This window comes from Urtica dioica, chromosome 12 (assembly GCF_054948205.1).
Source record: "Urtica dioica subsp. dioica isolate 48M chromosome 12, U.dioica_male_clone48M_v1_H2, whole genome shotgun sequence".
NCBI classification, from domain to species: Eukaryota; Viridiplantae; Streptophyta; class Magnoliopsida; order Rosales; family Urticaceae; genus Urtica; species Urtica dioica.
In genome coordinates, this window is record NC_142767.1 from 10,631,551 (window position 1) to 10,912,454 (window position 280,904).

The following is a 280,904-nucleotide window of genomic DNA, read 5'->3' on the forward strand; positions in this document are numbered from 1 at the left end:
TGGGAATTTTTTTTCGAAAGAATTCGCCCCCAGAGTTGGGATGAGGACCGCATGAGTGACGCTAATTTCCGAATCACGTTTCGTTTCTCTGTAGAAAAGAGAATTCCTTATGTATTCCACAAGGGACTCTCCCACAATACTCCAATACTTTTCATGCAACAAATTAACAAGAAATCTCATAGAGATCAGTAGGCTAGAAAATATTTGTCTAGCGCTGTCCATCATTTTTATAGGAAAATTAAAAGAATTCATTCGAATAACATATTAAATTGAAGCTCAATGCATTCATTATGGGTGTGTGGCCGGGCATGATTTGGGAGCATTTTGTGATATAGTACAGAATGTATGTGACCCTCTTGAATACTTGGTGATTATGAGGGTCTACTCTTTGCCATGATTACTATTGACGCAATCCAAATTGAAACTTTCTTAAGGCGGTAATTTGGTATTGATGTACTTTAAGAAAAGTGCTTTTAGATCATGTTGTAGAAAAATTGCTACTGCAAAAAGCAGAGAGGTGAATGTTTGGGTAAATATTTATAAATTAATTATTGCTATAAATAGAATCATATGTCTATAGATTCTAAAATATTAACTAAGATGTTTGGTGATATTATTATTTGATAAATGAATATAATTGTGATTAGAAATTAATAATAAAATAAAAATTTTAAAAAAATTTAGTAAAGAGACGATGTAAAAAAAAAAAAAAAAAAACTATCTACGTATCCGCACCAAATTCCTTGCTTTTTAAAACACTTTTCATATTTAGAAAAAGCTATTTTTTCCCCAAAAACCCAAAAATAGTTGGGATTAATAAAAAAAAAAAAAAAAAAAAGCAATTTCAAACGCACCAAAGCTCAGAATGGTGATCGGGATCTCTCTCTCCTGGTGGATACAAAGGCTGTGATCCATGATATTCGCCACCTACTTGACGAGAATGGCGGTGGTTCATGCGTCCACATTCCTAACAAGGGGTATATATGTGCCCAAAATGTTCGCTTGACTCTTTTGATTTCAAAACTGATGTTTGTTGGCTTTATGAAATTCCGTCATTTATTGAACACGAAAAAAAAACTAGTATTTCAGTATGAGCTCTAAACAACAAAAAATACTAGTGCAAAATTGGGATTTTACAACGGTACAAAAATGTTGTGACCTCCATGGGTGTTGAAGAGGGCGCTATATTTGAAGTCGTGGAGGCCGTACTTGAGAAGAGCTTCGGTTTGGGAGGTTGGCGGTCAGATCAAATAGTGCTTCGTCGTTGTCCGAATCCTCGCCGATATCCTCAAGAACCGACAAACCCAAATAAAATTATAAACCCTAAAAATCCTCTTTGTGTCGTACGCTGCCCTCTCCTCTTGGCTCCGGTGCCCCGACGCTGCCATAGTGAACGTGCCAACACGTCGATACACCGATGCTTCTTCTACGCGAATAGCACGAATCACAGTTCTCTTGCCTAGAGACGAAAATAAAAAATTTCAAACCCTAGAAACTCCTTATGATATTCGAAGAGGTAAGCCCAGAGTTCGGCAACTCTGGAGGATTTTGGCGGAGCCGAATTTGGTATGGAGAGAGAGAGAGAGAGAGAGAGAGAGAGAGAGAGAGAGAGAGAGAGAGAGAGAGAGAGCATAAGAATAAGAATAATGTAGCAAATTTTGTATGGAGAGATCAAATTTTTATGATGATTTCACAATCGTTCACTCGTATCGTTGTGTAAGATTTCACCAAAAAAATTTAATTAACTCGCTGCAACAAGAATTACTCATCGATGTAGTGAGATTATACAACAGTATAGGGTACCATTCTAGAATTTTTAAAGATTTTACAACGGTTGTACAATTTCAATTTTTTGACTTTTTTTACAACGGTACTCTGTACCGTTGTAGAAAGTCCGAGCTTCTACAATAAAAAATGATGAGGACAAGTAGAGAGAGTCCGGGTATTTCTTGTTGTGATAGTCCATGCGGAACAAGTCTATGATGACTCACACAAAAAGTTTATACTCTCTCTCTCTTTCTTTCTCTCAATGCTTGTTCCATGCGGACGATCCATTTCCTAACTAAGTCGAACTACATATATTTTTTTGGTTTATTTATTTTCTTGTTGTTTATGATTCTATCATATTTGCGTTAGCTTTGAGATCAATTGAGACGACGATTAGAAAAAGCTTAAGAGCTAGAAGTTTTGTGCTAAAATTATAGCCCTCTAAGTTTTTGGCGGTTTAATTCTAATATCGGAATATTCCATTAATAGTTCGATGTTGATTGAATCTCTTAATTCATATGCGCTTACATTCTTTTTTATCATGTGTAATCTCCCAACGCAACTTTCCACATAGTACTTTTCTCATATTAAGCTTCGTGAGAATAATGTAAGTAAATGATGGATTATACCAATTCATCGAGTGCTAGACCTAGTATTTTTTTATTTTTATTTTTATAAACAACCACTATGATAAAGCATGAGATGAGGTGACACACACACTGCTTGAAACAATATATTGGACATGTATGTGAACCACCGACGAGATTAAGTCATATCATTAACCGTAGAATTTTCGGCCTACTATTGCTTGGCCAATTACAAATTAAGTAATATGAAAAGCTACAAGGAAATATGTATTCACCTTAAGAATATTAATGCTTTGTTTCAAACTTCTTCACAAAAATTATTTTTGCAAGTCTTTATTTGTTCCTCATTTTCGTTCGTTGATAACAGTTTATTGGATGGTTGAACTAGATATATACTAAAAATATAAGCTTTCATATGCTTTCTAATTTCAGCTAATATATTTCACTACCTTATTGCAACGTAAATTCTAAAAGATGATTTATTAACCAAAAAAAAAAAATAGGGAAAATTAATTTGATTGGACATATTCCGAACAACTTGTTCTTATACACAGAGAAAACCTACTGGCTATAATTTTTTTTCACAGGATTTATAGTAGGTGGAATATAATTTGGAGCTCTCCATATCCTAGACTATTCCTTAGTGATTATACAAAACGTAACTAACCCCATATTTAATCATTTTTTTCTTATCAAAGCTCTCTCTTTTTCAAAGTCAATTACTCTAGCCTCTTAATTCTCTTTCCCCGCCCCCTCTCTTTTATTTTTTATTTTTTATTTTTTATTTTTATCATATTCCGGCACATCGATGCTCTATGTTATTCTTAAGCTTAACTGTACTTGCACCCTGATTCGAGACACAGCCGATGTCTTTTTTCTAGATAGATTTTTTCTTTAGAATTCAGACAATGGAGCTTTTTTTGTTGTGGATGTTGATGGAACTTGTACCCCAAAGTAAAGTGTTTTTTACATTTTGATAAAAGTATTTTTTTTTTACATAATTTTTAACGTATATTTATATACATGAATAAATTATATGGTTTGACTAATTTTCTCTACCCAAAAGGTTTGTGAATATTTCATTGAACTTATGAGATTTTATATCATCACATATGTACTCCTGGAAAAGTAAGGTAGTATATCTAACATTATTATAGTACAAATAGTCAAATCTTTTGGGGGGAATTGGTCGATGATATCTTAAATAATATGTTGACGCTGACAGAAACAATATTTTTTTTATTACCAGACGTATTTGAAACTGCACATTTAGTACATTATTACTCTTCCAAACCCACAGGTAATACTTTGCGTATCATTTAAGGAAAATCAAGATTCTGATTGTTCCTGGAATTATAATAACTTATTGATCATAGCAGTTACTATTCATTTGTATTAATTTTATGAACTGGTGTTATTACTACAGAGGTTATTGATCAAGGTTGAGTTGTGAAAGTAACTGCAACGAATATTACTTAATTAGTATCTGATCCACATTAAAAAGAAAATAAAAAAGATATATTGTGTTACGTGACTAACCTATACGTAACCTAAATTGAGTTTATGAGTGACATTCACTGACAAAATGATGATATATATAATTACATACAGGTGTTTTATAACAACAGAATTGATTGTTTGTCTATTCCACGCGATGAATATTTTACGTAGTTATCTTCATACATACATGTGTAACAGCATACCTTACGTATTGCTTTCTTAAAGGACTAAATTAACGTTCACGTACATCATCACTAAGCCATAAATTTTACTGTTTCCATGAAAGTAAAGTTTGGAGCAAATGTAGATCCAACTTTATTTCCATCTATTTTGTGCCCACTTGAATAAATAATAAAGAGGAAAAAAAAAGTTGTTTATAAGTTTGGGTTGCTACTAATCTACTAGCTGCCTAAACTCCCAACTGGAACATTTACGTGTAGCATTAAATAGTCCCTATTATATTTAATTAACTAAAAAGACTAAATTTACTAAAAATAATATCAAAATTATTAGCACAATATATATCATCACTCTATAGACACCCAAAACAGCTAATATTGTTTAAAAGTGGCATTATACATCAAAGAGCCGGGCATTTTGTCTCTTTAATATCTTCCTTATTCCATGCATGTGATTATCATCGCCACTGATCTGGCACATGCTTATCACACACTAGTTGTATAAAACTAATTAACAAAATTCTTCGTTTATTATTGTAATGTCTAATTCGCTACTCTCTTCACAGTCTCATTAAACATTATTAAATAAAATTTAAAGACGATCGACTTCGAATTTTCAGAAACGTCCCATGCTTCGAACTTAACTCCATTTTCCCTAGTGATGAACAAACTATTCAATTCTCTTTTACAACCCCATTGCCCTCTAATTCAACCAATGAATAGATGTTAGAACTTTTAGTAAACGAGATATTAAAATAAAGTTCTAAAGAAAATTATTTATGTAACGTGTAAAGGCAAATAAAAGATATATGAGTACCACAACACTATAATAGAAAGGAGAGCAAGTGCGAGTCAATGATTTGAGTAGATGTATACTAAACATGTCTAGCTAAGGGTTTTGTGGGTCACCATGTAGTGGATAAATTATAGTTATTGCTTAGGTGTACTTGGCAAGCCAGTAGTAACTAACAAACTATAGTGGACCAAACAAAGAGAATGACACTGACAAAAAAAAAAAAAAAAAAAAAAACTAAAAGATAAAAAATTTGCAGTGTGTTCTAGTGTGTCGTCATCATAATATTTAAAAGAGAAAGGACAAGAGGTGGATTCATGTGGGAATTTGCAGCGATTTCTGTGCCTCCCTGTACACACAGATATTTCCAATTGTATTCTTGTCACTCACATTAAGCAGGCTTTCTTGTGATCGAAACAATAAAGCTTTCCTTCCTTTCTTTTCTCCAAACAGAAATTATTCTTTTCTTTTAGCCAAAATGAAAGAATGTACAAAACCCCAATTGAAAAGGCAACAAAAGAACCCCAATTGAAAAGCAAAATGAGAATGCCCCTTCATGCACTTTTCATGAGTTCCAGTTTGGAAACCTCAATTTCACAACATAATAAAAACATATAGACAAATATTGCCCATTCCAAAATAAATCATATGAACAAAAGGCATATACATAATAACAATAATTAAAAAAAAAAAAGAATTTTGTAATAACTTTGCACTTGTATATTTTCTTTAAGAATAAAAAAAATGGTTGTACGTAACAAATTCACATCAATCTGTGTCTTAATAATGTTGAGATGATCAATATTAATCAAGTCCCCTCTTTTCAGTAATGACAATCCACCAAAGCCGGAGCTGTGAACACAAGAGAGCTTTGCTGTTGCTGTTGTTGCGATTGTTGTTGCTTGGAATTCAAGAAACCACCCAACTTATTATTACCAGATTCCCGGTGCTGGTTATCGTCCTCCGGCGCCGGAAGATTCAGATCCAAATCCAAAGACAAAACACTCCTCGCCCTCTTCCTCGCCTGATGATGGAGATCATGATTCTCCAGTTCGGGCTCCACGACCATCAACGGAGTCGCCGCGATCGCCGCCACGTTGACGTTGTTGTTGTTGTTGCTAGGGCTGAGCGAGAGAGCCGTGGCGGCCGGCGAGGGAGCGGCTCGGTGGCGTCTCATGTGGCCGCCGAGCGCCTGCCCCGACGTGAACTCGGCCCCGCAGATCGAGCACTCGTGGACCTTGTTGCTCGCCGCCTTGCTCGCCGATCCGTACACCTCGTTGTTATTATTATTACTATTACCATGATTGTTGTGGTTTCTCGCGGTGCTGAGGTGGAGAGAGAGGGTCATGACGTTGGGCTTGAAATGGTTACGGTGGTGATTGTCGTCTTCGTCGGAGAAGAGGGTGTTGTGGCTGGTCTTCTTGTGGTCGGAGAGAGCTAGGTTGAGGGATTTGGGGGGCTTCTTGTGGCTGGCGCGGTGACCGCCCAGGGCTTGGAACGAAGGGAAAGTCCGGTTACACGTCTTGCACTCGTACACGTACGACCCTCCGGCGGACTGGTGGTGATCGGCGAGGAATCTCCGGCTGTTGAACTTGTCGGATTGCTGTTGCTGATGTGGCGGCGACGGTGGGCCCGGGGGCGGGGATCGGCGGCCCTGGGCCAACAGGATGAGGCACTTCGCCATGTCCTCCTCGTCCTCCGTGCTGCTCACCGTGGCCTCGTGCTCCGCTGACGTGGCGGGGGTCGAGTTCTCGTTCGAGCTCACGAAGGAGAACGGGATCGGAGACTGAGGACGGAGCCGCTTTGTTCTCTTGCCCTTCACCACGAGGGTAGTTTGGTCTTTTGGCGATGTGGTGGTGTTGATCATGGCTTCCTCTTGAGCTATGACTTCCATGTTTTTTTTTTATTTGGTGGAGGGGAAAGAGAAACCAAAGGGGATTTTTGAGAGAAATAGGGTGGAGAGGAAGCAAGGAAGGACACTACTGTTTTGGGTTATATATTATTTATAGAGAGAGAGAGAGTGTGTGTGTGTGTTTGAGAGAGAGAGAGATGGGAGAATTAATTGTCTTGGTTTTAAGATTGTGTGGAGTCAATAGGACACAACCAATGGAACAGTAAAGTGTGAATTAGTCCCACCCAATATATTCTCTCTCTTAGTTTCCAACCACTGGAAAAGAATTTGTTTATATTTATAATCTAGTTGGATTAAGACGGAGGTTATTTTTGTGTGTGTTCAGTGTATTTTTAGTAGAATTGTTTTTTAGCTGGTTAGATAGAGGAGAGTTTTATTAGTAAATTGGGTTTAGGGACACACACAAATCAAGCTAGCCAAAGAGAGAAGCATGTAGCTAAAAACAAACAAGAGCGTAACGGAAAAGTTACATAAATAGACACAGATTTACGAGAGTGAAACAAAATTAATTTAATTAATTAATTAGAGTGGTATTAGAAGAGAATAGGTTGTTAAAAGGTAAGGGTGTCCGTTTCACACTCTCTTTCTCACACTTTGCCAACGCACTTCACGAAATGAAAACAACCCCAGTAATGTAATGAACCTCAACGCAATCGTTTTTTTCCCTACACAAAATTTGGTGCACGTTATTTTCGTGCTACCACTCTTTTCACTTCCACTTCAGATAATATGCCCTTCTCTTATAATTGATGATCACTTATATTTTACATATATATATCATATATTTTTTGTGACGTCACATCCTAAAACATTATATTAATACCACAATTTGTTCGTTAGTTTTGGCAATAACGACATGAGATAGATAATCACTCTTCCAAGTTAGCCCTTTAGGGCTATTGGTATTTGTCATCCATATGGTGATCTATGTGTATTACTTCGGTTTCTATCTAATTAAGCTTATTATGTGTCACAATTTAAAATCACTAACACATGGACATAAGCATCATTATTTCACTGAGGTTTAATTTAGACATGCTATGACAATATTTAGTGGTCCGAAAATATCAATCAGTGGAAAGGCTTGTCACATGTTTTGTTTCCACATGATAAAAACACAAAGCATATAAGTTATTTAAATTTCCACACAAGAGAATTGCCCTTTAGTTAATTACTAAGCCAAACTAGTTTATATAAGCTGTGTTAATCAGGAATCATGATACCAAAAATCTGTTGACATAATTAAGCTGTTTAATTTCACAAAGTAGTACCTTACAAGTTACAATTACTTTATTATATGTAGACGATTAGATGTTTCTTTAACCAATTCGTTTGACAATTTGGGAGGCAATAATTTGGGATAAGGTTTTTATATGATATATTAATAATTACACATATTCTCTCAATGAATTCCGGCTCAAGTAAGAGTATTATGGACAGTTTGATTAATTCTGACAAAAGCGCTGCACATATATTTGATAATTAATTGAAATATTAAAAAAAATGGTTCCCAAAAACAAAAGGAGTCCAAAGAAGAAGGAAAGGAAGGATTCAAGCCATGGTCTTTCTTGTGATGGTTTTGGGCTTACTTTTTTCCAAGGCGCGTGTAAGTAATATTACACTCCCACACTTAACCAACACGTCTTCTCGAAGAAAAAACCATTTGTATATACACTCAAATATATATACATATTAAAAGTACAGCCTCATACACATGTTGCGTTGTATATATGTGCTTAATATATTCATGCAAGGCCACATAAAATAATAGTAAATACATAGAGAGAGAAACATAGATGGAGGGTTATACAGTACGTGTATGAGATGTGAAGGCAAGCAAAGAAGCAATATATGAAAAATACTATTACTAAGGGCATTACTTTGCCTCAACGATTTGTGTAGGTTTGATATATGATTGGAGTGCAAGCCTGGAACCACGGAATCTGCGGTGATCCTCTCTCTCTCTCTCTCTCTCTCTCTCTCTCTCTCTCTCTCTCTCTCTCTCTCTCTCTCTCTCTCTCTCTTATTTTGTCATGCTTGCATGACCACCCATTACATGGAAATCTTGTGCACTAATATATCATGTAACTTCTTTCTAATAATAATTTTGGATCACTGATCAATATTTCTAATTAAACTTAGTAACAAAATCCTTACAGCCTAGCAATATAGTACTACATTACTAACTTCAGCGAGTCTATTTAATTTCATATTATTTACTTGGATATCCATTCCTTTTTATTTGATCGCCAATCCCACATATTAAGGATGTATTGATCATATAATAGGCAAAATGAGCTATATCTTAACGCCACGGCCTATTTGAAGCCGAGTGATTAGTACGCAAATTATCTGGATTATTTCTGTGTGGAAGGTCACAATGCAACTGAATTTTATTTTTCGTACTAAAAAATTGTTTCACTTTTATTATTTAAATTTGAAAACAAATATTTGGCGTCAGGTAAGTAATATGTAGATTTTTGACAGCCACAACTTACAACATCACGTACTTTTCCAAGTTCCTAAAATTATCAAATCGTTTTCTATCTATGCATTGTATATTTTCCTTATACAATTTTTTGTTCAATCAATAATGTGTTATTACACTTTCGATACATTCAATTCTTTTTTACCCATTTACACACATAGATTGGGACCACTACCTTAATTATAATAGATCGTGGGAAACTAGAAAAAGGAAAAGATATAGATAGTTAGTTCGGGTTTATTTTTGCCGAACTCTATTGCAATGTAAAGACTCCTATTTGTGAGGGGGAAAAAAAACTTAAAAGTACCCATTACGAGTGTGCAAAAAAAAAAGGATAATAACCGTAAATACCGACTTTTTGAATCATCGATTTAATTTAAAATGATTTTTGTCTTAACTAATTTGGTTCGAGTTTTAGATTAGTCTAAAACGGTCCAGTCCGATTTTAAAATTCGAAACGGCAACCGGGCTGTACCTGGCCTTGAGTTTTCATAATTTTATTTAAATGGTTGTAAGACATTAAAAACTACTAATTGGTTCTAACAATCTAACTAAATAGAATTTATTTGTTAATATATTTTAAAAATAGTTTTTTTTCCAATTAAAAAAATTAAAATAATTATTTAAAAAGTTTTAAACCGGTCCAAATCACACCGGACTGATCTAAAACAGTTTGATGAAATTTAGCTTGTTTACTTACATGTTATAGTCTGTCTCAATCATTCTGAACCGTTTAAAATGGTCCGGTCCAGTTTGGAGACCAGACCGTCCACAACCTAATACCCATTAGTATTATAATACCAAAGTTGCGAATAATAGTTGCTACTGCATGTTGGATGACTCCAAGGTCTTTGTAAAATTTATTAACTATTTGTAAGTATGATTTGTTAATTTGTTATGAGATAAAAATAATGTTTTTATAAATTGTGGCGTTTCTTTCATAGCCTATTTTGAAAATTTGGTCATTTAGCTATTAATTTGTAGCATTTTGATGCTTTTCCATTTTATTTTTTATTTTTTATAAAATTCAACACCATATTAAACAAGTTAAAACATATATATAAACCGAAATATCTTATAAATTTTACAAAAAATTTAATTAATTATATTTTGACCTTAAAAATCAAAGACAGAGCTTGATGAACGGACGAGTACTTTGAAAAATAAACTTTTCGGAGGGAGCTAATATGAAATTTTCTTATGTAAACTAACGTAAATTAAACAATAGTATTTATTTCATGATTGACATTAACTCCGATTACTTCTAAATGACTCCCATGATGTCCCGATACTCAATTATGCACCCAAAACGTGAAATCACTTTAGAAACACCAAATAACCTCAAATACACTTGAGTACTTGCTAAATTCATGCTCGAGAACGATAGATTAGTACGTATAAAATGTACTTATCAAATACCCTCAAACTTGAACCATTGCTTGTCCCCAAGCAACACATAAAATCAGACAATAAAAATAAGGGTAATTTAGCAAAATAGCCAAATCAAACCTTTAACATTGCTAAATAGCCAAGGTTTTGTAAATACTAAGTAAATAGCCAGATATCATTTAAGACACTTCTACATTTACTAAAAAGCCCAGGCATTTCCCACCCATAAGCACACGGTTTACTTAATAAAAAAAAAAGAGGTAACGTGTAAACGAGAATCAAGGAAGTAATAACTGCAAATTAATTACTGATTATCTCTCCACCAATATTCAATCTGCCATTAAGAAAAAATCTCTGTTAATGTATCTTGATGCGTTGTAAAATGTAATTATGTTTCAGTGTTAATGTATGGGAAAAACCATTGTGAATGCGTTTAGAATTTTGAGTGTTTGGATGTTAGAATGAAAAAATAGGTGTTGACATATTTTGCAGTAAATCTGAGTAAATATTGGGCAGTTTAAATTTTTGTCGTGTGTAAATCTTTATTTACACATATTTACACCGAGTATGTCAATCCTTGGATTTTACAACAATGTATGGTTGTTAATATCTGTAGTAAATGTGCTTAAATATTAAGTACTATTATATTTGGTTATCTGGAAGTGTTTATTTACGCATATTTACTGCATAAGTTGTCATAACCTTAACTTATTTACATATATTTAAAAAATAAACGATACAATATATTTCTGGCCGAAAATATCAGAAATAATCTATAAAAAGAAACAAATAAATTACAACTTCCACGTCCATTTAGTTCCTAAAAAAAAGGGAATCATAAATTGACTAAATCATGTTCACACTTATATCAGGAAAACAATTCAAAAAATTTCGGGAAAAAATTTAAACCAAAAATTCAAATATGTAATTCAAAATTCAAACGCACATGGGCAATTTTCGGAAATAAAAAAACCTATTATTGGGCCACGTCATCGGCATGACTATTTACTTAGTATTTACAAAATCTTGGCTAAATAGCAAATCATAAGGTTTGATTTGACTATTTTGCTAATTTTTTGTAAAAATAAACACTCCAACGAAGTTACACTAAAAACGAATGGTGATTTCAAGATTAGCAACGGTGTCAAGTCTTAGTTAAAAGCCTCAACCTAAAAAAATTTCCGAATCCGAATCAATTATCATATGAAATAAAAAAAAAGAGATTTAGATTGACTAAGTGACCTTTGCAACATGTTCCCGATCAAAAATCCCCGTGTGTGAAATGTGTTTTGAAATAGAGAGAGATCACGTCAAAAGTTCATTCACATCCTCTAATGTCTCATGCTCAAAGATTATATGAATTACGTGACACGAACACCATAATGCTATTTGTGACTCACTCTCCACTAATGCAAGACACTTACCAAGGAAGTCAATATGGCTTTGTCAGCTTGTAGTATTAGGCTAGGGTCAACGGTAAGATAGGATAAAATGTGGCTCAAACGTCAACCATGCGACTCAATCTCACCAAAAATCACCAACTCTTGCATGATATTTTATTTTCTCAACCCTCTCCCATGTTCATGGCACAAAATATTGCCTTTATAGAACGTTTCCTTTCCTAAATCTTTTTCTCCCAATGTTTCATCCTAAACTTCAACTACGCAAAAATCATCAAACTAGTCTCTCAAAGTAAAATCACATAACACCACTCCAAAAACTAAAGTGAAATAAAATGCAAAAATTAAACACTCTTTCTTTTGTATTTTCTTTTTTCTTTTTCTCTTCATAACAAAAAAAAAAAACTATCACCGGCGTGGTGTCTAATGAACAATGAAACACGTAGAGACTAGTCTAACAAAATCTCATAATAAATCACTCAAATTTTGCTCGAGAGTCGCTAAGTTAACGAGGTTCTTTGTGGGATTTCAAACATATTCGGTTTGGCTTTTTCTAACTTAGTATCGAGAAAGGAAATCGTTGAACTTTTTCTAAAAGGGTGCTCAAGGATAGTAGTACGGATTTGATTTTTGGCTTTAATTGGTCAAAATGAAGGCTTATCATTTTCACAAAGTTCGTGTCAGGTTATTTCGCCTCGAAGATGGCTAGAGCGGTTGTTAATGTTCGTGAGCTAAAATACATTTAAAAAACGTAATCAAACCCCTAAGAGCCTAATAAAAACTTCAGGATGGGCTATGTGCATAAAATAAAAAATCAACCAAAACCGTGCTACTCAAACCACTAGTCAATCACAAGAAAGCAAAAAAAAAAATTTAAAATTGAATCAAAACTGGATTTCTTCGTAAAAATGTGGTATCATCAGCAAATAACGAGAGAAAAATAACAAGAAATCACCAAACAAAATTAAGAAAGGTAAAAATAAATTAAAAAACCTAATCTAACAAAAGTCTCACGAAGTAGTTCATCCCCCCAAACTTAATATCTACATTGTCCTCAATGTATAGCCATAAAAACACGGGAGAAAGAAAATTTACCTCGCGAGGGTAGTCGAACACCCCTACTTGTCGCCGCCGCGCTCAGACGGCGGGTCTTCTTTTTCATCGTGGCGCTCTTGATCGCCCTTCTTCTTTCATATCTCTTTGAACGGTGACATCCATTTTCCTTGTCATGCTTGAATGGAGACTTCGGCTTTCCACCCTTTCTTGCGCTTCCGTGGTTTTGGTAGGAAGAGCATGTGGCAGTGGTGAAGGCAGCAGGGGCATGACTTCATCCGTCTCGAGGACGTAGACCTCTTTTTTCTCTTTCGCGTGCTATTGGAAATTGTAGATCCTGAACGTCTCTTTCTCGTTCTTCAACTCGTCTTTTTACGTCAGTGCAAGAACCACAAGTCGCTAAGAAAGCCATTTCCAAGAGTATGGGGATGTTGCGGTCCTCGTCCATCTTGAGAATATAAAAATGGGTCGGAAAAATGAGTTTTTCTACCTTTACGAGGTTTCTTCGGCGAAGCTGCATGGTGTACGTGGGTTTTAGTTGCCCCACCTCGATTTTGTTGAAAATGATGGAGGGCATGGTTGATGCTCGCACCTAGATCGGACAAGGCATTGTCGATGAAGACGTCTCCTATGGTTCATGTAAGTGAAAATTTTCCTGGGTCCTTCACCTTGGACGGGAACTGTTGTTGTAGAAGTGCGCTACACTCCACGAAAAATGCCACCGTGAGCTTTTGCGGGAAAAAAATGGTGGATCGTAGGTAGTGGACCGACACGAGCAGCTTGGGAGCTTCAGTGATCGGAGCAGCCTTTTCTTCATCTTTCTTCGAGCTCTCGCCAATGCAACATGTTGTGAGAAATGGAATTGCATTACTCCATCGAGTTCACTTTGGAAGTGCTTGAAAGTGTGCCTTGGGGTCGCGTGTACACCTCGAGACTCCGGATTTGAGCCGATTGGATTTAGAGCATTGCTCATGTCTAGGTCATGAACGCGTTGATGGTGGTGGCCATTTGCGCCACTAAGTTCTTGAAGTTGGACTTTGGCTCATGAGAACGGTGCAGTAGTTGATAAGCTTGCGGAGTCGCTTGAATATATGTGTTATTCGCACTCGCGTTGTAGTTGTTGATGTGTTGGAACACCGAACGGTTGTTGTTGGCCACAAAGTTCACCTGTCCACCGTTTGCTCCGTATGCGCATGACTCGATCAGTGGGGCGTATAATGGCATGGGCCGATGCCTTTTAGTCATGGACAGTCTTGGTGAGGTTGGCAACTTGTGCGAGCACCTTCATCAACTTAATCTCCGGTGTGATCGGATCTTTCTTCATGATCTTTCTCTCCAAGGGGATTGATCGTTATTGTAGGTGAGATCCTCGAAGATGGCGTGGGCATCCTCTACGGTCTTATGAAAAAATGACCCTCCTGACGTTGTGTTTTAACAAGGGTGCGAGATGATGGAGATAGTCCGCCATAGAAAATTTAAACCATCATCATCCACCCTTGGATGCAATGAATGGGACACTTGCGCTGAAGCTCCTTGAAGCGACCCACACCTCGTAGAGTGACTCCCTATTGTATTGTGCAAACGAGTAGATCTCGTTGCATCTACGGTGCATCTTCTCAAAGAGGAAGAACTTGGAGATGAACTTCGTGCGCTAGTCCGCCCATGAGGTGATGGAGCCCGGTGGGAGCGAGTATAGCCAAGCTTTGACGCTGTCATGTTGAGAGAATGTGAAGAAGCGGAGGCAGATAGCTTTGTCGGTGACATTGTTGATCTTGAATGTATTGTTTATCTCGATGAAGTTGGCGATGTGGTCTTGTGGATCTTCGGTGGGTAGCCCCGTAAATTTTTCCTATTGAACCATATAGATCACCCCCGTCTTCATCTCAAAGTTTTGGTTCTCCCCAATGACTCGGAGCATGATAGCTAACAGTGTAGTGTCGGCCGGCGACAAGCCGTACTCAAAGAGAGTCTTTGGTGCGTCTTCCATCTTTTGCGTTTTGGCTTCTTTTCGATTCTTTTTGCAAGTCTTTTCTATCTCGAGATCCACTGAAAGAAGTTTCGATATACCGTCCCTTCGCATACACCTAAAAAAGAGAGAGTGACACGAAAGTTAGAAAACAAAAATAAAAGAAATCAAATTGCCAAAACAAACTATTTCAATCGCTAAAATAAAACTAGTCCCCGGAACAGCGCCAAAAAAATGTTGAAAAAAATTCACACATGCAAGCGTACAGGTAATATAGTGAAATCTATTCCTATGGATGCTAATCTCACTCTATCAAAATTATTCACCAGCCTCTCTTGAGTCTTCTAGAAAACCTATGCAACTAACGGATTGTTATCATCTTGGTTTCTAATACTATTAAAATAATCACATGCAATTAATGTAAGATCTCAAACGATTACACAATTGCCTAAATTTTTCTACTAACTTAGGTCAATGATGAAGACATGAATATTTCCACGATTCTCTACTCTCTCTAGAGAAGCAAACAACCCCATATACGATTCAAATGGTGATCATACAATTGAAAGCATTAAGACCAATTCATATATAGCAGTTCATAACAATGAAGTAAACAATAAACATCTAACTTTAACGACCCCACCAACCATTATCAATCCCGGCTACATCGCGACCCCATAGAAACCTAGCTTCTAATGGTACTCATGATCATCGATAAACACAACAAAATAATTGAAAGCAATAAAACAAGGTTTGAAGGCAAAAAGGAATTCATATTACTTAAATATGATGTTCACAATATTTGAAAGCAACTAACAATAAAAATTAAAAGAAGGAAGAAGGAAGAAGAACAATTGAAACATAGTTCAAGAGATTCGTCGGAGGCCTTGATTCCGAAGAAGAACATTTTTTCTCTCTTCAATAATATCTCAAAAGTAGCCAAACACAATATGAAAAACTAAAACAAAGCAAAAGATGTGTTTTTAGGTTACAAAGACTCTTTAAATAGGTTTATGTGTGTTTTTCGGAGTAATATGGGCCTTTGGATTGGATCCGATGGCTAAAAAAACGTGTAAAATTGGGTAATTAATATTGCTGAACTTTGGTTGTGGCGCGCTGAGACAATGTTCGGCGTAAGCCTTTCTAAAATAGGCTCTGCGCATCGCGCGAAGAGGTTTGCGCAACGAGCTGGAATACACATCTGGGCGCGCTCTATTTCAGCCATTTCAGCGCGGCGCACTGGTGACCCGCGCCCCGCACCGGAGCGTTGATCAGCTTTATATGGCGTTGACTCTCTCCAAAAATCGCGGTTTTGCTCCGTTTTGACCTCTGATTGCTTCTAAATGACTCCCATGATGTCTCGATGCTCAATTATGCACCAAAAATCTGAAATTCATTATAAAAACTCCAAATAACCTCAAATACACTTGAGTACTGGCTAGATTCATGCTCGGAAACAATAGATTAGACATATAAAATGTATCTATCACGACATGGTCATGGCACTACGTTGGCATGATGTAGGGAACTCCGTGGTGAGCATTGGGTTCGAGCGTGGCACAACACGATCATGCACTAGGCGTGGTAGGGGGAATGCTGGCAAGAAGATAAGGTGTAGTGCGGCATCAGGCGATAGGTGCATGGCATAAGGTGTGGTAAGGCATGGACGTTGCACAAGATTTACGTAGCGTGGCACACCGGGTACTCCAGCGGGTCGCCGACTCGTGCGACAAGGGCATGCGCATGCGCAACATGGCATGGAGTACCTAACATGATGACGTGATGATGGACGGAACTGGCGTGGACTCGGCTGGGAACTTGTCACATACGTGATGCGCGAGCAATTGGGCGTATGCGGCACATGTATGGCATTGACTTGAGGAATCAACACAAGTATTGTCACTACTACAAATGTTGGATTATACAACCCACTTTCTACAACGCTTAACATAAGCGTTGTAGAAACTAGGGATTCTACAACGCTTAACATAAGCGTTGTAGAAACATAGAGTTTCTACAACGCTTATGGCTAAGCGTTGTAGAATCTCGGTGTTTCTACAACGCTTATGGATAAGCGTTGTAGGATATGATAATTTCTACAACGCTTAAAGCTAAGCGTTGTAGAAGTACATAAATTTCAGATTTTCCACAACGTTTACACTATCCGTTGTAGAATCCTCGCCGCGGCACCACGTGATTTATGCCTCGGCGAGAACTTTCTACAACGCTTTGTAAGAGCGTTGTAGAAGGTTTGGTCTCGCCGCGGCACAATTTAAACATCGCCGCGGCGACTAGTTCTACAACGCTTGTTACAAGCGTTGTAGATTCATGTCGCCGCGGCGAGAAGTATTTCTCGCCGCGGCGAGTTAATTTCGCCGCGGCTAGAAATATCCTCCGCCGCGGCTAGAAATATCCTCCGCCGCGGCGAGGTGGATACCGTGGCCAAGCAGTTTTTTAAGAAACTGTCTCGCCGCGGCGAGTGAGGTATCTCGCCGCGGCGACATGTTCCTACAACGGATATTGAAACCGTTGTAGGACCGTCTCGCCGCGGCGAAGACATATTTTCGCCGCGGCGAGAGTTTTTAGGTTTTCACTATAAAAGGCCGTTTTCAGTTTTTTTCTCATTTTTTCCAATACCCACACACGAGACAACCATTTTCGGCCGCTTCTCTCCAGTTTTTTTCTTTCAAAATCCCTCGCCACGTCCTCGCCGCCCCAAAATCTCGCCGTCGCCTCGTCCTCGCCGCCAACTCTCTCTCGCCTCGTCCTCGCCGTCACTTTTCTCTCGCCGAGTCCTCGCCGTGCTTCCTCTCGCGCCTCTCTCTCTCTTGCCGTGTCATTGTAAGGTATGATTTTAAAAGTTTCTTAAGGTGTATATTGATTTAATTTGGTGTTGTTGATATGGATTTCTTGTTGTTTACCCGAATTGCATATAGTTTGATTTTTTGAATTCACAAATTTAGGGTTTTGTTTGATTTTCTCTTATTAGAACAAGAAATTAGGGTTTGGGTTAGTGGAATTTGAATGAGTGAATTTAGGTTAGTGGAATTTGAATGAGTGAATTTGAATGAGAATTTGAGTTAAATTGAAATGTCCGGATTGTGTTTGACATATTGTTACATAGGTTAGTGGTTAAAATGGTTATGTATATTAATGTTGAGATTGAATTGTTTATGAATTTGTGATTGATCGAATTGTTCATGAATTTGTGATTGGTCGAATTGTTTATGAATTATTTGTGATTGTTGGAATTGTTTTAATTTGTCATGTACTTAAATATATATTCTTGGAATTGATATATAATTTGTTATATGTTAATTGTATAATTGTTTATGATTATGTTTTGTAGGAGCTTGAAAATGCCTCGAACTAAAAACACGGCCTCCAAGGCTCCGAGCTCTTCCAGAGGTCAGAGTAAAGTAAAAAGCAAGCGACCTCGTCAACAGTCTCACGAAGAGGAATACAACTCGAGTATCTTTACTAGCAAGGTCGCAGAGGAACGCTACGACAAAATCTTGCCGCGTAACATTATCCATGAGAGAGGATTCAATGTAAGCAATACGTCGGATATAGGAAAGCAAATCCGCAACAGCATAGTTGGTCATGATTGGGGGAGGTATTGTGCTGTACCCGAGTTCGATTCGAACGTCAACTTCGTGTACGAATTCTACGCAAACTTGCCGGACTCCCAAGCTGATGTTGTGACGGTCCGTGGGAAACCGGTCGATATGAGTATCGAAGCTATCAACGATCTTCTTGGGACCCCAGATGTGCCTTTCGAGAACGAGGGCTATCGAGAATGGCTAAGAAGTTGCAGCCATGAGGAGATGTCACGGGTGTTGTGCATTCCGGGAGAGGATTGGGTCACTGAAAAAGGAAAAAGGGTACTCAAGCGTGACCAACTCACCAGGATCGCTAAAGCGTGGATATACTTTGTTTGCGCTCGTCTCTATCCAATCAAGCACTTCACCACTCTCGACGAGGATCGTATCCAGGTGTTGTTCTGCATTGTTAAAGGCCTTTCCATTAACGTCGGTCGATTCATCTATAATTGGATGAAGAAACTCGACTATACTAATGAACGACACGGTTTGCCATATCCGGCGATCATTACCGGCCTTTGTACAAATGCGGGGGTACCACGCTCGAAAAGGGATACGATACACAGTTCAATGGGGCCTATTACGGATTCCATTATCGAGCGGTACAAGATTAGGGAGGATCCACAAGCGGAGGAAGAGGAAGAAGCGGAGGAAGAGGGTGAAGAGGGGGAAACGGAGCCCCTATTGCGCTTACCAGCGCCTCCGGTAATCGACCCCGCCACCATCGACTACATTGCTCATTGCTCCAACTATCTCGTCGGCGGGTTCCAACACACGCAACAGTACATGCACCAACAAGCGGAGTATGGCGCCTCTCACATCAATCAGTTGAACGATCTCTACTCTCGGTGGGACATCAACCAAGAGAATCAGGTGTTATTTCCTCCATATCCTCAGTACTTCGACTATCCGTACGCACCACCACAGTGGCCACCGCATATGGCACCTCCTCAATATCCGGCGAACCCACCACCACCACCACCGAATGACGAGTAAATTTCAAGAACCAACAACACCAACTCTTCCATATAAATTTCAAACTCTTTTTAAATTTAAGTTTCAGTTTAAGACTCGCTTGGTGTGTTTTATTTGTGTGTTTGAGACTCGTTTGGTTTGTTTTATTTGTGTGTTTGAGACTCGTTTGGTTTGTTTTATTTATTGTAGAAATTTTAATGGAATGATCATTTTTAGTTGGAGAATTGGTTAAACATTGCAAAAAAGTGAATGAGTACCTGGTAGAGTGCTTCTTCGCCGCGGCTAGGTACCTTTCTCGCCGCGGCGTATCTATTCTCGCCGCGGCACAGTATATTTTCCGCCGCGGCGAGTGATCTACGCCGCGGCTAAAATATCACCTCGCCGCGGCGAGAGTTTGATTTTTTTTATACTGAGAGTCTGTATTTTTTAAGAACTTGTCTCGCCGCGGCGAGTTGATATTCCCACCGCGGCGGGATACCCTCGCCGCGGCACGTAATATACGTTGCCGCGGCGAGGTTTCTACAACGCTTATTTAAGCGTTGTAGAAGTGTCCTCGCCGCGGCAGGATTTATATTTCGCCGCGGCGAGAAATTGATTTTTTTATACCGTGAGTCTGTGTTTTTTAAGAACTTGTCTCGCCGCGGCGAGTTGATATTGCCGCCGCGGCGGACTGACCTCGCCGCGGCATGGAATATACGTTGCCGCGGCGAGGTTTCTACAACGCTTCTTTAAGCGTTGTAGAAGGGTCCTCGCCGCGGCAGGATTTGTATTTTGCCGCGGCGAGATTTTCATTTTTTTATACCGAGAGTCTGTGTTTTTTAAGATCTAGTCTCGCCGCGGCGAGGTAATATTCCCGCCGCGGCGTGATATCCTCGCCGCGGCATGGAATATACGTTGCCGCGGCGAGGTTTCTACAACGCTTGTTAAAGCGTTGTAGAAGGGTCCTCGCCGCGGCAGGATTTGTATTTCGCCGCGGCGAGATGATCCTGCCACGGCGAGAATTGTACTCAGCCGCGGCGATGTCGGAGAAATGTAATGTTAATGTAAATGACATTGTATAGAGAAATTTTGAATGAAAAATAACGTTGTCCACAGGAGAATAACATAAAATCCAAAATGAAAATACATTATCTAAATGTTCAATATCAAACAAAAGTAGGATCTATATCCTTACGAAGTAGATGTGAAACATCGTCATCATTAAAATCATCCACCTCTTGATCAATTGGCGGTAATCCTGATGTGAACGGAGGAATGCTAGACATGTCTTCGTCTTCTTCTTCGTTACCGTTTCTCGCTTTCATATGAACCACTAACGATAACTCAGGATTTGCTGGATCTGAAACATAAAACACTTGACTTGCTTGCGAAGCCAAAATAAATGAATCATTCTCGTAGCCAATCCGTCTAAAGTCGACAATTGTAACTCCTTCATTATCAACTTTAACGTGATTATTGTCTGCCCATTTGCACTTGAATAATGCGACTCGCAACCCGCAATAATCAAGTTCCCAAATATCTTCAATGTATCCGTAATACTTCATAAAAGCATGTTTTGGATTCTTATCTTTTGCCGACGAAACATGTAAAGCTTCAGCAAACAATGTAACACCGCTATTTTGTACGGGATGCTTGTTGTCTCGTTCCCTTGTGTAAAATGTAAAACCATTAACAGACCAAGCAGTGTACCTTGTAACCATTGAGGACGGCCCGCCAGATAGTTTACTCAACGTAGATGAATGTCCTGCCTCTATAAATATGCGTTTTCCAAGCCAGTTCTGAAACAAACGGTTGTGCTCTTCTTGCAACCATTTTTCATTTCTACCCTTCTTTGGATTATTCACTCTCAACTCATTCAAATGAATATCCACAAATGGCTTGACCTCGGAAACGTTGTGTAGCACATGGAGACTTGCTTGCTCCCATTCTTTTCGGTTGACGATCGAATAACTACCTATATATAATGAAACAAATACTTAAAAATAATGTTCATATATAATTTAAATAAACAAATAAAGTGTTAAAAAAAATACCTTTAGATAGAGCTTTTGAATCAAAATTGGTATTCTTGGGTAACCCAATTTCGTCTGTTTTAGCTAAATACTCAGAACAAAACTCAACCGACTCTTCTGCTATGTAATTTTCAACTATGCTCCCTTCCGGCCTATTGTAGTTCTTCACGTAGCTTTTCAACACTTTCATATAACGTTCGATTGGATACATCCACCGTAAAAACACGGGCCCTCCTAATTTCACTTCACGTACCAAGTGGACGGTTAAGTGGATCATTATGTCGAAAAACGAAGGTGGAAAGATCTTTTCGAGCAAGCACAGAGTTTTCACCAATTCTGACTGCATTAAATCCAATCGAGTTGGATCGATGACCTTCGAGCAAATCGAGTTAAAGAATACACATATCTTTGATATTGCAAACCTCACATCTTTTGGCACAATTCCTCGTAAAGCAAGAGGCAACATTTGTTGTAGCAGCACATGACAGTCGTGCGTCTTCATTCCAGTAAGTCTCAAATCTTTCAAAGACACGAACCTCTTATAGTTTGACGAATGACCTTCGGGGACTTTAATAGAAGCAAACCAGTTACACAATTTCTTTTTCTCCTTTCGATCTAGAGTGTACTTTGCCGGTGGTAATTTTGTTTTTTTCCCACCCCCCTCCTCGGGATGCAAAATGCTTCTTATATTCATCTCTTTGAGATCCAATCGAGATTGTATTCCGTCTTTCGATTTATTTGGATCATCAAGAAGTGTACCAATAAGCGATTCGCAAACATTTTTCTCGATGTGCATAACATCCAGACAATGCCGGACGTAGTGTGTCTTCCAATAAGGAAGGTCGTAGAAAATCGATTTCTTCTTCCAAGGATTCTCTTTGAACGATTCTTTAGTACTAGCACTCCGCTTTCTTTTCCCAAGCACTTCATTGACGTTTTTAACCATCTCATAGACATCTTCACCAGACAAAATTCTAGGAGGGGGTCGTTCTTCTGAATTTCCATCAAACGCTTGTTTCAATCTTCTATACGAGTGATCTCTTGGTAAGAATCTTCTATGACCCAGAAAAACAGTTTTCTTACCATGCTTCAAACGGATGGAAGATGTGTCTTTCATGCAAATCGGACAACCAATCGAGCATTTCACAGAGTATCCTGACAAGTTTCCATAGGCCGGAAAATCGTTAATAGTCCACATTAACATTGCCCTTAAGTTGAACGAATCTCCACGGTAAGCGTCTTTGACTTCCATCCCTTTCTCCCATAACATCTTCAAATCATCGACCAACGGTGCCAAATAGACATCAATATCATTTCCTGGTTGATTCGGTCCTGAAATCAAAAGCGTTAACATCAAGAACTTTCTCTTCATACATAGCTTTGGAGGGAGATTGTAGTTCACAAGTATAACCGGCCAAACACTGTATTTACTGCTCATCATGCTGAACGGGTTCATTCCATCAGAAGCTAGACCAAGGCGCAAATTTCGAGTATCAACACTGAAATCCTTATACTCTAAATCGAATGATTTCCACTGTGCAGCATCAGCAGGATGTCTCAACATACCATCATCGATACGCTTTTCGGAGTGCCAAACCATGTTCTTCGCGTGTTTGACACTATTAAACATTCGACGAAAGCGCGGCATTGGAGGAATGTACCATAACGACTGAAATATATTTAACGAAAATCAGTAATAAATAATGAATATGAGCTACATGTATTTCCTAATCAAGTGATGAAAATGTACGTACCTTAACTGGAACTCCTTTAACCCCGTTACATGGAATTTTACCCTTCTTCCACCGTGACTCTTTGCACGTCGGACATTCATCTAGATCTTCATACTCGTGTCTATATAAAACACAATCATTTGGGCACGCATGGAATTTCTCGTACTTCATGCCTAATGTACCCAAAGTCTTCCTTGCTTCATACATACTTAAAGGTACTTTATTGTCTTTCGGAAATGCTTCTTTCAGTGTTTCCAACAATAGAGTAAAACTAGTGTTAGTCCAACCCCCCGACGCCTTCAAATGAAATAATGTAACTAAAAATGACAACTTCGAATAGCTTGTACACCCTTCATATAATGGTGTCTCCGCATCATTCATCATGGACTCAAACAATTCCGGTCGCTCAACAAAATCGTCCTCCAAATCATTCATCATGCCGCACATATCATCAATATCATCTTCAACATCATCCTCATTTGCCGTAGAACGAAAAACCTCACCATGGTAGAACCATCTTTGATACGAGGTCATTATTCCATATGCAAACAAATGGGTCCGAACGACATCAATCGAAAAATGTCTATGATTTCCACATTTAATACAAGGACAACGAATAGATTTCAAATCTACCATGTTCTCTCTAGCAAAATCACAAAACTCATCTACACCTTTCCGATATATCTCATTCAATCTATTCTCCCACATCCACTTCCTCATATTCATAGAAAAACCCTAATTATACAAAAAATTACCAATTCTAATTAGTATAAACTATCAAGAGAACAACAATTAGAAGAAGTTAAAGAAGAACTTACAAGATTTGAATGTGTAGATGAGACTAGTAAACGAGGACGCTCTAGAATGAGTAGAAAAGGTACTGGAAATATTTTTTCGAGTGAGGTTATGAGAGAGTTCAAAGTGAAAAAGACCAGAAATGAGAATTTATATCACCAGTCTCGTGTCACTCGCCGCGGCGAACTTTCTACTTCGCCGCGGCGAGACATTCTACAACGCTTACCAGAAGCGTTGTAGAATGTCCTCGCCGCGGCAAAAATATGCGTTCGCCGCGGCGACGTATCACGCCGCGGCGAGGTACAAATCCCGCCGCGGCAGGAGTCCTGCGCCGCGGCGGGAACAGGTCGTCGCCGCGGCGAAAAACTTACCGAGAGCACCATGTTCCAGACATATCATCTCGCCGCGGCATCATACAATTCCCGCCGCGGCGAATGTATTCCTCGCCGCGGCGGGAATTAGCCTTCGCCGCGGCGAGGCTTCTACAATGCTTACTTAAGCGTTGTAGAAACGTTTCGCCGCGGCGGAAATTGTATACTGCCGCGGCGAGGACATCTAGGGTTACCTCGCCGCGGCGATGACACATTTTCGCCGCGGCGAGACGTTTCTGGGTAACTCTCGCCGCAGCGAGAATTTGGTTTCGCCGCGGCGAGGCTCCTACAACGCTTATTCTAAGCGTTGTAGAATCATCTCGCCGCGGCGAGAAATACACTTCGCCGCGGCGAGCTCCTACAACGCTTAGAATAAGCGTTGTAGGAGCGTTAAAAAATCTGAAATTTTCAAATTTTTTTAACTACCCGCGCCCATTCATATTATACTTAGCGTTTTTTTTTCCTCTCATTTCTCATTCTCATTTCTTCTATCTCTCTCGTCCTTCTCTCTCTCCGCCCGTCCCTCTCTCTCTCCGCCACTCTCTTGCCGCCCGTCCCTCTCTCTCTCCGCCACGCTCTCTCTCTCGGCCCCTCTCTCTCTCTCCGTCCCTCACTTCGCTGAACTACCGCGCCCTCCCGCGCGTTCTCTCCGACCCTCAACTCCCTCTCCTCGCCGTGCGCCGCGCCCACGCCGCCCTCTCTCACCTCGCCGTGCGCCCACGCCGCCCTCCCTCGCCGCGCGCCCTCACCTTGCTCGTGCCCACCCTCGCCGCGCGCCCTCACCTCGCCTCACCACCTTCTCTTCGCCGCCCTTTTGCTCGTCCAACTCCGGGTAATGTTTTTGAACATTTTTACATGAACTTATTTAGTGTGAATTCGATTTTGATTTGAAATTAGGAGATATTGTATTGGATTTGAGTTTATTGAATTGAAGTTTGATATTGATTTGATTTGAGAAATATATTTGATAGTAGATTGAATTGGGATTGAAATTGTGTTTTTGTTTAGAATCGGATTGGATTTGAGTTTATATTGTGATTAGAGTTGAGTTTATATTTGAATTTTGTTACATTTGAGTTGAAATTTTGATAACATTTGAGTTGAAAATTGAAATTATGATTTGAATTTTGTTTATTAGATTCAATGTCGTCCACTACTACTACTTCTAGCGGTAGTGGTAAAAGAAAAATTAGAAGACAACTAGCGCTTAACTCCGATGAACAAGGAAAACGAAGAAACACTCTTATGGGTCGGGTTAATAAGGCTAAAACACTTGGTAAAAAAATCCCGGTACAATTTGATGATAAAGGGCAACCAATCGGTAAAGAGGGTGATGAGTTGTCGAGTTACTTTGGCGTGTTAGCAAGAGAACACGTTCCACTTTCGATGCGTGATTGGAGATGTAAAGACAACGCCCAAATTAAAGAACGGATTTGGAACGAAATGCAAGAAGGATTTACGATTCCTATCGAACAAAAACACGATTGCCTTATGAGAGTCGGAGAAGCCGCAAGGTTATTTCGTCATGAGATATACAACGATCTACTCAAAGACATAATCAACGAACCAATCGCCTTAAAGAGACCGGCTTGTATTTTGAAATACTATACAAGTATCACCGAAGAAGATTGGATAGCATTTGTTGAGTATAGACGAACCGAAATGTTCAAACAAACATCGGAACATGGGAAATCAAATATCGGAAAAAGTGTGTACAAATCTCGAACGGGCCGAAATGGATATCGAAAGCTTGATCAAGAAAAGGTTAGATTCATTTTTTTCTTTTAGTTATTTCAAATGTTGCAATTATTTTTTAATTTATTATATAATTACTTCTTACTAGCATGACGAAACGGGGGAATGGCCTACAAAAGAGGAACTTTGGATTGACTCGCGAATGAAAGACGTAGATAACTACAAGGATGAGAAAGACAAATTGATGGGAGACAAAATCGTAAGTTCTTTACCTTTGTTATAACAATTAACCTTGTAATTTTATTTTCAAATAATTTTATGTGTAGAAAACGTTATCACAACAAGCATCGCAAGGGACATGGTTGCCGGAATCGGGAAAGAGTGTTTTGCAAGAAGCTTTGGGAACGTCGCGAGTTTGCGGTCAATCCAAACACACGTCGCGTTTTAAGTACTTTGTTCCTCCAACGCCCAACGAAGAAGTAATGAAGATGCGTCGGGAAATGAGCGAGTTAAAGTCTTTGGTGATGAAGGCATTCGGTGGAAATGGTAGCATTAATGTCGAGTCGCCTAGTGTCGAGCAAGTGAAAGAGAATCTCAACGCGAAGGTTGTTGATGATAAAGAGATGGCAAATGTTGAAGAACACGTCAATGAAGCGGTCTCTTTAGGTATGTTCAATTTTTTTTTTATCTATTTATTAAAGATAAATGTTTTGGTATTAAGTTATTGATAAAATTCTTGATTCGCTTAGAACACGACGATGTTGACGATCGTCCGAAGATCGATCCTATCATTGTTGATGATCGTCCGAAGATCGATCCTATTGTTGTGGAAAAACCAAATAGTGTCCGTGCTAGTTGCTCTTTGAATCCAACCACGCCGGTGACACCGAGTTCGGATGAAAGCGTCGAGTGTCTTCTTTTCATTGATGACACCGAGTTCGGAGGCACAATTCATGTTGCAAATGGGCGAGCGTACATGAATGGAGGCGTAGTTCATTTCTCACCTTTGGAGGAAGGAAACGTACGCGTGGCCGTTTTGGGGGTTTTGATTAAAAAAGCAAAATTGCCAATTCCCACCGAAGAAGCTCAAACCGTTGAAGATGCTATAGGCGGGTTTGTCTCGTGGCCGAAGAGACTCATGGAAATTGACTCGGGAATAGAGAGTCGCGGTCCGGTTGTCAAACAACTCTCAAAGCTCGGTTTTGAGAGTGAAGCTAGCATCGATGATGCTAAGAAGATTCCGTACAAGGTGATTAATCCAAAGTATCGATTGCTCGCTCAACATGCCAACAAAGTAATGTTACCGGAAGGGGATGTGATTATGGTCAATGTTAGTCCAAGTCTCGCGGCTATCCCGATTCCGGTGTCATTTGAAGACATTTCCGATTTTTTGCAATACTTGGAAATTGGCGCGGGGAGCATAACGGTTTATATGGAGTAAGAGTTTTCTTTATATGCGTTTTTTAATATCAATATTCAATATTTAGTGTTTTGATCAACTAAATATTTGTTTGTCATAGCTATCTACGATCGAGGCTAGAAAAGGCGAAGAAGACTCGAAATTTTTGTTTTATAAATCCGAGCTTAAGTTCGTATATACAAAATGACGACGAGGAGGCTTATTTGTCAAAACGAGTCAAGGACGTTGGAAACGTGGTACGACATTGCAAATTTGGTGAACTAGTTTTGATGCCGTATAACAAAGGTGCGCATTGGATGCTCGTTGTCCTCGACCTTTGGAGAAATAGCGCTATGTTCTTTGACCCGTTGAGAAATAAAATCCCAACGGATTTAAATCGATTGATAAAAAGGTAATATTTTGATTTCTTAAATAATTTTTATTATAAACCGTTCTAGATGTTTTTTCTCTTATAATCTCCGTGTTATATAGGGTTCTTGTTGATTTCAAGCTCGAGCATCAAAACGCCAATAGTAACGGGCAATCAACGTACATCAAGGCTTGGGACGCTCCGAGACAAACGGGAAACACGGAATGCGGGTATTTTGTCATTTCTTATATGCGTGATATAGTCGTAGGAGGTGTAGGAAAATTAGAAAATAAGAAATCCTATACAAAAGAGGATTTAGAGAGAGTTAGGGAAGAATGGGTAACTTATGTACAAACATTTATTAACTGTGACGATTAGCTAGTTTTTTCGAAGATGTATATATTAGGTTTTGAATGTTTTAAAGATGAGGATATTTGAGATGAATGTATATATTAGATATTTTTTGTATTGAAGATTATTTTCAGGTGCTAGTATCGTGTAAAAAACAAATTGTGGATTGAAAATAAATGATTCTCGCCGCGGCGAACTATACTTCTCGCCGCGGCGAGACAAGATACCGAGAGCAAGCAAATTAGAAATCTTAGTCTCGCCGCGGCGAGATTTTTTCTTCGCCGCGGCGAGTTTTTTAAAAAAAATTCATCGCCTTCCTACAACGCATTATATCCGTTGTAGAATCATCTCGCCGCGGCTAAGATTTGACTTCGCCGCGGCGACTTTCTCGCCGCGGCGAAGTATATTTTTCGCCGCGGCGACGTGCTTCTACAACGGATTGAATATCCGTTGTAGAATATTCTCGCCGCGGCTCGGAACGTACCTCGCCGCGGCAAATAACTCGCCGCGGCGAAGTATAATTCTAGCCGCGGCGAGGACCTTCTACAACGGAAAATCAATCCATTGTAGAAGCACGTCGCCGCGGCGAAAAATATACGTCGCCGCGGCGACATGTGTGAAAATATTTTAAAATTACACAATGGAATTAGACCGTTGTAGAAGCTTCTACAACGCTTAAGATTCCGTTGTAGAAGCGTAGTTTCTACAACGGATAATTAAGCGTTGTAGAAAGCTGTTGGATTCTACAACGGATTTTTAAGCGTTGTAGAAGCTTCTACAACGCAGGATTCTACAACGCTTAAGAAGCGTTGTAGAATCATTCTACAACGTTTTTTAAGCGTTGTAGAATCCTATTTTTGTAGTAGTGTGTGATGCATGAATGGGCGCACGGGTGTGGCATTAATTCTACCGTGGACTCGGTGCAAGTGTGATACACGAGGTGGGTGGTACATATATGGTTCTGACTTGACCGAGGACTCAGCGCATGTACGATCCGCAATTGATGGCGCGAAGATGAGAATGGCATGCTAGGGACGACTAGCTCAGGAATGGCACGCGAGTGATCTCGCAGGGAGACTTGGGTGCATCGTGGGGCAATGGATGACGCGAAGCTTCTTGGCCAAGGACAAGCGTACGTGACGATGGTGAAGGGCTTGCTGAAGATTCGCATCGTGGACTCGTGCCGAGGACTTGGCCTAGGGATTCGTGTCATGGACTTGTGTGATCAAGGATTTGCGTTGTGTACTCGTACCGAGGATTCATGTCTAGGAGTTGTGCCGAGGATTTTGCTTAGGATTCGCGTCATGGGCTCGTGTCGAGGACTTGGTTAAAGGTTAGCCATATGGACTCGTGTTGATGCCTTGGTTGAAGTATTTAATCGAAATATCTTTAATCCGATTCAAGAATTTGTATTGAGCTCACGTAACTTGAGTTGACATCTTGACTTGGGGATTTCATCTCGTTCCTCATGGTTTCGAGTTTTTACGGTTTACACACTACTCTAATTTTGACTTAGTGGGCCGGACATACATGCTCTGACTGTGGGAGTTTCAATTTTCTACGATGTGTTGCTATAACAATAGATGCATAAGTTTTTTTTAGGATGGCGTTTGCAATCCATATTATTTTTTTAGGGTATAGTAATAAAAATTTAAATGTTGGGCCTCGTATAGTAAATACCATTGTTAGTTAAATTATTCACTATAGCACTCCCTTTAAAACTTGAAAACGTCCAAAAATGAAACCTGCATTAATGTGCTGGTAATAAATTTAAATTTCACATTTGTTATAGGCGACATCATGGAGTTCTGTAATTTTTATCTTATACATTTGTAATTACAGTATCATCTCGTATGGATATAAATACATTGGTTACCATTGTATAATTGATCTTCCAAAGATTTTAATTTTACTTGCCAACACGTTTTAAGATCTCTTTTAGTTCAGTTGTCTGAAAATAAGTCACTTTTTTGTTTTCTTTTTCAGAATCTAGGATTATTTTATGAAAGATCCGTTGTACCTGGCAGAATTTTTCTCGGTAAATTGGTTGTCGATGATCCTATTTTTCATTCTCTGCATCACTTTCTGTCTATACGATTTTGTTGCCTCATGATTATTTACTACATATTACAACACGTGGCTTTTCAATAGACCAAGTATCACAGAACCTCCATGAATTCTCGGGTTCATATAACCAGCTCTATTAGCTTGTTTCGTTGTAGTGAACATAATATAAAATCAATTAGCTTAAACAAGACTGCTGGGGATTTAAAAACATAGGAATTTGGATAAGTATCTTTCTGAGTTACATAATTCCGAGTTCTTTTATGTTAAATTATTGTCTAATCATTCAGTCCATGTGCCATTGACCCTTCTTTACATCGAGCTTCCCAAATAATTAAATAATTATCTCACTTAACATGTAGTTAAATTATGCCGCATTACAAATAAAGAAATTTTGGCTATAGGCTATAGCCTATAATATAAATTTATTTATCCATTTCTTGGGATGATTAAGCTCAATTCAATCATTGAGATCCACCTCGGTTGGAGGGCCTTGATCATGGACAAATGTCTCTCTCAAATTGGATGAAGTTTTAAATTGAGTAATTCGCTATTAAAAAAAAAGTTTCAGTGCTTTTTTAAGAGAAAAAAATACAATGTATATCCGAGTAATATTGTGCTGTTATATCCGAGTGTTTACTATGACAATTTTAAGGATAAGAAAATAGTTTCGAGTAAATCATGAAGATTTAAATAAAATAATTGTGGTAAAAGTTTTCGCAAAAATTATAAACTATTTTTTGTAACTGATTTAAAAAGATATATACTAACTAATTTAAACAAGAAAATACATTTAATGGTATGAGTGACAAGATTATTTTGATATTCTCCTAAAAAAAGATAAACAAAAAAAAAATAAAGAATTTGATTTTTTTAAGTAATCAATCATGTACGTACAAGAAGTTGTTGGCTAGGCTTTTTGTTTGCATTTATAGCATCTTTCGCACTTTTGCTTTCTTTAAGAGTGGTTTTGTTGGGAAAGAGAGCAAAAGTTGATAAAACATCAACTGCCTTACACACTTTGCACTAAGCATCTGAACTAGCTAAAGGTTGTTTGTTGCTAATAATTTCCCATGCATATCTTATCTTTTTCTTCAGTGGTTCTGATAATAAAGCTCAATATATAAAAAGAAAATAAAAATGAACTCTTCTTCAGTCAGTGGTTCTGTTGAAAAAGTTATCACAGGACAAAATATTGTCAAACAACATAAAGCTAAAGTGAAAACAAAAACAAGAATAAATAAAGAAGAAGAGAAAACCAGGACTAGCTTTTGCCTGCCAAATTTGGTAAACTAAAAATATGCTTAAATGCTTACGCTTTTTTAACTAATTTTTTATTTAGTTGTGTACCTAGTTGACTTGGCTAAATAAAAGTCTAGCACTACTTGCACACTCTTAAAGATCTAAGTCAACACTATTACCGAATCACATCCCAATTCTCATGTATCGAGAGAGTTGTGCGTAATAAAGTTTTGCGAATAAGCTCAAGTCATTTATAAATGTATTAATTGATCAAATTACATCTTATAATAATAATCCCAAATGTGTACATATACATCAATTGATATATGTTTTGTTTTATTAGTGATCTTCCTAGATTGGCTATAGCATGATGCATGCATAAGTGGAAGTTGTATTATGCATATATACACACACATACATATATATTACATATATATATATATATATATATATATATATATATATTATATACTAGAATTAGCATTTAGGTCAACGGAGATATGTGTTATGAGTTGAGCAAGTTCTTGGCGTGCAGGATTATATTTTTTTTCGTGGGCGGTTTGTGTGAGGCACGTAAGGACCCATTAGAACTCAAATCCGTATATAATGAATTATAGTATTAAAAAGAAAAAGAAAAAAGGCATATTATACAGAGTGTGAAAATTATTAAGCAAAGCATATATCCATCTCTTCAAGCTGCAACCTGGCTTCCTCTTTCCTTAGGCCCTCTTTAGCTAACGTGCATGATCAATAATAATAATAATAATAATAATGATAACATTTTGTGGTGGTTAACTGTATAATCACTTAATGTTTCTATCTATTGATTCTACTGTGTTTTAGTGTTTTATGGTGTGAACGGTTGTTTAGACACGGTTGTTGCGATAAATTACACACGCAAGCGCACATGTCACTTAAGTATTATAGTATACGTGAAGTACGAGTATCTATCTCACGGAAACTAGTAATTTTAACGATTAAATTAACTTGATGCGAAATGATTCCAAAGTATTGATGAGTGATTATTACGGTTAAATTAAAATTAAACAAAGACAAGTAAACAATAAATCAAACGAGATTAACAAGAAAAAGCAGGGTCACGATGACTTCACCAAGATCTAACTACGATGATTATCTCAATTTTATTTTTTGGGACAATTAGGCCAGTAGTCCAATTGTCCACTCTACTTTTAAATAGTCAAAATTTCATTTTATTATAAAAAAAAATAGCCCACCATGCCGAAGTAAATTTAATTAACTGTTTTAGTTAATTGAGTTTATTTTGGCGTGTGAGCAATTTTCTTAATAAAATGAAAGTTTGCCTAGAATCTTAAAACAAGCTAGGGTATCGGCTAGTTTCAACAATTTCTTCTTTATTTATTGTTGCCTCATTCCTTCCTATGTTACTAATCTCATTATTTCTAACATATTCACTATCCTCTCTAAAATGCTCTAGCAAACTTATTATTATCCTCTCGCCTTCTAATCCTATTGAAACAATCACATGCATAAAGAACAAAAATTCAAACGATTACACTATCACCTAGAGTTTTCTACTATATCCTAGTTCAAGAATGATAATTATAGAAAAAGCCCGATAATTTACTATTTTGAAAAAAAAAAAGCAATCCTAGATAATAATTTAAAGGTAGCTAATCAATGAAATAACAATTTGCACGGCTAATAATCAAGCAGACACGGATGTGAACGACAATAGAGAAAAAAAAAAAAAGAGAATCATCAATATGATAGTATCGGTTCGAGCTACATCGTAGCCCCATAAAAATCTAGCCTCTAAATGAATTCATAATCAAACACAAACACAAAATAATGCTTGAAAGCAAAAGAACAAACAATAAAATTAAAAACGAATTTATATTATATAAAAACGATGTTCAAAAACATTTTAAAGCAAAAAAAGTAAATAAAAGGGAAAAGAAAGAAGAAATATTGAATTCGGAGAAGAAGAACGATTGAATTTGGAGAAGAAGAACTCGTCGAGTTATCAATTCCGTTGAAGAACACTTTTACATCTTCCAAAAGCTTTTAAAAACAACCAAACACTCCACGAAAAACTAAAGAAATGGAAACATATGTTTTTGTGGTTAAAATATACTTAAGTAGGTTTTTGGGTGTTTTCAGAGTAATCTGGGAAATAAAATGCCAAGTTTGAGAGGCTTCGCATCGTGCTCAGTGGGTGACTACCCTGCGGTGGTGAATGTGTTTGGCCGAGTTGAAGCTCTAGAGAGACAGCGCGGCACGGTGATGGTTGATGGCGCCGCGGTCATGCGTTGACCAGCGTGATATGCGTTTACTTTGTTTGGAAGTTTCCGTTTTGTTCCGTTTGACTTCAGATTTCTTCTAAATGGCTCCAATGATGTCCCAACACTCGATTGTGCACCCAAAACCTGAAATTCACTACAAACTCAAAATAACCATCAAATAAAGTTGAGAACTAGTTAAATTAATTTAACCACGGAAATGAGAGATTCACATGTATAAAACTTAGTTATTAACGATATGCCAATATTCGATTCTAGTTTTGAATCTGATTCAATTTGAGGTTCTATCTTTACTTGTGGACTGGTGTTTAATATCTGTATTTATAGGTATTTTATCCATTATCTAATAAAAAAAACTCTTATTTGTTAAAAAAAAAAAGTGTTTTATGATTAAAAAAAAAAAGAAAAAAGAATACATAATGTTTGACAGATAGTCTTTTCACTCGACACTATTAATTCTTTATAAGGCAATAAAGCAAAATAGTCAAATAAAATTTTGTCATTCACAAATTAGCCGTAGTTTTGAAATTTTTGAATAAATAACCTCTAGGCTCATTAAGTAAATAGGGATGATTAAAATATCAGTTATTTAATTTGAAAATATCTAAAAATAGGAATGAAATCAAATACATTATAATAAATTTTTAAACTAAAAAAGAAACAACCATTCAAACAGAGTTTAATAAATAAATTTAAAAAAAGAAATTAAAAAATTAAAACTAATTAAACTTAAACAAAGAAAAAGACTTTCATTTGTAAGTAAGGGAACCCGTTTTACACAAAGTTATAGTGTTTATCAACAAACAAACATGTGGTACCTAGGATAGCCTAATGGTAATTCCACACCACCTCCTGTGTGGAGGTCGTGGGTTCAATCCCCACTGCAGCAAAAAAAAAAAATAAAAAAAAAAATAAAATCAACAAACAAACATAATACTATTATATAAAATATGGTTATTTGTATTTTAAACACCTAAGTAATTGTGTTTATAAACAAACAAACCGCTGATAGCTGATATTTATTGTTCTTTTTAATAAAACAATAAAACGTGTTTTTTCCATAAGAAAATAAAAGATATTGGCGAATACTGTTATTATGATTAATAAAAAAAAATTTCCAAAATAATATTGACAACCAAACGGGAAAAAATCAATTACAAGATTAATATTAAAAAAATATGAATTATAAGAACGGATAAAATAGTAGAATAATCAAATAAAAAAAAGAATTTGTTGCAACTAATCACTCCCCTAGTTTCTTTTAAGATTTTAATCGAAATTTCATTTTATCAAGAAAATAGTTTATCAGATAGAAGTAAATTAAATTAACTATAGCAGTTAATTGAATTTACTTCGGTCTGATGGAACTATTTTTTTAATAAAATAAAATTTTGGCTATTTTTTAAAAAGACTATAAGTATTGAGCTACTGGCATAATTGTCTCAGTAAAAACTGCCTAAAATAATGAAAATAGTTAGTTATTTAAATAAAATAAAAGATTAGATATTTCTTAAAGGGCAATTAGTGCAGTAGCCCAACAACACATCCTCTTAAAAAATAGTAAAAATTTCATTTTATGAAGAAAATAACTTACCAAACCCGCAGTAAATTAAGTAACTGGAGAGAATTAAATAATTCTCTCTTTAGTTAATTGATTTACTGCGGGTCTGATGGCTATTTTATTTATAAATAAAATTTTAGTTAGAATTTTAAAAGAAGTTAAGGGATTGACTAATTGAGTTAATTTCAAAGTGATCTAGTTTGAGCAATTTCTCTTATATTTATATTATTATTATTACTGGAACATGCTCAGCTGAAGTCTGAAGATAATTGGATGCTATATATTTATGTGGTTGATATTGGTAAACGAGAGAAAACATTTAAATGGTTCGTGTCTATATATGCAAAACCTATCAACAGAAATTGAAACTCATAAATAGGTTTAGAAAGTTGATAATCCCAAATCAATCATCGACCTTTTATTAATTACCAAAATAGAAACAAAAATCAGAACTATATCATTCGTGTACTGAATTACTACTCACACTATTTAAAAACCCTCGTTAATTTTTTTCTTTCAGGGGCAGTTTTAGGCTGTTTAATTTGGTAATTTTGTTCCCTGTGCCATGAGTGTGATAAAATGTGGATTAAAACATTTCAAAGGATCTTATATTAATAGTTAAGTCAGCTATAACTAGCTGGATTTAAGGCCGGTGATGTATATACAATTTGATTGATAAAGTAGCATTCTAATAAATAAATAAATAAAATTAAAAAAAAAGACAACGATCGTAGAGGTTTTTATTTACCTATCTTGTTCGAAGTAGTTTACCAGTTTAATTTTAATAGCACACAATTGATATAAGAAAGCAAATTAAATTCGTGCTATAAAGTGAAGTGTATATTTTGAAACTTAAAAACCTTCAATGATATTGATATAATCATGTTGTGCGAAAGTAAGTTTCTTCAGGCATTTGTTCTTATAAAAATTGGCCGCGACGCTGATACCATTTTCGTCACTGCGATAGTTACACGAAATTAACAATTCTCGTGGTATTGGTTACTTGATAAGAAAGTTCTTCAATTAAACAATGAAATTGATAGTACTTGGTGAATTTTTTTAAGGAAAAGGTTAATTACAGTCGGTCCACAATAGACCAATTACTCACTTTTTTTAACATTATTATATTAAATATATTTACCAATTAGAAAGCGTAGCATGAGTGACCGGACTTCTTGAGTCTGAATTGACCTATTTCTACCCATTGTAAAAGTTAATTAGTCATTCTAATTTATGCTTAAACTTTTCATTTAATTGATTGTGTAATTATATATTATGTAAAATGAATTATTAATTAACAAATATAATTAGAAAACTAACTATTTTGCATATTTCATAAATTATGTGCAGGCATTGCAAATTTATTATGTTTATAGTTCACAAATAATTTTTACGTTTGAAAACCAGTGAAATTTCACAAATATGTATCACTCATTATAGTTGCGAGGACATCCAGAAAGACAGTATTAGTAGCATCTCCTATGCACAACTTCAAAATTCTATAAATAGAGTTTTTCTTCTCGAATAGTAAAAATATCAAAATTCTAAAATTTTATATTTGGAATAACACTGTTCATTTGGTGTAAAAAAATTATAATAAATGTTTCATCATTATTATAATCTTGAATTAAAAGTACATATTTTAATTAATCCAAATTTAATCAATATGTTTTTAACTGTTTAGAGTTTTATTTCTAATCCAAATTAATTTCTTCAATACCACTTAAATTATACCAATAATTAAAAAAAAACTATAGATATCAAAACAAATTAACTCAATTAGTAATATGTAATTTTCATATTTATGTTTTTTTAAGGGTAATTTAGCAAAATAGACAACTTAAACGTTGAAAATTGCTAAATAGCCAATGTTTTGTAAATATTAGGTAAATAGCCAATTTTCTATATTTACAAACGTAAATATCAAGTAAATAGCCACTGCCATATTAAGCCACGTCATCATTTATGGCTATTTACCTAATATTTACCAAACCTTGGCTATTTAGCAATATCAAACGTTTAAATTGGCTATTTTTCTAATTTTTTGTTTTTTTTAATGGTGTATTATTTATTCCCTAAAAATATTGTATATTATCTATGTAATTAAATTTATTAATTTTCAGTTTTATTAATTACTTTTTTATTTTTAAATAATTTATTATTGATTTATATTATATTTTACACATAATTGATAAATAAAATACAATTATATTTTTATATATCTAATTAGACATTACAAATAACTAAGAAAATTAAGACACTTAATTTAAAAGTTACTTTTAGATTAAAAAGCCTAATAAGAAAGCATATTATTATAATATTTTATTTTGGGTAAGATATCGTGTAATACCATTAGAACAAAAAAAGTATTTGGTGTAACAGTTGCACTAAATTCGGTGTGAAAATTGTTCCAAATTTAGTATATGGAGATGCTCTGATTAATGGTGCTTATCGAGAAGCTCTAATTTTGCCAAATGAGTGTAACATACATGAATAGATTACCTGTTATACCAATTTTTGAAAACTTATCGACAAATACCGTTCGTTTATTTTTCCTTCCCATCCCAAGACTTCGGAAGAAAAACGATGATCCGCTAGAGCCTTGGATTGGAGTCCGAATATAACCCAGACGCGTTCTATTTTCTTTGGGCATTTCCTCGCGAAATTGTTAATTAACAGATTTTTCTAATCTGTCTATCCATGTTTTCAATATCTACAATCTCCAACTTTTCGAAATTCACTGCCTGAACCAAAGTGAGCATACATAACATCTGCATCACTGGACCAAGCCGGTCGGGACATACTTATCCAAAGGCCTTGAAAGAAGCTCAGAACAAAAATATTATTAGGTTGGGATTTAACATAAAAGAAGCGGCCTTGAATTCTATCAGCCAAAACTTTCAAGTCATCCAACTTTATTTACACATCTTTATTGTCCCGATTAAGTTCTTATTTTTAATTTAATCGAGGCTCAACGAAAACAGAAGTTGTCCTCGGGGGGATCCTGAAGCAGCCCGTCGAAGCTTCATAAGTAGACTTCTTTACTACCGGATCGGTAGATTTTAACTGTTGCAAAACATATTCACATCAATAGGGAAAAGAAAGAAGAAAAAAAAAAGCATTATTATAATGAAAGGGACAAACCTCGAGCATTGAAATAAGCAGTTTTGACAAATAATGTAGATTTTCTTTTCAATTCTAAAATGATCATTCAGTTTGGGATTCATCTTTGTAAAACATATGACCGGGATTGTTGAAAAAACACAAAATGAAGTAGCTAAAGTTGAGCTTGAAACCACCGTATGATTTTACCTGTACAGGATGCATTTGGAGGGTTTTCGCTTTTAGGACAGGACTAGCAAATGACACCTCAGTTGGGCATGCATTGAAGATAACAACAATGTATGAATAGCTGTGATGAACAAAGGGTAAATTCAGATATTAATCTAAAAAATTATGATCCAATCGGTATAGAAGGCTGGGAATTCATCTGTACTCACATTGGATCCAGCTGGGATATTCCTGGAACACCTTCATGGCCATCTTCGATGCCCATTACTATCACTCCCGGGATCGACAAAGGACCAGCATTGTGGAAACGCACCCGTTCCTGATGACATGAACCTCAAAATCAACGCATATCTAAACCCGTGGAAAATAATAAGATACCCATTCGAAGTGTTTTGATTTAATAGTAGGAAACACTAGATGATAACAAAGTGTTAGCAAGTTTTACCATAATCGTTTGGAAAGTATGCAATACCACTATGAATTAGCGCATTTTTTTTATTTTAATTGAAATTAAATTGCTCAGGCTGGGCATGTTATGTCTCTGGTAAAAATAATCATCTAGGATATATTATGGATTTTCACCTGGATTGCATTTGATGTCTTCAACCGGAAAAGAGGTGATGAGTATCTAATGCGTAGCAAGTTTGAGAAATTCTCCAGCGTCGCGAGGATGTGAGTTCTCTGTGGTTTAAACGACAGATCTGCCAATCTTGGTTTTATTCTGAAAGAAATTCAATATTATATAAAATCTTCAAATCACTTGCTAGATTGATTTGCGGTTGCGAAGGAATGGTTCTTACAATGGCCAGCTCTTCTCATTCTTCTCTTTCGGAGGAAGACCAACCCCCCAGTTGTTCGAAGTATATGTAAAATCAAGCCTGATTAGAAACATGACAAAACATAAAGTTAAAGAGGATATTCATTTTCCATACAATTCTTTTTTTTTAATGAAATGAAAACGCTCGGATTCTGCTTTAACCAAAGCAGGATATCAACTTTAGCACTACCGTACACAGAGAAAAAAAAATTGAAAATAGTAATAGACCTGTTAAACCAATCGCCGGAATTGTATGAATCACGGTCAAGAGACTTGGAGCGGAGAATCTCGTCACCGGCGTGGAAAAACGGAATTCCCTGAAATTAGAACAACTTCGACATTTAACCCTTGGTGCATTGACCAAATACAATGAACAATACTACAAAGTACAAACCATAACAACAAATCAACTTTTCAAAATACTCCGCAAATAAAAGGTAAGAAAGTGGTAGCTACAGCTAAAACTTAATTTTCCATTTTAATCATTTAATGTTAGTAACACCTGTGATAATGCTATAATACTTGTCGCCAAATGATTGATTCTGCATCTCTCATCCACGGAAATGTTCAGAGGAGTCTACGCACACGTACCTGTCTCAGATCAGAACCCTAATTTTTGGTGTCAAAGTACCACAAGTCTGATATATCATACCTTGAGGCTTATGATGTCAAATAGAGTTTCATTGTCATGAGCAGAAGCATAATTAACCTGGAAAGAAATAAGGATGTCAGTCAAACAAACAATGAGACGCAGAGTCCTATACCACAGCTACGTATTCGTCTTTTATTACTTACAACTTAAATAAATATAAATGAACCATCAAAATGAAACTTGATAAAACTTAGGTGTGAAAAATACAAGATTGAGTTTTGATGTTATTAGGGATTCTATCTTCAGATGTATTGGGCTTTGGCTATCTACTTTAGATCCTGCTTTTAATTCTTTTTCTCTCCGGATATCTCTCGAGATTGGCCCAGCGCCCTGTAGCTTGGGAATCATCATAGTTGAAGCTTTCTTATTTTTTTTAATTTATTTAGTTTCTTCTAAAAAAACAAGATAGAGAAAGAGGATCCGATTCCTACAAAATGAATTGGTTTAATATGAATTACGGCCAGATAAATTTGTTTCTACATCGATATATGTCAACACTTCTTTACAAATGATTTTATAATGCACATAGAATATATGAGCAGAGTCGCGAGTAGACAAAACATACGTCAACAAAAAAAAAAAAAAAGGAAAAAAAAAAAGGTAAAAGTAAAAAAAAAAAAAGTCCTTACCGTTTCTGCAGGGCACGATGCATAACCAACCGGTGACCCATCATACGTTAACACTTCAGATCCTTTGACCTAAAGAAATTGTTAGTTTTGAATGTCTAAACGCATTTTGATATAGAAACCACCAGTCGAAATAAATCAGAGTTAAGATTGATACACGAAAAGCTGTAGTGGAAATGGAAGTATGATTCCAGAATCGTATTAGAAAGTTGCAGATTGTATAATATATCCGCATAATACTGGTGTTGAAGGAACTGGGACATTACCGCTTTTCCCGAAGAATTTGTCAGCACAAAATCTCTCAAGTTGGCGGCAATTGCAACCTGAACAATCAGTAACTTTGGTCTTAATAAAACCTTAGATAACTTTAGAATGTATAGTGCAAATGAGTTCACAAATGCATTTCCATATTTTACCTGGATGTGATCAGTTGATGCTGCAAGCATTTCTTGAGAAGTTGTGCCATGATCGTGGCCATTGGGCTGCAAAACAAGAAGCAAAATGTCGTAATAGACATTTCAGTAAGTAACCCCTGTAGTAATGAACATTAAACCTCAATCATCTAAACAGATCACATTTTTTTTTAAAACACAAGGAGAAGGTTATAATAAACCACGAGATATATGCTTACATATCAGAGTGCCAATTTTGAAAAGGAAGAAACTGAAAAAACGGTTTTAAAAAATTGTTGAACTACCTGCAACACTAGACCAGTTACAAATCCTTGCTGAAGAGGATGACCAAATGGAGATCCACCAAGTATCGCATCTCGGATTCGATCATTAAAGCTATACCCACACACACAGACACATATAGTTGAAACAAAAACTAGCATCTATACTGTAAATGGTGCCGGTGATGCAGAAACAACAATAGGAAATTGAACATCAAATGCAATAATAAAATCATGGAATACAAGTAACTTTATGGCAAAAAGGGTCTAATAGGTATGATAAACATCGGTATAGGTTTATATGATGTTGAACTGACTGGATATGATCAGTATAGTGCAAAAATGAAATAAATAAAATTAAGAAAATCAATACTAAACAAGAGCACCGCAAACAATATTACAAATTGGAGTCTTCTATAGAATAGGGTCTGAAAGAAGGTCAAAGAACTTAAAGACAGCACATAACTAAAAGAACAATGCTTACCTCCCGATTCCAGAACCGTACAGATTGGCTTGTGATGCATTTACACCACGTCCGTTCCTAGCAACTTCCCCAAAGTCCCATCCTTCACCATATCTAAAAGTATGGGGAAAAAAGGAGGGTAAAACATATAGCAAGACATAAATAACACATAGTGTGATGTACAACCAAACCAAACCAAAAGAGAGCCTACATATAGACGCTTGAACCATCAACACCATTCATTTCCTTCGTCAGGCTGCTAAGTACCTCCTTTGCTTTTACCTAACAAGAAAATAGTATCATTAACTTTCTGTTTACACGCGCATATTCCCGACTCTAAAGTCGTCAACCATGTCTTAGAATCAATTGATACCATTGTTCTTTTCATTATATGACCCATAAGGTCAAAACGAAAGCCATCAACCTGAAACATACAAGTTTAAAATCTTAAGACCACGGAAAGGAATATTATATAAAAATGAAGTAATAACGGCGCTATAAAAGATATGGTTTACGACAACAATTGTGCAGTGAAAGACATCACCTTATAATTGACAACCCAGTGAAGAAGATCATCTATAATTAGACGCTCAACCATAAAATGCTCACTGGCAGTGTTGTTAACACATGTACTGTTCTCAACGAAACCATCAGTGTTTCTTCTCAAATAGTAACCTGGAACAATCTGTAAACATGTCATATTTTAGGAAGCTAGACAGAGTAGACAAGGTGAAACACAGTAGCTCACAACCTTATCAAGAACTGAATTCTTATCAAAGGGCCCACTTGCATGTAAGTGATTATAGACAACATCTAACACAACTCGGAGTCCAATACGGTTAAGTTCCTGCACCAGACCTCTCATGGGATAAGCAGGCTAACTTTTAAAACATGAGACAATAATAAAGAGAAATGACTCTGAAAAGGATATATATTTAAAAATCATAAGAGGCAACCACATTTAACACATGAAAAATCAAATACGAAGTTCGTATTCATTTCAAAGATAAAAACATACCTGAACCATACTTCTAAACTCAATAATACGACAAGAACCGTTTGGATTACTTGCATAGCTTCCTTTAGGAACTCCCCAAAGAATAGGATTGTAGCTTCATAGAAGAAGAGATACTAGCATTTCTGAGTTAACAAAGCATCTTACCCGGGTAAAGTTTTCAAAAAAAACAAAAAAAAAACAAAATCTAAAGCATACCCCCAGTTAAAGCCATCATCGTTTTGGACAGCTGTAACCAGAGCTTGTTGCTCAGCTGAATCTGGAGGAAACTTCTCAAGGATTTTGGCATCTGAGAAGACAGCCATGAACAAAGACAATATGAATTTTACATCATATCCGAGTTTTATAATGGGAAAAGCACGATGTGAAGAGTTTACAAAGAGAACACAATGTTAAATTATCTTGTATATATTATGTAATTAGTATAGGATATTATTTCCTGTTTTGTAGAACTAATTTAGTGCCGATTATTCTAGGATATATTCAGTTTTATTTTCTTTCCTGTTTAGCAGCTAGGTTACTATTTTTGTGGGATTTAGTTATTTCCTTGTATTCTATATATATGTTCATTCGGTTAATGAGAATTATTCATTCCGCATATTTTTATCTATGCTCTCATGGTATCAGAGCCACAAACACATCAAACACATCTATAGGATTTTAGCCAATTCTCATGGCTGATCCAAGTATTAATAGCACCGGTTCTACCGGAAATTCTTCTCGGTCTGGTGGATTGAATTCTATCACCACCACCGATCACCTTCAAACCCATTCCATCACTTCTCATAAACTGAATGGAAGTAATTTCATGGAGTGGTCTCAATCTGTCAAACTCTTCGTTCAAGGGAGAGGTAAATTTGGTTATCTTTCAGGAACCACGATCAGACCGGACGCTAAGGAAGATCTCATCGGCTACAACACTTGGGAGGCTGAAAACTCGATGATAATGTCCTGGCTTGTGAATTCTATGGAAACAAGTCTAGGAAGAACATATCTCTTTCTTCCCTCGGCAAGTACAATCTGGACGGCAGTAAGGGAGACATACTCAGACCTCGGCAATGCTGGCCAACTTTTTGAGATCAAGTCTCTATTGAGGAAGGCTAGGCAGGGCGAGAAATCCATGACGCAGTACTACACCGATCTCAAGATGCTTTGGCAGGAGATGGATCTTTACTGCGATTACGAGTGGAGCTGCCCGGAAGACAGCGCCTTCTATCAGAAAACTGTCGAGAAGGAGAGAGTATTTGATTTTCTAGTTGGCTTAAATGCATATCTCGATGAAGTTAGGGGCAGAATCCTTGGTCGAGACCCACTTCCAAGCACACGCGAGATGTTTTCAGAAGTCCGCAGAGAGGAGAGCCGTCGCCAGGTCATGCTCAGACCCGGTGCCAGTGATGCCTCACCAACGCAGCCGGAGATGAGTGCCATGGTGACTTCCAAACCGGATTTCAGCAACCGGTTCTCAAAGAAGTTTGACCGGCCGATCTGCGAACATTGCAATAGGGTGGGACACATTAAAGCTAAGTGTTGGAAACTTCATGGCAAGCCGGCTGATTCACAACGATCCTTCAACGACAACAAAAGTGCTCTCCAAGTCTCTCAGCCGATAGCAAGCAGTCCCGGGGCTCAGTCATCGACTCCAGAACAGTCCTCCTTCAATAAAGACAACTTAGAGCAATTGTTTAAGCTATGGACCTCTCATCAGTCATCCCTTCCATCATCATCCTTAGCTCAGAAAGGTATCCAAATGACAGCCCTAAAAATATCCTTAGATAATTCTAATCCATGGATCCTAGACTCAGGGGCTTCAAATCATATGACTGGCTTTCATTATCTGTTTCACACATATTACCCTTGTTCTGGTCATGAAAAAGTGAAAATTGCAAATGGATCTCTCTGCTATTGCTGGGAAAGGTTCAATCATTTTATCCTCATCCATTACCCTCTCCAATGTTCTTCAGGTTCCTAATCTTGCCTATAATTTGTTATCTGTCCATAAATTGTTCACAATGTAAGCTCATATTTGTACCTACTGGTTGTGATTTTCAGGACCTATGCTCAGGGAAGATGATTGGCAGTGCTAAAGAATACGGTGGGCTATACTACTTCACCTCTGAGGCAAACTTGAGTAAACAAATTCAGAAACCTCATTGTTCTAGTTTCTTTTCATTATCTGATGAAATAATGTTATGACACTTTCGTTTAGGCCATCCAAGTTTCGGTTATCTAAAACATTTGTTTCCTTCTATGTTTCAAAATAAGAATATTGATCTTTTACAATGTGAAATCTGTCAATTAGCAAAACATAAAAGGTCTAGTTTTCCTACTTTGAAATATAGTCCATCTAAACCTTTTGCTTTAATCCTTAGTGATATTTGGGGACCATCACGTGTAAAAAATATTACTAACACACGATGGTTCATTACTTTCATTGATGATCATACTAGAAACACATGGATATATTTGCTAAAGGATAAATCAGAGGCTGAAAATACATTTAAGATGTTTTATAAAATGGTTGAAACTCAATTTAATAGCCGAATACAAATTTTAAGAACTGATAATGGTAGAGTATTTTAATAAAATCCTGGGTGATTTTTTAATTGAAAATGGCATAATCCATCAAAGTTCTTGTGTTGATACACCTCAACAAAATGGAATTGCCGAAAGAAAAAATAGACACCTACTTGAAGTTACTCGAGCCTTAATGTTTTCAATGAATGTCCCAAAACATTTTTGGGGGGATGCTTTGCTAACTGCTTCATATCTAATTAATAGAATGCCAAGCAAAGTTCTTAGCTATAAAACCCCTATTCAAACACTCAAATTTTTTTTCCTGAAAATAAATGTTTCACACATCTTTCTCCGAAAATTTTTGGCTGTACTGTCTTTGTTCACATTCATAATCATAATAGAGGAAAATTGGATCCAAGAGCAACTAAATGCATATTTCTTGGCTTTTCCCCTACTCAAAAAGGTTTTAAATGTTATGATCCTAGCTCGGGTAAATTCTTTGTAAGTATGGATGTTACATTTATTGAAAACAAACCCTTTTTTGATAAAAACCCTCTTCAGGGGGAGAAAAATGATAATGAAGAGTGTTTTTGGGGAATTAAATACTCTGCCTATTTCTTTGCCTAAATCCGATTGTGTGCATAATGATATTTCATCTTATAATGAAAAAGAATCTAATTCTATTGAGGAACAAAGCACTGATTTTCGTGTTAACTCAAGAGTGCAATCGGAGAATGAAGTTGAAACCCCGGCATTGTCATCATCGGAACCGGACTCGGGTCAAGGTAACACATCTCCACCTTCTATCATGTCTAACTCACCCATAGCCACTGAAACTAGTGATGAGTCAGTCGAAGACCTAGATGAGCCTATAGCCCTAAGAAAAGGTACCAAAAATTGCACTAAGTTCCCTCTATACCCTATGTCAAATTATGTCTCATATCAAAATCTTTCTCCCGCTTTTAGAGCATTTACCACAAATCTTATAACTGATAATGTTCCTAGTTCTATACAAGAAGCTCTAAGTAGTCCTAAATGGAAGGAGGCTGTTTTAGAGGAAATGAGAGCTCTAAAGAAAAATGAGACATGGGAGATAACCAAGTTACCTAAGGGAAAACGGACCGTTGATTGCAAGTGGATTTTCACGATTAAGTATAATGCCGAGGGGATAGTTGAGAGATACAAGGCGAGGCTTGGTGCTCGAGGGTTTACTCAAACCTATGGGCTTGATTATGAGGAAACCTTTGCCCCGGTCGCTAAACTTAATAGGGTTCGAGTTTTACTCTCCCTTGCAGTGAATCTTGATTGGCCACTACGACAATTCGATGTCAAGAATGCATTCCTCAATGGAGAATCGGAAGAAGAAGTCTTCATGCAACTTCCCCCGGGGTTTGACCAAAATTCCATGGGAAAGTGTGTCTCTTGAAGAAGGCTTTATACGGGCTCAAGCAATCTCCACGAGCTTGGTTTGGAAGATTTTCAAAGGCAATGAAGGATCAGCAATACACACAAGCCCATAGTGATCACACCATGTTTTACAAACACTCTCTTAATGGTAAAATAGCCATATTGATTATTTATGTGGATGACATTGTGATGACAGGGGATGATGAGGCCGAACTCGATAGGTTGAAGCATTTTCTAGCTCGACAATTCGAGGTAAAAGATCTCGGAAGCCTCAAGTACTTCTTGGGAATGGAAGTTGCGAGGTCATCAAAGGGAATTGCAATCTCACAGAGAAAGTACGTGCTTGACTTGCTCATGGAGACTGGTTTAATCGGCTGCAAACCTGCCTCTACACCGATCGATCCAAATCATAAGCTTACCAAGTCAAATGGTGAAAATCTGGCTGATAAAGAGAGGTATCAAAGACTGGTTGGAAAGCTAATTTACTTGGCTCATACGCGGCCAGATATTGCATATGCAGTGAGTCTCGTGAGTCAACACATGCACAGCCCATCTAAAAGTCATCTAGAGGCAGTGTATCGCATTCTACACTATCTCAAAGGAAGCCCGGGAAAAGGAGTTTTCTTCCAGAAAAATGACAGCAGGCAGATCGAGGTCTTTACGGATGCTGACTATGCCGGATGCTCAGACGACCGACGATCAACATCAGCATATTGCACCTTCGTGTGGGGCAATCTTGTGACGTGAAGGAGTAAGAAACAGGCTGTTGTGTCTCGGAGTAGTGCAGAGGCTGAATTCCGAGCCATGGCCCAGGTTATTTGCGAAATCATTTGGATCAGAAGCATCTTGAACGAGCTACAGATCGAGTTCACAGCTCCTATGAAGCTGTTTTGTGATAATAAGTCGGCCATTAGCATTGCTAATAATCCAGTCCAACATGACCGGACCAAGCACGTGGAAATCGATCGTCACTTCATCAAGGAGAAGCTAGAAAAGGGAGAAATCTGCATGCCTTTTGTTCCAACATCAGAACAGCTTGCCGATGTTCTCACCAAGGGACTTTACAGACAGAAATTTGAAGACTTCATAACCAAGTTGGGCATGATTGACATCTTCGCACCAACTTGAGGGGGAGTGTTAAATTATCTTGTATATATTATGTAATTAGTATAGGATATTATTTCCTGTTTTGTAGAACTAATTTAGTGCCGATTATTCTAGGATATATTCAGTTTTATTTTCTTTCCTGTTTAGCAGCTAGGTTACTATTTTTGTGGGATTTAGTTATTTCCTTGTATTCTATATATATGTTCATTCGGTTAATGAGAATTATTCATTCCGCATATTTTTATCTCTGCTCTCACACAAACTTAGCACACCAGAAATAGTTCTTACCGGGAGACTTCCATTTCTCCTTCTGATCATCGACATCCCCAAAATGGAAAGTTGGAAGTAGATGAACATGAGTAATACCAGCATCTGATAATTTCTTTAGATGGCAAACTCCTGCTGAGTCCTAAGCAGTAGACGTGGATTTATAAATTTTATTAACATTTACTGTATTTCATAAACTTTTAAATGACTATGATTCAAAGGTTAAAAGATGACTACGTTTTCTCATAAATGTAATGCATTCAGATACTCTGCAGTGGCGTAAAGTAAAAATATTCTCTACATTTTCTACCAGAATCTTTTACTGTATGATATCCCAGTTTTAGTATTGTAATGCCTGACAATATCACTTGCGTAATAATCTAGTCCAAGATTAACCAATGTACGGACTAAGTACACAAAAAGTTCACAATGAAATGTAGCCTGTTAAAAATATCTCTTTTATAGAGAGGACGAGAAAATAAATACCTGCAAAGTGAAAGCCATATAACCGCCACAATGTTCCTTGTCTACAGTCTCATCCATGGCACTTAAAGAGCAAATCAAGCAGATATTTCCAGATTAGAGCATTCATAGTTTGTCTTGAACTCAGTTACTAAAAATGGTGAAGTTAAAAAAATGTTTTTTTTTCTTTTCTCTCCCACGCTTTTCGTTTGAACGTGGCCTAAGATTTCATGGCCACGTAAAGTTTGATTCTAGTTTTATATTAGATGAAAAAAATTAAGTTTTAATACCTCGCTTCATCAAGATGGTAAAATTATTCGTTTTAATGAAGAAAATACCTATATTGATAGGAGCATCAATAAAATTACAATCGTTACAGAGAAACACAAGACAGCCAAAATCAAACAAAAATGGAGCTAACAGCAAAAACTGATCTCCTTAAACATCTTTCCAATTATATACAATCAGATTCAAGACAAAAATCTAACAAGATTCGTTTATTTAAACCCAAAGTGATGCTAAACTCTGAAAGATGAACTTTTATTTTATTATTGCATCTTAGGGTGTAAATTTTAACCACTAACAAAAACGTTAGGAAGATCTTTGTGGTTACCTGAAATCCCTTACATGCAATTCATATATACTTATGTCGGAGAAAGACTGTAAATCGGGCTTTTCATTTGCAAATCCATCCCACCCTTCCGGCTTAACAGCATCAGAATCAAGATTGACAAACAATGTCCTGTTTCCATCTGCTGAGAGCCTGCCAATGCAAAGAATCACATATGAGCAGAAAACCCCATAAACCATCTGATTTACAGTTGCTTAGCATTCACTTTCTCTTTTATAGATTTTTTTTTATTATTATTTCTTTAGGAGACGACAAGCTTACCCTCTAGCATATGGATCATTTGCAGTGCACTTTTCAATTTTCAGTGTACTAGGATGATAAACAGACACTTCATAAACGTAATAGCAACCGTCCCATGATTTGGGTCCTTTAGTGCTCCAAACACCATTAGCCTCTTCAAGCTCAACAATTTCTGTAGGAGTTCCACCCAATGGGTCCTTATAAACGCATGCGCGAATTGCCTGTTTCAATACAGATGCAAGTTGACATAGAGATGAAACACTCACAAAGTAAATCAGGAAGACACAATACAAGTAAAAAATCACTCTCGAGTAAAACTCTAAACAGCGACAAGCATATTATAGAATAACATACTTGGGCAGTTGGTGCCCAGAGGAAAAGTGATATAGCATCATCAGAGTAAACGGTACCGAGCGGGCCACCATAAGAGAACAATTCATCTAACACGCCACCCAACTGCAAACCAGTAGCGCCGCTGCATTTCCCATCAGCTGTAGAAAATGAGAACCAGCAAGTCATGAGACTAAAGCTTTAGGCCTTAATCGTTGCTGAGTTGCAGCACAAACTTGTTCGTGAAAACAGCGATGAAAAAACTTACGCTAGGTTCAAATGAAAAGTCCGAGAGAGAAAGGAAAATAGGATATAGGAGAGAGCTTGGAGTAAATTTTAGGGGGGAGCTAGAAATTTGTTTTTGGGCGGGCCTGTGTATGATTTTTAAATGTAACACTAACTAAAATAGTGAAGAAAATTAAACATAAGATAAATATATTGAGGGGGTGCTTAAGGCCTAAAACTTGCGGATTATAATTCATCGATACACTTTTCAAGAACCGTGATTTGTGTAGATAACCGAACAAGACAGTTGCGATTCTAGATCAAAACCAGACAGACAAACTGATCTTATTCTAACAGCACAATGTTTATTGAATTGAAAGCTGAGCATGGAAAAAAATTAAATAACGAGTTCACTCACCATCAAAAGCCGCGACGGCCAATTGGGACTTGAGCAGAGCTTTGGTATCCAAACCAGGTGGCACTCTGTAAGCTCCATAATCACGGATATGAGGGAACTTTTCAATCACCTATAAACATAAAACTCACACGTACATTACCATTTCTAATCATATATATACAGATCAAAGTAGCAATAAGTCTAATTTGAATTCACATTTTGAGGAAGTCCACAGATTTCTTTTTCGAGCTTGATTTTCACGTCTTCACCTGTAAGTTACAAAAATAACATATTTTTATCAAAACAGAGCACTAATAATCTTTAGGTTATATAAAACGCCATGAGTCCGGACCTCGAATCCCATCAATTTCTGCAGCAGACAAGCCCGCTCTATCGCTGGCGAAAAGACAGCAATAGCCATCGCCAACATCCAAATTCCATGCGATGATCGACTCGGAGACCCAGAACGCTCTCGAGTACAACAGCGAACACTCCTGAGACCAACCACATTGACAGAAAAATGATAAAAAGGAAACGATGCTTAGGTGGTTCAGCGATTCTCGAATCCACATTTCGAGAAATCAGGGCACGGAGAGCGAGAGAGAGAAGAAAGTGAACCTGAGAGATCGAAAGAGAAGCGTGGACGGAGGGCATGGAAGAGGACGCAGAGACGCAGCGGAGCCGGGTAGAGCTGAGCCAGGATCGTACGACGTGGGAGTGTTCAAAACGACGTCGTTTTGAAGAGGAAACAACGGTCAGTTGGCGCGGTGGCGGGATAGGGCGGTTGGAAGTGAATGCGGTGGGAGATGGTGGTCGCAAAAGTTGAGAGAAGACACGTGTCACTGAACCAACCATCATCACTCTTCTCTTTCCCTAAAAGGAGCTTTCATTCATTTCACGAAAAGGCACGTCAAGCCTATATGGCAAAACCAAACGTACCCCTCTCGTCACTCGTTCGTAGTTTGTCTCTGATCTCCTGATATTTTCAAACCACTATACAATATTTTGTTTGTTGTTAGTCGCTAGAAATCACAAGAAAAATTTAACTTATACATAAAAAAAAAAAAAAAAAAAAAACGAAATTTGTTGTAACTAGCCAAGTTTTTTGTAATTCTTATTGGGAGAATAGCCCGAGTTTCATTTTATTAAGCAAATAACCCATATTTTCGGCTCAGACCATAACGCCGCGGGTAAATTCGCGAATAGGTTAATTTAATTAACCTACTGGAGTGAGTTAGGTTAATTAATTAACTTATTGATTGAATATTAGTTTAGGTTTTGATTTTTTTGTGAGTAAAGTTAATTTACTAAATGATTGAATTCAGAATTAGGTTAATTAATTGAATGCTTTGAATATCAATTGACTTAAGTTATGATTTTTGTAAATTTTTTGTGAATTTCAAATCATTCACGAATCAGTTAATTAATTAACGTAACTCACTCCAGGTTAATTAAATTAACCGATTCGCGAATTGCTTCTTCTTCTCCACCTCCAGCGAACCCGAGGTTAGGGTTAGGTTTAGGGCTTTGCTTCGCCGTCGACTTCTGAGACCTCAGGTTCGATCGTGAAAGCAAGGCAGTGGAGGAGCCAAACCCTCCGCGCCATCTCCGAGAACGATCGGAAGAGCTCGGACGACTCTAGGCTGTCGCCGGAGAAATCTCCTGCGAGGACGAGCGTACGGACATCGAAACAGTACAACGACGCCATAGCCATCCTCGACTCCCCCTATCGCGGCCTCTCCGTGTGCGCGCTCCGCCGCCTGAGCGACGACGACGCGGTGGCGGTGATCCTGAAGCACCCTGACCGTGAAAACCAGCGGCGCAAGCGACCTCGTCTCCGCCGCGGCGCTCGACGGCTACCTCGGGCTCTCGGCGGCGATCATGTTCGAGCGGAGCCTCGGCGACGCAGAAGAATATGCTGAAGAGAGAGAGAGAGAGAGAGAGAGAGAGAGAGAGAGAGAGTGTTGTGTGAAAGGGTAATTTAGGTAGTTTAGATTAGTTGGGCTATTCCCTTAATTAATTGAAACTCTTTGGCTATTCTCTTAATATTAATAGGTTGATTTGGCTAGTTAGCAAAATAGCCCTAAAAAAAAAAAAAAAAAAAAAAAAAAGAGTCAAATACTATATATTTTTGTGAGGAAAAATTATACAAAATAGTAATTTAAAATTAATTGATTAGTAAAATATTCAAAATTTAAATTTTTAGCAAAATAACCTAAATTAGATTGTAAAAAAAATTGACACAAGATTAAAATTTTTAATTATTATAAACAATTTATCACTTAAAAAATCAAGAGCAAAAAAATAAAAAAACAAAAAAAAATTGATTATTGAACATTTTGACTATTTTACACAAATTTTAGCTATTTTGTAAATTCGTTACTTTAAATTAACTATTTAGCTACTTTTTTGTAATAGCAAAACTAGGCATATGTTTTTTTTATTTTCGACAAAAATAACATTGACCTTCGTATTTCACCATTTTTTTACTTCATAATCCCCATTTTTAATCTCAACTTCATTTATCTCTCATTTTTTTTTCTCTATTTCCCTTACATAAGTTCAATAATCACATTTAAGTTTGGGCACTCTAGAAAAGTAGCCAAAATGAAACATTGAAATTGCAATCTAACCAACGTTTTGAATAAGTTTAAAAACTAGCCAACTATAATAATTAATTGCCTATTTTTTACATAAACACCCTTATAAAAACTCCCGCCCAAATAATGTGATATTATTTAAAGACAAAATAAAAAATAAAAAAAGAAATAATCGTGTAACCGATCCCTAATTCAAGCAACCATCAATTAATACTTTAAAAAAAAAAAAAAACTACCGGGAAAAAAAATTCCAATCGGAATTGCAAAAATTCAAAATGGGAAACGATAATTAACAATTATTTACAACAAATTTTTGAATAAAAACATAGAACATACTTAGAAAACCAAAATTACGAACGACAATATACAATTATTAACAATTAAAAACTAAAAAAACGTATACATCCATAGACTATTAACAATTATTAACGAAAATTTACATTTATTACCGTCAAAGAAGACAAAGATGTTGATGCAATGACCGCATATTAATAAAAATTAACGATTATTAACGTAGAAAACCTATTGACAAAAATTATTGACTATTTTTCAGAACCGATTATTATCGGCGCGGTGCTCCTCTCGAATGATGTGACACTCATACTGTTGGAATTGATCTAGGGTTAAGAAAAGATTTAACGCTTCGAGCAAGCGGAAGAATTTTATAAATTTTCTTTAAAACAAGTAAAACGTTTTTACTAACCTAGACGAAGAGCAAGTACATATAAATTAAAACTATAAATGAGCATCATATGTTTACTAACCTTTGAGAAGCTTGAACGTTGAGAAGCCTTAGGAAGGTTGAAACGTTCGTCTCCCCTCGCAGCACATCTCTCTTTTTTCCTCGAGAACTCGAGCAACCACAAAAGTTTCTATCACAATAATCACTTGAGAAAGAAAGGAATTAGGAATTAGTTGACGACGACTCAAGAACAAGTCTAAAAGTCGAAGAGCTAAAACACTAAGTCAAATGTGGACCTAGGTGCCAAAACAAAAACGAAAGAAAACTTAGAGAGAAAGAGAGAGAGAAAGAGGAGCAGCCAATATTCTAGAGAGAGAAGCTCTCAATCTCTAAAACTTTGGAATGAATAAAATGAGAGGAATGAGGGCTCTATTTATAGGAGAGGTTTTTACCTTCAATAAGGTAGTTTCCTCTTCTATAGAATATCACATATTCATGAGCAAAATTTGCTCTCCTTCCTTCATCATTCACACGGCCAAATAAGGCTTCTAGAAGTCTTGGATTTGTTTCCTCTTTTGCTTCCCCTCTTGCTTTGGCCGAAATCCCTCCTTCCTCATAGAGGAAATTTGTTTCCTCTTTTTCTTTTGGCAAGTATCTTCATACATTAATGCACAAAATAATCTCTCTTTTTTCTTTGGGTGTTGGGCGGCCAAGAGCATCTAGAAGGAGTTTCTAGATGTTTCTTATTTGTTCATGACAACATAAGAAAGACTCATTAAGAATTTTCAAGTAAAATTCTATGAAATGAAATTAATCCACAAGGCCCAATAAACTTGTTATGGCCGAGTGATAATATGTCATCATATGACAATGTCAAAAAATTTATTGACATTCATTTTATCCTATGCCCAAAAAGACAAAATTACCCTTTAGACAATTTTCGTAAAACTTGTCTCGTTCTTGTTTTGACTTAGCTTCTAGTTTAACTATTCCTACTCGATATGATTTGTGATAGTGACCTCATGGATCCAAATGAACAAAGCTTGAGCTAAAATGCTTGGACTCAAAAGTTCACAAACTTTTTCCAAGTTTAGCTTAATGTCAACTGACTCCACTAAAGAGTTGACACTGAGAATCTCTCGGTTCAAATGAATTTATTTTCTACTCAAGAATTCAACTAAATTGTGATGAGTGGATCCACTGAATATTATATATGTTTACCCTTCATGAATATCATCAGCTAGTCGGCATTTAACTACCATTTTACCCTCCTAGCTGTTATTTCCTCAACTCCTTTGTCGCTTGTGAATAAGTTAGAAACAATGTATTGACGAAGAGCTAATAAGTCACATTGTTTCATCCAAAAGAGTCATGACTCAATTTGGACACTGACCAGTTCATTTATTCACATTCCAAGGAACAAAGCATGATGTGATATACATTGCATTTCAGCAATCTTGTATATGAATTTCATATCTATGAGAACTTCACAAAGTTACTCATGACATCTTCATAACTTAGTACTTCACCAATAGGTCATGTTAAGAATCACATAGTGAATCCGAACTCTGACTTTCTCAAATGAGAATACGTAAGCTATGAAATGGCATGTCTCATTTCAGGATTGAGGTAAGAATGATGCAATTCATACGTATTGACTTCGAGACATAAGAGGTTAAATGGTTTGTTCTTATCTTGTCTCTAGAAGTGCACTGGTCAATTCAGTACCTTCGGAATATACCTAGAAGAACTATAGCGTCTCCAACTCTCAATGTCCCATAACCAGACATCATAGATTCTCCTAACAATCGTACTGAGATCAACAGTCATTTGATCCTTAGATTGCGAATGTATTGTTTTAAGCAAAAAATGAAGAGTTTGTTCATGCAAATCTACATTTGTCTCTTCATGTGTTGTTAGGTTTGTTTATGGACTAAAGACTAAGGTTTTATTATAAAGCTTCAGACAATGAAAAATGAATTAACGTTTCAACTTTTATTAATAAATAAGCAATTACAAGAAAGAGTCTTCGTGAGACTTTATTATATCAAATGTACAAAAGTAAAGACTACTACTCTTCTTGTGGGCACCATTGACAACACATGCTTGCTCAGATCGTCGCGCAAGTCCCCAAGCGGCCTTCGCACCCCGCCTCCGTCTAGAGCACATATTTAGTCCCGTGCATATCCTCGACGACGTCTTGCCGGCCGCCTCCTCGATGCGCGGTGCTTCCGTGCTGCCGTCGGTCGATGAAGGAGCAAGGGGTTACTATGCAGTATTTTATTTAATTGTATTTTAAACAGATGATATTATTTATGGCATTCTGATGGACATGTTATTCCACATGAGAGAGAGAGTTATGTCAAGCAAAAAAAGAATGAGATGATAGCATAATTAGCATTCTGATGAACGTGTGTGACTGCACATGAGAGAGAGAGAGAGGTAGTTCTGTATAGAGAAAAATAAGAGCTTTAAAATAAATAAATAAAAACAATCACATGTAACTATTCTTTCTAAAAATAAAACAACTAAATATTTTTTGAATTAAATTCATATACTCAAGGATATAATTGGGACTGAAATTTTGGTTAGATTGCCACACAAGTAAAGTTGGCTAGTTTGTTAAAAAGAATCAAAACCGTTGGCTATTTTAAAATTTTAATGTTTCAAATGGCCTCGTTTCTAAGATTTCTCTTAAAGTTTCATACCAAAAATTGTTTAAATGTCTTCATAAAAAAACAAAAAAAAATTGTGTTTTTGGATGATGAGAGTCGATCCTTTTTTGTTTAAAAGAAATTAAATTTCGTAATTTTATGTAGTATAATGTCGTCGAGTATCGTTAAGCCTCTTTGGGGTTTTCCCCCTAATTAAAATGATGAAGTTTGGTTGCATATTCAGTCGTGAGCATCGTTTATGGATTTTCTTAAGAACTATATTTTTCCCCACAAAATGCGACATGATACATAATTTACTTTCTTCTAACATATATTCAAGAATGTTAACCAAGAAGAATAAAAAAAAACACAAATTTATTTCATACTTAATTAAGTTTCACTTTTTAGTTCGAAAAATATATTTTGAATAAGATTATTGGACTTTCGAAATTGAAATTGAGAGCAAATAATGAACGATATTGAGAGTAAAGATGGAAGTGAAGAGTAATTTTCTATAAATTGAGTGTAAGGGCATTTTTTTTTTCTAAAATATATAAGTTTGATATCATTCCAATTAAGATTTTTTTATGCATTATTTAATCTATCTTATTGAATTTGCCACCGTGTAGTTTTGGCTGAGCGACTAAGTGCCCTTTGCAAGAGATGGTTAATATCGATATTTTTCATGTGGTCTAAACACATGTTTTTCTTCTTCTCAAAACTCTTAATAGGAATTGAATCTAGAGTTAAGGAGATGGCAGTTATATAAATGAAATTCTTATGGATAAAAAGATTGATTCTGAGCATGAGTTAAAGACACTTTTTTTTTATAAGGTGAACTAGATCAAGTGGGAAATTCATTCCATGCGGCTTGGAGTTTTTGGTTAACATTGGTCATACACATCCTTTGCATATGGTTGTAAAGGCATCTTGAATTGAAGTGGGTCGAGTTCCCGATGGCTCAATTGTCAAGTGATATTTAATTTGAATTCTCTCAAGGATTGTGTCGTCTTAGTTTGAAGCCTCTTTAAGTCGATTATCCCTATTTTGTCAATGTCTACAATATGGGCCTAAATCGTACATCATTTAGTGATCATGAATTACTCCTCAACCATTGTCCCTTAACTAGGAGTCGGGTCTTTGGCTCTCGCATTAGGGCTCGTGTATTGGGATTTGAGATCTGATTTTGTCTCACCTTTGAGAAATGAGTTCTTGAGGCTTGTTACATTGTCTTGTGAAAGTTGTCCACAAGGGTTTTATACTTTGAGATGGATCTAAGAGGAGTGGATCCTTCAGATTGCCCTCAAATCTTGTCCTTAGGACTATTCTATTAAGTTTTCATTTTCAAGGTAAAATATCTTAATACGCCTAATATTGGCAGTATTTTCATGATTTAACATACGACGCTTTTCACCTTGTTTGCTCTGCAGGGCGAGAGTAGTCAAATAATATGAGTAGATAGCTCATCTGGCTACACTAATTGAGTTAGAAATCGTGTCCCTTAAGCAAGAAAATTCTACTCCATAGAAGTAATAATGACTACCTAGTACATTTAACGCTAATTGCTAAGTTTATGTATCTACATGCCAAAAGCATTTAGGGCTTTTAAGTGGAGAAATTATTGTCTAATTATAATAGTTGGATGAAGAAATGTGAATTTGAATATATGGTCACAATTTTAGGCTCATTTCCTATAATTGTAGAGCGCTGCAGTAGAGTTTTTCCACACTTCTTCAAACTACACTCTCCAAGTTTTCAAATTGGCTTTTAAATTTCCATTGACATTATTAGATTTCATTTCAAAGGTATATATATCATTTCAGAGTCATTCATAATGGTTGATGGGTATTTTACAATATAAACAAAATGTTAATAAGTTATAAATTTTTTGTTTTGATTCGGCTAATTAACTAGACAGGACAAAATTTAAATGATCGAATAGATCAGGTCACGCTTCATCAAACTTTTCTGTATTAAGTTGCAATTTTTTTTCTCTTTAGTAAGATATATTCTCTTTAGGGGTAGAATAGTATGCGGTGGTTCAAGGGACCTACTGACTATAATTGCAAATTTTTTTCTCTTTAGTAAGATATATTCTCTTTAGGGGTAGAATAATATGCGGTGGTTCAATGTATTTGGTCATATAGTAATGCACGTGAATTTTATAATCAGTAATGCCGTCACAGCATAAATAAATTAACACCATTATAATCAGCCAATGGCATGCTTCTTTTGACTTTTCTAGAGAGGGGAACCTTGATGTAATTTTCGTGGAAGAGAGAGACTAATGTAAGAGAAAGAGAGATGAAGCTGAATAAAAGGCTTGGATGATTTTTTGGGTCTCACTTGGTTTCTTTGAGTTTAAGTGGAACACATTGTTTCAAGAAAATCATTTCCAGCTTCTCTGATATTTGAAGAAGACAACTCTTCTTGAAGCAGTTCATAGAACAAAGTCTCTTCTTTCCCTCATTGTTAATCATCTTGCGGCTTCAGTGATCGAGGTAAGAAAACCTATCTTTCAAATCATCCTCACTTCCAGCAATGATTCAATTTTATGTTAGCAATATTATTGTAATATTGACGTAAATAAAAGACAAATTGCATGCAAGGAAAAATACACGTAAAAAGATCACAACACAACCGGCTAAACCTTAAGAAACCGGAAAACACAACGGAAAGGAAAAAGTCGAGGCCCGTTGGACGGTCTCCTTGAAGCTTTATATCGCCCTCCCACGGGTGCTGGATTTCGTGAGCGAAAGCCTCCCAGGATACAACGACTACAAGACGAGCAATGCACCACAAGACTCGACTTCGGCGAACTAGAACCTGTGAGAAAACTACCACCACGACACAACAAAAGAAAACTTTCTGTGGAAGAAGGGAGCTCGGGAACAGTGGGTATTACAAATGGAATTCTCGTATATCTCTGTGTGTTTGAATGAGAGCTGAAGCCTCTTTATATAGGCCAAGGCTAAGCTATGTTGGTTTGAAGTTCAAAACGTCCAGCCTTAAAGGCATTTAACGCAGGTTATTACAACCATTTAACCCAACGTTCTGAATTCAAACCAAGCGAACAGTCCAACGTTTTCCAGCCTTAATGGCATTATTATACAGCAATAATGCGCATTTAAAGCTCAAAAACCATTGAATTAAAGCACACAAACCGTTGGCTTTAATTCTCAAACATACAGTTCGTCACTTCGTCTGGTCGAGCTCGTCCAGTCGAGCTCGTCCAGTCGACCTAGAATAACTTCGTCACCACTTCGTCTGGTCGAGCTCGTCCAGTCGAGCTGGAATGACTTCGTCACTTCGAGTACGTTGGCCTCGCCCTGTCGAGCTGGAATGTCTTCGTCATTTCGTCCAGTCGACCTAGCCCAGTCGAGCTGGAATGTCTTCGTCATTTCGTCCAGTCGACCTCGCCCAGTCGAGCTGGAACTTCGTCCAGTCGACTTCGCCCAGTCGATCTGGAACCAGTCGACCTCGTCACTTTCTCATTCACCTTAGGTCCGATTTTGGCAAAGTATCACTTGGAATTATCCAATTCCGATGAGTGGATCCCACTCAAATTGTTGCCACAAAATCAACCATTCACATGTTAATAAATAATATTTATTAACTTTATTCCAACAATCCCCCACATGAATGAAATTGAGACGACAATTATAAAGACACGACTCGATGTGGTGATAGATTCTATGGTCAATACCAGTATAGGATAGGTAGGCAAAGCCTTTGAACCTTCCCTCAGAAAGATATGACACCTTTACTGACTACTCAGTAGACACGTTGTCCTTGAACTGTTAGCCGTTTTGTATAAACGATACACGTATCCCCCACTGATATTTCCCAGACACAGGTTCAGTTCTCATGGTTATGTTCATTTTGGCCCTGAACATCAGCCTGGTTCTGCAAGAGTTTCTAAAGAATTAAGCCCAATTAATTCTCCTTCGAAGCGGCCCCACTTCTCTCTCACATAGGTGATTCTTTTATCAAGAGTAATCCCGCATTACTCATTCGGAATCTCAACAATCCGATTTCACAGAATCATTAAAAGCTCTAAGCTTAACCTCGTACGGGAGTCACTGTTTTAATATAGGAATAGGACTTGGGGTTTTCCCCCACAGTGACCTCACGTAGCCTTTGACAATTAGGTTGTCCCTTTGAACCAAGATCTTGGGATCTCCAGTCATCATGGTTGGGTTTCCTTTGCTTTGACTTTATTTGCCATGGGCTTTAGCCCCATTCCTTTGGATGTCTTCTCTACTTGGTCCCTATTTAACCCTTTGGTTAGCGGATCCGCAATATTCTCTTTGGACCTAACATAGTCAATACTAATGACTCCAGATGAGAGAAGTTGTCTAATGGTATTATGTCTTCGACGGATATGTCTAGACTTACCATTATACATCACATTATGTGCCCTACCAATAGCAGATTGGTTATCACAATATACACATAATGCAGGCATAGGTTTTGTCCAATTAGGAATATCCTCCACCAAGTTCCTTAGCCATTCGGCTTCTTCCCCACATTTATCCAATGCAACAAACTCAGATTCCATCGTGGATCTCGTTATCACAGTTTGTTTGGAGGATTTCCAAGATATGGCCGCACCTCCCAGAGTGAATACATAACCACTCGTGGCTTTCGAATCTTGAATATCAGATATCCAACTTGCATCAGTGTAACCTTCAATTACTTCAGGATATCTCGTGTAGTGTAGACCATAATCACGAGTGAATCGTAGATACCTTAATACTCTTACGATTGCTTTCCAGTGTTCAGCACTTGGATTACTCGTATATCGAGCTAGTCTACTTACGGTGTAGGCTAAATCCGGTCTCGTGCAACTCATCAAGTATATGAGACTGCCTATCACTCTAGCATATTCAATTTGAGAGATGCTTTCACCTTTATTCTTAGACAAGTGTTGACTAATGTCTATGAGAGTTCTCGAGACTCCAGAATCGTCCTTTCCAAACTTGTCTAGAATTTTATCAACGTAGTGTGTTTGATCCAGTACAATCCCATTGGGTGTTCGGGTAATCTTGATCCCCAGAATTACATCAGCAATTCCCAGATCTTTCATATCGAACCTTGAGTTCAATATATCTTTTGTGGATTGGACCATACGATCATTACTCCCCACTATGAGCATGTCATCTACATACACTACTACAAATGTTGGATTACACAACGGATATTCCACAACGGAACACAGTACCGTTGTGGAATCTATATGCTTCCACAACGGTACAGTTGTACCGTTGTGGAATGTCCGGGATTCCACAGCGGGTCACTGTACCGTTGTGGAATGTCCGGGATTCCACAACGGTACAACTGTACCGTTGTGGAATCTTTATGCTTCCACAACGGTACTATGGTACCGTTGTGGAATCCCGGACATTCCACAACGGTACAGTAACCCGTTGTTGGATCTCGCCGCGGCCAAGGCATCAACTCGCCGCGGCCAAACTCTTCCACAACGGTACAATGTACCGTTGTGGGAGATCTGTAAAACCAAACATTTCGCCGCGGCGAGCTTAAGCCTTGGCCGCGGCGAAATGTTTCCACAACGGTACAATAACCCGTTGTGGAAACATTTCGCCGCGGCCACGTATATATTTGGCCGCGGCGAAATGTCGCAGACTGGAACTTAAAAACTTCCCGCTCGATTTTTTTTTCAAAAATTTCAGAAATTTCATTCTCTTCTTCTTCTCTTTCTCTCTCCCCGACCAAAACCCACTCTCTCTCTCTCTCTCTCTCTCTCTCTCTCACGCCCACTCGCCGCCCCTCCTTCTTCCTCCGCCGCCGTCGCCGCCCTCTCTCTCTCTCTTCTCCGCCCTTCTCTCTTCTTCCTCCAACCTTCTCGTCTTCTCACCTTTTTTTCTTCCCCGCCCTTCTTCTTCCCCGCAACCCTCTCCTTCTTCTCCGCCCTTCTTCTTCTTCCCCGCCCTCCTTTTTCTTCTCCGCCCATTTCTTCTCCCCCGTCCTCATTTTCTTCTCCGTCCCCTTCTTCTTCTCCGCCCTCCTTCTTCTTCTCCGCCTCTCCTTCTTCCAAACCCACCAAACCCACTCTTCACAAACCCACCAAACATTCCGACCCACCCCCACACAAACCCACAAACCATGCCTCCGACCACAACCCACATCTCCGACAACTTCATTGACTCACCACGCCCCATGCTCGTCGTCTTCACTCCGGGTAAGTATTTTTTATTTAATTTGTATTTTTATGTTGAAATTAGGTTAGAATTGTTTATTTGTGTGTCTAAATTATATAGATACTGAATAATTGAATTTGATATTTATGTAGAAAATGAGTGTGGAATTGAATTTTGGTTTGAGTTTATGTTGGATTTGAGTTAGAATATTTGATTACCTTGAGTTTGAGTTGGAATTGAGTTAGAATATTATATTGAATTTCGGTTTTAGTTTGTGTTGGAATTGTTTTGAATTGAAATTGAATTTCGGTTTAAGTTTATGTCGGAATTAGTTTGAATTGAAATTGAATTTCGTTTTGAGTTTGTGTTGAAATTGGTTTGAATTGAGATTATATTTAATTTTATTTTTTCATAGATTATGTCTACTACAACCAAGGAAGTTGATAAAAAGGTAAATTAATTACATGTTATTTGAAGTATTGAATTTACACGAATATTTGTTTTCTAATGTTTTTTGTTGTTGTGCGTATAAGGATTTTTTTTTTCGGATTTCAAGCTTGACAACCAAGGAGCCCGAAGTAACAGTCAATCAAAGTTTACGTAGAATTGAAGAAGTCATATACACCGGATAACTTAAAAAAAGTTCGAGAAGAGTGGATATTTTATGTACAAACTTTTATTGAATGTGAATATTAGTTTGATTTTGGATGATATAGATATTTGTTTTGGATGTTTTTTTTTATATATATTTGGTTTTGGATGTTATGAATATTTTGTTTTGGATATATAATTTCATTTCAGGTTTTTTAATTAAGAAACCTACAAAATAAGCTCTCAGGTACAATTTCGCCGCGGCTACGTGTACAGTTCGCCGCGGCGAATCTTTTCACAACGGTACAATTGTACCGTTGTGGAAAGATTCGCCGCGGCGAACTATACACGTTGCCGCGGCGAGATGTTTAAATCTGTTAAATTTTTCCACAACGGTACTGTACCGTTGTGGAATCCCTAAGATTCCACAACGGTACGAGTACCGTTGTGGAATCATTACACAGCGGAGGATTCCACAACGGTACAGAACCGTTGTGGAATCATTCCACAACGGTACTGTACCGTTGTGGAATCCATTGTTTGTAGTAGTGATATAAACACAGAATCACATATCCATGTTCAGAGGTTTTAATGTACACACATTTGTCACACTCGTTGATCTTAAATCCATTCAACATCATAACGTTGTCGAATTTCTCATGCCATTGCTTTGGGGCTTGTTTAAGGCCATAAAGCGACTTGACTAGTTTACAGACTTTCTTTTCTTGTCCAGGTGCAATACAACCCTCAGGTTGATTCATATATATCTCTTCTTCGAGATCTCCATTAAGAAAGGCTGTTTTTACATCCATTTGATGAATTTCAAGATTGCGTGATTGTAAAGGATAACTTTTGAATCTCGCCGTTTGTAATTTACGTTGAATAAACGAGCTTCCGTTTGTTACAATTAAATTAATGAGTGAATGATGGACGTATAAGTTTATCGAGTTAATTTAAATTATTTTAAGGTAATGGAAAATCTCGGAATAAATAAAGGATTTATCGAGTTCGCCTCGAATAATAAATTATTTTCCGAGGATATATGTCGGAATTTAATTTAAGAAATAAATTCTCAAGGACGAGAATTATTTCCGAGAAACCTTGAATATATTTAAATTAATCGAGAACGAACGAGAAAATTCTCGGTTTGAATCATATAATTATAATCCGTTTGGTTATGGATTTAATTAAATAATTATATGATAAGGACTTAGTTGTAACAATTTTTCTGGACCCATTTGAAACAAAAAGGAGAAAAAAAGGGTTGGATTGTAAATAGAAGGATAAGTTTAGCATTGCCAACTCATCACTTATCCTCATCTATTGCCTTCCTCATTAAGTCTCTCCAGCCGAGCAAGACAAAACCCACCAGCCCAAAAAGAGAAGACCACACGCAGGAAAGAAAAAAAAGAAAAGAGAAGAAAGAAAGGAAAAGAGAAAGAAGAAGATGACCGAGAGGGAGAGAGAGAGATATCGGGGGAGAGAGAGAAGCCGAGAGAGAGAGCGAGTGAGCGACGGAGATGGAGTCCGAGCTCCGTGCGCGCGCGCCACCAGCCAAGAAGAGCCGCCGCCGTTGAGCCGCCGTGGTCGCCGACCGAGAAAGGACGCCGGAGCAAAAGAAAACGCCGGGGAAGGCGTGGTGACTCGCCAAGGAAGCTTAATCTCACGTTTGGAAGTGCGAGACACGCGCGAACCGTGTACGAACCGAGAAGACGCTCGAAGATAGTGACGGGAACGGATCGGGACGACACGTGAGATTTGACGAGGAATTAAAGTCAAGCCTCGGTCTTGAATAACCAATGGACCAAGTACTCTCGAGGAGCGTACGCCGACGGGTAACACGAAACGAAGCGTCAAGACTATCGAGTCGAAGCCGTTGGCTATTCCAGGTAAGTGTGGAGATATAAGTCAACTACTTACCAAGGGAATAACCCTGTTTGTTGTGCATTTATTTGTTAGTAAACAAGAGTAGGTGAAAGCCCTAAAATGAATAAACTTGAAAGTTAAGGCTTCGGCCACTCTTGCTTGAAAACTTAGTTCGGGTACGCCCGTTAGGTTCAAACGCTAACTTGAACCAGCCACGTTGTTGCTTTGTTGTTGTTAGATCCCTCTGCTAACCATAGAGTTTGGCTAGATCGGAGGTGACAGGAGAGCATGTTAGACTCTCGGATTCGAGCCGAGGGTAGAAGTACCGGGAGTCACATCCTGAGTCTTCAATCTAAAACACTTAACGAGCATGAAAGGGAAACTATAATTCTTTCGGGATTTATCCCGAGACGCTCTCCTGTTTGTAATTAGTTGTATACTCTATAAGTTAGAGTATCCAAACAATAAATAATGTTGTCGGTGGTACCCACGAGTTCCGACTCGTGTTGAGGACTAAGACGGTCCTGATGGCGCTGAGTACTCCACGGGAGCTGCTGAGAGCACCCCGTTCTAGCAATGGGAAAGGTCGCCCCGGCGAGCCCATTTGCTGTGTCATAACGACATGTAGCGCCGACGCCCAAATGAAGATGGTACCACTAGTGGATCCCAGACAGTCTTAAAACACTTAAGCTACTGATGACTACTGCTCGAAGTCTGAGGTTGGCTTCTTGTCATTCCAAGGGTTGTAGCAGGGGATGTTGTATAACCTTGTGGAATGGCAAGTGATAGCGTAGAGCGAGGCCCCGCGTTAGGCATACTCTTGAATCATATGTATCTGCATTCTGCATTCTTGTATATTTGTTTGCACATCACATGGCATTAGTCGTTTTACTTTATAGATAGACTCTCACTTACTGAGTCAATCGACTCATAGTTTTATGACCCTTGGTAATGTAGATAAGGGAAAAGTTGGTAAGCGGGAAACGAGATTGAAGACCGAGACCGAGCGCGTATTGCCTTGACCTATGGGCTATGGGGTTTCTTAATCGGGGGTTAGTGTCTTCTGTTAAAACGTTCCGGAACATATTTGTATAGGAGTGGCTATAAGACTCTAAGTTATAAAAGCGAAAAATTTCCTCGAATTTTTGCAAACTATTTTATTATGTTAATTTATGTGTTTATATTATGAGTTATGTACGTATTTGAGTTGATCAGTCGCGGTTCGTGGGCGAGCTATCGTTTGCGGGTCGTGACAGTAATGCAGCAACTGCAATTATCAATCTAATAGAAGTTATTCTCGTCACAGGAGAATAAGTATCAAAGTAATCAACACCCTCTTGTTGTTTATACCCTTTGATTACCAGTCGTGCCTTATATTTATCAATTGAGCCATCGACTTTCATCTTCCTCGTAAAGATCCACTTAGATCCAAGTGTTTTACTTCCAGGAGGAAGATCAACCAACTCCCAAGTATGATTTTGCATGATAGAGTCTATTTCACTTCTTATGGCTTCTTTCCATAAGTGACCCTCAACAGAGTTCACGGCCTCTTTATAATTTAGAGGTGGAGCCTCCAGCATATAGGTGAAAAAATCAGAACCAAATGATTTTTCTACCCTCGCTCGCTTGCTTCGTCTAAGTCCCTCGGACTCTATCTCTTCTTCGGACTCTTCATCATTATCTTGAGTTATTTTCTCAATATCCTCAAGAAAATGGTTTGATGAACTCGGTTCATCTTCCTTAGACTTATAAGGAAATACATGTTCAAAGAACGAAGCATTTTTAGATTCCATAATCGAATCGTTGTGTATATCGGGGTTTTTCGAGTCATACACAAGGAATCTATATGCATTATTATGGTGTGACTACCCAATGAAGATACAATCTACAGTTTTTAGTCCTATCTTCATTTTCTTTGGAGCGGGATCCATTACTTTGGCCAAGCACCCCCACATTCGTAAGTATTTATAGGAAGGTCTCTTTCCTATAAATAGCTCAGACGGAGACTTATCCTCATTCTTTCGGGGTATCTTGTTCAGAAGATAATTTGCAGACAAGATCGCTGTTATGTGAGATTTTTCCGATATTAAAAAACGTCAAGGCCCAACTCAAGCGAGGATGCATGGCAACCCCGACCCAAAGAGTAGAGCCCGGGATTAAGACAAGTCGAGCTCACCCCTGAGGGGACCTCTCGTCCTGGCGTCCAGGCTCGACCTCCAGGCGAGCTCGACCCCCAGGCGAGCTCGACCCCCAGGCGAGCTCGACCTCCAAGCCAGGCTCGACCTCCAGGCGAGTTCGACCCCTAGGCGAGCTCGACCCCCCAGGCGAGCTCGACCCCCAGGCGAGCTCGACCTCCAAGCCAGGCTCGACCTCCAGGCCAGCTCGACCCCCAAGCGAACTCGACCTCCAACCAGGCTCGACCTCCAGGCAGGCTCGACCTCCAGCCAGGCTCGACCTCTAGGCGAGCTCGACCCCCAGGCGAGCTCGACCCCCAAGCGAGCTCGACCTCCCGGCAGGCTCGACCTCCAAGCCAGGCTCGACCTCCAGGTAGGCTCGACCTCCAGTCAGGCTCGACCTCCAAGCCAGGCTCAACCTCCAGTCGATCTCGACCTCCAAGCCAGGCTCGACCCCCAAGCGAGCTCGACCCCCAGGCGAGCTCGACCCCCAAGCGAACTCGACCTCCAACCAGGCTCGACCTCCAGGCAGGCTCGACCTCCAAGCCAGGCTCGACCTCCAGGGGCGAGCTCGACCCCCAGGCGAGCTCGACCTCCCGGCAGGCTCGACCTCCAAGCCAGGCTCGACCTCCAGGCGAGCTCGACCTCCAGGTAGGCTCGACCTCCAGCCAGGCTCGACCTCCAAGCCGGACTCAACCTCCAGGCGATCTCGACCTCCAAGCCAGGCTCGACCCCCAGGCGAGCTCGACCTCCAGCAGGCTCGACCTCCAGGCCAGGCTCAACTTCCAGGCTAGCTCGATCTCCAGGCGAGCTCGACCTCCAGGCGATCTCGACCCCAGGCGAGCTCGACCTCCAGGCCAGGTTCGACCTCCAGGAAGAAGTCCAACCCAAAAATTGTGAAGGCAATCCCAGCCCTGCCAAGGACCAGGAAAGAAAAGTCTCAGCCCTGCCAAGGGCCAAGAAGGAAAAATCACAGCCCTGCCAAGGGCCAGGAAAGAAAAGTCCCAGCCCTGCCAAGGGCCAAGAAGGAAAAAACACAGCCCTGCCAAGGACCAATCCCTCTGGTAAAGCCCACAAAACCGGAAGACACCTCTGGTAAAGCTCACAAAACCGGAGGACACCTCTGGTAAAGCTCACAAAACCGGAAGACACCTCTGGTAAAGCTCAGAAAACCGGAGAATCCCTCTGCCAAGTTTCCATAACTTTTCACATTCAAAATCCTATAAATACCTTCAGATTCCTCATTTGGAGGTAAGTTGGCTCACACATAATAAAACCTCTGCCTCTCTCTCATCCGAGACTTTATCTCTCTAGAACTCAAAGCACGACACCTAGACTAATGTTGAGCGTCGGAGTGCCCGCCGGAGGAAACCCCTCCGCGGTCCTTTAGCTCACTCTCTTCTCTATTTTCTCAGGTGACGAGTCGCCGGAAATCCTTTTCCGGCACGGCGGAGGTACAGGTGTTGGGACAACTTCCCCGTTCGACCACCGCGCGGTCATAGGGTCCGGCCCTAGACCGAACCGCGGATCGGTTTTCGTGTTGATCCATTTTCAGGCATTAACATTTTGGCGCTAGAAGGAGGGGATCTCGAGAACAACCACGAGCTCTCCACCGGCAAACTCACTTCCTCCACGGAAGACCACAAAAAATCAAAGCCAACAATTTCCTCTCCAAACATATTCTCTCTCCCATTTTATTCTTCAGCCACAAAACAAAAGAAAGAAAAAGAGATTCCTCTCTGGTCTTCATCTCAGACTCTCCAGCGAGAAGAAAAGTCAGAGAAAAGAAAAAAAGAGAAGAGAGAGAAGAAAGGAAAGAGAAGGCGACGGCGGCCACATCGGCGCTCTCGGCGACGACCGTGACTCTTGTGACTCCGGCGCCCCCACACGACAACGGTCACAGCTCCTACACCCACCTCGTCGCTCCGGCAACGAGGTCTGGTCCGTGCTCACCTTACCTCTCCAGCGACGATCGTGGCGACGGGGAAGAAGGGTCCGGAGCTCGCGTCGACGGAGATCTGGGACCGGTGAATGAGCTTTCAGCCACGCGAAGAAGAGGAGCGGGTCCGAAGCCATGAACACAGGCGAGCAGGTCTCCTCGGGCCAGCTGGTCGTCGAGCGTTGCAGATCCACGCTATCCCCGGCGTCCGCGAACCAGCTCCGACGCCCGCCGAAGCCTCGACTCCCGCCGGCGCTGCAGATCTGTTCGACCCCAGTACGCGCGAGCCGACTTCGGTGCTCGCCGAAGCTTCCATCCCAACCGACGCTGCAGATCCAGACGACCCCGATGCTGCAGATCCAGCCGACCCCGGCGCTCGCGAGCCAGCCTCGACGCTCGCCAAGACCTCGCCCCCAATCGGCCCGCCACGAACGCCGGCGGGAAGAGCTCCTGCCAGGTCGACAGCCACCTGAGCCGACGTTAGTAGAGATCCAAAGTCGACCCTTGTCAGCGCACGCGACAGCTCCGACGCCGCCATGGAAGAAGGGTGGTGCTCGGTCCCTTGGAGCAGATCTGACCCGGGCAGCGTAGAGGAGAGCTCTTTGGCTCGCGACCCAGGTAACCCCAACACCCGCCAAGAAGCTCCAATGCTCGCTGGACCTCCAGCTGTCGCACTCGAAGGCCCCAACGCCGTGGAGGGAGAACATAGCCCAACCACGGTGCACAGATCTGGTACAAATGCGCAAGAAGGAAACGTCCCTTGGGCTGAGGTGGACAACGGGCAGGAGAGATGAGCTTGATAAAGCGACGCGCCACAAGACGGATAGGATCTCGGCGAAGCGACGAGCCTCGAGATAGCGTCCCTAACGGACCACTCGGCGAGGCGACGAGCCCCGAGATAGCGTCCCCGACGGACCACTCGGCGAGGCGACGAGCCACGAGATAGCGTCCCCGGCGGACCACCCGGCGAGGTGACGAGCCCCGAGATAGCGTCCCCGACGGACCACTCGGCGAGGCGACGAGCCCCGAGATAGCGTCCCCGACGGACCACTCGGCGAGGCGACGAGCCACGAGATAGCGTCCCTGACGGACCACTCGGCGAGGCGACGAGGCACGAGATAGCGTCCCCGGCGGACCACCCGGCGAGGCGACAAGGCACGAGATAGCGTACCCGGCGGACCACTCGGCGATGCGACAAGCCCCGAGATAGCGTCCCCGACGGACCACTCGGCGAGGCGACGAGCCTCGAGATAGCGTCCCCGACAGACATACTCGGCGAGGCGACGAGCCCCGAGATCGCGTCCCCGACGGGCCACTCGGCGAGGCAACGAGCCACGAGATAGCGTCCCCGACGGACCACTCGACGAGGCGACGAGCCACGAGACCGAGTCTCTGACAGACTCGTCATCGAGACAAAAAAAAACAACAACAAAAGTATAACAAAGTCTCAAGGGGCCGATGGTTAGGCCGGAGGTCCCAGAGAGAGACGGTATACACGTGTCTACTCGGGTCGAGTTCACTCCTCGAGTCGAGTACCGAGTCCACGAGTCGACTAGCTACTCCTCGTGTCGACTCTACATGTCTCCTCGGGTCGAGTTCACTCCTCGAGTCGACGACCGAGTCCACGAGTCGACAAGCTACTCCTCGTGCCGACTCTACGTTACTCCTCGAGTTGAGTTCACTCCTCGAGTCGAGTACCGAGTCCACGAGTCGACAAGCTACTCCTCATGCCTACTCTACGTTCCTCCTCGAGTTGAGTTCACTCCTCGAGTCGAGTACCAAGTCCACAAGTCGACAAGCCACTCCTCGTGTCGACTCTACATGTCTCCTCGGGTCGAGTTCACTCCTCGAGTCGAGTACCGGGTCCACGAGTCGACTAGATACTCCTCGTGTCGACTCTACATGTCTCCTCGGGTCGAGTTCACTCCTCGAGTCAAGTACCGAGTCCACGAGTCGACAAGCTACTCCTCGTGCCGACTCTACGTTCCTCCTCGAGTTAAGTTCACTCCTCGAGTCGAGTACCGAGTCCACAAGTCGACAAGCCACTCCTCGTGTCGACTCTACATGTCTCCTCGGGTCGAGTTCACTCCTCAAGTCGAGTACCGAGTCCACGAGTCGACTAGATACTCCTCGTGTCGACTCTACATGTCTCCTCGGGTCGAGTTCACTCCTCGAGTCGAGTACCGAGTCCACGAGTCGACAAGCTACTCCTCGTGCCGACTCTACGTTCCTCCTCGAGTTGAGTTCACTCCTCGAGTCGAGTACCGAGTCCACAAGTTGACTAGCCACTCCTCGTGTCGACTCTACATGTCTCCTCGGGTCGAGTTCACTCCTCGAGTTGAGTACCGAGTCCACGAGTCGACTAGCCACTCCTCGTGTCGACTCTACATGTCTCCTCGGGTCGAGTTCACTCCTCGAGTCGAGTACCGAGTCCACGAGTCGACTAGCCACTCCTCGTGTCGACTCTACATGTCTCCTCGGGTCGAGTTCACTCCTCGAGTCGAGTACCGAGTCCACGAGTCGACAAGCTACTCCTCGTGCCGACTCTACGTTCCTCCTCGAGTTGAGTTCACTCCTCGAGTCGAGTACCGAGTCCACGAGTCGACAAGCTACTCCTCGTGCCGACTCTACGTTCCTCCTCGAGTTGAGTTCACTCCTCGAGTCGAGTATCGAGTCCACGAGTCGACAAGCTACTCCTCGTGCCGACTCTACGTTCCTCCTCGAGTTGAGTTCACTCCTCGAGTCAAGTACCGAGTCCACGAGTCGACAAGCTACTCCTCGTGTCGACTTTACATGTCTCCTCGGGTCGAGTTCACTCATCGAGTCTAGTACCGAGTCCACGAGTCGACTAGCTACTCCTCATGTCGACTCTACATGTCTCCTCGGGTCGAGTTCACTCCTCGAGTCGAGTACCGAGTCCACGAGTCGACTAGCTACTCCTCGTGTCGACTCTACATGTCTCCTCGGGTCGAGTTCACTCCTCGAGTCGACGACCGAGTCCACGAGTCGACAAGCTACTCCTCGTGCCGACTCTACGTTACTCCTCGAGTTGAGTTCACTCCTCGAGTCGAGTACCGAGTCCACGAGTCGACAAGCTACTCCTCATGCCTACTCTACGTTCCTCCTCGAGTTGAGTTCACTCCTCGAGTCGAGTACCAAGTCCACAAGTCGACAAGCCACTCCTCGTGTCGACTCTACATGTCTCCTCGGGTCGAGTTCACTCCTCGAGTCGAGTACCGGGTCCACGAGTCGACTAGCTACTCCTCGTGTCGACTCTACATGTCTCCTCGGGTCGAGTTCACTCCTCGAGTCAAGTACCGAGTCCACGAGTCGACAAGCTACTCCTCGTGCCGACTCTACGTTCCTCCTCGAGTTGAGTTCACTCCTCGAGTCGAGTACCGAGTCCACAAGTCGACAAGCCACTCCTCGTGTCGACTGTACATGTCTCCTCGGGTCGAGTTCACTCCTCGAGTCGAGTACCGAGTCCACGAGTCGACTAGATACTCCTCGTGTCGACTCTACATGTCTCCTCGGGTTGAGTTCACTCCTCGAGTCGAGTACCGAGTCCACGAGTCGACAAGCTACTCCTCGTGCCGACTCTACGTTCCTCCTCGAGTTGAGTTCACTCCTCGAGTCGAGTACCGAGTCCACAAGTCGACTAGCCACTTCTCGTGTCGACTCTACCTGTCTCCTCGGGTCGAGTTCACTCCTCGAGTCGAGTACCGAGTCCACGAGTCGACTAGCCACTCCTCGTGTCGACTCTACATGTCTCCTCGGGTCGAGTTCACTCCTCGAGTCGAGTACCGAGTCCACGAGTCGACTAGCCACTCCTCGTGTCGACTTTACATGTCTCCTCGGGTCGAGTTCACTCCTCGAGTCGAGTACCGAGTCCACGAGTCGACAAGCTACTCCTCGTGCCGACTCTACGTTCCTCCTCGAGTTGAGTTCACTCCTCGAGTCGAGTACCGAGTCCACGAGTCGACAAGCTACTCCTCGTGCCGACTCTACGTTCCTCCTCGAGTTGAGTTCACTCCTCGAGTCGAGTATTGAGTCCACGAGTCGACAAGCTACTCCTCGTGCCGACTCTACGTTCCTCCTCGAGTTGAGTTCACTCCTCGAGTCAAGTACCGAGTCCACGAGTCGACAAGCTACTCCTCGTGTCGACTTTACATGTCTCCTCGGGTCGAGTTCACTCCTCGAGTCTAGTACCGAGTCCACGAGTCGACTAGCTACTCCTCATGTCGACTCTACATGTCTCCTCGGGTCGAGTTCACTCCTCGAGTCGAGTACCGAGTCCACGAGTCGACTAGCTACTCCTCGTGTCGACTCTACATGTCTCCTCGGGTCGAGTTCACTCCTCGAGTCGAGTACCGAGTCCACGAGTCGACAAGCTACTCCTCGTGTCGACTCTACATGTCTCCTCGGGTCGAGTTCACTCCTCGAGTCGAGTACCGAGTCCACGAGTCGACTAGCCACTCCTCGTGTCGACTCTACATGTCTCCTCGGGTCGAGTTCACTCCTCGAGTCGAGTACTAAGTCCATGAGTCGACAAGCTACTCCTCGTGTTGACTCTACATGTCTCCTCGGGTCGAGTCCACTCCTCGAGTCGAGTACCGAGTAAGAATGGGCCACCTGAGTACCCAAACGTGAAACGCGCACCAGGGCGCCGCACTCGCAAAGGCACAAGGCTCGACCCAAGAGACCCAACCCGGAAATGCGACCAGCGCACTAAGGTGCCACACTCGTCGGGGAATCAAGTCTGCCCCTAACCTTGCCTGTCACGTGACGCACGCGCCCAATGGTGCCATGTTCGTGAGATGGTATGGCCACACAAATGTGGCACCGCGCTCGCCGCCCAGCTCGTGAGCCGAAAGGCAGCGAGTTACAAATGGGTTTCGAAGGCTTGCGTCCGCCGGGCGTATCTGGTCTAGCCAGCGCCCACGGGAAACATGGCCACACAACTGTTGCACCGCGCTCGCCGCCCAACTCGTGAGCCGAAAGGCAGCGAGTTACAAATGGGTTTCAAAGGCTTGCGTCCGTCGGACGTATCTGGTCTAGCCAGCGTCCACGGGAAACCCGGCCACACAAATGTGGCATCGCGCTCGCCGCCCAGCTCGTGAGCCGAAAGGCAGCAAGTCACAAATGGGTTTCAAAGGCTTGCGTCCGTCGGACGTATCTGGTCTAACCAGTGTCCACGGAAAACCCGGCCACACAAATTTGGCATCGCGCTCGCCGCCCAGCTCGTGAGCCGAAAGGTAGTGAGTCACAAATGGGTTTCAAAGTCTTGCGTCCGTCGGACGTACCTGGTCTAGCCAGCGCCCACGGGAAGCATGGTCACACAAATGTGGCACCACGCTCGCCGCCCAACTCGTGTGCCAATAGGCAGCGAGTTACAAATGGGTTTCAAAGGCCTGCGCCCGCCGGGCGTAACTGGTCTAGCCAGCGCCCACGGAAAGCCCGTTCACACCAACGTGACACCAAAGCCCCCTCGAGGCCCGAGTCGCGCAAATCGATTACGCCTTCACTGGTAAGTCGAGAAAATAAGACGCGCACCGACAAAACCGCGCGAATCGATTACGCTAAGCATAGCAAGTCGAGAAAATAAGACGCATGACAGACAAAAAAGCTTTAACTAAAGCAAACAATGTTGTACGAGCAATCCAACAAGAAAAGTATGAGAGTACGGAAAGATTCAACAAGAAACTGGGGGGGTTGATGATGAACAGGGACTAGAGACTTCAAAAACGTCCAACCCAACAGCGAGGAAGGCGGCGAGGCGCCCTCCGAGGCACTCACGCGGGTCAGAGACGTCAGGTGCGTCCAACCCAACAGCGAGGAAGGCGGCGAGGCGCCCTCCGGGGCACTCACGCGGGTCAGAGACGTCAGGTGCGTCTAACCCAACAGCGAGGAAGGCGGCGAGGCGCCCTCCGGGGCACTCACGCGGGTCAGAGACGTTACCCAACAGCGAGGAAGGCGGCGAGGCACCCTCCGGGGCACTCACGCGGGTCTGAGACGTCAGGTGCGTCCAACCCAACAGCGAGGAAGGCGGCGAGGCGCCCTCCGGGGCACTCACGCGGGTCAGATACATCAAGTGCGTCCAACCCAACAGCGAGGAAGGCGGCGAGGCGCCCTCCGGGGCACTCACGCGGGTCTGAGACGTCAAGTGCGTCCAACCCAACAACAAGCGAAGGCATGTGGAGAGCGCTCGCCGTCAACATACTCAAGCTAGGAAACCAAAGACGGTCGGGGTAACGTCCAGACAGGCAGCGATCCACCCCGAAGACACGAAGTTTCTTGAACGACAAAGTCCTCCAAAAAACTGGGGGGTTAATGTTATGTGAGATTTTTCCCATATTAAAAAACGTTAAGGCCCAACTCAAGCGAGGATGCATGGCAACCCCGGCCCAAAGAGTAGAGCCCGGGATTAAGACAAGTCGAGCACACCCCTCAGGGGACCTCTCGTCCTGGCGTCCAGGCTCGACCTCCAGGCGAGCTCGATCCCCAGGCGAGCTCGACCTCCAAGCCAGGCTCGACCTTCAGGCGAGCTCGACCCCCAAGCGAACTCGACCTCCAACCAGGCTCGACCTCCAGGCAGGCTCGACCTCCAAGCCAGGTTCGACCTCCAGCAGGCTCGACCCCCAGGCGAGCTCGACCCCCCAGGCGAGCTCGACCCCCAGGCGAGCTCGACCTCCAAGCCAGGCTCGACCTCCAGGCGAGCTCGACCCCCAAGCGAACTCGACCTCCAACCAGGCTCGACCTGCAGGCAGGCTCGACCTCCAGGCCAGGCTCGACCTCAAGGCGAGCTCGACCCCCAGGCGAGCTCGACCCCCAGGCGAGCTCGACCTCCCGGCAGGCTCGACCTCCAAGCCAGGCTCGACCTCCAGGTAGGCTCGACCTCCAGCCAGGCTCGACCTCCAAGCCAGGCTCAACCTCCAGGCGATCTCGACCTCCAAGCCAGGCTCGACCCCCAGGCGAGCTCGACCCCCAAGCGAGCTCGACCCCCAAGCGAACTCGACCTCCAACCAGGCTCGACCTCCAGGCAGGCTCGACCTCCAAGCCAGACTCGACCTCCAGGCGAGCTCGACCCCCAGGCGAGCTCGACCTCCCGGCAGGCTCGACCTCCAAGCCAGGCTCGACCTCCAGGCGAGCTCGACCTCCAGGTAGGCTCGACCTCCAACCAGGCTCGACCTCCAAGCCGGGTTCAACCTCCAGGCGATCTCGACCTCCAAGCCAGGCTCGACCCCCAGGCGAGCTCGACCTCCAGCAGGCTCGACCTCCAGGCCAGGCTCAACTTCCAGGCTAGCTCGACCTCCAGGCGATCTCGACCCTAGGCGAGCTCGACCTCCAGGCCAGGTTCGACCTCCAGGAAGAAGTCCAACCCAAAAATTGTGAAGGCAATCTCAGCCCTGCCAAGGACCAGGAAAGAAAAGTCCCAGCCCTGCCAAGGGCCAAGAAGGAAAAATCACAGCCCTGCCAAGGGCCAGGAAAGAAAAGTCCCAGCCCTGCCAAGGGCCAAGAAGGAAAAAACATAGCCCTGCCAAGGACCAATCCCTCTGGTAAAGCCCACAAAATCGGAAGACACCTCTGGTAAAGCTCACAAAACCGGAGGACACCTCTGGTAAAGCTCACCAAACCGGAAGACACCTCTGGTAAAGCTCACAAAACCGGAAGACACCTCTGGTAAAGCTCACAAAATCGGAGAATCCCTCCGCCAAGTTTCCATAACTTTTCACATTCAAAATCCTATAAATACCTTCAGATTCCTCATTTGGAGGTAAGTTGGCTCACACATAATAAAACCTCTGCCTCTCTCTCATCCGAGACTTTATCTCTCTAGAACTCAAAGCACGACACCTAGACTAATGTTGAGCGTCGGAGTGCCCGCCGGAGGAAACCCCTCCGCGGTCCTTTAGCTCACTCTCTTCTCTATTTTCTCAGGTGACGACTCGCCGGAAATCCTTTTCCGGCACGGTGGAGGTACAGGTGTTGGGACAACTTCCCCGTTCGACCACCGCGCGGTCATAGGGTCCGGCCCTAGACCGAACCGCGGACCGGTTTTCGTGTTGATCCATTTTCTGGCATTAACAATCGCTTCCCCCCACATTTCTTGGGGTAACCCAGAACTTAACAACATCGCATTCATCATCTCCTTGAGAGTGCGATTCCTACGTTCGGCCATGCCGTTTGATTGAGGAGAATAAGGTGGAGTGACTTCGTGAATAATTCCATGTTGTGCACAAAAATCACCAAATGGTTCAACATATTCACCTCCTCGATCACTTCGCACTTTCTTAATCTTCTTATTAAGTTGATTCTCAACTTCCAATTTGTATATAGCAAATTTCTCAATTGCTTCATCTTTGCTTTTAAGCAAATATACGTAACAATATTTTGTACAATCATCAATAAAAGTCACAAAATATTTATTACCACCTCTCGTGGGCATGAACTTTAAATCACATAAATCAGTATGGATTAAGTCGAGAGATTCATTACTTCTTTCAACACTATGAAAGGATGTTCTCATGAGTTTTGCTTCAACACAAATTTCACATTTATGATTTGAGTCAATATTAAACTTTGGAATACACTCCAAATTAATCAATTTTCTCAGTGTGTCATAATTTACATGACCTAGTCTACCATAGACGACTCAATCATATAAGCGGAAGAAGAACTTTTATTCATATCTTTTGCCTTGATGGCCATTACATTCATTTTGACCATGCCATTCTTGGCATAGCCCTTGCCCACATACATGTCATTCTTAGACAATACAAGTTTTTGAGACTCTAAAACCATCCTAAAACCATGGTTATCCAGCACAGTCCCAGAGATAAGATTCTTCCGCATATCAGGCACGTAGAGAACTTTGGTGAGCTTCATCTCCTTCCCAGAGGTCATCTTCAAGAAGACTTCACCTTCCCCCTTGACTTCAGAGGTGGCAGAGTTTCTCATGAACAACTTTTCTCCATCTCCTACCAGCTCAAGGGTGGAGAATGAGTTCTTGTCAGCGCAGATGTGGCGGGTAGCTCCAGTGTCCAGCCACCACTCCTTCGGGTTCGAGTCAATCATGTTGACCTCAGAGACCACATCGACGAGGAGGTCATTATCATCCTCCACGACATTGGCCTCCTTCTTCTTCTTTGGCTTTCTACAATCGGCAGCTCGGTGACCGACTTTGTTGCAATTGAAGCATTTACCAACAATCTTTTGTTGGTACTTCTTCTTGAACGTCCCTCCCTTGACACCAAGCTGGTGGGCGTGCTTCTTCCCCTTCGAGTTCTCGCCATGTTCGACGACATTGGCTCGCTCGGAGACGGTTCTTAGTCTTTTATCGGAGCCACGGTTGTCTTCCTCGATTCGGAGGCGCACAACCAAGTCTTCAAGACTCATCTCCTTTCGCTTGTGCTTGAGGTAGTTCTTGAACTCCTTCCACCCAGGTGGCAATTTCTCAATTACAGAGGCAACTTGGAAAGACTCGCTAATGGTCATTCCCTCGGCTTGAATCTCGTGGAAAATGAGTTGAATCTCTTGCACTTGACTCACCACGGTCTTCGTGTCCACCATTTTGTACTCTAGGAAGCGACCCACAATGTACTTCTTAGAGCCCGCATCCTCAGTTTTGTACTTTCGATCCAACGAATCCCAAAGCTCTTTAGACAAGACTTTAGAGCTATACACGTTGTATAAAGAGTCGGCGAGACAATTTAACACGTGGTTTCGACATAGGTAGTCGGATTCGTTCCACCCCACATAGGCCCTAAACACTTGTGGGTTGGCTTCACCCTCATGAGGAGTGGCCGGAGGATCTTCGGTCAAAAACCGAGCAAGTCCTATGGTTGTCAAAAAGAAAACCATCTTTTGTTGCCAACGCTTGAAGTTGAGCCCGTCAAACTTCCCAGGTCTCTCGGCCGGCATCACCGTGGGAGGCCCTCGAGCCACACCCATGTTCGGACCATCTAGGCCCAAACCTGCCATCGGTTGAACGAGACCCGCGGGTCCATTCCCGGCCGTAGCCGCCATCGAGCCTTGTCACAAAGCCACAGGGATTTGGCCGATGTTGATCAAGTTCGTCGGGTTGTCCACCAACGAGGGGTTGTCAATGACGTTCCCTCCAACACTCACGTACATCGAGTCGTTTACGTTAGTCATTTTTCTACAAAAGAAATTCACAAGTCAGTAACCTTGAAAACAAACCGGAATAAATAATGGAAAAATAACTTATTTTTCCTTCCTTGCAACCTGTCTTAGAACAAAATTAAAAAGCTTCAAGATTGTTAGCAATATTATTGTAATATTGACGTAAATAAAAGACAAATTGCATGCAAGGAAAAATACACGTAAAAAGATTACAACACAACCGGCTAAACCTTAAGAAACCGGAAAACACAACGGAAAGGAAAAAGTCGAGGCCCGTTGGACGGTCTCCTTGAAGCTTTTTATCGCCCTCCCACGGGTGCTGGATTTTGTGAGCGAAAGCCTCCCAAGATACAACGACTACAAGACGAGCAATGCACCACAAGACTCGACTTCGGCGAACTAGAACCTGTGAGAAAACTACCACCACGACACAACAAAAGAAAACTTTCTGTGGAAGAAGGGAGCTCGGGAACAGTGGGTAATACAAATGGAATTCTCGTATATCTCTGTGTGTTTTGAATGAGAGCTGAAGCCTCTTTATATAGGCCAAGGCTAGGCTATGTTGGTTTGAAGTTCAAAACGTCCAGCCTTAAAGGCATTTAACGCAGGTTATTACAACCATTTAACCCAACGTTCTGAATTCAAACCAAGCGAACAGTCCAACGTTTTCCAGCCTTAATGGCATTATTATACAGCAATAATGCGCATTTAAAGCTCAAAAACCATTGAATTAAAGCACACAAACCGTTGGCTTTAATTCTCAAACGTACAGTTCGTCACTTCGTCTGGTCGAGCTCGTCCAGTCGACCTAGAATGACTTCGTCACCACTTCGTCTGGTCGAGCTCGTCCAGTCGAGCTGGAATGACTTCGTCACTTCGAGTACGTTGGCCTCGCCCTGTCGAGTTGGAATGTCTTCGTCATTTCGTCCAGTCGACCTAGCCCAGTCGAGTTGGAATGTCTTCGTCATTTCGTCCAGTCGACCTAGCCCAGTCGAGTTGGAATGTCTTCGTCATTTCGTCCAGTCGACCTCGCCCAGTCGAGCTGGAACTTCGTCCAGTCGACTTCGCCCAGTCGATCTGGAACCAGTCGACCTCGTCACTTCGTCCAGACCAGCTCGTCACTTTCTCATTCACCTTAGGTCCGATTTTGGCAAAGTATCACTTGGAATTATCCAATTCCGATGAGTGGATCCCACTCAAATTGTTGCCACAAAATCAAACATTCACATGTTAATAAATAATATTTATTAACTTTATTCCAACATTTTAATGTTTGAAAAACACATCTTTCCTTGAAGCAGTTCATAGAAGCAAGCTCTTCTTTCACTCATTGTTAATCATCTTGCGGCTTCAGTGATCAAGGTAAGAAAATCTATCTTTTGAAATACATTATAGATGAACATGCTTTGCAATCACAGATTTTCGAGCGTTGAAATTTAATTTTCACTTAGATCTGTAATTCTATTGGCGTGCAAAAAAAAAAATGTTAAAAAATAATTAAAAGTTCTTCCTGAGGTATTTTTAATTTACTGCAACATGGTTTTAATGGGCCTTGTTTTTGTACATACAGAATCTATATAAAATGTACAAAGCTGAGTTTCTAGTTGGTTAATGATTGATCTTTCTGACAAATATAAAAGCCCATCTTCTATTGATTTTTCTTTTCTTTTCCAGGTCAATGGCAGTTGAACTTGTGGCATTGAAGCTAGTGGAGTCTGTGGTGTACATAGCGGTCGAGAGAATCGCGGACCTCCTCATCAACGAGGCCTCTTCCCTGAGAGGCGTTCGTGGGGATATCCAGAGACTGCAAACCGAGCTGAAGTGGATCGAGAGCTTCCTAAGAGACGCCGACAAAAAACAGGAGAAAGACGAGCGCGTCCGCATGTGGATCGCTGAGGTCAGAGACGTGGCCTGCGAGATCGAAGACTCCGTCGAGACCTACGTCTCCAAAGTCCGATCCTCATATGTCAAGGTCATCCATCTGAGGAAGCTTCGGTCCCAAGTTACCTCTATCAAGGACAAGCTTCGTGGCATCGCTGAGAGGCGACAGATGTACCAGATCGAATTTTCCGGTGGAGATCGAGAGGCTGCTCCGCTGAGAAATCAGAGGAGATCGTACCCGGACGAAGAGGAAGACGACGTGGTCACGTTGAAGAGCACGATGTCGGCCCTGAAGGCTCAGCTGATGAGGGAAGAAGATCGACGCTGCGTCGTGTCTATCGTGGGAATGGGCGGTCTAGGAAAGACCACCCTTGCCAAGAAAGCCTACAACGACGCTGACGTGAAGAAGAATTTTGGGTGCTCTGCTTGGGTTTTCGTGTCGCAGCAGTGCGTTGTGAAGGAGGTCTTGATTGAGATCTTGATGCAAGTCGGTTTCCGGCCGGAAACGGTTTTGCAAGGAGTGAGCCACGTGAAGAAGTTCGTTGAAGAGAGACGGAATAATAAACAGATCCTCGACGGGTTGGACGATCACGAGCTGGTTTCTCTTCTAAAAGCCGAGCTCAAGGAGAGGCGATATCTCGTGGTTTTGGACGATATTTGGAACGTTCAAGCTTGGAATACCATCGAGAAAGCTTTTCCAAAAGGGAAGCCCGGAAGCAAAGTGGTGTTCACGACACGAATCAGGGAAGTCGCGGTGTCAGCCGATCCTCACAGCGCTCCGATCGAACCCCCGCTCTTGTCGGAGGAACAGAGTTGGGAGCTTCTTCAGCGGAAGGCGTTTCCGAAGGAGATCTTTGGGAGTCTCGGTTCTCCGCCGGAGTTCGTGGAGCTCGGGAAGGAGATGGTTGCGGAGTGCGGAGGATTGCCTCTCGCAATCGTCGTGCTCGGTGGTTTGCTTCGAACCAAGAACTCGTCGGAGAAGTGGGAGAAGGTGAAGAGAGACGTGAAGTCGCGTAAGATCAACAAACTCATATCATCAGAGAGACAATACCGGGTCGAAGACATTTTAGAATTGAGCTTCCAAGAGCTTCCTTTCCATCTAAAACCCTGTCTTCTTTACCTTGCAAGTTTTCCAGAGGACAGCGAGATCCAGAGTAAGATTTTGATAAGGCTGTGGATGGCAGAAGGTTTTATACGCACAAATGAGACACAAGAATCGCTGGAAGAAGAGGTGGGCGAGGAATACTTGGAAGAGCTGATTGATCGCTGCGTAGTTCAACTCGATAAGAAAGATCGCACGGGAAAGCGCATCAAGAGCTGCCGACTCCACGATCTCATGCGAGACTTTTGTTTGTCAAAGGCCAAAGAGGAGCTTTTCTTAGATATCGACGCTCCATCCTCAACACAACAATACAATCGCCCTCGCAGAATCGCTGTACACGGACCTAATTGCCATTTTTCGCCACATCCTCACCTCCGGTCTCTCCTTTGTTTTTCCATACAAATCTTTCCCGGTTTGAAATTTCCCGGTTTTTCAAACGCCCGGTTGCTAAGGGTTTTACACCTCGATTTGCTCGACAATAAAAAACTTCCTCCCACGATTGGCGATCTGATTCACTGAGGTATTTGAGACTGAGCAGTAGTGGCTGGGAGAAAAAACACTCTCTCCCACATTCCTTGGGCAATATGAGGAATTTGCAGACTCTAGACCTCAGTGGGATTGCAAATACCCTATGGCTTCCAAACTCGGTTTGGAAGTTGACAGAGGTGAGACACTTGTTGTTACCGAGGGGTTACAGGCCGAACATTTTTGCACTCCGACACTTCTTCGGAGGCCAAACCAAATTCAAATTGGAGACTTTGATAGGGGTATACGCAAAGAACTTGTTCAACAAACACAATTCAATCCCTCCAATGCCAAACATCAAAGTCCTGGACGTTAAAAATCTCAGAAGCCATAAAGAAGTCACGCTCCTCCTCGAGTCTCTCACCCCTCGCTTGCTCCAATCATTGATCATAAGTCTATCGGACCGAGTTACAAATTTTCCGAAGATGGAATTGCTCTCTAGTTTTCAGGTTCTGAGTAAAGTGCACTTACTTGGCGCGGTTTCGAACGAGAACCTCGAATACCTTCCAAACAGCCTCGCAAAGCTGGTATTACGGGATTCCGCGGTGGACCAGTCGAAGATAGCCATACTAGAAAAGCTTCAGAACTTGAGGGTTCTCGATCTCGCCATGAGCAGAGGTACCTCAAGGCAGAAGTGGGTGTTCTCTTCGGGCGGGTTCGCTCGCCTCGAGGTTCTTGAGCTTTGGGATATTCACAACTTGGAGGAGTGGGAGGTGAAGGAAGGTGGTCTGCGTAGCCTCAAGAAATTACACATTTGGGAGATGTCCAATCTAAAGGCGCTCCCTGAAGGGTTGAGACACGTCACCACTCTTCAGGAAATCAGCATTAAATATATGAGCGAGGAGTTCAAAGATAAGCTGAGAAGGGTGAATCGAGACGGAGCCGAAGGTGTAGATTTCTACAAGGTCCGACATGTTCCTTCCATCATATTAGCCTAATACCACGTTTTAGTCTCTCCGTAGTTCTTAATTTAATAAATAAAACAAATACTCCCTTGATTATAAAAGTTTGGCATTCAATTTATGTTAACCAGTTTTTATATACGTTTTGGGTATTTTTTACAGAATAGTGCCTACCCAAGATTGTGCGGGCGTTGGAAATATGTTATGCTTCGCAAAATGTGTATTAAAGCTACTTATTAGTTGTATTTTCTCAAAATCAACAAAAATCTAAACCCATGGAAAATAATATACCCTTTCGAAGTGTTTTGATTTAATATTAATAACTCTAGATGAGAACATATTTATTTGTTTTGTTTTTGTTTTTTTTTTAGTTTAACAAAGTGTTTGTGGGTTTCGCCATAATGGTTTGGAAAATATGCAAATACCACTAATTAATAAATAGTGCATTTTTTTATTTGTATTGAAATCAAAATGCTCAGGTTGGGCATGTTATGTATCTGGTAAAAATGATCATTTACAATATATTACAGATTTTCACTTGGATTGCATTAGATGTCTTCAACTGGAAAAGAGGTGATGAGTAAGTTTGAAAAATTCTCCTTCTCTTTCAAACTTTTTTTCTAATTCTCTCACTTCTCTTTCTTCTCTATCGGTTCTCAGTCCTCACTCCTCCGTCCGACGACTGCCAACGAACACGGACGCTCATATTTTGACAGCAAAACATATTCATAAGAATAGGAAAAATATAGAAATAGCAATATAATAAGAAGTCACGCTCCTCCTCGAGTCTCTCATCCCTCGCTCACAACCACCTAATCTCCGTTCTCTGGCGATGAAACTATCGGACCGAGATACATATTTTCCAGAACTTGAGGGTTCTCAAGCTCAGCTGCCCCATCAGAGGTGGGTGTTCTCTTCGGGCGGGTTCGCTCTCCTCAAGGCTCTTCATCTTTAGGATACGACGTGGAGGAGTGGGAGGTGAAGGAAGGTGGTCTGCGTAGCCTCAAGAAATTACACATTTGCATGATGCCCAATCTAAAGGCAGTCCCTGAAGGGCTGAGATACGTCACCAAGCTTTAGTCTCTCGAAAGTGTTATTTTTTAATTTTTATTTTTAATACTACCCTGATTATAAAAAGTATGTACACCATTTTTAGTATACGTTTTGGGTATTTTTGCAAAATAGTGCCAGCCCGAGAATGTGCGGGCGTTGTAAATTCATTATGCTTATAATTTTATTACTATTAAGATTTATCAGTGTTTACAACTTGAGATGCGTATTAAAGCTACTTACTAAGTGTATATATTTTATTGAGAAATTTTCTAATTTGTTACTAATTTCATAACATTTTCAAACTTTCCACCAAAATGTTAATTTTTCCCAAAATGTCACCATCTATGTCAACAATGTTGACATCTATGTTTGCCATTCACTATTAGATGTCAACATTGTTGACATATAGGTGGTATTTTGGAAAAAATTAACGTTTTGGTGGAAAGTGGGAAAATGTTATGAAATTGGTGGCAAATTAGACAATTTCTCTATTTATTAGACGTGGCAATGTTATAAGAGAAATTGCTTAATTTGCCACCAATTTCATAACATTTTCTCATTTTCCACCAAAAGGCTAATTTTCCCCAAAATGCCACCTCTATGTCAACAATATTGACATCTAATAGTGAAGGGCAAACATAGATGTCAACATTGTTGACATAGATGGTAGCATTTTGGTGGAAAATTGGAAAATGTTATGAAATATTGGTGGCAAATTAGGCAATTTCTCATGTTATAATGGTACTATGTCTTTTTTAGTCCTTGTCATCTTAGATATATCTGAATTATGTTGCTTCTTAGCTTATAAATAGTTAGCCTTAGTCTGATATTCATCGTTAATGAGAAATCTGAATCTTTCCTCTCATCTTTGATTCTCTCTACTAAAGTTCGATCATATTATGGTATCATAGTACTTTCCGCAAATCTTCCTCTATTTAAAGCTTTCTTCCGGCAAACAGCATGCCAGAAGTGGATGTTCTCTTCGGGCGGTTAGCCTCAATACATTACACATTGATTCCATGTTTAGGCTAAAGGCGGTCCTAGAAGGACACCACTCTTCAGGAAATTGGCATTGAAGACATGACAAAGGAGTTTGAAGATAATCTTAGAAGGACGATATCACTGGACCAAGCCGACTAGGACATACTTCTCCAAAGGCCTTGAAAGAAGCTCGGGACAAAGAATTTATAGGTTGGGAAATAATATACCAGAAGCGGCTCAACAAAAACAATTGTCCTTGGAGGAATCGTGAAGCACGACGTCGAAGCTTCATAACTAGGCTCTTTCACAACTGTATCGGCAGATTTTGACTGCAAAACATATTCATAGGAATAGGAAAAATAAAGAACTAGCAATATAATACTGAAAGGGACAAACCTCTAGCATTTAAATAATTAGTATTGACAAAATTAAATTTGAAGATCTTCTTTTCAATTCTAAAATGACCATTCAGATTGGGATTTATCGTTGTAAAAAAATGTATTCTGACATATGACCAAGATGTAAGCATAATTTAAACGATCCTAATTAGCCAAGATCTTAGAACTAGATGATTTTCACACAACATTAGAGATTGAGAAAAACCTACATCGATCCATGATGAGACGGTGACGGCAGCGGATAATCACCGGAATCGATTTCTCTCTCTTGACCTCTTTAGACTTTAAAGCTTTCTTTTGATGGCAGAGGAAAACTACGTAATAGGTTGAGAGATGACCAATCCCTAGGGTTTCTCTTTATATAAACCCACCATCAGGGTACAATAGGAATTTACCTTTTAATTAATTAACCAATATAATTTATCTAATATATTAAACTGATATTGCACGTGGGCCAATATCCACGTACAACCCACGTAATGGGCCTAGGAATAACGTGGGTTAACATTCTCCCACTTTGGCCCATGTGTCATACCATATAGTTTAATAATAAGACATAAGTGTGCATAGTATAAGATAAATTCGTCATAATATTGGTTATATCATAAAGTCTCTATTAAGTATGAAAACTAATAAGGATCATAGCGGTTGTACGTCAATTTGTCGACATAGTCCCTTCCATGTATCACAATACTAGCTTCACACCTAACATGACACATAATAAGATATTCATAATGGTCCGAATCTTGATCATATAATGCATTCATGTATATACTAATCATAATAGAAAACAAGATTCATTACTTCATATCAGAAACAAAATAAACTAGCTCAAAGTGTCAATCACATAAAACATAAAAGAAAAATAACATCAACGATGACATCAAAGGATCCCCATTCTTTCGACATGTTCAATAAATGCCTTTGGAGACAATCCTTTCGTTAATGGATCTGCTACCATAAGTTTTGTGCTAATGTGTTCGATTGACACCCTTTGTTTCTGAACTTCTTCTTTAACGGCAAAGTATTTTATCTCCATATGCTTAACACCCTTCGAATACTTGTCGTTCTTAGAAAAGAAGACTGCTGCAGAATTATCACAGTAAATTTTCAGCGGCTTAGCGATAGTGTCGACAATTCCAAGCCCCGAAATAAAGTTCCGCAACCATAATCCAAGAACCGTAGCCTCAAAGCATGCTACGAACTCAGCTTCCATAGTGGATGCAGCAATGACAGCCTGCTTCGCACTCTTCCATGAAATCGCTCATTCGGCTAAAAGGAACATATAGCCAAAACTGGACTTTCTGAAATCCACGCATCCGGCATAATCTGAATCTGAATATCCTATCACCTCGAGATGATCGGATCTTTTATAAGTGAGCATACGATCCTTCGTTCCTTGCAGATACCTCAGTACTTTCTTTGCAGCTTTCCAATGATCTATTCCTGGATTACTTTGATACCTGCCCAGCATTCCGACAACAAAACTGATGTCTGGCCTGGTACAAGTCTGTGCGTACATCAAGCTTCCAACAATAGACGCATAAGGAATTTGTTCCATTTGTTTGCGTTCCAATTCATTTTTTGGACATTGATTGAGACTAAATTTATCTCCCTTTTGATTGAAACAACACTTGCAGAGCATTTGTCCATTTTGAATCTCTCAAGAACTTTATTAATGTATGCTTTCTGAGACAATCCCAACCATCCTTGTGATCTATCACGAGATATCTCTATTCCGATCACATAAGATGCCTCACCCATATCTTTCATTTCAAAGTTCTTAGAGAGAAACTCCTTGGTTTGACGTAATAAACCAAGATCATTAGTTGCAAGCAAGATGTCGTCAACATACAAAACCAAAATTATAAACTTACTCCCACTGATCTTCAGATATATACATCGGTCAACGATGTTTTCTTTAAATCCAAAAGATGTGACAGTATCGTTGAACTTGAGATACCATTGTCGGGAAGCTTGTTTAAGTCCGTATATTGACTTCTTCAATTTACATACCATATGTTCCTTTCCGTCAACCACACAACCTTCAGGCTGATCCATGAACACTTCTTCATCTAAATTCCCATTCAGAAATGCAGTTTTCACATCCATTTGATGGAGCTCTAAATCATAATGAGCTACCATAGCCATAACAATCCTCAGAGAGTCATTTTTAGAGACAGGTGAAAAAGTCTCTTTGTAATCAACACCATCTTTCTGAGTAAAACCTTTGGCAACGAGTCGAGCCTTGTGTCTTTCGATATTGCCATTTGAGTCGAGTTTGGTCTTGTAGACCCACTTGCACCCGACTCTTTTACAATCTTCAGGCAATTCAACAAGGTCCCAAACTTCGTTGTGATCCATTGATTTTAGCTCTTCTTTCATATCGTCTAACCACTTAACAGAATTCTCACTTTCTATGGCTTGTGAAAACGAAACTGGATCATTATCAATTCCTAAGTCGTATTCCGACTCTTGTTGATAAACCACATAATCATCAGAAATAGCAGATCTTCGTTCTCTTACAGATCTTCTTAATGCGACTTCTTGTGGTTCATCTATGATAGGTTCATTTGGTACGACATCATTCAATGGTGCTTGGTCGTTAATTTGTTGTTCTTGCAAATCATTATCATGGTCAACATGAACAGGAACAACAACTTGAGAAAAAAGTAGAGGCAAAGGTATTTGCACTCTAACTTCTTGGATTTCCACATTAGGTGGTTCCAAACTCCCACTGACTTCACCATTTTCGATGAACCTAGCATTACCAGTTTCAATAATTCTCGTACTATGGTTAGGACAATAGAATCGATACCCTTTAGATTTTTCTGGATAACCAATGAAGAAACCACTGATTGTTCTTGAGTCCAGTTTCCTTTCATGTGGATTATAAATTCTTACTTCCGCTGGGCAACCAAAAACATGCAGGTGCCTTAAACTAGGTTTTCTTCCCGTCCACAGTTCAAAAGGTGTCTTAGGAACTGCCTTACTGGGAACCCTGTTCAATAAATATACAGCGGTCTTTAAAGCATGCATCCACAAAGATTTGGGTAAAGAAGAATTGCCTAACATACTCCTAACCATATCCATTAAAGTACGATTACGCCTTTCTGTTACACCATTTTGTTGTGGTGTTCCTGGCATAGTGTATTGAGCACAAATATCACGGCTTTCTAGGAACTTAGCAAATGGACCAGGGCACTGTCCACTTTCATCATATCTTCCATAGTATTCACCACCCCTGTCAGATCTGACAATTTTCACCTTTCTATCTAATTGTCTTTCAACTTCATTGACAAACACCTCTAGGGTATCCACCGATTGAGATTTTTCATGCAACAAATAGACATATCCATAACGTGAAAAATCGTCGATAAAAGTGATGAAATATCTTTCTCCACCAAGTGATGGAACGTCAAATGGCCCACATATATCGGTATGTATAATTTCAAGGAGCTGTGAGCTTCTTGTGGCTGATTTCTTAAGTGTCTGTCTTGTGTGCTTTCCCTTAATGCACTCAACACAAACTCCAAGATCGGTAAAATCCAAATTAGGTAGGATATCATTCTTTACAAACCTTTCGATTCTTTCTTTGGATATATGACCTAAACGTTTATGCCACAAGTAAGCAGACGATTCATTAGATAAACCACGTTTAGTACCAACATTATGATGCACGGTTAAAAGAGTTTCAGCAAAAAGGGTATCAAGCTTTAGTTTGTACAAACCATCACAAAGAATACCAGAACCCAAGAAAAGATTTTGTTTGAATAAACTGAAACATCCATTCCCAAAATTAAAAGAGTACCCAGCTTTATCGAGTTTAGATATGGAAACCAAATTGCGAGAAACAGAGGGAACATAAAAAGTATGAAAAAGGTCTAAATGATGCCCAGTGTCTAGGACTAAACGATAGGTTCCAATGGCTTCAACTTGGACTTTGGCTCTGTTTCCCATGAGGATGAATTTTTCATTTTGGCTTATAGTTTGGGTCGTAAGAAATCCCTGCATCGTATTTGAAACATGAGTGGTACAACCAGAATCAAGCCACCAAGTATTATAAGGAACTTCAGCAAAATTTGATTCGAAACATACAAAAGCACTAGGCTTACCCTTTCTTTCGAACCATGCCTTACGTTTTGGGCAATCTTTCTGCCAGTGCCCAGTCTTTTTACAGAACCGGCACGCATCTTTGCTTAGTTCCTTCTTGTGGATTTGGACAGATGACTCATTAAGCTTTGATAGTCCTTGCTTGCCCTTTCCAGTCTTCCATGGTTTCTTTCTAGCTCCTTTATGACCAACGAGATTGGCAGAATGATTTCCTGATTTCTTAAGCCTCGCTTCCTCTTGAATGAGCATACTTTGTAATTCATGCACATTCCATTTATCCTTCAGAGTGTTGTAATGCACATGAAATGTGCCATACTCAGGAGGTAAGGAATTGAGGATGAATGTTACTAGGAAATTTTCATTCACTTCCATTCCCATGGTCTTCAGTCTTGCTGCAATGTTCTTCATTTCGACAACATGCTCATGCATGGTACGAGAACCATCAAACTTCATGGTGGTTAACCTACCCATTAGTGCCCCAGCCCGTGACTTATCAGCCGAGTCGGACTGAGAGCTTTCTTCCACAAACTTCATAAATTCCTTAGCATTTTCAGTTTTCTTAAATGTGGACTTGATGTTGACTTCTACAGTCATTCGCATAAACATCAGGCTCAGTCTGTTAGATCTTTCCCAAGCTTTATGGAATGATCTTTGGTCAGCGCTGTTAGCATCAATTAGAGCAGCAGGTTTCTCACTTAAGAGTGCCGAATCAAGATCCAGAACACCGAGGTGAAACTGAACTTGTTCAGACCATTCAGAGAAATTAAGACCATTGAACTTAATAACAGACGTGGCTTGCGACTGAAGAGAAACAGGAAAAGAAGCTGCAAAAATAGATGATATATCCTCACACATTAATGCTTTGAGTAATAAACCTAAACTATAATACAGATTCAGAAAACGTAAAATAAACATAAGGTATACATTGAAGTCACCTTTGGACAGATCAACAATATATACGATAATGTTAACATAATTGATGCTAAAATTATAATTTCACATAATAGTTTACTGACATACTTGAATTAGATATATTTGTAATCTTTGGATATACTAAACATACCTAACCTAGCATATCAATTTACCACCATAATGTTCATGAATTATAAAACGAATAATCAACCTTTGGGCGATCCAAAATATCTTATAACCATGAACTTCAATTTACTCATGATAAAAACTTAAAATGTCATAATGTCATTTACTATAAAAGCATCACATAAACATGAGTAATTGAATTTATTTTATTTTGATATCTAATACTTTTATAATTCGGTCACTTTCGTGACTAGCGAATTGAACATAATGTATAGACATCAAACAAAATAATGGAGATATATTATATGATTCGGTAAAAGGAAAACAAACATCATAAATAAAATATTTTCATTAAATATTCAAGAGGATATTTAGGCATATAAGCTTTAATAGCCAGACGTTATGTACCCGACAAAACGAATCTACATAAAATTTAATGAACAACCGACTTAATTGACAATTAATGGCTTGATATACGTTTTGAAAAAAACTTATTCATAAAAGTTTTTAATAATCGTAACCATAAAGCAAAACAGTATCTTTATATATCATATATATAAATATAATTAAAAAATAAAATAAAGATATGCATAAGATAACTTTCAAAAGGATCTTTACAATATATGCATGATAAACCAAAAAGGAAGACAATAAACGTGTGATTCCTTTACAGATAGCCATTAACATAAAACAGACTATTATGACGTACATCTCCGTATGGGTTTCTGGAGAGTGTTGACCAAAGCATAAATTAAGAATTAAAATAATAGAATGACTCTACTATGAACAATAAACAGAGGCGGTGATGCACAGAATCAACGAAAAATCAAAAGTAAAAATCTAATGATTCATCGGTAAGAAAAAGACTCAACAATTCTTAAAAAAGCCATATAAGGCATCGATACCCTTCATTCGGTGCTTACTGAAAAACCATATAATAGCCAAACACACAACAGACAAACTTTACCGAATCCGATCTTAATAAAATAACAAAACATCATATCGCAAAGCTTAATTCCATATATCGCACTTTCAATGGGATAAAATAAAAGCAGCGGACTAAAAATAAATCATAATCGGAAAACCCCTAATTCATCAATCAAATCTCTAATAGTAAGCATAATTTAAACGATCCTAATTAGCCAAGATCTTACAACTAGATGATTTTCACACAACATTAGAGATTGAGAAAAACCTACCTCGATCCATGACGAGACGGTGACGGCAGCGGATAATCACCGGAATTGGTTTCTCTCTCTTGACGGCAGAGGAAAACTACGTAATAGGTTGAGAGAGGACCAATCCCTAGGGTTTCTCTTTATATAAACCCACCATCAGGGTACAATAGGAATTTACCTTTTAATTAATTAACCAATATAATTTATCTAATATATTAAACTGATATTGCACGTGGGCCAATATCCACGTACAACCCACGTAATGGGCCTAGGAATAACGTGGGTTAACACAAGATTGTTAAAAAAACAAGAAATGAAGTAGCTATTGAGTACAATATTTGGTTTATTTAAGTTTAACAAAGTGTTAGCAAGTTTCACCATAATGGTTTAGAAAATTTGCCTAACCAGTATGAAATTACTGCATTTTTTTTTATTTGTATTGAATTAAAATACTCAGGCTTGGCGGGTTATGTCCATGGTAAAAATGATCATCTACTATATATTATAGATTTTCACCTGAATTGCATTTGATGTCCTCAACCTGAAAAGATGTTATGAGTATCTAATGCGTAGCAACTTTGAGAAATTCTCCAGCGCCGTGAGAATGTGAGTGCTCTGAGGTTTAAATGACGGGGATATACCAATTTTGATTTTATTTTCGAAAGACGTTCAATATTATATATAATCAATAGATAGAGCTTCAAATCACTTGCTAGATTGATGTGTGATACAAATGAATGAAAACGTGAAAATGATGTTGAGTGCATGCATGGTTCTTACAGTGGCCAGCTTCTCTCATTCTTAACCAACCCCCCAATTGTTGGAATATTATGTAAAATCAAGCCTGATTTGAAACATGACAAAACATAAAGTTGAAGAGGATATTCATTTTCCATACAAGTTTTTTTTGTTTTTTTTTCAAATGAGATGAAATCACTTGGGTTCTGCTTTAAACAAAGAAGGATATCAACTTTATCACTACCGTACACAAGACACAGAAAAATGTAAGCAGTAGTAGACCTGTAGACCAGTCGCCGAAGCTGTATGAATCACAGTCTGGTGACTTGGAGCGGAGAATCTCGTCACCGGCATGGAAAAACGGAATTCCCTGAAATCAGAACTACAAGATTTAATCTTTGCTGCATTGACTAAATACAATGAACAATACTTCAAACCGTGGCAACAAAGCAACTTTTCAAAACGCTCCGCAAAAATACAAGGTAAAAAGTGATAGCTATAGCTTAAAAGTAATAATTTTCCATTGTAGTCGTTTAACGATCGTAACACCTGTGATGATGATATTATACTTGTCACCAAATAATTAGCTCATCATTACTTTCGTTAAACAAAATTCCGAATTCCTAATCAACAACCTCAAATAGTCTCAATCAATAACAAAATAAAATTGTCTTAAATTAACTAAACAAAATTCAATATAAACTAGAGTTCAAACAATCAAATCAAAACAAAAGGAGAAAAAGTTTAGAAAATTAGCACAAATGGAGATTATAGAGGTGGAGATGAGTGTCACTAGCCACTCCTCTTCTTCTTCACTCCAAGACCTTCAATGGTTTCTTCTTCCTCAATATCCAAAAGCTTGCTCCAAATATCAAAATATAATGTAATATCAATGTCCTAATTAAACATAAACAAAGAGAATATATGGCGTGCAATGGGTATTTTTGGCCATTGGATGTGATCCAAGGGTCAAGATTAGCTCAAAAATACGAATTTTGAAGTCTAGACTATGTTATCAACACGATGTGTCGGTTTGACGTGACCGTTGCATGAGTTTCTGATTAGAATGTGCAACCATTTTGAATTGGTAATTTATTCTTGCTCCGATGTCCCATTTTTGCAAATGAGTATGCGTTGGAAAACTAAGAAAAAGCTATATTTAATTATGGACATAATTAATCTAAAACCGCCAATTAAGAATCTCCAAATCATTCAGAAGAGGGCGTCATGTTTCTTGTTTTGCTCTAACTTGTCCAACAAGTCATCAAATCACCACGAAATTACTCAATTGGCTTCAAAACACATGTAGCTAATTAACAACCTAAAAACCCAAGTAAAACTACAAAAATATCAATAACACCTAAGGACTCACTTCAATTCAAGATTAAAAGTACATGATGAGTGTTATAAAACGCACATATCATCTATCAACAAACTCAAATTACTATACATATCTATGATGCATACGATCACCTTGCTCAATCGTCTATCCTGATCGAAAAACAAACCCCACCACTTCTATTAAATCACTATCACATAGACATAATTCCCTATTATTTATAAATATTTATTATCTACGTATAATTGAAAAGAAATTAAACTAGAAAATTAATGAGAGATGATAATAAAAACCTGAATTAATTGAAAATAATTTTTTTTTTCGTAACATGTCTATATCTACAAGACGATGCTTTTTGTCCGTGATTTGGATTTCGGGATTTGGTATTTTGTGGGTTTTATTTAGAACTTAGATAATCTCAAACCCATTAAATAATAGAATGGGATTATATTAACATTAGAATTAAATTAATTTATATAGTTTTATCTATAATTATATTATTTTATGAAAAAATCAAATCATACTAATAAAAATATTGTATATCACTCTAGTTAGAATTTTTCGTATAAAAATTAATTTTAACTTGATAGACAATATTGACACAAAATAATTTACAAATATAAATATCGATTACAAACAAACTTTAAAATAAATTACATGACGTAAATATTAAATAAATCCTAAATAAATAAATTGTCAATAAAATTTCATCCTAAATGCAAAAATATAATGAATATTACTTGACAAGTTATGTAATGTTGTGAATAGTATCTAATTTAATTATTTGCTTACCAAATGTTTAAATGTTATATATATATATATATATATATATATATATATATATATATATATATATATATATATATATATACACACACGTGTGTGTGTATTTATCTTAATAATTTTATTATTTGCTTACCAAATATTTAAATGTTATATATATATACATATATTTAGATAAATACACACACACATGTGTGTGTGTATATATATACATATATACACACGTGTGTGTGTGTATTTATCTAAATAAGTATTATTCATGAGACTTCATTTATATTTGCTAGTCTACCAAATTAATTTCATGTAGAAAAATAAAAATAAAAGAATAAAAAAATGATCGGATTTAAAAGATACAAGTTAAATATATGTATGCTAAAATTTGATATATAAAAATTGTTAAAATTGTTAAAATTATTAAAATAATATATAGATAAAGAAATTTCTTTTTTGATGTTAAATATAGAGTTTTGGGTCACTTTGATTTTGATATAAACTGTATAATAGAATAAGAAAAATGGTATAATAGAGTGTTGGGTTGGAGATGCCTTCAAAGATTTAGGAGAAATAAAAGAAGTATATTTTAGTCTTTTTGTGTATGTTTAATGGGCACTTTAGCAAAGTAGTTCATATTAAAACATTGTATTTTTAATTGAAAAATTAGACGGACTAGCCAAATTCAAACGTTGAGATTGCATTTTAGCCAACATTTACATTTATTTTGAGAAATAGCCAATTTCGCTGACGTGGCGTTCAAGCCAATATTTTGCTTCCAGTTTTGCCCTTTTTAATTTAAAAAAAATATAATATAAAGAAAATCAAAATTGATTGCTAACATATTTATGATTTGATTGCCAAGATATTCTATTTTGATTGCTAACATATTTATGTTTATATGATAAATATGCTAACATATTCTATTTCCTTACACGTCTCTCTCTCTCTCTCTCTCTCTCTCTCTCTCTCTCTCTCTCCACTAGAGCAGCCATGGAAGCCGCGCAGAGATCGCTCCTCCTCGAATCCTCTAAGCTTTTCCCTCTCCCGCCCAACTTCACGTCGTCGTACGGCACGTCGGGATCCCGCGCCGACACGTCGCTGCTCCGATCGACGGTCTTCCGCTCCGGAATACTTGCCTCGCTGAGGGCGCTCAAGACACGATCCGTGATCGGGATCGCCATCACGGCGTAGCACAACCAGGTCTCTGACAACGGCATCACGATCGCTTATCCCTCCGGCGGGATGCTCGACCAGGCATGGGAGCCCTTCGCCGACTCCCTCGCCGCCGCTCCGAGCTCCGATCGAGTCGTCGAGTTCGCGGAGTCGGAGGTCGGATTTCGTCTCAGGTAATTAGTCTTTGAATTTTCCATATCTTTGTCGAATTTCAGAGTGTGAAATTCTTTGTTTTCAATCATGTTAATTTCTGTTAATTCTTGTTAATTGCTGTTTGACGATCTGGTGTTAATTCTTGTTAATTTCTGTTAATTCTTGTTTTCAATCCTGTTAATTCTTGTTTTCAATCCTGTTAATACTTGTTTTCAATCCTGTTAAAGATCTTGTTTTCAATCATGTTAATTTCTGTTAATTCTTGTTTTCAATCATGTTAATTTCTGTTAATTCTTGTTTTCAATCATGTTAATTTCTGTTAATTCTTGTTAATTGCTGTTTGACGATCTGGTGTTAATTCTTGTTTAATTTCTGCTAATTCTTGCTAATTTCTGTTAATTCTTGTTTTCAATCCTGTTAATTCTTGTTTTCAATCCTGTTAAAGATCTTGTTTTCAATCATGTTAATTTCTGTTAATTCTTGTTTTCAATCCTGTTAATTTCTGTTAATATCTGTTAATTTCAATCGCCAGTCTCGCTTCAAATTTTTTTGTCTGACTTTTTTTTTGAATTTTTTTCTCGTGCGGTGTAGGTTTGGTTGCGTGTTTGAAAGATAAGCATTTATCACGGTGGATTTGTTAGATATGCATTTATCACGGTGGATCTGTTTTAGTTGGCATTTATTCACGCGATTCCAATTTCATTTCTTTCTTTTTTGGACGCGGGAATCTTCCAAATATTTTGATTTGATATTATTTAAATGAAGGGCAAATTTGTATTTTTTACCGTTAATGTGGTATATTTGGCTACACATTAAAAATAAACCAAAAGTTGGCTATTTTGACAATTACAACGTTTGACTTTGCTATTTTGCTCGGGCTCCCTTTTTAATTTGGCCAACATTTCAAAAGCAATAAAGAAATAGGCATTGTGATGACGTGTCAATAGTTATTGCTGATCAAAATTTTGTTTTCATCCTTCATTAAAATACATGGTTTTTTTTTTTTAAAATTGGGGACCGATTACATAGATTAAATTCAATAACGGGTTTTGGTTTCATATTTTTAGGCAGTCAGTCAGTGATTGAATTTGAATTTAATATGCAATTTTTACGGCTAGTTTTTTGCATGAAAAACAACTCTCTCTCTCTCTCTTCACATTTGTAGCCATTAACATAGGAAATAGAGAGAGAGAGAGAGAGAGAGAGAGAGAGAGAGAGAGAGGAATAACGAACTCCTAGTAGAAAGGAAGATCTTTTTGGTTACCTGAAATCCCTTACATGCAATTCATATATACTTATGTCGGAGAAAGACTGTAAATAAAGCTTTTCATTTGCCAATCCATCCCACCCTTCCGGCTTAACAGCATCAGAATCAAGACTGACAAACAATGTCATGTTTCCATCTGCTGAGAGCCTGCCAATGATCACATAAGCACAGAAAACCCCATAAACGTTCTGATTTACAGTTGCATAGCATTCATTTTCTCTTTTATAGAATTTGTTTATTTCTTGTCGGAGACGACCAGCTTACCCTCTAGCATATGGATCATTTGCAGTGAACTCGGATGATAAACAGACACTTCATAAACGCAATAGCAACCGTCCCATGATTTGGGTCCTTTAGTGCTCCAAACACCATTAGCCTCTTCAAGCTCAACAATTTCTGTAGGAGTTCCACCCAATGGATCCTTATAAACGCATGCGCGAATTGCCTGTTTCAATACAGATGCAAGTTGACATAGAGATGAAATCAGGAAGACACAATATAAGTAAAAAATCACTCTCGAGTAAAACTCTAAACAGCGACAAGCATATTATAGAGTAACATACTTGGGCAGTTGGTGGCCGATCTTCGTAACGAGAAATCTCTTCTGAAAACCAAGCTTGCCGGGATTTTGGAGGATGAAGAGAGATCCCTTAGACTCAAAGGAAAGGTGGCTTGGGCCAAAGAAGGGGACAGCAACTCTCGTCTCTTCCACTCTCTTATGTCGGCCAGGAAATCTAAGAACGCTATCTGGAGGCTCGAAAGAGAAGACGGATCCATAGTGGACAACGAAAACCTTATAGTCGAGGAGATTAACGGTTTTTTCTCTTCACTTTTCTCAGCTCAACCGACCGCTACGATAGATTGGGACGAGGTTTTGTGGCAGCCTATCGACTTAGAGAGCGCGGGAGAGCTGTCTAGACCTTTTACAGAGGAAGAAATTAAGGAAGGTGTCTTTGGCTGTGCACGAGGCAAGTCTCCGGGGTCCGACGGCTTCACCATCGATTTTTTCCAGACTTTTTGGGATGTGCTCAAGGCTGATCTCGTGAAAGTCTTCGCAGAATTTTGGAATAGCGGGATAGTCAACAATATCACCAACGAAACTCTTATTTGCTTGATTCCTAAGGAGGTAAACTCTAGCAAAGTGAAGGACTTTAGACCCATAAGCCTTGTCACAAGCCTCTATAAAATTATCACGAAAGTTTTAGCCAATAGAATCTCTTTGGTGATGGTTGAAACGATCAGTGAAAATCAGGGGGCTTTTGTTAAGGGCCGCCAAATTACCGACCTGATCCTTATAGCCAACGAGGTTGTGGAAGAAACCAATCGAGCGCGTAGAAAGGGAGCGGTCCTAAAGTTGGATTTTGAGAAAGCATACGACAAGGTTAGTTGGACCTTTTTGGATTTCGTTTTGGAGAAAAAAGGCTTTGATGCTCGGTGGAGAAGATGGGTTAGGGGTTGTGTCGAGTCGGTAACGTTTTCGGTGATGGTCAATGGAAAACCTCGAGAAAAATTTGTCGGGTCAAGAGGCATTCGTCAGGGGGATCCCTTATCCCCATTCCTTTTCGTTATAGTAGCGGATGCCCTTTCGCGTCGTATCTCTAGAGGAGTGGATAGAGGTTGTTTCAAGGCCATCGGAATCGGTTCAGGGGCTGTCAAGCTGTCCCACCTTCAGTTTGCGGATGATACGTTGGTTTTTGGCGAGGCTGATCCGTCGAATTGGGTTTCTCTTTGTTCTATTGTTAAGGACTTTTGCGATGCGTCGGGGCTGTCCATTAACATAGAAAAAAGCAGTATCGTGGGAATTAATTGTTCGGAGGTGGAGATTTCAGCGATCGCCGGGGCTGTGGGCTGCCAAGTTGACAGTTGGCCGATCAGTTATCTGGGAATGCCTTTAGGGGACAGCCCTAGAAGGAAAATTTTTTGGGACCCGGTGCTGGCTAAGGTGTCCAAAAGATTGGCCGGATGGAAACGGGGTTTTCTTTCGAAGGGAGGAAAGATGACGCTTATTAAATCGGTTCTTTCAGCCCTCCCTACTTACTTCATGTCTATCTTCAAAATGCCGAAAGGTGTGGCTGATGAGATCGAGAAGTTGATGAAATCTTTTTTCTGGGAAGGTTTCGAATCGAAGCGAACGCGAGCGGCCGTGTCCTGGGATGTTTGCTCAAAAACCAAAGAAAGAGGAGGTTTGGGCTTCGGAAGTGTTGTGAACAAGAATTCTGCGCTCCTTGCTAAATGGCTTTGGCGTTTCCCCCTTGAGGAAGATGCTCTATGGCATAAGGTGATCTCAACGATTTACGGAACCCTTCCTAACGGTTGGGATCCGGGAGTAGCGGTAGATCGTTCTTTTCGCAGTCCGTGGAGGTCGATTTCTGTGGTGCGGGAAGTTTTTTACAGCCGTGTCTCTTGGAAGGTTCTAGACGGGTCAATGGTTCGGTTTTGGGAAGATGTATGGGTTGGTGATAGATGTTTCAAGGACCGTTTCCCGGGGCTGGCCAGGTTATGCCCGATCAAGAATGGGAATGTCCAAAGTTTTGCTCTCTCTCACCCGAAAACCCCGACCTTGTCAATTGGGATTTCTGCTTTCCCAAGAATCTAACGGATAGGGAATCTTGTGAAGCTGCGGTTTTGATGGATTCTTTGGAGTCCTTTAGGCTTTGGGAAGGTGTCGGAGATCGCCGAGTTTGGTTAGGCGACAAGGAAGATTTTTCGGTGAAGTCCATGGTGGCTGATCTCTCAGATGAGGGGGAACATGCTTTTGCTCCTTTTTTCGAGACGGTCTGGAAGTCTCCGGTCCCGAGTAAAGTCCAGGTCTTCGCATGGCAACTGGCGCTCAACAGAGTCAATACGGCTGATCGGGTTCAAAAGATTAACCCGCATATGACTTTGTTGCCAAGCACCTTTTTATCCTTTGTCCCGTGGCGGTGTTAATCTGGGAATGGCTGTTTCAAAAATTGGGCATCCAAACCTTGCCTGTTTCTATCGAAGGGCTGCTTCGGATCCACGTGACGACAGGACGCAACGACAAATGGATTGAAGCGTCAAAGGCTGGAGTTTTATCTTCTTTGTGGTGCATCTGGACTTCCAGGAACAACCGGATTTTTAACGACGAGGCTTGGAACAGGGATAAGTTGATCGACAGAATTAACACCTGTATTGCCTTATGGCTTCACTCTAATAGTAAAGTTTTTGGGGCGTTTTCTCTTACAGATCTGGGTAGGGATTGGGTCAGTGCTATGTAATCTGTTGTACGGGTTTTTTCCTCGCTCTTTCGGAGCTGGTTTTGGGTTCTTTTCAGCTCTAATTTTGCTGTAATCTTTTTGGCTGAGCCGTTTTTTTAATAAAGGACGAGTTTCTTTTTTAAAAAAAACTTGGGCAGTTGGTGGCCAGAGGAAAAGTGATATAGCATCATCAGAGTAAATCGCATTAAGCGGGTCACCATAAGAGAACAATTCATCTAACACGCCACCCAACTGCAAACCAGTAGCGCCGCTGCATTTCCCATCAGCTGTAGAAAATGAGAACCAGCAAGTCATGAGACTAAAGCTTTAGGCCTTAATCGTTGCTGAGTTGCAGCACAAACTTGTTCGTGAAAACAGCGATGAAAAAACTTAGGCTAGGTTCAAATGAAAAGTCCGAGAGAGAAAGGAAAAGAGGAGAGAGCTTGGAGTAAATTTTAGGGGGGAGCTAGGACTTTGTTTTTAGGCGGGCCTATGCATGATTTTTAAATGCAACACTAGCTAAAATAGTGAAGAAAATTAAACATAAGATAAATATATTGAGGGGCTACTTAAGGCCTAAAACTTGCGGATTATAATTCATCGATACACTTTTCAAGACTCGCGATTTGTGTAGATAACCGAACAAGACAGTTGCGATTCTAGATCAAAACCAGACAGACATACTGATCTTATTCTAACAGCACAATGTTCATTGAATTAAAAGCTGAGCATGGAAGAAAATTAAATAACGAGTTCACTCACCATCAAAAGCCGCGACGGCCAATTGGGACTTGAGCAGAGCTTTGGTATCCAAACCAGGTGGCACTCTGTAAGCTCCATAATCACGGATATGAGGGAACTTTTCAATCACCTATAAACATAAAACTCACAAGTACATTACCATTTCTAATCATATATATACAGATCAAAGTAGCAATAAGTCTAATTTGAGTTCACATTTTGAGGAAGTCCACCGATTTCTTTTTCGAGCTTGATTTTCACGTCTTCACCTGTAAGTTACAAAAATAACATATTTTTATCAAAACAGAGCACTAATAATCTTTAGGTTATATAAAACGCCATGAGTCCGGACCTCGAATCCCATCAATTTCTGCAGCAGACAAGCCCGCTCTATCGCTGGCGAAAAGACAGCAATAGCCATCGCCAACATCCAAATTCCATGCGATGATCGACTCGGAGACCCAGAACGCTCTCGAGTACAACAGCGAACACTCCTGAGACCAACCACATTGACAGAAAAATGATAAAAACGAAACGATGCTTAGGTGGTTCAGCGATTCTCGAATCCACATTTCGAGAAATCAGGGCACGGAGAGCGAGAGAGAGAAGAAAGTGAACCTGAGAGATCGAAAGAGAAGCGTGGACGGAGGGCATGGAAGAGGACGCAGAGACGCAGCGGAGCCGGGGAGAGCTGAGCCAGGATCGTACGATGTGGGAGTGTTCAAAACGACGTCGTTTTGAAGAGGAAACAATAGTCAGTTGGCGCGGTGGCGGGAAAGGGCGGTTGGAAGTGAATGCGGTGGGAGATGGTGGTCGCAAAAGTTGAGAGAAGACACGTGTCACTGAACCAACCATCATCACTCTTCTCTTTCCCTAAAAGGAGCTTTCATTCATTTCACGAAAAAGGCACGTCAAGCCTATATGGCAAAACAAAACATACCCCTCTCGTCACTCATTCGTCATTACTCATTCCTAGTTTGTCTCTGATCTCCTGATATTTTTCAAACCACTATACAATATTTTGTTTGTTGTTAGACCATAAGTCACTATTCCCTACACTAAAATATTTTTTTAGTCCCTATAAAGTTTATAATTTATATATTTGTATTGATTTATAAAATTATATCATATTTATCCTTAAATTATTCATTAAATTTATTTTCAAATACAACATTAACATTTGGAGTTTGGGAAAAACTAAAACGACATTAATTTTAAAAGAGAAATAAAATAACATTACAACGACATCGAAATGTAAAAAAAAAGAACATTAAAATAAAGAAAAAAAACAAAATGCAACAAAATAAAATTAAAAATAAATTTACAATACATAAACTAGTAGTCGGGAAGATATTCTATGTGTAATTGTACTTTATTTTATTTTATGTTATTTGTTTTGTATTGTATTTTGTTTTTAATAAATATTAAGTTTACTTTGTGTTAATTTGTATTTTGAATAATTTTATGGAGTAATACTTCATTATTAAATAATAAATAAGTGGTATAATAGAAAGATATTAAATAAATATAAGGGTATATAAATATATAAGAGAAAGTTGAATATAAAATTAATATTTCAATTTGGTGTAAAAAATAGAGTTCGATTGGAGATGAGATAGTGTTTGATGTGACATGTACTGTAAAATAGAGTAGAAAATGGTGTTATCGGGTGGAGTTGGTCTTAGTCGCTAAAAATCACAAGAAAAATTGAACTTACTTATACATAAAAAATGAGTCAAATACTATATATTTTTGTAAGGAAAAACTATACTAGAAATTTGAAATAAATTGATTAGTAAAATATTCAAAATTTTAAATTTTTAGCAAAATAACCTAAATTAGATTGTAAAAAAAATTGGCACAAGATTAATTTTTTTAATTATTATAAATAATTGATCACTTAAAAAATAAATAAAAAAATCTGATTATTGAATATTTTGACTATTTTACACAAATTTTAGCTATTTTATAAGTTCATTACTTTAAATTAACTATTTAGCTACCTTTTTGTAATAACAAAACTAAGTATATGTTTTCTATTTTGGACAAAACTGATATTGACCTTCATATTTCACCATTTTTTCACTTCCTAATTCTCATTTTTAATCTCAACTTCATTTATCTCTCATTTTTTTTCTCCATTTCCCTTACATAAGTTCAATAATCACATTTAAGTTTGGGCACTTAAAAATTTAAGTTAGCCAAAATGAAACATTGAAATTTCAATCTAACCAACGTTTTGAATAAGTTTAAATACTAGCCAACTATACTAATTAATTGCCTAGTTTTTACATAAATGCCCTTATAAAAACTCCCGCCCAAATAATGTGATATTATTTAAGGACAAAATAAAAAAGAAAGAAATAATCGTGCAACTGATTCCCTAATTCAAGCAGGCATCAATTAATACTTAAAAAAAAACAAGCAAACTACCGGGAAAAAAATTCCAATTGGAATTGCAGAAATTCAAAATGGGAAACGATAATTAACAATTATTTACAACAAATTTTTGAATAAAAACATAAAACATACTCAGAAGGCTAAAATTACTAACGACAATTTACAATTATTAACAATTAAAAACTAAGAAACGTATATATCCATAGACTATTAACGATTATTAACGAAAATTTACAGTTATTGCCATCAAAGAAGACAAATATGTTGATGTAAATGACCGCATATTGTTAAGCCGTTTTTGGATTTAACATTTGAGGACACGTGGTGTGCCTGGAATAGTCACGTGCCTAGTATTGGATCGGCCCAAATTACTTTCCGAGAGTCCAAAGGGCTCAAGGAAGTTCGGGACAAAGCCCAAAGCGTCCAAGAGCTTCAGAGGATCTTAGAATCGCAAAGAGGGAAATAATACTTTGTCTTCTTCTTCGTCGGGAATCACTACTACAAAATTGATTTTCTGATGCGCAAGACTATCAGATGCGACTAGTCGCATCTAAAAGTCGCATCTAAATAACTTTTAGATGCGACTAGTCGCATCTGATAGTCAATCAGAAGCCGAAAAAATTCGCTCAAATTGTCTTTTGATTTTGACAATCCGATGCGACTAGTCGCACCTGAAAATATGATGAAACTTTCAGGTGCGACTATGTCGCATCAGATAGTTTTAAATTTTAGGCGGGCCTCAAATCCCCCTCTTTTATTTCATTAATCTGACGTGGCGAATGAAATTATTATTTTTTTTAATTATAATCCGGTGCGACTAGTCGCACCTGAAGAATTATCAGATGCGACTAGTCGCACCTGAAGAATTATCAGGTGCGAGCCGAGTGCGAACTAAATTGGGCCAAGAAAAGCATCTTTTACGAGTTGCCGTACTGGTCAGATTTAGAGTTGAAGCATAACATGGACTTCATGCACATAGAGAAGAACGTGTGCGAGAATCTTCTCAGAACCTTGCTCAGCTTAGAAAAGAAGAACTACGACACAGATAAGGCGAGGTTTGATTTGATGGATTTGGGCATCAAGACCGCTCTCCACTTGAAAAACAAGGGGATTCGTGGTACAAACCGCGAGCATCGTACACCTTAACCCTTGTTCAGAGGCAGCGATTTACCGAGTTCCTCCAATCTGTCAAATTTCCAGATGGGGTCGCTGGGAATTTGAAGAAAAATGTGACTGCTGATGGAAAGCTCACAGGTTTGAAGTTGCATGATTGCCACGTGATCTTGCAGAGGTTGTTGGCTGTTGGTATTCGTCCTTTTGTGCCAAAAGAAATACATCAGACGATCTCCGAGCTTTGCAACTTTTGCAAGCTGATAAGTTTGAGAACCTTGAGAGTAGAGGATCTTGAAAATGCGCAAGAGTCTATCATCGAGATCTTGTGTAAGCTTGAGATGTAATTTCCACCAGCTTTTTTCACGATCATGATTCACGTGGCGATTCATCTACCAGATGAAGCGTTGTATGGCGGCCCGGTGCATATGCGGTGGATGTACCCATTTGAGAGATACCTTGGGACGTTAAAACATTTTGTAAAAAATAGAGCTAGACCAGAAGGCTCTATTGCGGAAGCTTATGTTGTAGAAGAAGCTCTAATGTTCGTTGCAAGGTATCTTGAAGATAAAAAAAAGTGTAGATGAAGTTCAAGTGCGAGAGCTCTCTGTTTTTCGATCCGAGATGTGTGTGCCTTATGGGATGATGAAACCGATAGTATTAGACGATGAACAGAAAGAGAACGCAGAGTGGTACATCTATACCAACTGTCCTGAAGTAGATCCATATTTGACGTAAGTTATCGTTGGGAATGTGTTTCAATTCATTCTTTTTATATATTGCTATTGAAGTAATGTTTTTAATAACAGCGAGCATTTGGATCTCTTGAGCGAATCTGGAGTTCGCGATATTGAAACGGAGCATAGAAAGAGGTTCAAAATTTGGTTTGAGAAGAAGGTAATAACACAATATCAATGCAATTTTTTGATAAACGCACAAGTGCTAATCAATGCTTTCTTTCGTAATCAGATTTTTGATATGAAAGCTAGTGGTTCTGACGTGTCTGACGAGCTCTATTCGCTTTCTATCGATTCCCTTCAAGTCGCCTATCAATATCCGAGCTGCTTTGTAAATGGCGTGAAGTTCATCACTCGTCGTCGCGATAATCAACGAGTCACTCAAAATAGCGGTGTATGTGTACTTGTGGATGATTTCAGTTACTATGGTCGAATGGAAGACGTCATCGTCGTGAACTATAGGCATAACTGTAGTGTTGTATTGTTCAAATGTATTTGGTACGGTGACAAGTATCATGCAAACCGACTAGTGCACACCGATAAGACTACTGGAGAAACAAGTGCTTATACTGCGAAACAGTGGTTTAAAGAGGAGCCGTACGTACTCGCGACTCAAGTCAAACAAGTTTTTTACATCGAAGATCTTGTTAAAGGCGGCGACTGGGAAATCGTCCAGGAATGCAATCATCGAGGGATTTGGGACATTTCTGAAGTTGACCCCTCCAACTCAGCCTCGATCCCATTGACTATAGAGTTGTCAAACATCGAGCGTTTGAATCATCGACACGAAATCGATGAAGCTGAGTTAGTGACTGTCGTTGACGATGATGAAGAAGACGATGATGAAAATGAGAGACGGGTCGTTTTTTAGGGAGAAGATGTTGATGTCGATATAGAAGATGATATTAACATTATAGGCATAGATGACGATGAATGAGTAATATCTTTTTTGTATGTTTATTTACTATATAATGTAACCACGTTTTTCCTCTCCGCCATATGTGAGGTTTGTTAATAATAAAATCCGTGGTGCCGTCCACGTTTTATTTAAATAGAAAACTAATATTTATTTACTAATATTGTTCACATCTTATAGAATGTCAGATGCAGGTGGAGATGAGTCTCCGCTACACCGTTCAGGAGCAGGTGGAGATGAGTCTCCGCTAGAGACACCGGGTTCCCAAGGTCCTAAGAAAACAAGGGGGCCAACAACCGGCTCTACTTCGGCAAAAGCAGCGCTTAGGGTACCCGGTGCGAAAGTTGTTAGGTATGACACAATCAACCAAACTTTCTACCAGGACGTAAGAAAAACAATAAAAAGGTAGGAGTATTCAACAACCGCGTCGGCGCTTTTGTGAAAGTCCATATCCCGGTCACACTTCATGATTGGAACGAAGTGACGCCCCAGATGTTGGGCAATATTCTGAGCGCACTTCATTCCGAGTACACTTTCGTGTACAAGGATGATGAGACCGAGGAGCTGCTTCCGGCGGATTGCTATCGTCATCAGATTGACCAGACTATCATTCGCGATGCAAAGCGAATGAGGCGCAACCAAAAGTCTAGATTATCAGGGACTTTCTTAGGAAAATGTTGTGGGCAAATGAATGTCGCCAAGAAAGAAATCCCAAAAGGATATCAAAAAGACGATTGGGAGAAGGTGATAGAGGTGTTCGCAACTGACGATTGGAAGGTAATGTATAATTCAAAAAAATTATGTTATCTTCTATGAAATCGAATTATAACGCAATTTAATATGTGCAGAAAAAGTCTACTCGCAACAGAGACAATTCAAAGAACAAGAAAACGAAGTCCACACAAGGGTCGATTTCTTTTTTGGCTCATCGACATTTGAACGTAAGTTTATTCTAATTTTGTAATTTTTTTTTTGCAATAAATACATTACTCATATTTTCATAAGAACTGCAGAGTAGGGAAGATGGGACTTTGGCCTCGGCGTTAAACACGTGGGAGAAAAAACATCAAGATGATCAAGGCAATTGGACGACAGCTTGGGCGCAACAAGCATTTGTAAGTTACTTGTGTTAATTACTTAATAATCAAGTTTCGATAATCTTAATAATTTTTTTAACATATGTTTGAAGGCGCGAATTATGACTCAAGTCGAGGATATGCAGCGACAAGCAGTGGAGTCAGGCCAAACGTTTGACATAGACCAGGCGGAGCAGTACGCGATGGATACTGTTCTCGGGCAACGTCGAGATTGGTATGTCGGGATAGGTCCCTCGATCCCGAGATCCTCGTATCTCTTGGCTCAGGCTCAGGACGACAGCTCATCCTCAGGTTCTTCATCGACGCGCGTTCCAGATCCAGTGATTAGCGAGCTACAAGCAGCGTTGGCCGCACAACAAGCTCAGATGGAGGCGTTTCAGCGACAGTTCGTTGCCTACACACAGCAGCATCCGTCTCCCATGCAGACATGCCCCGCGATGATGCACCTTGGGACGATGCCGCCATCAGCTTCAATGCCGAATGTTCAGACGCCGCCATCCGCTTCAATGCCGAATGTTTAGACGCCGACATCCGCTTCAATGCCAAATGCTGATCAGACGCCAGGTTCGGTAGAATTTCAGCGACATCGTTCGAGCGGCAGCGCACCAGGCCGCCAAGGCACACGAGCAAGATCTGGCGGAAGAGGAGGCCGTGCATTCCAGAATTGGCAGACTTCGAATGAAAAAGGGAAACAAAAAGAATAGATTGTAATTTTTTTAATTTATTGAACGTAAATTATCAAATTTTATGAATCTAATATTAGAATTTCTATTAAATGATTTATATAATTATTCTAATTAATATTATTCAAATTATTTATTTAATTTAACAAAAAAATTATTTAATTAGTTTTTAAATAATTTTTTAAATTATAATTTTTATATATTTAATAGGCTGATTCTATTAGAATCAGCATTTTAAAAATAAAACTACAGACAATCAGATGCGACTAGTCGTATCTGATACCTTCGTGGGAAGAGTATCAGATGCGACTGGTCGCATCTGATTGTACTAACACCCGCCAAAATATTAGGCAGGGAATTGCTATCAGATGCGACTAGTCGCATCTGATACTTTTACCGCGAAGGTATCAGATGCGACTAGTCGCATCTGATACTATAATTCACGCTTTAATATCTTATTTTGGAGGATATTTAGGTGCGACGTTTGGTGCGACAAGTCGCACCTAAAATCATCAGGTGCGCACTTTCAGATGCGACTTTGTCGCATCTAAAGTCGCACCTGATGATACTTTCAGGTGCGACATTGGTGCTTTCAGGTGCGACAAAAGTCGCACCTGATGCTATTAATTGTACTAGTGAATGCGTTCTTCGTCTTTGTATCCTGGCCTGGAGGTTGAGCCTGCCTGGAGGTCGAGCTCGCCTGGAGGTCGAGCTCGCCTGGAGGTCGAGCCTGGCCTGGAGGTCGACCCTGGTTGGAGGTCGAGCCTGCCTGGAGGTTGAGCTCGCCTGGAGGTCGAGCCTGGCCTGGAGGTCGGCCCTGGCTGGAGGTCGAGCTTGCCTGGAAGTCGAGCTCGCCTGGAGGTCGAGCTCGCCTGGAGGTCGAGTCTGGCCTGGAGGTCGACCCTGGCTGGAGGTCGAGCTCGCCTAGAGGTCGACCCTGGCTGGAGGTCGAGCCTGCCTGGAGGTTGAGCTCGCCTGGAGGTCGAGTCTGGCCTGGAGGTCGACCCTGGCTGGAGGTCGAGCTCGCCTGGAGGTCGAGCCTGGCCTGGAGGTCGAGCCTGCCTGGAGGTTGAGCTCGCCTGGGGGGGTCGAACTCGCCTGGAGGTCGACCCTGGCTGGAGGTTGAGCTCGCTTGGGGGGTCGAGCTCGCCTGGAGGTCGAGCCTGGCCTGGAGGTCGAGCCTGGCTGGAGGTCGAGCCTGCCTGGAGGTTGAGCTCGTCTGGGGGGGTCGAGCTCGCCTGGAGGTCGAGCCTGCCTGGAGGTGGAGCTCGCCTGGGGGGTCGAGCTCGCCTCGAGGTCGAACCTGGCTGGAGGTCGATCCTGGGGGGCGTAACCGTGCTCTTCGTGAGCTGCCTACGTACCCGCTTTGCGGGATCAGGTCATGACGTAGTTCAGGGCGAGTGTGTTTGCTATGTGAATGGATTCTTGGATTTTTGTTTTTCTTCCTCCCGCCGAGAGGTGGCTCTCGGTTTTTGTCTATGATCCGGGATAATTTTGAAGTTGGGAGAGTATTTGGCTGAGAGAATTCTGGGGTTGAGAGTCTCTGGGGTTGAGAGAATTTTGAGTTCAAAGGATTCTCTGTTCCGAGTCCCTCCCATTTTGATTTGTGTGAGTGAGCTATTTATAGGGAAAACATGCCGCTTGTTGAAAATTCGCTTGTCGCTTGTTGAAAATTCGCTTGTCGCTTGTCGCTTGTTGAAAATTCGCTTGTCGCTTGTTGAAAATTCGTTTGTCGCTTGTTGAAAATTCGCTTGTCGCTTGTCGCTTGTTGAAAATTCGCTTGTCGCTTGTTGAAAATTCGCTTGTCGCTTGTTGAAAATTCGCTTGTCGCTTGTCGCTTGTTGAAAATTCGCTTGTCGCTTGTTTTTAGTCATGCGTATTTTTAGCATTTGACTAAATTGTCCTTTTATATTGCAACGTCGTTTTTGCAATTGAGGCGTCGTTTTTACCATAAGGAAAAGACGACATAACACATATTAATACAAATTAACGATTATTAACGTAGAAAACCTATTGACAAAAATTATTGATTATTTTTAGAATCAATTATTATCGACGCGGTGCTCCTCTCGAATGATGTGACACTCATACTTGCTCAGACCGTCGTGCAAGTCCCCAATCGGCCTTTGCACCCCGCCTCCGTCTAGAGCACATATTTAGTCCCATGCGTATCTTCAACGATGTCTTGCCGGCCGCCACCTCGATGGGCGGTGCTTCCGTGCTGCCATCGGCCGACGAAGGAGCAAGGGGTTACTATGCAGTATTTTATTTAATTGTATTTTAAACAGATGATATTATAATTGGCATTCTGATGGACGTGTTATTCCACGTGAGAGAGAGAGAGAGAGAGAGAGAGAGAGAGAGAGAGAGAGTTATGTAAAGAAAAAAAATAAGGAATGAGATGATAGCATAATTAGCATTCTGATGGATGTGTGTGACTGCACGTGAGAGAGAAAGAGAGAGGCTATGTATAGAGAAAAATAAGAGCTTTAAAATAAAAACAATCACATGTAACTATTCTTTCTAAAAATAAAACAACTAAATGTTTTTTGAATTAAATACATATATTCAATGGTATAATTTGGATTGAAATTTTGGTTAGATTGTCACGCTAGTTCGTTAAAAAAGAATCAAACGTTGGCTATTTTAAAATTTTAATGTTTCAAATGGCCTAATTTCTATGATTTCTCTTAAAGTTTCATACCAAAAATTGTTAAATATCTTCATAAAAAAAACTAAATCGTGTTTTTGGATGATGAGAGTTGATCCTTTTTTTGTTTAAAAGAAATTAAATTTTGTAATTCTATGTAGTATAATGTCGTCGAGTATTGTTAAGCCTCTTTAGGGGTTTTCCCCCTAATTAAAATGATGAAGTTTGGTTGCATATTCAGTCGTTGAGCGTTTATGGATTTTCTTAATAATTATTTTTTTTTCCACTAAATGCTACATGATACGACATAATTTACTGTCTTCCAACATATATTCAAGAATGTTTAAAGAAAAAAAAATCATCCAAAACCAAGAAGAAAAAAAAACACAAATTTATTTCATACTTAATTAAGCTTCACTTTTTAGTTTGAAAAATATATTTTGAATAAGATTATTGGACTTTCGAAATTGAAATTGGGGAAATGGCCTTATATAGTAGTCTTTTTGATACTTTTGACCAAAATATTTTGGTCATTATTTTTGGACAAAAACACTACCTGACCATGTGAGAAAAGTCTTAAATGCTCTTTAGTTTTTTATTTTGTCCATTTCCATCAAACTTGCTCTCAGCTCTCTCTCTCTCTCTCTCTCTCTCTCTCTCTCTCCTCGTTTATTGTTTCAGAGCTCTCTCTTTCTCCTCTTTTTTTCTTCTTTCGTTCATTTGAGATTTAAAAAAAAAAAACAAAAAAAAAAACCTTGCATTTTTCTGTTGGTCGTCGCCAGTGGTTTGTCCGTCGTCATCGTCGCCGATGAGGTAAATTTTATCTCTTCATGTTGGCGAACGAAATCTGGGAATTTCTGGGTGGGTTTCGTTCGTGTTTTTTTTGTATGAGTTTCGTTGTTGACGTACGGGTTTCGTATTTCGTTCGTGTGTATTTCTAGGTTTCATGTTTATGGGTTTCATTCGCGTTTCTGCGTTTCATATTTATGGGTTCGTTCGTGTGTTTGGGTAAAAAATAGTTTATTTTGTCGGAGCTGTCATACAAGTTTACAACGTCTTAAATTATAGACATACAAGTCAATTTCATTTATTGTAGACATACAAGTCTACAATTTCATTTATTGTAGACATAGAAGTCTACAATAAATGAAATTGTAGACTAGTATGTCTACAAATATAGTAATTGTAGACATACTTGTCTACAAAATACTGTCAGTGTAGACATACAAGTCTACAATTTCATTTATTACAAAGTCTACAATAAATGAAATTGTAGACTTGTACGTCAGCTCCGACAATACAAAAAAAAAAAAAAAACCATTTCAGAGTTCCTCCAATCTTTTCTCAGTCGATCTCTTGGTTCGACGGTCCCCTCTGGCTCGACGGATGTTCTCAGGCTCGTCGGAGCTTCGTCAAAAGCTCCACTGATGGCTTTTCCTTGGTCTGGAGTCGGTGGATCTCGCGTTTCCTTTGTCTCGGCCGAGTCACGCGGCGAAGAAAAGAGAGGCTCGGAGCTCGCGATTCTCCTCTTTTCGGTCGGACTGGGCTGAGCTCGGAGTCGTGCGTCGGAGGCAGAGGACGACTCGCGACGGAGCAGGTTTTGGCCGGACTTGCAGAAACTCGCGCGGTGGTTATAGCGTCGATTTCGCCAGAAAGTTAGGAGAGAGATGGCGGGTATGTAGAGAGAGACTGGGGAGAATTTTTTTTTTATTATTAATTTATTAGTTTTCACGTGTGTGTGTGGTGTGGGTATGTTTACAAAAGGGCAAAATTGTACTTCCTCAGCTGACCAACTACTGTTCTTGTCCAAAACATGGACTTCCATATTTTGGTCCAAATTATGAAAATTGGTAGTACTTAGGGCCATTTCCCTTGAAATTGAGAGCAAATAATGAACGATATTGAGAGTAAAGATGGAAGTTAAGAGTAATTTTCTATAAATTGAGTCTAAGGGTATTTTTTTTTCTAAAATATATAAGTTTGATATAATTCCAATTAAGATTTTTTTATGCATTATTTAATCTATCTTATTGAATTTGCCACCGTGTAGTTTTGGCTGAGCAGCTAAGTGCCCTTGCAAGTTAATATCGATATTTTTGGTGGTCTAAACCAAGGTTTCAAATGTCGATTTCGTTTTCGTTTCGAGCCTCTTGATTTACTGAAAATCGTCGTGCCAATGGAAAACCGAACGGAAAAAATGTGAAAAAGGCAAATAAAATGCCGTTTTCGATGGAAAACCGACGTGCGTATGGAAAACCGAACGGAAATAATGTGGTGAAACAAAAGAATACATATATATTTGTAAATATAGTCCAAATTTAAAACACTTCAAATCATACATATCTAGCATAAATGTTTCATACTGAATGACATACTACCAAATTGTTCATGAAATAAATATGTTTTACAAACATATAGTTACAATAGCAAATGAAAAGTATCAATAGAATCCCGGTTGGATAAAACTCGGTTGGTTTTCTTCAAGCTCGTAATATTGGGACCAAGTGAAATTCCCCTTGTACGATTGTTGGAAGTTTTGAACATGCCTGTCGCAATCGGCTTGATCGTATCCCACGGCTTCACTTATTAGTGGACATCCTAGTACACAGGCTGTAATGTGCTTGGCACCGAACCGATTAGGGTAAGTAAGAAGGACAAGTATACGAACCGTCACTCTGTATGTCTGACGTAGTGAATGGCATTGTGTCGAACTGAGACATCAAGTGGTCGACACCGTATTCACTACCAGAGGACGTGTACGCTCCATATCCTTGTTGAAAGTTACCGCCGTAATCACTACCAAAAGACATGTAATGCGCGAGCGCTCTCTCTATGTTCTACCGTAATACGATCCGGTCTCAAAGTCAAAGTAGTCTCCGGGTCTGTTCAACATATAATATATTACTTTCCATATTAATCATACATACATTGTTTGAGAACTCCGACATGAATAAATGTCAATACACTAACCTGTCAGATCTTTGACGCTGTGACCCATGATCTGAATCTTGTGTGGCTTGATAACCTTGCTCCATAGTCCACGGATCGTAAGGTTGGCCACCACCATTACCACCTCCAACATCTTGACTAGCAGGATACCTGCCAAAGTCCCCACCGCCACCATCATTGTCACCGTCGTTAGGACCACGTCCTAATCGTTGTTTCAATTTCAGATTCTTCATTTCCGGAATAGTAGGTTGTCGCCCACTTTCTGGCCGAAAATGAGGAGGTGGTGGTGCAGTCCCGGAACCCCAACCAGGCTAGATCTTCAAGAATCCGGTTGTGTCTCTTGTCGGCTTCTCTTAAGAATAGTGTTTAAAATATCGGCGAAACTCGCCGGAATTCGCCGACGGCTGCCGGACTATAAACGGCTGACGAAAGCTAAAATATCATTTTTCCACCATATGTCTTTCGAAAGCCGACGAAATGACACGTCGTTTTTGCATAAAACGACCGAGCTTTTTCGTTTCATTTTATTCACAAAACGCTTAATATTTCGAGGAAAGTCTCTGAAAGTCGAGAGAAAAGAAAAAAGAAGGAAAATCGGAGCTCCAACTGTAGCGTGGCAGACGAGCATGGCACCAACAAAAATTGGCGAGCACGGGTGAATTCCCTTTCGTATCGACACGGTGGAAAGCAAAAGTAACATTATTTCGGCGACAAACGGCGAATCCCCGACGGCGAACGTAAGCGTTTGGTTTGTCTTCAACTTCAATAATTTTTATTTAACAACGGTGCACAGGATGACTGAATGACATATGCAGGAGAATATGGCTGAATGAGAGAGATGACTTAATGAGAGAGAAGAAATTTAAAGCCCTAATGGGCCAATATTAAAATAAAGCCCAACTGAATTAAAAAAAAAAAAAGCCATTAGACATTCAAACCAAAATGCCCAAGACAATATAAATGCCAAAACGTTTTTTTACAAAACTTTTTTTTAATACATATATAAATTTTAAAAACATAATAAAATAAATTTCAAAAAATGAAAGACATATAAATAATACATATATATATATATATATATATTTATATACACCTATCTATATATAATAAATAAATATATGTGTATTGGATAGATATAAAAAAAAAACATATTTATGGAATGTTTAAACTTTTTATTTTCATATTTTAGACATTTTGTGGTGTGACTTCAAGTGTGGAACATCTATATTTAATATATATGATTCGTAGTGTTTGAAGTTTCGATAATATTTATAAGTATTTTTTTTTATTAATTTATTCGGCAACATTATTTCTGTTCGATTTTCCATCGGCGTGTCGGTTTTCCATGGAAAATGGCATTTGTAAACGGCATAACAGTTGCCTTTTTCCACATTTTTTCCATTCGGTTTTCCGTCGGCGTGTCGGTTTTCCATAAATTAAGAGACTCGAAACGGCGTCGAAAACGGCATTTGAAACCTTGCTTAAGAGCTTGCATCATATCATGTTCGTATTGTTGGTCGGGGTCAAGCTGTACGTGAGTCGGACCGAAGCGTCCGGCCAAGTGCTCATCAACGATTTCATCAAGGGCGGACTTGCTTTTCTTCTTTTGGAGAGTCGTCGCTTGTAACGCTAACATCTCATTGCGTACTGCTGTAGGATAACTCAGACATTTCTTCACATTTTTCTTCGGATAATTTCCACTTAAGTGATACTTCATCCGTGTGATTCCTCCCCCCATGTTACGTGCCCACAATAATTGCACGTGTAGTGGTTCGGGTTTGTTGCAGCTGGGGTGGTGCAATGCTTACGAACTCTTTCGTCGTTCATCTTCGATATACCTGCATATTGAATTCAAAATTTCAATCCAATTTCATCATGTCAATAAATTCGTCTCAAACTAATTTCATTTCAATATGTCAACAAATTTCCTTCAACATGTCAATAAATTCTATTCAAACTAATTTCATTTCAATTCAAAATGTAACAATTTCAATGCATACTCTAACTATTTCATTTCTAACATAAATGATAAACTAATTTCAATTCAAAGTCTACTCAAACTAATTTCATTTCAATATATCAACAAATTTCCTTCAACATGTCAATAAATTCTATTCAAAATGATGTCATTTCAATTCAAAATGTTACAATTTCAATTCCTACTCTATCCATTTCATTTTTAGCTTACATGATAAATTAATTTCAATTAAAAGTCTAACTATTTCAATTTTCAATTCAAAGCCTAACAATTAAAATTTCAAATCAAAATCAAACAAAATCAATTCAACACAACATATATGAAAACCAATTCAAAACATAAGTATATGTAATTTAAAATTTAAAGACATAACCTTACTTAAAAAACAGAAATAAATAGTTGAAAATCTGATTTTTGAGTCGCTGGAAAAAAGGGTAGTTCGCCGGAAGTTCTTGAAAACATCTGGAAAAAAAATATATATGATAGATCGTCACATTACAAGCAACATTCATGAAGGGGATTATATGACCAAAAAAAATCAAATTACTCAGTAAAATGAAGATCTAAATTTCAGAAATTAGGGTTTAAAAACGAAATGGAAATTCCATAAATCTTGACGAATTTCTTCGATGTTTTGCTGAATTTGAACCTCATTGAGATCAATGGAAAACGCCGATTCTCTTGGATTTTCGCCGGCGATTGAGTTGTCTTCTTCGTTGGATTCTTCGACTGAAAGTCGTTTTTTTTTCTTTTTCTCCGATATTCGTCGAATGTTGTGGAAATATTGCAACTTTTATATACTGCGACTACAACGAAAAATGACGGTTGTTTGTGAACGAAACGGCTTTTCGTTCCCACGAATTTCGAACCACAAAAAATGAGGAAACAACATAATTGCCTCTCGCCCGCCGTTGAGTCACCGGAAACGAATTTCCCGGTGAAATTCCTGGACATTCTTCGGCATTTAAATCCGTGGTCTAAACACATTTTTTTTCTTCTCAAAACTCTTAATAGGAATTGAATCTAGAGTTAGGGAGAAGGAAGTTATATAAATGAAATTCTTATGGATAAAAGATTGATTCTTAACATGAGTTAAAGACTCTTTTTTTTTTTTTTTTTTTTTTTTTTTTTATATATAAGGTGAACTAGATCAAGTGGGGAATTCATTCCATGCGGCTTGGAGTTTTTGGTTAACATTGGTCATACACATCCTTTGCATATGGTTGTAAAGGCATCTTGAATTGAAGTGGGTCGAGTTCTCGATGGCTCAATTGTCAAGTGATATTTAATTTGTAATCTCTCAAGGATTGTGTCGTCTTAGTTTGAAGCCTCTTTAGGTCGATTAACCTTATTTTGTCAATGTCTACAATATGGGCCTAAATCTTACATCATTTAGTGATCATGAATTACTCCTCAACCGTTGTCCCTTAACTGAGAGTCGGGTCTTTGGCTGTTGCATTAGGGCTCGTGTATTGGGATTTGAGATGTGATTTTGTCTCGCCTTTGAGAAATGAGTTCTTGAGGCTTATTACATTGTCTTGTGAGAGTTGTCCACAAGGATTTTCAAGGGTTTTATACTTTGAGATGGATCTAAGAGGAATGAATTTTCCAGATTGCCCTCAAATCTTGTCCTTAGGACTATTCTATCAAGTTTTCATTTTCAAGGTAAAATATCTTAATATGCCTAATATTGGCAGTATTTTTATGATTTAACATACGACGCTTTTCACCTTGTTTGCTTTGCGGGAGTAGTCAAATAATCTGAGTAGATAGCTCATCTGGCTACATTAATTGAGTTAGAAATCGTTTCCCTTAAGCAAGAAAATTCTACTGCATGGAAGTAATAATGACCACCTAATACATTTAACGCTAATCGCTAAGTTTGTGTATCTACATGCCAAAGGCATTTGGGGCTTTTATGCGGAGAAATTATTGTTTACTTGTAATAGTTGGAAATTTGAATATATGATCACAAATTTAGGCTCATTTCCTATAATTGTAGAGCATTGCAATAGATTTTTTCCTCACTTCTTCAAAGTTCAAACTACTCTCTACAAGTTTTCAAATTGGCTTTTAAATTTCCATTGACATTCTTGGCAAACTATTTTTCTTGACCATATAGAAGAAAAATTTATGAATCTTTTACATGCGGTAAGAATCTCTAATTCCCTTCATTTATTTCATAGATTTGAGTATTTATAAATCTTATGTTAGCTTACAAGGGGAATAACAACGGAACTAATAAATTTGTCTAACTGAGAAAAATTTATTTCACTATATTCTCATCTGTATAGTTTGAATTATTAGGTTCATTCCCATGGCTCTCTTTGGAAAAGATGGACTTTGATACTCAATGATAATATGGAATTAGTTGCGATCTTACTTTCACAGTTTAATTGCAACACGTTTCAATTTCATAAAATAATTTTTAACGAGTATGTTATTTAAGACTTAAATATATAATATGAGCTCGTTCCTTTTGTGTAAGGAGAATTTTATAGGTTGTAGGTAAAATTAGGTACATACATCATAGTGATAGTAGTAACCCTCAAATCTATCGTTTCCTCGGGTGGCTTTACAAATGATATTTATAAAGCCACCCGAGGAAACGATATTTATAAGTATTTTTTTATTAATTTATTTGGCAACGTTATTTCCGTCCGACTTTCCATCGACGTGTCGGTTTTTCATGGAAAATGGCATTTGAAAACGGCATAACAGTTGCCTTTTTCCACATTTTTCCATTAGGTTTTCCGTCGGCGTGTCGATTTTCCGTAAATTAAGAGACTCGAAACGGCGTCGAAAACGGCATTTGAAACCTTGCTTAAGAGCTTGCATCATATCATGTTCGTATTGTTGGTCGGGGTCAAGCTGTACGTGAGTCGGACCGAAGCGTCCGGCTAAGTGCTCATCAACGACTTCATCAAGGGCGGACTTGCTTTTCTTCTTTTGGAGAGTTGTCGCTTGTAACGCTAACATCTCGTTGCGTACTTCTGTAGGATAACTCAGACATTTCTTTACATTTTTCTTCGGATCATTTCCACTTAAGTGATACTTCATCTGTGTGATTCCTCTCCCCTTGTTACGTGCCCACAATAATTGCACGTGTAGTGGTTCGGGTTTGTTGCAGCTGGGGTGCAATGCTTACGAACTCTTTCGTCGTTCATCTTCGATATACCTGCATATTGAATTCAAAATTTCAATCCAATTTCAACATGTCAATAAATTTTATTCAAACTAATTTCATTTCAATATGTCAACAAATTTCCTTCAACATGTCAATAAATTTTATTCAAACTAATTTCATTTCAATTTAAAATGTAACAATTTCAATTCATACTCTAACTATTTCATTTCTAACATAAATGATAAAACTAATTTCAATTCAAAGTTTACTCAAACTAATTTAATTTCAATATATCAACAAATTTCCTTCAACATGTCAATAAATTATATTCAAACTGATTTCATTTCAATTCAAAATGTTACAATTTCAATTCCTACTCTATCAATTTCATTTTTAGCTTACATGATAAATTAATTTAAATTCAAAGTCTAACTATTTCAATTTTCAATTCAAAGTCTAACACTTAAAATTTCAAATCAAAATCAAACAAAATCAATTCAACATAACATATATGAAAACCAATTCAAAACATAAGTATATGTAATTTAAAATTTAAAGACATAACCTTACTTAAAAAACAGAAATAAATAGTTGAAAATCTGATTTTTGAGTCGCCGGAAAAAAGGGTGGTTCGCCGGAAAAATGGTGGTTCACCGGAAGTTCTTGAAAACATCTGAAAAAAATATATATGATAGATCGTCACATTACAAACAACATTCATGAATGGGATGATAAAAAAAATCAAATTATTATGTAAAATGAAGATCCAAATTTCAGAAATTAGGGTTTAAAAACGAAATGGAAATCCATAAATCTCGACGAATTTCTTCGATGTTTTGCTGAATTTGAACCTCATTGAGATCAATGGAAAATCGCCGATTCTCTTGGATTTTTCGCCGGCGATTGAGTTGTCTTCTTCGTTGGATTCTTCGACCGAAAGTCGTTTTTTTTTCTTTTTCTCTGATATTCGCCGAATGTCGTGGAAATATTGCAGCTTTTATATACTGCGACTACAACGAAAAATGATTTTTTGTGAACGAAACGGCTTTTCGTTCCCACGAATTTCGAAAGACAAAAAAATGAGGAAACGACATGATTGCCTCTCGCCCGCCGTTGAGTCACTGGAAACGAATTTCCCGGCGAAATTCCAGGACATTCTCCGGCATTTAAATCCGTGGTCTAAACACATTTTTTTTCTTCTCAAAACTGTTAATAGGAATTGAATCTAGAGTTATGGAGAAGGCAGTTATATAAATGAAATTTTTATGGATAAAAAGATTGATTCTGAACATGAGTTAAAGATTTTTTTTTTTTTTTTTTTTAATAAGGTGAACTAGATCAAGTGGGGAATTCATTCCATGCGGCTTGGAGTTTTTGGTTAACATTGGTCATACACATCCTTTGCATATGGTTGTAAAGGCATCTTGAATTGAAGTGGGTCGAGTTCTCGATGGCTCAATTGTCAAGAGATATTTAATTTGTATTCTCTCAAGGTTTGTGTCGTCTTAGTTTGAAGCCTCTTTAGGTCGATTATCCTTATTTTGTCAATGTCTACAATATGGGCCTAAATCTTACATCATTTAGTGATCATGAATTAAACCGTTGTCCCTTAAGTGGGAGTCTTGAGGCTCTTGCATTAGGGCTCGTGTATTGGGATTTGAGATGTGATTTTGTCTCGCCTTTGAGAAATGAGTTCTTGAGGCTTATTACATTGTCTTGTGAGAGTTGTCTACAAGGGTTTTCAAGGGTTTTATACTTTGAGATGGATCTAAGAGGAGTGAATTTTCCAGATTGCCCTCAAATCTTGTCCTTAGGACTATTCTATCAAGTTTTCATTTTCAAGGTAAAATATCTTAATATGCCTAATATTGGCAGTATTTTTATGATTTAACATACGACGCTTTTCACCTTGTTTGCTTTGCGGGAGTAGTCAAATAATCTGAGTAGATAGCTCATCTGGCTACACTAATTGAGTTAGAAATCGTTTCCCTTAAGCAAGAAAATTCTACTGCATAGAAGTAATAATGACCCCCTAGTACATTTAACGCTAATCGCTAAGTTTGTGTATCTACTATCTACATGCCAAAGGCATTTGGGGCTTTTATGCGGAGAAATTATTGTTTACTTGTAAAAGTTGGATGAAGAAAGGTGAATTTGAATATATGGTCACAATTTTAGGCTCATTTCCGATAATTGTAGAGCATTGCAATAGATTTTTTCCTCACTTCTTCGAAGTTCAAACTACTCTCTTCAAGTTTTCAAATTGGCTTTTAATTTCCATTGACATTCTTGGCAAACTATTTTTCTTGACCATTCGATTACCATCATAGAAGAAAAATTTATGAATCTTTTACATGCGGTAAGAATTGTTAGATAATTCTTCGAAATTGAAGACTTCGAGGCTTGAATCACGCATAGGAACGCTTTCCTTATAGTATTTCGAGTACCCCAAAGTGTCTTAAGGTTTTGTACAAGAATACCGCAGGATACGACAAGCCTGGTTCGGACTGCACCAAGACAGAGTGAAAATCCGAAAATAAGCAAGAACTATGTTTCTGGATTAGTGTTTCGGGAATTGAGAAAGTTGGTTCGAAAACCTGTGTTGATTACTGAATCCGAAGTCGGATTACATAAGCAATCGTACCTGTTCGCGAAAAGATTCGACGAACAGACGCATGTTTCGGTCGAACTACGGTTATAGTCACAAACGACACGACCGTTGGCCAAACGATAGCTCGTTTCGAAGCGACGTGACCGTTAGTTCGAACGGTAACTAAAAATAACTACTAAATGAGGAGACGCGACCGTTGGCGAGAATCGCCGCGAGAAAATCGCGGATCGTGTCGTTTCACCTGGAGGTCGATCTCGCCTGGAGGTCGACATCGCCCAGTCGAGCTGAAATGACTTCGTCACTTCGTCCAGTCGACCTCGCCCAGTCGAGCTGAAATGACTTCGTCACTTCGTCCAGTCGACCTCGCCCAGTCGAGCTGAAATGACTTCGTCACTTCGTCCAGTCGAGATCGTCACTTTCTCATTCACCTTAGTATTTTGTTCCATGTGGGACTATTTCCCACATACAAACTCACTTTCTCAATCAACAACACACTATTTTGTCTTTTAGTGAACAAATTAAATTGAGCTAATTAAAACACCTATTTAATTTTACTCAATTTCCAACAATCCCCCACTTGTTCAGAAAAGTCAAAATAGAATCCAAAAAAGAAACAAAGAGTGTTAGAACAGATAAGTATCTTTCGATTTGAACTTATCCTTAGTATAAGCAACACAAGACTTTATCGGAAATTAGGTAGCCAGGCTTTGAACCTATTTTCCTTGTGATAAAATCGGTGTTACTTAACACACACCCTTTAGTGTTCTTCGCCTATATCACACGCTTAGCACCGTTAATGGCCATGTGCTCATCCTGTCTCGTGAATTTTTCATGAGAGAAACTCCAACTCTCACTTTGGGATGGCACCATCCCGAAATTCACATAGGTGAAGTTCTTACAGTATCTCTGTTACGTATAGATACTTGTCCTGAAGACTGAACTTCATTAAGAGTTAAGAAACTCAACCTCCCGATTGTAACAGTCAACATTATTATATAATGTTATGAATATCCAATTCAATGACTTGTTCGTACCCATTGAACCTATTGTTAGTCATTTCCTAACCTTAGGTTGGGTTGCCAGCATTGTCAGATCGCTACTCAAGGAGTTTAAGACCCATACCTCTCGAGGTTGATTTCACCAAATCTCTTGCAAGAGGTTTAGTGAACGGATCAGCAATATTAAAGCTTGATCTTACATATGTGAGCGAAATGATTCCATCTTTGATCAATTTCCTCACATAGTCATGTCTCAGACTAATATGTCTAGACTTTCCATTATACACTTCACTGTATGCTCTCGCTAAAGTTGATTGACTATCACAATGTATCGACACGGTTGATATATTGTCTTTAGCCAATGGAACTTCTAAAAGAAGATCCCTCAACCATTCAGCCTCTTGACCTGCGGAAGCAAGAGCCACGAACTCTGATTCCATGGTCGAATGAGTGATACAAGTTTGTTTATTTGATTTCCAAGAAACCGCCCCACCGGCAAGTGTAAACACCCATCCTGTCGTAGATTTGTTATCTCCGACACTCGATATCCAACTTGCGTCAGTATATCCTTCTAGTACGGCAGGAAACTGACCGTATTGAAGTCCAAGATTTTTGGTTTTCAAAAGAAATCCAAAAATTCTCCCAATGGCCTTCCAATGCTCGGCACTTGGATTGCTAGTAAATCTACTCATTTTACTAACGGCAAATGCTATGTCTGGTCGAGTACATTGCATCAAGTACATAAGACAACCAAGCGCACTAGCATATTCCAATTGAGCCACAGCCCTTCCATCATTTCAAGTTTTACACTTGGATCAAATAGGGTGTTCACTTCTTTGAAATTTAAATGTTTGAACTTATCAAGCACTTTTTCAACATAGTGTAATTGACTAAGTTCATAACCCCCACTGGTTCTACGAACCTTGATACCCAAAATAGTATCAACTTGTCCAAGATCTTTCATTTTGAAAGTGGAAGATAGAAACCTCTTCGTTTCTAATATTCCTTTCATCTCATTGCTAATGATCAACATATCATCAACATAGAGACATAGGAAGATCACAAGGTTACCACGCACCTTTGTGTACAAACACTTGTCACAAACGTTAGGAACAAATCCATTCAAAAGTATGACAGAGTCAAACTTTTGATGCCATTGTTTGGGTGCTTGTTTTAATCCATATAAGGATTTAACAAGTTTGCAAACCTTTTGTTCATTTCCCGGAAGCACATAACCTTCCGGCTGCTCCATGTAAATCTCCTCATCGAGATCTCCATTTAAAAATGCCGTCTTGACATCCATTTGATGAACATTGAGATTATACAAAGAAGCTAAGGCAAACAACACTCTAATTGTTGGTGTCCTTGCTACCGGTGCATATGTGTCAAAGTAATCAATTCCTTCTCGTTGTCGAAATCCTTTGGCTACTAATCTAGCCTTGTAAGTGTTAAGAGTGCCATCACTATGGTACTTCTTTCGGAACACCCACTTACACCCAATAGGTCTCGACCCTTTGGGTAGATCGACAATCTCCCAAGTGTGGTTTGACATAATAGAATCCATTTCATCTTGGATAGCATCCTTCCAAAAGGCAGAGTCTCGAGAAGCCACAGCTTCATTATAAGTCTTAGGATCATCTTCAATAAGAAGAATAATAGGAATTTTCCGAACAAAACTCTCTCTATTTCCTTCTACTAGGTAAAAAGAAATAAGACGAGTATCTATTTCCTTAGTCTTACGGACTCTTTTGCTTCTCCGAAGTTCGGGTTGTTCTACAACTACCCTAGAAGAACTTTCTTCTCGAGGCATCGAGCCTGCCTGGAGGTCGAGCTCGCCTGGAGGTCGAACCTGCCTGGAGGTCGAGCTCGCTTGGGATTTGAGCTCGCCTTGAGATCGATCCACCCTGGAGATCGAGCTCGGCTAGTCGAGGTTCTTCATTAGTGGAATTTTGAAATTCTTTTCCATTCGAGTTAAGATTCTCAAAGAATTCCACATCTCAGGATTCTACTATGACATTAGACTCTAAGTTTAGAAGTCTATATGCCTTGCTATTCGTAGCATAGCCAATAAAAGCACTTCGTATCCCTCGAGGACCCAACTTGGTCCTTTTAGGATCCATGTTTTTGTAGTAGGCTAGACACCCCCACACTTTGAAATACCCAATATTAGGCTTTCGCCCTTTCCATACCTCGTACGGAGATATTTGGGTTTTCTTTAAAGGAATACGGTTTAAAATATGACATGCGGAAAGTAAAGCTTCACCCCACAAACTAAAATATAATTCAGAATGCATTAACATGGCATTTATAATCTCTTGAAGTGTCCTATTTTTACGTTCGGCTAAACCGTTTTGTTGTGGTGTTCTAGGTGCGGAACATTCATGAACAATGCCATTTTCTTCACAAAAAGCATTAAAATCACTAGGAAAATATTCACCGCCCCTATCACTTCTAAGGACTTCAATATTAACTCCTAATTGATTTTCTACTTCAACCTTATACACCTTAAAAGCATTAAAAGCATCATCTTTATGTTTCAAAAGATACACATATGTAAACCTAGAGCAATCATCAATAAAGGTAATAAAATAACTATTTCCCCCACGGGTTAACATGCCATTAAATTCACATATATCAGAGTGTATAAGATCTAACTGTTAGATAATTCTTCGAAATTGAAGACTTCGAGGCTTGAATCACGCATAGGAATGCTTTCTTTATAGTATTTCGAGTACCCCAAAGTGTCTTAAGGTTTATTGTACAAGAATACCGCAGGATACGACAAGCCTAGTTCGGACTGCACCAAGACAGAGTGAAAATCCGAAAATAAGCAAGAATTGTGATTCTGGATTAGTGTTTCGGGAATTGAGAAAGTTGGTTCGAAAACCTGTATTGATTACTGAATCCGAAGTGGGATTATATAATCAATCGTACCTGTTCGCGAAGAGGTTCGACGAACAGACGCACTGTTCCGGTCGAACTAACGGTCTTCGCGAATAGACGCACTGTTTCGGTCGAACTACGGTTATATTCTCAAACGACACGACCGTTGGCCAAACGATAGTTCGTTTCGAAGAGACGTGACCGTTAGTTCGAACGGTAACAAAAATAACTACTAAATGAGGAGACGCGACCGTTGGCGAGAATTGATGCGAGAAACCCGCGGATTGTACCATTTCGCCTAGAGGTCGAGCTCACCTGGGTCGAGCTCACCTAGGGTAGAGCTCACCTGGGGTCGAGCTCGCCTGGAGGTCGAGCTCGTCCAGTCGAACAGAAATGACTTTGTCACTTCGTCCAGTCGACCTCGCCCAGTCGAGCTGAAATGATTTCGTCACTTACTCATTTACATTAGTATTTTGTTCTATGTGGGACTCTTTCCCACATACAAACTCACTTTCTCAATCAACAACACATTATTTTGTCTTTTAGTGAACAAATTAAATTGAGCTAATTAAAACACCTATTTAATTTTACTCAATTTTCAACAATCCCCCACTTGTTCAGAAAAAACAAGATAGAATCCAGAAAAGAGACAAAGAATGTTAGTACAGATATGTATCTTTCGATTTGAACTTATCCTTAGTATAAGCAACACAAGACTTTATCGGAAATTAGGTAGCCAGGCTTTGAACCTTTTTTCTTTGTGATAAAATCGGTATAACTCAACACACACCCTTTAGTGTTCTTCGCCTATATCACATGCTTAGCACCGTTAATGGCCATGTGCTCATCCTGTCTCGTGTATTTTTCATGAGAGAAACTCAAACTCTCACTTTTGGGACGGCACCATCCCGAAATTCACATAGGTGAAGTTCTTACAGTATCTCTGTTACGTATAGATATTTGTCCTCAAGACTAAACTACATTAAGAGTTAAGAAACTCAACCTCCCGATTGTACCAGTCACATTATTATATAATGTTATGAATATCCAATTCAATGACTTGTTCGTACCCATTGAACCTATTGTTAGTCATTTCCTAAACTTAGGTTGGGTTGCCATCATTGTCAGATCGCTACTCAAGGAGTTTAAGACCCATACCTCTCGAGGTCGATCTCACCAAATCTCTTGCAAGAGGTTTAGTGAACGGATCAGCAATATTAAAGATTGATCTTACATATGTGAGCGAAATGATCCCATCTTTTATCAATTTCCTCACATAGTCATGTCTCAGACTAATATGTCTAGACTTTCCATTATACACTTCACTGTATGCTCTCGCTAAAGTTGATTGACTATCACAATGTATCGACACGGTTGATATATTGTCTTTAGCCAATGGAACTTCTAAAAGAAGATCTCTCAACCATTCAGCCTCTTGACCTGCGGAACCAAGAGCCACGAACTCTAATTCCATGGTCGAATGAGTGATACATGTTTGTTTCTTTGATTTCCACCGACAAGTGTAAACACCTATCCCGTCGTAGATTTATTATCTCTGACACTCGATATCCAACTTGCGTCAGTATATCCTTCTAGTACGGCAGGAAACTGACCGTATTGAAGTCCAAGATTTTTGGTTTTCAAAAGAAATCCAAAAATTCTCCCAATGGCCTTCCAATGCTCGGCACTTGGATTGCTAGTAAATCTACTCATTTTACTAACGGCAAATGCTATGTCTGGTCGAGTACATTGCATCAAGTACATAAGACAACCAAGCGCACTAGCATATTCCAATTGAGCCACAGCCCTTCCATCATTTCAAGTTTTACACTTGGATCAAATAGGGTGTTCACTTCTTTGAAATTTAAATGTTTGAACTTATCAAGCACTTTTTCAACAAAGTGTGATTGACTAAGTTCATAACCCCCACTGGTTCTACGAACCTTGATACCCAAAATAGTATCAACTTGTCCAAGATCTTTCATTTTGAAAGTGGAAGATAGAAACCTCTTCGTTTCTAATATTCCTTTCATCTCATTGCTAATGATCAACATATCATCAACATAGAGACATAGGAAGATCACAAGGTTACCACGCACCTTTGAATACAAACACTTGTCACAAACGTTAGGAACAAAACCATTCGAAAGTATGACCGAGTCAAACTTTTGATGCCATTGTTTGGGTGCTTGTTTTAATCCATATAAGGATTTAACAAGTTTGCAAACCTTTTGTTCATTACCCGGAAGCACATAACCTTCCGGCTGCTCCATGTAAATCTCCTCATCGAGATCTCCATTCAAGAATGCCGTCTTGACATCCATTTGATGAACATTGAGGTTATACAAAGAAGCCAAGGCAAACAACACTCTAATTGTTGTTGTCCTCGCTACCGGTGCATATGTGTCAAAGTAATCAATTCTTTCTCGTTGTCGAAATTCTTTGGCTACTAATCTAGCCTTGTAAGTGTTAAGAGTGCCATCACTATGGTACTTCTTTCGGAACACCCACTTACACCCAATAGGTCTCGACCCTTTGGGTAGATCGACAATCTCCCAAGTATGGTTTGACATAATAGAATCCATTTCATCTTGGATAGCATCCTTCCAAAAGGCAGAGTCTCTAGAAGCCACAGCTTCATTATAAGTCTTAGGATCATCTTCAATAAGAAGAATAATAGGAATTTTCCGAGCAAAACTCTCTCTATTTCCTTCTACTAGGTAAAAAGAAATGAGGCGAGAATCTATTTCCTTAGACTTACGGACTCTTTTGCTTCTCCGAAGTTCGGGTTGTTCTACAACTACCCTAGAAGAACTTTCCTCTCGAGGCATCGAGCCTGCCTGGAGGTCGAGCTCGCCTGGGGTCGAGCTCACCTGGGGTCGAGCTCGCTTGGAGGTCGAACCTCCCTACTGGTCGAGCTCGCCAGGGGTTTGAGCTCGCCTTGAGATCGATCCTCCCTGGAGATCGAGCTCGCCTGGTCGAGGTTCTTCATAAGTGGAATTTTGAGGTTCTTTTCCTGTCGAGTTAAGACTCTTAAAGAATTCCACATCTCGGGATTCTACTATGACATTAGACTCTAAGTTTAGAAGTCTATATGCCTTGCTATTCATGGCATAGCCAATAAAAACACTTCGCATCCCTCGAGGACCCAACTTGGTCCTTTTAGGATCCATGTTTTTGTAGTAGCCTAGACACCCCCACACTTTGAAATACCCAATATTAGGCTTTCGCCCTTTCCATACCTCGTACGGAGATATTTGGGTTTTCTTTAAAGGAATACGATTTAAAATATGACATGCGGATAGTAAAGCTTCACCCCATAAACTAAAATGTAATCCAGAATGCGTTAACATGGCATTTATCATCTCTTGAAGTGTCCTATTTTTACGTTCGGCTAAACCGTTTTGTTGTGGTGTTCTAGGTGCGGAACATTCATGAACAATGCCATTTTCTTCACAAAAAGCATTAAAATCACTAGGAAAATATTCACCGCCCCTATCACTTCTAAGGACTTTAATATTAATTCATAATTGATTTTCTACTTCAGCCTTATACACCTTAAAAGCATTAAAAGCATCATCTTTATGTTTCAAAAGATACACATATGTAAATCTAGAGCAATCATCAATAAAGGTAATAAAAAACCTATTTCCCCCACGGGTTAACATGCCATTAAATTCACATATATCAGAGTGTATAAGATCTAACAATTTAGAATTTCTCTCTACACTATAAAACGGTTTCTTTATCATTTTAGATTTTACACATATTTCACATTTATCCAATTTATCGGATTTGCACGAAATTAAACCACATTTAATTAACCTTTTCATAGTGCTAAAACCGATATGTGCTAATCTACTATGCCATAAAGAAACATAATCAAGCATATAAGCAGAAGGAGAAATTTCATTGATAACATTGTCAATAATACATAATTTGACCATCCCTTCACTGGAATAGCCTTTGCCAACAAATACACCATTTCGGGTCAAGATAAGCTTGCCCGACTCAAACACAGATTTAATCCCCGGTTTGCCTAGGAGATCGCCACTAACCAGGTTCCTACACATATCCGGAACATGGAGAACATTGGTTAAAGTGACCTTCTTCCCGGAGGTGAAGTTGAGATCCACGTTCCCGATGCCGACAACTTGAGAGCGATGCTCGTTTCCCATCTGAACCGCTTGTCCATCGTTGACTTCAGAATAGGTTTTGAAGGCAGCCCTATCATAGGCGACGTGAACGGTAGCACAAGTGTCGTACCACCACCCTTGAACCTTGCCTTTGACCGCCATGAGTTCGCTCAACATAGCGACTATGTTAGTATCGGTCATAGTGGCGTCGACCTCTTTCACGTCCGTCTTGTGGTGTCGACAATCTCGAGCATAGTGACCGGGTTTGCCACACACATAGCAGCCCCCTTTAGACCCCTTGGACCCGGGCTTGTTACCGGACTTGGATTTGCCGGAATGCTTGAATTTCTTCGAGTCCTTTTTGGAACCCGAAATTCCTTCCTTTTCATTCCACTTCCTCTTGCCTTTAGCGCTCACCGCATTGGCCTTGGAAGTACCGGCATCCGACGTCTTCTCTCTCATCTTCGATTCCTCCTCGATTCGAAGATGTTTATGGATTTGCTCCAAAGAGAAGTCCTCGGTTTTGTGAAGAAGTTTCTTTCGATAGCCTTTCCACGAATTGGGCAACTTTGCAATAATTGCACCAACTTGGAAAGTCTCCGGAATATCTATCTTCACAGCCCTCAATTTGTTGACTATAACTTGCAATTCATGAACTTGAGCAAGTATAGGCTTGTCATCAAACATCTTGAAATCAAAGTAACTCGAGACAAGTAACTTTTTGGTACCTTCTTCTTCGGCCTTGAACTTGTACTCGAGAGTCTTCCATATCTCGACCGCCGACGGATTGTCGGTGTAGAGATCGTAGAGTCGGTCTGACAATGTGTTCAGAATGTGACCCCGGCACAGCAGCTCGTCCTCTTGACGCTTCTTCCGGTCCGCCTTGAGTTCGTCATCATCTTCGTCCGTCGGCTCTGGGATGGGCACCAACGTCGGGCCGAGCACGTAGAAGATCTTCATGGCGGTGAGGAAGAAACGCATCTTGTCCTGCCAGCGGGTGAAATTGGTGCCGTCGAAACGGTCCAACTTGACGAAGTCCTGGCTCATCACTTTCAGACTCGAAACAGACGCCTCGGTAGCCATAGCACAAGATACTATAAGATTGTTAGATAATTCTTCGAAATTGAAGACTTCGAGGCTTGAATCACGCATAGGAACGCTTTCCTTATAGTATTTCGAGTACCCCAAAGCGTCTTAAGGTTTTGTACAAGAATACCGCAGGATACGACAAGCCTGGTTCGGACTGCACCAAGACAGAGTGAAAATCCGAAAATAAGCAAGAACTATGTTTCTGGATTAGTGTTTCGGGAATTGAGAAAATTGGTTCGAAAACCTGTGTTGATTACTGAATCCGAAGTCGGATTATATAAGCAATCGTACCTGTTCGCGAAAAGATTCGACGAACAGACGCATTGTTTCGGTCGAACTACGGTTATAGTCGCAAACGACACGACCGTTGGCCAAACGATAGCTCGTTTCGAAGCGACATGACCGTTAGTTCGAACGGTAACTAAAAATAACTACTAAATGAGGAGACGCGACCGTTGGCGAGAGTCACCGCAAGAAGCTCGCGGATCGTGTCGTTTCGCCTGGAGGTCGATCTCGCCTGGAGGTCGACCTCGCCCAGTCGAGCTGAAATGACTTCGTCACTTCGTCTAGTCGACCTCGCCCAGTCGAGCTGAAATGACTTCGTCACTTCGTCCAGTCGAGATCGTCACTTTCTCATTCGCCTTAGTATTTTGTTCCATGTGGGACTCTTTCCCACATACAAACTCACTTTCTCAATCAACAACACACTATTTTGTCTTTTAGTGAACAAATTAAATTGAGCTAATTAAAACACCTATTTAATTTTACTCAATTTCCAACAAGAATCTCTAATTCCCTTCGTTTATTTCATAGATTTGAGTATTTATAAATCTTATGTTAGCTTACAAGGGGAATAACAACGGAACTAATAAATATGTCTAACTGAGAAAAATTTCTTTCACTATATTCTCATCTGTATAGTTTGAATTATTAGGTTCATTCCCATGGCTCTCTTTGAAAAAGATGGACTTTGATACTCGATGATAATTTGGAATTAGTTGTGATCTTACTTTCGCAATTTAATTTGGAATTAGTTTGGCTATGTGTTCCAGTGTGATTACTTTGGTATTGCCAGATGTCAGTGTATTTGGTCATTTTTAGTAATGCACGTGAATTTTATAATCAGCCAGTGGCATGCTTCTTTTGACTATTTTCGTGGAAAAGAGAGAGATTGATGAAAGAGAAAGAGAGACGAAGCTGAATTAAAGACTTCGATGATTTTGGGTCTCACACTGTTTCTTTGAGTTAAAGCAGAACGCATCTCTTATTTCCCTCATTGTTAATCATCTTGCGGCTTCAGTGAACGAGGTAAGAAAACCTATCTTTCAAATCATCCTCACTTCCAGCAATGATTCAATTTTAATGTTTGAAAAACACATCTTTCCTTGAAGCAGTTTATAGAAGCAAGTCTCTTCTTTCACTCATTGTTAATCATCTTGCGGCTTCAGTGATCAAGGTAAGAAAATCTATCTTTTAAAATACATCATAGATGAACATGCTTTGCAATCACAGATTTTCGAGCGTTGAAATTTAATCCTCACTTAGATCTGTAATTCTATTGGCGTGCAAAAAAAAAAATGTTAAAAAATAATTAAAAGCTCTTCCTGAGGTATTTTTAATTTACTGCAACATGGTTTTAATGGGCCTTGTTTTTGTACATACAGAATCTATATAAAATGTACAAAGCTGAGTTTCTAGTTGGTCAATGATTGATCTTTCTGACAAATATAAAAGCCCATCTTCTTTTGATTTTTCTTTTCTTTTCCAGGTCAATGGCAGTTGAACTTGTGGCATTGAAGCTGGTGGAGTCTGTGGTGTCCATAGCGGTCGAGAGAATCGCGGACCTCCTCATCAACGAGGCCTCTTCCCTGAGAGGCGTTCGTGGGGATATCCAGACACTGCAAACCGAGCTGAAGTGGATCGAGAGCTTCCTAAGAGACGCCGACAAAAAACAAGAGAAAGATGAGCGCGTCCGCATGTGGATCGCTGAGGTCAGAGACGTGGCCTGCGAGATCGAAGACTCCGTCGAGACCTACGTCTCCAAAGTCCGATCCTCATATGTCAAGGTCATCCATCTGAGGAAGCTTCGGTCCCAAGTTACCTCTATCAAGGACAAGCTTCGTCGCATCACCGAGAGGCGACAGACGTACCAGATCGAATTTTCCGGTGGAGATCGAGAGGCTGCTCCGCTGAGAAATCAGAGGAGATCGTACCCGGACGAAGAGGAAGACGACGTGGTCACGTTGAAGAGCACGATGTCGGCCCTGAAGGCTCAGCTGATGAGGGAAGAAGATCGACGCTGCATCGTGTCTATCGTGGGAATGGGCGGTCTAGGAAAGACCACCCTCGCCAAGAAAGCCTACAACGACGCTGACATGAAGAAGAATTTTGGGTGCTCCGCTTGGGTTTTCGTGTCGCAGCAGTTTGTTGTGAAGGAGGTCTTGATCGAGATCTTGATGCAAGTCGGTTTCCGGCCGGAAACAGCTTTGCAAGGAGTGAGCCACGTGAAGAAGTTCGTTGAAGAGAGACAGAATAATAAACAGATTCTCGACAGGTTGGAAGATCACGAGCTGGTTTCTCTTCTAAAAGCCGAGCTCAAGGAGAGGCGATATCTCGTGGTTTTGGATGATATTTGGAACGTTCAAGCTTGGAATACTATCGAGAAAGCTTTTCCAAAAGGGAAGCCCGGTAGCAAAGTGGTGTTCACGACACGAATCAGGGAAGTCGCGGTGTCAGCCGATCCTCACAGCACTCCGATCGAACCCCCGCTCTTGACGGAGGAACAGAGTTGGGAGCTTCTTCAGCGGAAGGCGTTTCCTAAGGAGATATTTGGGAGTCTCGGCTCTCCGCCGGAGTTCGTACAGCTCGGGAAGGAGATGGTGGCGGAGTGCGGAGGATTGCCTCTCGCGATCGTCATGCTCGGTGGTTTGCTTCGAACCAAGAACTCGCCGGAGAAGTGGGAGAAGGTGAAGAGAGACGTGAAGTCGCGGAAGATCAACAAACTCATATCATCAGAGAGACAATACCGGGTCGAAGACATTTTAGACTTGAGCTTCCAAGAGCTTCCTTTCCATCTAAAACCCTGTCTTCTTTACCTTGCAAGTTTTCCAGAGGACAGCAAGATCCAGAGTAAGATTTTGATAAGGCTGTGGATGGCAGAGGGTTTTATACGCACAGATGAGACACTAGAATCGCTGGAAGAAGAGGCGGGCGAGGAATACTTGGAAGAGCTGATCGATCGATGCGTAGTTCAACTTGATAAGAATGACCACACGGGAAAGCGCATCAAGAGCTGCCGACTCCACGATCTAATGCGAGACTTTTGTTTGTCAAAGGCCAAAGAGGAGCTTTTCTTAGAGATCGATGCTCCATCCTCAACACAACAATACAATCGCTCCCGCAGAATCTCTGTACACGGACCTAATCGCCATTTTTCGCCACATCCTCACCTCCGGTCTCTCTTTTGTTTTTCCATTCAATTTTTTCCCAGTTTCTCAAACGCCCGGTTGCTGAGGGTTTTGCACCTTGATTTTCTCAACAATCCAAAACTTCCTCCAACAATTGGCGATCTGATTCACTTGAGGTATTTGAGACTGAGCAGTTGTCGCTTGGCTTATAAACTCTCTCTCCCACATTCCTTGGGCAAGATGAGGAATTTGCAGACTCTAGACCTCAGTGGGATTTGGGAGACCCTATGGCTTCCAAACTCGGTTTGGAAGTTGACAGAGGTGAGACACTTGTTGTTACCGTGGGGTTACAAGCCGAACATTTTTGCACTCCGGCACTTCTTCGAAGGCCAAACTAAATTGAAACTCGAGACTTTGAAAGGGATAGACGCAAAGAACTTGTTCAACAAACACAACTCAATCCCTCCGATGCCAAAAATCAAAGTCCTGGGCATTCGAAATCTCGGAAGCCATAAAGAAGTCACGCTCCTCCTCGAGTCTCTCAACCCTCGCTTGCTCCGATCGCTGACGATGCGGCTATCGGACCTAGATACATATTTTCCAGAGATGGAATTGCTGTCTAGTTTTGAGGGTCTGAGCAAACTGAGCTTATCTGGCAGGGTTTCGAGCGAGAGCCTCGAATCCCTTCCATACAGCCTCGCGAAGCTCACACTGCGGCGTTCTGTGCTGGACCAGTCGAAGATAGCCATACTAGAGAAGCTTCAGAACCTGAGGGTCCTCAACCTAATATCCGCGTGGCTGAAGCCTGGTAGCGCTTGCCAGAAGTGGGTGTTCTCTTCGGGCGGGTTCGCTCGCCTCGAGGCTCTTGGGCTTTTCCATATCGAAGACGTGGAGGAGTGGGAGGTGAAGGAAGGTGGTCTGCGTAGCCTCAAGAAATTACACATTTGGGGAATGTCCAATCTAAAGGCGCTCCCTGAACAACTGATGCACGTCACCACTCTTCGGGAAATTAGCATCAACGCCATGACAAAGGAGTTCGAAGAAAAACTGAGAAGGGTGAATCCAGACGGAGCCGAAGGACTAGATTTCTACAAGGTCCGACATGTTCCTTCCATCACATTCACCTAATACTACGCTTTAGACCAACTCCATCCGATAACACCATTTTCTACTCTATTTTACAGTACATGTCACATCAAACACTACCTCATCTCCAACCGAACTCTATTTTTTACACCAAATTGAAATATTAATTTTATATTCAACTTTCTCTTATTTATTTCTATACCCTTATATTTATTTAATATATTTTAATTATACCACTTATTCATTATTTAATAATGAAGTATTACTCCATAAATTTATTGAAAATACAAATTAACACAAAGTAAACTTAATATTTATTAAACACAAAATACAATACAAAACAAATAACATAAAATAAAATAAAGAAAAGTACAATTACACATCTGAATTAGAATATCTCTCCCACAAATGGTCGATCAATGCATTTCGGAGCGTGATATGTGCATCTTTGTCTCTTATTTGTCTGTAGCGACTGAAAAACTCATGAAATTGTGTATCATCATTCTCCGCTAATTCAACCCCCAATGGTGGCGTTTCTACATTTCGATGTCGTTGTAATGTTATTTTATTTCTCTTTTAATATTAATGTCATTTTAGTTTTTTTCAAACTCCAAATATTAATATTGTATTTGAAAATAAATTTAATGAATAATTTAAGGATAAATATGATATAATTTTATAAATCAATACAAATATATAAATTATAAACTTTATAGGGACTAAAAAAATATTTTGGAGTAGTGAATAGTGTCACGCCATATTTGGCGTGACACCAAATTGAAAAAGCATGAAACGCTATAATAGCGTAAAATAAAGAGTACGGCTGGAGGACTTACACACGCTATTCCCAGCATATAGAGGTCGGATGGAGATGCTCTTAGTCTCTCGATTTTTTTTTTCTACCCTGATTATAAAAGTTTGGAATTCAATTTATGTATACCATTTTTAGTAGACGCTTTGGGTATTTTTGCAAAATAGTGCCTACCCGAGAATGTGCGGGCGTTGTAAATTCATTATGCTTATAATGTTATTACTATTTAAGATTTATCAGTGTTTACAACTTGAGATGCGTATTAAAGCTACTTACTAAGTGTAGATATTTTATTGGGTAATTAAGCTAAGTAGCCTCCTGAAAATAGCCAATTTATTTTTAGCCAACGTTCTGTAAATAAGTGGTAAATAGCCAGGAGGATTTATTTACAACAAAAATTGGCCGAGACTACCCTTCCATTTTCCCGCCCACTATCTTCCGGGTCATTAATACGTGATCAGCTGTAATATTTGGATATTAATGCACGCGAAAATCGAGGAGTAATTAAAACCATCAGCTGCGTTCACATTAACACCAACCGCTCAAAAATATTGTTTTAAAAAAAAAAAAAAAAGATGCCCAAAAATCGCAGAGAAGAAACTGCTCAAATTTGAACCGGAAAAAAGATTCAACACCTTTATTTACAATCGAAATCGAAACCCAGAGAAGAAATACAGCGACGACGAAGAAGAATGAACACAGATTAGTAAATAAATCAAAAATACGATTTGTATCGGTCTTGTTTTACTGCTCTTCAGGAAAAAAAAAGAGAGAGAGATTTGGCCGCCATCAATGCCGAGCCCGAGAACCCCCCTCCCCTCTCTCTCATCATCATCGTCTCCTTCATCTCCTTCTCCTATCTTCTTTTTCATTCCTTGCGCGACATCAATGGCCGAGACCGAGCACCACTCACGCGTGTTCCAGCCGAGAAAAAGAGGACAGCCACGAGCCGCCGAGGATGCCGGACCGAGAGGAGACACCGGGAAAAGACGCGTAGAGCACCGGAGAGTTGATGACACAGCCATAAATCGTCCTCTCTGCGATCTGCGTCCAAGGTCCTGATCTGCGACACCGCGAATAACAGTTTTTTTTTCCTTGTTGTTGTTCATAGAAAACATATTTACAGTATATCCGTGTAAATAAGAAGCATATTTACAGTATATTCATTGTAAATACACAACATATTAACAGTATATTCATTGTAAATAAGAAGCATATTTACAGTATATTTGAACTGAAAAAAAATTTTGGAAGTATTTTGAGCACGAAAATTCTGGAAATTATGAATATATGGAAGACAAAATAATATCAATAAATGAATAATATATTTACAGAGTTTAACCACGAAAATAGATACTAATTACCTAAAGTTAACGCTAAAAACTTCCAAAAACATAACAATAAATGGGCTATTAATTTTCAAAATCTGCAGGAAATTTCAAATTTCAAATTTGAAAACTTCCCTATTCGGTTTCTGTGAATTAAATAAGGGCAAAAGTGTAAACCTAATTTAATTAATAAGCTGCCACATAAGCAATATGGCTATTTACAGCATATTAACGAAAGGTTGGCCAATTTTAAATTGCTACACTTTCCGTGGCTTAAGCAGCCAATTATTTGTATTTTATTAGACGTGGCAATGTTATAATGCTACTATGTCTTTTTTAGTCCTTGTCATCTTAGATATATCTGAATTATGTTGCTTCTTAGCTTGTATTTAGTTAGCATTAGTCTGATATTCATCGTTAATGAGAAATCTGAATCTTTCCTCTCATCTTTGATTCTCTCTACTAAAGTTCGATCGTATTATGGTATCATAGTATTTTCCGCAAATCTTCCTCTATTTAGAGCTTTCTTCCGGCAAACAGCAGTTTCCAGAAGTGGATGTTCTCTTCGGGCGGTTATCCTCAAGAAGGACACCACTCTTCAGGAAATTGGCATTGAAGACATGAAAAAGGAGTTTGAAGATAATCTGAGAAGGGCGATATCACTGGACCAAGCCGACTGGGACATACTTCTCCAAAGGCCTTGAAAGAAGCTCGGGACAAAGAATTTATAAGTTGGGAAATAAGATACCAAAAGCGGCTCAATCAAGCTTTTCATTTGCCAATCCATCCCACCCTTCTGGCTTAACAGCATCAGAATCAAGATTGACAAACAATGTCATGTTTCCATCTGCTGAGAGCCTGCCAATGATCACATAAGCACAGAAAACCCCATAAACGTTCTGATTTACAGTTGCATAGCATTCATTTTCTCTTTTCTAGAATTTTTTTATTTCTTGTCGGAGACGACCAGCTTACCCTCTAGCATATGGATCATTTGCAGTGCACTTTTCAATTTTCTGCGAACTCGGATGATAAACAGACACTTCATAAACGTAATACCAACCGTCCCATGATTTGGGTCCTTTACTGCTCCAAACACCATTAGCCTCTTCAAGCTCAACAATATCTGTAGGAGTTCCACCCAATGGATCCTTATAAACGCATGCGCGAATTGCCTGTTTCAATACAGATGCAAGTTGACATAGAGATGAAACACTCACAAAGTAAATCAGGAAGACACAGTACAAGTAAAAAATCACTCTCGAGTAAAGCTCTAAACAGCGACAAGCATATTATAGAGTAACATACTTGGGCAGTTGGTGCCCAGAGGAAAAGTGATATAGCATCATCAGAGTAAACGGTACCGAGCGGGCCACAATAAGAGAACATGAGACTAAAGCTTTAGGCCTTAATCGTTGCTGAGTTGCATTTCCCATCAGCTTTACGCCACCCAACTGCAAACCAGTAGCGCCGCTGCATTTCCCATCAGCTGTAGAAAATGAGAACCAGCAAGTCATGAGACTAAAGCTTTAGGCCTTAATCGTTGCTGAGTTGCAGCACAAACTTGTTCGTGAAAACAGCGATGAAAAAACTTAGGGTAGGTTTGAATGAAAAGCCCGAGAGAGAAAGGAAAAGAGGAGAGAGCTTGGAGTATATTTTAGGGGGGAGCTAGGACTTTGTTTTTAGGCGCACCTATGTATGATTTTTAAATGTAACACTAGCTCAAATAGTGAAGAAAATTAAACATAAGATAAATATATTGAGGTGCTACTTAAGGCCTAAAACTTGCGGATTATAATTCATCGATACACTTTTCAAGACTCGCGATTTGTGTAGATAACCGAACAAGAGAGTTGCGATTCTAGATCAAAACCAGACAGACATACTGATCTTATTCTAACAGCACAATGTTGATTGAATTAAAAGCTGAGCATGGAAGAAAATTAAATAACGAGATCGCTCACCATCAAAAGCCGCGACGGCCAATTGGGACTTGAGCAGAGCTTTGGTATCCAAACCAGGTGGCACTCTGTAAGCTCCATAATCACGGATATGAGGGAACTTTTCAATCACCTATAAACATAAAACTGACACGTACATTACCATTTTTAATCATATATATACAGATCAAAGTAGCAATAAGTCTAATTTGAATTCACATTTTGAGGAAGTCCACAGATTTCTTTTTCGAGCTTGATTTTCACATCTTCACCTGTAAGTTACAAAACTAACATATTTTTATCAAAACAGAGCAATAATAATATTTAGGTTATATAAAACGCCAGAGTCCGAGCCTCGAATCCCATCAACTTCTGCAGCAGACAAGCCCGCTTTATCGCTGGCGAAAAGGCAGCAATAGCCATCGCCAACACTCCTGAGACCAACCACATTGACAGAAAAATGATAAAAAGGAAACGATGCTTAGGTGGTTCAGCGATTCTCGAATCCACATTTCGAGAAATCAGGGCACGGAGAGCGAGATAGAGAAGAAAGTGAACCTGAGAGATCGAAAGAGAAGCGTGGACGGAGGGCATGGAAGAGGACGCAGAGACGCAGCGGAGCCGGGAAGAGCTGAGCCAGGATCGTATGACGTGTGTTCAAAACGACGTCGTTTTGTAGAGGAAACAACGGTCAGTTGAAGCGGTGGCGGGAAAGGTCGGTTGGAAGTGAATGCGGTGGGAGATGGTGGTCGCAAAAGTAGAGAGAAGACACGTGTCACTGAACCAACCATCATCACTCCTCTTTCCCTAAAAGGAGCTTTCATTCATTTCACGAAAAGGCACGTCAAGCCTATTTGGCAAAACAAAACATGCCCCTCTCGTCACTCATTCCTAGTAAAATGAAACATTGAAATTTCAGTCTAACAAACGTTTTGAATAAGTTTAAAAACTAGCCAACTATAATAATTAAGAATTAATGACATTTTTAGTCCCTGAACTATGTCGAGTGTAACAACTTGGTCCTTCGGCGAAAAAAGCTGTAGCGTCGATACCTGGTGAATGTGAGGAAATCACGTTTGATCCTTCTGTCAAATTTATCGCCTATTTAGACAGAACGATGCTGACGTGGCTTGATCGAGTAGGGTAGTTAAGTAATTTTATATTTCAAGCGAGTAAATGGAACCTATTCGACACATTTTTCCCGAAATATTCAAATTGAACGACAAAGAAATTGAACGACAACGAAAATCTTAATTGGCGGCTGTGAAAACCCTAATGGCGAAGACGAAGTCGCCGGCGACGAAGATGCCGGCGGTGGCATTTAATGGAGGAGCAAAGTCGAGTCGAAATACAACCCCAGTGCAGTCGGGGTGTTACGGTGAGAATGAACTCTCAAAAGTTTTTGGTTAGTTTTAGAAACATGAAAATGATTTTTGGATACCACGGGGACCAGTTTTTTTTGTTGTCGTTGGAATGGGGTTTAGCCATATTTTTTGGTCGAGATTTGTCTGGGACCACGCGAATAAGTTGTTTATGGTCGGATATTATTTGGGGATGACTGGGACCACGCGAATAACTTGTTTTTGGTCGGTTATTTTCTGGGACCACTTGTTTATTTATTCCTCCTTTGTTTTGTATGGGACCACTGGTGTTTTATTGTCCCCTGATGCATATTATTTGTTTATTGAATATTCTTGTTTATTTTTGTCAAGTACTGGACTGATTTTTGTCCTCTGATTGTTTTGTATATTGACAGAGGCGTTGGTCAACAGCTTTACGTTACAAGTCCACCATGGTGGGTCAATGGTATTTGATACTGATGGAACCAGATACGTTGGAGGTGGCATAAGTCCTCAAGAATTCACAGATTTAGACAAGATGTCTATCTTTGAATTGAATGGGATTTTGAATGACCTGGGTTACTCATCTGCTCCAACATATTTCTTGAAGTCAGGTACGAGCAATTGGATGAATTTTGTTGAAAATGATGAGTGCTTGATTGAAGATATGGCTGAGATATTGAAGACACAGTGGGAGGTACACTTGTTCTGTTCTCACCCACTTGACATGACTGAGAATGAGGAGCTATTACGTGCCGGTGATGAGCTAATACCTGCCGTGGAAGAAGAACAGACAACGCTTGAGGTTGACGCTAACAATGAGGTTAATGATGATCAGATGAGCGGCATAGACACAGATGAAGAAGCTACAAAACAACCCGGTGAGGCTGAGTTCGGGTTCGAGTTGAGCGAGGAGGACATTCAAGTTGATGGAGCAGCAGTGGATCTTGGGCTAGCTGGGCTACGGGACAAAGGAAAGCGTATTCTCGATGAGCATTTTGATCCGGACAGTGAGAGTGAAGACGATATTGACGCTGACTTTGGAGGGTTCGACACAGATTCAGAAGAAGAGTGTGAAAAAGAAGATGACACGTCCTGGAACAAGCGAAACCCGAAGAGGAAACTGCCACGATTTCAAGAGTTTAGAGAGGAAGGTGATATGGGTAATGTGACCCTGAAATTAGGATTGTCCTTCAATAGCTCGAAAGTCTTCAAGGAAGTAGTGAAAGAATACGCTATTCGCCAGGGTAAGGACATTTATTTAAAAAAAAATGACAGCAGACGGGTACGAGCTGAGTGTCATGACAAAGGCTGCAAATGGGTTTGTTACGCATCAAACTTGGGGACTAGGAATGGTGTTTTCATCATTAAAACATACGTCGCTGAACACACGTGTCCAAGGGTCAACAAAAACAGATTTGCTACCTCGGCATGGCTTGCGAAGAAGTATATGCAATCTTTCAAAGACAGTGAATCATGGTCCGCCCCGGACTTCATGAATCGGGTTCAAAAGGATTATGTCCTTGAATGTAACAAGATGAAGGCGTATAGAGCAAAAAGGCTTGCGACAAAGGCCATTGAAGGCTGTAATAAAGAGCTGTATGCGGCATTGTGGGACTACGCAGCGGAGTTGAAGCGGTCAAACCCGGGATCCACTGTTGAAATTGAAGCAGAATCTGGTCCTGATGGTAAGCCGATGTTTAAAAGGATGTACATTTGCTTTCAAGCTTGCAAGTTAGGATTCGCTCATTGCCGACCTGTGATCGGTGTCGATGGCTGCCATATCAAAGGTCACCACACCGGTCAGTTACTCTCAGCAATAGGTATTGATGCGAACAATTCAATGTTCCCTATCGCGTACGCGGTTGTTGAATCAGAAGGAAGAGCTACTTGGAGTTGGTTTTTAAACTTTTTAAAAGAGGACGTGAAGATAGACAATGGACACCATTGGACTTTCATATCGGATAAACAAAAGGGATTGCAAGAAGCGTTGAATGACCTCTGGGAAGAGGGATTGGTTCAAGGTGAGCATCGACACTGTGCCCGCCATCTTCAGGGAAATTTCACTAAGGTAAATGAGTTTATGTGTTTGAAGTCTGTTTATAGACGTGTATTTTCTCATTTTTTGTAGTACTTTTATCTGGGTCCCATTTTTTACATGTTAATAATGCGTGTATTTGTTGCAACTTTTTTTTTTTTCTAATGACGACTGCTTAATTTTTAAAAATTAAATGAAAAGCAAAACCTACTACGAGTGGTAATAATGTTGGTGCTGGTTTAAGACTTTCATTTTGTTTATAGTCAAAAGATGGCGAGACAAGATTCTGATGTGACAAGAAACTGATAATTTTCATGGTTTATGGCATAAACTTTATGTTAATTGAATATCTATTTTTCATACAACAAACATGCATTTGTTCTCTAATCATTTGTTATACACTTCGATCACCTGTTTTTCATGTATAATTTACACTGTAATTTATTTATTTTTGTTAAATTTTGCTTATAATATGAAAATGACAGTGCAAGCTCTGCAAGAAATTTCCCGAAAACTAAGACTGAATTTTCGATGGGACGAAACTTCTTGCACTGATGTGGCAAATAAAAACCAAGATGATGACAAATTTGGAATTATAATGACAGGTTTTTAAAGGCCAGTTTATGAAGACCAAGATGATGGCCGCTGCTATGGCGTACTCAACTTCACGCTTTGAGGCTGAGTTAGAGTTAATCAAGGCCGAAGATGAGAGTGCTTACAATTGGCTCATTGAAAAACGCCCTCAACATTGGGCAAGGAGCCATTTCCGGCCAGGACCAAAGTGCGACATCTTACTCAATAATCTGTGTGAGAGTTTCAATGGGACTAGATCAGTGCTAATGGCTCGACAGAAACCAATTTTGTCGATGTTGGAGCGGATTCGAATGTATCTACTCCAAAGGTTCACGAAACAGAAATTGGCTGGAGATAAGTGGACTGGAGAAATTGGGCCTCGGATTTACAAGATATTGGAGAACAATAAGGTCCTTAGTGCACAGAACATACCATATTGGGCCGGAGGATCCGATTACCAAGTCTCGAACATGTACGGGTCAATGTACGCAGTGAATTTAGCACGCCACTCATGCTCATGTAACAGATGGAATCTTTCAGGTATTAATTTACTCATATGTCTTACTCATATTCATGACTTGGTTCAACACATGATTAACACTTATTTTTTGTACGAATACCGTGTGCTCATGCTATAAGCTGCATTTGGCACAAACACGATGATCCTTTGAAATATGTGTCAATGTGGTACAAGAAGCCTTGTTATGAACAAACATATGTTCAAGGGATATGTCCTATTAATCCCCTAGAACAATGGCCACGAACAAGAAAGACCCCTATGTCCATGCCACCGGACCGAGCCAAACCCGGAAGACCAAAGAAGCTTAGGCGACTCTCTCATGACGAGGTAGTTCCAAAGGGAGGTACAAGGATGACAAGAAAATATATCATGTCACGGTGCTCAAAATGTGGGAAAGAGGGCCATAATGTGAAAACATGTTTCAGGCGAGAAGAAGAATCAAGGGTACATCAATTTCTGTAATGGCTATTATACTTGAATTCATTATGATTTAGTATTGATTTATTATTGACTATGTACATTTCTGTAATAACTTTCACAGAGGCATGGAAGAGCACCACCATCATCCCAGCCTTCTCAAGCTCAGCCACCATCATCCCAGCCTTCTCAAGCTCAGCCACCATCATCACAGCCTTCTCAACCTCAGCCACCGCCATCACAGCCTTCCCAAGCTACACAGCCACCACGACCGTCACCGCCTTTGAGTCAAGCTACACAGCCATTGAGGGTGAGGGTACTACTGAATTTTGATATTCTTAATTTTTTTTTTGTTCTCATTCCATGTGTCTTTTTATTGTACAGAGAAGCCCGAGATTTAGGACTCACAACATAAGACAGGATCTCATGACGCCGCGAGGTTTATTCAAGTAGATGGTTTATTCAAAACAAGTATCTCATGAGGCCGAGATTTTTTGGGTTGCAGATCGTTTATGTCTGTATTAAGGTTTCTTTTAGTTTCTTTTGATGAAATGAAATGATGTTTATGAATGGTTTATGTACTTGGTTAAAACATATTCTACTTTTGGGTTATGACTGGTTTATGTACTTGGTTGGTATATGAATGATTAAAATAGATTGACATCTTATTGACTCTAAATTATGTTCTTTGATAGCTTATTTTGTCTGTTGATTATGTACTTTGGTTTAACAATAATTTTTTCCAAGAATCTGTATCAAGAATTGATAGCTTAAATCAACTGAAAATATAACCTACTAAAACTGAGAAATAAACCAACTGGCATTACTTGAGCATTTGAATCCAGAATACCAGACAACATTACACGTTCATTATCAGTTACAAAACAACTTTGATCACAAAACCTGCATCACAATTTACTTAAACAAAAGTACAAACACAAACAGTAATATAACCATGGCCAACATCTTAATCTGTTTTAGATCTTTCGTGAAATTCACTCCACAGCTTTGGTGGTCGTGAAATTCTTCTGTTACCAAGTCCGACTTCGTTCTCTCAAATGCATTAATTCTCTTCAACAGTCCGGGAATAATCGTTGTTGATCTTGCGCACATTGGAGGGTCTAGCCATTCATGAAATCCACAGCCTGGCTCTGTTTTATGCTGGTAATTTTCAAAATATTTAGAGTCGGCAATTTCACAAACACAGAAAGAAAAAAATTGAAAACCCCTAAAATGAAAACCTCACCTTATACCCGAGGCATCCATAAAATCTTCGTCCCGGGTTTTCAGTCGTCCATGACGTGCGTTCGACCCCAGTAGCACTGCAGAAACATGCCGGAGGTCGTCGCCGCGACCCATCGACCTCTACGCGAGATTTCCTTGACGAAGAAGACAGAGAGGATTCCATGACACTCCAAGCTTGACACGGTTGTCTTCAAGCCCAGTTCTGAAGAAATTTGTTCATTTCTTCTTGATTATGGAATTAAACGATTTGGGATTTTAGGGTTTTATCAAGGGATTTGATTTTCTCGATTTGGGATTTGATTTTCTCGATTTGGGATTACACGGCCATATGATTTACAAGAAGAGGAAACCATTAAAACATGGACAAAATGGTAATTACCCTACTCGATCAAGCCACGTCAGCATCGTTCTGTCTAAATAGACGATAAATTTGACAGAAGGATCAAACGTGATTTCCTCACATTCACCAGGTATCGACGCTACAGCTTTTTTCGCCGAAGGACCAAGTTGTTACACTCGACATAGTTCAGGGACTAAAAATGTCATTAATTCAATAATTAATTGCCTACTTTTTACATAAATGGCCTTATAAAAACTCCCGCCCAAATAATGTGATATTATTTAAGGACAAAATAAAAAAGAAAGAAATAATCGTGTAACTGATTCCCTAATTCAAGCAGCCATCAATTAATACTTAAAAAAAAAAAAAAAAAACTACCGGGAAAAAAATTCCAATTGGAATTGTAGAAATCACTACTACAAATATGGGCATCAGGTGCGACAAAAGTCGCACCTGATGCCCACAAAGTCGCACCCGATAGTACTATCGAGTGTGACTTTAGGTGCGACTAAGTCGCACCTAATAGTCCGCAGCTAATACTATTGGGTGCGACATGTCGCACCCAATAATATATACTAGTAGGTGTGACACTATTGGGTGCGACTTATCGCACCTATTTTTCCGTGGGAAATCAAGAATAAAGCGGGAATTTGACTTTTGGGTGCGACATGTCGCACCCAATAGTCTTCCCGCCAACATATTGGGTGCGACATGTCGCACCCAATAGTCTTCCCACCAAAACACCAAACAGTGGTTTAGACGTCGCTTTTTAAAAAAGCGACGTCAAATCTTTTAAAAGAGCAGTTTTTTGGATGTCAGTTTATTTAAAAGTGACTTCATTTCTTATTTCGTTTTTGAAAAAAAAAAATCAGCCAAGATTTAATCAAAACATAAGTCCAGCCAAAAAAATAAATAATGCATATAATTTTAAAAGAAAATATGTTGATTAGGCTCCCCCCAACAACCTAAACTCTAAAAAAAACAAAAGTCTAAACACACGGGCCGGCCTAACAACCTAAACTCTAAAAAACAAATCATGATGTCAACCTACAAATAAACAAGCAGCACTAATACAGTAAATTAAAACAAGGATTTAAATACTGGGGGAACCGGACGGGAACCGGTCCGGTTCCCCCTTTTTGGAGCTCCCCGGCACCGGAACCACCAAAACCGGAAGTTTCCGGTGGTTCCGGGGAGCTCGCCCAAAAACCGTCGCGACCCACACCAAAACTTCCCACTTCCCGACCGGATCCCGCCGACCCGCCTAGTTCCCGACGCGACGAAGACCATTTCTGCCCAGATCCCGCCGGTCTCCTCATTTCCCGGTCGGCGTCCACGGCGGCTCGCAGCACTCGTTCTCTCTCGGCCAAGGCGCGCGGTGATGGCTCGGTGCTGGAGTTGTTGGCCGAGCACGGGTGAGGAAAAAGGAAGAGTGAAGGAGGTGCTGGAGTTGTTGTGGTTGTTTAATTTTTTTTTTTTTTTTTTTTTCTGTTATTCTTTGATGCAGAGGAGAAGAAACGAGAAGAAGGAAAAAGAAAGAAGAAGAAGAAAAGAAAATAAGGAAAAAAGAAAAAGAAAAAGAAAATTTCCTTTTAAAATGAAATGAGTATTCCATATTTGCTCATGAAAACCCTCAATTCTCCACCGTTTGTAAACTGACCCCGAGCTCCACATTTTATTTCAACTGAGCCCAGAAAAACATTACAACAACGTCCTTGTCACAAAATTTTGTGACTAAAACCGTAACCGATCGAACTTTTAATTAAATGATTTGATGGATTGCGTTGAACTTTATCATTTTGGTTTGTAATATTGAACTTACTTTTTGTCGTGTTTGTAATTTTATATTGTGTTGAAACATTCTACACTATTTTTAATTTTATGAATTGTATCCTACATACTTTGTATGTTTTTTTTGTATATTTCTTTTATGAATTCCCCTCGGTAAATACGGTATTTGACGGTATTCATCTACGGTAACGGTAAGTTCAACGGTACCGGTTTCCTTTTTTTTTCTCGCTTCCCCCGGTATTCCTTTACGGTACGGGGGGGTTACCAGTAAATTCGAAGGCTCGGAACGGTAACGGTAACGGTATTTCGATCCTTGAATTAAAATAAAAGATATCGAGATATTGATAGCTTTGAAGAATGGTCCCAACTCCTCCGATCTCTTTGATCGCCGCGTCCGTGCCCGGATTCCCTTGCTCAAACAAAATACTTTACGAATTGATAGCTTGATAACTGTATTAGTGCTGCTTGTATGAGAAAGTACTAAATACAAGCAGCACTAATACAGTAAATTAAAATAAACAACCTACAAATGTTATAAACACTAAATCATGATGTCCAATAAAATCATTTGGATAGTTTTTCAAAATAATGCTTACACATTGTTGATACGTTTGGAACTTCAAGTGACACCTTGTTTCGCGAGTTAACGTTCAATGAGAATTGTTTTTTAATTTTTTTTCTAATTTTTTTTAGTCCTTGTGTCACACTTTTGGAAACAAAAATTATAGATATGAAATATATATGTACCTTAAGATATGGTGTTACTTTTTCAAGTCCACTCGTTACTTGACTATCATTCTTATGGATTGAAGTTTCATGGCATTGTTCTTGTTTTTATTCTCCGTCTTTCGGTGATATCACTGGTGAATTTGGAGGGCTAACAAGCAAAACTCTCAATTTCACCTCTTCAATGTACTTCTCTCCGTCTCTCAAAAACTGGGCAGTTAAAGAATATAAATGAATTTAAGGTTACTTAAGCACATAAAAGAGAAAAACAAACAATCACTTTTAAGTAATAAACAAAATAAAAATTGCTTAATTGATTTTACTTACATGTAAACTTGAGCTCAGATACAAGAGTGGAATCAGCAAACACGGACCCTCACTCCTTCTTCCTCCTCGGATTTTGCGGCGTCGGTCTCACAAGAATCGAACCCTCGACAAACATAAACAAGTCAAAAGAATTCTCGACAGCCTGACCCACTAGCGCTTAAGCAATCATAACTCGAGCTACAAAACTTGAAATCGATTGATTCTAGCGGAAAATGAAAGTAGACTCATGTAGCTTTCTAACGAGATATTACAAGCATATATACGACAAGAATAGCTATCTCAAAAACAGCCCGTAATTCACTGTTACAATTCTGGAAATCCCGTTTTACTGCTGCGAAACACAAACTTTGGACATTCATAACTCATTCAATACTCAATGGATTTACATGTTCTTGGTCATGTTAGAAAGCTCATACAGTCTACTATCCATGAAAAATATCCAAAAATAAGAACTCAGATCAGATCGGTCTGTCCACGTCGATTTACAGAGGCAGTTCAAACAGTTTTTCTTTTTCAAAAATTCGGCCAAATTCAAACCACAACCAAGAAATCCGAAACCAATCACTAATTTCAAGTCCTCAACATTCGGGTCCAAAGATCAACTAAGCATACTAAACCATTAACCTAAGCATACTAAACCAGTTAATTTCAATCACATACAATTACAATTAAGCATACAAACCACTTAAGCATACTAAAGTTTTTTTTTCTTAACCTAAGTGTTGGTTAAAGTCTCGTATCGTCTTGTACACGTGGCCTGTTTCAGCGAGTGTTGCAGCAGTCAAGACTGTGGACTGTTGGATCGTCTTCAGACGTTGCGTGGCAGTCAAGGAAGTCTTGCCGCTGCCTATATATAAGTTGGTAGGGGCTTGTAATCTTCAATGAAATTCTCTGTATTGTTTACAAACTGGGAAAACACTGAGAGACTTGAGAGAAGTGAGTTGGGAATAACTCAGACTTGAGTTAGGGGTGTTTTGAGTGAATTGTAATCGGGAGAGAGAGAGTGTCTTTTTCATTGATAGTTGATTGACTTGAATGCTGGAGTAGGTCATTCTAGACCGAACCAGGGTAAAAAGATTGTGTCGTTTTCTTTTCTTGTTCATCATCATCTGCAAAGCTAGATCGTTGACATTACTTGCATCACAAGTAAGTGGTCGAACTCAAGAAAACTCAAACCAGAAGAGTTTTTGCGCTACAATTGGTATCAGAGCCTTGTGCTTTGCATATGATCTCAAGAATGGGCGTCAACAAGGTCGAAGTGGAGCGCTTCGACGGCAAAGGTGACTTCTCCCTTTGGCGGACTCGAATGAGAGCAGTCTTGGTGCAGATGAAGGTTGCGAAGGCTCTTGGAGGAGAAAAGGAATTGCCTTCCACAATGTCCGCTGCAGAAAAATCAGATATCCTCGAGATCGCCTACAGCACGATAATTCTTCATCTCGGAGACAAAGTTCTGCGCGAAGTCTCCAAAGAAAAATCCGCCGCTGGTGTTTGGTCTAAACTTGAGTCTCTCTACATGACCAAATCCCTAACGAACAGAATCCACCTCAAAGGAAGGCTTTATGGATTCAAGATGCCAGAGGGTAAATCGATCTCAGACGGACTAGACGAATTCAACAAGATCGTGATTGATCTCTCAAACATCGACGTGAAGGTTGATGATGAAGATCAAGCTGTGATGATCTTGAATGCGTTGCCAAATACTCACGCCAATTTCGTAGAAACGATGAAGTACGGACGCGAATCTCTCACCCTTGAGGAAGTACAGGTCGCCCTAAAGTCAAAGGAATTGGATTCTGCATCGGACAAGAAGACTATTGGCGAAGGATTGAACGTTCGATCGAAGTCAAACAAGAAGTCCGGAAAGTCTAAGTCCAAAGACAAATCAAAGAATCAGAACGAAGAAAGCCAAGAATTTCCCTACAAATGTTACCACTGCCACAAAGAAGGTCATATGAAAAAGGATTGTCCGGATAAATACAAGCAATTCGATCGACCAAAGAAGAATGCAAAGGCCGCCATTGCAGAAGAAGGGTACGACATCGCGGAAGCACTCAATGTGACTGATGAAAAGCCTCACCAGGAATGGGTTCTTGACAGCGGTTGTACCTATCACATGTCACCAAACGAAGACTGGTTCGAAAACCTGGTCTATGAAGATTGTGGATCAGTGCTTCTGGGAGATGACAAGGCGTGCAAGGCCATTGGGAGAGGTAACATCCGTATCAAGAATGATCAGGGTAAAACTAAACTCCTTACTAATGTGAGACTCATCCCTGACCTAAAGAGGAATTTAATCTCCTTAGGAACTCTTGAAAAATCTGGCTACTCCTTTGGTTCTGATAATGGCTACCTAGTGATCTCAAAAGGAAAAAGATATGTTATGAAAGGTGCTAGGAAAAATGGCTTGTATTTTCTTGTTGGACAAACTATCACAGGTTCTGCAGCCATTAGCACAAGAACTGACATGGCCAAGATCTGGCACTTGGGACTAGGCCATGTCAGTGAGAAGGGCATGAGTGAACTAGCCAAACAAGGCCTAATTGATAAAGCTCAGATTGGGAAGCTCGAATTCTGTGAGACATGTGTTTTGGGAAAATCTTCCAGGCAACCCTTCCCACCAGGAACACATAGTACAGAGTCAATCTTGGACTATGTCCACTCAGACTTGTGGGGGCCAGCACACATAGCATCCTATGGAGGCAACAGGTATTATATGTCTATAATAGATGATCACTCACGGCGAGCTTGGGTATTTCTGATCAAGCACAAGAGTGATGCTTTTGAAACTTTCAAGAACTGGAAAGCCATGGTTGAAACTCAAATGTGTAAAAAGGTAAAGAAACTGAGAACTGACAATGGTTTAGAATACTGTGTGAAAGTTTCAATGAGTTATGCAGAACTAGTGGTATTCAACGCCATCACACAGTTGCTCACACGCCACAGCAAAATGGTATTGCTGAAAGGTTCAACCGCACAATAATGGAAAGGGTGAGGTGTATGCTTTTACATGCCAAGCTACCTAGCTCTTTCTGGGGTGAGGTTGTCCATACTGCATGTTATCTGATAAATAGATGTCCATCCACTGCTATAAATCTGAAAACTCCTATGCAACTGTGGTCAAATCATGAAACTGACTGCACAAAGCTAAGGGTTTTCGGATGTACTACCTATGCTCATATCAAACAGGGAAAGTTGGATCCAAGAGCCTTAAAATGCATTTTTATAGGCTATCCTGATGGCGTCAAGGGATATAAACTGTGGTGTTTGGAACCAGGATACAAGAAATGTTTCATAAGCAGGGATGTTAAATTCAATGAACAGGATTTTCAGGGAAGAACTAAGCCTGAAGATGGTACTCCAATCATTGAAGAACAGGGCCAAGGAGATGCTCAAGTTGAGGTGGAGCTTCAGCCTGAAGAAGCACAAACTGATCCTCAAAATGTGGAGCATAATCCAAATCAATTTGATGCACAAGAGGGTGAGCAAGCTGATGATCAGACTGGCCAATCACAAGACCAAGATGTTGATGCAACTGAAGATGTGATAGATTATAATCTCACCAGAGACAGAGAAAGAAGAGTCTCAAGGCCTACACAGAGGTTTGGCTATGACCTCACTGCATATGCCTTCATGGTTGCCTCAGAGAATATGCAAGAGGAGCCAAACACCTACAAGCAAGCCTGCAAACACAAGCATCATGATCAGTGGAGAGAGGCTATGCTTGAAGAGTTAAAATCCCTCAAAGACAACAAGACTTGGTCCATAGTTGACAGACCTAAAAACAAGAAGATAGTGGGTTCAAGATGGATTTTCAAACTGAAAGAAGGCATATAAGGAGTTGAGAAGCCAAGGTTCAAGGCAAGATTGGTGGCAAAGGGTTTTTCATAGTAAGAGGGCATTGACTACAATGAAATCTATTCACCTGTGGTCAAGCATAGATCTATCAGTACCATTCTTGCACTGGTGGCTAAGTTCAACTGGGAACTTGAACAGATGGACGTGAAAACAGCTTTTCTCTATGGTGATCTTGAGGAGACTATCTACATGGAGCAACCTGAGGGGTTTGTGGTAGGTGAAAGTCAAGCCAAGGTGTGTTTGCTACATAAGTCACTATATGGCTTGAAGCAATCACCTAGGCAGTGGTATTTCAGGTTTGATACTTTCATGATTAAACATGGTTTTCACAGGAGTAATTATGATTGGTGTGTCTATTTCAAATGTCTTAAAAACACTCACATGATCTATCTACTTCTTTATGTGGATGATATGCTAATTGTGTGTCAAGATATGTCAGAAATAGACAGGTTGAAGACATGGTTGAGAAGTGAGTTTCAAATGAAGGATCTTGGTCCAGCAAAGAAGATCCTTGGCATGGAGATAGTGAGATTCAGAAACAGGAAATGTCTCAAGCTGCACCAAAAGCACTATCTGATCAAAGTGCTTGAAAGGTTTGACATGGCTAAGGCCAAATCTGTATCCACATCTATACCTCAACATATGAAATTATCTATGTCTCAGTGTCCTAGTACCCCTTCTGATATTGCTGAGATGTCTTCTATTCCTTATGCTAGTGCTGTTGGCAGTTTAATGTATGCCATGATATGCTCTAGACCTGACCTGGCTTATGCAATAAGTTTAGTTAGTCGTTTTATGTCCAATCCTGGAAAAGATCATTGGAATGCTGTGAAATGGATTCTGAGATATATCAAGGGATCCTTAGATGTTGGTCAGAAGATCTCTCACTGGATACCTCTTTACCTTGTGTGGTGGAGTTGTAAGTTGGAAGTCAAACCTACAGTCTTTGGTCACACTTTCAACTACAGAGGCAGAGTATATTGCAATCACTTAGGCAGTCAAGGAAGCCATGTGGATGAAGAGACTTGTGACAGAAATTGGTTTCAATCAAGGTCAAGTCCGGGTCATGACAGACAGTCAGAGTGCCTTGCATCTTACAAAGTATCAGGTTTTTCATGAGAGATCAAAGCACATAGATGTGAAGCTTCATTTTGTCAGAGATGTGGTTAACGAAGGAGTGGTGAAGATTGAGAAGGTGTCAACCGAGGATAATCCTGCAGATATGTTGACCAAACCAGTTACTAGCAGTAAATTTGATCACCGCTTGGATCTGGTGAATGTCAAGAGCAGCAGGCTGGAAAGGCCTTAGGGCCTAAGGACTCAAGTCAATCAATTAAATGATGAGAAGAAGATACTCGTTTTAGGTGGAGATTTGTTGGTTAAAGTCTCGTATCGTCTTGTACACGTGGCCTGTTTCAGCGAGTGTTGCAGCAGTCAAGACTGTGGACTGTTGGATCATCTTCAGACGTTGCGTGGCAGTCAAGGAAGTCTTGCCGCTGCCTATATATAAGTTGGTAGGGGCTTGTAATCTTCAATGAAATTCTCTGTATTGTTTACAAACTGGGAAAACACTGAGAGACTTGAGAGAAGTGAGTTGGGAATAACTCAAACTTGAGTTAGGGGTGTTTTGAGTGAATTGTAATCGGGAGAAAGAGAGTGTCTTTTTCATTGATAGTTGATTGACTTGAATGCTGGAGTAGGTCATTCTAGACCGAACCAGGGTAAAAAGATTGTGTCTTTTTCTTTTCTTGTTCATCATCATCTGCAAAGCTAGATCGTTAACATTACTTGCATCACAAGTAAGTGGTCGAACTCAAGAAAACTCAAACCAGAAGAGTTTTTGCGCTACACCAAGCATACTAAACCATTAACCTAAGCATACAATTACAATCAAAATCCCCAAATCAAAATTCTCAGCCACACGAGCAACGAGCCCGACCAAATATCTAAACCCAACCCATGAGCGTTCAACAGAGGTGACGAGAAATCATACCTCTTTCGGTTCTCAGCTCGTCTTCGGAGACGGAGCACGGCTCGTTGCAGGTGCCGGGGCTCGGGAATGAGGCTCGGAGGCTCGTCGAGCCACGTAGAGCTCAGGTCGAGGCCTCGCGCAGTGCTCGCGTCAGGGGTGCACGCTGAGGTGGCGCGGGGCGGGGAGAACCAGGCGAGAGAGAGAGAAAGGGAGCGGCGGCGGTGGCTGGTCGCGCGAACCAGCGGAGGCGCACGCACGCGCGCTGTCCAGCGCTCGGCACAGGAGAGAGAGAAGAAGACCGGTCTGAGGACGAGCGGCGCGCGGACTTGGACGTCGGAGAAGGCTCGAAAAACTCGGACGAGAAGCGTGGTGGCTCGAAAGACTCGAGCAGTGTGGTGGCTCGGAGAAGAGAGAGGGAGGGATGGTGGTGGCTTGGAGAAGAGAGAGGGAGTGAGATATTTGGTGGTGGCTCGCAGAGGGAGGGAGAGAAGGAGGGAGAGTCGGAGTTTGAGAGAGAGAAAGAGGCTGGAGAAGTGAAGAAGACGAAGTTGAGTTTATAAACTAACCCTAGTAATCAGGTGGGACATGTCGCACCTGATACTCAAATAGGTGCGACTAGTCGCACCTAAAAAAACTATCAGGTGCGACTAGTCGCACCTGATAGTAAAAAAAAAAAAACTTAAAAATTAATTCCACGTCAGACAAATGAAAAAAAATGAGGGGGAGAAGTTGAGCGCCAAATTTTTTTGGACTTTCAGGTGCGACATGTCGCACCTGATACTCAAATATGTGCGACTAGTCGCACCTAAAAAAACTATCAGGTGCGACTAGTCGCATCTGATAGTAAAAAAAAAAACTTAAAAATTAATTCCACGTCAGACAAATGAAAAAAATGAGGGGGAGAAGTTGAGCGCCGAATTTTTTTGGACTTTCAGGTGCGACTTGTCGCACCTGAAAGTTTTCAAAACTATTGGGTGCGACTAGTCGCACCCAATACCACTTAAAATCAGCGAATTTTTTTTCTTTTCTGGAGCCCTTTGGGTGCGACAAGTCGCACCTGATGCCCAATTAGGTGCGACTTTTAGGTGCGACTTGTCGCACCTAATGCCCCTCCGCACCAGAAAGGCTTATTTGTAGTAGTGAATTCAAAATGGGAACCGATAATTAACAATTATTACAACAAATTTTTGAATAAAAACATAAAACATACTCAGAAGGCTAAAATTACGAACGACAATTTACAATTATTAACAATTAAAAACTAAAAAACGTATATATCCATAGACTATTAACGATTATTAACGAAAATTTACAGTTATTACCTTTAAAGAAGACAAAGATGTTGATGCAAATGACCGCATATTAATACAAATTAATGATTATTAACGTAGAAACCCTATTGACAAAAATTATTGATTATTTTTTAGAATCGATTATTATCGACACGGTGCTCATCTCGAATGATGTGACACTCATACTTGCGCAGACCGTCGTGCAAGTCCCCAAGCGGCCTTCACACCCCACCTCCGTCTAGAGCACATATTTAGTCCCGTGCGTATCTTCAACGATGTCTTGCCGGCCACCACCTCGATGTGCGGTGCTTCCGTGCTGCCATCGGCCGACGAAGGAGCAAGGGGTTACTATGCAGTATTTTATTTAATTGTATTTTAAACAGATGATATTATGATTGTCATTCTGATTGACGTGTTATTCCACGTGTGAGAGAGAGACAGAGAGTTATGTAAAGAAAAAAATAAGGAATGAGATGATAGCATAATTAGCATTCTGATGGACGTGTGTGACTGCACATGAGAGAGAGAGGCAGTTATGTATAGAGAAAAATAAGAGCTTTAAAATAAAAACAATCAGATGTAACTATTCTTTCTAAAAATAAAACAACTAAATATTTTTTGAATTAAATACATATATTCAATGGTATAATTGGGATTGAAATTTTGGTTATATTGCCACGCTAGTTCGTTAAAAAAGAATCAAACGTTGGCTATTTTAAAATTTTAATGTTTCAAATGACCTAATTTCTATGGTTTCTCTTAAAGTTTCATACCAAAAATTGTTAAATATCTTCATAAAAAAACTAAATCGTGTTTTTGGATGATGAGAGGTGATCCTTTTTTTGTTTAAAAGAAATTAAATTTTGTAATTCTATGTAGTATAATGTCGTCGAGTATCATTAAGCCTCTTTGGGGGTTTTTCCCCAGATGAAGTTTGGTTGCATGGATTTTCTTAATAGTTATTTTTTTTCCACTAAATGCTACATGATACGACATAATTTACTGTCTTCCAACATATATTCAAGAATGTTTAAAGAAAACAAAATCATCCAAAACCAAAAAGAAAAAAGAAAAACACAAATTTATTTCATACTTAATTAAGCTTCACTTTTTTAGTTTGAAAAATATATTTTGAATAAGATTATTGGACTTTCGAAATTGAAATTGGGGAAATGACCTTATATAGTAGTCTTTTTTATACTTTTGACCAAAATGTTGTGATCATTGTTTTTGGACAAAAATACTACCTGACCATGTGAGAAAAGTCTTAAATGCCCTTTAGTTTTTTATGTTGTTCATTTCCATCAAACTTGCTCTCAGCTCTCAGCTCTCTCTCTCTCTCTCTCATCGTTCATTGTTTCAGAGCTCTCTATTTCTCCTCTTTTTTTCTTCTCTCATTCATTTGAGATAAAAAAAAAGCTTGCATTTTTCTGTTGGTCGTCGCCAGTGGTTTGTCCGTCGTCGTCGTCGCCGAAGAGGTAAACTTTATCTCTTCATGTTGGCGAACGAAATCTGGGAATTTCTGAGTGGGTTTTGTTTGTGTTTGTTTTTTGGTATGAGTTGCGTTGTTGACGTACGGGTTTCGTGTTTCGTTCGTGTCTATTTCTAGGTTTCATGTTTATGGGTTTCATTCATGTTTCTGGGTTTCATATTTATGGGTTCGTTCGTGTGTTTGGGTAAAAAATGATTTTTTTTTGTCGGAGCTGACATACAAGTTTACAACGTCTGAAATTGTAGACATACAAGTCTACTATTTCATTTATTATAGACATACAAGTCTACGACTTCATTTATTGTAGACATAGAAGTCTACAATAAATGAAATTGTAGACTTGTATGTCTACAAATATAGTAATTGTAGACATACTTGTCTACAAAATACTGTCAGTGTAGACATACAAGTCTACAATTTCATTTATTACAAAGTCTACAATAAATGAAATTGTAGACTTGTCTGTCAGCTCCAACAATACAAACAAAAAGGGTTATATAGGTATATAGTCACGGGGTTATAGAGGTTTTGGTTTTAGTCAACCTTTTGTTAATTTTCTGTTAATAGCCACAACAATCTATTTACAGCATATTAAAAGACGTGAATGACCTCAAATAACCACATCCAAATTCCCGCCCATTATTTTCAGCCTATTAATTTAAATGGAAAACAAATATTCGGTCATGACTACTCGCACAAATTGAGGGAGGATTTAAAACTCAATAAATACACATAAATGGCCCTTTTTTATTTTTGGTTTATAACAACTCGCACAAATATTCTGTATATATGCTAATAGAAAATGACCCTTTTTATTTTTGGTCAATTCCATCCAGTATTGTAAATACGACGTTGATTTACAGTTAATACTATCTGCTTCATCGTAAATGCATTGTAAATACAAAGCAGATTTACAGTATATCGTGTAAATAAACTGAAAAAAATTCTGGAAATATTTTGAACGTTCTAAAATTATGAATATATGAAAGACAAAAGAATTGTAAAATTCAAAGATTTTTGCCACGAAAATAGAAATTAATTAGCTAAAGTCAACGCTGAAAATTTCCAAATAGACGTTAACAATCTTTCCAAATCGGTTAGATTCAAACTAAAAAAAAAACTGCCTAATTCAATTAGCGGGCGTAATATATAAGGACAAAAGTGTAAAACTAATTCAATTAATAAGATGCCGCGTAAGCAAGATGACTATTTACGGGAAATTAACGAAAGGTTGGTTAAAACCAAATTGCTAATTTTAAGATGGCTACGTAGCCAATTATTTGAAAAAAAAAACATTTCAGAGTTCCTCCAATCCTTTCTCGGTCGATCTCTCGGTTCGGCGGTCTCCTCTGGCTCGATGGATGTTCTCAGGCTCGTCGAAGCTTTGTCAAAAGCTTCTCTGATGGTTTTTCCTTGGTCTGGAGTCGGTGGAGCTCGTGTTTCCTTTGTCTCGGCCGAGTCACGCGGTGAAGAAAAGAGAGCTCGGAGCTCGCGATTCTCCTTTTTCGGGTCGGACTGGGCTAAGCTCGGAGTCGTGCGTCGGAGGCAGAGGACGGCTCGCGACGGAGTGGGTTTTGGTCGGACTTGCACAAACACGCGCAGTGGTTATAGCGTCGATTTCTCCAGAAAGTTATGAGAGAGATGGAGGGAATGTAGAGAGAGACTGGGGAGAATTTGTTTTTTATTATTATTATTAATTTATTAGTTTTCACGTGTGTGTGTGGTGTGAGTATGTTTACAAAAGGGCAAAATTGTACTTCCTCAGCTGACCAACTACTGTTCTTGTCCAAAACATGGACTTCCATATTTTGGTCCAAATTATGAAAAGTGGTAGTACTTAGGGCCATTTCCCTTGAAATTGAGAGCAAATAATGAACGATATTGAGAGTCAAAATGGAAGTTAAGAGTAATTTTCTATAAATTGAGTGTAAGGGCATTTTTTTTTTCTAAAATATATAAGTTTGATATCATTCCAATTAAGATCTTTTATGCATTATTTAATCTATCTTATTGAATTTGCCACCATGTAGTTTTGGCTGAGCGGCTAAGTGCCCTTGCAAGTTAATATCGATACTTTTCATGTGGTCTAAACCAATGTTTCAAATGTTGTTTTCATTTTCATTTCGAGCCTCCTGATTTACGGAAAATCGTCATGCCGATGGAAAATCGAACGGAAAAAATGTGAAAAAGGCAAATAAAATGCCGTTTTCAAATACCGTTTTCGATGGAAAACCGACATACCGACGAAAAACCGAACGGAAATAATGTGACGAAACAAAAGAATACATATATATATTTGTAAATATAGTCCAAATTTAAAACACTTCAAATCATACATATCTAGCATAAATGTTTCATACTGAATGGTCTACTACCAAATTGTTCATGAAATAAATATGTTTTACAAACATAACATATAGTTACAATAGGAAATGAAATGTATCAATAGAATCCCGATGGACGTCTCGGTTGGATAAAACTCGGTTGGTTTTCTTGAAGCTCGCAATATTGGGACCAAGTGAACTTCCCCTTGTACGATTGTTGGAAGTTTTGAACATGCATGTCGTAATCGGCTTGATCGTATCCCACGGCTTCACTTATTAGTGGACATCCTAGTACACAGGCTATAATGTGCTCGGCACCGAACTGATCTACGTATACATCGAATGTACGACGTCCACTTCCTTGCGGATTCACCTGTGGCTGTGACACTCCTATCAGATTAGGGTAACGGTAAAAAGGACAAGTATACGAACCGTCACTCTGTGTGTCTGGCGTAGTGAATGACATTGTGTCGAACTGAGACATCAAGTGGTCGACGCCGTTTTCACTACCAGAGGACATGTACGCTCCATATCCTTGTTAAAAGTTACCGCCGTAATCACTACCAAAAGACATGTAATGTGCGGGCGCTCTCTCTGTGTTCCACCACCGTAATACGATCCGGTCTCAAAGTCAAAGTAGTCTCCGGGTCTGTTCAACATATAATATATTACTTTCCATATTAAGCATACATACATTGTTTGAGAACTCCGACATGAATAAATGTCAATACATTAACATGTCAGATCTTTGACGCCGTGACCCGTGATCTGAATCTTGTGTGGCTTGATAACCTTGCTCCATAGTCCACGGATCGTAAGGTTGGCCACCACCACTACAACCTCAAACATCTTGACTAGCAGGATACCTGCCAAAGTCACCAGCGCCTCCATCATCGTCACCGTCGTTAGGACCATGTCCTAATCGTTGCTTCAATTTCGGATTCGTCATTTCCGGAATAGTTGGTTGTCGCCCACTTTCTGGCCGAAAATGAGGAGGTGGTGGTGCAGTTCCAGACCCCCACCAGGGCTAGATCTCCAAGAATCTGGCTGTGTTGCTTGTCGGCTTCTCTTAAGAACAGTGTTTAAAATGTCGGCAAAATTCTCCATAATTCACCGGCGGCGCCGCTGCCAGACTATAAACGGCCGGCGAAAGCTAAAATGTCATTTTCCCACCATATGTCGTTCAAAAACCAACGAAATGACACATCGTTTTGGCATAAAACGACTGAGCTTTTTCGTTTCATTTTATTCACAAATGCGTAATATTTCTAGGAAAGTCTCTGAAAGTCGAGAGAAAAGAAAAAAGAAGGAAAATCGGAGCTCCAACTGCAGCGTGGCAGACGAGCACGGCGTCGGCGAAAATCGGCGAGTACGGGTGAATTCCCTTTCGTTTCGACACGGTGGAGAGCAAAAGCAACATTATTTCGGCGACAAACGGCGAATCCCCGACGGCGAACGTAAGTGTTTGGTTTGTCTTCAACTTCAGCCATTTTTTTAACAACGGTGCACAGGATGACTGAATGACATATGCAGGAGAAGATGGCTGAATGAGAGAGATGACTTAATGAGAGAGAAGGAATTTAAAGCCCTAATGGGAAAATATTAAAATAAACCCCAACTAAATTAAAAAAAAAAAAAAAAAACAAAAAACAAAAGCCACTATACATTCAAACCAAAATGCCCAAGACAATATAAATGCCAAAACGTTTTTTTACAAAACTTTTCATTATTTTTTATTTTATTTTAATACATATATAAATTTAAAAACATAATAAAATAAATTTAAAAAATGAAAGATATATAAATAATACATAGATATATTTATATACACCTATCTATATATAATAAATAAATATATGTGTATTGGATAGATATAAAAAAAACATATTTATGGAATGTTTAAACTTTTTATTTTCATATTTTAGACATTTTGTGGTGTGACTTCAAGTGTGGAACATCTATATTTAATATATATGATTCGTAGTGTTTGAAGTTTCGATAATATTTATAAGTATTTTTTTTTATTAATTTATTCGGCAACATTATTTCTGTTCGATTTTCCATCGGCGTGTCGGTTTTCCATGGAAAATGGCATTTGTAAACGGCATAACAGTTGCCTTTTTCCACATTTTTTCCATTCGGTTTTCCGTCGGCGTGTCGGTTTTCCATAAATTAAGAGACTCGAAACGGCGTCGAAAACGGCATTTGAAACCTTGCTTAAGAGCTTGCATCATATCATGTTCGTATTGTTGGTCGGGGTCAAGCTGTACGTGAGTCGGACCGAAGCGTCCGGCCAAGTGCTCATCAACGATTTCATCAAGGGCGGACTTGCTTTTCTTCTTTTGGAGAGTCGTCGCTTGTAACGCTAACATCTCATTGCGTACTGCTGTAGGATAACTCAGACATTTCTTCACATTTTTCTTCGGATAATTTCCACTTAAGTGATACTTCATCCGTGTGATTCCTCCCCCCATGTTACGTGCCCACAATAATTGCACGTGTAGTGGTTCGGGTTTGTTGCAGCTGGGGTGGTGCAATGCTTACGAACTCTTTCGTCGTTCATCTTCGATATACCTGCATATTGAATTCAAAATTTCAATCCAATTTCATCATGTCAATAAATTCGTCTCAAACTAATTTCATTTCAATATGTCAACAAATTTCCTTCAACATGTCAATAAATTCTATTCAAACTAATTTCATTTCAATTCAAAATGTAACAATTTCAATGCATACTCTAACTATTTCATTTCTAACATAAATGATAAACTAATTTCAATTCAAAGTCTACTCAAACTAATTTCATTTCAATATATCAACAAATTTCCTTCAACATGTCAATAAATTCTATTCAAAATGATGTCATTTCAATTCAAAATGTTACAATTTCAATTCCTACTCTATCAATTTCATTTTTAGCTTACATGATAAATTAATTTCAATTAAAAGTCTAACTATTTCAATTTTCAATTCAAAGCCTAACAATTAAAATTTCAAATCAAAATCAAACAAAATCAATTCAACACAACATATATGAAAACCAATTCAAAACATAAGTATATGTAATTTAAAATTTAAAGACATAACCTTACTTAAAAAACAGAAATAAATAGTTGAAAATCTGATTTTTGAGTCGCTGGAAAAAAGGGTAGTTCGCCGGAAGTTCTTGAAAACATCTGGAAAAAAAATATATATGATAGATCGTCACATTACAAGCAACATTCATGAAGGGGATTATATGACAAAAAAAAATCAAATTACTCAGTAAAATGAAGATCTAAATTTCAGAAATTAGGGTTTAAAAACGAAATGGAAATTCCATAAATCTTGACGAATTTCTTCGATGTTTTGCTGAATTTGAACCTCATTGAGATCAATGGAAAACGCCGATTCTCTTGGATTTTCGCCGGCGATTGAGTTGTCTTCTTCGTTGGATTCTTCGACTGAAAGTCGTTTTTTTTCTTTTTCTCCGATATTCGTCGAATGTTGTGGAAATATTGCAACTTTTATATACTGCGACTACAACGAAAAATGACGGTTGTTTGTGAACGAAACGGCTTTTCGTTCCCACGAATTTCGAACCACAAAAAATGAGGAAACAACATAATTGCCTCTCGCCCGCCGTTGAGTCACCGGAAACGAATTTCCCGGTGAAATTCCTGGACATTCTTCGGCATTTAAATCCGTGGTCTAAACACATTTTTTTTCTTCTCAAAACTCTTAATAGGAATTGAATCTAGAGTTAGGGAGAAGGAAGTTATATAAATGAAATTCTTATGGATAAAAGATTGATTCTTAACATGAGTTAAAGACTCTTTTTTTTTTTTTTTTTTTTTTTTTTTTTTTTTTTTTTTTATATATAAGGTGAACTAGATCAAGTGGGGAATTCATTCCATGCGGCTTGGAGTTTTTGGTTAACATTGGTCATACACATCCTTTGCATATGGTTGTAAAGGCATCTTGAATTGAAGTGGGTCGAGTTCTCGATGGCTCAATTGTCAAGTGATATTTAATTTGTAATCTCTCAAGGATTGTGTCGTCTTAGTTTGAAGCCTCTTTAGGTCGATTAACCTTATTTTGTCAATGTCTACAATATGGGCCTAAATCTTACATCATTTAGTGATCATGAATTACTCCTCAACCGTTGTCCCTTAACTGAGAGTCGGGTCTTTGGCTGTTGCATTAGGGCTCGTGTATTGGGATTTGAGATGTGATTTTGTCTCGCCTTTGAGAAATGAGTTCTTGAGGCTTATTACATTGTCTTGTGAGAGTTGTCCACAAGGATTTTCACGGGTTTTATACTTTGAGATGGATCTAAGAGGAATGAATTTTCCAGATTGCCCTCAAATCTTGTCCTTAGGACTATTCTATCAAGTTTTCATTTTCAAGGTAAAATATCTTAATATGCCTAATATTGGCAGTATTTTTATGATTTAACATACGACGCTTTTCACCTTGTTTGCTTTGCGGGAGTAGTCAAATAATCTGAGTAGATAGCTCATCTGGCTACATTAATTGAGTTAGAAATCGTTTCCCTTAAGCAAGAAAATTCTACTGCATGGAAGTAATAATGACCACCTAATACATTTAACGCTAATCGCTAAGTTTGTGTATCTACATGCCAAAGGCATTTGGGGCTTTTATGCGGAGAAATTATTGTTTACTTGTAATAGTTGGAAATTTGAATATATGATCACAAATTTAGGCTCATTTCCTATAATTGTAGAGCATTGCAATAGATTTTTTCCTCACTTCTTCAAAGTTCAAACTACTCTCTACAAGTTTTCAAATTGGCTTTTAAATTTCCATTGACATTCTTGGCAAACTATTTTTCTTGACCATATAGAAGAAAAATTTATGAATCTTTTACATGCGGTAAGAATCTCTAATTCCCTTCATTTATTTCATAGATTTGAGTATTTATAAATCTTATGTTAGCTTACAAGGGGAATAACAACGGAACTAATAAATTTGTCTAACTGAGAAAAATTTATTTCACTATATTCTCATCTGTATAGTTTGAATTATTAGGTTCATTCCCATGGCTCTCTTTGGAAAAGATGGACTTTGATACTCAATGATAATATGGAATTAGTTGCGATCTTACTTTCACAGTTTAATTGCAACACGTTTCAATTTCATAAAATAATTTTTAACGAGTATGTTATTTAAGACTTAAATATATAATATGAGCTCGTTCCTTTTGTGTAAGGAGAATTTTATAGGTTGTAGGTAAAATTAGGTACATACATCATAGTGATAGTAGTAACCCTCAAATCTATCGTTTCCTCGGGTGGCTTTACAAATGATATTTTAAATAATAACCGTCCTCGTAAGAGAATTAAAAAAAATGGGCGTAAAACTACGTCTAATTGATTTTCTTAAGTTCAGTATTCTGATAATTAGCTTTCAGTTAAAAAAAACATTTAAGGGTTAAATCCCACCTTTTTTTTTTTTTTTTTTTTTTTTTTTTTCTATATATGTTATATGCTATCTATCATATGTAAACCTCTACAAAACATGTGGACCATATTGCTTATAACTTTTTGTTGCGTCCAAATTTTGCAACGGAGCACGCTTCAGAAAGCGTTATTTTATCATGCAAATAAATAATCCTAAATCTTCTAGTTACAAAATCGAAACCATGTCAAAGACCATTTTGATTTCAGTTTCAATTTTAAAAGTTAAATCTTGGTAAAGGAACTTAAACATGAATTTTCTTCAACAAAGTACTAAATTGGAGCATGATTAAATAGATTTATTCATTAACTTTTCAACATCTATTCATTTGTGGAGATCAGAATCGGAGTGAAAAGTTATGGCCAAAATAGTTCATATGGCTACAAAGAGATGCAGTCATGTGCGTACTTTTGGTGAAAATGCCTTACAAATAACAAAAAATTAGATATAGTGAAATTTGAGCCTTGACTAGTTTTTCTGTCCATCTCCAAACACAGAAAAATATACACATTTTTCCAATATTGACGATGGAAAAATTAGATTTCATTTCAAAGGTATGAACAAAATGTTAATAATATAAACATTTATAATGGTTGATGGGTATTTTACAATATAAACAAAATGTTAATAATTTATAATTTTTTTTTGTTGATTCGGCTAATTAACTAGACAACACAAAATTTAACATATCGAATAGATCAGGTCACACTTCATCAAACTTTACTTTAGTAAGTTGTAATATTTTTTTCTCTTTAGTAAGATATATTCTCTTGTAGAATTATACGAGATAGTTACCCGCGCGTTGCTGCGGATTATTGCGCATAATAATATAGGTATAGTTCAGTAGAACTGAAATGTTTATTTGCTAAATAAACTAATGACGTTTAACTATAATTTAAATTAAAGTTGTTTTACTTGTAAAATCTAGTACGTACTAAAACAATATGATATAATGAGAATTCTTTGTTATAAGGAATGTTATTAATTAAGGTGATATCGTATAGTTGTGAGAAAACCTACGAAATATTGATAGATCGTAAACTCTTTTGTATATGGCATTTGACAAAGGTTGGGAAGTTCGGATGAAAACAAAAGAAACGGATATGTAAAAAAGATACTATTTTGTGAATAGAAAATGGAGGTGACATTACAAAAAACTATTTTGTGAATAGAAAATGGAGGTGACATTACAAAAAACTATTGGGGTTTGGTAATATTTTTTATTGCGAGTCTGCTATTGTCTTTATTGACGGGCATTAAATATATTTGGATATTATTATCTATTTACTCATGCATTTGACTTTTTTGTTGTTCCACATTTGTTATAATCTTGAGAAAAAGAAATGCCATGTCAAAAATTTTATATGAAGCAAATGAGATTTGTTGACCTAATCGACCACCCTCGTTGTGCAGGAGTTTCAAATGGATTAAGAGTTCTGTAGAAAATGTGTTACTATACATAAAATAATTAGGGGTGTACAAAAATTGACCGAAAATTGGTTAAACCGATAACCGAACCGATCCGGAACCGAAATTCGGTGCCTCGTCATCAAACTGAAAATTCGGTTCGGTTAACCGAAACCGAATTTAAGAATCGGTTTAGTTATCGGTTTTGAAAATCCAAAAATTTGGTTATCGGTTATTTAACCGATTTTTTTTTATTCAGTTTTGAAACCGGATAACCAGTTTTAAAACCGGATAACCGATTTTAATCGGTTAACCGATTTGAACCGGATAACCGATTTGGATAATTGTAACATCTTTAAAACTGGTTAACCAGTTTTGAAATCGGTTAACCGATTTTTTCGGTTAACTGGTTTCAAAACTGGTTAACCAGTTTTAAAACGGTTATAAAACCGGTTAACCGAATTTTCGGTTTTGGACCAATTCGGTTCGGTCATTGGTCCAAAATTTTCAAAACCAAAAATTCGGTTTCGGTTTTCAAATTGGTCCAAAACCGAACCGAACCGAACCGATTTCACCCCTAAAAATAATTGCTACAATATATGTTATGACACATACAATATTAACATCAAAATAATAGTTTTTGACACCCTTAATTGAATATAGAAAATCCTTAATAATAAGGCATATTTATTTAGGGAGAAAAAAGAAGACAATATGATCTCAGCACGCTCTGCAGGTCCTCATACACTAATTATCCACATGGTTGTTGTGCCTAGCATTTTGTAAATCATGGAGAATGTTGAAGACTTTGAAGGTCAAGCAAAAAATACCAGCAAACAATGGGCAAGCATACTATTATTAATATTCAATAACTTACCGGTCGATCTGTTGAGCTCGCTGTTTTTTTGCCATATATAATTATGCTCGCTTCTATAAAGTCAACTACATATTTTTTTTAATGGTAGAGGCTGAAGATGTCGTTGGTAAATAATCTGTTTATAATTAGAAAAAAAAGATATCATTTTAAAATACATAACAAAACTGTTGCTATACATCATTATAAATCAATATTAATAGGTAGACTTATTTATTAATAATTATGTAATTAAATTTATTTCTAGTTCTAGTTACGTGCTTGCTTACCTTGCCTTTGGTTTTTTGGTGAATTTTGATCCAAATGCATATTGAAGATGATGTACTTGCCACAATACATTTCCTGCAAATTATTTGACTTAAAAATAAATATTGTCTTGATCGTTTTCGTTCATGTGTAACCAGGATAGAATTTAAAAAAAAAAATAAGTTGTTAAATTAACATACAAATAACTGACATTTAATATATTACCTGTCAAATATTGTTGGTGAATTGTTATATGAGATGTTTGATTCCATAAAATTCAACTTGCACGGTGGAGTCATTTGAGCTTTTCCTGAAAAAGGTTGATGCTTTTGGTAGCTGAAATATAAGAGGAATAAAAAAAGTTATTTAGCTCAATATGCGGGTCACTTATCCCTTCATGAACGCCTACACGATCGTGACTTGGAAGTTGGTCACCGGCTAAGTATTTGTTTACCCACTTTTCATAAATGTAGCCATGATCATATACTTGACTGGACTTGATGTATTCATTTGATTGGTGTTGTCAATTATTAGTTATTTACAAAAAAAATACATGAAATTATATATTCTAAATTTAATATGAAATATATTCTAAGTTATCCTGTTTGTATTATGAAGAATTTCTTTGTACACGATATTTTTTATATGATTTGGATATTTATTCAAGGATTCGTGAATTAATACGAACAATCCATTTGGTGATTTTACTCTCGATAAAGCTACATATAATTGACCGTGAGTAAAGATTTCATCTTCTATATACAAACCAATTTTATCAAGAGATTGTCCTTGACTTTTATTTATAGTCATAGCATATGAAATTTTAACAAGAAATTGTCTTCTTTTTAAAATAAATGGCAATTTTGATTCATGTACAGTCATCTCTATTCTAGGAATGTATACTTTCTCATTTGAATTTGCAGAATTTATTATTTGCCCTTCAATAATTTGTTTGTTAGTTGTGTGATTAGTAGTCTAGTTCCATTACATAGTCCTAGAGATTGATTTAAATTCCGTAATAACATGATAGGTGTTCCTATTTTAAGATTTAACATATGTGGTGGTAATCCATTAAAATTCAGCGTGTTTAAAAAATCTTCTGGATATAAAATATTCAGTTCATCCATGTTCCCATGCGATGGTAATATTGTATCATAGCTATAGTAAGTTTTAGTTTCAGTGGGAAGCAATGATAAAATATATTGATTTATTTGATCAACAGTTCTATTTCTGGGAGCTACAATAGTTCGTTGTTTCAAGTATTCTATATCATTAAAATGAGTCAAGAAATCAGTATATATTGAATGTGAAACTAATTGAATTGGGTTTGAATCGTAATGTAACAAGAATTTTTTGGGTATTTCTATCCATGTGGCATCTTCGTTTTCTAAATCGTTTATTCCTCGTATGGTACCGTCGCCAATGTTTAAAATCCAATTGGAGAATTCAGTAATTTCTTCTATTTCTTCAAATGACATATTATTTCGCATAAGTCGCATATTTTTGTTAGAGTTAAAATATCAAAAAATTTCCATAAATAAGAATTAGTTAATGTTGCATCAATTATATGTTCTTGAGACCCATGCGGTATAATAGGTAATATTTGACGAAAGTCACCGCCTAATACGACAATCATTCCTCCAAATGGTTTGTTGTAGTTGTTTCTCAAGTCTTGTAATGATTTATCTAACACTTCGAAACAATATTTATTATTCATTGGTGCTTCATCCCATAATATTAGTGATGTTTTTTCAATTAATTTTGCTAATTGTGTTTGTTTTTTAATGTAACAGGTAGAGAATTTATCTACAGATAATGGTATTTTAAATCTAGAATGTGCTGTTCTTCCGTTTGGGAGAAGTAAAGATGCTATTCCAGATGATGCAACAGCTAAAACAATTTTATTATTCGATCTTAATTTACTAATTATGGTGTTCCATAGATATGTTTTTCCTGTTCCTCCATGTCCATAGAAAAAAAATAACTTGTAACTGTCGTTTGTAATTGAATCCAAAATTTGATTATATATTTTTTTTGTTCATCATTTAAAAAAAAAACTAATTTTAAATTATCATTTTTTAATTCATTTATATCATAATTGAGCTCATCTCTTAAAAGCTTGTTATTTAACTCATCAAGTAATGAGTCCTTTGGTAGAGGTAAGTTGTAGTTTTTTAAAGTCGAAGAATTCATATTTAATAATTTTTCTAATTCATATAGCACATAATCATGTAGTTCATGTTCGGGTATATGAAAATTATTATTGCTGAATAATTTACGAATTCTAAATATGATATCATCTGTCATAAGTTTCCAATGCTTATCAAATAATTGGACCGGATCATTTACATTGCAAAATAATAGAATTAAAACAAATAGCTGCCTTAGTTGCATTGATGTTGAGATGAATGCAGCTTCCAAAATTGAATCACTCCATTCTTTATCGTCGCCTAGTAATCCTAAAGCATTACAGGCTTATTGAAATGTCGGATATTTGATGTCTTCAATTGTTCGTATGGATTCGAAGCTAGTAGTCCCTTTTTTATGATTTAGTAGTAATCTTAAATAATATAATTCCCCTGAATTTGGATGAGCATAATATGTCCGGCCAATTGTATGACCAGAATGTCTGGGAGTCCATACTTTATCTTTGTTATTCCAAACCCATTTCTTTGGAAATTGTATATATGTAAGCTCTTTAGATTCTTCATTAGATTGATTTACGGTCATCCATTCTGTTAAAGATGTCTTTTGAATTCCAGGTTGGTTTAAAATATTCTCGACATGTTGGTTTGAGCGATAGGTAATATTTTTTGCACGTGGTAAATGAATTGATAATCGTTGAATAGCTGGTTTTCTATGATGTATATAATATTCATATAATCTCCATACTGATTCGTAGGGTGTGATATAACGACAATTAATATAAATTTTAATTTCATCTACCTCTTAGGTTTGTTTGAGTAGAATCTTTTGAGCATATATTATCTTCAAAAACAGCTCTTATACGATCTGGTCCTTTTGTCAAATATTTGAATAAATATTTAATGAGCATTGACTGAGAGCATATTTCGATGTTTATATGAGCATAAAACTTTATACAAAGTTCTCTGTTATAAGGTACAACAAATCTATTATCCAATTTTATATGTTCTTTTTCTGAATAAAAATTTGTATTTCTACGTTTATAATTAATAATTCCATTCTCATCGATTGTTGTTTCATTTGTAATTTTATTTGGAAATCTCTTAGAACATGTCGAATTTTTCATACAGGCAGCATTTGTTTTGGCAATACCACATGGCCCGTGTATCATAAATTCAGTTACTATATTATATCCTAATAAATCAATGGAAGGGTCCGGTATCTCAGCTGAAATTATTTTATCTATTTGTGATGAATCATGTATTTTATCTTCAGCAGATAACCAAAATAAGAAATGACAATGTGGTAATCCTCTTTCTTGAAATTCAACAACGTATAAATCTGCAAGAATTGGTCCAAATATAGTTCCTAATTTTATGGTTTGAAGTAATTGATTTAATTTCATTTTGAATATCCTTGTCGTTATATCGGGCCTATCTTCTGCTTTTTGGCCAGGAATTATGGATAGTGCTCTTATAATTTCTGGCCATTTTGGGTTACATGTAAATGTTATAAATAAATCAGGATTTCCATATTCTCTACAAATTGCCATTGCATCTTGATAATTTTGTATCATATATCTAGGACTTCCAGTATGACTTGATGGAAGAATGATTCGTTTTCCTATTGTATTTGCATCAGTGTCTCCTTTGCAAAATGCATCTTGAATACCTTGATATATCTCAGATCTCAAACTCTGTTGATTTTTCCGAACAAAATCTAAACGGTCTTCTTCAACGGAAGCGTAAGCATCCACCAAATATTGTTGAAATAATAGACCGCTTCTTAGTAGGGTATTATCTTTATCAGCCCGTTGTTGTATTTGGTAACAATAATAAGCTCTCATTGGAATTCTTTTCCTCAAAGGTTGCTTTTTCAAATGATTAATATTCCATTTTAAATCTGTTCTGTACCCGTCCTCCCCGTATGGAAACAATAATGGGTATTGCAAAGACATATATGAAGGATGTAGTTTTGTAATTCTTTGTAAATTATTTGATTATGTTTCTACTATTATGTCCTTTCCATGTTCATACTCTCCAATATCGCCAACTATTAATCCACCAATATCAGTCGATGTTGGCAAATCATATTGATTAGAATCAGAGTTTCTTCGGCCTAAAAGTCGGAGTCGTATACTCGGAATATTTCTCTCATTATATATATTTCTTATGCTTCTAAAAATTTGCACTAATATGTTTGTTTCGTCCAGCATATTGATTAATTTTTTAATTATCGACTCAGTTATAGGTTTTGAAGGATCATCAAATTTTAATGTAGACATTCTATTTTGGACTTCATTATCTGTGTCGTGTATATATAATTGTGCAAATCTTGGAGGATTGTCATCAGTAGGTAGTAAAGATCCCATTAAATGATGCACTTGACCGCTTATTTTAAAAACATATGGACCTTGTGAATTATTTACAGTCAAATCTATATTTGCTCCAAAAGATGTAAAAGCTAGCATTGAGTTTAATGTACGTATATTCTTTTTGTAGTATATACTCTCCGGTCCAGAATAACAATTTATGAGATTATCTAATATAGGAGGGCTTTGTTTTAGTATAGGTAATTTAACTTTACCTTTTTGACAACATAAATTATACTTTGGTGGAGAGCTATTGTTTGATCTTTAATTCGTTGAACCAAAAAAATGCACCACAATATTCACAACAATATTTACAATCTCCCAAATCTAAGTATAAAGTGTTTTGTTGCGTATCTGTTGTTGGTATTATTTTCATATTAGGAACCAATGATACTTTTGGCATAGTTTGAGGAGAGGAAGTTGATGCTTCAAAATTCAAATAGTCAGAATTAGGTAGCAAATGTTTTCTGATACGATAAGGTTTAGGATGCTTATAACTTGTTTCATTAGGTTGAGTTGTAAATGGATTTGTACGTTTTCTACCCATAATATATTCAGACTACGAAAAAACATAGCATAATAATTAGTTAAATTATAAGAATAAATACAATTATGCAACTATATATTGACGATCATTTAAAAAAAACTATATATTGACAACCCTAGGATTGTAGTAAAAAGTAGTACACACATATTATACCTATAAAATGTATTAGTCATCTAAGTTAATTTAGTCATTTAAGTTAATTAGTTGCATAATAGGAATAAATACAATGATCCATCTTAAATTGACCACCCTAGGATTGTATTAGAAAATAGACACATATATATTCATACTGTACATGTAAATTTTATCATTCATTCGAGTGTATATGGTGGATATAAGTTAACATGTACTATTAATAAAAAAAAATGTGTAACGTTATTTCTATCTAATTTAATCCTACCAATTTTATTTAGATCCTAAAATAAAATCAAATAATCATATTCATTGTATTGGCTACTGGTTTCTATCTAATGTAATTGTAGCAACTTTATATAAGATTGTAAATTAAAATTAAATAATCACATTCATCATTGTATTGGCTAGCGTGATTTTTATCTATTATTATTGTAGGATTTTTATTGAAGATATCTTAAATTTAAATCAAATATCCTCATTCATATTTAAGGCGTATTGAGCTAAGCTACCAATATAAACTTAAAAGCAGCGAAATAAAATTTTTGATATAACTGAATATCGACTTACATGTAAGTGATGTGATATGTTGAAGTAAGCAACGCTGTAATATCGGTGAGTGGTGACCAAACTACAGTCCTGAAAATATATTAGAAAAGCAAATGAGGACACAATAAAAAAAATCAATATTCTTTAAATAAAGAACAGTAACGAACCATTAAACTGATAAATAAATAAGGGCTTACCTGATTGTAATGTATTTACAATAGTCATATCAGTAACTAAATTAGCATTCCATAATATATGCATATTAAAAACATTAACATTAACTAAATTTTAAGAATACAAAATGGGGAAAAGAAAAATCAGGGTTTCTTAGACAGTTATTAATGCAAAGTAATATATATTAATAAATACGGTAACTTGAATTTAAAATTGATAACTTAAAACAAATGATTTTGTCAGTAAGAAATACACTAAAAAATAGTGATACATATATCATGAATGTAATGAAATCATAAAAATGTATCACAATAATAATTGTACGTGTGCATATAAAATAAAATTGGACGATAAAGTACTTACGGTAATATAAAATAAATTGGACGATAAAGTACTTACGTGGAATTTAAGAGGTTTCTCGGCACTTTTAAGACTTGAAGTTAGAGCTTAAATATGCTGGGGAAAAATAAAGAATTAGACATGAATGAATGAAAGTGTTTTATAAAGTATATTCAGTAAAAAAAATTCGTATATGAAATATATATGTGTAAAGACTATGATATAAGATATTGAGAGTACCTCGGCGTAGACCAACTCGACAGTGAGAGCTTTAAATATTGATGGATTTTTTTTGTTTTTTGTTTTTGTTTTTGTTTTTTTTGTTTTTTGTTTTAATGCAAACAGAGAAGTGTATATATGCAAGAGGAGGTTATGTGTGAGGAAAGAAAAGAGGTGAATATGTTGAGAAAAGTATGTATGAGATGTATCTAGAGATATTTTCAGCGAGAAATATATATTTTCAGTGACAAAGACAATGGAAAGCTTTAAGTATCGGTGAAGGGGTTTTTTTTTTTAATTTTTTTTTTTTTTATGTAAATGGAGACAAATGTATGCAAGAAGTGGTCGTAGATGAGGAAGGAAAAGAGTTGAGCGTGATAACAAAAGTATGTATGAGATGTATTTATAAGTAGTCATTTTGACATATATAATTTAATTTAATTTTACTCAGCAGATGATAATAAAGGATGTAGACGACAAAGTCTGCCGCTTTTTTCTTGAATTTTTTGGTGAAATAGGATATGTATAGATTAACATGAAGTATTGTAGAAAGACGTATTTTAAATTTAATTCCATTTTCAATAGGCTGTCTAACACACGTGCATGTTAGCTTCTTGTAAAAGTTTCATAAGCAGTGACGTCAATTGTCATCATGAAATAAAAGAAACAAAATAAGTATAATTGTGTGGTAATACTGGAAACCACTTTTAGTAGCACGTTCTCATTCCATTTGCTTGTTATATTGAGCTGAAATATAATGTAAATAGACAAAAATAACCCTAAGTCAAGAGTGACATAAATAACAATAAATGGCAAAATAGTATTTCAACTTCTGTGAACTCCATTTTAGTATAGTATATAATATAATGCGGTGGTTCAAGGGACCTACTACAACTGCAAAATGTTTGTCACTTGGAATGTGTTCCAGTGTGAACTGTGTGATTACTTTGGTATTATTGCCAGTTGTCAATGTATTTTCGTGGAAGAGAAAGATTGATGAAAGAGAAAGAGAGATGAAGCTGAATTAAAGGCTTAGATGATTTTGGGTCTCACACGGTTTCTTTGAGTTTAAGTGGAACACATTGTTTCAAGAAAATCATTTCCAGCTTCTCTGATATTTGAAGAAGACAACTCTTCTTGAAGCAGTTCATAGAACAAAGTCTCTTCTTGAAGCGGCTTCAGTGAACGAGGTAAGAAAACCTATCTTTCGAAATAAATCATACGTGAATTTATCATCCTCACTTCCAGCAATGATTCAATTTTAATGTTTGAAAAACACATCTTTCCTTGAAGCAGTTTATAGAAGCAAGTCTCTTCTTTCACTCATTGTTAATCATCTTGTGGCTTCAGTGATCAAGGTAAGAAAATCTATCTCTTGAAATACATCATAGATGAACATGCTTTGAGCGTTGAAATTTAATCCTCACTTAGATCTGTAATTCTATTGGCGTGCAAAAAAAAAAAAAAAAGTTAAAAAATAATTAAAAGTTCTTCCTGAGGTATTTTTAATTTACTGCAACATGGTTTTAATGGGCCTTGTTTTTGTACATGCAGAATCTATATAAAATGTACAAAGCTGAGTTTCTAGTTGGTTAATGATTGATCTTTCTGACAAATATAAAAGCCCATCTTCTTTTTATTTTTCTTTTCTTTTCCAGGTCAATGGCAGTTGAACTTGTGGCATTGAAGCTGGTGGAGTCTGTGGTGTCCGGAGCGGTCAAGAGAATCGCGGACCTCCTCATCAACGAGGCCTCTTCCCTGAAAGGCGTTCATGAGGATATCCAGACACTGCAAACCGAGCTGAAGTATATCGAGAGCTTCCTAAGAGACGCCGACAAAAAACAGGAGAGAGACGAACGCGTCCGCATATGGATCGCTGAGGTCAGAGACGTGGCCTGTGAGGTCGAAGACTCCGTCGAGACCTACATCTCCAATGTCCGATCCTCATATGTCAAGGTCATCCATCTGAGGAAGTTTCGGTCCCAAGTTACCTCTATCAAGGACAAGCTTCGTGGCATCGCCGAGAGGCGACAAAGGTACCAGATCGAATTTTCCGGTGGAGATCGAGAGGCTGCTCCGCTGAGAAATCAGAGGAGATCGTACCCGGACGAAGAGGAAGACGACGTGGTCACGTTGAAGAGCACGATGTCGGCCCTGAAGGCTCAGCTGATGAGGGAAGAAGATCGACGCTGCATCGTGTCTATCGTGGGAATGGGCGGTCTAGGAAAGACCACCCTCGCCAAGAAAGCCTACAACGACGCTGACGTGAAGAAGAATTTTGGGTGCTCCGCTTGGGTTTTCGTGTCGCAGCAGTTTGTTGTGAAGGAGGTCTTGATCGAGATCTTGATGCAAGTCGGTTTCCGGCCGGAAACGGTTTTGCAAGGACTGAGCCACGTGAAGAAGTTTGTTGAAGAGAGACAGAATAATAAACAGATCCTCGACGGGTTGGAAGATCACGAGCTGGTTTCTCTTCTAAAAGCCGAGCTCAAGGAGAGGCGATATCTCGTGGTTTTGGACGATCTTTGGAACTTCCAAGCTTGGAACACCATTGAGAAAGCTTTTCCAAAAGGGAAGCCCGGAAGCAAAGTGGTGTTCACGACCCGAATCAGGGAAGTCGCGGTGTCAGCCGATCCTCACAGCGCTCCGATCGAACCCCCGCTCTTGTCGGAGGAACAGAGTTGGGAGCTTCTTCAGCGGAAGGCGTTTCCGAAGGAGATCTTTGGGAGTCTCGGTTCTCCGCCGGAGTTCGTGGAGCTTGGTAAGGAAATGGTGTTGGAGTGCGGAGGATTGCCTCTCGCGATCGTCATGCTCGGTGGTTTGCTTCGAACCAAGAACTCGCCGGAGAAGTGGGAGAAGGTGAAGAGAGACGTGAAGTCGCGTAAGATCAATAAACTCAGATCATCAGAGAGACAATACGGGGTCGAAGACATTTTAGACTTGAGCTTCCAAGAGCTTCCTTTCCATCTAAAACCCTGTCTTCTTTACCTTGCAAGTTTTCCAGAGGACAGCGAGATCCAGAGTAAGATTTTGATAAGGCTATGGATGGCAGAAGGTTTTATACGCACAGATGAGACACAAGAATCGCTGGAAGAAGAGGTGGGCAAGGAATACTTGGAAGAGCTGATTGATCGGTGCGTAGTTCAACTCGATAAGAAAGATTGCACGGGAAAGCGCATCAAGAGCTGCCGACTCCACGATCTCATGCGAGACTTTTGTTTGTCAAAGGCCAAAGAGGAGCTTTTCTTAGAGATCGCCGCTCCATCCTCAACATAACAATACAATCGCCCTCGCAGAATCGCTGTACACGGACCTAATTGCCATTTTTCGCCACATCCTCACCTCCGGTCTCTCCTTTGTTTTTCCATACACATCTTTCCAGGTTGTTCAAACGCCCGGTTGCTAAGGGTTTTACACCTCGATTTGGTCGACAATCAAAAACTTCCTCCCACAATCGGCGATCTGATTCACTTGAGGTATTTGAGACTGAGCAGTAGTGGCTGGGGTAAAAAACTCTCTCTCCCACATTCCTTGGGCAAGATGAGGAATTTGCAGACTCTAGACCTCATTGGTTTTAAAGGTTCCGTATGGCTTCCAAACTCGGTTTGGAAGTTGACAGAGGTGAGACACTTGTTGTTACCGTGGGGTTACAAGCCGAACATTTTTGCACTCCGGCACTTCTTCGAAGGCCAAACTAAATTGAAATTGGAGACTTTGAAAGGGGTACACGCAAAGAACTTGTTCAACAAACACAATTCATTCCCTCCAATGCCAAACATGAAAGTCCTGTACGTTAAAAATCTCAGAAGCCATAAAGAAGTCACGCTCCTCCTCGAGTCTCTCACCCCTCGCTTGCTCCAATCATTGACCATAAGTGTATCGGGCCGAAAAACAAAATTTCCGAAGATGGAATTGCTGTCTAGTTTTCAGGGTCTGAGCAAACTGAGCTTATCTGGCGAGGTTTCTAACGAGAACCTCGAATACCTTCCAAACAGCCTCGCAAAGCTGGAATTACGGGGGTCCGCGGTGGACCAGTCGAAGATAGCCATTCTAGAAAAGCTTCAGAACTTGAGGGTTCTCAACCTCGGCTGGGTCGGCTACGGCGGAGGTACCTCGCAGAAGTGGGTGTTTTCTTCGGGCGGGTTCGCTCGCCTCGAGGCTCTTGGGCTTAACAATATCGAAAACGTGGAGGAGTGGGAGGTGAAGGAAGGTGGTCTGCGTAGCCTCAAGAAATTACACATTTGGGGAATGTACAATCTAAAGGCGCTCCCTGAAGGGCTGAGACACGTCACCACTCTTCAGGAAATCAGCATTACACATATGGGCGAGGAGTTCAATGATAAGCTGAGAAGGGTGAATCGAGACGGAGCCGAAGGTGTAGATTTCTACAAGGTCCGACATGTTCCTTCCATCAAACTCAAACAAATACTCCCTTGATTATAAAAGTTTGGCATTCAATTTATGTTTACAGTTTTTATATACGTTTTGGGTATTTTTACAGAATAGTGCCTACCCAAGATTGTGCGGGCGTTGGAAATACAATATGTTATGCTTCGCAAAATGTGTATTAAAGCTACTTATTAGTTGTATTTTCTTTATCTAACGTGCCAATGTTATAATGTCACTATTGTGTTTTTTAGTCCATGTCATCTTAGACATTGTTGCGATTTTTCCGTACGCAAGTGTACGTAGTCGCTCAAGTAGTAGAGTTCGTAAGTACGAGTCGATCCCACGAGGAAAATGTTTAATTAAATTGACAAGATTACTAGCACGAATTGAACCCAATGATTTGATGATTGTTATGGTTATAAAAAAAACGAACGAAAATTAAAAGCAATTAAAATACGAAAGATCACGATAATGAGAAAACAAGAACTATGGCTTCACAAGTTATTCCTATGGTTTGGATTCGGATATTAAGCACAAAACACACACTCTTATGTTTGCTAATCACGCTCACGATAATGGTAATCTAAGATTTCTCTCGAACATCTAAGAATCTAAACCTATGCCGGGATATCTTCTCTCGATCTCAACCCCTAAAAACAACGGCTAGCATTAAAAACAAGAACGTTCACACGATTCCGAAACAGCCTAGCTATGTCTAGTCTAGGAATGTATCCCGGTAAATTAATCCTTGTGCACGACTAACCCAATCTCTTCCAAGCATCAAGCAATTGTAATATCATGAACACGATAGCTAATCGAATTCAAGCATTACACGCGGAATTAAAATAAACAAACATGATAGAGCATATGAATATTAATTTGACATGATTGAATCCATAACCATATTCCTAACTTGCTACACCATAGCCCTTAATGAATTTAGTGCATGATTGAACGGAGAATAAACGGAGATGAATATAAAGCAATCATGACTAAAAACTGAATTATATTAATAAAAACGGGAGTTCCAAAGATTCAGAGAATAGAGATAAAAACAGTGAATGATGAAAATGAGAATTGTGGCGACGATGATCCTCTCTGAATGATTCTTCTCTCCCGAGATTTTTGCGGCCGAATGAAAACAAAACTAAAAGAAAAAGTAAAGATATGTTTCTCAACAAACTAAAGTGTTTTTGTAGGTTTCCTAGGTTTTTCGGAGCTCATATGGGCCGTCGGATCGCATCCAACGGCTTGGATTACAATTAAAACGCGTGACAAAAAAGTGGGAATCGGGACCTGTGCGCCGCACAGGTCTTCTGGGCAGCCTGTGCACCGCACACCCAACGCACAGGGTGAGCGCACAGGGCTGTGCACCGCACAGGGGCCGCACAGGGCAAACGCACAGGACTTTGGAAGTTTGTGCATTGTTTGGTTCACCTTGAACCACCTATCTTGAGCTCCGGGTGTCGGAATTGAGATCCGAAAGATGTTCTGAACTCCTTGCGATTTCCCCGTTGTCCTCCGATGCTCTATTTGTCATTTTGAACTTCCAAACTCTGAAAAATTAAGAAAAACACTCCAAAACACATGAAAATGCTCTCGAACTAACTTCTTTTCACTTCCGAGAGTACAAACAAACACGTTTAAAAGGCGCTTATCAGACATACCCGAATTATGTTGCGTCTTAGCTTTTTATATAATTAGCATTAGTTTGATATTCATCGTTAACGAGATATCTGAACCTTTTCTCTCAACTTTGATTCTCTCTACTAAAGTTCGATCATATTATGGTATTATAGCATTCCCCTAATCTTCTTCGATTTCGACCTTTCTTCGAGTGAACAGCAATTTCAAGAAGTGAATGTTCTCTTCGGGCGGGTTCGCTAGCCTCGAGACGAAGGAAGCTGGTGTGCGTAGCCTCAAGAAATTACATATTGAATCCATGTTTAGGCTAAAGGCGGCCACCTGAAGGATACCACTCTTCAGGAAATTGACGTCGAAGAGATGACAAATGAGTTTGAAGATAATTTGAGAAGGGCGATATCAATACGGACCCGAAGGCATAGATTCTATCACATTCTCGCATACACTTTTTGGGCAACCATGGTCCGAAACAAGATTCAATAATCTGTGAAGTGACCATATGTAATGTCCGTATCGCTAGGCCAAGCCGACTGGGACATTACTTCTCCAAAGGCCTTGAAAGAAGCTCGGAACAAAGAATTTATAAGTTGGGAAATAATATACCAGAAGCGGCTCAACAGCAATAGTTGTCCTCGAACCTTCATAACTAGGCTCTAATACCACTGGATCGGCATATTTTGACTGCAAAACATATTCATAGGAATAGGAAAAATAAAGAACTAGCAATATAATACTGAAAGGGACAAACCTCAAGCATTTAAATAAGTAGTATCGACAAAATTAAATTTGAAGATCCTCTTTTCAAGTCTAAAATGACCATTCAGATTGGAATTTATCTTTGTAAAAAAAATATTCCGACATATGACCAGAATTGTTGAAAACACAAGAAATGAAGTTTTTTAGCTAGAGTAGAACTTGGAACCACCAATCATTTTACCGGTATAAGATGCTTTTGCAGGGTTTTAACATTTAGGACAAGGCTAGGCAAAGGAAACTTCAGTTGGGAGTGCACTGATGATAACAACAATGTATGAATAGCTGCGATGAACAAAGGATAAATTTAGATAAAATAATCTCATCACTTTCGATCTGTATACAAGGCTGGAAATTCATCTGTACGCACATTGGATCCAACTGCGATAGTAATGGAACACCTTCATGGCTATCTTCGATGCTCATTACTAACACTCCTGGGATTGATGATGGACCAGCATTGTGGAAACGCACCCGCTCCTAGTGACATTAATCTCAAAATCAACAAAAATATAAACCCATGGAAAATAATAAGACCCCATTCGAAGTATTTTGATTTAACATTAAGAAACTCTAGATGAGAACATATTTTTTTTTTTTTTTTTTTTAAGTTTAACAAAGTGTTTGTGAGTTACACCATAATGGTTTGGAAAATATGTAAATACCACTAATAAATAGTGCATTTTATTTTATTTGTATTGAAATCAAAATGATCAGGTTGGGCATGTTATGTATATGGTAAAAATGATCATTTACAATGTATTACAGATTTTCACTTGGATTTGCATTAGATGTCTTCGACTGGAAAAGAGGTGATGAGTATCTAATGCTTAGCAAGTTTGAAAAATTCTCCTTCTCTTTCAAACTTTTTTCTCATTCTCTCACTTCTCTTTCTTCTCTATCGGTTCTCAATCCTCACTCCTCCGTCCGACGACCGCAAACGAACACGGGCGCGCGATTTTGTAGGATACGATTTTACTTGTACATGATGCATTTGGAGGGTTTTCGCTTTTAGGAAAGGACTAGAAAATGACAGCTCAGTTGGGCATACATTGAAGATAATGACAATGTATGAATAGATGTGATGAAAAAAAAGGTAAATTCAGATATTAATCACAACAATTATGATCCGATCATTATAGATTATAGAAGGCTGGGAATTCCTCTGTACTCAAATTGGATCCAGCTGGGATAGTCATGGAACACCTTCATGGCCATCTTCGATGCTCATTACTATCACTCCTGGGATCGATAAAGGACCAGCATTGTGGAAACGCTTCCGCTCCTGATGACACGAAGCTCAAAATCAACGAATATATCTAAACTCATGGAAAATAATTAGACCCCCGTTCGAAGTGTTTTGAATTAATATTAAAAAAAATGGGGGGAGCTAGATGAGAATTTATTTATATGAATTTTTTCAGGTTTAACAAAGGGGTAGTGAGTTAACGTATTTTTTTTTAAAACGTTCAGGCTGGGCATGTTATGTCTCTGGTGAAAATGATCATTCAAAACATGTTATAGATTTTCACCTGAATTGCATTTGATGTCCTCAACCGGAAAAGAGGAGATGAGGATCTAATGCACATATAATATATGAGCAGAGTCACGAATAGACAAAAAACATGCGTCCACAAACAAAAAATTAAGTCCTTGTACCATTTGTGCAGGGCACTATGTTAGCACTTCAGATCCTTTGACCTAAAGATATTGTTAGTTTTGAATGTCTAGACGCACTATGATTTAGAAACTACTAGTCGAAATAAATCAGAGTTAAAGTTGATATACGTAAAGCTGTCGTTTCGGTATAGTATGAGAATGTTGCAGATTGTAAAATTTCTCAACATTATACTTAGGCACAAAGCCCCTCAAGTTTGCTGCAATTGCAACCTGAACAATTAGTAACTTTGGCCTTAATAAAAACCTTAGTTAACTTTACAGTGTATATTTTACCTGGATGTGATCGCTTGATGCTGGAAAACTATAACCAAAATTCTGTTATAAACACTGTAGTAATGAACATTAAATCTCAATAATCTATGTTGATCGCACTTTTTTCAAGCATCAAAGGGGCCGGTTATAGAAAAACACGAGATATATACTTACGGTCAGAGTGCCTCTTTTTGAAAAGTAAGAAACTGAAAATACAGGTTTTGAGAACTTGTCGAAGTACCTGCAACAAAGTAGACCAGTTGTATCTCCCTTGCTGAAGAGGGTGACAAAATGCAGATCCACCAAGAAAGATATATTCATGTTCACTTGCTCAAAATTCCATTCCGCTCCACATTCTTCATCGCCAAAATCCAATCGTTTCGAGTCATGTCTCCGATGCTGATGGATAGTGAATAACTCATCGAGCAAGGAGACTTATGCTTTATCTGTGAGCATTAATTTAAATAATCCTAAATAACCAAGATCTTAGAACTAGATGATTTTCACAGAACATTAGAGATTGAGAAACTTACCTCGATCCATGACGAGAGTGACGGTGACGGCAGCGGATGATCACCGGAATTGGTTTCTCTCTCTTGACCTCTTCAGACTGCTTTTTTTTTTATGGCAGAGGAAAACTACGTAATAGGTTGAGAGATGACCAATCCCTAGGGTTAGCTTTATATAGACCCACCATCAAGGTATATATGGAAGTTACCTTTATTTTAATTAACCAATAGGATTTAACCGGATTATATATTAAGCCCACTAATTGGTATTACACTTGGGCCACACACATACGTGGGCTTTATAAAATAAAGTCTAACATTCTCCCACTTGGCTCACGTGTCATTAGATACCATATGACTTAATAATAAACGTAAGTGTGCATAGTATAAGATAAATCCATCATAATATCGGTTACATCATAAAGTCATTATTAAGCATGAGAACTAATAAGGATCATAGCGGTCGTACGTCAATTTGTCGACATAGTCCCTTCCATGTATCACAATACTAGCTTCACACTTAACATGACACATAATAAGGTATTCATAATAGTCCGAATCTTGATCATATAATGCATTCATGTATATACTGATCATAAAATAAAACAAGATTCATTACTTCATATCGGAAACAAAATAAACGAGCTCAAAAGTGTCAATCACATAAAATAGAAATAACATTAATGATGACATCAAAGGATCCCCATTCTTTCGACATGTTCAGTAAATGCCTTTGGGGCCAATCCTTTCGTTAATGGATCTGCAACCATAAGTTTTGTGCTAATGTGATTGATTGACACATTTTTTGTTTATGAATTTCTTCTTTAACGACATAGTATCTTAATTCCATATGGTTAGCACATTTCTAATACTTTTCATTAATGGAAAAGAAGATTGTTGCGGAATTAACATTAAATTTTCAGCGGCTTGGCGATAGTGTCGACAATTCCAAGTCCTGAAATAAAGTTCCACATTCATAAGCCATGAACTGTAGCCTCAAAGCATGCTACGAATTCAACTTTCATAGTGCGTGCAATCATTATGCATTGCACTATTTTTCATTAAATTGCTCATTCGGTTGAAAGGAACAAATAGCCGAAAATGGTGTTTCTATAATCCACGTAGTCGGCAAAATCCGAATCTGAATTTCCAATCACCTTGAGGTTATTAGATTTTTATAAGTGAGCATACGATCCGTCAATCCTTGCAGATACCTCTGTACTTTCTTTGCAGCCTTCCAATGATCACAAATAATTCTTCCATTTGTCCATCTTGAATCTCTCTAGAACTTTATCGATATATGCTTTCTGAGACAATTCCAACCATCCTTGTGATCCATCACGAGATATTTCTATCCCGATCACATAGGATGCCTCACTCATATCTTCATTTCAAAATTCTTAGAGAGAAAATCTTTGGTTTGACGTAATAAACCAAGATCGTTAGTAGCAAGCAAGATGTCGTCAACATACAAAATCAGAATTATAAACTTACTCCCACTGATCTTCAGATATATACATCGATCATCGATATTTTCCTTAAATTTAAAAGATGTGATGGTATCGTTGAACATGAGGTACCATTGTCGGGAAGCTTGTTTAAGTCCGTATATTGACTTCTTCAGTTTACACACCATATGTTCCTTTCCGTCAACCACAAAACCTTCAGGCTGATCCATGAACACTTCTTCATCTAAATTCCCATTCAGAAAAGCAGTTTTCACATCCATTTTATGGAGCTCTAAATCATAATGAGCTACCATAGCCATAACGTGTTGGAATTGATCTAGGGTTTGAGAAAAAGTTTAACGCTTCGTTAAGCGGCGGAATTTTAAAAATTTTCTTTTTCAAGTAAAAACAGTTTTTACTAACCTAGACAAAGAGCAAGCACATGTAAATAAAACTAATATGAGCATAATGAATTTACTAACCTCTTTAGAAGCTTGAACGTTGATGAGCCTTCGGAAGGTTGAAAACGTTCGTCTCCCTCGCAGCATGTCTCTCTTTCTTTCCTCGGCAGCTCGAGCAACCACGAAAGTTTCTATCACTAAATCACTCGAAATAAAAGGAATTAGTGTGTGGGCACTTTTAAACACTACGACTTAAAAACGAGTCTTGAAGTCGCAGAGCTAAACTCTAGGTCAAATGAGGACCTAGGTGCCAAAACAATAAAACGAAATTGACTAGAGAGAGAGAGGAGAGGGGCGGCCAAGTTCTAGAGAGAGAGTCTCTCAAATATCTTAAACTTGGATGAATGAAATGTGAAGAAAGGGGCTCCTATTTATAGGAGAGGTCTCACCTTCAATAAGGTAGTTTCCTCTTCTATAGAATATCACATATTCATGAGCAAATATTGCCCATTTCCCCTTTGATTCACTCGGCCAAGGCTGCCTTCTAGAAGGTTTGGATTTGTTTCCTTTTTTGTTCATTGCCTTGCCTTGACTCTACTTGGCCGATTACCCTCATTCCTCTTTGAGGAAATTTGTTTCCTCTGTTTCTTTTGGCAAGTATCTAGATACATTTATGCACAAAATATTCTCTCTTTCTCTTGGGTAGTAGGCGCTCATTTCAACTCTAGAAGGAGCTTCTAGAAGCTTCTTCATTTGTTCATGACAACATGAAAAAGACCCATTAAGAATTTTCAATAAGATTCTTATGAAATGAAATTAATCCACAAGGCCCAATGATCAAGTCATGGCCGAGTATTATTAAGTCATCAAATGACCTTGTCAAAAAATTTATTGACATTCATTTCATGCTATGTCTTAAAAGACAAAAATACCTTTTTGACAATTTTCGTTATTGTTTTGACTTAGCTTCCAGTTTAACTATTCATACTCGATGTGATTCGTGACAGTGACCTCATGGATCCAAATGAACAAAGCTTGAGCTAAATACTTGGACTCAAAAGTTCACAAACCTTTTCCAGATTTAGCTTAATGTCAATTGACTCCACTAAAGAGTTGACACTGAAAATCTCTCGGTTCAAATGAATTTATTTTCTACTCAAGAATTCAACCTAATTGTAATGAGTAGATCCACATAATATTATCAGTGTTTACCCTTCATGAATATCATCAGCTAGTCGGGATTTACAAATTACCATTTTACCCTTCTAGCTGTTATTTCATCAACTCCTTGTGAATAAGTTAGAAACAATGTATTTACGAGGAGCTAACAAGTCACATTGTTTCATCCAAAAGAGTCAGGACTCAATTTGGACACTGGCCAGTTCATTTATTCACACTCCAAGGAACAAAGCATGAGGTGATATACATTGCATTTCAGCAATCTTGTACATGAATTCCATATCTATGAGAACTTCACAAAGTTACTCATGACATTCTCACAACTTAGTACTTCACCAATAGGCCCTGTTCGGAATCACATAGTGAGTTCGAACTCTGACTTTCTCAAATGAGAATACGTAAGCTGTGAAATGGCATGTCTCATTTCAGGATTAAGGTAAGCACGATGCAATTCATACGTAGTGACTTCGAGACATAAGAGATTAAATGGTTTGTTCTTATCTTGTCTCTAGAAGTGCACTGGTCAATTCTGTACCTTCGGAAGATACCTAGAAGAACTATAGAGTCTCCAACTCTCAATGCCTCATAACCAGACATCATAGATTCTTCTAACAATCATACTCGGGTCAATAGCCCTTTGACCCTTAGATTGCGAATATATCGTTTTAAGCAAACTACGAAGAGTTTATTCATGCAAATCTACATTTGTCTCTTCGTAAGTTGTTTAGTTTGTTTATGGACTAAAGACTAATGTTTTATCATAAAGCTTCAAACAGACACGGAAGAATGAATGAACGTTTCAACTTTTTATTAATGAATAAGCAATTACAAGCAAGAGTCTTCATGAGACTTTATTACATCAAATGTACAATATAAAGATTACAACTCTTCTTGTGGGAACCATTGACAACATAACGATCCTTAAAGAGTCCTTTTTAGAGACAGGTGAAAAAGTCTCCTTGTTATCAACACCATCTTTTTGAGTAAAACCTTTGGCAACGAGTCGAGCCTTGTGTCTTTCGATATTGCCATTTGAGTCGAGCATGGTCTTGAAGACCCACTTGCACCCGACTCATTTACAACCTTCCGACAATTCAACAAGGTCCCAAACTTCATTGTGATCCATTGATTTTAGCTCTTCTTTCGTGGCGTCTAACCACTTAATAGAATTATCACTTTCTATGGCTTGTGAAAACGAAACTGGATCATTATCAATTCCTAAGTCGTATTCCGACTCTTGTAGATAAACCACGTAATCATCAGAAATAGCGGATCTTTGTTCTCTTACAGATCTTCTTAATGCGACTTCTTGTGGTTCATCTATGATAGGTTCATTTGATACGACATCATTCAGTGGTGCTTGGTCATTAATTTGTTGTTCTTGCAAATCATTATCATGATCAACATGAACATGAACAACAACTTGAGAAGAAGGTAGAGGCAAATGTACCTGCGCTCTAACTTCTTGGATTTCCACATTACGTGGTTCCAAACTCCCACTGACTTCACCATTTTCAATGAACCTAGCATTACCAGTTTCAACAATTCTCGTACTATGGTTAGGACAATAGAGTCGATACCCTTTAGATTTTTCTGGATAACCAATGAAGAAACCACTGATCGTTCTTGAGTCCAGTTTCCTTTCATGTGGATTATAAATTCTTACTTCCGCTGGGCAACAAAAAACATGCAGGTTCCTTAGACTAGGTTTTCTTCCCGTCCACAGTTCAAAAGATGTCTTAGGAACTGCCTTACTGGGAACCCTGTTCAATAAATATACAACGGTCTTTAAAGCATGCATCCACAAAGATTTGAGTAAAGAAGAATTGCTTAACATACTCCTAACCATATCCATTAAAGTACGATTACGTCTTTCTGCTACACCATTTTGTTGTGGTGTTCCTGGCATAGTGTATTGAGCATAGATGCCACGGCTTTCTAGGAACTTAGCAAATGGACCAGGGCACTATCCACTTTCATCATATCTTCCATAGTACTCACCACCTCTGTCAGATCTGACAATTTTCACCTTTCTATCTAATTGTCTTTCAACTTCATTGACAAACACCTCTAGGGTATCTACCGATTGAGATTTTTCGTGCAACAAATAGACATATCCATAACGTGAAAAGTCGTCGATAAAAGTGATGAAATACCTTTCTCCACCAAGTGATGGAACGTCAAATGGCTCACATATATCGGTATGTATAATTTCAAGGAGCTGTGAGCTTCTTGTGGCTGTTTTCTTACGTGTCTGTCTTGTGTGCTTTCCCTTAATGCACTCAACACAAACTCCAAGATCGGTAAAATCCAAATTAGGTAGGATATCATTCTTTACCAACCTTTCGATTCTTTCTTTGGATATATGACCCAAACGTTTATGCCACAAGTAAGCAGGCGATTCATTAGATAAACCACGTTTAATACCAACATTATGATGCACGGTTAAAAGAGTTTCAGCAAAAATTGTATCAAAATTTAGTTTGTACAAACCATCACAAAGAATACCAAAACCCAATAAAAGATTTTGTTTGAATAAACTGAAACATCCATTCCCAAAATTAAAAGAGTACCCAGCTTTATCGAGTTTAGATATCGAAACCAAATTGCGAGAAACAGAAGGAACATAAAAGGTTTGAAAAAGGTCTAAATGATGCCCAGTGTCTAGGACTAAACGATAGGTTCCAATGGCTTCAACTTGGACTTTGGCTCTGTTTCCCATGAGGATGAATTTTTCATTTAAGCTTATGGTTTGGGTCGTACGAAATCCATGCATCGTATTTGAAACATGAGTGGTACAACCAGAATTAAGCCACCAAGTATTATAAGGAACTTCGACAAAATTTGATTCGAAACATACAAAAGCACTAGGCTTACCCTTTCTTTCGAACCATACCTCGTTTCAGGCAATCTTTATGCCAGTGCCCAGTCTTTTTACAGAACCGGCACGCATCATTGCTTACTTCCTTCTTGTGGATTTGGACAGATGACTCATTAAGCTTTGGTAGTCCTTGCTTGCCCTTTCCAGTCTTCCATGGTTTCTTTCTAGCTCCTTTATGACCAACGAGATTGGCAGAATGATTTCCCGGTTTCTTAAGCCTCGCTTCCTCTTGAATGAGCATACTTTGTAATTCATGCACATTCCATTTATCATTCAGAGTGTTGTAATGCACGTGAAATGTGCCATACTCAGGAGGTAAGGAATTGAGGATGAACGTTACGAGGAAATTTTCATTCACTTCCATTCTCATGGTCTTCAATCTTGCTGCAATATTCTTCATTCGACAACATGCTCATGCATGGTACGAGAACAATCAAACTTTATGGTGGTTAACCTACTCATTACTTCCCCAGCCCGTGACTTATCAGCCGAGTCGGGCTGAGAGCTTTCTTCCACAAACTTCATAAATTCCTTAGCATTTTCAATTTTCTTAAATGTGGACTTGATGTTGTCTTCTACAGTCATTCGCATAAACATTAGCCTTAGTCTGTTAGATCTTTCCCAAGCTTTATGGAATGATCTTTGGTCAGCACTGCTAGCATCAGTTAGAGCAGCGAGTTTCTCACTTAAAAGTGCTGAATCAAGATCCAGAACACCGAGGTGAAACTGAACTTGTTCATACCATTCAGAGAAATTAAGACCATTGAACTTAATAACAGACGTGGCTTGCGACTGAAGAGAAATAGGAAAAGAGGCTGCAAAAATAAATAATAATATTTGCTCACACATTAATGCTTTGAGTAATAAACCTAATCCATAATACAGATTCAGAATACGTGAAATAAACATAAGGTACACATTGAAGTCACCTTTGGGCAGAACAACAATATATACAATAAGGTACACATAAATGATGCTAAAAAAAAAATTCACATAATAGGTTATTGACATACTTGAATTAGATATATTTGCAATCTTTGGATATACTAAACATAACTAACCAAGTATATCAATTTACCACCATAATGTTCATGAATTATAAAACGAATAATCAACCTTTGGGCGATCCATAAATATTTTATAACTATGAACTTCATTTACTCATGACACAATCTTAAAATATCATAATGTCATTTGTTTTATAAGCATCACATAAACATGAGTAATTGAATTTATTTTAATTTGATATCTAATACTTTTCTAATTTGGTCACTTTGGTGACTAACAAATTGAACATAATGTATAGATATCAAATAAAATAAAATAGTGAATGGACATTATACGATTTGGTAATATCATACAACTGAATGCAAAATCAAATTTTATGAATAAAAGATATTCAGGATATATAATAACGTGATATTCAAAATATCCTTGATAGGCAATAAACTGATTACACTTGAATTGAATAATAATTAAACCGAGATGAGCTTATAATCCTTGAATAAATTTCTTCAAGCATATCAATATACTTTAAGAATAAAGGAATATTATGTACCAAGCATATCAACTTCTTCAAGCATCAGGTAGGTACGAAGGTTATAAGAATTCTAAAGCCTATCCATGTGCCATATAAATCTAAAACTTATATAAATATGCATGAATATTGATAACCCAAACATAAAAGCACTTCTTCGTTCCACCATAATCATCAACGAAAAAAATTATATAAAAAAAAAATACATAACGAAAAGGCAAAGGGTCAATATCTGCATAGAATAGGTAGGTATAACCTTTGAACCTTTCCTTGTAAAAATATGTCATGTTTGCTGACTACTCAGTAGACGCGTTGTCCTTGAACTGTTAGTCGTTTGTGAATAAACGATAAACATATTTCACACAGATATCTTCCTGACACAAGATTCAGTTCTCATGGTTATGTTCATTTCGGCCCTGAAACATGCACCTGGTTCTGCAAGAGTTTCTAAAGAATTAAGCCCAATTAATTCTCTTTCGAATCGGCCCCACTTCTCTCTCACATAGGTGATTCTTTACCAAAAGTAATCCCGCATTACTTCATCAAAATCTCAAAAGATTCGGTATCATAGAATCATTAAAAGTTCAACGCTTAACCTCGTACGGGTGTCACAGTTTAATCATAGGAATAGGACTAGGGGTCTCCCCCACACTGACCTCACTTCATCTTGACAATTAGGTTGTCCCTTTGAACCAAGATCTTAGGATCTCCAGTCAACATGGTTGGGTTTCCTTTGCCTAGACTTATTGTTCATGGGCTTAAGTCCTACTCCTTTAGATTTCTTCTCTAAATGGTCCATCTATAACCCTTAGGTTAGCGGATCCACAATATTCTCCGTGGACCTAATATAGTCAAATCCATTGACTCCATATGGGAGAAGTTAACTTATGGTTTTTATGTCGTTGACAAAATGTCTAGACATACCATGGTTCATCACGTTATGTGCTCTACCAATAAATTGGTTATAACAATATAATCATATTGTAGGCACAACTCAAGAATATCCTCTACAGAATAAAATGGCATTCAGCCTCTTCAACATCTTTATTAGTGTAATAAACTCGGATTCCAACGTGGATCGAGTTATCACTTATTTTATGGAAGATTACCAAAGCTCAATTTTTATCTCCCAAAATGAATACCAATCCACAAAAGGATTTAAGATATCCAACTCGCATCAGTGAATCATTCAATAGCTTTTGGAATATCTCTTATTAAGTAGAAAATAGTTACGAGTAAATCGTAGATACCTTAGTACCCTCACGATCACTATGCATAGTTTTCAACCTGGAGTACTCGTATAGCTATCCAATCTACTTATAGTGTTGGCCAAATCATATTAAGACTGCCTAACACTTTCACATATTCAATTTTGAGAGTTTTTTTTTCCAATTCTTAGACAAGCATCGTCCAACTCCAATATGACATCTAGAATCGTCATTTCCAAGCTTGTCAAGAATTTCCAGCGACTTGTGACCGTTTCAAGATAATCCCATTGGACTTTCATGTAAATAGACCCTCAATATTACATTGGCAAGTCCAATATATTTTATATCAAAGTCACGGTTTGATATATTATATGTGTATTTGACCATGCAATTATTATCACTCATAATAAGCATGCCAGCAACATATAAACACAGAATCATATACCTATGTTCAGGGTATACTTATTTGTCACACTCGTGGATCTAAAAAATAATTGACATTTTAACGGTGTCGAAATTTCTTAAGCCATTATCATAGCCTTTTGTTAAAGATCATAAAACAATATGACCAGTTACATACTTTCCTTTCTTGCTTAGGCGCAATACAACTCTCGAGTTGTTCTACATAGATTTCTTCATCAAGATATCTATTTAAGGAAAGTAATTTTACATCGTTATGATGAATTTCAAGATTACGCAACAAGGTGATTGAAATTATCATTTTAATGGATGTTATTCTCGTGACGAGAGAATACGAAACAAAGTGGTCAAGATTCTTTAGATGTCTTATGACCTTTTATTACAAGTCTCGTCTTGTAATTAACAAGTTAGGTCATCCACTTTCATCTTTCTCATGAAGGGAGACTTCGAGCCAAGTGTTTTACTACCAAGAAGAAGATTAACCAACTTCGCAAAGTGGTTTAGCATAATAGAGTCTCTATCACTTCTTATGGTATAAGTCCATAATTGACTCTCAAAAGAGTTCATGGGCTCTTAGTATGTCAGAGGTGTCAACACTATAGCACATAATTAAGAAATTCATACCAAATGACATTTCTACCAATACTTATGTTCTACGTCTCATTGAGATTTTATCTCTTCTTCGGGCTCTCCATCAAGTTCTTGAGTTACTTTCTCAATAACCTCAATACTTTAAATAAAGAAGCTCGGTTCATCTTCCTTAGACTTGTAAGGAAATATATGCTCGAAGAACAAAGTATTTTAGATTATATAAAATAGTCTTTGTATTTATCAAGGTTTTTCAAACCATACAATACACATATCTAAAATGTGTATATTAACCAAAGCTCTTGGTTAACTCTTTTAATCCATTTGAGCAGTTTCCATCACTCCATCCGGTAGAGTACCCCCCACATTCGAAAGTATTTGTAGGAAACCGTCCTTCCTTTAAATAACTCAAATAAAGATACAAAATCCTTCTTTTGACATACCTTATTCAAAAGGTAAAATACCAGCATGATGGTGGCCCCCCACATGTCTAATGGTAATTTAAGCAACACCACATTCAAAAATGTGATTCAATTGTCACATAAGCATCAAATGGTATTAACATATTCACCTCAACGGTCACCTCGCACCATATTAAACTTTTACAAAGTTTACTCTCAACCTTCAACTTTAAATAATGCAAATTATTCAATTGCCACAAAATTGCTTATAAGCAAATAAACTATTTTGTACATTCCTCAATGAATGTCACAAAATAATTATTTACACATTTCGTTGGTCCATAAACCATTATTGAAAATTTCAATCTTTCAACACTACGAAAGAATTTCCTCAATTATTGATTCAACACAAATTTCACTTATGTGTTTGAAATCATAATTTTGTTATCCAAATAAATTATTATTTGCATTGTCTCAATGTCCTCATGACAAAGTCTTTCTATACACAAGAAGACATATGCACAAATAATAATTATTGGACACACGTCCATATTCAAACCACTCATGGTAAGAATTAAAATCTAGGTCTCATAAACCAATTCAAACAAATGGTTAAACAATTTCCCATACACAAAATTCTCTCTTATTTCGGGCATATGGGAAAAAATTAAACTCATTTTATCTCGGGATAGCGGAGCTCATCCCATGACCAAATCAAGCATATTTCACCGTGACTTATTCAAGTACATGTCATAAAGACATTCATGTACGATAAAATGTGGTAGAAAGCCACAATCATATGGAGTTTAAAAAACTCCAAGTTACATCGGAGTCCGTGGCAACAAGGAGGTAAAAAACAACCTCCACCGTATTGGTTTCCATATTACGGTTATCAACACTCGTAATCCAGCAACATCCAACATCGGTGATAAAATCATTACCAAGGGACCTTGGATAATATTTTAATTAGAATGTGTCACACTCACCTCAAGCTCGGTTGAGGTTTTACATACCTTTGGCATTTACCAATGTAGTAAGATCTCATAAGTGGTCATGCCTCTTTTCGGAGCCATTGTTGATCTCTTTGAACCAAAGAAGAACAATATCGTCTCAAAACATAGCACTTCTCACAAGTGTTTTTTATTACCTTCCAAATCCGAAGGCACAATCTCGATTATCAAGACCACGTCTTTAAATAATTTTTCAATTACATCCTATCCATGAATCCCATGAATGATCAATTGCAAATCTTGCTCTTGATCTTCCACATTTATAGTCTACCAAATTATACATATAAAATGGCCCATGCAATTTATATATAAAACTCACATCATAAGTTTATATAATAACCAATAAATTTAAAATTTATTATCCATGATAAACATGTGAAACGAGTCACCAAGACTCTTCAACGTATAATCTTGACAAACATAGTTAGACTATTTTAACACACACCAAACTGCCCTATGCACTTTGTGTATCAACCATGAATATGCAATTCAATTGCAATATTATGAAGTTCAAAACTCATGAACTTCTTTGGCCATTTAGCAAAAATCAACACAGTGGACACTAGTGCCACACAATCGATTCGAACAAACCCACAAGTTCATTCCCAACCTTAGTTGTCATTTAGTGAACGAGACCCTCGGGTCCGTTCTATGCCGTAGCCACATAAATTGGATTAATAAAATTAAAATCCTTCGGTGTAATTTCGTGGAAGATTACAAATCTAACACATAATTTACCACCATCTTTGAATTCACCAAAGACAACATTAGAACGTGACTCAAACCCAAAATTTAGAGCTCACATTCATAGTTATGGATTTCTCATCCAATTAAACACAACACTCCATCAATGAGTGTTTCGAGCTATGAACAATATATAGCATGTCAACAAAGACTTGTCTACAAAAATTCCAACACGAGAAGTCAGAATTTTAATTCTTGTCCCTAAGGGCCATTAGCACCTTTTAGATACATTTCGACCCCTCGGTTCGGACCCTACGGCCAAGAACCTCATTAGACCGTCATGGTCATAAAACAAATATATATATATATATATATATTTTTTAATTTAATGGGTTTCATCCCATTTTATATCTCGGGCCCTACGGCCAACATCATCATGGCGGGCACTCGTGCCATGAACCCACATGGAATAAGACCCTCGGGTCTAATTTCGGCCGTAGCCATCAACACACCTTTACCCAAAAAAATGGGATTTAAATAACCCAACGGTTATATCACGAGGAGGTGGTACACAAGCCAAATCCGGAGGCGCCATCGGAACAACAATATTGTAGTGTCATCCATGTCTACAAAATAACAAATAAAAATAATTAATTTCATGAGTATTTCAACCACGGGAAAAAAAACAAGCCGTCTTGAAAAACTCCGGATTTGCAATCAGCCTAAAACAAAAATAACGCTTTAAGATTGTTAGCCATACTACTAATAATAGGCGAGAATAATAAGACAAATTGCATGACTAAATTAAATAAATAATCATGAACGAAACTAAAAAAAATACATACATAGACATGAGAACCAAAATAAATAAATTAAAATAACTAAACCGGATATCACCAAGAAACCGGTATCGAAAGGGAAATGGAGAACACGTCGAGGCTTGTTTGACAATTTCCTTAAAGCGTTATTGCTCTCCCACCGGGTGCCGGAATAACGTAAGCAACCGCCTCCCAGGATACAATGACGTACGAGATGAACACAGCACCAACTTGTTCAACTCTGACGAACTTGAACACGTTCCAGAAACTACCACCACCGCGAGAGAATTGAGAGGAAAGTTGGAAATGTTTGAGAATTACTATCGGTTTTTCTTCTCTCTCCATGAGAAGTGAGAGGTGCTTAATATATTGTCAATGTTTAGCACCTTAGTGCTCCATCAAAAACGTTTACAAAAATCAAAGCACACATTAATGCTCTCACAACCATCAAGGATGAGTTACAAACGTTTTTGGTCTATGATGTCAATCAGCCCATCTCATATTATACATTAATGACCAAATAATTGTGTATAATGCTGATAACAATATTCAGCCATCAATGCCTTAATGCAATAACCTCTCAACCTTCAAGAGCATAACAAAGTGCTAAAAAAAAACATTCACAGCCATTAAGGCTAGCTCACAAACGTTTTGGCCACAATTAAAACCTCTTAAATTTCTTTCAACCACTTTATTCCAACACGATTAAATAAATATAGAAGGATTCATACTGCGGCAAATAAAACAAATAAAAAAAATCACATCGGTAAGGGCGATGTTATCACTCGATCAATTTCATGAATCCGAAAAACATTAGTGCGAAACATATTATCAGACAAATTGAGATTCGCAGATTAATAAAACAATGAACGGAAAATCAATAATTCACAATCTAAGGCTCTGATACCACATGAATTATTAATTTAAATAATCCTAATTAATAACCAAGATCTTAGAACTAGATAAAACAAATAAAAAAAAATCACATCGGTAAGGGCGATGTTATCACTCGATCAATTTCATGACTCCGAAAAACATTAGTGCGAAACATATTATCAGACAAATTGAGATTCGCAGATTAATAAAAGAAAGAACGAAAAATCAATAATTCACAATCTAAGGCTCTGATACCACATGAATTATTAATTTAAATAATCTTAAATAACCAAGATCTTAGAACTAGATGATTTTCACAGAACATTAGGGATTGAGAAACTTACCTCGATCCATGACGAGAGTGACGGTGACGGCAGCGGATGATCACCGGAATTGGTTTCTCTCTCTTGACCTCTTTAGACTTCAGAGCTTTCTTTTGATGGCAGATGAAAACTACGTAATAGGTTGAGAGATGACCAATCCCTAGGGTTAGCTTTATATAGACCCACCATCAGGGTAGATAGGGAAGTTACCTTTATTTTAATTAACCAATAGGATTTAACCGGATTATATATTAAGCCCGCTAATTGGTATTACACTTGGGCCACACACATACGTGGGCTTTATAAAATAAAGTCTAACATTATCCAGTTCCAGCTTGTCGAAAATCCATCCCCAAGTCTCTTTGGCTGTTAAGCATTCCCAAAAAGGAGTGATCCGGAGTCTCTGAATTGTTGAAGCACATCGGGCATCAGCTGGGTTGAAGCGATAAGTAGGGATTTCATCGCTGTTAAACCTTGACTGGCATGGGTGATTTCCAAATGAGGTATGCAAATACCATGTTAAATCAGACCTGGATTCACGACAAACCAAACTTTTTGAAACGAGATGGTGGAAAAGTACCTCGGTGTCGGATAACCATGCTCAGCGGTCAACAATGCTCTCCCATATCAATATTCACTCCAAAATCTCAATGAAACGTTGGCTATTAAAAATTTTAATGTTCCAAATGGCATAATTTCTATGATTTTTCTTAAAGTTTCATACCAAAAATTGTTAAATATCTTCATAAAAAAAAAAACTAAATCGTGTTTTTGGATGATGAGAGTTGATCCTTTTTGGTTAAAAAAAATTAAATTTTGTAATTCTATGTAGTATAATGTCGTCAAGTATCGTTAAGCCTCTTTGGGGGTTTTTCCCCTAATTAAAATGATGAAGTGTGGTTACATATTCAGTCGTTGAGCATCGTTTATGGATTTTTTTTTTCCACTAAATGTTACATGATACGACATATATTACTGTCTTCCAACATATATTCAAGAATGTTTAAAGAAAACAAAATCATCCAAAACCAAGAAGAAAAAAAACAAATTTATTTCATACTTCATTAAGCTTCACTTTTTAGTTTGAAAAATATATTTTGAATAAGATTATTGGACTTTCGAAATTGAAATTGGGGAAATTGCCTTATATAGTAGTCTTTTTGATACTTTTGACCAAAATGTTGTGGTCATTGTTTTTGGACAAAAATACTACCTAACTATGTGAGAAAAGTCTTAAATGCCCTTTAGTTTTTTATTTTGTTCACTTCCATCAAACTTGCTCTCAGCTCTCTCTCTCTCTCTCTCTCTCTCTCTCTCTCTCTCTCTCTCTCTCTCCTCGTTCATTATTTCAGAGCTCTCTCTTTCTCCTATTTTTTTCTTCTCTCGTTCATTTGAGATAAAAAAAAAACTTGCATTTTTCTTTTGGTCGTCGCCAGTGGTTTGTCCGTCGTCGTCGTCGCCGAAGAGGTAAACTTTATCTCTTCATGTTGGCGAACGAAATCTGGGAATTTCTTGGTGGGTTTCGTTCGTGTTTATTTTTGGGTATGAGTTTCGTTGTTGACGTATGGGTTTCGTGTTTCGTTCGTGTCTATTTCTAGGTTTCATGTTTATGAGTTTCATTCGTGTTTCTGGGTTTCATATTTATGGGTTCGTTCGTGTATTTGGGTAAAAAATGGTTTTTTTTTTGTCGGAGCTGACATACAAGTTTATAACGTCTGAAATTGTAGACATACAAGTCTACTATTTCATTTATTGTAGACATACAAGTCTACAACTTCATTTATTGACATAGAAGTCTACAATAAATGAAATTGTATACTTGTATGTCTACAAATATAGTAATTGTAGACATACTTGTCTACAAAATACTGTCAGTGTAGACATACAAGTCTACAATTTCATTTATTACAAAGTCTACAATAAATGAAATTGTAGACTTGTATATCAGCCCCGACAATACAAAAAAACCATTTCAGAGTACCCCCAATCCTTTCTCGGTCGATCTCTCGGTTCGGCGGTCTCCTGTGGCTCGACGGATGTTCTCAAGCTCGTCGGAGCTTCGTCAAAAGCTTCTCTGATGGCTTTTCCTTGGTCTAGAGTTGGTGGAGCTCGAATTTCATTTGTCTCGGCCGAGTCACGCGGCGAAGAAAAAAGAGGCTCGGAGCTCGCGATTCTCCTCGTTTCGGTCGGACTGGGCTGAGCTCGGAGTCCTGCATCGGAGGCAGAGGACGACTCGCGACGGAGCGGGTTTTGGCCAGACTTGCAGAAACTCGCGCGGTGGTTATAGCGTCGATTTCGCTAGAAAGTTAGGAGAGAGATGGCGAGAATGTAAATAGAGACTGAGGTGAATTTGTTTTTTTATTATTAATTTATTAGTTTTCTCGTGTGTGTGTGGTGTGGGTATGTTTTCAAAAGGGCAAAATTGTACTTCCTCATCTGACCAACTACTGTTCTTGTGGTGTGGGTATGTGTGGTGTGGGTATGTTTACAAAAGGGCAAAATTAACTTCCATATTTTGGTCCAAATTATGAAAAGTGGTAGTACTTAGGGCCATTTACCTTGAAATTTAGAGCAAATAATGAACGATATTGAGAGTAAAGATGGAAGTTAAGAGTAATTTTCTATAAATTGAGTGTAAGGGCTTTTTTTTTCTAAAATATATAAGTTTGATATCATTCCAATTAAGATTTTTTTTATGCATTATTTTATCTATCTTATTGAATTTGCCACCGTGTAGTTTTGGCTGAGCGGCTAAGTGCCCTTGCAAATTAATATTGATATTTTTCATGTGGTCTAAACCAAGGTTTCAAATATCGTTTTCGTTTTTGTTTCGAGCCTCCTGATTTACGGAAAATCGTCATGCTGATGGAAAACCGAAAGGAAAAAAATGTGAAAAAGGCAAATAAAATGCCGTTTTCAAATGCCGTTTTCGATGAAAAACCGTCGTGCCGATGTAAAACCGAACGGAAATAATGTGGCAAAACAAAAGAATACATATATATTTGTAAATATAGTCCAAGTTTAAAACACTTCAATTTATACATATCTAGCATAAATGTTTCATACTGAATGACATACTACCAAATTGTTCATGAAATAAATATGTTTTACAAACATACAGTTACAATAGCAAATAAAATGTATCAATAGAATCCCGTTGGACGTCCCGGTTGGATAAAACTCGGTTGGTAGTGAAATTCCCCTTGTATGATGTTGGAAGTTTTGAACATGCCTGTCGTAGTAGGCTTGATCATATCCCACAACTTCACTTATTAGTGGACATCCTAGTACACAGGCTATAATGTGCTCGGCACCGAACCGATCTACGTATACATCGAATGTACGACGTCCACTTCCTTACGGATTCACATGTGGTTGTGGCACTCTTATCGGATTAGGGTAATGGTAAGAAGGACAAGTATACGAACTGTCACTCTGTGTGTCTGATGTAGTGAATGACATTGTGTCGAACTGAGACATCAAGTGGTTGACGCCATATTCACTACCAGAGGACATGTACGCTTCATATCCTTGTTGAAAGTTACCGCCGTAATCACTACCAAAAGACATGTAATGTGTGGGCGCTCTCTCTGTGTTCCACCACCGTAATACGATCCGGTCTCAAAGTCAAAGTAGTCTCCGGGTCTATTCAACATATAATATATTACTTTCCATATTAAGCATACATACATTGTTTGAGAACTCCGCATGAATAAATGACAATACACTAACCTGTCAGATCTTTGACGCCGTGACCCGTGATCTGAATCTTGTGTGGCTTGATAACCTTGCTCCATAGTCCACGGATCGTACGGTTGGCCACCACCACTACCACCTCCAACATCTTGACTAGCAGGATACCTGCCAAAGTCACCACCGCCTCCATCATCGTCACCGTCGTTAGGACCACGTCCTAATCGTTGCTTCAATTTCGGATTCGTCATTTTCGGAATAGTTGGTTGTCGCCCACTTTATGGCCGAAAATGAGGAGGTGGTGGTGCAGTCTCGGAACCCCCACTAGGGCTAGATCTCCAAGAATCCGGCTGTGTCTCTTGTCGGCTTCTCTCAAGACCAGTATTTAAAATATCGGCGAAATTCGCCGGCGGTGGCGGTGCCGGACTATAAACGGACGGCGAAAGCTAAAATGTCGTTTTTCCACCATATGTCTTTCGAAAGCCGACGAAATGACACGTCGTTTTGGCATAAAAAGACCGAGCTTTTTCGTTTCATTTTATTCACAAAACGCGTAATATTTCGAGGAAAGTCTCTGAAAGTCGAGAGAAAAGAAAAAAGAAGGAAAATCGGAGCTCCAACTGCTGCGTGGCAGACGAGCACGGCGCCGACGAAAATCGGCGAGTACGGGTCAATTCCCTTTCGTTTCGACACGGTGGAGAGCAAAAGCAACATTATTTCGGCGACAAACGGCGAATCCCCGACAGCGAACGTAAGCGTTTGGTTAGTCTTCAACTTTAGCCATCTTTTTTAACAACGGCGCACATGATAACTGAATGACATATGCAGGAGAAGATGGCTGAGTGAGAGAGATGACTTAACGAGAGAGAAGGAATTTAAAGCCCTAATGGGCCAATATTAAAATAAAGCCCATCTGAATTAAATAAAAAAAACAAAAGCCACTAGACATTCAAACTAAAATGCCCAAGACAATATAAATGCCAAAACGTTTTTTTACAAAACTTTTTATTTTTATTTTTTATTTATTTTAATACATATATAAATTTAAAAACATAATAAAAATAAATTTAAAAAATGAAAGATATATAAATAATACATAGATATATTTATATACACCTATCTATATATAATAAATAAATATATGTGTATTGGATAGACATAAAAAAAAACTTATTTATGGAATCTTTAAACTTATTATTTTCATATTTTAGACATTTTGTGGTGTGACTTCAAGTGTGGAACATCTATATTTAATATATATGATTCGTAGTGTTTGAAGTTTCGATAATATTTATAAGTATTTTTTTATTAATTTATTTGGTAACATTATTTCCGTCCGATTTTCCATCGACGTGTCGGTTTTCCATGGAAAATGGCATTTGAAAACGGCATAACAGTTGCCTTTTTCCACATTTTTTCCATTCGATTTTTCGTCGGCGTGTCGGTTTTCCGTAAATTAAGAGACTCGAAACGGGGTCGAAAACGGCATTTGAAACCTTGCTTAAGAGCTTGCATCATATCATGTTCGTATTGTTGGTCGGGGTCAAACTGTACGTGAGTCGGACCGAAGCGTCCGGTCAAGTGCTCGTCAACGATTTCATCAAGGGCGGACTTGCTTTTCTTCTTTTGGAGAGTCGTCGCTTGTAACACTAACATCTCGTTGCGCACTTCTGTATGATAACTCAGACATTTCTTCACATATTTCTTCGGATCATTTCCACTTAAGTGATACTTCATTCGTGTGATTCCTCCCCCCTTGTTACGTGCCCACAATAATTGCACGCGTAGTGGTTCGGGTTTGTTGCAGCTGGGGTAAAGGTGCAATGCTTACGACCTCTTTCGTCGTTCATCTTCGATATACCGGCATATTGAATTCAAAATTTCAATCCAATCTCAACATGTCGATAAATTCGTCTCAAACTAATTTCATTTCAATATGTCAACAAATTTCCTTCAACATGTCAATAAATTCTATTCAAACTAATTTCATTTCAATTCAAAATGTAACAATTTCAATGCATACTCTAACTATTTCATTTCTAACATAAATGATAAACTAATTTCAATTCAAAGTCTACTCAAACTAATTTCATTTCAATATATCAACAAATTTCCTCCAACATGTCAATAAATTCTATTCAAACTGATTTCATTTCAATTCAAAATGTTACAATTTCAATTCCTACACTATCAATTTCATTTTTAGCTTACATGATAAACTAATTTCAATTCAAAGTCTACTCAAACTAATTTCATTTCAATATATCAACGAATTTCCTTCAACATGTCAATAAATTCTATTCAAACTGATTTAATTTCAATTCAAAATGTTACAATTTCAATTCCTACACTATCAATTTCATTTTTAGCTTACATGATAAATTAATTTCAATTCAAAGTCTAACTATTTCAATTTTCAATTCAAAGTCTACCAATTAAAATTTCAAATCAAAATCAAACAAAATCAATTCAACACAACATATATGAAAACCAATTCAAAACATAAGTATATGTAATTTAAAATTTAATGACATAACCTTACTTAAAAAACAGAAATAAATAGTTGAAAATATGATTTCTGAGTCGCCGGAAAAAAGGGTGGTTCGCCGGAAGTTCTTGAAAACATCTGAAAAAAAATATGATAGATCGTCATATTACAAGCAACATTCATGAAGGGGATTATATGACAAAAAAATCAAATTACTCAGTAAAATGAAGATCCAAATTTCAGAAATTAGGGTTTAAAAATGAAATGGAAATTCCATAAATCTCGACGAATTTCTTCGATGTTTTGCTGAATTTGAACCTCACTGAGATCAATGGAAAATCGCCGATTCTCTTGGATTTTCGCCGGCGATTGAGTTGTCTTCTTCGACCGAAAGTCGTTTTTTTTTCTTTTTCTCCGATATTCGCCAAATGTCGTGGAAATATTGCAGCTTTTATACTGCGACTACAACGAAAAATGACGGTTGTTTGTGAACGAAACGGCTTTTCGTTCCCACGAATTTCGAACGAAAAAAATGAGGAAACGACATAATTGCCTCTCGCCCGCCGTTGAGTCACCGGAAATAAATTTTCCAGCGAAACTCCTGGACATTCTCCGGCATTTAAATCCGTGGTCTAAACACATTTTTTTTCTTCTCAAAACTCTTAATAGGAATTGAATCTAGAGTTAGGGAGAAGGCAGTTATATAAATGAAATTCTTATGGATAAAAAGATTGATGGGTATTTTACAATATAAACAAAATGTTAATAATTTATAATTTTATTTTGTTTTGATTCGGCTAATTAACTAACTAGACAACACAAAATTTAACATATCGAATAGATCAGGTCACGCTTCATCAAACTTTACTTTGGTAAGTTGCAAAATTTTTTCTCTTTAGTAAGATATATTCTCTTTAGGGGGTAGATGTAGAATTATATGCGGTGGTTCAAGGGACCTACTGACTACAACTGCAAAATATTTGTCACTTGGAATGTGATTACTTTGGTATTGCCAGTTTTCAATGTATTTGGTCATTTAGTAATACCGTCACAGCATAAATAAATTAACACCATCATAATCAGCCAGTGGCATGCGTCTTTTGACTATTCTAGAGAGGGGAACCTGGATTGAATTTTCGTGGAAGAGAAGATTCATGAAAGAGAAAGAGAGATGAAGCTGAATTAAAGGCTTAGATGATTTTGGGTCTCACACGATTTCTTTGAGTTTAAGTTGAACACATTGTTTCAAGAAAATCATTTCCAGCTTCTCTGATATTTGAAGAAGACAACTCTTCTTGAAGCAGTTCATAGAACCAAGTCTCTTCTTTCCCTCATTGTTAATCATCTCGCGGCTTCAGTGAACGAGGTAAGAAAACCTATCTTTCGAAATAAATCATACATGAATTTATCATCCTCACTTCCAGCAAAGATTCAATTTTAATGTTTGAAAAACACATCTTTCCTTGAAGCAAGTCTTTTCTTTCACTCATTGTTAATCATCTTGCGGCTTCAGTGATCAAGGTAAGAAAATCTATCTTTTGAAATACGTCATAGATGAACATGCTTTGAAATCACAGTGAAATTCTGATTAGTTGCAAAGGCAAGATGTCGCACACAATGTGTTGACAATGTGTCCGACAACTTGTTTGAACACAAATATGGATAAACAACAAAACAGTGCAGTAAACAAAGTACACAAGATATGGTTACCCAGTTCGGTGAAACACACCTACATCTGGGGGCACGCTGCCAGTGGAAAGGATTTTCACTATCTTGTAGTCAATAGTACACATAAGGTTTGTATCTGATTACAATCAACAAATCAATAAAACCTAGAGACTATTACTACCAGTGATCACCTAGACAGGGACTCCCCCTGAATTTGAGCTCCGTCTCAATTCCACTCTTCGAGCAACCTCCTGGCTCGGATGACCTTCAGTCTTCAGCAGTACGTGAACCTTCAATCACGAGAACACAAGAACCCAACTCTCACATACACTCAATCTGTGGAACAGTGTTTGAGAGAATACACCACTTAAAACCAAAACACACAGCCTCCCGGTCCGCCGGTCTTGCACGTCTAAGAGCTCTGAGTGTTTGATCAAAAGTGTCGAGGCTGCTAAGGGAGAGCGCATGGCTTTTATAGCAGCTGGACAATCTTGGAAGATATCTCGGGTTTCCTTACCCGGCCTCGAGCGAATATCACAGAATAAAAACTCCATCAAAGCGAATATCATGCAATGAAAACAGCAGCGAAAGATCTCTCGTAATGAAGGCTCCAGCGAGGCAGATATATTGTAATGAAGACAGCAGCGAGGTAATAACACAGCAATAAGTCACCAGCAAAGCAATCTGTCAAAACTGGAAACTTGCCGGAAATACTGTCTGCACACACGAGGAAAGATGTCAAACCAGAAGTGAAAACATAACACCCGACATCTTTCAATACCACTTGCACTAAAAAATAAAGCCAACAAAACAACGTACCAACAATCTCCCCCTTTGGCTATTTTTTAGGCAAGCACTTTCCAGGACCAGTTCTCATACAAGCATCATGACCAGAGAGAGTCAAAATAAATGACCTCATGACACCTCTCCCCCTGATTGCCTCAAAAAGATACCAAAGGCAAGGATCGACCAACACAGAGGGAGGAACAACAGCATGTAAAGGAATGAGAACTAGGAAAACAGCATATCATTCATCAGAAAAAGTACGAGAAAGCTGTCTTACAAACCATCCAGAAGAAAAAACATCAGTCTGAAGCACAAGAAAAAGTAGCGAGAAACCAAAACGATGTCTAAAAAGATGTTAGATGTTACAGACCAGAACAAACAGACATCAACCAGATGGATTAGAGACATTGTTGGCATGAGAACCCTGAGAATCACTACTGAACCCGTCATCTGTCTCTTGATCATCAGGAAACGCAGAGGGACTTGGTTGAGAAGTGGAAGCACCATCCGTGGTAGATGGGAGAGTCATGACAGAGATAAGACGCTCACACGCAGTCTTTCTTCGAGAGGAGATAGCAATGACTTCCTTAAGAGCAGCAACTTCTTCCATCAAGCCCTTGAGAATATCGCTCTTGGCACTTTCTGACAGGGGAGCCACTTTGATGGTACCACCAAGCGAGACAGATGTTGCGACAGAAGGCATGACAAGATCCCTGGCATGTTTCCCTTCAAACAACTTAGGACTAAAAGAGAGTTCACTGGGAGGTTTACCTGCAACATCGTCAGCCCTGAGCAGATCCTTCTTCTGAGCAACCAACATGCCTGACAGGAGAGAAGGGAAGCCAATAGGAAGTATCACTGCATAGGACTTAGCATGCTTAGCCAGGTGGCAGAAAACAAACTCCCCAAAGTCGAAGGACGCCCGAGTACCAATCTGATAAATGAGACATGCCAGGTCGGAGTTGATGCTTGAGCCGTGAGAGGAAGGGGCCCAATTTGCAATCCCAATTCTGTACAGAACAGAGTACTTTGCCGAGAGATCTGAGGAAGGCAGAGAACCCTTGGTGGGCCAAGTCTTCTTCTCATCGTTAGTGAGCTCTTTGGCAACCTCATCCAAGGAAGGAAGCCGATCAGCAGTGACAATTTTTCCTCTACCCAGAAACTCGTTGATGGCAGTGGACGATATATCAAAGCAATGGCCACGAACATAGACTTTCCCAAACTCGGGATGATGAGGCTGGTCAATCTCAGAGGACAGATTCACAATGCACTCTTTCACCAGTCTAGGATAATAAGGCCCGATCCCAGAGACAGTTTTCCCAAGTTGAGCGTCGGACAAAAGTTCCATGATCACATCAATCTTCAGGGCTTCCTTAGACAATTCTTTTTCCGGAAAAATAGATCTGTGATAGACATACCTCCATTTTCTGACACGATCTTCCTCATGGAAGGAGACATTATCCAGAGGAGCGGTGGGGACATCCTTGGGAAGCTTTTGGCCTCCGACAGATTTCCTGGAGATGAGAGACACGCCTTCAGGACGGGCAACATCTTCTTCCTCTTCCAAATCCTTCAAGACATCTGGAATCGTCTCTTCAACAGACTTTCCATTCAGCTTCTTCTTGTTCAAGCCCATCTTCACCGGTTTCTTCATCTTCTTTTTAGCCGGGATGGTAGTGGGAGCAACTTCTTCCACCAGCTTTCTTTTCTTCTTTCTCTTCTCTGAGAGAAGAGTGGCTAGACACACGTCGTCATCTTTCTGAACCTTTTTTTTCAGAGAAGCAAGGATATCCTCTCTAGTATCCTGGACAGGGTCAGACGTTCTTTCTTGCCCCTGAGAAGATGTAGGCACATCTTTCGCAACATCTTTACTCAAGCCCAACATGCCTCCAATGGCATCTTCAGGAGTAGGCTCTTGAGAATGGGGCAGCGAATCCCTATCCCTAGGATTGACAGTAGGAGAGACAGAGACAACAGGATTACCTAGCACAACCTTGTGAGGGCTTTCGACGGGGGATACACCGGAGGGGGTTTCTTCTTCTGGAGCGTCGTAGTCTCTTCTTTCTTCCTCAGACGAACTGCTGGAACTTACTTCTCCTGTGATGTCAGTGATGGAAAAAGCAGCTTTCTTGAGGATTGCGCTTCTGGCGGCTGAGAGAGATGGATTCTCAGCAGGAGCCGATGACCCAGCGATCGCACCTCCGGCCTGACCATCGGCGCGTATGCTGGTCTCAGACCTCGAACTCTAACACCGTGCATGTTGCTTTCAGCGCCAGATTTCTTTGTTGCGACATTTTTCTTCTTCATTGTGGCTTTCACTTTTCCAGAGGGAGTAGTGGTACTGATCCCGCTTCTTGTGCCCACCATTTTGAAATTTTTTTTAAGGAAACTGCCACACAGGTAACTATCAAAGAGGGTAAGCGAGCAAATACGCGAAACAAAGCTAAAGATCAGCGAAGAAAAATGAGAAATTTCAAAGTTCAAACAAGTGGTAACTTCCCTTTCTTTCTCGAGAGTCTAACCGTCTGCATGAATGAAAGCATGGTAGGAAGTAAAACGACGTCGTGACTTAAGGTGGGCCTTGATCGTTCTTAGGCCCAGAAAGACAACAATTGGCATTCTAGCCCGGCAAATCAGTCGAATGGGCCAACCAGATACATGGGCCCATGAGAGAAAAAACACAACAGTAATGTGAACAAGAATCAGCGAAGGATTAGCACATAAGTTAAGACCAAAAAATCCTCCGAAAAACAGTAATTGCTATTGATCAATAACGCATAACCCAAGAGAAGATCTGAGATTTTCAAACCGGTTAGCATCCAAAGCCTTGGTGAAGATATCTGCAAGCTGTTTCTCGGTGTGAATGTATTCGAGTTTGATCTTCTTTTCTTCAACAAGATCTCGAATGAAATGATGTCTGATCTCAATGTGCTTGGTCTTACTGTGTTGAACTGGATTCTTTGAGATGTTGATCGCGCTAATGTTGTCGCAGAACAATGTCATGACATCTTGTCCAACATCATATTCAGCGAGCATCTGCTTCATCCAGAGGAGCTGAGTGCAACTACTCCCAGCAGCGATATATTCAGCCTCAGCTGTGGACAAGGAAACACAGTTTTGCTTCTTGCTGAACCAGGAGATGAGGTTGTTTCCAAGATAGAAACATCCACCAGAAGTACTCTTTCGATCAACCGTGCTACCTGCCCAGTCAGCATCACAGTATCCCACAAGCGTAGAGGAAGTATCATAGGTATACAGTAAGCCAAAGTTAGCAGTTCCTGAGATGTACCTTATGATTCGCTTAGCTTGAGCCAGATGACTAGCTTTGGGATTGGCTTGATAGCGCGCACATACACCTACTGAGTAGGCTATGTCTGGTCGGCTGGCAGTGAGGTAAAGAAGGCTGCCAATAATACTCCTGTAGAGGCTTTGATCAACAGATTCTCCATGCTCATCCTTAGTGAGTTTGATGTGAGTAGCGGCAGGGGTCCGCTTGTGAGAAGATTTTTCCAGGCCAAACTTCTTCACCAAGTTTTTGGCATACTTATTTTGGGAAATGAAGATACCATCACTCATTTGTTTGATCTGAAAGCCCAGAAAGTAGTTTAATTCGCCGACCATACTCATCTCAAACTCTGACTGCATTTGTCGAACAAAAAGATCCACCATCTTGTTTGACATTCCTCCAAAGACGATGTCGTCAACATAGATCTGAGCTATCATGAGATTGCCATTCTCCTTTTTCACGAACAAAGTCTTGTCAGCGCCACCTCGGGTATAACCATTCTGCACAAGAAATTGAGTCAGTCTCTCATACCACGCACGAGGAGCCTGCTTAAGGCCATAGAGAGTTTTTCTGAGTTTGTAGACATGTTGTGGAGAGCTGGGATCTGTAAACCCTTTTGGTTGTGCTACATAGACTTCCTCATTCAGGTACCCATTGAGGAAAGCACTCTTAACATCCATCTGATAGAGCTTGAATTGCAGGTGACATGAGATGCCAAGCAGAAGTCTGATAGCTTCAAGTCTCGCAACCGGGGCAAAGGTTTCATCAAAGTCTACGCCTTCCACCTGATAATAGCCCTGCGCCACAAGTCTAGCTTTGTTCCGAGTTATATTACCATGTTCATCAGATTTATTCTTAAAAATCCACTTAGTTCCTATGACATTTACATTGTCAGGTTTAGGAACCAGCTCCCAGACTTCGTTTCTTTCAAACTGACCAAGTTCTTCTTGCATAGCATTAACCCAGTATTCATCATCAATAGCCTCATTAACATTCTTAGGTTCAATCTTAGAGACAAAGCAGAGATTACCAATCATCTCCCGGTAGTTAACAGAAGGTTTTGGACGAGTCTTTATTCCTTCACTGATTTCGCCAATCACCTCATGAGCTGGATGATTTTTCTGAACTCTTCGGGAAGGAATTCTCTGTTCAGTCTCAGGAGAGGATCCTTCATCAGGAACAATGTCGCTTACTTTGTCATCAACATCAGTCCTGACATTTGGATTTCCAGTGGAGATGTCGTCCAAAGAGATTTCAGCGTCTGCCTGACATCTGTGTTACTAGGAAAAACTTCATCCTCATCATTAGGACTGTTAGTAACATTATGGTCATCATTTATCACCACATTTATGGATTCCATCATAGTCTTAGTGCGTTTGTTAAAAACACGGTATGCACGACTATTTCTAGAATATCCAAGAAATATACCTTCATCACTTTTCGGGTCAAATTTACGCCGAGGATTTCTGTCAGCAAGAATATAACAAACAGAACCAAAGACATGAAAGTATTTCACATTCGGCTTTCTCCCCCTCCATATTTCATAATGAGTGCTGGAAGTACCTGGACGAATAGTAACTCTATTGTGAATATGGCAGGCAGTATTGAGAGCTTCAGCTCAGAAATGTGGTGGAATATCCTTGGCCAACATCATCACTCTAGCCATCTCTTGGAGGGTTCGATTTTTCCTTTCAACAATTCCATTTTGTTGTGGTGTGATAGGAGCAGAGAACTCATGAGCTATCCCTTCTTCAGTACAAAACTTAGCAAAGCTCATGTTCTCGAATTCCCTCCCATGATCACTCCGGATTCTGATCACTTTGCCTATGTTCTCTCCTTTTTCTCTCTGAACCTTCTTACATAGAGCTTCAAAAACAGCAAAAGTGTCAGATTTCTCACGAATAAAATCAACCCAAGTGTACCTGGAGTAGTCATCCACACAAACGAACACGTATCTCTTCCCTCCAAGGCTCTCGACCTGCATCGGTCCCATCAGGTCCATGTGAAGAAGTTCCAGAACACGAGATGTAGTAAGATGTTGCACCATCTTGTGAGACGTCTTGACCTGTTTCCCAATCTGGCACTCACCACAAATTTTTCCTTTTACAATCTTCAGATTTGGGACACCGATGATGGCATTTTCAGAGACAATTTTCTGCATGCTTCTGAGATTCAGGTGACCAAGCTTTTGGTGCCACAGTTTGGTTTCGTCAACTTTGGTCAAGAGGCAATTGTTGTTGGGTACGGGAGACCACATATAGCAGTTGTCACGAGATCTGTTTCCTCACATAAGTTCATCATGTTCTTCATTAATCACCACACACTTATCACGAGTAAAGTTGACATGCAAATTCAGATCACAAAGCTGACTAATACTGATAAGGTTAGCAGTAAGTCCTTCTACCAACAAAGCCTCAGTCAGACAAGACATACCAGGATAGTTTAATTCACCTTTACCCACAATTTTGGCTTTTACTCCATCTCCAAAGGTTACATGACAGTTAGAATAAGGTTTCACGTTGGTCAGGAATGTGTGATCACCAGTCATGTGGCGAGAGCAACCACTGTCGAAATACCAGTCATTCCCGGTGGATGCACTCAGAGATGTGTAGGCAATATTGGCACGATAGGAGGCATTTTTCACTCTCCATTCCAGCCGAGTAGCAGGTTGTTGATGAGATGGGACATTCCTGTGGATGGACCTTTGCTGACGGATATTCCTCCCATACAATCAATAGCAAAAAGGGCGGATATGTCACTTCCTACCACATAATGGCATACCCAACGAGGTCTGTTGACAGGAGACCTGGTTGATCCAAATTGATGATGTCGAGAAAGGTCATGAGACTTGTTGTTACCAGATGGTTGAGGCATGTTTCACGACATCTGGCTAGTCTGCTTTTGAGGAACGAACGTAGTCTGGGAAGATGAAGCTCCATGGGTATATCCAAGCCCCTTCATGTTCTTTGCAGGCTTGCCGATGGTGAGGATTTTGTCAAGGCTGTCAGTACCAGAGTTCAGCATCCTGACAGTTTTAGTCATGTGCTCGAGTTCGCCATTCAGCCTACTGACTTCCTTCTTCAGATCCACAATCGTCTCCAGGAGCCTTGCCTTATCTTCAGTCAAGGTAAGGATAAGAGCACTCTATTTGTCTAGAATCTGGGATTCCTCAACCCATTTGGTGTGCAAGGTATTGTAAGCTTCATTCATAGCATCATCAGATAGTTCTTCGTCTAGAACATATTTCTGAGAGCATTCACCAAATTCATTAGTAGACTCATGAGTATGGACAGAGGCAGTAAAGGCTACAAAGTTACTTATCTGATCTGAGTCGCTTTCTTCATCTTCTTCATCCAAAAGAGTAGCGTTGTATCCCTTTTTTTTGTTTCTTGAGGAAGTTGTGACACTCCTTTTGAATATGACCAAAACCTTCACATTCGTGGCACTGAATGCCTTTGCCTTTCCCAGATCGTTCACCACTTTTACTATTCCTGTGAGGATAAGTGTTCTTCTGGAATCGTTGTTGGAAATTGTCCTTGACATCTTGTGGGACATTTTTCCCATTCATCTGGTTGAGTCTTTTCATGACCCTGCCATAGTTTTTTGCAAACATAGCTATAGTATCGTCAATATCATTATCAGAGTCTGAGTATACATGATCCCTTTGTTCATGAACAGAACTTTTGAGGGCCATTCCTCTTTGTTTCTTTTCCACCTTAGGAAGTGAGAGCTCAAACGTCATGAGAGATCCCATTAGTTCGTCGAACTTCAACGTCTTTAGGTCATGAACTTCCTCAATGGCCGTGATTTTCATTTTGAATCTAGAGCTCAAAGCTCTCAGGGTTTTTCGAACAAGATCTTCATCAGTCATTGGTTTCCCGAGAGAATATGATTCATTGGCGAGGTCACGAATGCGAACGTTGAACTCAGCGACTGTTTCATCCTCGAGCATCGTGAGGGCTTCAAAATTGGTTGTGAGATATTGAAGCTTTTGTTCACGGACCTTTGTAGTTCCTTCATAGGCAACAGCGAGGATTTCCCAGGCCTCTTTGGCAGTAGTGCAAGTATTTATCAACCTAAAGACATCTTTATCAACACCGTTAAATATAGCATTTAGAGCACGGGAGTTACCAAGGGCCGCCTCATCTTCAGTGGGGATCCAGTCCTTCTCGGGTTTTGTGCCAGTACAGGCTCCTTTGTCATCAGTCGTCATAGGAGCTTCCCACCCGTGTATCACAGCTTTCCATGTTCGGCTATCAAGGGACTTCAAGAAAGCGGTCATGCGTGCCTTCCAATATCCATAGTTGGTTCCGTCGAGTACTGGAGGACGATTGACAGAACCTCCTTCTCGGGAACTATCCATAATAGGCAATCAGAAGAAAAATACAGGAAATCACCTAAGAGATCAAGTTGCCCGCTCTGATACCAATTGAAATTCTGATTAGTTGCAAAGGCAAGATGTCGCACACAATGTGTTGACAATGTGTCCGACAACTTGCTTGAACACAGATATGGATAAACAAAAAAATAGTGCAGTAAACAAAGTACACAAGATATGGTTACCCAGTTCGGTGAAACACACCTACATCTGGGGGCACGTTGCCAGTGGAAAGGATTTTCACTATCTTGTAGTCAATAGTACACACAAGGTTTGTATCTGATTACAATCAACAAATCAATAAAACCTAGAGACTATTACTACCAGTGATCACCTAGACAGGGACTCCCCCTGAATTTGAGCTCCGTCTCAATTCCACTCTTCGAGCAACCTCCTGGCTCGGATGACCTTCAGTCTTCAGCAGTACGTGAACCTTCAATCACGAGAACACAAGAACCCAACTCTCACATACACTCAATCTGTGGAATAGTGTTTGAGAGAATACACCACTTAAAACCAAAACACACAGCCTCCCGGTCCGCCGGTCTTGCACGTCTAAGAGCTCTGAGTGTTTGATCAAAAGTGTCGAGGCTGCTAAGGGAGGGCGCATGGCTTTTATAGCAGCTGGACAATCCTGGAAGATATCTCGGGTTTCCTTACCCGGCCTCAAGCGAATATCACAGAATAAAAACTCCATCAAAGCGAATATCATGCAATGAAAACAGCAGCGAAAGATATCTTGTAATGAAGGCTCCAGCGAGGCAGATATCTTGTAATGAAGACAGCAGCGAGGTAATAACACAGCAATAAGTCACCGCAAAGCAATCTGTCAAAACTGGAAACTTGCCGGAAATACTGTCTGCACACACGAGGAACGATGTCAAACCAGAAGTGAAAACATAACACCCGACATCTTTCCATACCACTTGCACTAAAAAATAAAGCCAACAAAACAACGTATCAACACACAGATTTTCGAGCGTTGAAATTTAATCCTCACTTATATCTGTAATTCTATTGGCGTGCAAAAAAAAATGTTAAAAAATAATTAAAAGTTCTTCCTGAGGTATTTTTAATTTACTGCAACATGGTTTTAATGGGCCTTGTTTTTATACATACAGAATCTATATAAAATGTACAAAGCTGAGTTTCTAGTTGGTTAATGATTGATCTTTCTGACAAATATAAAAGCCCATCTTCTTTTGATTTTTCTTTTCTTTTCCAGGTCAATGGCAGTTGAACATGTGGCATTGAAGCTGGTGGAGTCTGTGGTGTCCATAACGGTCGAGAGAATCGCGGACCTCCTCATCAACGAGGCTTCTTCCCTGAGAGGCGTTCGTGGGGATATCCAGAGACTGCAAACCGAGCTGAAGTGGATCGAGAGCTTCCTAAGAGACGCCGACAAAAAACAGGAGAAAGACCAGCGCGTCCGCATGTGGATCGCTGAGGTCAGAGACGTGGCCTGTGAGATCGAAGACTCCGTCGAGACCTACGTCTCCAAAGTCCGATCCTCATATGTCAAGGTCATCCATCTGATGAAGCTTCGGTCCCAAGTTACCTCTATCAAGGACAAGCTTCGTGGCATCGCTGAGAGGCGACAAAGGTACCAGATCGAATTTTCCGGTGGAGATCGAGAGGCTGCTCCGCTGAGAAATCAGAGGAGATCGTACCCGGACGAAGAGGAAGACGACGTGGTCACGTTGAAGAGCACGATGTCGGCCCTGAAGGCTCAGCTGATGAGGGAAGAAGATCGACGCTGCATCGTGTCTATCGTGGGAATGGGCGGTCTAGGAAAGACCACCCTCGCCAAGAAAGCCTACAACGACGCTGACGTGAAGAAGAATTTTGGGTGCTCCGCTTGGGTTTTCGTGTCGCAGCAGTGCATAGTGAAGGAGGTCTTGATCGAGATCTTGATGCAAATCGGTTTCCGGCCGGAAACGGAAACAGTTTTGCAAGGAGTGAGCCACGTGAAGAAGTTCGTTGAAGAGAGACAGAAAAATAAACAGATCCTCGACAGGTTGGAAGATCACGAGCTGGTCTCTCTTCTAAAAGCCGAGCTCAAGGAGAGGCGATATCTCGTGGTTTTGGACGATATTTGGAACGTCCAAGCTTGGAACACCATTGAGAAAGCTTTTCCAAAAGGGAAGCCCGGAAGCAAAGTGGTATTCACGACACGAATCAGGGAAGTCGCGGTGTCAGCCGATCCTCACAGCGCTCCGATCGAACCCCCGCTCTTGACGGAGGAACAGAGTTGGGAGCTTCTTCAGCGGAAGGCGTTTCCGAAGGAGATCTTTGGGAGTCTCGGTTCTCCGCCAGAGTTCGTGGAGCTCGGGAAGGAGATGGTTGCGGAGTGCGGAGGATTGCCTCTCGCGATCGTTGTGCTCGGTGGTTTGCTTCGAACCAAGAACTCGCCGGAGAAGTGGGAGAAGGTGAAGAGAGACGTGAAGTCGCGGAAGATCAACAAACTCATATCATCAGAGAGACAATACCGGGTCGAAGACATTTTAGAATTGAGCTTCCAAGAGCTTCCTTTCCATCTAAAACCCTGTCTTCTTTACCTTGCAAGTTTTCCAGAGGACAGCGAGATCCAGAGTGAGATTTTGATAAGGCTGTGGATGGCAGAAGGTTTTATACGCACAGACGAGACACAAGAATCGCTGGAAGAGGTGGGCGAGGAATACTTGGAAGAGCTGATTGATCGGTGCGTAGTTCAACTCGATAAGAACGACAGCACGGGAAAGCGCATCATGAGCTGCCGACTCCACGATCTCATGCGAGACTTTTGTTTGTCAAAGGCCAAAGAGGAGCTTTTCTTAGAGATCGCCGCTCCATCCTCAACACAACAATACAATCGCCCTCGCAGAATCGCTGTACACGGACCTAATTGCCATTTTTCGCCACATCCTCACCTCCGGTCTCTCCTTTGTTTTTCCATACAAATCTTTCCCGTTTTTTCAAACGCCCTGTTGCTAAGGGTTTTACACCTCGATTTGCTCGACAATCAAAAAATTCCTCCCACGATTGGTGATCTGATTCACTTGAGGTATTTGAGACTGAGCAGTAGTGGCTGGGATAAAAAACTCTCTCTCCCACATTCCTTGGGCAAGATGAGGAATTTGCAGACTCTAGACCTCAGTGGGATTCGGGAGACCCTATGGCTTCCAAACTCGGTTTGGAAGTTGACAGAGGTGAGACACTTGTTGTTACCGAGGGGTTACAAGCCGAACATTTTTGCACGCCAGCACTTCTTCGAAGGCCAAACTAAATTCAAATTGGAGACTTTGACAGGGGTACACGCAAAGAACTTGTTCAACAAACAAAATTCAATCCCTCCAATGCCAAACATCAAAGTCCTGGGCGTTCGAAAACTAAGAAGCCATAAAGAAGTCACGCTCCTCCTCGAGTCTCTCACCCCTCGCTTGCTCCGATCATTGACGATGGTGCTATCGGACCCAAAAACAAAATTTCCGAAGATGGAATTGCTCTCTAGTTTTCAGGTTCTGAGTAAAGTGGGCTTAGATGGCGAGGTTTCGAACAAGAACCTCGGATACCTTCCAAACAGCCTTACAAAGCTGGAATTACGGGGGTCCGCGGTGAACCAGTCGAAAATAGCCATACTAGAAAAGCTTCAGAACTTGAGGGTTCTCGATTTCGCCAGTAGCAGAGGTACCTCAAGGCAGAAGTGGGTGTTCTCTTCGGGCGGGTTCGCTCGCCTCGAGGCTCTTCATCTTTCGTATATCAAAGATTTGGAGGAGTGGGAGGTGAAGGAAGGTGGTCTGCGTAGCCTCAAGAAATTATACATTTCCTGGATGCCCAGTCTAAAGGAGCTCCCTGAAGGGCTGAGACACGTCACCACTCTTCAGGAAATCAGCATTACACATATGGGCGAGGAGTTCAATGATAAGCTGAGAAGGGTGAATCGAGACGGAGCCGAAGGTGTAGATTTCTACAAGGTCCGACATGTTCCTTCCATCACATTAAATACCACGGGTTTTTAGTCTCTCCGTAGTTCTTAATTTAATAAATAAAACAAATGTTCCCTTGATTATAAAAGTTTGGGATTCAATTTATGTTTACCAGTTTTTATATACGTTTTGGGTATTTTTTTTCAGAAAAGTGCCTACCCAAGATTTTGCGGGCGTGGAAATATGTTATGCTTCGCAAAATGTGTATTAAAGCTACTTATTAGTTGTATTTTCTTTATCTAACGTGCCAATGTTATAATGTCACTATTGTGTTTTTTAGTCCATGTCATCTTAGACATATCCGAATTATATTGCTTCTTAGCTTTTATATGATTAGCATTAGTTTGATATTCATCGTTAACGAGATATCCAAACATTTTCTCTCATCTTTGATTCTCTCTACTAAAGTTCGATCATATTATGGTATTATAGCATTTTCCCCTAATCTTCTTCGATTTCGACCTTTCTTCGAGTGAACAGCAATTTCAAGAAGTGGATGTTCTCTTCGGACGGGTTCGCTAGCCTCGAGACGATGGAAGGCGGTCGGTGTAGCCTCAAGAAATTACATATTGAATCCATGTTTAGGATAAAGGAAACCACCTGAAGGACACCACTCTTCAGGAAATTGACATCGAAGACATGACAAAGGAGTTTGAAGATAATCTGAGAAGGGCTATATCAATACGGACCCGAAGGCATAGATTCTACGAGGTCTGACATGTTCCTTCTATCACATTCTCGCATACACTTTTTGGGCAACCATGATCCGAAACAAGATTCAATAATCTATGAAGTGACCATATGTAATGTCCGTATCGCTGGGCCACGCCGACTGGGACATTACTTCTCCAAAGGCCTTGAAAGAAGCTCGAAACAAAGAATTTATAAGTTGGGAAATAATATACCATAAGCCGCTCGACAACAACAGTTGTCCTCGAAGCTTCATAACTAGGCTCTATTTACCACTGGATCGGCAGATTTTGACTGCAAAACATATTCATAGGAATAGGAAAAATAAAGAACCAGCAATATAATACTGAAAGGGACAAAGCTCAAGCATTTAAATAAATAGTATTGACAAAATTAAATTTGAAGATCCTCTTTTCAATTCTAAAATGACCATTCAGATTGGGATTTATTCTTGTAAAAAAAATATTCTGACATATGACCAGAATTGTTGAAAACACAAGAAATGAAGGGTTTTAGCTAGAGTAGAACTTGGAACCACCAATCATTTTACCGGTATAAGATGCTTTTGCAGGGTTTTAGCTTTTAGGTTAAGGCTAGCGGAAACTTCAGTTGGGAGTGCATTGATGATAACAACAATGTATGAATAGCTGTGATGAACAAAGGATAAATTTAGATAAAAATAATCTCATCACTTTCGATCTGTATACAAGGCTGGAAATTCCTCTATACGCACATTGGATCCAACCGCGATAGTAATGGAACACCTTCATGGCTAACTTCGATGCTCATGAATCTCAAAATCAACAAAAATATAAACCCATGGAAAATAATAAGACCCTTTCGAAGTGTTTTGATTTAATATTAAGAAACTCTAGATGAGAACATATTTATTTGTTTTTTTTTTTTTTAACAAAGTGTTTGTGAGTTTCGCCATAATGGTTTGGAAAATATGCAAATACCACTAATAAATAGTGCATTTTTTTTATTTGTATTGAAATCAAAAGGCTCAGGTTGGGCATGTTATGTATCTGGTAAAAATGATCATTTACAATAGAGTAAATGCCGGTAAAAATACCTATTGTTTTCGGTTTCATCCAGTTTGCTACCTAAACTTTTTTTTCCACGGGAAAACTACCTAATCTCACTATTTTGTGTTGCCGTTACTACAAACACCGTTTTTATGGTCAAAAGTTAACGGAAATCCACGTTTCTCTCGGGCATTTCGTCGAACACTTGGCGGGCTTCTTCGACGAGCCCGGCGTTGCAGTACCCAGTGAGGAGGCTCGTCCAACAAACCACGTTCTTATCATCTCCGGCGGTTTCGGCGAAAACCCGGCGAGACATTTCCACGTGGCCGAGCGTTGAATATCCGGCGATGAGAGAGCTTAGGACGAAGGCATCGCAGCCATGGCCGAACTTGATGACCTGTCCGTGAACTTGGCCGAGCAAGGTCAAGCTTAAGCTAGAGCAGGCTTTGATCAGACCCACAAAAGTACGGGAATTGGGCTCGACGACGGCGAAGAATCGTCGCATTCGACCGTAGACACAGAAACCCATTTCCGGTCTCGGACTTTTGAAGAAACCTGTTATCATATTCGAGCGTAGACACAGAAACCCATTTCCGGTCGACAAGGACGCCATTGTCAAGCTTCTTCTCTCCGACAAAGGAAGCAAGATCGCGGTGGTACCGATCGTCGGAATGGGCGGGATCGGAAAAACGACTTTAGCGAGGCTCGTCTATTAAGTTCATGATCGTCGGAATGTGACTTGATTAAATCTGGGAAAAAGTTCATGATCGTCCTCGACGACGTCTGGTGCGAGAGCTATGAACAGCTACAAATAAATAATACACGTGGATTTCCGTTAACTTTTGACCATAAAACGGTGCTTGTAGTAACGGTAACACAAAAACAAGACATTAGGTCGTTTTTCCGTGGGAAAAAAAGTTTAGGTAGCAAACTGGATGAAACCGAAAACAATAGGTATTTTTACCGGCATTTACTCTTTACAATATATATTACATATTTTTGCTTGGATTGCATTAGAAGTCTTCAACTGGAAAAGAGGTGATGAGTATCTAATGCTTAGCAAGTTTGAAAAATTCTCCTTCTCTTTCAAACTTTTTTTCTCATTCTCTCACTTCTTTTTCTTCTCTATCGGTTCTCAGTCCTCACTCCTCCGTCCGACGACTGCTAACGAACACGGACGCTCAGATTTTGACTGCAAAACATATTCACAGGAATAGGAAAAATATAGAAATAGCAATATAATAAGAAGTCACGCTCCTCCTCGAGTCTCTCATCCCTCGCTCGCAACCACCTAATCTCCGTTCTCTGGCGATGAAACTATCGGACCGAGATACATATTTTCCAGAACTTGAGGGTTCTCAAGCTCAGCTGCCCCATCAGAGGTGGGTGTTCTCTTCCGGCGTTGTAAATTCATTATGCTTATAATTTTATTACTATTGAGATTTATCAGTGTTTAAAACTTGAGATGCGTATTAAAGCTACTTACTAAGTGTATATATTTTATTAGACGTGGCAATGTTATAATGGTACTATGTCTTTTTTAGTCCTTGTCATCTTAGATATATCTAAATTATGTTGCTTCTTAGCTTATATAGTTAGCATTAGTCTGATATTCATCGTTAATGAAAAATCTGAATCTTTCCTCTCATCTTTGATTCTCTCTACTAAAGTTCGATCGTATTATGGTATCATAGTACTTTCCGCAAATCTTCCTCTATTTAAAGCTTTCTTCCGGCAAACAGTAGTTGCCAGAAGTGCATGTTCTCTTCGGGCGGTTAGCCTCAATACATTACACATTGATTCCATGTTTAGGCTAAAGGCGGTCCTTGAAGGACACCACTCTTCAGGAAATTGGCATTGAAGACATGTTTGAAGATAATCTGAGAAGGGCGATACCACTGGACCAAGCCGACTGGGACATACTTCTCCAAAGGCCTTGAAAGAAGCTCGGTACAAAGAATTTATAAGTTGGGAAATAAGATACCAGAAGCGGCTCAACAAAAACAATTGTCCTTGGAGGAATCGTGAAGCACGGCGTCGAAGCTTCATAACTAGGCTCTTTCGCAACTGTATCGGCAGATTTTGACTGCAAAACATATTTATAGGAATAGGAAAAATAAAGAACTAGCAATATAATACTGAAATGGACAAACCTCTAGAAGTATTGCCCCCTCAACTCTATGGTGATTAATGATTGACCACCTAATAAATGAAAACGTACATCAGTGGACTTGAAATTCTACAATGTAACCATTAGCTCCTTCTGCTAACTCTTATCGACGGAAATCGTTACTTTTCTCGTGTTTTAAGCACGTGATGTGTGAATTTATTAGAATGCCCTTATTCGAATGATTTATATAAAATTGGGGAAACAAAATTAGAGAAAGAACAGACAAAATAAATTCGCGTGCTAGGGTTCCCAAAATCAATCAAGAGGCGCGATTTCAATCGAGGAAAATGGATGAGAGTCAGTCTTGGAGCAGCGAAACATTGAATTGTTCTCAGCCCGGTACAAACGATGAAGCTCAGTCATTTGGCGAAGATCGTCGACGACCTAGTTGTCCGTGCGGACTGCCAAGCATCCAACGCACTTCGTGGACCGATGAGAATCTCGGGCGTCGATTTTTTGGGTGTTCTCGATATAAGGTATGTTATTTATGTTGAATGAATGTGTTGATCTTCTCCATTCATGGATTGGTTTGTGTTTATCTTCTCAATTCATGGAGTTTTAAATTTCTCAGAAAGGGATATGTAATGGGTGTGGGTTTTTAGAGTGGATCGATCCCCGGATGTGTAAGAGATCAGTTCAAGTGATTCCCGGATTACTGAGGAAGAGAAACAAATTAGAGCAGGAACTCGGGAATGGGAAAGAATTTGATGTTGCTGATGGACTTAACAATGTGGGGGAATCAATGGCGAATTGGGGCAAAATAGAAGCCGAAATCAAGAAGATGAAAGTTATGTTACTCATCATAGTTGCACTACTGGTGTATGTCATTCTATTTAAGTAAGGCTATGTTGCCCCTAGGAATTGTACAACTGTTTTATATTGTATGGTTTTTTTTTTTTTTGGTGCTGAATGAATCAGAAATGGAAATTTGAAGCAGATATGTTTACATACGTAATAGGTTTGTTTGTTGAAGTGTAATATACTGAAATGGCAAGTAAGATATCGGTCACTCAATTTGAAACGGGAAGTACAAGATCAAATATTAGAGAAAACATTGACATTAAGTGTACCTAATTAAATCAACATAATAGCCTTTCACACATATTCAAAAGGTCTATTAAGTATCAAAATATACCATACACAAAATAGTCATCAAGACCACAAAATAGTCATCAAGACCACAAAATAGTCATCAAAAGTGTACTAGACCACAAAATTAACACACCAAAACAGACTTTTAGAATAAGACTCTTGGCAGCATTCCTGATCCTTGTCTTGGCCCCATTGTCGTGCGAATTCTCGGGCTCCTCTGCACAAACATAATGTATACAAATCACCACATAATAACATGGTCCAGAAACAGTTAATGTTAACTTACCCTAAGGGTTTGGGAGGGCTGACTCGGTTGACTTGGAGCCTGTGTGGGTTGACCCTGACTTGAAGCCTGTGTGGGTTGACTCTGACTTTGGCTAGGGTGGTGTGGTTGACTCTGACTTTGGCTTGGGTTGTTTGATTGACTTTTTTGACGTCTCTGTGAAAACATGTAATAAACATTTGGATTAGGGACCATTTATTAAACAAGTTAAGGTATAAATCTCACCAGTTCTTCCTGTTTTCTTCTGAAACAAGTTAAGGTGTTATGCCCCCCCTTGCCGCACTGTGAACATGAAATCGTCACGTATTTTCTGGAAATTCTAGTTGCACCACGTGGGATAACCTCATCATGTTCCACACGCCTCAACTTTTTTGGCCTTCCTGGCTCGGCTCTGTCAGGTGGTCTTGACAGGGGTGTTTTACATGTCTTTGGCCATTGCTCTATTGGATTCATTGGAAATATTTGGTACTTGTAGGTGGCCAGAAATGTCTCCTTCTTGTAACATTCTGCGACATAGTCAACAGGGTCATCGTGCTTATGCCATATGCAAGCAATTGCATGGCCGCAAGGTATACCTGTATGACACAGTACACACATGAACAAAAACATTATCATATACGTGAAGTCTCAACAAGAACAAGTAAATGATCAAATACCTGATAGATCCCACCGTTTACAAGAACAAGTCTTGTTTCTCAAGTTAACCGCGTGCATCATACCATACATGTTTTTAACTTGGTAGTCATGTCCACCGGACCATTGTGCAATGTATGAAGATGAATTCTCTTTATTTTTTTCCAATATTTTAGAAATTCTGGGACCTATACAACCATGCCAATTTGCCACAGCCAATCTTTGCTTTGTGAATCGTTGTAGGAGATACATTCTTATGATTTCAAGCATTGATAGTATTGGTTTTTGTCTTGCCATCAAAATAGCCCTAAATCACATAAATGTCAATCATTAACAGAGACTTGGTCAATCATTCTTATGTATTGGTAATAAATTCAAGGTATAAAATTCAATCTTACCTTGTCCCATTGAAGCATTCACACATGTTATTCAGTAACATGTCACATTTCAGTGTGGTTCTGAACCCGCTTCTGGCCCAGTGACTTGTACCTTTATCAACCAGCCACTCAAACGCCTTGACATCCTCAGCTTTTATGAACTCCATCTCGGCATTAAATCTGTCTACTGAGTAAGCCATAGCCGCTGCCATCATCTTTGTCTTCAAATACTGACCCTTGAACACCTATGACAAATAGAATATACAACCGGCATTTTAGTATCACATAAACACAATATAAAGTCTTTAAATCAGATATTAAGTATACCTTGGTGAAGTTACTTTGGGGATGTCTGGCACAATGTCGATGTTCTGCCATTACTGAACGTTCGTCCCATATTCCAGTCAAAGCCTCTTTTAGACCTTTCTGCTTGTCGGTAATAAAAGTCCAGTGGTACCCATTTTCTATGCTCAAGTCAATCTGTAGCCACTTTAAAAACCAAGTCCATGTTGCCTTCCCTTCGGATTCCACAACTGCGAATGCAATTGGGAACATGCCATTATTAGCATTAACCCCTACTGCACTCAGTAGTTGGCCTGTATGATGCCCTTTGATGTGGCACCCATCCAGACCAATGATAGGTCTACACGATCTGAAACCAGCTTTGCACGCCTCATAGCATATATACAATCTCTTGAACAAGAATTTACCTTCAGAGTCAACTTCTGTCTCAAATTCAACTGTGGATCCGGGGTTTGACCTCTTAATCTCTGCACCATAATCCCACAAAACCGCGTATTGCTGCTCATAAGTCCCTTGAATAGCTAGCTCAGCAGCTTTTTTTGTTCTATACGCCTTCATTCTCGAGCACTCCAATACAAAATCTTTTTGTACGCGACTCATGAAATTAGCGGCGGACCGGGTCTCATTATCTTGAAACTCTTGACAGTATGTCTTCGCCAACCAAGCCGATGTTGCAAACCTGTTCTTATTTGTCCGGGCACATGTATGCTCACCTTGGTACGTCTTGATCATCCATGTTGATGACTTCCCTACCACAGATGCAAAACAGACCCACTTACATTTAGGGTCCCTACACTCTACACGTACTCTGTTAGGGTCATTCTTTTTGAAGAACACTTCTTTCCCACTCCTAATTGAGTACTCTTTAATTGCTTCCTTAAATACCTTACCATTCGGGAACAATAAACCAAGCTTGAATTCTGGTTTTTGCATGTCAGTGTCGGGTCTGAATTCAGGAAATTTTGGCAACTTCTTCTTCACAAAGTCACGTGGCATCTTTTGTTCGTCGTCGTCACTTGATGAAACGTTACCCCCACCAAACTCGTCTTCATACTCACTGTCTTCATCGTCCTCAACTTCTTTAGCTTTCCCTTTATTCTGCTTCAATACATCAAGGCCAAGGTCAATAGCATCTACAACAACATCATCGTCACTCCGTTCGTATCCACTTTCTTGCTCACGGCCTTCATCATCATCAACCTGGTCTTCATCGTCTTCTTGAGAATCAACTTGCTCTTCATCGTCTTCTTGAGAATCAACCTGCTCTTCATCGTCTTCTTGAGCATTCACTTGCTCTTCACGATCTTCTTGAGCATGGGCCAGCTCTTCACGGGCTTCTTGAGCATGGGCCTGCTCTTCACGGGCTTCTTCAGCATGGGTCTGCTCTTCACGGGCTTCTTCAGCATGGGCCGGCTCATTTTCTATAGGTTTTGGTACCGGGTGCTCGCAGTAGAGGTCAATTACTCTTGTTGTCTCCATTAACACCCCAATACTTCTAAGCAAATCATCATCTGTGTCAACGTACTCCATCTTTTTTTCACCTTCTGCAGGTAAGAAATAAAATGCTCCAGCATCGTATCCTAAGTATTTCTTCAACATACCATTTATTATCACAATTGACATCCTATCCAAGTCACAGTATTCAAAGTACGAGACTTCCCCATCAACATATACCATCTCTGAATCCATAGTGCCACCGTGATGAACTTTAAAAGTAAATAGGGTCGAGGAAGGATCTGAAAGACAAAGATTCCAAGAATCATTTAAGAACAACCATTTAATAGTCTCGAGAATAATAATTTAATGTTCCATTCAGAGATTGATTACGACCGGGGACCACTACCACCACCAAAAAAACCCTAACTCGGGACCACAACCACCACATAACCCAGACAAAACATAAAGTTAGGGACCACCAACAACTATTATAAAATACAAAATCGGCAAAAGCAATAAGCATGGGACCACCATTACATATAAAACCTTACCATAATCGACTCTTCTCCTTTCATTCTCTTCAGTCGACGCGCTCTGCACTTTTTTCTTCACCGCCGTTTTAAGCTTCGTTTTCCCCTTGGATTTTGGGGCTCGGGTTTTCTTCTTCGCCGGGGATTTCCTCTCCACGATTTGAATTTTTGTTCTGATAAAATGAAGAAGTTTTCGGGGGTTTTTATTTCATTCATTATTATATCCTTAATTACTCATTATTCAGTAAAATTACAAAACTACCCATGACATATTTTTCAAGAGACGAGTTCCGTCGATAAGAGTTAACAGAAGGAGCTAATGGTTACATTGTAGGATTTCAAGTCCACTGATGTACGTTTTCATTTATCAGGGGGCAAATCGTTAATCACCATAGAGTTGAGGGGGCAATACTGTAATTTATCATTTAAATAATTAGTATTGACAAAATTAAATTTGAAGATCTTCTTTTCAATTCTAAAATGACCATTCAGATTGGGATTTATCGTTGTAAAAAAATGTATTCTGACATATGACCAGGAATGTTGAAAAAACAAGAAATGAAGTAGCTATTGAGTACAATATTTGGTTTATTTAAGTTTAACAAAGTGTTAGCAAGTTTCACCATAATGGTTTAGAAAATTGGCAAAACCAGTATGAAATTACTGCATTTTTTTTTATTTGTATTGAATTAAAATACTCAGGCTTGGCGTGTTATGTCCATGGTAAAAATGATCATCTACTATATATTATAGATTTTCACCTGAATTGCATTTGATGTCCTCAACCTGAAAAGAGGTTATGAGTATCTAATGCGTAGCAACTTTGAGAAATTCTCCAGCGCCGTCTGAGGTTTAAATGACGGATATACCAATTTTGATTTTATTTTTGAAAGACGTTTAATATTATATATAATCAATAGATAGAGCTTCAAATCACTTGCTAGATTGATGTTTGATACAAATGAATGAAAACGTGAAAATGATGTTGAGTGCATGCATGGTTCTTACAGTGGCCAGCTCCACTCATTCTTAACCAACCCCCCAATTGTTGGAATATTATGTAAAATCAAGCCTGATTAGAAACATGACAAAACATAAAGTTGAAGAGGATATTCATTTTCCATATAAGTTTTTATTTTTTTCAAATGAGATGAAATCACTTGGGTTCTGCTTTAAACAAAGAAGAATATCAACTTTATCACTACCGTACACAAGACACAGAAAATGTAAACAGCACTAGACTTGTTAAACCAATCGCCGAAGCTGTATGAATCATGGTCAGGTGACTTGGAGCGGAGAATCTCGTCACCGGCATGGAAAAACGGAATTCCTTGAAATCAGAACTACAAGATTTAACCTTTGCTACATAGACTAAATACAATGAACAATACTTCAAACCGTGGAAACAAAGCAACTTTTTAAAACACTCCGCAAATACAAGGTAAAAAGTGATAGCTATGGCTTAAAAGTAATACTTTTCCATTGTTGTCGTTTAACGATCGTAACACCTGTGATAATGCTATTATACTTGTCACCAAATAATTAGCTCATCATTACTTTCGTTGAACAAAATTCCAAATTCCTAATCAACAACATCAAATAGTCTCAATCAAGAACAAAATAAAATTGTCATAAATTAACTAAACAAGATTCAATCAGAACAAAAGGAGAAAAAGTTCAGAAAATTAGCACAAATGGAGATTATAGAGGTGGAGATGAGTGTCACTAGCCACTCCTCTTCTTCTTCTCTCCAAGACCTTCAATGGTTTCTTCTTCCTCAATACCCAAAAGCTTGCTCCAAATATCAAAATATAATGTAATATCGACGTCCAAATTAAACCTAAACGAAGAGAATACATTGCGTCCAATGGGTATTTTCGGCCATTGGATGTGATCTAAGGGTCAAGATTAGCTCAAACACACGAATTTTGAAGTCTAAACTACGTTATCAACACGATGCATCGGTTTGACGTGACCGTTGTGTGAGTTTCTTATTAGAATGTGCAACCATTTTGCATTGGTAATTTATTCTTGCTCCGATGTCCCATTTTTGCAAATGAGTATGCGTTGGAAAACTAAGAAAAAACTATATTTAATTATGGACAGAATTCATCTAAAACCGTCAATTAAGAATCTCCGAATCATTTAGAAGAGGTTGTCATGTTTCTTGTTTTGTTCTAACATGTCCAAAAAGTCATCAAATCACCACGAAATTGCTCAATTGGCTTTAAAACACATGTAGCTAATTAACAACCTAGAAAAACTAGTAAAACTACAAAAATATCAATAACACTTAAGGACTCACTTCAATTCAAGATTAAAAGTACATGATGAGTGTTATAAAACGCACTTATCATCTATCAACAAAATCAAATTACTATACATATCTATGATGCATACGATCACCACGCTCAATCCTCTATCCTGATTGAAAAACAAACCCCACCAATACTATTAATTCTCACATAGACATAATTCCCTATTATTTATATTTATTTATTGTCTATGTATAATTGAAAAGAAATTAAACTAGAAAATTAATGAGAAATGATAATAAACACCTGAATTAATTGAAAATAATTTTTTTTGTAACATGTCTATATCTACAAGACGATGTTTTTTGTCCGTGATTTGGATTTCGGGAGTTGATATTTTTGTGGGTTTTAGTTAGAACTTAGATCATCTCAAACCATTCTATAATAGAATGGGATTATATTAACATTAGAATTAAATTAATTTATATATTTTATCTATAATTATATTATTTTATGAAAAAAAATTAAATCATACTCTTAAAATTATTGTATATCATTCTAGTTAGAATTTTCGTATAAATATTAATTTTAACTTGATAGAAAATATTGACACAAAATAATTTACAAATATAAATATCGATTACAAAAAAACTTTAAAATAAATTACATGGCATAAATATTAAATAAAATCCTAAATAAATAAATTGTCAAGAATAATTCATCCTAAATGAAAAAAATATAACGAATATTACTTGACAAGTTATGTAATGTTTTGAATAGTATTTAATTTTATTATTTGTTTACCAAATGTTATATATATATATATATATATATATATATATATATATATATATATATACACACATACATACATACATACGTGTGTGTGTTGTGTGTGTTTATCTAAATAAGTATTATTCATGACACTTCATTTATATTTTCAAGTCTACCAAATTAATTTCACGTAGAAAAAATAAAAATAAAAGAATAAAAAATGGTCGGATTTAAAAGATACAAGTTAAATATATGTGTGCTAAAATGTGATATATAAAATTGTTACAATTATTAAAATAATATATAGATAAAGAAAAATGGTATAATAGAGTTTTGGGTCACTTTGATTTTGATATAAATTGTATAATAGAATAAGAAAAATTGTATAATAGAGTGTTGGGTTGGAGATGCCCTAAAAAATTTAGGAGAAATTAAAGAAGTATATTTTGGATATGTTTGGTTCACCTTATTAAACTAGATTTTAGTTTTTTCTAAAAGTTAAATCATATTTAAGTGTTTGGTAAAATTGCTTTTTCTAAAAGCTAAAAAGTGTTTTTGAATATTTTAACTAAAAAACCAAAAGCTACAATTTGTAGCTTTTATACGTAGCTTTAGTTTTTTATTTGTAATTTCTCTCTCTTAACTTTTTTTTCTCTTACACTAACTTTTAATTCTAATTATCTTTTTATGCTTTTATCAAATAATATTTTTAACGTCACCAAAATTTATAATTTATTTTTTACATTCTATAGACACTCACTTTGATATATTTTTTATATAACAAAATATATCTTATTATTATTATTAATTACATTTTATATAAATAATTATCACTTATAAATATTAATATATATTTTACCAAACACTAAATCAGCTTTTGTTAACAGCTACAGCTATTTTATAATAGTTTACCAAACACTCATCTGTTTTTTAAAACAACAGTTTTTTCGTACAGCTATTTTAAAATCACTTTTTTTAAAAGCAAAGCTATGCCAAACACAGCCAGGCTGTGTTTGGCATAGCTTTGCTTTTCAAAAAACGTTTTTTTAAATTCTGCTTTTGAACAAAACTGTTTTTTCCAAAAGCTACGAAAATCTAACTTTTCAATTTTTTTTCTATATTTTGCAAAAGCACTTTTCAACTTTTACTAAAAGCTGTTTTTACCAAACACTTTAAAACGGTTGGGCTTTTACAAAAAACTAAAAGCATGCTTAATAAGCTATGCCAAACACAGCAACTAGTATGACCTACTTTGCTAGAGTGCCCATTAAACATACACAAAAAGACTAAATTAATACGTTGTAATTTTAATTTGGCCTACATTTCAAAAGCAATAAAGAAATAGCCATTGTGATGACGTGGTGGGGTTTCAAATGAGAGCCTCGAATACCTTCCAAACAGCCTCGCGAAGCTGGAATTAGTGGTTTCTGCGGTGGAGCAGTCGAAGATAGCCATACTAGAGAAGCTTCAGAACTTGAGGGTTCTCAAGCTCGGCGGCTCCTTCAGTGGTACCCTGAAGTGGGTGTTTTCTTCGGGCGGGTTCGCTCACCTCAAGGCTCTTGAGCTTTGGAATACCGCCAAGGTGGAGGAGTGGGAGGTGAAGAAAGGTGGTCTGCGTAGCCTCAAGAAATTACACATTTCCTGGATGCCCAGTCTAGAGGAGCTCCCTGAAGGGCTGAGACACGTCACCACTCTTCAGGAAATCAGCATTGAAGATATGGCCGAGGAGTTCAATGATAAGCTGAGAAGGGTGAATCGAGACGGAGCCGAAGGTGTAGATTTCTACAAGGTCCGACATGTTCCTTCCATCACATTAACCTCATAGGCTCAATACCACGTTTTAGTCTCTCAATATTTCTTAATTTAATAAATAAAACAAATACTCCCTAGATTATAAAAGTTTGGCATTCAATTTTATATATTATTGAGAGTGATGGTTGGTTAGAGCTCTTAATATGGTTACTTGATGTATAAGTAATCGTTTATGAACGTTTTCCTGTTTGTTGTCGTTTTTGTATAACAACACCTTTTATTATTTTTCTGTCACTTATCAAAACAGCGTCGTTTTGATAAGAGGAAGTTAGTTTAGTTAGTTATTACTGTTTAGTATAAATGAGTGTTGTAATTCTTTTTTGTTTAATCGAAGCATATTTTTCCTTCATCTCTTTTATCTTTCTCTCTGTGTTCTTGATTCTAAAAGGCTCGAATGCAATATGGTATCAGAGCTATTCCGCGATTAGGATTTCGTTCGAGTTCATCATCCTCTCCTATCAGTTTTGCATCTTCCTTCATATCTGATTCTGTGCGTGATAGTTTCATTGCTTGATGGCGGGTCCAGAATTAGTGGAGGAATCAAGATCGACGACGATTTCTGGAGGAACAAGAAGGAGATCAGAGATCGAAGATCCAATTGGAGCGTACTATATCCATCACTCAGATTCACCAGGTATCATCCTGGTTTCTCAACTCTTGAATGGAGATAACTATGTCTCGTGGTCGCGATCGATGAAAATAGCCTTGACGGTCAAGAACAAGCTTGGATTCATAGATGGATCGATCTCCAAACCTGAGGCATCTGATGTTGTTCTTCTCAATGCCTGGAATCGGAACAATAATATTATTTTCTCTTTGATCTTGAACTCCGTCTCTAAGGAGATCTCTTCTAGTATCCTGTTTGGCGACTCTGCATATGAAGTATGGAAGGATCTTGAGGAACGGTACCAATAGTCCAACGCGCCAAGGATCTTTCAGCTAAAGAGAGAATTGATGAATATGATCCAAGATGAGAAGAGCATCGGAGTGTATTTCACAAAACTCAAAGGTGTTTGGGAAGAGCTGTGCAACTTCAGGCCAAACTGTTCATGTGGAAAGTGTACCGGTGGAGGAGTTAAAGATCTGAATTCATTCTTGCAGAATGAATATGTCATGCAGTTTCTAATGGGACTTAATGAGAGTTTCACTCACACTCGTGGTCAAGTTCTGCTCATGGATCCCATACCACCGATTAACAAAGTCTTTGCCATGGTCTCCCAAGAAGAAAAGCAAAGATCGGTGGGAATTGATGTTCTTGGAGGATCAGATCAGACAAACTCCATGATCATGGCTTTGAAAGAGGACCAGAAACACCCGGCCAAGAAAGATCGTCATCTATGCACACACTGCAAGATGTTATGTCACACTGTGGACAAGTGTTTCAAGCTACATGGATATTCACCTGGTTACAAACCAAAAGTGAAAGGCCAAGCTAATGCCTCTGAGGGAGGGAATCTTGATCAGAATGGAGGATCTCAGTTTTCATCCTCCTCTACTCTCACTGATCAACAAATCCACCAGATGATTTAGCACTTGTCCAATCAGCTCTCTTCCACCAATGTCCACGGGGTCTCGAGTGATGCAAATGTTGCCTCATTCACTACAGGTCTTTCCAACTCTGTGTTTTATGCAAATAATACTCTATATACTGGATTTTCTTAGATTGCTGATTCAGGAGCTCTAAACATATATGTGCACATGTTGACATGTTTGTGAGTCTCAAGCCTTTGGTGAATTCAAGTGTTACCTTACCTAATCGCATTGTTATCCCTGTTTATCATTATGGTGATGTTATTTTGTCTAAAAATATCACTCTAAAGGATGTGTTATTTGTACCTGGATTCAAATTCAATTTGATTTCAGTTAGTGCAATCACAGATGACTCTAGGGTGATATTGGTATTCTCACATAGTGGATTTGATATTCAGGACCACAGAACCTTGAAGATGATTGGGAAGGGTGAGAGACGTGGTGATCTTTACATGCTATCAGACTCAGCCATCAATGTTACTGTGATTCGGTATTTTTGCCAAATACTGCCTATCCGAGATTGTGCGGGCGTTGGAAATTATTCATGCTCATAATTTGTTTTTTTATTTTTATCTTTATTTTTACTAGTTATCAGTGTTTACAACTTGAGATGTGTATTAAAGCTACTAGTGTTTGCCACTGTGTCTTTTTTAGTACATGTTATTCTAGATATGTTCGAATTTTGTTGCTTCTTAGCTTGTATATAATTACCATTAGTCTGATATCCATGGTTAATGAGAAATCTGGATCTTTTCCCTTATCTTTGATCCTCTCTAACAAAGTTCGATCGTATTATGGTATCATAGCACTTTATGCAAATCTTCTTCTATTTAGAGCTTTCTTCTAATAATTTGAGTTGAGTACACTAATTAAGATAATTCTTATGCTATTATTTGCAATTTTTTTAATTTTTTTTTTTTTTTTAACTATTTCGGATAGTGTGTTTGTATATACTGAAATTATATAATATATCAGTCGATTCGTCGATGGTGGCAAATAACCAAGAATTAGATATAGTGAAAGTTGAGCTTTGACCAATTTTTTTTGTCTAAACAGAAAAAACACATAATTTTCTTACTTTGACTGTTAAAATTGAATTTCAGTATAGGAATTTTCTTACCAAAAAACACATAATTTTCTTACCAAAAAACACATAATTTTCGGTATATATGTTATTTCAGACTTGTTAAGCGGGAATGTGGGAAAAAACGACAACAAGCAACAACACAGCAAGAATAAAAAGAAATGGGCCAAAACAAAAAGTGAGCCCAAAGAAATAGTTATCAGATGGGCCAAAAGAAACCAAAAAGCCCAAATCAAAGATCTTACTTGGTAGAACTACAGCTCTTCATCCCGGAGAATTTCCCACCACGTCATCTGCAAAAGAGGAAAGACTCACCCTCGTGAGGATTTCCATTCGCCCAAGCCAATACCTGACGTCATCCGCCAAAAGAATTTTTGCTTTGACCAAGTCTTCCCGCCTGGAAGAAAACCTCCTCAGTTGATCGAGCTAACGCTCCACGTCAGCAAAAAAGCAAACAACCCGTCCAAAAATGTAATTCGCTCACCCAAGCCACGTGAAAACAATTCTGAAACTCATTTTGAGCCGAGACCAACAAAATAAACCCTAAAGATCGACGAATACAACCACAAATTCTATAAATACTCCACTATCTCTCGACACATTCCATTCAAAAGGTCTCTTTCTAGCTTAGCTATGACAAAATTTATACTCAACTATTTCTCTCACAAAAATTACTTATGAGAATAAAATAAAGAGAAACTAAGAGAAATCGAGGTCATCTACACTCACGTTCATGTCACCAAGACTAATAGTGAGTCACCGCAGAGCACGTGACCGGCGAACATTGCGAGTCCGAAGACGGCAAGCCACCGGCGATTCGGAGACTGGAGAGCCAAATCACGTGGTCGACGAACCACTACGAGTCCGAGACCGACGAGCACCGTGAGTCTGAGACCGATGAACCACTGCGAGTCCAAGACCGACGACCACCGTGAGTCCAAGACCAGCGAGCTCCCGCAAAGCATGTGGTTCCGGTGCCACAGTGAGTCTGAAACCGGTGAGCCTCCACGATCCCAAGGCCGGCGAGCCTCCGCAAAAGATGAAGACGGCAAGCCACCGACGATTCGGAGACCGGAGAGCCATCGCAAATCACGTGGTCGACGAACCACCGTGAGTCCGAGACCAACGAGCACCGTGAGTCCAAGACCGGCGAGCTCTCGCGAAACACGTAGTCGGCGAACCACCGTGAGTCCGAGACCGTTGAGCCCCCACGATCCCAAGGCAGGTGAGCCTCCACAAAATATGAGACCGGTGATCCCCCACGATCCCAAGGTCGTCGAGCCTCCTCAAAACACGAGACCGGTGAGCCTCCACAAAATATGAGACCGGCGAGCCACCACGATCCCAAAGCGGACGAGCCTCCGCGTATCCTAGGCCGACGAACCACCAAGTGTCCTAGGCAGGTGAGCCACCACGAGTCCGAAGCCCACAAGGCGTAACAACGTTCCTGATGGATCCCTCGGCGAGACGGAGAAGCCCATGAGGCATAACGGCATTCCTCACGGATCCCTCGGCGAGAGGGAGAAGCCCACAAGGCGTCCCTAACGAACCACTCGGCGAGGCGGAGAAGCCCACGACGAGTATTGGCGTCCCCAACGGACCCCTTGGCAAAACGAAGAAGCCCACAAGGCGTATCGACGTCCCCGACTGACCCTTCGGCGAGACTAAGCAAAACTATGCCAAATTCTCCATTCATTTGCTCTCACAAAAACACATTAATTTGAGACCAAACAAAGATAACCAAAACAAGGCCACCATACTCACACAATAAAGAGAAAATGAGAAAACCAAACATTAAATAGGATAATACACTTCTATTCTCTCTAAAATGGGAGAAAAAATATTCACTTTATCAAACAACTTCTCTAAAAAACTAAGGCTAAACAAGCCAAATCATATTCTCTCTATAAAAGTGTTCAAGAACTTGAGAAATCGATTATCATGTTTTTCACTTAATAAGAATAATATTTCACTACCACACTCAAATACTACTTTAGTTCTCATTTCAAATCACGATTCAAAGATTCCTTTGAAATTTTTGGACTCTTTGAGTCTTGTCCTGAATTTCCCATGAGCCTTTTGAAATCTCGAAAAATTATTTGGACCTATTTAAGACTAGACACGTGACTATTTCAAGCACGTCACAAATGTTAAATTCATAAAACGGCTCAACCATACTCATTTAAAATTATTATTTCCTTATATAAATGACACGTTAGTTATTTAAAAAAATTGTTCTGATTCGGCTAATTAACTAGTCACCACAAAACTAAAAAAACGGAATCTCTGGTGTTCGATGGAAATAGGGAAAGCGTAGATAGATGGATTACAAAAATCAGAGCGAAGATTGTGGAGTTCAGTAGTCTCGTGAAGAATATCGAGCAACTTCGAACAATGGTCATCCGAGACGAATTCGTGCGATGCATTAGACCAGATCCGGGAATCATATCACATCAGTGTCGGCGCTGGAAATGGAGTCTGTGTGGAGGGGGATAACAAGTAAGTTATGGAGGGTTTAAATCATGAAAAAACCTGTCCGTCTTGGCCTCTTATTTACTCTTTGATAGTATTGTAGAAACATGTTCTAATTTATATCTTTCTAGCTTTCGTTGGATTAGTAGCTCACGAACTCTGTTCATGGGCAGTGAGCTGCAATGAGTATGGATTTTGTAATGTTTGGGAATTGCCGCTCCTTGTGCGAGACATGGTCTTACCTGAGGCTATACTTGATACGAAATTTACCAGGTTTCAAAAAAAAAAAAAAAAAAATAGAACATGAGCTTTGTATACGTTCTTTTCGTTACGCCTACCCTACCATTGTATTTAACACTTGCATGAAATAATTTGAACACAAATATATATACTTCATATTATTTTCATCACATCTACATAAAAAAATTACAATGAACATCTGCATAAAATTTTATAGTGCGCATGAAATTTCAGAATTCACATATGCATAAAATTTTGCAAATATTAGAATCTGCTGTCAGATCTCGTGCCAATACAAAATAGTACAACAAAATCACCGAAACTGAAATATTTGTCAAAAGAATGGAGTTTTTCTATCTAATCGGACTTAAAACAATGTAAGTTGAAGTATTCATATCCACACCAATTATAATTAGCATAATCCCAAATAAAAATAGCTGATAAAAATTACCAGAAACTGATGAATATGAAAAACAGAAAAACTGATGACAAAGAATCCAACGAAGAACTTGTTGACGCCGATGAGGAAATCGAATGTTATAGTGACAAATATGAGATAGAAAGGACTTTGGGGTTGAATTTCACCAAATTATGCATAATGTTATTTTTGTCTTTGATACATCACTCATTTTGTACAAGAAAGCACTAATTTTAGTCGTACTTGTCCATAATTAAGAGAATAAGCTTATGTTATTAACCAATATCCCGTTGAAGTATTGGTATGATTAGTAGCCCATTGAATCCCATTTTGAACAGGACAGATCTATTATCACTCTCAGCCGTTCTCCAATCTTATTGCTTGCAAGTGACCAACCCTCCCAGCTGTCAGCCACAACTATTAACAAAGCTGGGGATCTTCACTGCTGAGATAGTTTTCTAGGAATGCTGGCATTATCATTAGGGATATGCAGAAATGTATTACAGAATATATTCAGGCCAAACTGGCAATGAATCAAATCCAAAATTCTCAGATGACCCGCATGAAGCTTTGGCATCTTAAAAATAGGATACGCAGTTACATTATCTGAAAATAAATTAGACATAAAAGCGAAAAGAAATAAATTCTCAGGTGTCGCTAATCGAATTTGCAGTCACGGTACCTCTCTGGAGGGCCTTATTATGTTCAAATCATAATAATTAGCAGAGTGAGCAAATATGATTTGTGTCCCTGAGCTCAAGTGGTCGTGGACGCTTTTGAGACGGGTGGCCAATGACGTTGCAAGTGCTTATGGACTTGATGTCCTCCAGAGTGCGAACTTGATATCCTCTCTGTCATTTTTCCATATCAGAAATCCGCTTTTACAGAGATTTATCCAGTGTGTCAATTATTAATTCGTTCTCTGGCTACGTGAGAAACATGCGCACTCTTTAATCGTATTGGACTTAATTTTAGAAGGTGTATGTTCTAGAGAGGAACAAGTCCTCCGAATACTGCCAAGGAATACCCAGAAGGTTTTTGTAAAACAGATGTCAATTCTAAACTAGTCTATTTAACTAACAATAAAATATATGTAAATAAATTAGATCACTTTATAGTGAGTTTTTAGCTTAGCTCATACATTCAACAAAAACTATTATTTTTTTTAAAAAAAAGTATAGTTTATTTCTTACGTCAATTATGGTTATTTTAATGAATTGAAAGCTACTTCATTATTGAGATCTAAACATGCTCGAGAAAAGAATCCGCAAGGGAGAATATGCTGATGACTTTGCGTTAGTGCGGTTCCATATGATATGTTTGTTTGGTAGGAAAGAAATATGGGTGGATGGATTAAGTTCAATGAAAGAGAAAAGAAAAGAAATTGATGAATTATAGATTGTTAAAAAGTTGATTGATATAATGTGAGGAAAGATTATAATCCATCTCTTTATTGTTTGGTATTGACAAAGAATAAGAGCATCGAAAGAGAAAGTGTTTGGATTGTATTATCGACAGTAATGAGAAACATAGTACATCACAATATTTATAGTTAACTACAATGAGCAAAGAATAACCAATAGCAGCTAATTAAGCTAATGTGAATTCCACATCGGCACACTCCTTAATAGCCCCCTTCAAACTCAACGTTGAAAGAGTTGCAACCTCGAGTTTGGAATGCAGAAAAGGGAACTAAGAATTGGAAATAGACTTGGTAAGAGCATCATGAATTTGATCATAGGCAGGCAAATGGCTCACAACAATTTCAAAAGAAGCAGCCTATCCCTAACAAAGTAAATATCCATCTTGACATACTTAGTGCGAGCATGGAGAGCTGGATTGGCTGGCAGCATCACAGCACTAAGATTGTTACACCAAATCTGAGGCACGCGAATCTGAGAAAGCTGAAGTTCAGATATGAGAGTTGTAATCCATGTAACTTCACCAACAACATTAGCCAGGCTTCGAAACTAGGCCTAAATAGAAGAACACGAAAGCGTGTGCTGTTTCTTCGAGCTTCAAGCCACCAAGTTAGACTCAACAAAGACACAGAACTAGAGTTAGACTTGCGATCATCAGAGTCGACACCCCTATCAGCATTAAAAAAGGCTATGATGTTAAAATGAGGTGATTTGACCAGGTGAAGACCATAGTCGATAGTGCCAGCAAGATATCGCAAAATCATCTTGACTACAATCCAATGAGCGTGTAGAGGAGTGTGCATGAGTTGACATGCTTTGTGAACCGAATAAGTGATGAGTGATAGTCACATACTAGAGAGCACCAACATTGCTCCGATAGAGTTGAGCATCAGTAACACGATCATTGACGTACGCTGTGAGCTTGAGACCACTCATCATAGGTGTCTTGCTGGTCCGTGCATTCTGTATCTAAGTTCGAGCAAGGAAATCTCGAATGTACTTACCTTGCTAGAGAAGAAAACCATCTTGCGTGTGAACAACTTGAATGCCAAGAAAGACATCAAGTTCACCCTAGTCCTTCAAAGAGAACATTGCACTGAGCTGTTTGATCACCATTTCAACCTCAGAAGCACATGAGCCAGTCATTAAGATGTCATCCACATATACAATGATGAAAAGTTGAGAAGTATACGATTGCTTCAAGAACAAAGAAGGATCAGTGCAAGAGGAAGAAAAGTGCAGGTGAAGCAAAGCTACACTTTGTGAAGATCCCAGACATTAGATGGATAGTTAGGATCATAGAATCCCTCCGGGGGCTCCATATACACATACTCAACTAGATCATCATTGAGGAAAACGTTGTTATTAATCAGTCGATGAACAGTTCAACCGAGAGAGAGAGAGAGAGACAGTCAAAATCACACGAATGGTAGCAGGTTTAGCCCCAGAGCTAAACGTCTCATTGTAGTCAAAACACGGAATTCGATTATACCCTTTCGCAACTAGCCGGGCTTTGTACTTGTGCAAACTTCCATCTTGGTTTTCTTTGAGTTTAAAAACCCACTTACTACCAATAGGAGAGTGATCAAAAGGGTGAGCTTTGAGAGACCACGTGCCATTTCGTATTAGAGCTAAATATTCATCAATCATGGTTGAGGACCAATGGCTATCTGCAAGGGCTTCATGCACGGAACCACGCTCTTTAGACACTGCATATACCTCCGGCTTGTTATACCATCCTCAGCACGAGTAACCATGGGATGATAAACAAGAACATCAAGTTCAGATTGCCAAACAGAGGACTCAAGAGATGCAGGCTAGAGCATCGGTGATGAAGAAACAAGCGCATCAGAAGAAGTCAATTCTGCATCTGATGAAGACGAACTAGCTAAGGAATCAAGACCTACACAATGGTTAGGTAAAACAAAGATTTCAGGTGATGCAACATATTGGTCATGAGTCGAGAAGGAAAGAGTGACACTAGAATTGGAAGAACTATGAGAAGAGACAATGGGAATGGACAGAGATGGTAGAGAGTGAGGGACATGGGTGGGAGTGGATTTGGTGGTGGGAAAAAGTAACGAATAAGGAAATTTCTTCTCATTGAAAATGACATCACGAGAAATGAACGTTCGACCAGTAGCATCAAGACATTTATACCTCTTATGACTCAAGCTATAGCCTAGAAAAAGACACTCAGTGGATCGGAATGAGAATTTATGCCTATTGTATGGTCTAGTGTTAGGATAACAAGCACACCCAAAAACTTTTAACAAGGAATAATTTGGCTTCACACTACTACAAATACTGTTTTCCGGTGCGGAAGACATTCGGGTGCGACTTTTCGCACCCAAAATTCGCACCCAATTAGGCTTTCGGGTGCGACTTGTCACACCCAAAACTCAAACAAGCAGTTAAAAATTTTCGCTGGTTTTTTTAACTTTGGGTGCGACTTTTCGCACCCCAAAGTCTCTCAAAAATATTGGGTGCGACATAGCACCCATAGACTGAAAATATTTTAGCGGCCAACTTTCCCCCGCTTTTGGTAAAAAATATCATTGGGTGCGAAAATTCACACCTAAAAGTACTGAAACAGGTTATTGGGTGCGACATTGTCGCACCCAACAGCCTCAGTGGGTGCGACAAAGTCGCACCCAAATGTCCTAAATTTTTCCGCGTCCAAAATTTCCCCATCTTTTTACAAATATCATTGGATGCGACAAAGTCGCACCCACAAGTACTGACACAAGTCATTGGGTGCGACTTTGTCGCACCCAAATTCAAAGTTTTATATAAATCAAAGTGCTGCTCGGTTTTCATTCTATCCAAGCCAAAACCTTCTCTCTCTGATTTCTCTCCTGCAAATTCTACGACCACCACCACACTCCGAGCTCCGTCGCCGCCACCACTCCGAGCTCCGTCGTCGTGATCTCTCTCCGGCTAGGTAATCCCTTCCACTCTTAGATTTTATCCTCACTTTGTCTCTCCCCCTTCTCTCTAACATACACTTTCTCTCTCTCAGCCTCCGACCAACCCATCCGCGCGCGACAGCCCCTCTGACCAGCCCCTCCGCTGCAGCCCCTCCGATCACCAGCCCCTCCGACCAGCCCCTCCACGTACGACCAGCATGTTGGAATCGATCTAGGGTTTAAGAAAAAAATTAACGCTTCGGTAAGCGGCGGAATTTTAAAAATTTTCTTTTACAAGTAAAACCAGTTTTTACTAACCTAGACAAAGAGCAAGTACACGTAATTAAAAACTATTATGAGCTAAGAAGATTACTAACCTTTCTTGAAGCTTGATCTTTGAGAAGCTCTTAGAAAGTTGTAACGCTCGTCTCCCCTCGCAGCACGTCCCTCTTTCTTTCCTCGGCACCTCGAGCAACCACGAAAGTTTCTATCACTAAATCACTCGAGAGAAAAGGAATTAGTGAGTGGGCACTTTTAAACACTACGACTTAAGAACGAGTCTTGAAGTCGCAGAGCTAAACTCTAGGTCAAATGAGGACCTAGGTGCCAAAACAATAAAACGAAATTGACTAGAGAGAGAGAGGAGAGGGGCGGCCACAATGTCTAGAGAGAGAGTCTCTCAATCTCTAACTTGTGTGGAATGAATAAAATGAATGGAATGAGGGTCCTATTTATAGGAGAGAGGTTGGCCTTGGAAAGAAGTAGTTTCCTCTTATTTTCCAAGCCTTTATGAGCAATCTTCTATTACCCATTCCTATCAACATAGGCGCCCACCTCATTCAATCCACAAGGGATTAGTTTCCTCTTTTGTTTCCCTTCTTGGTTGCCTTGGCCGATTCTCCTTGTTTCCTCATAGAGGAAATTTGTTTCCTCTTTTTCTTTTGGCAAGTATCTTGATACATTTATGCACAAAATAATCTCTCTTTCTCTTGGGTATTTGGGCGCCCATTTCACATCTAGAAGGAGCTTCTAGAAGCTTCTTCATTTGTTCATAACAACATGAGAAAGACTCATTAAGAATTTTCAATAAAATTCTTATGAAATGAAATTAATCCACAAGGCCCAATTAATCATATTATGGCCGAGTGGCATTAAGTCATCAAATGACCTTGTCAAAAAATTTATTGACATTCATTTCATCATATGTCTCAAAAGACAAAAATACCCTTTTGACAATTTTCGTTCTTGTTTTGACTTAGCTTCCAGTTTAACTATTCCTACTCGATGTGATTCGTGACAGTGACCTCATGGACCCAAATGAACAAAGCTTGAGCTAAACACTTGGACTCAAAAGTTCACAAACCTTTTCCAAGTTTAGCTTAATGCCAACTGACTCCACTAAAGAGTTGACACTGAAAATCTCTCGGTTCAAATGAATTTATTTTCTACTCAAGAATTCAAACTAATTATGATGAGCGGATCCACTAAATATTATCTATGTTTACCCTTCATGAATGTCATCACCTAGTCGGGATTTACTAAATTACCATTTTACCCTTCTAGCTGTTATTTCCTCAACTCCTTTGTTGCTTGTGAATAAGTTAGAAACAATGTATTGACGAGGAGCTAACAAGTCACATTGTTTCATCCAAAAGAGTCAGGACTCAATTTGGACACTGGCCAGTTCATTTATTCACACTCCAAGGAACAAAGCATGAGGTGACATACATTGCATTTCAGCAATCTTGTACATGAATTCCATATCTATGAGAACTTCACAAAGTTACTCATGACATTCTCACAATTTAGTACTTCACCAATAGGCCATGTTCGGAATCACATAGTGAGTCCGAACTCTGACTTTCTCAAATGAGAATACGTAAGCTGTGAAATGGCATGTCTCATTTTAGGATTAAGGTAAGCATGATGCAATTCATACATAGTGACTTCGAGACATAAGAGGTTAAATGGTTTGTTCTTATCTTGTCTCTAGAAGTGCACTGGTCAATTCAGTACCTTCGGAAGATACCTAGAAGAACTATAGAGTCTCCAACTCTCAATGGCTCATAACCAGACATCATAGATTCTTCTAACAATCGTACTGAGGTCAATAGTCCTTTGACCCTAAGATTGTGAATATATCGTTTTAAGCAAACTACGAAGAGTTTGTTCATGCAAATCTACATTTGTCTCTTCGTAAGTTGTTTAGTTTGTTTATGGACTAAAGACTATTGTTTTATCATAAAGCTTCAGACAAGGAAGATTGAATGAACGTTTCAACTTTTTATTAATGAATAAGCAATTACAAGCAAGAGTCTTCGTAAGACTATATGACATCAAATGTACATAAATAGACACTACTACTCTTCTTGTGGGCACCATTGACAACACAGCACCGAGCCGGCGCCTCCGCTGCAGCCCCTCCGACGACCAGCCCCTCCGCGACCAGCACCTAGCCTCCGTTGCAGCCCCTCCGACCAGCCCCTCCGCTGCAGCCTCTCTGACCAGTCCCGAGCCTCCGACCAGCCCCTCCACTTCATTCGGTATTTTTCATAATTTGATTAGTAGTTTAGTTTATAATTAGTTAGTTAGTTTGTAATTGATTTGTAATAAATTAGTTAGTTAGTTTGTAATTAATTTATTAAATTTGAAATGAAATTTGTTCTAATTAGTTTTAGGTTGTTTAGTTTAATACTTACATGTTTAGGTTGTTTAGTTTTGATTAGTTTAAGTTAATTGAAATTGTCAAATTGAAATTGTAATTAGTTTAATAATATTTTTAGGTTGTTTAGTTTTGATTAGTTTAGGTTAATTGAAATTGTCAAATTGAAATTGTAATTAGTTTAATAATATGTGTTAAATAGTTAATCATGAAATTAAAATTAGTTAACTTATTGTATAATTTAGTTTTATTTCACATATTTTTTTATAAATGAGTTGAGATTATTGTATTTTTGTTGTAAACGAGCCACGGAGGTTCTGTTTAGGGTTTAGTTGATTATTAGGATAGTTTTGGATGATTTGTATATGCTTTTAAATGAGTTTGCAGGTTTTTGGTTTGTTAGTATTATAGGGGAAACTCTACCGAAATTTAGATTGAGTTTCCAGCCTATTATTCTCAAAACCTTAATTTTTTAAATTCGACTTCAAATAACATAAAATTCATAATCTCATCTTTATTCATTCTTCGTCCCTTAGCAATAAGTAATCGACTTCATTCGTCTTCGTCACTTAGCAACAACTCTTAATAATTGTTAATTTTCTCTTTCGTTTAGCGAAATCAATGTCCAATCCAAGTATAGATTGGATCACCGAGAACAATCGGTTGTCCTTGCAGTATAAAATCGGAGTTAATGAATTTATCCGCGCTGCAAGAAGATTTCCGAACGATAATGGCGAATATCGATGTCCTTGCAAGCCTTGCAACAACGTGAGATGGCATGACATTGGGGTTGTAAGGCATCATCTGCTAAACAAAGGGATTACCCCGGGCTACACAGAATGGTATCATCATGGCGAGGTCGTGCGTTCCGTCTGTCATCTTGAAGAAGTCCCCATCGGAGAAACAGCCCAGAGAGGAGTAGGAGGAATACATGCTGCTGTGGAGGATATAAGAGATCACGAGGATTTCGACGGTGTTACGGAGCCGGCTCCGAGCGAGGTGCGTGCGGAGGAGCAAGTGGAAGACTTGTTCGCCGAGTTGGAAGCGGAATTGTACCCTGGATGCAAGGAGTTTTCGTCTTTGTCATTCTTGGTTCAGTTGATGCACCTTAAAGTCATGAACCATTGGACGAACAAGTCGTTCACAGAACTGCTGCAGCTCTTGAGGAAGTCTCATCCAGTCGGTAATCCAATACCGGAGAAGCACTATGAGGCAAAAGCAAAGTTGAAGTGTTTCCGCATGGGATACGAGATGATCGACGCGTGTATTAGTGACTGTGTCCTATTCCGAAAACATCTCGCGAGCGTCGACGTGTGCCCGATATGTAATGAGAGTAAATGAAGCCAACTGGTAAGAAGATACCGCAAAAGATATTGCGATATTTTCCCTTGAAAGATCGATTGAAGTGACTGTACGCATCTCGACACACGGCGCTTCAGATGCAGTGGCACGAAAGAGATCGCGTCAGGGAAGCTGGCGTTCTACGACATCCTGCGGATGGTACAACGTGGAAGAATTTGGACGAGAGATACCCAGGCTTTGCTGCAGAGCCTCGGAACATGCGGCTTGGGCTAGTTGCGGATGGATTCAACCCGTTTGGGGATATGAATCTATCGTACAACATGTGGCCTATAGTACTTACGGCGTACAACTTGCCGCCTTGGTTGTGCATGAAGAAAGAGTACCTGATGCTCACGCTTCTGATCCCGGGGCCTCATTCACCAGGAAAAGATATGGACGTTTTCTTGCAGCCTATTGTTGAAGAACTGAAAGAACTGTGGGAGAATGAAGTCCGCGTTCGTGATGGAGCCAAAGATTAAGTGTTTCGGTTGCGTGTCGTGTTATTCTGGACGATAAACGATTTTTCGGCTAGATCATATTTATCGGGATGGAGCGGCCAAGGGTATCTCGCTTGCCCTACGTGCAACTTTGACACGCCGTCCCTAAAAGTCAGAAACATGATCGTCTACTACGACCATCGTCGATTCTTGAAAAGGCGTCACCGATTGAGGAAAAACAACGATCACTACAAAGATAAGCACGAGAAACGAAATAAACCTGAGAAGTTGACTTCGCGAGACATACTCGCTCAGTTGGCTGGTGTTTCTTGCACGACTACTAGCAAACACGCTGCCTCTGTAGGCTAAAAACAAAAGAGAGCTGAGTGCGAACTGAATTGGACCAAGAAAAACATCTTTTACGAGTTGCCGTACTGGTCTGAGTCGCAGTTGAAACACAACATGGACGTGATGCACGTAGAGAAGAACGTGTGTGAGAATATTCTCGGGACGATGCTCAGCTTGGAAAAGAAGAACTATGACACCGAGAAGGCGAGGCTTGATTTGATGGACTTGGGCATCAAGACCACTTTGCACTTGGAACCAAATGGGGGTGGGTATTACAAACCGCGAGCGTCGTAGGTTTTGACCCTTGAGCAGAGACAGCGATTTACAGAGTTCTTAAAATCTGTCAAATTTCCCGATGGTCTCGCTGGGAATTTAAAAAAAAATGTGACAACTGATGGGAAGCTCACAGGTTTGAAGTCACATGATTGCCACATGATCTTGCAAAGATTGTTGGCTGTTGGCATTCGCCCTTTTGTGCCACAGCCAATACATGATACGATCACTGAGCTTTGCAACTTTTTCAAGTTGATAAGTTCGAGAACATTAAGAGCCGAAGATCTTGAAAGAGCGCAAGAGTCTATCGTCGAGATCTTATGTAAGCTTGAGATGATATTTCCACCCGCTTTTTTCACGATCATGGTTCACGTGGCGATGCATCTACCAGAGGAAGCGTTGCACGGCGGCCCGGTGCATATGCGGTGGATGTCCCCTTTTGAGAGATACCTTGGGACATTAAAACATTTTGTCAAAAATAGAGCTAGAACAGAAGGCTCTATTGCAGAAGCTTATGTTGTAGAAGAAGCTCTAACGTTCGTTGCAAGGTATCTTGAAGATAAGAAAATAGTTGATGAAGTTCAAGTACGAGAGCTCTCCGTTTTTCGATCCGAGATGTGTGTGCCTTATGGGATGATGAACGCGATAGTATTAGACGATGAGCAAAGAGAAAAAGCGGAGTGGTACATCTATACCAACTGTCCTTAAATGGATCCGTATTTGGTGCAAGTAATCGATCCACATGCTTCTCTAAGTTATTTCATTGTTGTATTTTGTTTAAGCAATATTTTAAACAACAGCGAGCATTTGGATTTCCTGAACGAATCTGGAGTTCGCGATATTGAAGCGGAGCATAGAAAGGGATTCAAAGATTGGTTTGCGAACATGGTAATAACACAATATTGTAGTTTTTTTTATAAACACAAAAGCGCTAACCAATGCTTTGTTTCGTAATAACCAGATTTTTGAAATGAAAGCTAGTGGCTCTGACGTGTCTGACGAGATCTACTCGCTTTCTATCGGTTCCCTTTAAGTCGCTTATCAATATCCCAGCTGATTTGTTAACGGCGTGAAGTTCATTACTCATCGTCGCGATAATCAACGAGTCACTCAAAATAGCGGTGTTGTATTATTCAAATGTATATGGTACGGTGACAAGCACGATTCTCGGCGACTAGTGCAAAACGATAAGACTACTGGAGAAACGAGTGCTTTTACCGCGAAACAGTGGTTTACAGAGGAGTCGTACATACTCGCGATTCAGGCGAAACAAGTCTTTTACATCAAAGATCTTGTTTTAGGTGGTAACTGGGAAATCGTTCAGGAATGCAATCATCGAGGGATTTGGGACGTTCCTGAAGTTGACCCCACCACCTCAGCCTCGATTCCGTTGACAATAGAATTGTCAAACATCGATCGTCTGAATCATCGACACGAAATCGAAGATGCTGAGCTACTAAATATCGTTGGCGATGGTGAGGAAGACGATGATGATCATGAGGAACGCATCGTTTTTGAGGGAGAAGATGTTGATGTTGATATATGCAGTGATGACGATGAATGAGTATTATCTATGTAACCACGGTTTTCCTCCGCCATATGTGAGGTCTTTTAATAAAAAAATATGTGGTGTCACCCACGTTTTTGTATGATGTTGTTCCCTTTTGTTTTGTGACGTATGTTGTTCACTAATGTTATTTTATTTTATACGATGTCAATTTACAAATGTTGTTTTCATTTTATAGGATGTCGACCGCTACAAGTTCTGGTGGAGATTCGCCATAGAGACCGGGTTCTCAAGGTCCGCCACAGGAACCTGATTCCCAAGGTCCTAAGAAATCAAGGGGACCAACAACCGACTCAACGTCGGCATACTATTTCCCTCCTGCTAACTGACAAGTTTTTTTGGCCCCCTTAATTATGCTTTTGAGTTTTTGAATCTTTGAAGAAGAAATGGTGAGATGAAATTTGGAGAAGATGTACAATCACTGACTTTGGTTGCTTGTATAAGGCTAAACTTGAGAATAAAAATATAATATATGTAGGGTCCATTAGCTATATAGTCATATTTAAGGTTTCACATCGCTATATAGTCAACGTTTCGTAAATGTTAAGTAAATAGTCACGTCCATGTATTTACACGTGTAAATTGACGTAAATACCACACATTTTTATTTCAATAAAAAGGCAAATCAAGAATGTCACATCATCTTTATGACTATTTATCTAAGATTTACAAAACGTTAGCTATATAACAATCTCAAACATTTTAGTTGGTTAGTTACCTAATTATATATATATACGCGCGCGCCGTGAGGATGTGTGTTTTTGCGTGCACATAGATGTTGGCTATTCGGCAATAGGCACTGAGTCGTTGACTTATCACATTGATTTTCATTTTTATATCAATTGATGTTAGGCAATAGGCAATAAATATATGCAAAATGTCTCTCTCTCTCTCTCTCTCTCACACACGCACACACGCACACACGCACACACGCACGCACGCACGCACGCACACGCACACGCACACGCACACGCACACGCACACGCACACGCACACGCACACGCACACGCACACGCACACACACACACACACACACACACACACACACACACACACACACACACACACACACACACACACACACACACACACACACACACACACACACATATATATATATATATGATTTTGTGTCAATACTCAATAACTTATTTTATGTCAATACTTAATAGAGGAAAACCAAATACTTGTTTTTGTTATAATCTTAAATAATAATTGTGCTTTTATTAAGTAATTTTTATACACTAATACATTTGTGATCATTTAAATTTGATTATGATAATATGTAAATATAATATATTATATGTTAATAACTTTTATTTTTATCTTAACATTATATAAAAAAAATCCCATATATAAATATATGTTTGTAAATATTTGTTTATTGGATACCCATCGGATAAGTCAGGTATTTGTCGCTAAACCACATCGGTAACGGTAAGTTCATCGGTACAATTTACACTTACTTTCACTGGATACCATGGTAAACCATAAGTATCTCTCGGTAACCCCCCAAAATTCGAGTCTCACTTAATTATTCCAACAAGGTGTCGGAATAATTCTTTCTTTATTTTCTTTGGGAAGTAGTATGAACGAATTTCTCAACTCCGGAAAGAGAGAAAAACGTTCACATCAATGGGAAAGGGGATGCCAAAAATTTCAAGTTCGGAGCAAGACATTTGCTTAGTTTCTAAGCCCTATATATATATAGTTTTTGAGCTTACCCATAAATAATATAAATTTTTCTGATTTGATTTGATTTTATTATATTTAATACAAAATATTTATTCTATGAATAGAATAAATCAAATATTTCTAAGGTACTTTAATAAATAAAATATTCATATTATATCTAATATTTATTTATATATGATATCAAAATATATTATATAGGTAACTAATTAGAATATATCCACGGTATTCTCAGTAAATAATATAATGAATATATTATTTGTTTATCAAAATAAGAAATACTAATCTATAAATAGAATAGTAGAGAATATCTACATGATACTCTCATAAATAATTATCATATGAAATATTTATCATAATCGAAACATATTTAATATATAATATTTATGTTATGGTTGAGAAATGCTTTAATCCTATAGGGATTTGATAAAACAAACACAAGGTCCATGTACATTGTTATACACGTCTACCACAAGCACAATTGAGCCTTGTGAGATGATTTATATTGCTTTTTTACACGCCCATTTAAATCTTAATGATATTCCAAAGTTACTTAACAATTAATAACTTATTCGTATTATTAGGAATGCGAAAGATGTTGCAACTAAATTGCGGTAGTGAGCTTGTTGTCAAATCTCATATTTACTACAAGATTATCCTTGTCCATCTTGTCGGAGTCGACTAGGGGACAATGGACCTAATAACTAAAAACTAGATGAACACGAGCGAGAGCGTAGACACTGTTACATCTCTTCTTTCGTTTTATAAAATCTTGGTGATGTTCCACTAAAATCCCAAGATTGAACCTCTCGAAGTTATCAAAAATATATGTACTCAATCCTATAGATAAAATTTCCATTGATATAATCCGTTTGTATAGTCTACACTCCAGGTTCAGCTCGTGACACGAAAGGGTCAAATATACCGTTATACCATCGAGTCACGTATAAGCCCTGAGTTCCACCGATTTTCCAGCGAAAGATTCCTTTGTCATTCATAGTGTAAAGGTGCGTGCAATCTAACGGTTCTGGAATCGACTATCAGGTGAGCAAACATTGACTCTCTTTATTAAGAGCTGGATTCCACTTTTGATTTTTCCCTTCCATCACTGATTATACCCAGTCTCCCAAAACATAAGTATATAAGAGTCTTTTGTAGCCATGAACGAATAAATCAAAGAGCCGAGTATATAACCCTGATTTCCAGGAGTACCTCAGGATTTAGGTTAATCTATACCGTACCATCGGTTGTGATTGCGATACATCCTATCGTAACAGTTACTTAGAAGATTACTTAATCGCAACCTGTCTAGGTCATGTACAGACCAACTGTACAAAATGCTCCAACTCAGTGAAAACCTATCCACTCGCGAACCACATATGTAATCTCAAATATTGATACCCATGTATAGATTGATTACTGGCCAATTTTTCCACCCGAGACTTATATTTCACACATCAGATATAGATATATAATCTCATTTAATGCATATGGCTAAGTGTTTGACGAATGTTGTTACATAATATCATGTACTAACTCATCTATTCTATTATTGATTATAGTTTTATCTCATTCAGTTGGCAATCTAACGTAATTAAAATAATATCATTTAGAGGGAATTACCATAAGACAATTCTCTGGGCAAGATTCCTAACAATAACCATGTGAATGGCTTACAGACTTGGTAAGTATTGAATTTAATTCAATCTTTGTCTGTTTAAACAAAAGATTTATATTAATTTAATGTTTATTCGTTAATACACTACTACAAAAAGAGCTTTTAGAAGTGACGCTAATTTTAGAAGTGAGACATTGCTTTAAATTAGGAGCGACATTTCGCTTTTAGAAGCGACATGTTCTTTCTAAACTAATCATCCAGAGATTAAAAATGCGGTCTTTAAAAATTGAAATTTTTACTAATAGAAGCAACAATAGTTACTTCTAAAAGTTTTCCAGTTTTTAGAAGTGACATTTCGCTTCTAAATTTGGTGAAAATTTAAGTGGTGCATTTTGTCCGCTTCTTACTTAAAGTTTATTATGAAGCGGTGCATTTTGCTTGACCTAAATTTTAGAAGCGACATGTCGCTTCTTGAAGACAGGCCAGACTCGAATAAAGGCCATTTTCATCTTCTTCTTCCTCATTCCACCCCTCTCCAAAAAATTTCACTCTATCTCTCTTCGACTTCGCTCCTCTAGTGACTCGAGGTCCTCCCTCTGCCTACTCCAACTCTCTCTCTCTCTCTCTCTCTCTCTCTCTCTCTATTCGATTTTATATTTCTCTCAATGGAAGCTCTGGCCCACCATTGGAAGCTACGCTACCATTCTTTTGACCACTCCGGCCACCACGTTGACCACCATCTCCGGTCGGTCAATCCCGTAGGTTTCTCGCTCTCTCTCTCTATTTATTTTTTTTGGACCTTCTTCCTTCCTTTCCTTCGCCCTCCCACCCCTGCCCTTTGGCTGAGACCCATCCACCACCACCACGACCACAGCCGGCCCTGGGCTAAGGCGGGCTAGGCCCACACCTAGGGCCCCATATGTGGATAGATCCCAAAAATTTATATTTTTTTTACCTATTTTTAAGAAAATTTACATTTTTTACCCTAAATTTTTATACTTTTGGCTCATTTTAAAAAAATTACATTTTTTACCCTGAAAATTTAAATTTTTATTAGTATTTTAGGGCCCTTAAATATTATTCGCCTAGGGCCCCCGGTGAGTTTGGGCCGGCCCTGACCACGACCACTACCCGAACATGCTGCCCCGACCCTCCGAACACCCCGACCCCCTTCTCCGGCTGCCCCATCCTCTCTCTAAATCTCGTTTTGTGTTCGTGCAGCCCCGCAGACCCGCCGCTGCTCCTTGGCCGTCGCAGGCGCGTCGCTTCGACCATTGCGACTACCTCAACTTGATTTGAAGTTTGGTATAATTTGAATTTTTATAATTAGTTAGATATATATGTTCAGTTAGGTATATGTTTGATCAGTGATACAATTACTTTATATTTATTTAATTGTTAGCAGTTAAAATTTAATTTTATAAAATTGGAAATGAAAATTTTAAATTCAAATTAATTTAATTTAATGGAATTGTTAATATGCTAGGATATGTTAAGTTAGTGAATATTTTTTTTTAATGAATATGCTAAATTAGTGAATATGTTAATTTCAAATTAATTTTATTTAATGTAGTCATTTAATATGCTAAGATACTGACTGAATTTGTTATGTTAAGTTAATTTTTTAGTTTAAAAGCTTTCTCAAGCCTTTACTGAATTTGATCCGAGTTCGCTGTCAAACTTCACATATTTTATTTTATTTCAATTATAATTTTTTTTTACTGATTTTGAATATACATAATTAAATTGAGATTCAAAGATGCTTAAGAAAAGAATGTGAAATAAGTTGATGACTTTGCGTTAGTGCGGTTACTTTGTGTTAGTGCGGTTGCTTTTGTGTTAATAAGTCCTCACACAAATTCAATAAAATTGTACTTATTTAACGTGAAAGTGTGTTTCCTTTAAGAAAAAAAAGAAAAAAAAAAAGAAAAAAAAAGCTTCAACTAATAAAGTATATATATTTAAACGGTGGATTTTTTTTTTTAAAATAGAGCCATATAAGTTCGGAAAAAAAAAACACTACCACAAAAGAAATGTCATGGTATCACTCAAAATATAGCGTTTAACTAGAGCGACCTATATTCGGCGACCAACGTCTACAAATTTAGGATATTTCACAGCAGTATCACGTATAATCCTGCATATATGGACAACAAAACTTGAAGACCAACACGCAACCTTATCTTCTGAAACACTCGAGGCACTCACAATTGAAAAAAAATGGTATCAAGCCGAGAAGCGAATACAAAAAGAATTTGAGATTGTCGAATTCCTCGAACAATTTTTAAATGTTGATGTCAATTTGAACGAGAAAGTTTGAAACTTGATCCTTTGTAATTTTTATTTGGATGATTGTAATTTCATTTGAAATTTTGTCTTTTGTATTTTTCATTTGAAATATGTATTTTTTATTTCTCAATTGAACTTTGTACTTCTCCTTTAAAACTTTTTTAAAATTTTTTTTATTAATCAAAGTTATGATATTATTTATATTAGAGATGTGGATTATTTTAGCCTTCGGTTGGATATAAGATAGGCAAGTATGTGTGCTAGACTTTGGGAAATAAAAAGTTGTAAAATTTTATTGAAATAATAAATAAACGAGAAACATATGTTCTTTGGTTTTAAAAATGGAGCAATTAGATCAGTAGTCCAATAGCTCACTCGCCTTTTAAAAAATAGCTTAAGTTTTATTTTATTAAGAAAATAATAAAAAGTTATTCAAATTAACTGTTAAGTTAATTTAGTTAACTGAATAGTAGTCTGGTTGACTATTTTCCTAATAATATAAAACTTGGGCTAAATCCTTACAAAAAAAAAGTAGAAAATTGAATAGTTGCAACAAATATTTATTAAAATATGGTATTATCGTTAAACAATAACTAAAATTAATGAATCTGTAAAATAGACAAGGTTTATCCAAAATTAGTGGAACAATAAAAAATGAATATGTACCAAATTTAAATAAACTTTTGATTATGTGACTAAATTTTATAAAAATAACAAATTATTATATAAATCATCAAAAATTTAATCACAATATCATTAAAAAAAAATTGAAAACATAATCTTAACTACTTTTGTTGAAAATTTGACTATTTTTTAATCAATGAGTTTTTAATGATTATTTATTGAAAGTACTATTGAATTTAACAAAAACTACATTGTATATTATAAGATGCGTTTGTTGTTGCAGACTAAATTATTTCAATTTGTGATTTTCTTTTATTTTATTTTATTGAATTGAAATACAAATATACAAAATCCGTCGAGCTAACAGACACAAGCTCCAAAAAAGAGAGGACAAAACGATTCGATAGCTGCGTGATATTGAGTCCCACATGGGTGCTTTTAGTTAAAGTTGAGGGCTTTGATTTGGAAAATCACAAGCAATCTTTTGAAATCCGATAAACTTTGTTTTATTTTGATAAAAAAAAATTCCTATAAACTTTACGAAACTACAATTTTAGTTGTTGATGTTTAAAGAAGACATCTCCACCACCGTTTCGAAGCTATCTTTCACTCATTGTTTATCGTCTTGCTGGTAGTGATTGAGGTAAGACAAACGGTCTTTCAAGATAAATCAAAGTAAATTTATAATCCTCGGTTCAATTACAAGTTTTCATTTTTTGAACCGGATTGTATAACTGATTTGCAATTACTGATGTTTAAACAGAGTAATATTTTCCTCTTAAAAAAAGAAGCATAGTATCTGATGAGAATATTGAGGTTCTCTGAGTATCATAGTAATTCCCTTGATTATCACTTACTGCAACATGGTTGCTTGATTTTTGATCTTTTTTTAAAATATTAATGGCGATCTTCTTTGATTTTTTTTCTTTTCCAGGTCAATGGCAGTTGAACTTGTGGCATTGAAGCTGGTGGAGTCTGTGGTGTCCATAGCGGTCGAGAGAATCGCGGACCTCCTCATCAACGAGGCCTCTTCCCTGAGAGGTGTTCATGAGGATATCCAGACACTGCAAACCGAGCTGAAGTATATCGAGAGCTTCCTAAGAGACGCCGACAAAAAACAGGAGAAAGACGAGCGCGTCCGCATGTGGATCGCTGAGGTCAGAGACGTGGCCTGCGAGATCGAAAACTCAGTCGAGACCTACGTCTCCAAAGTCCGATCCTCATATGTCAAGGTCATCCATCTGAGGAAGCTTCGGTCCCAAGTTACCTCTATCAAGGACAAGCTCTCGGCGACAAAGGTACCAGATCGAATTTTCCGGTAGAGATCGAGAGGCTGCTCCGCTGAGAAATCAGAGGAGATCGTACCCGGACGAAGAGGAAGAGCACGATGTCGGCCCTGAAGGCTCAGCTGATGAGGGAAGAAGATCGACGCTGCATCGTGTCTATCGTGGGAATGGGCGGTCTAGGAAAGACCACCCTCGCCAAGAAAGCCTACAACGACGCTGACATGAAGAAGAATTTTGGGTGCTCCGCTTGGGTTTTCATGTCGCAGCAGTTTGTTGTGAAGGAGGTCTTGATCGAGATCTTGATGCAAGTCGGTTTCCGGCCGGAAACAGCTTTGCAAGGAGTGAGCCACGTGAAGAAGTTCGTTGAAGAGAGACAGAATAATAAACAGATCCTCGACGGGTTGGAAGATCACGAGCTGGTTTCTCTTCTAAAAGCCGAGCTCAAGGAGAGGCGATATCTCGTGGTTTTGGATGATATTTGGAACGTTCAAGCTTGGAATACCATCGAGAAAGCTTTTCCAAAAGGGAAGCCCGGTAGCAAAGTGGTGTTCACGACACGAATCAGGGAAGTCGCGGTGTCAGCCGATCCTCACAACACTCCGATCGAACCCCCGCTCTTGTCGGAGGAACAGAGTTGGGAGCTTCTTCAGCGGAAGGCGTTTCCTAAGGAGATATTTGGGAGTCGCGGCTCTCCGCCGGAGTTCGTACAGCTCGGGAAGGAGATGGTGGCGGAGTGCGGAGGATTGCCTCTCGCGATCGTCGTGCTCAGTGGTTTGCTTCGAACCAAGAAATCGCCAGAGAAGTGGGAGAAGGTGAAGAGAGACGTGAAGTCGCGGAAGATCAACAAACTCATATCATCAGAGAGACAATACCGGGTCGAAGACATTTTAGACTTGAGCTTCCAAGAGCTTCCTTTCCATCTAAACCATGTCTTCCTTACCTCGCAAGTTTTCCAGAGGATAGTGAGATACAGAGTAGGATTCTGATAAGGCTGTGGATGGCAGAAGGTTTTATTCGCACAGAAGAATCGATGAAAGAAGAGGCGGGCGAGGAATGCTTGGAAGAGCTGATCGATCGATGCGTAGTTCAACTTGATAAGAACGACCACACGGGAAAGCGCATCAAGAGCTGCCGACTCCACGATCTCATGCGAGACTTCTGTTTGTCAAAGGCCAAAGAGGAGCTTTTCTTAGAGATCGACGCTCCGTCCTTAACACAACAATACAATCGCTCGCGCAGAATCGTTGTACACGGACCTAACCGCCATTTTCCGTCGCATCCTCACCTCCGGTCTCTCTTTTGTTTTTCCGTACAAAACTTGCCCAGTTTCTCAAACTCTCGGTTGCTGAGGGTTTTGCACCTTGATTTACTCAGCATTCGAAAACTTCCTCCAACGATTGGTGATCTGATTCACTTGAGGTATTTGAGACTGAGAGGTAGGCACTGGGCTAAAATCCTCTCTCTCCCACATTCCTTGGGCAATATGAGGAATTTGCAGACTCTAGACCTCAGTGGGATTCGGGAGACCCTATGGCTTCCAAACTCGGTTTGGAAGTTGACAGAGGTGAGACACTTGTTGTTACCGTGGGGTTACAAGCCGAACATTTTGGCACTCCGGCACTTCTTCGAAGGCAAAACTAAATTGAAACTTGAGACTTTGAAAGGGATACACGCAAAGAACTTGTTCAACAAACACAACTCAATCCCTCCAATGCCAAACATCAAAGTCCTGGGCGTTCGAAATCTCAGAAGCCATAAAGAAGTCACGCTCCTCCTCGAGTCTCTCCTCCCTCACGCTCCTCCTCGAAGCCATAATCTCCGTTCGCTGACGATGAGGCTATCGGGCCGAGATACAAATTTTCCGAAGATGGAATTGCTCTCTAGTTTTCCGGTTCTGAGCAAACTGAGCTTATATGGCAGGGTTTCGAGCGAGAGCCTCGAATCCCTTCCAAACAGCGTCGCGAAGCTAGTATTACGGTCTTCCGCGGTGGACCAGTCAAAGATAGCCATACTAGAGAAGCTTCAGAACTTGAGGGTTCTCAAGCTCGGCTACGGCAGAGGTACCTCGCAGAAGTGGGTGTTCTCTTCGGGCGGGTTCACTCGCCTCGAGGCTCTTGAGCTTATTGATGTTGACGTGGAGGAGTGGGAGGTGAAGGAAGGTGGTCTGCGTAGCCTCAAAAAATTACACATTTGGGGAATGTACAATCTAAAGGCGCTCCCTGAAGGGCTGAGACACGTCACCACTCTTCAGGAAATCAGCATTGAAGATATGGCCGAGGAGTTCAATGATAAGCTGAGAAGGGTGAATCGAGACGGAGCCGAAGGTGTAGATTTCTACAAGGTCCGACATGTTCCTTCCATCAAATTCAAACAAATACTCCCTTGATTATAAAAGTTTGGCATTGAATTTATGTATACCATTTTTTGTATACGTTTTGGGTATTTTTGCAAAATAGTGCCTACCTGAGAATTTGCGGGCGTTGTGAATTCATTATGCTTATAATTTTATTACTATTAAGATTTATCAGTGTTTACAACTTGAGATGCATAATAAAGCTACTTTCTAAGTGTATATTTTATTAGACGTGGCAATGTTATAATGCTACTATGTCTTTTTTAGTCCGTTTCATCTTAGATATACTGTATTATGTTGTTTCTTAGCTTGTATATAGTTAGCATTAGTCTGATATTCATCGTTAATGAGAAATCTGAATCTTTTCGCTCATCTTTGATTCTCTCTACTAAAGTTCGATCGTATTATGGTATCATAGCACATTGATACGATAGATCTTTTCAACAACCTTCCGTCGCTCAGTCTCTCTCAGTCGTAGATCTTTTCAACAATCTTCCGTCGCTCTGTCTCTCTCAGTCTCTCTCTTCTCGCTCAATCTTCTTCTATTTAGAGCTTTCTTCCGGCAAACAGCAGTTGCCAGAAGTGGATGTTCTCTTCGGGCGGTTAGCCTCAATACATTACACATTGATTTCATGTTTAGGCTAAAGGCGACCCTTGAAGAACACCACGGAAATTGGCATCGAAGACATGACAAAGGAGTTTGAAGATAATATGAGAAGGGCGATATCAAGACGGCGCCAAAGGCGCAGATTCTACGAGGTCTGACATGTTCCTTCTATCACATTCTCCCATACACTTTTTGGACAACCGACTGGGACATACTTCCGAAACAAGATTCAATAATCTGCGAAGTGACCACATGTAATGTCCGTATCACTGGACCAAGCCGACTGGGACATACTTCTCCAAAGGCCTTGAGAGAAGCTCGGGACAAAGAATTTATAAATTGGGAAATAAGATACCAGAAGCCGCTCAACGAAAACAATTGTCCTTGGAGGAATCGTGAAGCACGGCGTCGAAACTTCATAACTAGGCTCTTTTACCACTGTATTGGCAGATTTTGACAGCAAAACATATTCATAGCAATATGAAAAAGAAAGACAGAGAAATATAATAATGAAAGGGACAAACCTCAAGCATTTAAATAATTAGTATTGACAAAATTAAATTTGAAGATCTTCTTTTCAATTCTAAAATGACCATTCAGATTGGGATTTATCGTTGTAAAAAAAGTATTCTGACATATGATCAGGATTGTTGAAAAAACAGGAAATGAAGTAGCTATTGAGTACAATATTTGATTTTTTTTTAAGTTTAACAAAGTGTTAGCAAGCTTCACCATAATGGTTTAGAAAATTTGCAAAACCAGTATGAATTACTGCATTTTTTTTTTTTGTATATTGAATTAAAATACTCAGGCTTGGCATTGTTATGTCCATGGTAAAAATGATCATCTACTATATATTATAGATTTTCACCTGAATTGCATTTGATGTCCTCAACTGGAAAAGAGGAGATGAGGATCTAATGCACATAGAATATCTGAGCAGAGTCATGAATAGACAAAAAACATGCGTCCACAAACAAAAATTAAGTCCTTATACCATTTGTGCACTTCAGGTCATATGTTAGCACTTCAGATCCTTTGACCTGAAGATATTGTTAGTTTTGAATGTCTAGACGCACTATGATTTAGAAACTACTAGTCGAAATAAATCAGAGTTAAAGTTTATATACGTAAAGCTGTCGTGGAAATGGAACCATGGTTTCGGTATAGTATGAGAATGTTGCAGATTGTAAAATTTCTCAGCATTATACTTAGGCACAAAGCCCCTCAAGTTTGCTGCAATTGCAACCTGAACAGTTAGTAACTTTGGCCTTAATAAAAACCTTAGTTAACTTTACAGTGTATATTTTAGCTGGATGTGATCGCTTGATGCTGGAAAACTATAACCAAAATTCTGTAATGAACACTGTAGTAATGAACATTAAATCTCAATAATCTATGTTGATCGCACTTTTTTCAAGCATCAAAGGGGCCGGTTATAGAAAAACACGATATATATACTTACGGTCAGAGTGCCTCTTTTTGAAAAGTAAGAAACTGAAAATACAGGTTTTGAGAACTTGTCGAAGTACCTGCAACAAAGTAGACCAGTTGTATCTCCCTTGCTGAAGAGGGTGACAAAATGCAGATCCACCAAGAAAGATATATTCATGTTCACTTGCTCAAAAATCCATTCCGCTCCACATTCTTCGTCATTAAAATCCGATTGTTTCGAGTCATGTCTCCGATGCCGATGGATAGTGAATGACTCATCTAAGCCAGGAGACTTATGCTTTATCCACTTCCAGCTTGTCGAAAATCCATCCCCAAGTCTCTTTGGCTGTTAAACATTCCCAAAAAAGAGTGATCCAGAGTCTCTGAATTGTTGAAGCACATCGGGCATCGGCTGGGTTGAAGCGATAAGTAGGGATTTCATCACTGTTAGACCTAAACTGGCATGGGTGATTTCCAAATGAGGTATGCAAATACCATGTTAAACCAGACCTGGATTCACGACAAACCAAACTTTTTGAAACAAGCTGATGGAAAAGTACCTCGGTGTCGGATAACCATGCTCAGCGGTCAACAATGCTCTCCCACATCAATATTCACTCCAAAATCTCCAAAAGCTTCGCGGCTTCCGTCATTTCCCTCGTCGTTGGATCACTAGATGGCGGCTGAAATCGTTGCAGCCTGAGAGGCAAAACTAGAGATCATAGCGTTCTTTATCGAACACAGCCTCACCAAACCGGGGAAAATATCAGCCAAAACCCCTTCCCCGCTCCAATCGTCCTCCTAGAATCTGATAATCGTGCCGTTTCGCACACGCCAAGAGCATCGACTGTTGAATTCATCATGAACCCACAAAACCGATAGTCATGGACTGTGGAACTTGTGATTTTCCCTCAGTCTCAGATCCCACCAGTTTCCACGGTGTCTATAAATGGAAAGAATGACCTTGTACCAAAGTGTACCACGTTCCAACGGAAAATGCCACAGCCATTTCGCAAAAAGATCCTTAATTTTTTCAATCATTGAATCGATACCGATTGGGATTTTTTCAATCAAGACCGAAAGGAAATAATCTGAGTGATGGAGTGGATTAGTTGAGTTCAAAATTATATATATCCAGAGGGCCTAGCCTAGTAAGTGGTAGAGAGAGAGACACCATAGTTGTACTTAAAAACGCCCGTTTGGTTACTGATTTCAAATTTATTTTCCGTTTTCTAATTTAAAATTCTAGAAAACACTTTTAAAAAACATGTTTGGTTATAATATTTAAAAAAAGCAAATTTATAATCATGTTTTTTTTTTCTTTGAAATTTGTTTAGAAAACAGAAAATAATGAAAATGTGTCTTCTATTTTACCACTCTTATATTTTAAATTTAAACTCTAAAACAATTGAATGTAAAACATAACCAAACAACATTTTAAAATATTCTGAAACGTAATTCTAAATCTGTTTTTTAAATTTAAAATTAGAATAAGAAAATAAAATTTAAAAACAAAAAACAAATTTAGAATACTAAACCAAACGACCCCTTAGTTTTTTTTAATTGATTTTTCATCACCAATTGAGAAAGGGCTATTTGTGTTTTAACCTAAAATTTCAGTTTTCTTTATAACTCAATGATGGGTTTCTTGAGGTATTTAGATATTTTTAATTAAAAAATAAAAAGATTAACCAAGTCTGCTATAAGAAAGTTTTAATTAATTAGCTTAAAATGAAAATTAAAAATGTTGTAATAAACAGATTATAATGACTAGACAATCACACCTCTAGTGAAAGGTGATCATCTATAATTAATCGACGTTGTACTTATTTTATTGTCTAATGAAGTTCTCTTTTCACCGGGAGTATTATCCTTTCAAAAGTAGACACGATTGACCGAACTGGGTTACCAACTCGTTGTCTCTTTTCTTATAATTTATTTTAGTTTCCTTAATCTGATAAACTACTAAACTGTTTCATAACTTTCTCAAACATCTTAAGAGAAACAACACTATCACTTTTTCAAATGGTATCAGAGCGAGCACCCTGCTTATATAGGGTGTAATTCTTGGTGTTTTTTTTTTACTGTTTTTGTGAGAATGGACGCTTTCAGGGAAAGAGGTTCAGTCAGTCAAGCTCCTTTACTCGAGGTCTTAACTATGTCTACTGGAAAGCTCGAATGAGTGCCTTCATCAAGTTTATTGACCGCAAGACCTGGAAAGTTGTGATAAATGGTTAGAGCCTTCCTACCAAGCTTCTTGAAGATGGTGTAACTACCGTTGCAAAGATTGTAAAGGAGTGGGATACTTAAGAAGATGAAGCTGCCCTTGCAAACTCCAAGGTGCTAAATGCCATCTACAACTTGATAAAAACGTTTTCAGTTTGATCAACATCTGTGTGAGTGGCACAGACAAGGTGACGAACGCACATCTCCAACTGGTCACCACAAAATTCAAAAATCTGAAGATGTTGGAGGAAGAGAGCATCAGTGATTTCTATGTCCGTATGAGAGATATTTCTAATGAATCTCATTCTCTGGGTGAATCTATGTTTGATGCTATGCTTGTGAAGAAAATTCTTCATTCCCTTCCTAAGAGGTTCAATATCAAGGTCACTACCATTGACGAGGTTCATGATACCTAGAAGATGAAGGTGGATGAGCTGAGTGGATCACTTCTCACCTATGAGATGTCTCTCGATGATCAATCGGAGAAGAAATCCAAGGGGATAGCCTTCAAAGCTACTAGTTTTGAATCTCAATCCCATAAGACAGATGCGTCTAGTGAGTCTTATGAAGAATCTCTTGCCATGATGGCTAAGAACTTTGGCAAAATCATGAGAAGGTTTAAGAAGTGCAACAATATCAGTATGGTCCTTATGCAGCTCCTTTCAACAGGGACATACCATCTCAGGGTTACAACGTTCGAAACAACTATAAGAATGGGATAGAAGATCATGGGTATGTTCAACAAAAACAGGGAAATGTATTCAACATAGAGGGTGTGAGGGATTTGACCACATTCATGTTGAATTCTCAAATTACCAGAAGAGGCAGCAAAAGAATTTTAACTCCACTCTTAGTGATGAGGACAGTGGTGAAGAAGATGGTGCAGTAAACAACTTTTTTGCCTTCACAATGAAGATATCTAAATCCGTTAAATCGATTTATGAGGAGACAAATGTCATGTCGACTGTTTCTTAGGCCAACTCCTCCAGTGTCTCTCATTTTTCTCTTCCTAAAGATGATGAACTTAGCGATGAAGTTCTTCTTGAAGCCTAAAAGACTCTCGTTGTAAAATTGGCAAATGAATCAAATGTCTTTCTTAAACAGAGAAATAGGATTGAAGAACTCGAGGCAAGTGAGACAAGTTTGCTTGAAATCATTGCTGAATTGAAGAAAGACTTTCTTGAACCCTAAAAGAAATTATTGAGTCTCTTCTCATTTAAAAGACTAATCTCTCCGAAGTAATCACTGACTTGAAGAAGCAAGTAGTGAAACTCGTAAGTGATCTCTCTGCCATGACCAAGTCAGTTCAAATGCTGAATTCAAGTACCTCCAACTTGAATGATATTCTAAAGATAGGATAACCATTATCAAGTCACATGGGTTTCAGTCATCCTCTAAGTCTTCTAAGAATATAGTGTTTGTATAACCTATCAAGCATGAGAACATGTGTCGCTCTCAGCCAAGATCTGGAACATCACGACCTCATGATGTTTATTGTTACTCCAAAATAAAAAATGGAGATGTCACTACTATGGCAAATGGGATCATATTCGTCCCTTCTGCTTTATGCTTTATCGTAGGTATCTAAAGAGTAAAGTGTTAGTGATTATGCACCAAAAATAATAACCATGCGGAAAAAGATAATTAATTATGCTATCTTAAACTAATCAATTTAATGGTTATTAAAACAAGATCTATTTTTGTTTAATTAATTTAATCATGAGAGCATATATGTCAAGCAGCCAATTTAAAGAGATAAGTTATAGAAAACTTACGGGTTTTTAAGCTTTCTAAATCGGGATCTCCTCGTGCTCCTCGTCTTTTTCTTGTCTCGTCTCAACCTCCTAGCGTCGTCTTCTACGATCAGACCTTCGAGATGTCTCTGAAACTCTCGAGATCTCCTTCTTTATGCCTCGATGACACCTTAGTCTTCCGAAACGTATTCTCCAGACGAATAAGAATAAGTTGTGGACTACACTCAAAATCTCACTACGACTCTGATTTATGATTTCAAATCGTACCGTATTTATGGGAATGGAATCACAGAACTCCGAGGGAGAGGGAGAGAGAGAATTTCGTCCAACACATGGAGTTGGTCGTGTTAGGAATATTGCCCACTGAAGATAAATGATTATTGAATTCGATAAGATGAACACTATAGCATTTATGTTTAGTGGATTGAATTCTGATATTAATATATAGAATCAATAACAACTATCCCCATAGCCTCCGTATTAAACTAGATTACATGTTGGGCATCTAAGTTCGGGCGGTATGCTAAAACATGGTCGATGATTGATACACGCTTGGGAAGCTGTATCTAAAATCATATATGTGGAGCACTAAGTGAAGGTTGATCACTTAGTGGGATCATTCTACACTTTTCGTAAGTGTACGACCTGGACAGACCTTGCCTGAGATGTGACGTTTAAGCCCCGTTATGACATACTAGCCGAGGTCACTATGATGGTCACAATGAGACTTGATCTAAATCATTAAGTGTTCATGGACTTCTAGGTCTTGTTACTTAGTTGTTTGATTAATCACGTTAAAGGACAATTGAGGTTGCATAAACAGATGTTTTGGGAACTCGGGACTTGATCGTAGAAGAGAAGTGTTTTACAGATATGGAATCCAGCCTTTCTGGAAAAAGTTAAATGTTCTCTTACCTAAGGGTTGTTTCCAGAACCGATATATTGCCGGCACTCTCGAAGTAAGTAACGTTTGAGAGAATCTTTCACTGGGGAAGCAACAATGCTTAGGGCTTATATGTATGAGAAAGGTATAACGGAATAATTGACATTTTCTCGATACGGGTTGAACCTGGAGGATCTTGATCACGTACTGACTATATTAGTGGACACTCGTCACGATGAGTAAATATAATTCCAGTATTACAGGAGAGTTCAGTCTTAGCTTACACGGATTCGTTAAGCTTCAACTACTAGATCCATAGTCCCCGATTCGGATTCGATAAAGACGAATATGAACTTTTTAATAATAATTTTTTTATTATAATCTCACATGTTATAATATGATTAGCAGCATACATTCGGAAATTTGTTTATTTGTCGAATTAACTATTTATAGTGGAATTAATTATTTGTTGTTGGATCAAGTAAATAATTAATTGAATTTTGAATTAGGCCTTGTGGGCATTGCAAAATTCGAAATTCCTTGGCCCATGGAGAAGCAATTAATTTGTCCATACCCACAGTGGGTATATTGGGAAAACGCCCAAAAACGAAATCCTTTGTTCATGCACACATGAAATTCAAAATACCCATAGTGTGTATATTGAGAAAACACTCAACTTTTCTCTTTCATGATTTAAATAAGGGTTATTAAGTTATATAGTCACACGGCTATAGTGAATTGGGATATAACCCACTTTTAGTTAATTTCTTGTAAATAGCCGAGCGGACTTATTAACAGATTAGTAAAAAACTTATTTAACACAGCCAATCATGTAAAAAATAGGTAGTTAATAGGATGCCACGTATGCAAGTTGGTATTTACAAAATATTTACCAAAGGTCGGCTAATTTACAATTTCTATAGTTTAGGTGGCTTACGTAGCCAATTTTTTTGTTTAAATAAAGAGAGAATAATATTTAAAAGGAAATAAGATATTTGCCTTTATTTTCTCTATATTTAAATTCCTAATATCTAGGAGATAATATTATATTTGATATTATCTCACTATTTAAAAGATAATAAGATATTGCCTTTTTTTAAATAGATTCCGTATTTAAAGGAAGATATTATGGAAGAATATATCCTAGATTATGATCTAAGGGTTGAGAGAGAAAGTAGGAATTTAAATAAAGATCTAACAGTTGATCTTTAATTGGAGACTAGGGTTTTCTAAAACCTCTCCACTCCACTACTATAAATAGGGGTTCAAACGAAGAAAAATTTAACCTAATTGAAGGACAAAACTTCGTCACTCCCTCCCTGGCAGTGGACGAAAATTTTCTCCCTCTCCCTTTCTCCGAAATTCCGTGATTCCAATCCCATAAACACGGTGAGATCCGAAACACCATTGTTTCGAGATCGAAGTGAGATACAGATGTTAGGAATTCTTGCCCACGAGAAGATACTTATGTAAATTCTCGTTGAAATTATTAATAAAATAAAGTTTGACATTTATTATCTATTTGAATTGAAAGCGTTATTTCTTATTTAATAAGATTTATTAAACATTCATTATTCCATAGCCTCCGTATCTAACTGAGTCACGTGATGGGCACCTGAGTTCGGGCGGTGTGCTAAAACATGGTCGATGACTGATATACGCCTGGAAAACTATATCTAAAGTCATATATGTGGAACATAAGGGTGAAGGCTGATCACTATGTGGGAGCATTCTACACTTGTGGTAAGTGTACGACCCGGACAGGTCTTGGTGTAGATGTGTCGTTTAAGGACCGTTACGACACACTAACCGAGGCCACTATGATGGTCACAGTGAGACTTGATCTAAATCCTGAAGTGATCATGGACACTGGGTTATGTTACTGAGCTCTTTGACTCATTCGCTAAAAGGCTATTCATGCTAATCACAGCTTTTATCTTGGGAGTTTTCTCAGAGCATAATTCGAGTGGGAAGTGATTTACAGATACGGAATCCAGCCTTCCTGAAAGAAGGTTAATGTTCTCTCACCTAAGGGTTGATTCCAGAACCGATAGATTGCGCGCACTTTCGAAGTAAGTAACGTTCGAAAGAATCTTTCGCTGGGGAAGCAACAATGCTTAGGGCTGATATGTATCAAGAGAAGTATAACGGAAAAATTGACTTCTCTCGATACGGGTTGAACCTGGAGGATCTTGATCACGAACTGACTATATCAGTGGACACTCGTCACGATGAGTAAATATAATTCTAGTATAAAGGAGAGTTCAGTCTTGGCTTACAAGGTGGAGTATTTGACCAAGATTAGACGAATCGATGGACAAAAGAGAAAGGACTATTTCTTCTTTTTCATCGGATTTGTTAAGCTTCTATTACTAGGTCCATAGTCCCCGATTCGGCTCTGATAAAGGCGGATAAGAACTTTCGTATAATAATGTTTATCATTATTAATCTCACTTGCTGTAATTGTGATTGACAGCATTAATTCTGGAAAACGAGTATTCGCAGAATTAAATAAATATTTATGGTAGAATTGTTTATTTATTGTTTGATCAAGTAAATAAACAATTATTAATTATTTGTTTATTGTTGGACCAAGTAAATAAATGATTAATTGGGTTTTAAGCAATTGGGCCTTGCACACATGAAAAATCGAATTAGGGTTTCGGCATTAGAAGTTGCGCAAATCCCTAGGCCGTGTGCCTCCAAATTCGATTTTCATAATATTGGTATTTACCAATATTTTCTCTTTAATTGTTTAAATAAAGGAGAGAGAAAAATATAAGATATTGTCCTATATTTTCTCCTTATTTAAAGGAAAGTATTTAGGAGAATAATATATTCTCTTTTATTATCTCACTAAATAAATTATTCTCTATTTAAATAAAAGAATAATATCCCATAGATATTGATATGATGGATGAGAGAAAAAGTAGGATTCACTAGATGAGATCCAATGGCCTAGATTTAATCCACTAGTGTGAACACAATAAAAGGAAATAAAATATTCTGGAAGATTCCATGAATATCTCATTTTTACTACTATAAATAGGGGGTCATGAGAAGGCAAAAATAAGCAATTATTTGAAGCAATTTTGAGTGAAAATTTCGTGCAACCTAGCCTCCTTGGCCGTGCACTTCTACTTCTCATCCCCTCGGAAATTCGTTTCCATTCTTAGTAAAATAAGAGCGAGATCTCGAAACACCTAGTTTCGTGATCTAGTGAGATAAAGACTGTGCCCACTCATCTTTCTTATTCGTCTCGGAGATTACGTTTCGGAAGACTAAGGTGTCATCACATCGAGTCCTTGAAGAAGGAGTTCTTTGTTGGATCGTGTGGAAGCTTGTACGTTCAAGACGAAGACGGATTGTGAAAGCTTTCAGTTCGTGAACCGAAAATCAATGTAAGTACTCGTTCACTCTTATTTCGGTTGCTTGACTTATATGCTCTCTCATAATATTAATTAATGTAAATCTAGATCTTGTCATATAATCATTGAATTAATTAGCTCATGATTAGCGTAATTAATCAATTTTCCGCATTTATATGGTTATATGGGGAAATCATCCCCGACAACAGAAAGCTGCCCACTCAGTTGTCCTATTTATCTTGGAGATTACGTTTCGGAAGACTGCGGTGTCATCATCGACGACTCGAAGCTGATCTGGAAATCCTTTTCATCAACGAACGTTCAAGAACGAAGACGGATCTGACAAAGCTTGGAGAATTCGGTTCGAGAGCCCAACCCGTAAGTCTCCTCGAACCTCTATTCTTATTGGTTGCTTGATTGCTTCTCCAACTTTATAGTACAAACTCGTAAAACTAGATCAAGTGGGGAACTCATTCCATGCATAATTTGCATTCTGGTTGACGTGATTGCAAATGAGAGAGAGAGAGAGAGAGATATATATATATATATATATATAGAGAGAGAGAGAGAGAGAGAGAGAGAGAGAGAGAGAGAGAGAGAGAGAGTTATGTATAGAGAAAAATAAGAGCAAAAAAAAAGAAACAATCACATGTAACTATTCTTTCTAAAAATAAAACAACTAAATATATTTTTTGAATTAAATACATATATTCAAGGGTATAATTGGGATTAAAATTTTGGTTAGATTGCCATATAAGCGAAGTTGGCTAGTTTGTTAAAAATAAGTATCAAATGTTGGCTATTTTAAAATTTTAATGTTTCAAGTGGCCTAGTTTCTATGATTTCTCTTAAAGTTTCATACCAAAATTGTTTAAATATCTTCATAAAAAAAAAAAACCAAATATTGTGTTTTTGGATGATGAGAGTTGATCCTTCATAAATTTTGTAATTCTATGTAGTATAATGTCGTCGAGTATCGTTAAGCCTCTTTGGGGGGTTTTTCCCCCTCACTAAAATGATGAAGTTTGGTTGCATATTCAGTCGTTGAGCATCGTTTATGGATTTTCTTAAGAACTATTTTTTTTCCACAAAATGCGACATGATACGACATAATTTACCGTCTTCTAACATATATTCAAGAATGTTTAAAGAAAACAAAATCATCCAAAACCAAGAAGAATAAAAAAAACACAAATTTATTTCATACTTAATTAAGCTTCACTTTTTAGTTCAAAAAATATATTTTGAATAAGATTATTGGACTTTCGAAATTGAAATTGAGAGCAAATAATGAACGATATTGAGAGTAAAGATTGAAGTTAAGAGTAATTTTCTATAATCTGAGTGTAAGTGCATTTGTTTTTCTAAAATATATAAAGTTTGATATCATTCCAATTAAGATTTTTTTTATGCATTATTTAATCTATCTTATTCAATTTGCCACCGTGTAGTTTTGGCTGAGCGACTAAGTGCCCTTGCAAGTTAATATTGATATTTTTTTTTATGTGGTCTAAACACATTTTTTTTTTCTTCTCAAAACTCTTAATCGGAAGTGAATCTAGAGTTAGGGAGAAAGACAGTTATATAAATGAAATTCTTATCGATAAAAAGATTGATTTCTGAACATGAGTTAAAGACACTTTTTTTATAAGGTGAACTAGATCAAGTGGGGAATTCATTCCATGCGGCTTGGAGTTTTTGATTAACATTGGTCGCACATCCTTTGCATATGGTTGTAAAGGCATCTTGAATTGAAGTGGGTCGAGTTAGAAATCGTTTCCCTTAAGCAAGAAAATTCTACTCCATAGAAGTAATAATGACCACCTAGTACATTTAACGCTAATCGCTAAGTTTGTGTATCTACATGCCAAAGGCATTTGGGGCTTTTTAGCGGAGAAATTATTGTTTACTGGTAATAGTTGGATGACGAAAGGTGAATTTGAATATATGGTCACAAGTTTAGGCTCATTTCCTACAATTGTAGAGCATTGCAATAGATTTTTTCCTCACTTCTTCAAAGTTCAAACTACTCTCTCCAAGTTTTCAAATTGGCTTTTAAAATTCCATAAACATTCTTGGCAAACTATTTTTCTTGACCATTCGATTACCATCATAGAAGAAAAATTTATGAATCTTTTACATGCGGTAAGAATCTCTAATTCCCTTCGTTTATTTCATAGATTTGAGTATTTATAAATCTTATGTTAGCTTACAAGGGGAATAACAATGGAACTAATAAATTTGTCTAACCGAGAAAAATTTCTTTCACTATATCCTCATGTGTATAGTTTGAATTAATAGGTTCATTCCCATGGCTCTCTTTGAAAATGATGGACTTTGATACTCAATGATAATTTGGAATTAGTTGCGATCTTACTTTCGCAATTTAATTGCAACACATTTCAATTTCATAAAATCATTTTTAACGAGTACGTTATTAAAAACTTAAATATATAATACGAGCTCGTTCCTTTTGTATAAGGAGAATTTTTATAGGTTGTAGGTAAAGTTAGGTACATACATCATAGTAGTAACCCTCAAATGTATCGTTTCCTCGGGTGGCTTTACAAATGATATCTTAAATAGTAACCGTCCTCGTAAGAGAATTAAAAAAAATGGGCGTAAAACTACGTCTAATTGATTTTCTTAAGTTCTGTATTCTAATAATTAGTTCTCAGTTAAAAAAAAAAAAAAAAAAAAAAAAAAAAAACATTCCCCCCTTTTTTTATTTTTTATTGTCGTTCTATATATGTTATATGCTATCATATGTAAACCTCTACAAAACATGTGGACCATATTGCTTATAACATTTTGTTGCGTCCAAATTTCGCAACGGAACAAGCGTCAGAAAGCGTTATTTTATCATGCAAATAAATAATCCAAAATCTTCCGGTTACAAAATCGAAACCATGTCAAAGATTATTTTGATTTCAGTTTCAATTTTAAAAGTTAAATCTGGGTAAAGGAACTTCAACATGATTTTTCTTCAACAAAGTACTAGATTGGAGCATGATTAAATAGATTTATTCATTAACTTTTCAACATCTATTCATTTGTGGAGATCGGAATCGGAGTGAAAAGTTATGGTCAAAATAGTTCATATGTCTACATAGAGATGCAGTCATGTGCTTACTTTTGGTGAAAATGCCTTACAAATAACAAAAAATTAGATATAGTGAAATTTGAGCCTTGACTAGTTTTTTTGTCCATCTCCAAACATAGAAAAATATACACATTTTTTTTCCAATTTTGACGATGGAAAAATTAGATTTCATTTCAAAGGTATATATATCATTTCAGAGTCATTTATAATGGTTGATGGGTATTTTACAATATAAACAAAATTGTTGTTACGTTATATGTTGGCTTTATTTTTTAGTGCAAGTTGTTTGGAAAGATGTCGGTCGTCATGTCTCTACTTCTGCTGAGACATCTTTCCTCCTGTGTACAGACTTTATTTCAAGCAAGTTTCCAGTATTGACAGATTGCCTCGCTGGTGACTTCATTGTGAGATATTGCCTCGCTGGTGACTTTATTATGAGATATTCATATGAGGCTGGGTAAGGAAACCCTAGATACACTTCCAGGCCTGTACAGCTGCTATAAAAGCCATGCGCTCCCCCTTAGCAGCCTTGACGCTTTTGGTAAAACACTTAGAGCTCTTAGACGTGCAAGACCGGCGGTGTATTTTCTCTCAAACACTATTCCACAAAGATTGAGTGTCTGTGAGAGTTGGGTTTTGGGTTCACGTGATTGAAGGTTCACGAACGGCTGAAGACTGAAAGTCATCCGAGCACAGGCAGTTGCTCGAAGGGTGGAATTGAGACGGAGCTCAAATTCAGGGGAGTCCCTGACTAGGCATTCACTGGTGGTAATAGTCTCTAGGTTTTATTGATTTGTTGATTGTAATCATATATAAACCTTGTGTGTACTAGTGACTACAAGATAGTGAAATCATTTCCACTGGCAGAGTGCCCCCAGACGTAGGTGTGTTTCACCGAACTGGGTAACCATATCGTGTGTATTTTGTTTATTGCACTGTTTGTTGCTTATCCATAATCTGTGTTCAAGCAAGTTGTCGGACACATTGTCAACACATTGTGTGCGACATCTTGTCTTTGTGACTAATCAGAATTTCAATTGGTATCAGAGCAGGCACCTAGATCTTTTGGTGGTTTCCTGGATTTTTTTTCAGATTACCAGATATGGATAGTTCCAGAGAGGGAGGTTCGGTCAATCGCCCTCCAGTACTCGATGGAACCAACTATGGTTACTGGAAAGCCCGCATGAGCGCCTTCATGAAATCCCTTGAAAGTAGAACTTGGAAAGCTGTGATACACGGGTGGGAAGCTCCAGTTAATGTTGATGACAAAAGAGCTTCTACTGGTCCAAAACCCGAAAAGGACTGGACCCCTGCTGAAGATGAGGCGGCTCTGGGTAACTCTAGTGCACTCAATGTCATTTTTAACGGAGTTGATAAAAATGTTTTCAGGCTTATAAACACCTGCACAAGTGCCAAAGAAGCCTGGAAAATTCTTGCCGTTGCCTATGAGGGAACCACGAAAGTCCGTGAGCAGAAGCTGCAGTATCTCACAACTAACTTTGAAGCCTTCACTATGCTTGAAGATGAATCAGTCGCTGAATTCAATATCCGCATCCGAGACCTTGCCAACGAATCCTACTCTCTCGGGAAACCCATGACCGATGAAGATCTTGGTCGAAAAACTGTGAGGGCTTTAAGCCCAAAATTCAAAATGAAGATCACGGCTATTGAAGAAGTCCATGACCTAAAAACTCTGAAGTTTGATGAACTCATGGGATCCCTCATGATATTTGAGCTTTCTCTGCCCAAGATGGAGAAGAAACACAAATGAATGGTCCTCAAAAGCTCTATTCATGAACAAAAGGAACATATATACTCGGATTCTGACAATGATTGACGATACTATAGCTATGCTGGCAAAAAATTATAGCAGGGTTATGAAGAGACTCAATCAGATGAATGGGAAAAATGTCTCGCAAGATGTTAAAGACAATTTCCAACAAAGATTCCAGAAGAATATTAACCCTCACAGGAATGGTAAAAGTGGTGAACGCTCCGGAAAAGCGAAAGGTATTCAGTGTCATGAATAGGAAGGTTTCGGACATATTCAGAATGAGTGTCCCAACTTCCTCAAGAAACAGAAAAAGGGGTACAACGCCACTCTATCGGATGAAGAAGATGAAGATAGCGACTCCGACCAGATAAGTAACTTTGTGGCCTTTACTGCCTCTATCCATACTCATGAATCTACTAATGAAATTGGTGAATGCTCTCAGAAATTTGTTCTAGATGAAGAACTATATGACGATGCCATGAATGATACATACAATACCTTGCACACCAAATGGGTTGAGGAGTCCCAGATTCTCGACAAACAGAGTGCTCTTATTCTCACTCTGACTGAAGACAAGGCAAGGCTCCTAGAAACCATTGTGGATCTGAAAAAGGAAGTGAGTCGGCTAAATGGAGAGCTGGATCAGATGACTAAATCAGTCAGGATGCTGAACTCCGGCACTGACAGCCTTGACAAAATCCTCACCATTGGTAAACCTGCAAAGAACATGAAGGGGCTTGGATATACTCATGGTGCTTCCTCATCCCACACAACTTTTGTTCCCCAAAAGTTTACTAGCCAGATGTCACGAAACATGCCTCAAACATCTGGTGATGACAAGCTTCAACGACAACATCAGCAATATTCTTTTGGACCAACCAAGTCTCTTGTCAACAGACCTCGTTGGGTCTGCCATTATTGTGGAAGAAGGGGCCATATTCGACCTCTTTGCTATCGGTTATATGGGAGAAATGTTCATCAGCAAAAATTCTTTCACAGAAATGCTCCTCCTCGTCAACAACCCTCTACTCAGTTGGAATGGAGAGTAAAAGACACATCCTACCGTGCCAATATCGCATACACATCTCTGAGTGCATCCACCGGTAGCGACTGGTACTTCAATAGTGGATGTTCTCGTCATATGACAGGTGACTATACCTTTCTGACCAAGGTAAAACCTTACTCTAACTGTCATGTTACCTTCGGAGATGGAGTGAAAGCCAAGATTATTGGTTAAGGTCAGCTTAATTACCCTGGTATGTCTTGCTTGACTGATGCTTTGTTGGTAGAAGGTCTTACTGCTAATCTTATCAGTATTAGTCAGCTCTGTGATCTGAGTTTGCGTGTCAATTTTACTCGTGATAAGTGTGTGGTGATAAATGAAGAACGGGATGAACTTATGCAAGGAACCAGATCTCGTGACAACTGCTACATGTGGTCCCCCGTACCAAACACTCAGTCCAACAACTGTCTCATGACCAAGATTGACGAAACCAAGCTGTGGCATCAAAAGCTTGGTCACTTGAATCTCAGGAGCATGCAGAAAATTGTTTATGAGAAGGCCATTGTCGGTGTCCCCAATCTAAAGATTGTAAAAGGAAGAATCTGTGGTGAATGCCAGATTGGGAAACAAGTCAAGAAGTCTCACAAGATGGTGCAACATTTTACCAAATCTCATGTTCTGGAACTTCTCCACATGGATCTGATGGGACCGATGCAGGTCGAGAGTCTTGGAGGGAAGAGATACGTGTTTGTGTATGTGGATGACTACTCCAGGTATACTTGGGTTGATTTTATTCGTGAGAAATCTGACACTTTTGCTGTTTTTGAAGCTTTGTGCAAGAAGGTTCAGAGAGAAAAAGGAGAAAGCATTGGCAAAATGGTCAGAATACGGAGTGATCATGGGAGGGAATTTGAGAATATGAACTTTGCTAAGTTTTGTACTACAGAAGGGATAGCCTATGAATTCTCAGCTCCCATCACACCACCAACAAAATGGAATTATAGAAAGGAAAAATCGAACCCTTCAACAAATGGCCAGAGTGATGATGTTGGCCAAAGACATTCCAACACACTTTTGGGCTGAAGCTCTCAATACTGCTTGCCATATTCATAAAGAGTTACTAGTCGTCCAGGTACATCTATCACTCACTATGAAATATGGAGGGGGAGAAAGCCAAATGTGAAATACTTCCATGTCTTTGGTTCTGTTTGTTATATCCTTGCTGACAGGGATCCTAGACGCAAATTTGATCCTCAAAGTGATGAAGGTATATTTCTTGGGTACTCTAGAAATAGCTGAGCCTATCGTGTCTTTAACAAACGCACTAAGTCTATGATGGAATCCATAAATGTGGTGGTAAACGATGATCATGATGTTTCTAACAGTACTAATGATGAAGATGAAGTTTTTCCTAGTGACACAGATGTCAGGATAGATACTGAGAATTCTCTGCACGACATCTTTTGGAAGCCCTAATGTTAGGACGGATGCTGATGACAAAGTGAGTGACATTATTCCGGATGAGGGGTCTCCTCATGTGACTGAACGAAGAATTCCTTCCAGAAGAATTCAGAAAAATCATCCTGCTCATGAGGTGATTGGCGAGATTAGTGAAGGAGTGAGGACTCACCCAAAACCTCCTGTAAACTATCGGGAGATGATTGGTAATCTCTGCTTTGTCTCTAAGATTGAACCTAAAAATGTGAATCAGGCTATTGATGATGAATACTGGGTTAATGCTATGCAAGAGGAACTTGTTCAGTTTGAAAGAAATGAAGTCTGGGAGCTTGTTCCTAAACCTGACAATGTGAATGTCATTGGAACTAAGTGGATATTTAAAAATAAATCTGATGAGCATGGCAATATAACTCGAAACAAAGCTAGACTTGTTGCGCAGGGTTATACTCAGGTGGAAGGCGTAGACTTTGATGAAACCTTTGCCCCTGTTGCGAGACTTGAAGCCATCAGACTCTTGCTTGGCATCTCCTGTCATCTGCACTTCAAACTTTTCCAGATGGATGTCAAAAGTGCTTTCCTCAACGGGTTCTTGAATGAGGAAGTCTATGTGGCCCAACCTAAAGGCTTTGTAGATCCCAACTCACCACAACATGTCTATAAACTCAGAAAAGCTCTTTACGGCCTTAAGCAGGCTCCTCGAGCTTGGTATGAAAGACTAACTCAGTTCCTTGTGCAGAATGGTTATACCAAAGGTGGAATTGATAAAACCTTGTTCATAAAGAAGGAGGATGGCAACCTCATGATAGCCCAAATCTATGTTGATGATATCGTCTTTGGAGGAATGTCGAACAAGATGGTGGATCTTTTTGTACGACAAATGCAGTCTGAATTTGAGATGAGTATGGTTGGTGAGCTTAATTCTTTTCTGGGCTTTCAGATCAGACAAATGACTGATGGTATCTTTATCTCCCAAAGTAAGTATGCTAAAAACTTAATGAAGAAGTTTGGCTTGGAAAAGGCTTCTCACAAGCGGACCCCCGCCGCTACTCATGTCAAACTTACTAAGGATGAGCATGGTGAATCTGTTGATCAAAGCCTCTACAGGAGTATCATTGGTAGCCTCCTCTACCTCACTGCCAGCCGACCAGATATAGCATACTCTGTAAGTGTGTGTGCACGATATCAAGATAATCCCAAAACTAGCCATCTGGCCCAAGCCAAGCGAATTATTAGGTACATCTCAGGAACTGCTGATTTTGGCCTTTTGTATACTGATGATACCTCATCTACGCTTGTGGGATACTGTGATGCTGACTGGGCATGTAGCACGGTTGATAGAAGAAGTACCTCTGGTGGATGTTTCTACCTTGGAAACAATCTCATCTCCTGGTTCAACAAGAAGCAGAACTGTATTTCCTTGTCCACAGCTGAGGCTGAATACATCGCTGCAAGGAGCAGTTGCACTCAGCTCCTCTGGATGAAACATATGCTTGCTGAATATGATGTTGGACAAGATGTCATGACATTATTCTGCGACAACATCAGTGCGATCAATATTTCAAAAAATCCAGTTCAACACAGTAAGACTAAGCATATTGAGATCAGACATCATTTCATTCGAGATCTTGTGGAAGATAAAAAGATCAAACTCGAATACATTCACACCGAAAAGCAGCTAGTAGACATCTTCACCAAGGCCTTGGATGCTAACCAGTTTGAAAATCTCAGATCCTCCCTAGGATTGTGTGTGATTGAACAATAGCAATTACTGCTTTTTGGAAGGATTTTTGGTTCCTTCATTCATGTTGTCAAGACCGATAACTCTCTGATTTGTGTTGAGAAAGTTTGCTCATGGGCCCATTTTTCTGGTTGGCCCATTCGACTGAAGTGCCGGGCTAAAATGCCACTTGTTCTTTTCTTGGGCTTGAGACGGACCATGGCCCATTCCTTGCTACGACGTCGTGTTATTCCTTGCCATACTCTATTACATGCATACGGTTCCGTTTTCGAGAAAAACTAGGAAGTTACCTCTTGCCTTTTTCTTAGTTTCTCACATTTTTCTTCGCCCCTCTTTCACACAATCTCCCTTATTTGCGCTATCACCCCTCTCGACGGTTATTTGTGTGACAGTTTTGTTCAAATTCTTGATAAAATGGTTGGGACTAGAAGCGGGATCATCACTACCATTCCTCCCAAGAAAGAGAAGACCCCAATGAAGGCGAAAGATGTCAAATCAAAGGGGCCTGGGCTGTAGAGTAATAGACACGGTGTCCGGGTTCGAGGTTTGCGATCCAATAAACGCGCCGATGGTCAGGCCGGATGTGCGATTACTGGGTCAATTCCTCTTGAGAATCCCTCACTCTCTGCCTCACGAAATGCCATGCTCAAGAAAGCTTCTCTCTCGATCACTGACATTACTGGGGAAGTAAGCTCCAATAGTTCTTCTGAAGAAGGAAGAAAAGATGACGCTGCTCCCGAAGAAGAAATCCACACTGGTGGATCTCCCATTGAGAGCCCTCACGAGGTTGTGCAAGGTAACCCTGAAACTTCTTTTCCCCCTGATGAAAATCCTAGGGACAGTGAAATGTTGAACTCTCTCCTCGATGAACAAGAGCCTCCTCCAGTTGATGCCATTGGTGGCATTTTGGGTTTAAGTGGAGATGTCGCGAAAGATGTTCCAACATCTTCTTCTCTAAGGCAAGAGAGGAAGACTGATCAAGTTCAGGATGATGGGGAGGATATTTTTGCCTCTCTGAAAGAGAAGGTCCAGAAAGATGACGACGTCTGTATTGCCACTATTCTGTCAGAGAAGAGAAAGAAGAAAAGAAAGTTGTTGGAAGAAAGTGCTCCTACTGCTCTCATCCCTGCAAAGAAGAAGAAGAAGAAAGAAAATGTGGGTATGATAAAGAAGTCTGCTGAGACTCCTATGTCTCCTATTGACGAGGTCCATGAGGTTGAGGAAGAGGAACCGGTGATTTCTCTTGGTTTAGGGAACAAGAGATCTGTGGGAGGGCAAAAGCTCCCAAAGAATGTCCCAGCTGCTCCTATGGACAATGTCTCATTCCATAAGGAAGACGGTGTCCTCAAATGGAGGTATGTGTATCATCGAGCATCTTTCCTGAAAAGGAATTGTCTGCTGAGGCTCTCAAGATAGATACCATCATTGAGCTCTTGCACGATGTTGAGATGCTCAGGACTGTCTCAAGCATTGGGGTATACTATCCGGCTTTGGTGAAGGAATTTATCGTCAATCTCTCCTCGTCCTTCGATGCTCCAGACGATGCAGAATTCAGAAAGGTCTTCGTCAAAGAATGAGATCTCTCCTGGTGTCATCAACGAGTACCTTGGTCGAGGGAAGATCATTACTGCCGATCGGGTTCCCTCTCTGGACATCATTGCTCAAGAAATTACTAGTGACGATACCAAGGTCTGGCCTTCCAAGGGGACTTTGCCATCTGCTGATCTCACTGCCAAATACTCCATTCTCTATCGCATCGGCATCGCCAATTGGGCTCCCTCTTCACATGGGTCGAGTATCAAGGCGGATCTGGCTCGCCTAATCTACCATATAGGTACCCGTTCCTCCTTTGATTTTGTTGATTTTGTCCTTGACCACTTGGCGAAGCATGCCAAGTCGTTTGCAGTGAAGCTTACCATAGGTTTCCCTTCCCTCATCACTGGTCTCCTGCTCAAGCAAAACAAGAACATTTTGCGAAGTACAGATGTGGCGGGCAAAAGACCTGGTGTTCTCAACTTCAGTCACAAACTGTTTGAGGGGAAACATGTTCGAGACCTTGTCAGACCTTCAGTCGCGACATCTGACATCTCTGGGAGCAAACTACATTTGGGGTCAATGATAGAAGAAGTTCAGAGGAATGTGCTGAAAGAACTTCTTGAGGAGATTGAGACTCTTAAAAAGACTACTGAGACTCTCTCCGACAGGAAGTCTAAGTGTGAAGCCCTTGTTCCAGATCTCACTGCTCCTAGTACAGCTACCGACTCTCAGCCTGGCCAAACTAATGATTCTGATGTTTCTGATGTTGCTGAAGACTCTGAGGATGCTGAAGAGTCTGAAGACGATGAATGAGGTAATGGCAGTGACCGGGATGATGTTGGTGATGATGGTGGTTCGACTTAAATCTCACTTTCTCTCTCTCTCTCCTTTTATTCAAGATCTGGTCTGTATTATTCAACTTCTTTTAAGACTTCTTTATGTTTGGCTTGTGCTACAGTTCATCATGTCTTTCAGACTAAGTTGTGTTGGTGTGTAAAACATCTTTCTCATACTCTTGATGGTTAATGTACTGATGTTTGCTTGAGTTCTCATCTTTTTCAGCCTGGTTTTGTTCCTCCCTCTGTTTTGGTCGATCCTTGACTTTGGTATTCTTTTGAGGCAATCAGGGGGAGAGGCATCATGAGATCATTTATTTTGACTCTCCTCTTCTGGTCATGACGCTTGTATGAGAACTGCTCCGGGAAGTGCTTGCCTAAAAAATAGCCAAAGGGGGAGATTGTTGTTACGTTATATGTTGGCTTTATTTTTTAGTGCAAGTTGTTTGGAAAGATGTCGGTCGTCATGTCTCTACTTCTGCTGAGACATCGTCCTCCTGTGTACAGACTTTATTTCAGGCAAGTTTCCAGTATTGACAGATTGCCTAGCTGGTGACTTCATTGTGAGATATTGTCTCGCTGGTGACTTTATTATGAGATATTTGTATGAGGCTGGGTAAAGAAACCCTAAATACACTTCCAGGCCTGTACAGCTGCTATAAAAGCCATGCGCTCCCTGATGGGAATTTTCTTAACTAAAGAAAAATTCTACACGACGCAAGCGAACGTGTCGTCAAGTAATAGAGTGCAAAAGCACGGATATCGATCCCACAACGACTCTAGACTATTTCCGAAGCAAACTCACTAGCTTTCCTTTTCGAGTTATGAAAATGAAATGGGGGTTTTTGATTGTTTTGAGAATAAGATGAAATGTAAACAAGAGTGAAAACAATATTTAAACACAAGTTAAAAGGAAGGGGCACGATTTCGTTATTTCATCGAGTCGGTCGGTCAAGATACCATTCTAAGCTCGGGTTTAGAGTGTTAAAACTTAGTCTCAATCTCTCCTATAAGATTCACTAATCTCTCTCGAGTCTTTAGGAATCTAGCTATGTGTCGAACTTACACCTCTCGGTTTGGGTTCTATTAAAACACAAAACCGCACTTAGCCCGGGATTTCAATCAACTACAACTACCCCCTAGTCTTTCTATAGCTCTAGGAAGGTTAAAGATGGGATGGGTCGAGCTCACTCGTTTATTACCTCTCGGTGTCTAAACTTGTCTAAGATTCACTAACTAGGTAGCTACTCTAGTTAGCGCTAACACACACCCATACCCATAGAATTTCACTCTCAACCCAACCATGAACACCAATCTAATCCAAATGATA

General features: G+C 38.9%; 13 protein-coding genes, 4 long non-coding RNA genes and 1 pseudogene across 22 annotated transcripts; 10 read left to right on the forward strand and 8 right to left on the reverse strand.

Annotated features, from left to right (window-relative positions):
• Positions 1-5,636: 5,636 nt before the first annotated feature.
• On the reverse strand, positions 5,637-6,815 carry LOC149379069 (uncharacterized). The gene has a single exon (XM_089602910.1). It carries the CDS (start codon positions 6,718-6,720, stop codon positions 5,650-5,652), a length of 1,071 nt encoding a protein of 356 aa, XP_089459036.1. The 5' UTR covers positions 6,721-6,815; the 3' UTR covers positions 5,637-5,649.
• A 31,278-nt stretch (positions 6,816-38,093) lies between these two features.
• On the reverse strand, positions 38,094-51,620 carry LDA (limit dextrinase). Of its 2 annotated transcripts, XM_089603094.1 has the most exons (29): positions 51,543-51,620; positions 51,222-51,476; positions 50,956-51,097; positions 50,820-50,872; positions 50,625-50,733; positions 50,006-50,142; positions 49,673-49,872; positions 49,394-49,543; positions 48,805-48,865; positions 48,340-48,460; positions 43,222-43,312; positions 43,027-43,120; positions 42,760-42,855; positions 42,553-42,693; positions 42,382-42,432; positions 42,220-42,290; positions 42,030-42,122; positions 41,570-41,660; positions 41,289-41,354; positions 41,139-41,195; positions 40,876-40,944; positions 40,247-40,303; positions 40,097-40,171; positions 39,823-39,911; positions 39,578-39,655; positions 39,360-39,498; positions 38,987-39,096; positions 38,799-38,898; positions 38,094-38,552 (listed from the first exon to the last, which is right to left on the reverse strand). In XM_089603094.1, exons 2-29 carry the CDS (start codon positions 51,459-51,461, stop codon positions 38,442-38,444), a joined length of 2,892 nt encoding a protein of 963 aa, XP_089459220.1. In that variant the 5' UTR covers positions 51,462-51,476; positions 51,543-51,620; the 3' UTR covers positions 38,094-38,441. The 2 variants fall into 2 exon arrangements, with proteins under 2 accessions (XP_089459220.1, XP_089459219.1); XM_089603093.1 differs by having other exon boundaries at positions 51,222-51,620.
• A 7,179-nt stretch (positions 51,621-58,799) lies between these two features.
• LOC149379071 (putative disease resistance protein At1g50180) lies at positions 58,800-136,119 on the forward strand. 2 transcript variants are annotated; one of them, XM_089602439.1, is made up of 3 exons: positions 58,800-59,040; positions 132,752-132,813; positions 133,126-136,119. In XM_089602439.1, the coding sequence occupies exon 3, from the start codon at positions 133,130-133,132 to the stop codon at positions 135,890-135,892; it is 2,763 nt and encodes a 920-aa protein (XP_089458565.1). In that variant the 5' UTR covers positions 58,800-59,040; positions 132,752-132,813; positions 133,126-133,129; the 3' UTR covers positions 135,893-136,119. The 2 variants fall into 2 exon arrangements, with proteins under 2 accessions (XP_089458565.1, XP_089458564.1); XM_089602438.1 differs by lacking the exon at positions 58,800-59,040 and adding an exon at positions 132,513-132,665.
• On the forward strand, positions 81,080-82,976 carry LOC149379072 (putative disease resistance protein At1g50180). The gene has a single exon (XM_089602440.1). It carries the CDS (start codon positions 81,095-81,097, stop codon positions 82,916-82,918), a length of 1,824 nt encoding a protein of 607 aa, XP_089458566.1. The 5' UTR covers positions 81,080-81,094; the 3' UTR covers positions 82,919-82,976.
• On the forward strand, positions 82,919-84,669 carry LOC149379073 (putative disease resistance RPP8-like protein 2). Its single transcript, XM_089602441.1, has 3 exons — positions 82,919-83,829; positions 84,357-84,399; positions 84,487-84,669. The coding sequence occupies exons 1-3, from the start codon at positions 82,984-82,986 to the stop codon at positions 84,537-84,539; spliced, it is 942 nt and encodes a 313-aa protein (XP_089458567.1). The 5' UTR covers positions 82,919-82,983; the 3' UTR covers positions 84,540-84,669.
• On the reverse strand, positions 90,232-96,658 carry LOC149379074 (uncharacterized). The gene is made up of 4 exons (XM_089603949.1): positions 96,422-96,658; positions 93,608-93,695; positions 90,374-91,195; positions 90,232-90,266 (listed from the first exon to the last, which is right to left on the reverse strand). Exons 1-4 carry the CDS (start codon positions 96,656-96,658, stop codon positions 90,232-90,234), a joined length of 1,182 nt encoding a protein of 393 aa, XP_089460075.1.
• Positions 97,963-99,448, reverse strand: LOC149379075 (uncharacterized). Its single transcript, XR_016294267.1, has 3 exons — positions 98,598-99,448; positions 98,299-98,479; positions 97,963-98,181 (listed from the first exon to the last, which is right to left on the reverse strand). It is a non-coding gene; the product is annotated as an uncharacterized LOC149379075 (long non-coding RNA).
• LOC149379076 (pullulanase 1, chloroplastic-like) lies at positions 101,041-102,953 on the reverse strand. Of its 2 annotated transcripts, XM_089603789.1 has the most exons (6): positions 102,934-102,953; positions 102,612-102,866; positions 102,346-102,487; positions 102,210-102,262; positions 102,015-102,123; positions 101,041-101,539 (listed from the first exon to the last, which is right to left on the reverse strand). In XM_089603789.1, exons 2-6 carry the CDS (start codon positions 102,849-102,851, stop codon positions 101,193-101,195), a joined length of 891 nt encoding a protein of 296 aa, XP_089459915.1. In that variant the 5' UTR covers positions 102,852-102,866; positions 102,934-102,953; the 3' UTR covers positions 101,041-101,192. The 2 variants fall into 2 exon arrangements, with proteins under 2 accessions (XP_089459915.1, XP_089459914.1); XM_089603788.1 differs by lacking the exon at positions 102,934-102,953 and having other exon boundaries at positions 101,043-101,539; positions 102,612-102,927.
• Positions 136,120-138,367: 2,248 nt separating the features above from the next.
• Positions 138,368-140,779, reverse strand: LOC149379077 (pullulanase 1, chloroplastic-like). Of its 2 annotated transcripts, none has more exons than XM_089603697.1 (7): positions 140,488-140,779; positions 140,284-140,363; positions 140,149-140,201; positions 139,954-140,062; positions 139,354-139,478; positions 138,965-139,164; positions 138,368-138,847 (listed from the first exon to the last, which is right to left on the reverse strand). In XM_089603697.1, the coding sequence occupies exons 1-7, from the start codon at positions 140,751-140,753 to the stop codon at positions 138,748-138,750; spliced, it is 933 nt and encodes a 310-aa protein (XP_089459823.1). In that variant the 5' UTR covers positions 140,754-140,779; the 3' UTR covers positions 138,368-138,747. The 2 variants fall into 2 exon arrangements, with proteins under 2 accessions (XP_089459823.1, XP_089459824.1); XM_089603698.1 differs by having other exon boundaries at positions 139,298-139,478.
• Positions 140,780-144,506: 3,727 nt separating this feature from the next.
• On the forward strand, positions 144,507-145,483 carry LOC149379078 (uncharacterized). Its single transcript, XR_016294285.1, has 3 exons — positions 144,507-144,844; positions 144,942-145,127; positions 145,202-145,483. It is a non-coding gene; the product is annotated as an uncharacterized LOC149379078 (long non-coding RNA).
• Positions 145,484-167,893: 22,410 nt separating this feature from the next.
• LOC149379079 (uncharacterized) lies at positions 167,894-168,501 on the reverse strand. The gene is made up of 3 exons (XR_016294208.1): positions 168,394-168,501; positions 168,192-168,264; positions 167,894-168,040 (listed from the first exon to the last, which is right to left on the reverse strand). It is a non-coding gene; the product is annotated as an uncharacterized LOC149379079 (long non-coding RNA).
• Positions 168,502-171,623: 3,122 nt separating this feature from the next.
• Positions 171,624-175,048, reverse strand: LOC149379080 (uncharacterized). Its single transcript, XR_016294207.1, has 3 exons — positions 174,666-175,048; positions 174,486-174,542; positions 171,624-174,002 (listed from the first exon to the last, which is right to left on the reverse strand). It is a non-coding gene; the product is annotated as an uncharacterized LOC149379080 (long non-coding RNA).
• A 493-nt stretch (positions 175,049-175,541) lies between these two features.
• On the forward strand, positions 175,542-179,285 carry LOC149379081 (putative disease resistance protein At1g50180; annotated as a pseudogene). The gene is made up of 4 exons (XR_016294154.1): positions 175,542-175,834; positions 175,941-176,002; positions 176,303-179,033; positions 179,143-179,285. The product of XR_016294154.1 is annotated as a putative disease resistance protein At1g50180 (transcript).
• A 26,003-nt stretch (positions 179,286-205,288) lies between these two features.
• LOC149379082 (putative disease resistance RPP8-like protein 2) lies at positions 205,289-218,203 on the forward strand. Its single transcript, XM_089602948.1, has 2 exons — positions 205,289-205,344; positions 215,167-218,203. Exon 2 carries the CDS (start codon positions 215,171-215,173, stop codon positions 217,937-217,939), a length of 2,769 nt encoding a protein of 922 aa, XP_089459074.1. The 5' UTR covers positions 205,289-205,344; positions 215,167-215,170; the 3' UTR covers positions 217,940-218,203.
• A 14,047-nt stretch (positions 218,204-232,250) lies between these two features.
• LOC149379083 (uncharacterized) lies at positions 232,251-232,820 on the forward strand. Its single transcript, XM_089603950.1, has one exon. It carries the CDS (start codon positions 232,251-232,253, stop codon positions 232,818-232,820), a length of 570 nt encoding a protein of 189 aa, XP_089460076.1.
• Positions 232,821-254,565: 21,745 nt separating this feature from the next.
• LOC149379084 (putative disease resistance protein At1g50180) lies at positions 254,566-255,537 on the forward strand. The gene is made up of 2 exons (XM_089603951.1): positions 254,566-254,858; positions 255,150-255,537. The coding sequence occupies exon 2, from the start codon at positions 255,154-255,156 to the stop codon at positions 255,535-255,537; it is 384 nt and encodes a 127-aa protein (XP_089460077.1). The 5' UTR covers positions 254,566-254,858; positions 255,150-255,153.
• A 65-nt stretch (positions 255,538-255,602) lies between these two features.
• Positions 255,603-256,487, forward strand: LOC149379085 (putative disease resistance RPP13-like protein 3). The gene has a single exon (XM_089603952.1). The coding sequence runs from the start codon at positions 255,603-255,605 to the stop codon at positions 256,485-256,487; it is 885 nt and encodes a 294-aa protein (XP_089460078.1).
• Positions 256,488-256,498: 11 nt separating this feature from the next.
• Positions 256,499-257,887, forward strand: LOC149379086 (putative disease resistance RPP8-like protein 2). The gene has a single exon (XM_089603953.1). The coding sequence runs from the start codon at positions 256,499-256,501 to the stop codon at positions 257,885-257,887; it is 1,389 nt and encodes a 462-aa protein (XP_089460079.1).
• The last annotated feature ends 23,017 nt before the right edge of the window (positions 257,888-280,904 follow it).

What these genes read in the sequence shown, in the direction of transcription:
- LOC149379069 (XM_089602910.1), bottom strand. Translation starts at nt 6,720, where the DNA reads ATGGAAGTCATAGCTCAAGAGGAAGCCATGATCAACACCACCACATCG.
- LDA (XM_089603094.1), bottom strand. Translation starts at nt 51,461, where the DNA reads ATGATGGTTGGTTCAGTGACACGTGTCTTCTCTCAACTTTTGCGACCA. An exon ending in CATCAACTGATCACATCCAG is followed by an intron (nt 41,196 to 41,288) that starts GTAAAATATGGA and finishes CTGATTGTTCAG; the next exon opens with GTTGCAATTGCCGCCAACTT. An exon ending in TCCGGCGATTGGTTTAACAG is followed by an intron (nt 39,656 to 39,822) that starts GTCTATTACTAT and finishes GTTTCTAATCAG; the next exon opens with GCTTGATTTTACATATACTT.
- LOC149379072 (XM_089602440.1), top strand. Translation starts at nt 81,095, where the DNA reads ATGGCAGTTGAACTTGTGGCATTGAAGCTAGTGGAGTCTGTGGTGTAC.
- LOC149379073 (XM_089602441.1), top strand. Translation starts at nt 82,984, where the DNA reads ATGAGGAATTTGCAGACTCTAGACCTCAGTGGGATTGCAAATACCCTA. An exon ending in AAGGTGTAGATTTCTACAAG is followed by an intron (nt 83,830 to 84,356) that starts GTCCGACATGTT and finishes AATATATTACAG; the next exon opens with ATTTTCACTTGGATTGCATT. An exon ending in TGTCTTCAACTGGAAAAGAG is followed by an intron (nt 84,400 to 84,486) that starts GTGATGAGTAAG and finishes ATCGGTTCTCAG; the next exon opens with TCCTCACTCCTCCGTCCGAC.
- LOC149379074 (XM_089603949.1), bottom strand. Translation starts at nt 96,658, where the DNA reads ATGCCGTTGTCAGAGACCTGGTTGTGCTACGCCGTGATGGCGATCCCG. An exon ending in CGGCTTCCATGGCTGCTCTA is followed by an intron (nt 93,696 to 96,421) that starts GTGGAGAGAGAG and finishes TTCTGATTTCAG; the next exon opens with GGAATTCCGTTTTTCCATGC. An exon ending in CTTCGGCGACTGGTCTACAG is followed by an intron (nt 91,196 to 93,607) that starts GTCTACTACTGC and finishes CTATTTTTGCAG; the next exon opens with CTTCTTTTCCTGTTTCTCTT.
- LOC149379076 (XM_089603789.1), bottom strand. Translation starts at nt 102,851, where the DNA reads ATGATGGTTGGTTCAGTGACACGTGTCTTCTCTCAACTTTTGCGACCA. An exon ending in AGAAATTGATGGGATTCGAG is followed by an intron (nt 102,263 to 102,345) that starts GTCCGGACTCAT and finishes TGTAACTTACAG; the next exon opens with GTGAAGACGTGAAAATCAAG. An exon ending in GGCCGTCGCGGCTTTTGATG is followed by an intron (nt 101,540 to 102,014) that starts GTGAGTGAACTC and finishes CATTTTCTACAG; the next exon opens with CTGATGGGAAATGCAGCGGC.
- LOC149379071 (XM_089602439.1), top strand. Translation starts at nt 133,130, where the DNA reads ATGGCAGTTGAACTTGTGGCATTGAAGCTGGTGGAGTCTGTGGTGTCC.
- LOC149379077 (XM_089603697.1), bottom strand. Translation starts at nt 140,753, where the DNA reads ATGAAAGCTCCTTTTAGGGAAAGAGGAGTGATGATGGTTGGTTCAGTG. An exon ending in TCTGTGGACTTCCTCAAAAT is followed by an intron (nt 140,063 to 140,148) that starts GTGAATTCAAAT and finishes TTATGTTTATAG; the next exon opens with GTGATTGAAAAGTTCCCTCA. An exon ending in CTCTTATTGTGGCCCGCTCG is followed by an intron (nt 139,165 to 139,353) that starts GTACCGTTTACT and finishes GTATTGAAACAG; the next exon opens with GCAATTCGCGCATGCGTTTA.
- LOC149379082 (XM_089602948.1), top strand. Translation starts at nt 215,171, where the DNA reads ATGGCAGTTGAACATGTGGCATTGAAGCTGGTGGAGTCTGTGGTGTCC.
- LOC149379083 (XM_089603950.1), top strand. Translation starts at nt 232,251, where the DNA reads ATGATCCAAGATGAGAAGAGCATCGGAGTGTATTTCACAAAACTCAAA.
- LOC149379084 (XM_089603951.1), top strand. Translation starts at nt 255,154, where the DNA reads ATGGCAGTTGAACTTGTGGCATTGAAGCTGGTGGAGTCTGTGGTGTCC.
- LOC149379085 (XM_089603952.1), top strand. Translation starts at nt 255,603, where the DNA reads ATGTCGGCCCTGAAGGCTCAGCTGATGAGGGAAGAAGATCGACGCTGC.
- LOC149379086 (XM_089603953.1), top strand. Translation starts at nt 256,499, where the DNA reads ATGGCAGAAGGTTTTATTCGCACAGAAGAATCGATGAAAGAAGAGGCG.